General features: G+C 41.0%; 4 protein-coding genes and 1 pseudogene across 6 annotated transcripts; 2 read left to right on the forward strand and 3 right to left on the reverse strand.

Annotated features, from left to right (window-relative positions):
* Nucleotides 1-21,520: 21,520 nt before the first annotated feature.
* On the reverse strand, nt 21,521-142,977 carry MAEL (maelstrom spermatogenic transposon silencer). Its single transcript, XM_089911720.1, has 16 exons — nt 142,622-142,977; nt 130,322-130,483; nt 113,575-127,416; nt 110,797-110,981; nt 76,473-81,290; nt 76,133-76,225; nt 74,215-74,314; nt 73,136-73,291; nt 71,865-71,906; nt 52,716-52,840; nt 51,903-51,957; nt 51,642-51,783; nt 26,871-26,933; nt 25,990-26,122; nt 22,945-23,020; nt 21,521-22,415 (listed from the first exon to the last, which is right to left on the reverse strand). Exons 5-16 carry the CDS (start codon nt 76,602-76,604, stop codon nt 22,228-22,230), a joined length of 1,305 nt encoding a protein of 434 aa, XP_089767846.1. The 5' UTR covers nt 76,605-81,290; nt 110,797-110,981; nt 113,575-127,416; nt 130,322-130,483; nt 142,622-142,977; the 3' UTR covers nt 21,521-22,227.
* On the forward strand, nt 98,507-156,460 carry ILDR2 (immunoglobulin like domain containing receptor 2). Its single transcript, XM_089911735.1, is given in 11 exon segments — nt 98,507-98,892; nt 105,429-105,761; nt 106,629-106,748; nt 124,485-124,541; nt 127,272-127,418; nt 128,541-128,717; nt 136,849-136,962; nt 141,305-141,521; nt 142,653-143,325; nt 144,602-151,058; nt 155,451-156,460. Coding segments are annotated over 10 exon segments (1,929 nt in total). The 5' UTR covers nt 98,507-98,837; the 3' UTR covers nt 144,638-151,058; nt 155,451-156,460.
* Nucleotides 156,461-180,411: 23,951 nt separating this feature from the next.
* On the forward strand, nt 180,412-204,226 carry TADA1 (transcriptional adaptor 1). Its single transcript, XM_022560056.3, has 8 exons — nt 180,412-180,694; nt 185,093-185,184; nt 185,447-185,512; nt 189,853-189,950; nt 191,424-191,633; nt 192,913-193,064; nt 194,925-195,087; nt 195,529-204,226. Exons 1-8 carry the CDS (start codon nt 180,621-180,623, stop codon nt 195,679-195,681), a joined length of 1,008 nt encoding a protein of 335 aa, XP_022415764.1. The 5' UTR covers nt 180,412-180,620; the 3' UTR covers nt 195,682-204,226.
* Nucleotides 199,633-213,894, reverse strand: POGK (pogo transposable element derived with KRAB domain). 3 transcript variants are annotated; one of them, XM_022560053.3, is made up of 6 exons: nt 213,624-213,894; nt 212,024-212,157; nt 206,408-206,534; nt 205,524-205,622; nt 202,683-204,166; nt 199,633-200,441 (listed from the first exon to the last, which is right to left on the reverse strand). In XM_022560053.3, the coding sequence occupies exons 2-5, from the start codon at nt 212,153-212,155 to the stop codon at nt 202,695-202,697; spliced, it is 1,830 nt and encodes a 609-aa protein (XP_022415761.1). In that variant the 5' UTR covers nt 212,156-212,157; nt 213,624-213,894; the 3' UTR covers nt 199,633-200,441; nt 202,683-202,694. The 3 variants fall into 3 exon arrangements, with proteins under 3 accessions (XP_022415761.1, XP_022415763.1, XP_089767832.1); XM_022560055.3 differs by lacking the exon at nt 213,624-213,894 and adding an exon at nt 213,440-213,524; XM_089911706.1 differs by lacking the exons at nt 206,408-206,534; nt 213,624-213,894 and adding an exon at nt 213,440-213,596.
* Nucleotides 213,895-258,396: 44,502 nt separating this feature from the next.
* LOC111167361 (flavin-containing monooxygenase 5-like) lies at nt 258,397-268,799 on the reverse strand (annotated as a pseudogene).
* Nucleotides 268,800-288,358: the final 19,559 nt, after the last annotated feature.

The raw sequence follows: 288,358 nt of genomic DNA on the forward strand, positions 1-288,358 counted from the left end.
TGTTGCAATGGTAAATGGGAGTGTTTTCTTGATTTCACGTTCAGATTTTTCATCATTAGTGTATAGGAATGCCAGAGATTTCTGTGTGTTAATTTTGTATCCTGCTACTTTACCAAATTCATTGATTAGCTCTAGTAGTTTTCTGGTAGCATCTTTAGGATTCTGTATGTATAGTATCATGTTATCTGCAAACAGTGACAGCTTTACTTCTTCTTTTCCGATTTGGATTCCTTTTATTTCCTTTTCTTCTCTAATTGCTTCCAAAATTATGTAGAACAAGAGTGGTGAGAGTGGGCAACCTTGTCTTGTTCCTGATCTTAGTGGAAATGCTTTCAGTTTTTCACCATTGAGGATGATGTTGGTTGTGGGTTTGTCATATATGGCCTTTATAATGTTGAGGAAAGTTCCCTCTATGCCTACTTTCTGCAGGCTTTTTATCATAAATGGGTGTTGAATTTTGTCGAAAGCTTTCTCTGCATCTATTGAGATGATCGTATGGTTTTTCTCCTTCAATTTGTTAATATAGTTTATCACATTAATTGTTTTGCGTATATTGAAGAATCCTTGCATTCCTGGAATAAACCCCACTTGATCATGGTGTATGATCCTTTTAATGTGCTGTTGGATTCTGTTTGCTAGTATTTTGTTGAGGATTTTTGCATCTATGTTCATCAGTGATATTGGCCTGTAGTTTTCCTTCTTTTTGACATCCTTGTCTTTTGGTATCGAGGTGATGTTGGCCTCGTAGAATGAGTTTGGGAGTGTTCCTCCCTCTGCTATATTTTGGAAGAGTTTGAGCAGGATAGGTGTTATCTCTTCTCTAAATGTTTGATAGAATTCGCCTGTGAAGCCGTCTGGTCCTGGGCTTTTGTTTGTTGGAAGATTTTTAATCACAGTTTCAATTTCAGTGCTTGTGATTGGTCTGTTCATAGTTTCTATTTCTTCCTGGTTCAGTCTCGGCAGGTTGTGCCTTTCTAAGAATTTGTCCATTTCTTCCAGGTTGTGCATTTTATTGGCATAGAGTTGCTTGTAGTAATCTCTCATGATCTTTTGTATTTCTGCAGTGTCGGTTGTTACTTCTCCTTTTTCATTTCTAATTCTATTGATTTGAGTCTTCTCCCTTTTTTTCTTGATGAGTCTGGCTAATGCTTTATCTATTTTGTTTATCTTCTCAAAGAACCAGCTTTTAGTTTTATTGATCTTTGCTATCATTTTCTTCATTTCTTTTTCATTTATTTCTGATCTGACTTTTATGATTTCTTTCCTTCTGCTAACTTTGGGGTTGTTTTGTTCTTCTTTCTCTAATTGCTTTAGGTGTAAGGTTAGGTTGTTTATTCAAGGTGTTTCCTGTGTCTTAAGGTGGGCTTGTATTGCTATAAACTTCCCTCTTAGAACTGCTTTTGCTGCATCCCATAGGTTTTGGGTCGTCGTGTCTCCATTGTCATTTGTTTCTAGGTATTTTTTAATTTCCTCTTTGATTTCTTCAGTGATCACTTCGTTATTAAGTAGTGTATTGTTTAGCCTCCATGTGTTTGCATTTTTTACAGATCTTTTCCTGTAATTGATATCTAGTCTCATAGCATTGTTGTCAGAAAAGATACTTGATACAATTTCAATTTTCTTAAATTTACCAAGGCTTGATTTGTGACCCAAGATATGACCTATCCTGGAGAATGTTCCATGAGCACTTGAGAAAAATGTGTATTCTGTTGTTTTTGGATGGAGTGTCCTATAAATATAAATTAAGTCCATCTTGTTTAATGTATCATTTAAAGCTTGTGTTTCCTTATTTATTTTCATTTTGGATGATCTGTCCATGGGTGAAAGTGGGGTGTTAAAGTCCTCTACTATGAACGTGTTACTGTCCATTTCCCCTTTTATGGCTGTTAGTATTTGCCTTGTGTATTGAGGTGCTCCTATGTTGGGTGCATAAATATTTACAATTGTTATATCTTCTTGTTGGATCGATCCCTTGATCATTATGTAGTGTCCTTCTTTGTCTCTTCTAATAGTCTTTATTTTAAAGTCTATTTTGTCTGATATGAGAATTGCTACTCCAGCTTTCCTTTGGTTTCCATTTGCATGAAATATCTTTTTCCATCCCCTTACTTTCAGTCTGTATGTGTCTCTAGGTCTGAAGTGGGTCTCTTGTAGACAGCATATATATGGGTCTTGTTTTTGTATCCTTTCAGCCAATCTATGTCTCTTGGTGGGAGCATTTAGTCCATTTATATTTAAGGTAATTATCGATATGTATGTTCCTATTCCCATTTTCTAAATTGTTTTGGGTTCATTATTGTAGGTCTTTTCCTTCTCTTGTGTTTGTTGCCTAGAGAAGTTCCTTTATCATTTGTTGTAAAGCTGGTTTGGTGGTGCTGAACTCTCTAAGCTTTTGCTTGTCTGTAAAGGTTTTAATTTCTCCATCAAATCTGAATGAGTTACTTGCTGGGTAGAGTAATCTTGGTTGCAGGTTCTTCTCCTTCATCACTTTAAATATGTCCTGCCAGTCCCTTCTGGCTTGCAGAGTTTCTGCTGAAAGATCAGCTGTTAACCTTATGGGGATTCCCTTGTATGTTGTTTGTTGTTTTTCCCTTGCTGCTTTTAATATGCTTTCTGTGTATTTAATTATTGACAGTTTGATTAATATGTGTCTTGGCGTATTTCTCCTTGGATTTATCCTGTATGGGACTCTCTGTGCTTCCTGGACTTGATGAACGATTTCCTTTCCCATATTAGGGAAGTTTTCAACTATAATCTCTTCAAATATTTTCTCAGTCCCTTTCTTTTTCTCTTCTTCTTCTGGAACCCCTATAATTCGAATGTTGGTGCGTTTAATGTTGTCCCAGAGATCTCTGAGACTCTCCTCATTTCTTTTCATTCTCTTTTCTTTATTCTGCTCTGCAGTAGTTATTTCCACTATTTTATCTTCCAGGTCACTTATCCATTTTTCTGCCTCAGTTATTATGCTATTGATCCCATCTAGAGTACTTTTCATTTCTTTATTGTGTTTTTCATTGTTGTTTGTTTCATCTTTAGTTCTTCTAGGTCCTTGTTAAATGTTTTTTGCATTTTGTCTATTCTATTTCCAAGATTTTGGATCATCTTTACTATCATTATTCTAAATTATTTTTCAGGTAGACTGCCTATTTCCTTTTCATTTGCTAGGTCTGGTGGGTTTTTATCTTGCTCCTTCATCTGCTGTGTGTTTTTCTGTCTTCTCATTTTGCTTATCTTACTGTGTTTGGGGTCTCCTTTCTGCAGGCTGCAGGTTCGTAGTTCCCGTTGTTTTTGGTGTCTGTCCCCAGTGGCTAAGGTTGGTTCAGTGGGTTGTGTAGGCTTCCTGGGGGAGGGGACTAGTGCCTGTGTTCTGGTGGATGAGGCTGGATCTTGTCTTTCTGGTGGGCAGTTCCACGTCTGGTGGTGTGTTTTGGGGTGTCTGTGGACTTACTATGATTTTAGGCAGCCTCTCTGCTAATGGGTGGGGTTGTGTTCCTGTTTTGCTGGTTGTTTGGCATAGGATGTCCAGCACTGTAGCTTGCTGGTCGTTGAGTGAAGCTGGGTGCTGTCGTTGAGATGGAGATCTCTGGGAGATTTTCGCCGTTTGATATTATGTGGAGCTGAGAGCTTTCTTGTGGACCAGTGTCCTGAACTTGGCTCTCCCACCTCAGAGGCACAGCACTTACTCCTGGCTGCAGCACCAAGAGCCTTTTGGGAGGTCTGAGGTCTTCTGCCAGCGTTCAGTAGGTGTTCTGTAGGAGTTGTTCCACGTGTAGATGTATTTCTGGTGTATCTGTGGGGAGGAAGGTGATCTCCGCATCTTACTCTTCCGCCATCTTCCTTATGCCTAGTTTTTTACTGATCATATTTTTCCTTATTCCAATTGTTTTCTCTTTATAAATTTAGAAATTATTCACTCTATTTGTGTTCTCTCAGTGGTTACCCTGGACATTTTGCCAAACCCATTTGATAAGATCTAGTGTCAAATAATATATTAACGTTTTAGTGAACAATTCTAGGAACTTAGAACACTTTAACTTCAACATACTCCCTGTCTGACTTATATGTTATTATAGACCCAGTATTTTAGTGATGCCCATTTATAAACACCCTGGATTAAACAATATACTTATAATTTTTTATATGAACAATATTTGCTTGGGTTTACATACATGTCTGCTATTTTATATCCTCGCCATTTCTTCTTGTATCTTTAGACTGTCTAGGATCATTTTCTTTCAGAAGTCCTTTATTGCAGTTCTCTTGATGTTTTCTTCTCTTTTTTTTTTTAATCTATAAATGTGTTTATCTTTTTTTTTTTTAATCGTACAGACTGCAAGAGACTGAGTGATTTATTTATTTATTTTTAAATTTATTTATTTATTTATGGCGGTGTTGGGTCTTCGTTTCTGTGCGAGGGCTTTCTCCAGTTGCGGCGAGCGGGGGCCGCTCTTCATCACGGTGCGCGGGCCTCTCACTATCGCGGCCTCCCTTGTTGCAGAGCACAGGCTCCAGACGCGCAGGCTCAGTAGTCGTGGCACACGGGCCTAGTTGCTCCGCGGCATGTGGGATCCTCCCAGACCAGGGCGCGAACCCGCGTCCTCTGCACTGGCAGGCAGATTCTCAACCACTGCACCACCAGGGAAGCCCTAAATGTGTTTATCTTATCATTTTTCTTCAAAGATAGTTTTACTGGGTTAACAATTGTAGTTTCTTTGCTCTCAACGTTTTGAAGATATTATTTCACACCTTCTGATTGCCATTACTGCTTTAGAAGTTTGCTGTCATTGTCCTTTTGAAGGCAATATTTTTCTCTGGCTGGTTTTGAAGTTTATTTTGGTGTTCATGAATTTCCCTTCAATATCTCTAGGATAGTTTTTGTTTTTTAATTTATCCTGGGGATTCCTGTTTTTCATCATTTCTGAAAATTTTCTGCCATTACCTCTCTAAAAACCACCTCTCCTTTATTCTCTCTATTCTTTCTTCCATGGAAATTCTAATTAGACAAATATTAGGCTCCCTTTTTCCTCCAAATCTCCTACCTTTCTCTCCTTTTCCATTGTATTGTCTCTTTTTGCTGCATTCTAGGTAATTTCTTAGACCTATCTTCCAGATTTCTTTTTTTTTTCAGCTGTAGTCTTCCACTGAGTTTTTTTTCACTTCAACAATTTATATTTTTTCACTTCTGTAACTTCCCTTTGTTTTTTGTTCTTCAAATATGCCTGTTCATTCAAATAATTATTACTTTCTCTTTGTGAATGAATCTTAAACATTCCATGCGTAGCTGTTCTATATTCCATATCTAACAATTCCAGTGTCTGCAGTACCTGAATGAGTAATTCCATTATTTGCTGTTTCTGCTGTCATAATGTTTCACCTTTTCCTAGGCTTCATGTGCTTAATGAGCTTACTGCTTGACCTTCATCTGAGGGAATCTTGGAGGACTAAATTGGACAAACATTTCTTAAGAAAGGATTGCCATTTGTTTCTGATAGTGTCCAGGGGGTTTCACCAACCTGGTACTATTTCAGACCCCTGAGACGTGAAAGGCCCAGGCTCAGACTCTCCACCTTGCTCCTGGGCTCCTGGTCTCAGACTCAGACAAATGATAGCAGTCCTGCTACCTGCATTAAGCTTTGTGCCCATCTTCTACCCCCAGGCCTTCCACAACTTCCTCAGAATTCCCGCCATACAGGAATGAGGCAGACGTGTTTAGAGTGACCGTCCTTCCTTTAACAGAGGTCTAGTGTACTGGGTCTAGGAGCATACCTCCCATAGCCCTTTACTCTTATCATCATGAGTGAAAAGTCACAGAAACTCACTCATCCTGATCTGCTAACAGTGATAGTCTTAGCATCGCTATCTGCTTTGAATCCACAAGGACCAACTTTCTCATGCCCTTTAGAGCCCTGTTTATGTCAGTTATCACAAGAACCACCAGATTCCTAGGTCAAATCCCACACTCAAGATTTCTCCAAGGTTCCTGACATCCCTTATTCTGCCCCTTCTACCACTCTTCTCCAATTCCTGAACCTTTCCATCATTCCCCCTAAAATTCATGGTTCAGCAAAACTGCTTTAATTTCAATGTCTTTTTCTGAAGACTCCCTTCATCTTCTTACTATAACTGAAATGTGGATTGCCCCTGAAAGCACAGTTTCCCCTGCAGTCTTCTCAAATGCTGGCCGTTTTTCTCTCACACCCCCGTTGCCACTGGGCTTAGAAGTTGGGGTAGCGTCTCCTTGTTCCTCACTGCTTCTTTCAGACCTATCTTCTTTCTCCCAAAAACCTCTACCTTTGACACTCATGTCATCAGAAAGATTACTTATTACCTCATATTTTGATGTCAATAAGATATGAAAAGGAAATTAAAGGTAGCAAGGCCAGGAAGGAAGAAATAAAATTGATTTTGTTCACAGATGACATAATAATCTATGTAGAAAATCCAAAAGAATTGACCAAAGAAACCCCTGTGAGTTTAATTATAAATTCACAATTATAACAAAGTTGCAGGATACAAGACTAATATACAAAAGTCAATCACTTTCCTATATACCCGTAATGAACAAGCAGAATTTGAAATTAAAAACACATTAGCAGAGCACAGAGAATTTTTAGGGTAGTGAAAATACTCTGTATTATAACGATGGATATATAATGTATCATGTCATTTTACATATGTCCAAACACATAGATTGTACACGACTAAGAGTGAACCCTCAGGTAAACTATGGACTTTGAATGATTATGATGTGTCAATGTAGTTTCATTAATTGTAACCAATGTACCACTCTGATGGGGGATGTTGCTAACAGGGGAGAAGCTATGCATGTGTGGAGGCACAAGGTATATGGGAAACCTCTGTAGCTTCCTCTAAATTTTGCTGTGAATCTAAAACTCCTGTAAAGATGTAGAAAACAAACTTATGGTTACCAGGGGGTAAGCGGGGAGGGATAAATTGGGAGATTGGAATTGATATATACACACCATTATATATAAAATAGATAACTAATAAGGATGTACCATATAGCACAGGAAACTCTACTCAATACTCTGCAATAACCTATATGAGAAAAGAATTTAAAAAGAGTTGATATTCATATATGTATAACTGATTCACTTTGCTGTACAGCAGAAACTAACACAACAGTTAGTTTCTAACTATAGGAACTATACAGTAAAAAATTAAAACTATAATCAACTATACAGTTAAAAAATAAAATAATAAAACTACTTTAAAAATCAACTATAGAGTAAAAAATTAAAAAAAAAACTACTTTAAAAATTGTCTTTAGGGCTTCCATGGTGGCTGGCACAGTGGTTGAGAGTCCGCCTGCTGATGCAGGGGACGCGGGTTCGTGCCCCGGTCTGGGAGGATCCCGCATGCCGCAGAGCAGCTGAGCCCGTGAGCCATGGCCACTGGGCCTGTGCGTCCAGAGCCTATGCTCTACAACGGGAGAGGCCACAACAGTGAGAGGCCCACATACTACAAAAAAAAAAAAAAAATTGTCTTTAAATATTAAAAAAATTATTTCCATCAGTACCCCCTAAAAATAAAATACCTTAGATATAAGTCTAACAAAATATGTATACGATATATATGAGGAAAACTATAAAATTCTGATGGAAGATATCAAAGAACTAAATTAATGTAGAGATATTCCATTTTCATGGATAGGAGGACTCAATATTCTCAAGAGGTCAGTTCTTACCAACATTGATCTATAAATTCAGAGTGATCCCTATCAAAATCCCAGTAAGGTATTTTGTAGATATCAACAAACTGATTTTAATGTATATATGGAGAAGTAAAAGACCCAGAACAGCCAACCCAGTACTGAAGGAGAACAAAGTTGGAAGACACACTATCCTACTTCAAGATTTACTATAAAGCTACAGTAATCAAGAGTGTGTAGTATTGAAATAATAGACAATTAGATCAGTGGAACAGAACAGAACCACATAAATAGACCCAGATAAATATAGTGCACTGATCTTCAACAAAGGAGCAAAGGCAACACAATGCAGAAGAGATGTTTTTTTTCAGCAAATGGTGCTAGAACAACTGGACATCCACAAGCAAAAAAGTGAAATCTAGTCACAAACCTTAGATTTTTCACAAAAATTAACTCAAGATGGAGCATATATCTAAATGCAAAACACAAAACGATAAAAACCCTTAAAAAATAACAAAGGAGAAAACCTAGATGTTCTTGGGTATGGTGATGACCTTTTAGATACAATACTAAAGGCACAATCCATGAAAGAAATCATTAAGCCAGACTTCATTAAAATTAAGAATTCTGCTCTGCAAAAAAAAAATATGAAAAGAGTAAGAAGCCAGACTGAGAAAATATTTGCAAAAGACACATCTGATAAAGGACTCATATATTTTTAAAAATTTTATTGGAGTATAGTTGATTTATAATGTTGGTTTAAGGTGTACAGCAAAGTGATTCAGTTATATATATATGCACATATATATTCATTCTTTTTCAGATTCTTTTCCCATATAGATTATTACAGAATATTGAGTAGAGTTCCCTGTGCTATACAGTAAGTCCTTATTCGTTACCTATTTTATATATAGTAGTGTCTGTATGTTAATCCCAAGCTCCTGATTCCCGCCCCCTTCACCCCTTTCCCTTTGGTAACCATAAGTTTGTTTTCCATATCTGTGAGTCTGCCTCTGTTTTGTAAATAAGTTCATTTGTATCACTTTAAAAAAATTAGATTCCACATATGAGTGATATCATATGATATTTGTCTTTCTGTCTGGCTTACTTCACTTAGTGTGGTAATCTCTAGGTCCATCCATGTTGCTGCAAATGGCATTATTTCATTCTTCATGGCTGAGTAAAATTCCATTCTATATCTGTACCACATCTTCTTTATCCATTGCTCTGTCGATGGACATTTAGGTTGCTTCCATGTCTTGGCTATTTGAAATAGTGTTGCAATGGACACTGGGGTGCATGTGTCTTTTTGAATTATGGTTTTCTCTGGATATATGCCCAGGAGTGCGATTGCTGGATCATATGGTAGTTCTGTTTTTAGTTTTTTAAGGAACATCCATACTCTTCTCCATAATGGTTGTACCAGTTTACATTCCCAGCAACAGTGTAGGAGGGTTCCCTTTTCTCCACACTCTCTCCAACATTTATTGTTTGTAAACTTTTTGATGATGGCCACCTCACCAGTGAGAGGTGATACCTCATTGTAGTTTTGATTTGCATTTCTCTAATGGTTAGCAGTGTTGAGCATCTTTTCAAGTGCCTTTTGGCCATCAGCATGTCTTCTTTAGAGAAATGTCTATTTAGATCGTCTGCCCATTTTTTGATTGGGTTGTTTATTTTCTTACATAGAGCTGCATTAGCTGTTTGTATATTTTGGAGATTAATTCCTTGTCAGTTGCTTCTTTTGCATATATTTTCTCCCATTCTATGGGTTGTCTTTTTTATTTGTTTATGGTTTCCTTTGCTGTGTATAAGCTTTTAAGTTTAATTAGGTCCTATTTGTTTATTTTTGTTTTTATTTTCATTACTCTAGGAGGTGGCTCCAAAAAGATATTGCTGTGACTTATGTCAAAGAGTGTTCTGCCTATGTTTTCCTCTAAGAGTTTTATAGTGTCTGGCCTTACATTTAGGTCTTTGATCCATTTTTTTTTTTTTAAACATCCTTATTGGGGTATAATTGCTTTACAATGGTGTGTTAGTTTCTGCCCCATAACAAAGTGAATCAGTTATACATATACATATGTTCCCATATGTCTTCCCTCTTGCGTCTCCCTCCCTCCCACCCTCCCTATCCCACCCCTCCAGGCGGTCACAAAGCACCAAGCCAATATCCCTGTGCCATGCGGCTGCTGCCCACTAGCTATCTACCTTACTACGTTAGTTAGTGTGTATATGTCCATGACTCTCTCTCGCCCTGTCACAGCTCACCCTTCCCCCTCCCCATATCCTCAAGTCCGTTCTCCAGTAGGTCTGCGTCTTTATTCCTATCTTACCCCTAGGTTCTTCATGACATTATTTTTTCCTTAAATTCCATATATATGTGTTAGCATATAGTATTTGTCTTTTTCTTTCTGACTTACTTCACTCTGTATGACAGACTCTGGGTCTATCCATCTCACTAAAAATAGCTCAATTTCGTTTCTTTTTAAGGCTGAGTAATATTCCATTGTATACATGTGCCACATCTTCTTTATCCATTCACCCGATGATGGGCACTTAGGTTGTTTCCATCTCCGGGCTATTGTAAATAGAGCTGCAATGAACATTTTGGTACATGACTCTTTTTGAATTTTGGTTTTCTCAGGGTATATGCCCAGTAGTGGGATTGCTGGGTCATATGGTAATTCTATTTGTAGTTTTTTAAGGAACCTGCATACTGTTCTCCATAGTGGCTGAACCAATTCACATTCCCACCAGCAGTGCAAGAGTGTTACCTTTTCTCCACACCCTCTCCAGCATTTATTGTTTCTAGATTTTTTGATGATGGCCATTCTGACTGGTGTGAGATGATATCTCATTGTAGTTTTGATTTGCATTTCTCTAATGATTAATGATGTTGAGCATTCTTTCATGTGTTTGTTGGCATTCTGTATATCTTCTTTGGAGAAATGTCTATTTAGGTCTTCTGCCCATTTCTGGATTGGGTTGTTTGTTTTTTTGTTATTGAGCTGCATGAGCTGCTTGTAAATTTTGGAGATTAATCCTTTGTCAGTTGCTTCATTTGCAAATATTTTCTCCCATTCTGAGGGTTGTCTTTTGGTCTTGTTGATGGTTTCCTTTGCTGTGCAAAAGCTTTGAAGTTTCATTAGGTCCCATTTGTTTATTGTTGTTTTTATTTCCATTACTCTAGGAGGTGGGTCAAAAAGGATCTTGCTGTGATTTATGTCATAGAGTGTTCTGCCTATGTTTTCCTCTGAGAGTTTGATAGTTTCTGGCCTTACATTTAGGTCTTGAATCCATTTTGAGCTTATTTTTGTGTATGGTGTTAGGGAGGGATCTAATCTCATACTTTTACATATACCTGTCCAGTTTTCCCAGCACCATTTATTGAAGAGGCTGTCCTTTCTCCACTGTACATTCCTGCCACCTTTATTAAAGATAAGGTGTCCATATGTGCATGGGTTTATGTCTGGGCTTTCTATCCTGTGCCATTGATCTATCTTTCTGTTTTTGTGCCAGTACCATACTGTCTTGATTACTGTAGCTTTGTAGTATAGTCTGAAGTCAGGGAGCCTGATTCCTCCAGCTCCTTTTTTCGTTCTCAAGATTGCTTTGGCTATTCGGGGTCTTTTGTGTTTCCATACAAATTGCGAAATTTTTTGTTCTAGTTCTGTGAAAAATGCCAGTGGTAGTTTGATAGGGATTGCATTGAATCTATAGATTGCTTTGGGTAGTAGAGTCATTTTCACAATGTTGATTTTTCCAATCCAAAAACATGGTATATCTCTCCATCTATTTGTATCATCTTTAATTTCTTTCATCAGTATCTTATAATTTTCTGCATACAGGTCTTCTGTCTCCTTAGGTAGGTTTATTCCTAGATATTTTATTCTTTTTGTTGCCATGGTAAATGGGAGTGTTTTCTTGATTTCACTTTCAGATTTTTCATCATTAGTGTATAGGAATGCCAGAGATTTCTGTGCATTAATTTTGTATCCTGCTACTTTACCAAATTCATTGATTAGCTCTAGTAGTTTTCTGGTAGCACCTTTAGGATTCTCTATGTATAGTATCATGTTATCTGCAAACAGTGACAGCTTTACTTCTTCTTTTCCGATTTGGATTCCTTTTATTTCCTTTTCTTCTCTGATTGCTGTGGCTAAAACTTCCAAAACTATGTTGAATAAGAGTGGTGAGAGTGGGCAACCTTGTCTTGTTCCTGATCTTAGTGGAAATGCTTTCAGTTTTTCACCGTTGAGGATGATGTTTGCTGTGGGCTTGTCATATATGGCCTTTATAATGTTGAGGAAAGTTCCCTCTATGCCTACTTTCTGCAGGCTTTTTATCATAAATGGGTGTTGAATTTTGTCGAAAGCTTTCTCTGCATCTATTGAGATGATCATATGGTTTTTCTCCTTCAATTTGTTAATATGGTGTATCACATTGATAGATTTGCGTATATTGAAGAATCCTTGCATTCCTGGAATAAACCCCACTTGATCATAGTGTATGATCCTTTTAATGTGCTGTTGGATTCTGTTTGCTAGTATTTTGTTGAGGATTTTTGCATCTATGTTCATCAGTGATATTGGCCTGTAGTTTTCTTTCTTTGTCACATCCTTCTCTGGTTTTGGTATCAAGGTGATGGTGGCCTCGTAGAAGGAATTTGGGAGTGTTCCTCCCTCTGCTATATTTTGGAAGAGTTTGAGAAGGATAGGTGTTAGCTCTTCTCTAAATGTTTGATAGAATTCACCTGTGAAGCCGTCTGGTCCTGGGCTTTTGTTTGTTGGAAGATTTTTAATCACAGTTTCAATTTCAGTGCTTGTGATTGGTCTGTTCATATTTTCTATTTCTTCCTGATTCAGTCTTGGCAGGTTGTGCATTTCTAAGAATTTGTCCATTTCTTCCAGATTGTCCATTTTATTGGCATAGAGTTGCTTGTAGTAATCTCTCATGATCTTTTTTATTTCTGCAGTGTCAGTTGTTAGTTCTCCTTTTTCATTTCTAATTCTATTGATTTGAGTCTTCTCCCTTTTTTCCTTGATGAGTCTGGCTAGTGGTTTATCTATTTTGTTTATCTTCTCAAAGAACCAGCTTTTAGTTTTATTGATCTTTGCTATCGTTTCCTTCATTTCTTTTTCATTTATTTCTGATCTGACTTTTATGATTTCTTTCCTTCTGCTAGCTTTGGGTTTTTTTTGTTCTTCTTTCTCTAATTGCTTGAGGTGCAAGGTTAGGTTGTTTATTCGAGATGTTTCCTGCTTCTTAAGGTGAGCTTGTATTGCTATAAACTTCCCCCTTAGAACTGCTTTTGCTGCATCCCATAGGTTTTGGGTCGTCGTGTCTCCATTGTCATTTGTTTCTAGGTATTTTTTTATTTCCTCTTTGATTTCTTCAGTGATCACTTCATTATTAAGTAGTGTATTGTTTAGCCTCCATGTGTTTGCATTTTTTACAGATCTTTTCCTGTAATTGATATCTAGTCTCATGGCGTTGTGGTCAGAAAAGATACTTGATACAATTTCAATTTTCTTAAATTTACCAAGGCTTGATTTGTGACCCAAGATATGATCTATCCTGGAGAATGTTCCATGGGCACTGGAGAAAAATGTGTATTCTGTTATTTTTGGATGGAGTGTCCTATAAATATCAATTAAGTCCATCTTGTTTAATGTATCATTTAAAGCTTGTGTTTCCTTATTTATTTTCATTTTGGATGATCTGTCCATGGGTGAAAGTGGGGTGTTAAAGTCCCCTACTATGAATGTGTTACTGTTGATTTCCCCTTTTATGGATGTTAGCATTTGCCTTATGTATTGAGGTGCTCCTATGTTGGGTGCATAAATATTTACAATTGTTATATCTTCTTGTTGGATCGATCCCTTGATCATTATGTAGTGTCCTTCTTTGTCTCTTCTAATTGTCTTTATTTTAAAGTCTATTTTGTCTGATATGAGAATTGCTACTCCAGCTTTCTTTTGGTTTCCATTTGCATGAAATATCTTTTTCCATCCCCTTACTTTCAGTCTGTATGTGTCTCTAGGTCTGAAGTGGGTCTCTTGTAGACAGCATATATAAGGGTCTTGTTTTTGTATCCATTCAGCCAATCTGTGTCTTTTGTTGCGAGCATTTAGTCCATTTATATTTAAGGTAATTATCGATATGTATGTTCCTATTCCCATTTTCTAAATTGTTTTGGGTTCATTATTGTAGGTCTTTTCCTTCTCTTGTGTTTGTTGCCTAGAGAAGTTCCTTTATCATTTGTTGTAAAGCTGGTTTGGTGGTGCTGAACTCCCTAAGCTTTTGCTTGTCTGTAAAGGTTTTAATTTCTCCATCAAATCTGAATGAGATCCTTGCTGGGTAGAGTAGTCTTGGCTGCAGGTTTTTCTCCTTCATCACTTTCAGTATGTCCTGCCACTCCCTTCTGGCTTGTAGGGTTTCTGCTGAGAGATCAGCTGTTAACCTTATGGGATTCCCTTGTGTGTTATTTGTTGTTTTTCCCTTGCTGCTTTTAATATGCTTTCTTTGTATTTAATTTTTGACAGTTTGATTAATATGTGTCTTGGCGTATTTCTCCTTGTATTTATCCTGTATGGGACTCTGTGCTTCCTGGACTTGATTAACTATTTCCTTTCCTATATTAGGGAAGTTTTCAACATAATCTCTTCAAATATTTTCTCAGTCCCTTTCTTTTTCTCTTCTTCTTCTGGAACCCCTATAATTCGAATGTTGGTGCCTTTAATGTTGTCCCAGAGGTCTCTGAGACTGTCCTCAGTTCTTTTCATTCTTTTTTCTTTATTCTGCTCTGCAGTAGTTATTTCCACTATTTTATCTTCCAGGTCACTTATCCGTTCTTCTGCCTCAGTTATTCTGCTATTGATCCCATCTAGAGTACTTTTAATTTCATTTATTGTGTTCTTCATCATTGCTTGTTTCATCTTTATTTCTTCTAGGTCTTTGTTAACTGTTTCTTGCATTTTGTCCATTCTGTTTCCAAGATTTCGGATCATCCTTACTATCATTATTTTGAATTCTTTTTCAGGTAGACTGCCTATTTCCTCTTCATTTGTTAGGTCTGGTGCATTTTTATCTTGCTCCTTTATCTGCTGTGTGTTTTTCTGTCTTCTCATTTTGCTTATCTTACTGTGTTTGGGGTCTCCTTTTTGCCGGCTGCAGGTTCGTAGTACCCGCTGTTTTTGATGTCTGTCTCCAGTGGCTAAGGTTGGTTCAGTGGGTTGTGTAGGCTTCCTGGTGGAGGGGACTAGTGCCTGTGTTGTGGTGGATGAGGCTGGATCTTGTCTCTCTAGTGGGCAGGTTCACGTCTGGTGGTGTGTTTTGGGGTGTCTGTGGCCTTATTATGATTTTAGGCAGCCTCTCTGCTAATGGGTGGGGTTGTGTTCCTGTTTTGCTAGTTGTTTGGCATAGGGTGTCCAGCACTGTGGCTTGCTGGTCATTGAGTGAAGCTGGGTGCTGGTGTTAAGATGGAGGTCTCTGGGAGATTTTCGCCGTTTAATATTATGTGGAGCTGGGAGGTCTCTTGTTGACCAGTGTCCTGAATTTGGCTCTCCTACCTCAGAGGCAGAGCCCTGACTCCTGGCTGGAGCACCAAGAGCCTTTTACCCACACGGCTCAGAATAAAAGGGAGAAAAAGTAGAGAGAATTAGTAGAAGTATGAGGAAAGAAAAACGGAAAGGAGGGAAGGAAGGAAGGAAGAGAGAAGCAAAGAAGGAAAGAAGGAAAGAAAGGAGGGAGGGAGGGAGAGAGGAAGGAAGGAAGGAAGGAGGGAAAGAAGGAAAAAAGACAGAAAGAAAAGATACAGTAAAAATAAAATAAAGTATAATAAAGTTATTGAATTAAAAAATATTTAGAAAAAAAAAAGGGACGGATAGAACCTTAGGACAAATGTTGGAAGCAAAGCTATACAGAGAAAATCTTACACAGAAGCGTACACATACACCCTCACAAAAACAGGTAAAGGGGGAAAAATCATAAATCTTGCTCTCAGAGACCATCTCCTCAATTTGGGGTGATTCGTTGTCTAAAGGAGGGAAGGAAGGAAGGAAAGAAAGAAAGAAAGAAGGTAAAGTATAATAAAGTTATTTAAATTAAAATTAATTATTAAGAAAAAAAATTTTTTAGAAAACCACGGACGGATAGAACCCTAGGACAAATGGTGGAAGCAAGACTATACAGACAAGATCTCACACAGAAGCATACACATACACATTCACAAAAAGAGGAAAAGGAAAAAAAATCATAGATCTCGCTCCTAAAGTCCACCTCCTCAATTTGGGATCATTCCTTGTCTATTCAGGTATTCCACAGATGCAGGGTATATCAAGTTGATTGTGGAGCTTTAATCCGCTGCTTCTGAGGCTGCTGGGAGAGATTTCCCTTTCTCTTCTTTGTTCTCACAGCTCACAGGAGCTCAGCTTTGGATTTGGCCCTGCCTCTGCGTGTAGGTCACTGGAGGGCGTCTGTTTTTTGCTCAGACAGGACGGGGTTAAAGGAGCCGCTGATTCGGGGGCTCTGGCGCACTCAGGCCGGGTGGGGGGGGGGGAGGGAGGGGCACTGCGTGCGGGGCGGGCCTGCAGCGGCAGAGGCCGGCGTGACGTTGCTCCAGCCTGAGGCCCTACGTGCGTTCTCCTGGGGAAGTTGTCCCTGGATCCTGGGAACCTGGCAGTGGCGGGCTGCACAGGCTCTGCGGAAGAGGTGTGTGGAGAGTGACCTGTGCTCGCACACAGGCCCCTTGGTGGCGGCAGCAGCAGCCTTAGCGTCTCCCTCCCGTCTCTGGGGTCCGTGCTTTTAGCTGCGGCTCGCGCCCGTCTCTGGGGTCCGCGCTTTTAGCCGCGGCTTGCGCCCGTCTCTGGAGTCCCTTTAAGCAACGCTCTTAACCTCTCCTCACGCACCAGGAAACAAAGAGGGAAGAAAAAGTCTCTTGCCTCTTCGGCAGGTGCAGACTTTTCCCGGGACTCCCTCCCGGCTAGGCGTGGTGCACTAACCCCTTCACGCTATGTTCAAGCCGCCAACCCCAGTCCTCTCCCTGCGCTCCGTCCGAAACCAAAACCCTCAGCTCGCAGCCCCGCCTGCCCCGGCGGGTGAGCAGACAAGCCTCTCGGGCTGGTGAATGCCGGTCGGCACCGATCCTCTGTGCGGGAATCTCCCCGGTTTGCCCTCCGCACCCGTTGCTGTGCACTGCTCCGCGGTCCCGAAGCTCCCACCTCCGCCTCCCGCAGTCTCCGCCCGCGAAGGGGCTTCCTAGTGTGTGGAAACTTTTCCTCCTTCACAGCTCCCTCCCACTGGTGCAGGTGCCGTCCTTATTCTTTTGTCTCTGTTTTTTCTTTTTTTCTTTTGCCCTACCCAGGTACGTGGGGAGTTTCTTGCCTTTTGGGAGGTCTGAGGTCTTCTGCCAGCGTTCAGTAGGTGTTCTGTAGGAGCTGTTCCACGTGTAGATGTATTTCTGGTGTATCTGTGGGGAGGAAGGTGATCTCCGCGTCTTACTCTTCCACCATCTTCAAGGTCCCCTTTGATCCATTTTGAGTTTATTTCTGTGTATGCTATTAGAGAATGTTCTAATTTCATTCCTTTACATGTAGCTGTCCAGTTTTCCCAGCACTTGTTGAAGAGACTGTCTTTTCTCCATTGTATATTCTTGCCTCCTTTGTCATAGATTAATTAAGCAAAAGTGTGTGGGTTTATCTCTGGGCTTTCTATCCTGTTCCATTGATCTATTTTTCTGTTTTTGTGCCAGTACCATACTGTCTTGATTACTGTAGCTTTTTAGTATAGTCTGAAGTCAGAGAGCCTGATTCCTCCAGCTCTGTATTTCTTTCTCAAGATTGCTTTGGCTATTCAGGGTCTTTTGTGTTTCCATACAAATTTTAGAATGTTTTGTTCTAGTTGAGAAATGCCATTGGTAATTTGATAGGGATTGCATTGAATCTGTGGATTAACTTGGGTAGCATAGTCATTTTGACAATATTGATTCTTTCAGTCCAAGAACATGGTATATCTTTCCATCTGTTTGTCATCTTCGATTTCTTTCATCAGTGTCTTATAGTTTTCAGAGCACATGTCTTTTGCCTCCTTAGATAGGTTTATTCCTAGGTATTTTATTCTTTTTGATGTGATGGTAAATGGGGTTGTTTCCTTAATTTCTTTCTGATTTTTCATTGTTAGTATATAGAAATGCAACAGATTTCTGTGTGTTATATTTGTATCCTGCAACTTTATCGAATTCATTGATGAGCTCTTGTAGTTTTCTGATAGCATCTTTAGAATTTTCTATGTGTAATATGTCCTCTACAAACAGTGACAGTTTTACTTCTTTTCCAATTTGGATTCCTTTTCTTTTTCTTCTCTGATTGCCATGGTTAGGGCTTCCAATCTATGTTGAATAAAAGGGGAGACAGTGGACAGCCTTGTCTTGTTCCCGATCTTGGAATGCTTTCTGCTTTTCACCATTGAGAATGATGTTAGCTGTGAGTTTGTCATATGTGGCCTCTTATGTTGAGGTATGTTCTGTCTATGCCCACTTTCTGGAGAGTTTTTATCATAAATGGGAGTTGAATTTTGTCATAAGCTTTTTCTGCATTGATTGAGATGATCACATGGTTTTTATTCTTCAGTTTGTTAATGTAGTGTATCACACTGATTGATTTGTGGATCTTGAAGAATCCTTGCATCCCTGGGATAAACCCCACTTGATCATGGTGTATGATCCTTTTAATGTATTGTTGGATTCAATTTGCTGGCATTTTGTTGAGGATTTTTGCATCTATGTTCATCAGTGATATTGGCCTGTAATTTTCTTTTTTTGTGGTATCTTTGTCTGGTTTTGGTATCAGGGTGATGGTGGCCTCATAGAATAAGCTTGGAAGTGTTCCTTACTCTGCCATTTTTTGGAAGTTTCAGAAAGTTGTTAACTCTTCTCTAAATGTTTGACAGAATTCACCTGTGAAGCCATCTGGTCCTGGACTTTTGTTTGTTGGCAGTTTTTAAATCACAGTTTCAATTTCAGTGCTTGTGATTGGTCTGGTCATATTTTCCATTTCTTCCTGGTTCAGTCTTGGAAGGTTGTACCTTTCTAAGAATTTGTCTCTTTCTTCTAGGTTGTCCATTTTACTGGCATGTAGTTGCTTATGATCCTTTGTATTTCTGTGATGTCCACTGTAACTTCTCCTTTTTCATTTCTAATTTTATTGATTTGAGCCCTCTCCCTTTTTTTCTTGATGAGTCTGGCTGAAGGTTTATCAATTCTGTTTACTTTTTCAAAGAACAAGCTTTTAGTTTCATTGACCTTTTCTATTGTTTTCTTCCTATTTCTGCTCTGATCTTTATGATTTCTTTCCTTCTACTCACTTTGGACTTTGTTCTTCTTTCTCTAGTTGCTTTAGGTGTAAGATTAGGTTGTTTATTTAAAGGACTGTTATCTTACTTGTACAAAGAACTCTCAAAACTCAGCAATAAAAAAATGAACAACCCAATTTAAAATATGTTCAAAAGACCTTGAGAGACACCTAACACACTTTAAAATTAGATTGTCTCTTTATTGTTGAGTTGTAAAAGTTCTTTATATATTCTGTACACTAGACCTTGCTAGATAAATGACTTGTAAATGTTGGGTTGGCCAAAAAGTTTGGGTTTTCTGGTAACATCTCATGGAAAAACCCAAATGAACTTTTTGGCCAACCCATTATTTTCTTCCACTCTGTGGGTTGTCCTTTTACTTTCTTAATAATGTCCTTTAACACACACAAGGACACTTTTTCTGGACTTAATTTTGATGAAGTCCAATTTATATATATTTTCTTTGGTTACTTGTGTTCTCGGTGTCCTATTAAGAAACCATCGCCTCATCCAAAGTCATGAAGATTTACGCATATTTTCTTCTAGGAATTGTATATAGTTTTAGCTCTTACATTTAGGTCTTTCATCCATTTTGAGTTAATTTTTGTGAATGGTTAAGGTCCAAATTCACTCTTTTGAATGTAGATATCCAGTTGTCCCAGTACCATTTGTTGAAAAGACTATCATTTCCCCCATTGAATGGTTTTGGCACAATTGTTAAAAATCAATTGATATAGATTATTTCTGGATTTTCAATTCTATTCCATTGATCTATGTGTCTACTAATTTTAGTACTGCATTGTTTACTGCTCCTATGAAACTGAGTTTCTCGAAGGCAGGGGCAACATCTTTATTCTTCTTAGTATTTTTAACCCAGCTCTTAGTAAAGCCTTAAAACATGCTCACTAAACAAAGTTAATCACTTAGTTTTGAGGAAGGAATGGGAATGAAGTTCATAAGATAGGTGGGCTCCTTTACTCATGGAATACTTTATCATTTGATGTGGAAATGAAATTCTGGCATACCTTCTCTATTACTTCCAATGACAATTATTCTAACATGTACTGAACACCTTTCTCATACAGAAATATGGGCACCGCAAAGTTTGTAATTGGGTAAAAGATGATAGGTCATGAACTCAACAGTAATTAAAAGCTGTATTATCAGATAACACAAAGAAAATGCTACTGGAGTTGCAGCAGAAATCACCTTCAACCAGGATATGTTATCATTCATCAGGTCTTCTTGAAGGGTAGTTAATACTTTTGAATTTACTGCCAAAAGAATTTTGAAAATAGAGAACAGGAGTTTGAGAAGACAGCCATTTGAATTTTACTACTAATATAGTTTAGAGTTTTAATTATCTCTGAAGGGAAAGACCAGTTATTCTCCTAAAATAAAGACGTGGGGCCTACTGAATTGTTTTGGTTTGACATATTATACCTCAAAAGTACAGCACAACCAGAAAAAATTTTAAAATACAAGTTGAATGATTAACACGGGATTAAAGTCATATGGCACAGAACAAGTCTTAGGTACCTAAGGCCATAGCTCTGAATTATAATTTTAGGCTTTCCCTCCACATTTAAAAAAATAGATTTATTTTATTCATTTATTTTTGGCTGCATTGGGTCTTCGCTGCTGCACGTGGGCTTTCTCCAGTTGCAGCAAGCAGGGGCTACTCTTCCTTGCAGTGTGCAGGCTTCTCATTGCAGTGGCTTCTCTTGCTGCTGAGCACGGGCTCTAGGTGCACGGGCTTCAGTGGTTGTAGCATACAGGCTCAGTAGTTGTGGCTCATGGGCTTAGCTGCTCCCCAGCATATGGGATCTTCCTGGACCAGGGCTTGAACCCGTGTCCCCTGCATTGGCAGGCGGATTCTTTACCACTGCACCACCAGGGAAGCCCTTTCCCTCCACTTTTGAAGCCAACCCAATTACTGTCATGGTGATTTTGAAGAAAGAATGGTCTCAAAGCTTATATGTAAGATTTAAAAACCAGTCTGCTAGTAGAAAATGCAGTATATAAACTTACATTCAGTGACCTATTCTTTGTTTAAAGATCTGACTGATTATCAGAAATAGATGAACAGGAGGTGAAAGTGTGGATATGGGTAACATGGTCTTTGGAGTCAGACCTGGTTAACAATTCCTCCATAAAGTAACTATACGACCTGAATCCGAGTTGTGTGTGTCTGTAAAATGGAGGTACCTCCTTCCTCAGAGTGGTTATTAAGGATTTTACAAGATGATATGTGTGTGTGTGTGTGTGCGTGTGTGTGTGTGTATGTGTGTATATATACATCCACAAAGTAGGTACTCAGTAGTTAGTAAAGGAGAATATGGGTATTAAGATAAACCAGAGTCCTACGACAGACACCAAGTGATTAGGGTTTTGAGCCAAACAGACCTAAATTAGAATGTGATCTCTGCCACTGCCATGTATGGTCTTACTGTGGTTCCAAGTAAAAAGGGTTACTACATCTCTTCTCCTACTCCAAGGCTATATAACAGCTTGAGTAGCGAACATGAGCCAGTTTAAGTCAGTCACAAACAGGGCACATACTTGACTTCATATACATCTACTTAGTATATGCAAAGAGATTTGTGGTCAAGTGGACCTGGAATCTGGTCACTATCTAGCCATGTTATTTGGGAAAATTACATAATCTCTTTTTGGCTTCTCATCCTTCAAAATGACTTTTGCCAAAGTCAGCATATTTCAAAGACTAAGTAGCAAAACTTTATTTTTGTTAAAGGCTGACTTTTCTTAGGTATTTGCAATGAAAACAGCTGCAGGTCTCAAGGGTACAGTTCCACATTTCCATAATGGAAAGAAATAGATTAAAACTATTTTAAAACCTTTCATAACAGATACTTAATACTTTTATGGTAGAGAAAAGATACCAAAATATAATATTCCCAAAAGCACAACTCTGTAAAAGCTAGTTTTATTCTTATAGGACTCAAAACTTTAATGGCATTCCCATAATACAGTCAGAAAGTAGAACAAGCCCTCAAGAAAAAAGCAAAAATGCCAAGATCTTCTCCAACCACAATTATTTTTAATCTATGAAACAGAATTTCCTTACAAATTAAGTAGTTTTTATAGTAGTGACATTTATTGTTGATGTGGTCTGTTTAACATGACTGTAGTCAGAACGGAAGTCGGGTCCGTTGTTCTTCCAGAAATTGAAAAAAGTATCATCATTAAGATAAGGAAGAGAAAGACTTGGATCCATCTTTTTGGGACATGTAAGGTGAGAGTGAAGTCTCACAGTTGCAGAATTTGTGGATATTGCTGGAGGAATTGGAGATGCTCTCTAGTAAGCGGGTAATCCCTCTTCCCCGAACACTGCTGTTTTGGCCAGATGTTTTCACCCCAGATGGGGAGTCACCTAGGATATTAAAAATACAAGAAAAGAAATACAGCAGTTTTATAGTCTTAGAGATCCCTCAATTGACTCATCCTACTGCAGGCCTTTTCACTAAGCCATGATTAAATGGATCGTCAATAGGGGAGATAGTTCTTAGAGTAAAGGCAAAAAGGCTGAACAAGAATATTCTTTTTAAGTCCTGGAAACCTTAATTGAAGTTCTTCAGGGACCATTTGAAATTTCATGTCACTAGCTCTTTTAAACTTTACCATTTCCCCAAAAGACACCCTCATATCAAAACTATAAAACTACAGCTGCTACAAAAGTAACAGGTTTTATTTTAAATGCCCTGAACAAAATTCTGAATAAATTAAATTTTATCAAAGTGGTACAAAAATCTACATATCCAAATTAAGTGCTTATGCCAAGTAAAACTCCCAATTCAACAAGAGTCTTATACCCTAAAGCCAACTTAGATCATCTGTTTTCAGGATCATAAAAAGACCCTAAACTCTTTGAGGTGCCTTCTTATTAAATATAAGATGCTTACCAGTGGGTGTGTTTGATCTCTGTTCCTGATTAGAAGAGCTGAAATGAGGGAATCCTGGACTCTGAACCCTTAGCTTCTATAAGTAACAACAACAACAACAAAAAAAAAACAGGGGAAAACATGTTTATTTATTATCGGATCATCTACTTCAAATTACTCTTTAAATACAAACTAACACCCACTTTTCCAATGTCTGATCAACTTTTGAAGAGTACTGCTGTGAAGGGGAGTAGAGGGCAATCTTTGAGGGGGAAATTACAGGGTCAAAAAAGGGTGTTTTTTTTTAATATGAGATTATAGCAGGTTTCCTGATAAGAATGACTCAGAGAAAACCCTGATGAAATTATTAGAGCCATGTCCTTAGGTAGGTAAGAGAATGAGAATAGAGAAATAAAAGGATTGGTCTTAGATAGAAACACAGACAATTCATGCATTAGAGTATATGGTAGATGCAATGGTAGGAATATGGAAAACCTCGATTGCTTCTATTTTCTCAGAGAAGGAGGGGATACGAGCATCAGCTAGAACAAGGATGAAGGAAGAGGTGATGGAAGTTTGAAGTGAGAGAAGATGAGAAATAACTGTCTAGGAGAGTGGGAGATTAATCAAACTAGAGAAATGGACAACTGCCAGGCAAGGTTAAGGGCTCACTTGAGGTTGGTGGTGATGAATATTTAATAACACCAGTCAGTATGGTAGTTTCTTTTCAGCCTCAGTTAGCTTCAAATATATAACAGAGTAGGTGCAGAGTTGATTTAATGAGGGTTAGTGTTTGTCAACCAACTATGATGAAGAATGAAGGGCCAGTGGAGTTCATAGTGCAAGTGAGTGAAAATAATGGAGCAAGAAATCTAAGCTGGGAAGGAAGGAGGTGAAGGGCAAGGTGGGGAGAGGAGACACAAGGCTGAAACACCTATGTGTGAATGGTACCCCTGGAGTTGTGCCATGCAGTGACCCTGCAAAGGAGGGCAGAACAGTGGAGGCATACAATGAATTGAAGGTCCCAGGAGAGATCAAAGAACTGTTGGCACTGATGTACCAGAGAGAGACAGTGGTAGTCAGAGAGTAGGATGCTTGAAATTGAGATTATGGGGAGATGCCATTGGGGCCTAGAATATGATCACGGGAGTGGATACTTGATGTATGGCAGGGGACAGGATCACTGGAGAAGGGCAAATCAAGGAACTGAAATGTCAGGCAGCTGGAAGGATCTATAGGGAAACTGAAATCAAGAATTCTGCCAGGAATATTGTTTGATCTCCTGGCTCAGCGTTGCTCTAAGAATGAGGATGACCAACTCAGGGGCCTATTGACTCCAAGAAGGGGTTATCAGGTACTACAGCCTGAATGGCATGTGATTTAAAGCCTAGGGATTTTAGGGAGAAGGCAGAAAGAAGTCTAGAGGCCATAAAGTTAAACAAGGACAACTACTTCAAATCTAAGCCCGTGATAAATGAGAGAGAAAAAAAAAGTGTCGCTAACAGGGAAGCAGTATCTTTAGAGGACAGCCAAGTTTTAGTTACAACCAAGGAAGAAAACAGACCTTCCCAAGAGGAGGTTGAAGACATGAGATTTTGCTGATAACTGAGATTGAGAAGACCCACAAAGTTTTTCAGGAGTTGGGGAAGGATGAAAAACAGAATCAGCCTAACAAGATGAGTGTGGGAGATGAGCAAGGATCTAGGTATCCTGAGCTTCCAATAGTGACTGATGTGAACAATGAAAAGAGGGGTAATGAGACAAAATCTGGTAGTCTCAACACAGATGGTGATGATGGGGCTAAGGCAGTGTTTCTCATCCTGGGCACTACTGACATTTTAGGCTAAATAATACTTTGCTCAGGAGGCTGTCCGTACATAGTCAGGTGTTTAGCAGACTTACTGGTATCTAACTACCCGCTGTATGCCAGTAGCACCCCCTCCCCAGCTGTGACAACCAAAAATGTATCCAAGTGTTGCCAAATGTCCCCTGAAGGACACGAAATAGGTCCTAGTGGAGAACCACTGGGTTAAGGGTTAACAGTAGACAGGAGAGAGAAGAGTCTTGCCCAGAGATTATATGGAGAGCTCTTTTTTATTTTTAAAATTATCATGGAGTAAGACAGCCTTCTTTGGTGTGTACATTTCTACGAGTTTTAACAAATGAAGAGATTTGTGAAACCACTATTGCAATCAGGATACATAACCATTCTATCACCTCAAAAATTTCCTATCCCTTTACAGTCATACCCCCTGGGAACCACTGATACGTTCTTCATCATTATCATTTGTATTTGACAATGTCATATAAACGGAATCATACATTACATAACCTTTTGAGACTGCTGCTTTTGCTAAGCGTAAGTAATGCCTTTGAGATTGATCCTAATAGTTGTTTCATCAATAGTTCATTCCATTTTGGGGTTCCCTTTTCACTATTTTATTAACTATTTAAAAATAGAACATAGTAGATAATAAATGTTACTAAGTCAGAGGTCTTAGTACTTTCATATACTGCTGCATTTAATCCTACAACGACTACTAGCCCTTATTATTATTCTTGTTCTACAGATACGGAATCAGCACAGAAAGTTCAAATAACTTGCAGAGAATCACACAGCCTATGTGTAGCAGAGCCTGAAGTGAAATTTAGGAATTCTAACTTGAAAGAGCCCATACTCTTAATTGCTATGCTCTTGGTAGTGTAGAGAGGCCTACTAGTAAGTAAATACCAAGGAGGGAAGAGGGGTGGTAGGGAAATTAGATAGCCTCTAATCAAATCCTGAATCAGGTCTTATATTTAAAATATCTACTTCAAAAATGTGTGTCACATAATTTTTGGAATAATTGTTTGGATGTGTTTTGTATAAACACTAATGCTAATTTTAATTTTCTTTGTTAAGTACAGTAGGAGAATATACAAGGAAGAAAAAGGATTTTTTGTAAGATCCAACTGGATTAAAAACTGACATTCCATGAAGGATCAAAAAAAATTTTTAACAGAAGAGAGAACCAAACAAAGGCCTGATCTTGAGAGACTAGCAGCCCCGAAAAGTGAGCTCCTTACCTGGTAACGCCCTGCATCCAATACAACCATTTTGGGTGTCACACTATTGCTGGCCTCATAATCTTGAAGTGGTACATGAGCCTCTGTGAGCTGGATTCCAAAGAGAGTGGCCAGAGAATTACTGATGCAGTATCTTTAAAAAGGAATTGAAAATGTTTATTATCAGAATCTTATCTAATTCATTCTAAAAGCATTCACATTTAAAAAATTTCTGACAAAGCATGTGAGATATTGTTGTAAATTGGGAAAAAAGAAATTTAGAGATTTGGAGAAAAAATGGGAATAGGTAGCAGTACATATCATAAAACTGGTCATTACTGGTAAGCAATACTTTGATTACCAAATAAAATTTCAGATCCATTATAAGTGAATGGGAATGAGGGGGAAGAGCACCAGAATTCTCAAATATTTAAGGCAGGGAGAGGCAACAACAGCAACAGGGCAAAAACTTAGAAACACTTATTCATCCTCAGAACCAACTATCATCAGTGTAAAGGGATTACCAGAGCTTCCACAGAGCTGAGGCTGCAGGTACTTTCCCTACAAAATGAGGAGAAAAGGGTCTATATGTTTTCAGCACAAGGAAGTGCTGTTCTTAATGACAGTAGGGAACTTCACTTTCCTACAGGAATCCTAGAAGAAAAAAATTTCAATACGTGCTTCTGAAGGCTCAAATTGCTCAGGTGGTAACCACCAGACAAGTAGTGACATGGGCAGAAGAATACAAGTAACATGACTAAAAAAACCTTTGTTTTAAAAGACAGTTGTGGAAATAGAGGTAAACAGTGATGCACCCTGAATGCCAAAGCAACAACAAGCAAAGGTGCAAAGAATTCAGTGCAGAATAGAGCATTAGGAAGAAACTCCTTTCTCCAACTTACGCAATTTTCTTGCAAACAGCTAAAGCACAGAGGACAATATCATTTTCTTCATGCCACTTGCACCTGTACAGAAAAAAAAAAGACTTTAATATCCTCATCTAACTGAAGCAGCACTGCTTATGGGTTTTTATGTGCCAGATTTCTACCTTAGTGTCAGTTTCTTAAATGATTTCAACTATTACTCAAAGGTTAAGGTCTCTAATTGAACATATAAAAAGTAGACTTTTTTAAAAACAAGTTTTTAATGTTACCTCCTCTGATGCAAATTCATGACGCATTACAAACACGCAGCTATAACAGACAGATTTTACCTTGAAAATCTATATATGTATTTATATATATATAGAAAATCTATATATAGAGTGTAGTTAACATATACTCATTAAACACACATTTACTGAGGACATACTACTTACCAGGCATTGTCCTAGGCACTAGAGATACAGTACAGAATGAAACACAAACTCTTATGCACACAAAACTTACTTTTTAATGGGGAAGTCAGATCAAAAGATATGTAGGTATAATAACATAGTAAGTTAGATGAGTTCTAAGAAGGAGAAAAACAAGAAAAAGACATGAAATGCAAGAGAAGGGTGACATTTTAGATAAGGTAGGCAGGAAAGGTGTCACTGAGGAGTGGATGTTGGAGTGAAGACCTCAAGAGTGGATGTTGGAGAGGAAATGACCAACAACATACTTTCATGACGAGAGCCACTATAAACCTGTATATCTTTCCCCTGAGTGCATAAGTTATTCGAGACTCAACAGTACTACCTGCATAATAGAAACCTTCTCTGAACTTAGCAAAAATCTTCACTTAGAAATTATAAACACGCTAAACAATAAGTGTGTATCTGCACTTGTTATTTAACTGAATGGAAGGCTATCTAAAAATAAGATTAAGAATTCCCCACTGCTTTTACAAAACGTGATTCAATAAATATGATTCATAAAACTAACTCTAAAATGAAGGCTTAAGTTAAAACTAAATCTAAATCAAGGCACCAGTCCCTCCCACTGGGAGGCCTGCACAAGCCTCTTAGACCAGCCTCACCCACCAGGGGGCAGACACTAGAAGCAAGAGGAACTACAATCCTACAGCCTGTGGGACTACAAACACAGAAAGTTACACAAAATGAGACGGCAAAGAAATATGTTCCAGAGGAAGGAACAAGATAAAACCCCAGAACAACAACTAAGTGAAGTGGAAATAGGCAGTCTACCTGAAAAAGAATTCAGAATAATGATAGTAAAGACAGTCCAAGATCTCAGAAAAAAAATGGAGGCACAGACCAAGAAGATACAAGAAATGTTTTAACAAAGAGCTAGAAGATAAACAGAGCTGAACAATAACTGGAATGAAAAACACACTAGATGAAATAAACAGCAGAATAAATGAAGTAGAATGGATAAGTGAGCAGGAAGACAGAATGGTGGAAATCACTGCTGTGGAACAGGATAAAGAATAAAAAGAAATGAGGACAGTTTAAGAGACCTCTGGGACAACATTAAATGCACCAACGTTTACATTATAGGAGTCCAGAATGAGAAAAAATTTGAAGAGATAATAATTGAAAACTTCCCTAACATGGGAAAGGAAACAGTCACCTAGTCCAGGAAGTGCAGAGAGTCCCAGGCAGGATAAACCCAAGAAGGAGCATGCTGAGACACATAGTAATAGAACTGACAAAAATTAAAGACAAAAAGAAAATATTAAAAGAAACAAGGAGACAAAAAAACAAACAACCCAATCAAAAAATGGGCAGAAGACCTAAAGAGACATTTCTCCAAAGAAGAAATACAGATGGCCAGTAGGTACATGAAAAGATGCTCAACACTGCAAATCAAAGAAATGCAAATAAAAACTACAATGAGGTACCACCTCATGCCACTCAGAATGGCCACCATTAAAATGTCTACAAACAGTTAAATGCTGGAGATGGTGTGGAGAAAAGGGAACCTTCCTACAGTTGGTGGTAACGTAAGTTGGTGTAGCCATGGTGGAAAACAGTATAGGATGTTCCTCACAAAACTAAAAATAGAATTACCATATGATCCAGCAATCTGACTCCTGGGCATATATCCAGACAAAATTACAATTCAAAAAGATACATGTACCCCTATGTTAATAGCAGCACTATTCACAACAGCCAAGACATGGAAACAACCTAAACGTCCATCAACAGATGAATGGATAAAGAAGATATGGTACATAAATACAATGGAATACTACTCAGCTATAAAAAAGAACGAAATAATGTCATTTGCAGCAACATGGATGGACCTAGAGGTTATCATACTAAGTGAAGTAAGTCAGAAAGATAAAGACAAATACTATATGATATCCCTTATAGGTAGAATCTAAAATATGACACAAATGAACCTATCTATGAAACAGAACAAACATCAGGGACATAGAGAATAGACTGGTGGTTGCCAAGGGAGAGGAGGGCTGGAGAAGGTAGGAGTGGGAGTTTGGGATTAGCAAATGCAAACTGGTGTATACACAGAATGGATAAACAACAAGGCCCTACTGTGTAGCACAGGGAACTATATTCAACATCCTGTGATAAACCATAATGGAAGAGAATGCGAAAAAGAAGGTGTGTGTGTGTGAAGCTCAGTCACTGCTGCACAGCGGTAATTGACACAACATTGTAATTCAACTTTACTTCAATGAAAAATAAATTACAATGCTTAAAAAAAAAAAGCAACAAGGGCAAAGCAACAAATAACATACAAGAGAATCCCCATAAGGTTATCAACTGATTTTTCAGCAGAACTCTGCAGGTCAGAAGGGAGTGGCACGATATATTTAAAGTGATGAAAGGGAAAAGCCTGCAACCAAGAATACTCTACCCAGCAAGGCTCTCATTCAGATTTGATGGCAAAATCAAAAGCTTTACAGATAAGCAAAAGCTAATAAGAGAATTCAGCACTACCAAACTAGCTTTACAAATAAATGCTAAAGGAACTTCTCTAGGCAGAAAAGACCACAACTGGAAACAAGAAAAGTACAAATGGGAAAGCTCACCAGTAAAGGTAAACAAACATACAGTAAAGGTAGGAAATCATTCACACACAAATATGATATCAAAACCAGCAACTGTGAGAAGAGAAGAGTACAAATGTAGGATATTGAAAATGCATTTGAAATAAGGGACGAGCAACTTAAAACAATTGTGTATATATATACATACTGCTATTTCAAAACCTCACAGTAACCACAAACCAAAAGTCTACAATAGATATACACACAAAAAAGAAAAAGGAATCCAAACGTAACACTAAAGATAGTCATCAAATCACAAGAGAACAAAAAGAGGAAGGGAAAAGACCTACAAATCCAAAACAACTAACAAAATGGCAACAAAAACATATCAGTTATTACGTTAAATATAAATGGATTAAATGCTCCAACCAAAAGACAGACTGGATGAATGGATATAAAAACAAGACCTATATATATGCTGTCTACAAGAGACCCACTTCAGATCTAGGGACACATACAGACTGAAAGTGAGAGGATGGGAAAAGGTATCCCATGCAAATGGAAATCAAAAGAAATCTGGAGTAGCAATACTCATATCAGACAAAATAGACTTTAAAGACTGTTACAACAGACAAAGGAGGACACTACATGATGATCAAAGGATCAATCCAAGAAGAGGATTTAACAACTGTAAAAATATACGTAGCCAACATAGGAGAACCTTGATGTAGCAGCCATAAAAGATGAAATTGACAGTAACACAATTAACAGTGGGGGATTTTAACACCTCACTTACATCGATGGACGGATCATCCAGACAGAAAAATCAATAACAAAAGACAGGCCTTAAATGTCACATTAGGCCAAATGAATTTAACTGATATTTATAGAGCATTCCATCCAAAAGCAGCAGAACACACATTCTTCTCAAGTGCACATGGAACATTCTCCAGGACAGATCACATGCTGGGCCACAAAGCAAGCTTGGGTAAAGTTAAGAAAACTGAAATCATATCAAGCATCTTTTCCAACCACAACACTAGGAAATTAGAAATCAACTATAAGAAAAAAACCTGTAAAACAACAAAAACACACAGAGGCTAAACAATACGCTACTGAACAACCCATGGATCACTGAAGAAATCAAAGAGGAAATCAAAAAATACCTACAAATGAAAACAAAAACAGGATGATCAAAAATCTATGGGACACCGCAAAAGCAGTTCTAAGAGGGAAGTTTATAGCAATACAATCTTACCTCACGAAACAGAAATCTCAAATAAACAACCTTAACTTACACCTAAAGCAACTAGAGAAAGAAGAACAAACAAAAGCCAAAGTTAGTAGAAGGAAAGAAATCATAAAGATCAGAGCAGAAATAAATGAAATAGAGACCAAAAAAAAAAAAACCCAGAAAAGATCAATGAAACTAAAAGTTGGTTCTTTGAAAAGATAAACAGAATTGATAAGTCTTTAGCTAGACTCAAAAAGAAAAAAAGGGAGAGGGCTCAAATCAATAAAACTAGAAATGAAAAAGGAGGAGTTATGGTGGACACCACAGAAATACAAAGGATCATAAGAGACTACTACAAGCAACAGTGTGCCAATAAAATGGACAACCTAGAAGAAAGGGACAAATTCTTAAGCAAGATATAACCTTCCAAGACTAAGTAGAATAGAAAATACAAACAGACCAATCACAAGCACTGAAATTGAAACTGTGATTTAAAAACTGCCAACAAACAAAAGTCCAGGACCAGATGGCTTCACAGGTGAATTCTATCTAACATTTAGAGAAGAGTTAACACCTATCCTTCTGAAACTGTTCCAAAAAATGGCAGAGGAAGGAACACTCCTAAACTCATTCTATGAGGCCACCATCACCCTTATACCAAAACCAGACAAAGATACCACAAAAAAAGAAAATTACAGGCCAATATCATTGATGAACATAGAGGCAAAAATCCTCAACAAAATACTAGCAAACTGAATCCAACAATACATTAAAGGGATCATACACCATGATCAAGTGGGGTTTATCTCAGGGGCACAAAGATTCTTCAATATCCACAAATCAGTAAGTGTGATACACCACATTAATAAACTGAAGAAAAAACATATGATTATCTCAGTAGATGCAGAAAAAGCTTTTGACAAAATTCAACACCCATTTATGATAAAAACTTTCTAGAAAGTGGGCATAGAGGGAACATACCTCAATATAATAAAGGCCATATATGACAAACTCACAGCTAACATCATTCTCAATGGTGACAAACTGAAAGCATTCCCTCTAAGATCAGGAACAGGACAAGGCTGTCCACTGTCTCCACTTTTATTCAACATAGATTTGGAAGTCCTAACCACAGCAGAGAAGAAATAAAAGGAATCCAAAAATGAATTATAAAATTAATACACAGAAATCTGTTGCACTTCTATATACAAACAATGAAAAATCAGAAAGAGAAATTAAGGAAACAATCCCATTTTCCATCACATCAAAAAAGAATAAAATATCTAGGAATAAATCTACCTAAGGAGGCAAAAGACCTGTACTCTGAAAACTGTAAGACACTGATGAAAGAAATCGAAGATGACATGAACAGATGGAAAGATATACCATGTTCTTGGATTGGAAGAATCAATATTGTCAAAATGACTACACTACCCAGGTAGTCTACAGATTCAATGCAATCCCTATCAAATTACTAATGGCAGATCTAGAACAAAAGATTTAAAATTTGTACAGAAACACAAAAGACCCTGAATAGCCAAAGTAATCTTGAGAAATGAAACGGAGCTGGAGGAATCAGGCTCCCTGACCTCAGACTATACTACAAAGCTATAGTCATCAAAACACTGCTGGCAAAAAGACAGACTTATAGATCAATGGAACAGGATAGAAAGCTCAGAAATAAACCCACACACCTATGATCTATTAACCTACGACAAAGAATGGAAGAACATATAATGGAGAAAAGACAGTCTCTTCAATAAGTGGTGCTGGGAAAACTGGACAACTACATGTAAAGGAATGAAATTAGAACATTCTCTAACACCATACACAAAAATAAACTCAAAATGGATTAAAGACCTCAACATAAGACTATATACTATAGAAGTCTTAAGAGGAAAACATAGGCAGAACACTCTTTGACATAAGTTGCAGCAATATTTTTTTGGATCCATCTCCTAGAGTAATGAAAATAGAAACAAAATAAACAAATGGGACCTAGTTAAACTTAAAAGGTTTTGCACAGCAAAGGAAACCATAAACAAAACAAAAAGACAACCCACAGCATGGGAGAAAATATTTGAAAATGAAGTGATCAACAAGGGATTAATCTCCAAAATATACAAACAGCTCATGCAGCTCTGTCAAAAAAGCAAACAACCCAATCAAAAAATGGACAGAAGATCTAAAGAGACATATCTCTAAAGAAGACATACAGATGGCCAAAAAGCACATGAAAAGATGCTCAACACCACTAATTATTAGAGAAATGCAAATCAAAACTATGAGTTATCACCTCACCCTGGTCAGAATGGCCATCATCAGAAAGTTTACAAACAATATATGCTGGAGAGGGTGTGGAGAAAAGGGAAGCCTCCTACACTGTTGGTGGGAATGTAAATTGGTACAACCACTATGGAGAAGAATATGGAGGTTCCTTAAAAAACTAAAATTAGAGCTCTCATATGATCCAGCAATCCCACTCCTGGGCATATATCCAGAGAAAACCATATTTCGAAAAGATACATGCACCCCAATGTTCACTGCAGCACTATTTCCAATACCCAAGACATGGAAGCCATCTAAATGTCCACTGACAGAGGAATGGATAAAGATGTGATACATATACAGAATGGAATATTAGCCATAAAGAATGAATCAATGCCATTTGCAGCCACATGGATGGACCTAGAGATTATCATACTAAGTAAATAAGCCCAGCAGAGAGACAAAAAATCATATGATATTGCTTTTATGTGGAATCTAAAAAAATTGATACAAATGAACTTATTTACAAAACAGAAACAGACTCATAGACTTAGAAAACAAACTTATGGTTACCAAAGGGCAGAGGTGGCAGGGGGGATAAATTAGGAGGCTGGGATTAAAATATATACACTACTACATGTAAAATATATAATCAACGAGGACATACTGTGTAACACAAGGAACTCTATTCAGTACTCTGTAATAACCTATATGGGAAATAGAATCTGAAAAAGAATAGAGGCTTCCGGGAAGACGGCAGAAGAGTAAGACGCTGAGACCACCTTCCTCCCCACAGATACACCAGAAATACATCTACACGTGGAACAACTCCTACAGAACACCTACTGAACGCTGGCAGAAGACCTCAGCCCTCCCAAGAGGCAAGAAACCCCCCACGTACCTGGATAGGGCAAAAGTAAAAAGAATAAACAGAGACAAAAGGATAGGGACGGGACCTGCACCAGTGGGAGGGAGCTGTGAAGGAGGAAAGGTTTCCACACACTAGGAAGCCCCTTCGCGGGTGGAGACTGCGGGTGGCACAGGGGGAAAGCTTTGGAGCCGTGGAGGAGAGCACAGCCACAGGGGTGCAGGGAGCAAAGCAGAGAGATTCCCGCACTGAGGATCAGGGCTGACCAGCACTCACCAGCCCAAGAGGCTTGTCTGCTCACCCGCCGGGGCGGGCGGGGCCTGGAGTTGAGGCTCCAGCTTAGGTCGGAGCACCGGGAGAGTTGGAGGCGTGAACACAGCCTGCAGGGGGTTAGTGCGCCATGGCTAGCCGGAAGGGAGTCCGGGGAAAAGTCTGGACCTGCCGAAGAGTCAAAAGACTTCTTCTTCCCTCTTTGTTTCCTGGTGCGTGAGGAGAGGGGATTAAGAGCGCTGCTTAAAGGAGCTCCAGAGGTGGGCGCGAGCCGCGGCTAAAAGCACGGACCCCAGAGACGGGCACGAGATGCTAAGGCTGCTGCTGCCGCCACCAAGAAGCCTGTGTGCGAGCACAGGTCACTATCCACACCCCCCTTCCGGGGAGCCTGTGCAGCCCGCCACTGCCAGGGTCCCGGGATCCAGGGACAACTCCCCCAGGAGAACGCATGGCGCGCCTCAGGCTAGTGCAACATCACGCCAGCCTCTACCACCTCAGGCTTGCCCCGCACTGCGTGCCCCTCCCTCCCCCCAGCCTGAGTGAGCCAGAGCCCCCGAATCAGTGGCTCCTTTAACCCCGTACTGTCGGAGCGAAAATCCGGCGACCTACACGCAGAGGCAGGGCCAAATCCAAAGCTGAACCCCTGGGAGCTGTGAGAACAAAGAAGAGAAAGGGAAATCTCTCCCAGCAGCCTCAGAAACAGCAGATTAAAGCTCCACAATCAACTTGATGTACCCTGCATCTGTGGAATACCTGAATAGACAATGAATCATCCCAAATTGAGGAGCCATGTGGATAAAAGGGTCTTGGTGCTGCAGCCAGGAGTCAGTGCTGTGCCTCTGAGGTGGGAGAGCCAACTTCAGGACACTGGTCCATAAGAGACCTCCCAGCACCACATAATATCAAATGGCGAAAATCTCCCAGAGATCCCCATCTCAATGCTAAGACCCAGCTTCACTCAATGACCAGCAAGCTACAGTGCTGGACATCCTATGCCAAACAACTAGCAAGACAGGAACACAACCCCACCCATTAGCAGAAAGGCTGCCTAAAATCATAAGTGCACAGACACCCCAAAACACACCACCAGATGTGGACCTGCCCACCAGAAAGACAAGATCCAGCCTCATCCACCAGAACACAGGCACTAGTCCCCTCCCCCAGGAAGCCTATACAACCCACTGAACCAACCTTAGCCACTGGGGACAGACACCAAAAACAACGGGAACTACGAACCTGCAGCCTGCAGAAAGGAGAACCCAAACACAGTAAGATAAGCAAAATGAGAAGACAGAAAAACACACAGCAGATGAAGGGGCAAGATAAAAACCCAACAGACCTAACGAAGAAGAAATAGGCAGTCTACCTGAAAAAGAATTCAGAATGAAAATAAACATGATCCAAAATCTTGGAAATAGAATAGACAAAATGCAAGAAACATTTAACAAGGACCTAGAAGAATTAAAGATGAAACAAACAACGATGAACAACGCAATAAATGAAATTAAAAATACCCTAGATGGGATCAATAGCAGAATAACTGAGGCACAAAAACGGTTAAGTGACCTGGAAGATAAAATAGTGGAAATAACTACTGCAGAGCAGAATAAAGAAAAAAGAATGAAAAGAACTGAGGACAGTCTCAGAGACCTCTGGGACAACATTAAACGCACCAATATTCGAATTATAGGGGTTCCAGAAGAACAAGAGAAAAAGAAAGGGACTAAGAAAATATTTGAAGAGATTATAGTTGAAAACTTCCCTAATATGGGAAAGGAAATAGTTAATCAAGTCCAGGAAGCACAGAGAGTCCCATACAGGATAAATCCAAGGAGAAACATGCCAAGACACATATTAATCAAACTGTCAAAAACTAAATACACAGAAAGCATATTAAAAGCAGCAAGGGAAAAACAACAAACAACGCACAAGGGAATCCCCATAAGGTTAACAGCTGATCTTTCAGCAGAAACTCTGCAAGCCAGAAGGGACTGGCAGGACATATTTAAAGTGATCAAGGAGAAGAACCTGCAACCAAGATTACTCTACCCAGCAAGTATCTCATTCAGATTTGATGGAGAAATTAAAACCTTTACAGACAAGCAAAAGCTGAGAGAGTTCAGCACCACCAAACCAGTTTTACAACAACTGCTAAAGGAACTTCTCTAGGCAAGAAACACAAGAGAAGGAAAAGACTTACAATAACGAACCCAAAACAATTAAGAAAATGGGAATAGGAACATACATATCGATAATTACCTTAAATGTAAATGGACTAAATGCTCCCACCAAAAGACACAGATTGGCTGAATGGATACAAAAACAAGACCCATATATATGCTGTCTACAAGAGACCCACTTCAGACCTAGAGACACATACAGACTGAAAGTAAGGGGATGGAAAAAGATATTTCATGCAAATGGAAACCAAAAGAAAGCTGGAGTAGCAATTCTCATATTAGAAAAAATAGACTTTAAAATAAAGACTATTAAAAGAGACAAAGAAGGAACTACATAATGATCAAAGGATCGATCCAACAAGAAGATATAACACTTGTAAATATCTATGCACCCAACACAGGAGCACCTCAATACATAAGGCAAATACTAACAGCCATAAAAGGGGAAATGGACAGTAACACATTCATAGTAGGGGACTTTAACACCCCACTTTCACCAATGGACAGATCATCCAAAATGAAAATAAATAAGGAAACACAAGCTTTAAATGATAAATTAAACAAGATGGACTTAATTGATATTTATAGGACACTCCATCCAAAAATAACAGAATACACATTTTTCTAAAGTGCTCATGGAACATTCTCCAGGATAGATCATATCTTGGGTCACAAATCAAGCCTTGGTAAATTTAAGAATATTGAAATTGTATCAAGTATCTTTTCTGACCACAACGCTATGAGACTAGATATCAATTACAGGAAAAGATCTGTAAAAAATACAAACACATGGAGGCTAAACAATACACTATTTTATAATGAAGTGATCACTGAAGAAATCAAAGAGGAAATCAAAAAATACCTAGAAACAAATGACAATGGAGACACGACGACCCAAAACCTATGGGATGCAGCAAAAGCAGTTCTAAGAGGGAAGTTTATAGCAATACAATCCTACCTTAAGAAACAGAAAACATCTCGAATAAACCACATAACCTTGCACCTAAAGCAATTAGAGAAGAACAAAAAAAACCCCAAAGTTAACAGAAGGAAAGAAATCATTATAATCAGATCAGAAATAAATGAAAAAGAAATGAAGGAAACAATAGCAAAGATCAATAAAACTAAAAGCTGGTTCTTTGAGAAGATAAACAAAATAGATAAACCATTAGCCAGACTCATCAAGAAAAAAAGGGAGAAGACTCAAATCAATAGAATTAGAAATGAAAAAGGAGAAGTAACAACTGACACGGAAGAAATACAAAAGATAATGCGAGATTACTATAAACAACTTTATGCCAATAAAATGGACAACCTGGAAGAAATGGACAAATTCTTAGAAAGGTATTACCTTCCAAGACTAAACCAGAAACAAATAGAAACTATGAACAGACCACTCACAAGCACTGAAATTGAAACTGTGATTAAAAAGCTTCCAACAAACAAAAGCCCAGGACCAGATGGCTTCACAGGCGAATTCTATCAAACATTTAGAGAAGAGATAACACCTATCCTGCTCAAACTCTTCCAAAATATAGCAGAGGGAGGAACACTCCTAAATTCATTCTATGAGGCCACCATCACCTTGATACCAAAACCAGACAAGGATGTCACAAAGAAAACGACAGGCCAATATCACTGATGAATATATATGCAAAAATCCTCAACAAAATGCTAGCAAACAGAATCCAACAGCACATTACAAGGATCATACGCCATGATCAAGTGAGGTTTCTTCCAGGAATGCAAGGATTCTTCAATATAAGCAAAACAATAAATGTGATAAACCATATTAACAAATTAAAGGAGAAAAACCATACGATCATCTCAATAAATGCAGAAAAAGCTTTCGACAAAATTCAACACCCATTTATGATAAAAAAAAACCTGCAAAAAGTAGGCATAGAGGGAACTTTCCTCAACATAATAAAGGCCACATATGACAAATCCACAGCCAACATCATCCTCAATGGTGAAAAACTGAAAGCATTTCCACTACTATCAGGAACAAGACAAGGTTGCCCACTCTCACCACTCTTATTCAACATAGTTTTGGAAGTTTTAGCCACAGCATTCAGAGAAGAAAAGGAAATAAAAGGCATCCAAACCGGAAAAGAAGAAGTAAAGCTGTCACTGTTTGCAGATGACATGATAGTATACATAGAGAATCCTAAGATGGTACCAGAAAACTAGTAGAGCTAATCAATGAATTTGGTGAAGTAGCAGGATACAAAATATATGCACAGAAATCTCTAGCATTCCTATACACTAATGATGAAAAATCTGAACGTGAAATCAAGAAAACACTCCCATTTACCATGGCAACAAAAAGAATAAAATATCTAGGAATAAACCTACCTAAGGAGACAAAACACCTGTATGTAGATAATTATAACACACTGATGAAAGAAATTAAAGATGATATAAATAGATGGAGAGATATACCATATTCTTGGATTGGAAAAATCAACATTGTGAAAATGACTCTACTACCGAAAGCAATCTACAGATTCAATGCAATCCCTATCAAACTACCACTGGCATTTTTCACAGAACTAGAACGAAAAATTTCACAATTTGTATGGAAACACAAAAGACCCCGAATAGCCAAAGTAATCTTGAGAACAAAAAACGGAGCTGGACGAATCAGGCTCCCTGACTTCAGACTATACTACAAAGTTAGAGTAATCAAGAGAGTATGGTACTGGCACAAAAACAGAAACACAGATCAATGGAACAGGATAGAAAGCCCAGAGATAAAGCCACGCACATATGGTCACCTCATCTTTGATAAAGGAGGCAGGAATGTACAGTGGAGAAAGGACAGCCTCTTCAATAAGTGGTGCGGGGAAAACTGGACAGGTACGTGTAAAAGTATGAGATTAGATCACTCCCTAACACCATACACAAAAATAAGCTCAAAATGGATTCAAGACCTAAATGTAAGGCCAGAAACTATCAAACTCTCAGAGGAAAACATAGGCAGAACACTCTATGACATAAATCACAGCAAGATCCTTTTTGCCCCACCTCCTAGAGAAATGGAAATAAAAACAAAAATAAACAAATGGGACCTAATGAAACTTCAAAGCTTTTGCACAGCAAAGGAAACCATCAACAAGACCAAAAGACAACCCTCAGAGTGGGAGAAAATATTTGCAAATGAAGCAACTGACAAAGGATTAATCTCCAGAATTTACAAGCAGCTCATGCAGCTCAATAACAAAAAAACAAACAACCTAATCCAAAAATGGGCAGAAGACCTAAGTAGACATTTCTCCAAAGAAGATATACAGACTGCCAACAAAGACATGAAAGAACGCTCAACATCATTAATCATTAGGGAAATGCAAATCAAAACTACAATGAGATATCACCTCACACCAGTCAGAATGCCCATCATCAAAAAATCTAGAAACAATAAATCCTGGAGAGGGTGTGGAGAAAAGGGAACACCATTGCACTGCTGGTGGGAATGTGAATTGGTACAGCCACTGTGGAGAACAGTATGGAGGTTCCTTAAAAAACTACAAATAGAACTACCATATGACCCAGCAATCCCACTACTGGGCATATACCCTGAGAAAACCATAATTCAAAAAGGGTCATGTACCGAAATGTTCATTGCAGCTCTATTTACAATAGCCAGGACGTGGAAGCAACCTAAGTGTCCATCAACAGATGAGTGGATAAAGAAGACGTGGCACATATATACAATGGAGTATTACTCAGCCATAAAAAGAAACGAAATTGAGTAATTTGTAGTGAGGTGTACGGAAGTAGAGTCTGTCATAGAGCGTGAAGTAAGTCAGAAAGAGAAAGACAAATACCATATGCTAACACATATATATGGAATTTAAGAAAACAAAAATGTCATGAAGAACCTAGGGGTAAGACAGGAATAAAGACACAGACCTACTGGAGAACGGACTTGAGGATGTGGGGAGGGGGAAGGGTGAGCTGTGACAAAGTGAGAGAGAGGCATGGACATATATACACTACCAAACGTAAGGTAGATAGCTAGTGGGAAGCAGCCGCATAGCACAGGGAGATCAGCTCGGTGCTTTGAGACCGCCTGGAGGGGTGGGATAGGGAGGGTGGGAGGGAGGGAGACGTAAGAGGGAAGAGATATGGCAACATATGTATATGTATAACTGATTCACTTTGTTGTAGAGCAGAAACTAACACACCATTGTAAAGCAATTATACCCCAATAAAGATGTTAAAAAAAAAAAATCTTCCAACAAACAAAAGCCCAGGACCAGACGGCTTCACAGGCGAATTCTATCATACATTTAGAGAAGAGCTAACACCTATCCTTCTCAAACTCTTCCAAAATATAGCAGAGGGAGGAACACTCCCAAACTCATTCTACGAGGCCAACACCACCTCGATACCAAAACCAGACAAGGATGTCACAAACAAAGAAAACTACAGGCCAATATCACTGATGAACATAGATGCAAAAAACCTCAACAAAATACTAGCAAACAGAATCCAACAGCACATTAAAAGGATCATACACCATGATCAAGTGAGGTTTCTTCCAGGAATGCAAGGATTCTTCAATATACGCAGAAGAATTAATGTGATAAACCATACTAACAAATTGAAGGAGAAAAACCATATGATCATCTCAATAGATGCAGAGAAAGCTTTCGACCAAATTCAACACCCATTTATGATAAAAACCCTGCAGAAAGTAGGCATAGAGGGAACTTTCCTCAACATTGTAAAGGCCATATATGACAAACCCACAGCCAACATCGTCCTCAATGGTGAAAAACTGAAAGCATTTCCACTAAGATCAGGAACAAGACAAGGTTGCCCACTCTCACCACTCTTATTCAACATAGTTTTGGAAGTTTTAGCCACAGCAATCAGAGAAGAAAAGGAAATAAAAGGCATCCAAACCGGAAAAGAAGTAAAGCTGTCACTGTTTGCAGATGACATGATACTATACATAGAGAATCCTAAAGATGCTACCAGAAAACTACTAGAGCTAATCAATGAATTTGGTAAAGTAGCAGGATACAAAATTAATGCACAGAAATCTCTGGCATTCCTATACACTAATGATGAAAAATCTGAACGTGAAATCAAGAAAACACTCCCATTTACCATGGCAACAAAAAGAATAAAATATCTAAGAATAAACCTACTTAAGGAGACAGAAGACCTGCATGCAGGAAATTATAAGACACTGATGAAAGAAATTAAAGATGATACAAATAGATGGAGAGATATACCATGTTTTTGGATTGGAAGAATCAACATTGTGAAAATGACTCTACTACCGAAAGCAATCTACAGATTCAATGCAATCCCTATCAAACTACCGTTGGTATTTTTCACAGAACTAGAGCGAAAAGTTTCACAATTTATATGGAAACACAAAAGACCCCGAATAGCCAAAGCAATCTTGAGAACGAAAAACGGAGCTGGACGAATCAGGCTCCCTGACTTCAGACTATACTACAAAGCTACAGTAATCAAGACAGTATGGTACTGGCACAAAAACAGAAACACAGATCAATGGAACAGGATAGAAAGCCCAGAGATAAACCCACGCACATATGGTCACCTCATCCTTGATAAAGGAGGCAGGAATGTACAGTGGAGAAAGGACAGCCTCTTCAATAAGCGGTGCTGGGGAAACTGGACAGGTACATGTAAAAGTATGAGATTAGATCACTCCCTAACACCATACACAAAAATAAGCTCAAAATGGATTCAAGACCTAAATGTAAGGCCAGAAACTATCAAACTCTCAGAGGAAAACATAGGCAGAACACTCTATGACATAAATCACAGCAAGATCCTTTTTGACCCACCTCCTAGAGTAATGGAAATAAAAACAAAAGTAAACAAATGGGACCTAATGAAACTTCAAAGCTTTTGCACAGCAAAGGAAACCATCAACAAGACCAAAAGACAACCCTCAGAGTGGGAGAAAATATTTGCAAATGAAGCAACTGACAAAGGATTAATCTCCAGAATTTACAAGCAGCTCATGCAGCTCAATAACAAAAAACTAACAACCCAATCCAAAAATGGGCAGAAGACCTAAATAGACATTTCTCCAAAGAAGATATACAGACTGCCAACAAAGACATGAAAGAACGCTCAACATCATTAATCATTAGGGAAATGCAAATCAAAACTACAATGAGATATCACCTCACACCAGTCAGAATGCCCATCATCAAAAAATCTAGAAACAATAAATCCTGGAGAGGGTGTGGAGAAAAGGGAACACTCCTGCACTGCTGGTGGGAATGTGAATTGGTACAGCCACTGTGGAGAACAGTATGGAGGTTCCTTAAAAAACTACAAATAGAACTACCACATGACCCAGCAATCCCACTACTGGGCATATACCCTGAGAAAACCATAATTCAAAAAGGGTCATGTACCAAAATGTTCATTGCAGCTTTATTTACAATAGCCAGGACGTGGAAGCAACCTAAGTGTCCATCAACAGATGAGTGGATAAAGAAGATGTGGCACATATATACAATGGAGTATTACTGAGCCATAAAAAGAAATGAAACTGAGTTATTTGTTGTGAGGTGGATGGAAGTAGAGTCTGTCATAGAGCATCAAGTAAGTCAGAAAGAGAAAGACAAATACCGTATGCTAACACATATATATGGAATTTAAGGAAAAAAATGTCATGAAGAACCTAGGGGTAAGACAGGAATAAAGACACAGACCTACTGGAGAACGGACTTGAGGATATGGGGAGGGGGAAGGGTGAGCTGTGACAAAGTGAGAGAGAGGCATGGACATATATACACTAACAAACTTAAGGTAGATAGCTAGTGGGAAGCAGCCACATAGCACAGGGAGATCAGCTTGGTGCTTTGTGACCGCCTGGAGGGGTGGGATAGGGAGGGTGGGAGGGAGGGAGACGTAAGAGGGAAGAGATATGGGAACATATGTATATGTATAACTGGTTCACTTTGTTATAAAGCAGAAAATAACACACCACTGTAAAGCAATTATACTCCAATAAAGATGTTAAAAAAATAGATATTTGTATATGTATAACTGAATCACTTTGCTGTACATCTGAAACTAACTCAACATTTTAAGTCAACTGTACTCCAATAAGAAAACAAAAAAACTAAATCTAAGTCCTTACACGCCCATGTGGAATCAAGTAATTTTAAATTTCCAGTTAGTTTTGCTCCTTGTTCAGAACTTAATCCCCAGAGTACCTACTTCATATACACATGTTCCATTGGAGATCATATTTTAAATGAAAGCAGTTAAAAAACTAACAATGTATCACAATATTAAAACAAACTACAACAACAACAAACCCATTAAAGTCTGACTCCAGGGAAAAACGTCTCCAAATCTAGTTATACTATTAAAAATGACATTATTTGGATGTGTTTTTATTTATACTTATTGGTCCTCTTCCTCCAAATCTTCCCAAAATGAGTGAATTTTCTAGCAAAGGAAGATTCATATTCTAAAAATCTAACGGTTATCAGAACAGCTCTGTACACTCTGTTACACTATTAATATTCGTTATGCAGCCTGAAATATAGCTTCAATTTGAATGATGTCCAACGTTTCTTTTATGAAATTCCACTCCAAAGTAGTAACATAAGGTTGTAAGTGAATATGTCTGCTAAGTTCGCAACTTACTCCCAAAGTTTCACCACCACCTCATTCACTAAAATAATGTGCAGCATAAAGGCCTTTTTTACACGCTTTTCCTCTTGATTTCCAAAGGGCTCAGTGATCTCTTTTCCTCTTATTTCACGGTTAAGTTTCTTCTCCTTTTCAAGGATAACCGTGCCTTTCCCTTTCTCAGGAACCACTGTCATCCGACAGTTACAGATGCTCTTTGCTCTAATCAAACTGACTCACTGTTTTTTTCTTAAACGGTCTCTATGCTTTCATTCCCGAGCCACTGTTTTGGCCATTTTCTTCTCTTGGAAAGGTCCTTCCTTCAACCCAAATCTCTGCTCACAGGGACAGAGGAGATGCTCAATAAATATTCGTTGATTAAATAAAAGCTGCCTTGTTTCAGTCAGCAGGTCACAGTGAATTAATCCAAGGACAATTATGACAGGAAGCAACAAGGAGAATGGGGTATCTATAAAGGTTATATACTCTAGCCTTCAAAGTAACATGATAGTCATTAACAGCCTGCTTATTTAAGATTCTGATACTTTTTGTGTAACTGTATTCTATTTCACCAATATAAAACCCACCCATTTCTCCTAGAGCTAGAGACAACATTTATCAAAAATTTATTACAAACTTTAATGTCCTTTAAGTACAAGTTTAAGAGCAGTGTTTGAAAAGAGTCCTATCTGCTTATATTAACTAACAGATTCTAACAATAGTTCCTATTGTCTGCTACAACCAAAACTCCCTTGTAAAATACTATATATTGGAATCTTACAATATTATGAAGCTCAGGAAAAGGTAGACCCATCCTTTCCAAAGCAGTTATTATTAAAGTTCTTAAAGCACTATGTAACAGGTTCTATCTTTAATAAAATCCCATGGCACAGACCTCCAAAAATGTCTTACACAAAAGCTACTCTATTTTTTTTTTTTGGCAGTACATGGGCCTCTCACTGTTGTGGTGTCTCCCGTTGCGGAGCACAGGCTCTGGACGCGCAGGCTCAGTGGCCACGGCTCACGGGCCCAACCGCTCTGCGGCCCAGACCGGGGCATGAACCCATGTCCCCTGCATTGGCAGGTGGACTCTCAACCACTGCGCCACCAGGGAAGGCCCTGCTACTCTACTCTTGTTGCAGCCTATACGTACTCTGAGACTCAACACCATTTCTTCTATTCTAAAACATGATTTTTTCACATTTTAACTGAATGCATTTATTGGACTGCATCATACAATTTAAGGTATTCTACAACTGCTACTGCCTAAACATGTACAAATTTATTATTTTTTAAAGCAGTAGTATGTAGTATTTTATTTTTATTTTTGTTTTTACTGCAGTATAGCTGATTTACAATATTATGTTAGTTTCAGGTATACAGCTTAGTGATTCAGTATTTTTGCAGATTATATTCCATTACAGGTTATTACTAGATAATGGTATAATTCCCTGTGCTATACAGTATATCCTTGTTGTTCATCTATTGCATATATATTAGTTTGTATCTGTTAATCCCATATCCCTAAATTTGTCCCTCCCTCCACCCTCGTCCTTTTGGTAACCACTATTTTGTTTTCTATATCTGTGAATCTGCTTCTGTTCTGCATATATCTTTGAGTATTATTCTGGATAACCAAACAACTGTAATCCTTCAACATTTTAGTCAATAAACCATTGAGAAAGTATTGGTTTGTCTCTGAAACCTTCTACTGGTATCATCTGATAAGATTAAGAAAGAACCAGCATCAAAACTTGCAGAAAAGGTGTCTGTGAGTGGCTCGGGAGAAAATCCGGAGACAAGAGTACAATTCCCTTTTAAGAAATGCCACATCACCACCCTGGATGGCACAGAGACAACAATGTATGAAAACATGGACAATGAATTATTCTGAATGTGAAATTTTAGGAATACTTTAGCCAGTAGCTGAGGCAATGGTACATAAATCCAAATATCCTAACACATCATCCATAAACTTTTAAGCCTAACAAGATTAAACAAAACAAAGTATATACCTGCAGCATAACTAAGAGAAGCATAACTATAAGACTACAAGACTCAATTACCAAAAGAAAATCCTTACTTTCCAATGGAGTCATTTCTCAAGTTCACACCCAAGCCTCTATATAGCTTTATAGAGAGGGTGGAGCCCAGAAAACATGGGGGAAGAGAGAGAAGGGAAATTGAGAGCCCAAGATTAAATTATAACCATTCCCACAATGAGACGGTTGATAAATATTCAGAATCCTGGTAGATCAGAGCACTGGCTACAGGAAACTGACTTAAAAGTGCCTGAAGACTCTAGAAGGCAGCCTGGAAGGCATTGTTTCTGGGCAGCAGAGGGCAAGAGGAAGGGAAGGAGTCCTTTAGAGACTGTGTGAAGGGGGAAAAAAAAGCACAGAGGGGGAAACTTAGGATTCTCCAGGACAAAGAAAGCAGGAAAAAAATGGAAAGACCCACAACGACACTGCCACCACCCTGAAAGCATTCTAAGAAACCATACTTTGCTACACTGACAGAAGAGGAAGCACTTGAACTACAAATCTCAAACCAATGTAAAGGAACAACAGAAAGCCACTGCAAGAGGTAAACAGAAAATGAGAATCACTATAGTTGATAACTCTCCCCATCCCCAACCCCTCAAAAAACCATGAAGGAGACGAAAACTATAAAACAACACTATAACATAACATTCTACATTGTTATTAATATATGACTTAAATATCCTTAAACAAAAATTTTGAAGATACAAAAACATGGCCTGAATAAGAAACTTCAAAACTAAGAACAGAAAGAAGAAAAGAGTTGACAAAACTCAGGAAAGAAATAAAAATCATATAGGAAAAGAACTGAATTACAAACTGCCCAAGGAAGAACAGATTCAAATGAGACGTTAATAAGGGAAGCTGAAGAAAACAGAAAACTACCATGAGAATAAAAGACTAAAGAAAGAAGAAATAAGGGTCAGAAAAACCATAATGAAAGGTAAAGAAGACCAATCATACATAATTGGACATCCTTAAGAAAAATTAAATGGAATAGAATATTAAACTACAATCTAAGAAAAATCTCCAGAAATTAGACCTGATTCTGCATACTAAAAGGGCCTGCCAAACACCTGGGAAGACTGACCTGCAGTAATATACTCAGAGAAACATTCCAGTAAAACTATTAGACTTTAAAGATGAAAAACCATTCTTAAGGTCTCCAGGCAAAAAGAGCAAAATAACTTAAAAGATCAAGAGAATTAAATGAACAAACTTCTAAGAAGCAACATAAAGCAATACAACAATGCAGCTGTACTTTCTAGAAACTCAAGGAAATAAAATGTAAACCAACAGAAAAAATTTTAAACATGCAAGAACAGAGTTACTGCCATTCCCAAGAGCCCTTGATCAATCTACTAGATCAAGATTCAGCAAACTTTTTCTGTAAAGGCATCAAATAACACAGCCACTTATAGCTATAGGAGATATAATGAGACATACACGGAAACAGTAGTAATGAGACTTCACAGCACTCTCAATATAACACAGATCAAGTAAACAAAATATAAAGAGATAAGGCAATTTAAACATAATAATGTAGAGCTTATGGATACTTGTCAAATGTTGCACCCAGATAAACACATATTATTCTCACATACTCACAAAACATTCACAAAAATTGATTATTTAGTTACCAAAAAACTGCAAAACACTAGTAACTTCCATAAGGTAGAAATATTACAAACAATACTTGATCACAATGCAAAGACGCTAGAATTTACTAACAGAAACCAAAAAAGCTTTCCATCTGGACATTTAAAAGCCTCATATTAACTCCTGGGTTAAAGAGAGCTGAAACTACAGAATTTTTTTAAAAAATGACAAAATACTACGTCAACAACTTATGGGATGCACTGCAAGACATGTTTAAGAGAAAATTAACTCTACTAAACACTTACCAACTTAAAGAAAACCCAAAATTAACTAAATAACGAGCCCAAAAATCTAAAAAAAAGAACCACAAAGTACCAAGAATATAAAAGCAGAAATAAATGAGGAAGAGAACAGAAAATTAGCAGATCTAATAAACTGTTGTTTCGAAAAAAAAAAGACAATGCACTACGCTAGCATGATTTAGGGGAAAAAGGTAGAAGCACAAATATTTAAGAAACAATGAGATAAATAACCAGTGAAACAAGGAATTTTAAAAATTATAAAAGACTAGTTTGCAGACTTAATTTTAAACAAATTTGGAAACGTATATAAAATGCATAATTTCCTAAGGAATTACAGATTACCAAAATTGATCCCATTAAAGTTAGAAAGCCTAATCAAATCAATTTTCATAGAAGAAACAGAGAAATTTTTGTGGGAACTGCCCCACAAAAATTCACCAGTCCCAGATAGGCACAATCTGTGTGAGAAAAATTTTAAAACAGACTTGAAAGACCCAAAAGTAGATCTGAACAATGGAAAGACACCTCTTGCCTTTGAACAGAATTCAACATTATATAAAGGTTTCAGTTTTCCAAGTTAATTTATAAAGTTAATGCAATCCAAGGAACTTTATGGAGCTAGACTGAAGAGTGATACTTCTGAATATACTTTGTTTCAACTATGCTAATACATTCCACATTCAAAATATAATAAAACCAACAAATATGGGCAAAACCAAAAATGGAATAAAACAAGCAAACAGACTTAACTATATTTCAAATGAATAATTTAACCACATTGAAGGAGAAAAAAAGAACCAACTCCAATAACTTCTGAACAAAGTATTTTGACTACCTTCAGACTAAAACAACTGAAAGAAGATTCTAAAGTGTTAATATGCCTTTTTTAAAAATAGTGGTATCACTTAATTCTAAAACAACTTAATGCATTTTAGGACTGGACAAACAAAAATGTTGAGCACCAGGTTTTTCCACTCAGAAGGGCAACACAAAAATGGAAAACTGGAAAATTCTATGGTTTTATATTGGAACTGTAGGTTCAGCATGAACTCATGGTGAGATAAAAAGACAGAGGGAGAGAGAGAGGAAGGAGCAAGCAGGTGAGCCTAGCTGCATAAAAATGTTTATGAAAGGTATGTATACACATATATTTACTAGCTCTTTTCACTAAGGGGAACTAGAATCAATGACAGTCTAATAGGAATGAACACCCAGCACCCAGATTCTATCTCCTAAATGCACACTCTTCCACTAAAAGGAATCAAGGCTCCTTGGAGAAATGGCTAATTCAAAGCTGAGGCAGGGAAAAGTACAAGATGAACCTGAAATATATGGAGCTGGAAAGCAAAGAAGCACTCAAAGACTGAGGCAGCAATGTAAACAACAACAACAACAACAAAACCCAAACAAAGAGACCACTGCTTTGAAGGGACTTCCACTGGCCATAAAGGAAACAATCTGAGCATAAAAGTAAGTTAATAAGAGATTATGGCCGACTGAATAAGATATAGGAATACATGAGTCCATACTCATAAATAAATGAAAAAAAGTCAGCAAAGAGGAAAAGCTCCTTACAGTAGAATGCTAACTAATAAATGTAGAAGCAAAAATCAGATTAGAAGGACTTCCCTGGTGGCGCAGTGGTTAAGAATCCACCTGCCAGTGCAGGGGACACGGGTTCGAGCCCTGGTCCGGGAAGATCCCACATGCCGTGGAGCAACTAAGCCTGTACGCCTCAACTACAGAGCCTGCACTCTAGAGCCCGTGAGCTACAACTACTGAGCCCGAGTGCCACAACTACTGAAGCCCACGTGCCTAAAGCCCATGCTCTGCAACAAGAGAAGCCACCCAATGAGAAGCCCGCAAACCACGACGAAGAGTAGCCCCCGCTTGCCGCAACTAGAGAAAGCCCGCGTGCAGCAACAAAGACCTAAGGCAGCCAAAAATAAAAATAAATTTAAAAAAATCAGATTAGAAAGCCATCATTTCACAAAAATAGTAATAATCGACCCAGGCAAAAATCATCAATGGATGCTAAAAGTAGCAGAGTAAAGTTTGAGGAATAGATTATCTACCAAATCTCAAAGAATCTCCCAACAGAATATTAATTATAAGGTAAAAAAGAGTAACTTTTCAATAGAGAAATGTGGCAGACACTATCTTAAGCAAATGATCAAAGCCGTCAGTAATGAGACTGACATCAGATGCCTCCAGATATGACACACTGAGAAGACACATCACTTTTGTGGTACTCCTGCTAAAAATATATAACCTCAATCTAATCATGTGGAAATACAGGCAAACTCAAACTGAGAAACATTTTGCAAAGTAATGGGCCTGTACTCTTCAAAAAGGTCAAGATCATGAAAGTCAAAGACTGAGGAACTATTCCAGATTAAAGGGCCTAAAGAGACATAATAACTAAATGCAACATGTCGTCCTGGCTTGGATCCTAAATTTTTTTTTTTTTTGGCTATAGAAGACATTATTAGAACAACTAGTAAAATATGAATATAGCTTTTAGATTAGACAGTAGTACTGTATCAATGGCAATATCCTGTTTTGATAACTGTATTGTGGCAATATACATGATCTTGTTCTTAGGAACAACACACTGATACTCAGGGGTGAAAAGGCATCATGATAGCAACTTGCTCTCAAGAGGCTGAGAAAAAGAAACAGTGTATGTATATTTAGAGAAAAAGTTATAAATATATAAAAATATTAAGTTAGAGAATCTGAGAATGGTACATACAACTTCCCTGTACTAGAGTCTTGCAACTTTTCTGTAAGCCTAAAATTATTTCAAAGTAAAAAATATACTTTCAATTTATTTCACTTTTTTTTTTTTTTTTTTCTTGTGGTACACGGGCCTCTCACTGTTGTGGCCTCTCCCGTTGCGGAGCACAGGCTCCGGATGCGCAGGCTCAGTGGCCATGGCTCACGGGCCTAGCCACTCTGCAGCATGTGGGATCTTCCCAGACCGGGGCCCGAACCTGTGTCCCCTGCATCAGCAGGCGGACTCTCAACCATTGCGCCACCATGAAAGCCCTATTTCACATCTGTATTTCTTATAACTACAAGAATTCTATGTAATAAAATGTCTATACAAATAAATACAAAATATTCTTTCATTAGTACAGAAATTCTAAGTGATAAAGCACTGTCAGTTTATTTGGTAGTTTTTTGTTTTTATTGATAGACGAAGTAACAATGTACCTTACAATCAATTAAATCTTATATTCAAGGAAATACAATGTTTCCAAAGTTTCATAGGAAAATATTGTTTAAAAAGGCAAAAACTAATCATACCATATTTTTTCAGTTCAGAAAACAGTATCACTATCACAAAATCACTATAAATACCTTGTGTTGCTAGAATAATCCCACATGGCCACATCTAGGAAGCTCCGAACCCAGGTCTTAGAGGGCTCCTTGAGAAATTTTTGCTGGTAGATCCCTACTACAAGATCCTCTACAGTGAGAAGTTCTAGATCTTGCCTGATTTCTTCCATTGGTAAACAGAAACACACATACAATTAGTAAGTTTAGGTACACAGAACATGTACATCAAAATGGAAACACAGATATTAAAATGCATTTGAGCAGTGACCCAGTTTAACTAACCTGATGACTTCTCCATATGCTTCAAACACCAGTTGACTCTGGCTCTATCATCAGACTGGAGAAGGGAAAAAAATTTTACTTATTTTCTCCTATCTTCTGTTACTTTTAATTAATGTGGTCCTTTCAAACTGGGGGAAGGGGAAGGAGGAGGGGTAATGATGGTGAGAAGGGAGAGACTGAACAGTCTGTGACAACTAAACAAGAACTGTAAAACAGAGCAACATATTCTAGAAAATACTGCTAATAATAACCAGTTATGCTCATAAAGCAATGTTAATATACTTTATGAACGGCAAGTGAGACTTAGGGTAAACAAATGAAGAAACCGATGTTCAGAAAAAGATAAATAAGGTGATTTGTGTTCATGGTGACACTAATAAACAGTAAGGTTAAACCCAATTCTATGACACCTAGCCTAGAAGAACTTAGACAAAACAAAGAATAAAGATTACAAAAGGAAGATCAAGGGACTGCTACAAAAACAATTTTGAACAAACAATTCTCTTGCCTAGGAGAATAGGTGTACAGACTAGAAATCCATCCTTCAGAGTAAGAACAATTGAAGATGTTTCAGAAGGAGGAACTAAAAACATGAGATTGACCGAAGCTGAAATACATTCAGTTTTTGCAGTCTTCAAAATCCCTCCAATACCAGAGAGATTTAGAAGAAAAAGCATTATACCTAATTACATTCAAAATAAGAATGAACATATATATTTTAATACACAGGCAAAAGTTATTTCTTTGGGTATCTTTCATGGATCTTTTGGTTTCTAATTAATGACTTAAAAGAAATTCTTATGTTGAAATTACCTTGCAGTAGACAGGTGGCCAGTTCCCTGAATTTGGATGAATGAATCTATAAAGGTTTTGTAACACCATTGCTTGGTCATGCCCAGATTCAAAGTTTGAAATAGGAATCTTGTGACTAGAATCACCTGAAGGAAATAAAAAGTAGGTAGGAGTTAAAAATTTGACTAAGACAAATATTATGGAGTAGGTATAGAAGTAAGGGTACAGGAAGGGAGTAGTGGATAACTTATATTTAAGCACTTGTACCAAGCCTGCTTATGGTTAGGTACTTTACATATTTTATCCCATAATCTTATGAGGTAGACAATATATACATATTAGAAAAGAGATAACTGAGAAACACAGAAGTTAGCAGTAAGTTAACTGAGAAACACAAAAGTTAGCAGTAAGTTAATAGCTGGTGAACAGTGGAGTCAGGACTCAAACCGAGGTTAAGTGAAAGAGCCTATATAGTGTTTTCACTATTCCTACGTGGCCTTTCATGAATGTGGTTTATTAATAAGGCTGGAGACCTTGATAGTAATGACTGCTTTTTAAAAGACTGTACGATGAATACTTCTACTTCCAGTAAAATATGGACCAAGTAATTCAGACCAAACTGCCCACAAAAATTTAGGATGTCAATAGCACCTGCAGTAGCAAGGAATTATTAGATCAAGATGCAAAATATTATAAAATCCAGAGAGGTGAGTCTAGCTCTGGGGGCAGTTTTCCCCCTGGAGTAAGTTGCTAATTCCAGAAGAGGAAGTTTAATGGCTGAGATAAAAAAAAAAACTAACAGGGCAGGAACACAACTCCACCCATCAACAGACAAGCTGCTTAAAGTCTTCCTGAGCCCTGAGCTGCCTCTAAACACACCCCTTGACACAGCCCTGCCCACCAGAGGGACAAGACCCAGCTCCACACACCAGTGGGCAGGCACCAATCCCTCCCACCAGGAAGCCTGTACAGGACTCTTAGACTAGCCTCACCTACCACAGGGAAGACACCAGAAGAGGAACCACAAACCTAAAGCCTATGGGGCCGTAAACACAGAAAGTTAGACAAAATGAGATGGCAGAAGAATATGTTCCAGATGAAGGAACAAGATAAAAACTCGAGAAGCACAACTAAGTGAAGTGGAGATAGGCAATCTACCTGAAAAAGAATTGAGTGTAATGATAGTAAAAATGACCCAAGATCTCAGAAAAAGAATGGAGACACAGACCAAGAAGACAGAAGAAATGCTCAACAAAGAGCTAGAAAATATATAAGAACAAACAGAGTGGAACAATACAATACCTGAAATGAAAAATACACTGGGAAGAATAAACAGCAGAATAAATGAGGCAGAATAATAGATAAGTGAGCTGGAAGACAGAATAGTAGAAATCAATGCCACGGAACAGAATAAAGAAAAAAAGAATGAAAAGAAATGAAAACAGTTTAAGAGACCTCTGGGACAACATTAAATGCACAAACATTCGCGTGATTGGGGTCCCAGAAGGAGAAGAGAGAGAAAAAGGACCTGAGAAAACATTTGAAAAGATAGTAGCTGAAAAATTCCCTAACATGGGAAAGGAAACAATCACCCAAGTCCAGGAAGTGCAGCGAGTACCATATAGCATAAATCCAAGGAGGAATGTGCCGAGACACGTTAATCAATTTGACAAAAATTAAGGACAAAAAGAAAATATTAAAAGCAACAAGGGAAAAGCAACAAATAACCTACAAGAAAATCCCCATAAGGTTATCATCTGATTGTTCAGCTGAAACTCTGCAAGCCAGAAGGGAGTGACATAATATACTTAAAGTGATGAAAGGGAGAAACCTACAACCAAAAATACTCTACCCAGCAAGGTTCTCATTTAGATTTGACATAGAAATCAAAAGCTTTACAGACAAGCAAAAGTTGATAGAATTCAGCACCACCAAACCTGATGTACAACAAACGCTAAAGGAAATTCTCTAGGTGGAAAAGACCACCAGAATACAAGAAAATTACAAATGGGTAATCTCACCAGTAAAGGTAAATATACAATAAAGGTAGGAAATCATCCACCTACAAATATGGTATCAAAACCAGCAATCCTGACATGAGGAGAGTACAAATGCAGGACACTGGAAATGCATTTGAAGCTGAGAGACCAGCAGCTTAAAACAAACTTGTATGTATATACACTGCTATATCAAAACCTCATAGTAACCTCAAACCAAAAATCTACAATAGATATATACACAAAAAAGAAAAAATCAAACACAACACTAAAGATAGTCATCAAATCACAAGAGAACAAGAGAAAGGTTAGAAAGAAGACCTACAGAAACAAATCCAAAACAACTAACAAAATGGCAATAAGACCATACATATGGGTAATTACCTTAAATGTAAATGGATCAAATGTTCCAACCAAAAGACACACCCTGGCTGAATGGATACAAAAACAAGACCTATATATATATATCCTACAAGAGACCCAATTCGGATCTAGGGACACATACAGACTGAAAGTGGTGAGAGGATGGAAAAAGGTATTCCATGCAAAAGGAAATCAAAGGAAAGCTGGAGTAACAATACTCATATCAGACAAAGTAGACTTCAAAATAAAGACTGTTACAAGAGACAAAGAAGGACACTACATAATGATCAAAGGATCAATCCAAGATGATTTAACAATTATAAATATATATGCAGCCAACACAGGAGTGCTTTGATACATAAGGCAAATGCTAACAGCCATAAAAGGAGAAATCGACAGTAACACAATTAAGAGTAAAGAACTTTAACTCCCCACTTAAATCTATGAATAGATTATCCAGACTGAAAATCAGTAAGGAAACACAGGCCTTAAATTACACATTAGACCAGAAAGACTTAATTGATGTTTATAGAGCATTCCATCCAAAAGCAGCACAATACTCATTCTTCTCAAGTGCACATGGAACATTCTCCAGGATAGATCACATGCTGGGCCACAAAGTAAGCTTGGGTAAAGTTAAGAAAACTGAAATCATATCAAGCATCTTTTCCAACCACAACACTAGGATATTAAAAAAAATCAACTATAAGAAAAAAAAATGTAAAAACCGAAAACACTCAGAGGTTAAGCAATATGCTAGTAAACAACCAATGGATCACCAAAGAAATCAAAGAGGAAATCAAAATATACCTAGAAGCAAATGAAAATGAAAGCATGACTATCCAAAACCTATAGGACTCAGCAAAAGCAGTTCTAAGAGGTAAGTTGACAGCAATACAATCTTACATCAGCAAACAAGAAAAATCTCAAATAAGCAACCCAACCTTATACCTAAAGCAACTAAAAGAAAAAGAACAAACAAAACCCAAAGTTAGCAGAAGGAAAGAAATCATAAAGATGAGAGCAGAAATAAATGAAAGAGAGACAAAGCAAACAACAGAAAAGATCAATGAAACCAAAAGCTGGTTCTTTGAAAAGGTAAACAAAATTGATAAGCCTTTAGCCAGACTCAAAAAGAAAAAGAAGGAGAGGGTTCAAATCAATAAAATTAGAAATGAAAAAGACGTTACAACAGACACCAAGGAAATACAAAGGATCATAAGAGACTACTACAAGCAAGTGTATGCCAATAAAATGGACAACCTAGAAGAAAAGGACAAATTCTTAGAAAGGTACAATCTCCCAAAACTGAACCAGGAAAAATAGAAAATATGAACAGACCAATCACAAGTATTGAAATTGAAACTGTGATTTAAAAACTCACAACAAACAAAAGTGCAGGACCAGATGGCTTCACAGGTGAATTCTATCAAACATTTAGGGAAGAGTTAACACCTATCCTTCTGAAACTCTTCCAAAAAATGGCAGGGGAAGGCATACTTCCAAACACATTCTATGAGGCCACCATCACCCTGATACCAAAATCAGACAAAGATACCACAAAAAAAGAAAATTAGAGGCCAAAATCACTGATGAACATAGACACAAAAATCCTCAACAAAATACTAGCAAACCAAATCCAACAATACATTAAAAGGATAATACACCACGATCAAGTGGGATTTATCCCAGGGATGCAAGGATTTTTCAATATCCACAAATCAATCAGTGTGATACACCACATTAACAAATTGAAGAAGAAAAACCATATGATCATCTCAATAGATGTAGAAAAAACTTCTGACAAAATCCAACACCATTTATGATAAAAACTCTCCTGCAAGTGGGCACAGAGGGAACATAACAAACCCAACATCATACTCAATGGTGAAAACATGAAATCATTTCCTCTAAGATCAGGTACAAGACGAGGAGGTTGACTCTCCCCACTTTTATTCAACATAATTTGGAAGTCCTAGTCACAGCAATCAGAGAAGAAAAAGAAAGTAATCCAAATTGGAAAAGAAGTAGTACAACTGTCACTGTTCACAGATGACATGATACCATACATAAGAAATCATAAAGATGCTATGAGAAAACTACTAGTGCTCATCAATTCGGTAAAGTTGCAGGATACAAAATTAATACACAAAATCTTTTGCATTTCTATACACTAACAACAAAAGATCAGAAAGTGAAATTAAGGAAACAACCCCATTTACCATTACATCAAAAAGAATAAAATACCTAGGAATAAATCTACCTAAGGAGGCAAAAGGCCTTTACTCTGAAAACTATAAGACACTGATGAAAGAAATCGAAGATGAAAAACAAACAGATGGAAAGATATACTGTGTTCCTGGACTGGAAGAATCAATATTGTCAAAATGACTATACTACCAAAGGTAGTCTACAGATTCAGTGCAATCCCTATCAAATTACTAATGGCAGATCTAGAACAAAAGATTTAAAATTTGTACAGAAACACAAAAGACCCTGAATAGCCAAAGCAATCTTGAGAAAGAAAAACAGAGTTGGAGGAATCAGGCTCCCTAACTTCAGACTACACTACAAAGCTATAGTCATCAAAACACTATGGTGCTGGCAAAAAGACAGACTTATAGCTCAATGGAATAGGACAGAAAGCCCAGAAATAAACCCATGCACCTATGGTCAATGAATCTACGACAAAGAAGGCAAGAATGTATAATGGAGAAAAGACAGTCTCTTCAATAAGTGGTGCTGGGAAAACTACACAGCTACATGTAAAGGAATGAAATTAGAACATTCTCTAACACCATACACAAAAATAAATTCAAAATGGATTAAAGACCTCAATGTAAGACTGGATACTATAAAAGTTTTAGAGGAAAACATAGGCAGAACACTCTTTGACATAAGTTGCAGCAATATCTTTTTGGATTCACCTCCTAGAGTAATGAAAACAAAAATAATAAATAAATTAGACTGAATTAAACTTAAAAGCTTTTGCACAGCAAAGGAAACCATAAACAAAAAGACAACCCACAGAATGGGAGAAAACATTTCCAAATGAGGTGACCAACAATGCATTAATCTCCCAAATCTACAAACAGCTCATGCAGCTCAGCCTCAAAAAAATAAACAACCCATTCAAAAAATGGGTAGAACCCTGAATAGCCAAAGCCATCTTGAGAACGAAAAATGGAGCTGGAGGAATCAGGCTCCCTGACTTCAGACTATACTACAAAGCTACAGCAATCAAGACAGTATGGTACTGGCACAAACACAGAAATACAGATCAATGGAACAGGATAGAAAGCCCAGAGATAAAACCATGCACATACAGACACCTTATCTTTGATAAAGGAGGCAAGAATATACAGTGGAGAAAAGACAGCCTCTTCAATAAGTGGTGCTGGGAAAACTGGACCGCTACATGTAAAAGTATGAAATTAGAACACTCCCTAACATCATACACAAAAATAAACTCAAAATGGATTAAAGACCTAAATGTAAGGCCAGACACTATCAAACTCTTAGAGGAAAATATCGGCAGAACACTCTATGACATAAATCACAGCAAGATCCTTTTTGACCCACCTCGTAGAGAAATGGAAATAAAAACAAAAATCAACAAATGGGACCTAATGAATCTTCAAAGCTTTTGCACAGCAAAGGAAACCATAAACAGGACCAAAAGACAACCCTCAGAATGGAAGAAAATATTTGCAAATGAAGTAACTGACAAAGGATTAATCTCCATAATTCACAAGCAGTTCATGCACTCAATAACAAAAAGACAAACAAAAACCCAATCCAAAAATGGGCAGAAGACCGAAATAGACATTTCTCCAAAGAAGATATACAGATTGCCCACAAACACATGAAAGAACGCTCAACATCATTAATCATTAGAGAAATGCAAATCAAAACTACAATGAGATATGATCTCACACCGGTCAGAATAGCCATCACCAAAAAAATCTAGAAACAATAAATCCTGGAGAGGGTGTGGAGAAAAGGGAACACTCTTGCCCTGTTGGTGGGAATGCAAAGTGATACAGCCACTATGGAGAACAGTATGGAGGTTCCTTAAAAATCTACAAATAGAATTACCATACGACCCAGCAATCCCACTACTGGGCATATACCCTGAGAAAACCATAATTCAAAAAGAGTCATGTACCAAAATGTTCATTTCAGCACTATTTACAATAGCCAGGACATGGAAGCAACCTAAGTGTCCATCAACAGATGAGTGGATAAAGAAGATGTGGCACATATATACAATGGAGTATTACTCAGCCATAAAAGGAAACGAAATTGAGTTATTTGTAGTGAGGTGGATGGAACTAGAGTCTGTCATAGAGCATGAAGTAAGTCAGAAGGAGAAAAACAAATACCGTATGCTAACACATATATATGGAATCTAAGAAAAAAAAAAGTTCATGAAGAACCTAGGGGTAAGATGGGAATAAAGACACAGACCTACTAGAGAATGGACTTGAGGATATGGGGAGGGGGAAGGGTAAGCTCTGACAAAGTGAGAGAGTGGCATGGGCATATATACACTACCAAACGTAAAATAGATAGCAAGTAGGAAGCAGCTGCATAGCACAGGGAGATCAGGTTGGTGGTTTGTGACCACCTAGAGGGGTGGGAGAGGGAGGGTGGGAAGAGATATGGGAACATATGTATATGTATAACTGATTCACTTTGTTATAAAGCAGAAACTAACACACCATTGTAAAGCAATTATACTCCAATAAAGATGTTAAAAAAAAATGGATAGGTTGTTTGGCCTGAGGCAACCGAACACTGGAGCCTACCTGTGCTGTTTTGTGGGGCTAATGGCAGACTCTGGGAGGGCTCACACCAAGGAGTACTTCCCAGAACTTCTGCTGCCAGTGTCCTTGTCCCCATGGTGAGCCACAGCCACCCCCCGCCTCTGCAGGAGACCCTCCAACACTAGCAGAGATAAAGCTGTCCATGAATCATCTTTGGAGAGGATTTGCAGATGCCAGTGTCTATTGGTGCTGGTGACTACAGCAAGAAGAGTTTCAGAATCTCCCTCAGTTCCTGACTTAAAAGGGCTTAGGATCACAGAAGTTTCTCCAGAAGAGACTCTTGCAATCTCCTTCCTGGAGGGTAAAAACCCAACAACCAATATTTGGAAGGTAAGTAGAGGAAGCAAGCTAGAGTATGCAATGTGATAAAACTGAAAAAATTCAACAACTTGGGGTAAACAAGATTTGGTATCTGGATCCCAACTCAGAGGCAGGCCTGCCAAGCTTGCAGCGTTGCTCTTGGGGTAAATGTGTTAACCATCTAAAGAGCATACAGAGAGCTTTAAGACTAGGGCAGTGCGAAAGTACCACTGGATAACTTCTCCATCGGTGAAGGAACCATCCAAAGCTGCTACACAGAAAAAGAGAACTACAATTCTGGGAAGTGGTCAAAAAGTAAAAGTTACTATTAGAATTGCCGTGTGGATGAAAGGCTCTTGGTGCTGCAGCCAGGAGTCAGTGCTGTGCCTCTGAGGTGGGAGAGCCAACTTCAGGACACTGGTCAACAAGAGAGCTCCCAGCTCCACATAATATCAAACGGCGAAAATCTCCCAGAGATCTCCATCTCAACGACAGCACCCAGCTTCACTCAACAACCAGCAAGCTACAGTGCTGGACATCCTATGCCAAACAACTAGCAAAACAGGAACACAACCCCACCCATTAGCAGAAAGGCTGCCTAAAATCATAATAAGTCCACAGACACCCCAAAACACACCACCAGATGTGGACCTGCCCACCAGAAAGACAAGATCCAGTCTCATCCACCAGAACACAGGCACTAGTCCCTTCCACCAGGAAGCCTACACAACCCACTGAACCAACCTTAGCCACTGGGGACAGACACCAAAAACAACGGGAACTACGAACCTGCAGCCTGCAAAAAGGAGACCCCAAACACAGTAAGATAAACAAAATGAGAAGACAGAAAAACACACAGCAGATGAAGGAGCAAGATAAAAACCCACCAGACCTAACAAATGAAGAGGAAATGGGCAATCTACCTGAAAAAGAATTCAGAATAATGATAGTAAAGATCATCCAAAATCTTGGAAATAGAATAAAGAAAATGCAAGAAACATTTAACAAGGACCTAGAAGAACTAAAGATGAAACAAACAACAATGAAAAACACAATAAATGAAATGAAAAACACTCTACATGGGATCAATAGCAGAATAACTGAGGCAGAAGAACGGATAAGTGACCTGGAAGATAAAATAGTGGAAATAACTACTGCAGAGCAGAATAAAGAAAAAAGAATGAAAAGAATTGAGGACAGTCTCAGAGATCTCTGGGACAACATTAAACGCACTAACATTCGAATTATAGGGGTTCCAGAAGAAGAGAAAAAGAAAGGGACTGAGAAAATATTTGAAGAGATTATAGTTGAAAACTTCCCTAATATGGGAAAGGAAATAGTTAATCAAGTCCAGGAAGCACAGAGAGTCACATACAGGATAAATCCAAGGAGAAATACGCCAAGACACATATTAATCAAACTGTCAAAAATTAAATACACAGAAAGCATATTAAAAGCAGCAAGGGGAAAACAACAGATAACACACAGGGGAATCCCCATAAGGTTAACAGCTGATCTTTCAGCAGAAACTGCAAGCCAGAAGGGACTGGCAGGACATATTTAAAGTGATGAAGGGGAAAAAACCTGCAACCAAGATTACTCTACCCAGCAAGTATCTCATTCAGATTTGATGGAGAAATTAAAACCTTTACAGACAAGCAAAAGCTGAGAGAGTTCAGCAACACCAAACCAGCTTTACAACAAATGATAAAGGAACTTCTCTAGGCAAGAAACACAAGAGAAGGAAAAGACCTACAATAACGAACCCAAAACAATTTACAAAATGGGAATAGGAACACACATATCGATAATTACCTTAAATGTAAATGGACTAAATGCTCCCACCAAAAGACACAGATTGGCTGAATGGATACAAAAACAAGACCCATATATATGCTGTCTACAAGAGACCCACTTCAGACCTAGAGACACATACAGACTGAAAGTAAGGGGATGGAAAAAGATATTCCATGCAAATGGAAACCAAAAGAAAGTTGGAGTAGCAATTCTCATATCAGACAAAATAGACTTTAAAATAAAGACTATTAGAAGAGACAAAGAAGAACACTACATAATGATCAAGGGATCGATCCAACAAGAAGATATAACAATTGTAAATATTTATGCACCCAACATAGGAGCACCTCAATACATAAGGCAAATACTAACAGCCATAAAAGGGGAAATTGACAGTAACACATTCATACTAGGGGACTTTAACACCCCACTTTTACCAATGGACAGATCATCCAAAATGAAAATAAATAAGGAAACACAAGCTTTAAATGATACATTAAACAAGATGGACTTAATTGATATTTATAGGACACTCCATCCAAAAACAACAGAATACACATTTTTCTCAAGTGCTCATGGAACATTCTCCAGGATAGATCATATCTTGGGTCACAAATCAAGCCTTGGTAAATTTAAGAAAATTGAAATTGTATCAAGTATCTTTTCTGACAACAATGCTATGAGACTAGATATCAATTACAGGAAAAGATCTGTATAAAATACAAACACATGGAGGCTGAACAATACACTACTTAATAACGAAGTGATCACTGAAGAAATCAAAGAGGGAATAAAGAATTACCTAGAAACAAATGACAATGGAGACACAACAACCCAAAACCTATGGGATACAGCAAAAGCAGTTCTAAGAGGGAAGTTTATAGCAATACAAGCTTACCTTAAGAAACAGGAAACATCTCGAATAAACAACCTAACCTTGCACCTAAAGCAATTAGAGAAAGAAGAACAAAACAACCCCAAAGTTAGCAGAAGGAAAGAAATCATAAAAATCAGATCAGAAATAAATGAAAAAGAAATGAAGGAAACGATAGCAAAGATCAATAAAACTAAAAGCTGGCTCTTTGAGAAGATAAACAAAATAGATAAACCATTAGCCAGACTCATCAAGAAAAAAAGGGAGAAGACTCAAATCAATAGAATTAGAAATGAAAAAGGAGAAGTAACAACTGACACTGCAGAAATACAAAAGATCATGAGAGATTACTACAAGCAACTCTATGCCAATAAAATGGACAACCTGGAAGAAATGGACAAATTCTTAGAAAGGCACAACCTGCCTGCCAAGACTGAACCAGGAAGAAATAGAAACTATGAACAGACCAATCACAAGCACTGAAATTGAAACTGTGATTAAAAATCTTCCAACAAACAAAAGCCCAGGACCAGACGGCTTCACAGGCGAATTCTATCATACATTTAGAGATGAGCTAACACCTATACTGCTCAAACTCTTCCAAAATATAGCAGAGGGAGGAACACTCCCAAACTCATTCTACGAGGCCACCATCACCCTGATAACAAAACCAGACAAGGATGTCACAAACAAAGAAAACTACATGAACATAGATGCAAAAATCCTCAACAAAATACTAGCAAACAGAATCCAACAGCACATTAAAAGGATCATACACCATGATCAAGTGGGGTTTATTCCAGGAATGCAAGGATTCTTCAATATACGCAAATCTATCAATGTGATAAACCATATTAACAAACTGAAGGAGAAAAACCACATGATCATCTCAATAGATGCAGAGAAAGCTTTCGACAAAATTCAACACCCACTTATGATAAAAACCCTGCAGAAAGTAGGCATAGAGGGAACTGTCCCTCAACGTTATAAAGGCCATATATGACAAACCCACAGCCAACATCGTCCTCAATGGTGAAAAACTGAAAGCATTTCCACTAAGATCAGGAACAAGACAAGGTTGCCCACTCTCACCACTCTTATTCAACATAGTTTTGGAAGTTTTAGCCACAGCAATCAGAGAAGAAAAGGAAATAAAAGGAATCCAAATTGGAAAAGAAGAAGTAAAGCTGTCACTGTTTGCAGATGACCTGATACTATACATAGAGAATCCTAAAGATGCTACCAGAAAACTACTAGAGCTAATCAATGAATTTGGTAAAGTTGCAGGATGCAAAATTAATGCACAGAAATCTCTGGCATTCCTAGACACTAATGATGAAAAATCTGAATGTGAAATCAAGAAAACACTCCCATTTACCACTGCAACAAAGAGAATAAAATATCTAGGAATAAACCTACCTAAGGAGACAAAAGACCTGTATGCAGAAAATTATAAGACACTGATGAAGAAATTAAAGATGATACAAATAGATGGAGAGATATACCACGTTCTTGGATTGGAAGAATCAACATTGTGAAAATGACTCTAGTACCCAAAGCAATCTACAAATTCAATGCAATCCCTATCAAACTACCAATGGCATTTTTCACAGAACTGGAACAAAAAATTTCACAACATGTATGGAAACACAAAAGCCCCCAAATAGCCAAAGCAATCTTGAGAATGAAAAACGGAGCTGGAGGAATCAGGCTCCCTGACTTCAGAGTATACTACAAAGCTACAGTAATCAAGAGAGTATGGTACTAGCACAAAAACAGAAAGATAGATCAATGGAACAGGATAGAAAGCCCAGAGATATGCCCACCCACACATGGTCACCTTATCTTTGATAAAGGAGGCAGGAATGTACAGTGGAGAAAGGACAGCCTCTTCAATAAGTGGTGCTGGGAAAACTGGACAGGTACGTGTAAAAGTATGAGATTAGATCACTCCCTAACACCATACACAAAAATAAGCTCAAAATGGATTCAAGATCTAAATGTAAGGCCAGAAACTATCAAACTCTTAGAGGAAAACATAGGCAGAACACTCTATGACATAAATCACAGCAAGTTCCTTTTTGCCCCACCTCCTAGAGAAATGGAAATAAAAACAAACAAATGAGACCTAATGAAACTTCAAAGCTTTTGCACAGCAAAGGAAACCATCAACAAGACCAAAAGACAACCCTCAGAGTGGGAGAAAATATTTGCAAATGAAGTAACTGACAAAGGATTAATTTCCTAAATTTACAAGCAGCTCATACAGCTCAATAACAAAAAACAACCCAATCCAAAAATGGGCAGAAGACCTAAATAGACATTTCTCCAAAGAAGATATACAGACTGCCAACAAACACATGAAGGAACGCTCAACATCATCAATCATTAGAGAAATGCAAATTGAAACTACAATGAGATATCATCTCACACCAGTCAGAATGGCCATCATCAAAAAACCTAGAAACAATAAATGCTGGAGAGGATGTGGAGAAAAGGGAACACCATTGCACTGCTGGTGGGAATGTGAATTGGTACAGCCACTATGGAGAACAGTATGGAGGTTCCTTAAAAAAACTACAAATAAAACTACCATATGACCCAGCAATCCCCACTACTGGGCACATACCCTGAGAAAACCATAATTCAAAAAGACTCACGTACCAGAATGTTCATTGCAGCTCTATTTACAATAGCCCGGAGATGGAAACAACCTAAGTGCCCATCATCGGATGAATGGATAAAGAAGATGTGGCACATATATACAATGGAATATTATTCAGCCATAAAAAGAAACGAAATTAACTATTTGTAATGAGGTGGATAGACCTAGAGTCTGTCATACAGAGTGAAGTCAGAAAGAGAAAAACAGATACCATATGCTAACACATATATATGGAATTTAAGAAAAAAAATGTCATGAAGAACCTAGGAGTAAGACAGGAGTAAAGACACAGACCTACTAGAGAACAGACTTGAGGATATGGGGAGCGGGAAGAGTGAGCTGTGACAAAGCGAGAGAGAGGCATGGACATATATACACTACCAAACGTAAGGTAGATAGCTAGTGGGAAGCAGCCGCATAGCACAGGGGGATCACCTCGGTGCTTTGTGACAGCCTGGAGGGGTGGGATAGGGAGGGTGGGAGGGAGGGAGATGCAAGACGGAAGAGATATGGGAACATATGTATATGTATAACTGATTCACTTTGTTATAAAGCAGAAACTAACATACCATTGTAAAGCAATTTTACCCCAATAAAGATGTTAAAAAAAAATGGATAGTAGGCCTAAAGATGTATTTCTCCAAAGAAGACATACAGATGGCCAAAAAGCACGTGAAAAGATGCTCAACATCACTAATTATTAGAGAAATGTAAACCAAAACTACAGTGAGTTATTACCTCACACTCGTCAGAATGGCTATCATCAAAAAGTTTACAAACAATAAATGCTGGAGAGGGTGCGGAGAAAAGGGAACCCTCCTAAACTCTTGCTGGGAATGTAAACTGGTACAACCATTATGGAGAAGAGTATGGAGGTTTCTTAAAAAACTAAAAATAGAGCTGCCATATGATCTAGCAATCGCACTCCTGGGCATATATCCAGAGAAAACCGTATTTCAAAAAGATACATGCACCCCAGTGTTCACTGCAGCACTATTTCAAATAGCCAAGACACGGAAGCAACCTAAATGTCCATCGAAAGAGCAATGGATAAAGATGTGGTACACATATACAGCGGAATATACTCAGCCATAAGAAAGAATAATATAATGCCATTTGCATCAACATGGATGGACGCAGAGAATATTATATTCAGTGAAGTAAGCCAAAGACAAATATCATATGATATTCCTTATATGTTGAATCTAAAAAAGAAAAATGATACAAATGAACTTACAAAAAGATTCATAGACTCAGAAAACAAATTTATGGTTACCAAAGGGGAAAGGTGGGGGGGGAGGGATAAATTAGGAGTTTGGGATTAACATATACACGCTACCATACATAAAATTGACAATTAACAAGGATCTACTGTATAGCACAGGGAACTCTACTCGATACTCTGTAATAACCTATATGGGAAAAGAATCTGAAGAAGAATAGACATATGTATAACTATATCAGTTTTCTGTATACCTGAAACTAACACAATGTTGTAAATCAACTATATTCCAATATAAAATAAAAATTAAAGAAGCAGCTGTGGTATATATATATGCATAGGACGACTACTCAGCCACAGAAAAGAACACAATTCTGCCATGTGCAGCAACGTGGATGGACTTGGAGGGCACTATGCTAAGTGAAGAAGCCAGACAGAGAGAGGTCAATACTGCATGACATCGCTTATATGTGGATCTAAAAAAACAAACTAGCGAATATAGCATAAAAGAAGCAAACTCACACATATAAAGAACTAACCAGTGGCTACCAGTGGGAGAGGTGCAATATAGGAGTGGGGGAGTGGGAGGTACAAAGTACTGGCTGTAAGACAGGATCAAGAATGTATTGTACAACATAGAGAATATAGCCAATATTCGTAGTATCTGTAAGTAGAAAGTAATCTTTAAAATTGCATAACATTTAAAATTTTAAAAATATAAAAATACATAAACACCCCCTTAAAAAAAACCCAAATCCTGAGATTAGAATCCTGTGGTTCCAAATCCTGAGATTCTAAATCTCAACAAGCTTTTTGTGAAGCATGATAAACTGATTCTGAATTGTATGTGGAAAAGCAAAAAGTCAAGAATAACCACAATATTCCAAAAGAACAAAGTCAAGTAAATATGATCAAAATATCATGTTTAACATATGACATGGGCACCAAAAATCAAGCAGGTCTATAGAACAGAAGATATCAGAAAGACTCATGCATAAAATGAAACGTGATATGATACAGGTGGCACTACATATGGGGAAAAATTGATTATTCAATAAAATACGCCGAGACAACTGATTATCCACATGTGAAAAAAACGGAACCGAATCTTTTCCTCACATCATACATAAGTCAATTCCAGGTGGAATAAGAACTTGGAACTATAGAAGAAAATAAATATATCTTCATGGCCTTCAAGTAGAAGGGAAATCTTAAATAAGACCAAAAAACCCCACAACCATGATGGAAAAGATACATTTACTGAACTAAAAATAAAAACTTCTGTTCACTAAAATACACCATAAAGAGAGTAAAAAAATGCAAGGCACAAACTGCAAACAGGTATCTGCACACAATTAAAACAATCAATAAAAACATATTATAAACTTCCATAAACCAAAAAAAGATGAAAAACAATCCAATGGAAAAATGGGGAAAAGACATTGTTGAGTTAAAAAAAATACAAGTAAAGAAATATACACAATATATTAAATCAAAGTTCAAGCAGAATTAAATACACCATTTAAATATGTATTTATCATAAAATTATTCATAAAACAAAGGAACTAACACAAAATTCAGAACAGTGGTTCCCTTAAGAGGGAGGATGAAATCAGGGAAAAATATAGGGGTCTTCAATGATAACAGCAATGTGCTATTTCTTCAGCTGACTGATCAGCAGGTGCACTGCTGATCATTAATACTCTTTCCATCTTAAGTGAATGTTATGATGTTCTTGTGTATGAAGCTTCATTTTAAAAGCTGACAGACCTTTTGTACAGGAAGCTAAAAGCAGTTTCTAAGGCTTTGCTCCTTTTAAAGCAGAGCTTCTCTCTCAAAAATCATTAATTAGTGAAATAGATAGAAACAGAGTTGCTCTGGGGAAGTGTGGGAGAATGAGATGGGCCCAAACCTCCTACCTCCTCCTCCCCACTCCAACACACACACACAGAACCTGCACTCTCCTTCAGAGGAACATACGGGTTGGGGGGGGGGGGAGTCTGTATCAAAATCTCTTCCAATCTTGAAATTCTTCGATATTATGTGCTAAACCGTAATGCCCATGAAGCCTTCGCTTGATTTCACTTGTAACTACTTCTTAAAAGGTCAGATAGCACAGGAGCATTTGAAACATCTACATGCACATTCCTTAACGTCTAATCAAATTGTAACCACATCAAATTTTAATTGCTTCAGTGTGTTACTGTATGAAACATGGTCTTTTCCCAAATATCAGCTTGATTACACTAGCCTGGGCATTTTTAGTTATTATGTCGACATAGCTGTCACTCTAATACACTCATTTGTCTTATTTAACTGGCACATTTCTCAGGGTTATCAAATTGGCAATTTAAGACACGCTTAAATTTGTGAGCTCCAAGGATCTTAGGTCTCCTGAATGAAAAACATTGTGCTCAGTTTTAATTAGTCTGAAAAAAAACTCAAGAAAACATTCCTAGAGTCCTTAATAGGTTTGTTTCTAAGAACCACACTTTCTCTACAAATTGTGAAATTTTTTGTTCTAGTCGTGTGAAAAATGCCATTGGTAGTTTGATAGGGATTGCACTGAATCTGTAGATTGCTTTGGGTAGTATAGTCATTTTCACAATGTTGATTCTTCCAATCCAAGAACATGGTATATCCCTCCATCTGTTTGTATCATCCTTAATTTCTTTCATCAGTGTCTTAAAGTTTTCTTTAAGACCTTTCTATACAGGTCTTTTGTCTTCTTAGGTAGGTTTATTCCTAGGTATTTTATTCTTTTTGTTCCAATGGTAAATGGGAGGATGCTCAACATCACTAACCATTAGAGAAATGCAAATCAAAACTACAATGAGGTATCACCTCACACCAGTCAGAATGGTCATCAGTAAATGCTGGAGAGGGTGTGGAGAAAAGGGAACCCTCTTGCACTGCTGGTGGGAATGTAAATTGATACAGCCACTATGGAGAACAGTATGGAGGTTCCTTAAAAAAACTAAAAATGGAACTACCATACGACCCAGCAATGCCACTACTGGGCATATACCCTTAGAAAACCATAATTCAAAAAGAGTCATGTACCACAATGTTCATTGGAGCTCTATTTACAATATCCAGGACATGGAAGCAACCTAAGTGTCCACTGACAGATGAATGGATAAAGAAGATGTGGCACATATATACAATGGAATATTACTCAGCCATAAAAAGAAATGAAATTATTTGTAGTGAGGTGGATGGACCTAGAGTCTGTCATACAGAGTGAAGTAAGTCAGAAACAGAAAAACAAATACCATGTGCTAACACATATATATGGAATCTAAAGAAAAAAAAAGGTTCTGAAGAACCTAGGGGCAGGACAGGAATAAAGATGCAGATGTAGAGAACGGACTTGAGGACACGGGGAGGGGGAAGGGTAGCTGGGACGAAGTGAGACAGTGGCATGGACATATATACACTACCAAATGTAAAACAGATAGCTAGTGGGAAGCAGCCAGATAGCACAGGGAGATCAGCTCGGTGCTTTGTGACCACCTAGAGGGGTGGGATAGGGAGGGAGGGAGGGAGACACAAGAGGGAGGAGATATGGGGATATATGTATATGTATAGCTGATTCACTTTATTATAAAGCAGAAACTAACACACCATTGTAAAGCAATTATACCCCAATAAAAATGTTAGAAAAAAAAGAACCACACTTTCTGTTAATCAGTTAATTTGGAAAGACTGTAAAAATAAGCCTTTAAAAATAATTTTTTTAAAAATTTAATCAGAAACAAAATAAACAGTAAAGGGGCATTCTCACAAATGAGTGTCTGGCACATAGAGATTCCAATGCACTCATCAGATGAACAAACCAGAAAAAGAACTTAAGTAAAAATGTGAAATTAATTCACCAGCTAAGTTTCTATTTTTGGTTTTACCACTACCTATTTTGTCAAATAACCTCAGACAATGTAACACTTGAGATTAGCTAGGTTCACACCTCAAAGTTACAACAGAACTTTTATTCTATAATTTTTTTCATTCAAAGCTACAAACTTACTAAAAAAAATTGCCTTAAACTCCTTGTTCCAAGGCCTACAGCCCTGATCCCAGGCAAACAAAAAAAGGACTAGGACATATTTTTCACTAAGACTGGAAAAAACTCAAAGGACATAACCAAAAATGAGTCTAAAATATTCTCTTCACTTATAAAGAACAATATAAGTATTACAAAACAGCTGCTTGTTATGGCAGATTTGAAAAACTTATTTCTAATTTCAAACACTTCTACCGGCTAATTGCCTACATTTTTAAGAAAAATACTGACATTTTGAATACAACTTAAAAAGCAAACCTATTATCATGATTTTCATTTGAATCAAATAAGAAACTGGTTAAAATCTAGTTTCTAGAAAAGAGTACAAGAGCTTAGATATACAGTCACATCCTTTGGTTGCAAAATACTTAAAATAGAAACCCGTTTTCCTCTTCTGAAAAATTAATTCATAGCTGTTTTGCTGTATAACATTCTGTTATTTTTGAAGTATCAACTTTTTTTTTTTTTTTTTTTTTTTTTTGCGGTACTCGGGCCTCTCACTGTTGTGGCCTCTCCCGTTGCGGAGCACAGGCTCCGGACGCGCAGGCTCAGCGGCCATGGCTCACGGGCCCAGCTGTTCTGCGGCATGTGGGATCCTCCCGGACCGGGGCACGAACCCATGTCCGCTGCATCGGCAGGCGGACTCTCAACCACTGCGCCACCAGGGAGGCCCAGTATCAACTTTTTATCCCTTAATTTTGAATGGATATTCCTGTGAATGGCCCTAAATCTAGGTAACCTGATACCTGTTAAAAGACCTACCTATGCACCTGGCGGGTAAAAGCCGCTGATCTTTAAGCCAAACGATATAAGCAGAAAAAAAGAAGAAAATAAAAACACAATCTCCATAAAGGGAAAAGGATATTATCCTTTCATTCTATATAATTTTAAAGTTTTTGAGGATTACATACACCATCTACCACTTCTATGAAGATTCTCCAACAATAATTTAGGTTATTCTTCCCCCCAATCAATGTTTTATGTGTCTGTTTAAAGCAGCATCTTAACCAGGTACACACGTATTCAATGCCTATATTCTACCCCATTGCTTTATACTTACTTGCAGCCTGACAATGAAACCGAAATCCTCGTGGAATTTCACCTGTAATACAAAATATTTTATTGAGAGAAGCAGAAATCTGGAAGCTCTCCGGTTGTGCTACAGTAATATTCCACAGGATAACCAAATCATAACATAGGTACTTGTTACTGCTATGTGAAATTACAGAAGATTAAACCCTCCTAGGGGACTATTTTTCCTAACCAAAACTATTATGACTATCAAAGAATCTTGGTATATTGTCTAAGCTACTTTAAAAAGCAAGTTATTCCTCACAGAGAAAGAAATACTAGGTAAAGAAAATTTGTGCTAAAGGAATCTTAGCCAGGGGTCCACGAAGAGGCCACAGGGATTCATGAGGCCCTTGATACAGCAAGGTATTTACGTATTTCTTGGAGGAAAAAAGTCTCCAAATTCTATTTTTTAATGTCTTACACCCGTACAGAAAAAAGTAGTTTTTTGATGTGTCCTAAGCAGCAACTCTCCTAAGTGTTAAGTAGGAAAATTTTTCTTGTTATCTCAAAACAAGGAAAAGTGCTGGACTGTCCTAATGAATTTTAAAGCAATTGATAAAACTGAAGATGAAATTCTTCTTTTCCCAAGCTCTTCTCCTTTACTCTTCCCCCTACACATTCCTCCCACTTACCTTTAAAGGTACAGTACTCCCTTAACTACTCTTTACCAACTTGGGAATTGAATCAATTCCTATGTCTTCATTACTAATTGCTTTTGATGGGGTGGAGGAGGAGGAAGAAAAAATAGTGAGAATACCCGAGAGCCTATTAAATACTACGCTATTTCCATACCTTCTCATGTATTCCTTAGAACAGGCCTCCAATAGGCATTATCCCCAATTTATAGAGCTAATAGGTTCAGAAAGGATAAGTACTTTGCTCAAGGTTATAAGGCAATAGCAAGTTAAAAACTAGTGACTGTGGAGGTGAAGGATGGGGTAAAGAAAAGAGCAAAGGTATAAGAAGCTTTCAGGAAATTCTAAGATGTAAGACTGCAAATAAGCAAATAGCAGTCTACACATTTTTCAAGCATTCTATCCACCCAACTCTAATGCTTACTTGAGGTTAAAAGACTAAACCAAAAACTCTGTGTCAACACTTAGTTCTAAAGTTTTTCATCCAATTATTATGAAGTCCTGTGTTACACTTTAAGAACTTACCTACACAACTGCTTTTAATAAAAATACTATTATCAAATAAGGTCAATATAAAAAACAACTTTTAAAGATCTAGCAGCTACTCTAACTGGCCACTTACCAGGATTTATAAAGCTGTGGAAATCTGCCATAATACCTTCTTGGAGAGAATATTTAACACAGCCTATTTCACAAGGGAGGAAGCGCTGTTCACAGTGAGGAGGTAGCTCGCCATGGCTAAAAATGTTCAAAAAATAAAAAATGCCTCCAAGGACAGCTTAAAAAAAATAAAAAAGACAACACGAAAAGATGAGCATTTCGCATTTACCCCTTTGACAAAACCAAAAGTTTTAGAACCTTTCTCCTTGTGTTCCTATATCCCTAAATGAGCTGGAAAAGAGAAAATAAATCAGCTATACCAGGTAAATTAATCAATATTTATAATTACACTTATCAAGGATTAAAGTAGTAACCACTCTTTGCATGAAGTAACAAAATTATTCAAACTTGCAGCCAGCTCTACGTAATTTAGCTGTACATAAGCCCTGAATCTCAGGAATGACTTAAGAAAAGCTGTGACCCATACTCAAGAAATATAAGGGCTAGGGAAATAAAACCAAGTACAATCAGGGTAGAAAAACTGATATAAACTATGGACAATTTAGTTCACTCTTTACTTTTTACCAATATACACAAGACCACTTACAGATTCTCTAAAGAAAGAAAGAAATGTGAGAATGTAAGGAGGTCTTATTTACCAGGATTGGCCACACTTAAGATGCTGAAGATTAAATTTTTAACAAAGAACATATTTAATAAAAAACAGCCAGAAGGAATAGGAAGGACTCTGATTAGCTATGTTTTTATCTAGGCTAGCTCAATTTATCTTTACTTTTATAACAAGTGTATGTAAGTGTCTAGCTATAAACACTTAAATCCAAAAAGTATGTTTAATAACATATGAAGTGGTAGAAAACAAGAGACCAGATTTTTGCAAAAAAAAAAAAATCTCCAGTGTTACTTCAACGAAAGCACATTACCCAATCTTTTACAACTTTAGTGCCATCGTGTTCAAACACCTGTAGTCAATTACTTTGAAAGGCAGAATCAAAATGAACAGAACACACATTTACTGATCAATATATCATAGTATTTTAAGCACCCAAATTTATCTAAGCAAACATTTTAGGATTACTCTACCTTGATCACTTTTTAGAGACAAGCCTGACATATCCAGGGGTGAAACATTCTGCTTTGGTACAAGCATGCCTGGACTCCTCAGTGGGGTGGAAACAGGTTTCTAAAGAAAAAGGTAATCATTGACCACATACTTAAACTCTTGCTGGGCACTTTATACCATGCATTTAAATTTAGTAAAATAACTGCAAAACAACCCACAGATTACTTTGGTAACCTCTCCAGGCCAATAAACCCAATGAGTATATAAATAAATAATCGTCAACAAAACCAACACCCAAAGGAAAGGCAGACAATGGCAAAAATCTATAAATATTTTGTATCAAAAGGCTGTGTGGTAAATAACCACTCCAATTACTGCTGAAAGCCATTTGCCCACTACTGATAATCTAAACTAATCCTACTGGGTCACACAATACATGCCTGTCCAGTGGCCAAAAAAATATCATTTCCCAGGACTTCCCTGGTGGCGCAGTGGTTAAGAATCCACATGCCAAGGCAGGGGGACACGGGTTCGAGCCCTAGTCCGGGAAGACCTCACATGCCGCGGAGCAACTAAGCCCGTGCGCCACAACTAGAGCCCACGAGCCACAACTACTGCAGCCCGCGTGCCTAGAGCCCGTGCTCCGAAACAAGAGAAGCCACCGCAATGGGAAGCCTGCGCACCACAACAAAGAGTAGGCCCCACTCACTGCAACTAGAGAAAGCCCGCGCACAGCAACAAAGACCCAATGCAGCCAAAAAATAAATAAATTTATTTAAAAAAAAAAAACATTTCCCAAAGTACTCTAATATTATTTGTTCTTCACTCAAAGTAAAAACCAGATTGTGCTGACTCCAAGTCTCAATGACGTATATATACAACATGGCTTTCATTTTGAGGGGAGATGTCTTAAGACACTGTAGTGAGAAGTAAAAAAAAAATTATGGTTCACAAGTACAAATTCAACTGATTAGAGCGTCTACTCAAACATAAAGCCATAAAATAAAAATCTCTCAAACCTAAAACAAGCAAAACTCTCTCGAATTTCAATCCAATATTAACAGTTTATAATAAGAATAGAATTTTTGCTATGTAAGAATGGGAAGAACACAGAGGGAGGGGGGAAATTCCACAATTACCTTGCCTTTTCTTGATATGAATCAGCAACAAATTTTATTTAGTGCTTTAACATCCTGCTACACACAAATTAACCCAAATAAACTTTATACAACTCGTACCTGTAAGACACAAACATTCACAAACATCCATAAATCTTGTTATTTCCATACTTTAAACACAGAAACTGGCCTTGTTCCAGGTGTCATTCAAAAAAAGAGAGGGGGTCTTCCCTGGTGGCGCAGTGGTTGAGAGTCCACCTGCCGATGCAGGGGACACGGGTTCGTGCCCCGGTCCGGGAAGATTCCCACATGCCGCGGAGCGGCTGGGCCCGTGAGCCATGGCCGCTGAGCCTGCGCGTCCGGAGCCTGTGCTCCGCAGCGGGAGAGGCCACAGCAGTGAGAGGCCCGCATACCGCAAAGAAAGAAAAAAAAAAAAAGAGATAGAGAGGGGACCAAACTACTTTCAAACATTTTAAAAAGGGTTCTTAAATCATAAAGGAGTTGAAAGAGACCCTTAGAGGTCATCTAGTACAAACCCTAAATATCAACGCTCCCTTTGCTAATCACGGTCAACTGGGTGCAGGTTTTCTAATGGGATTTTCCCTGGCCTTCACCATCAAATGATACCCAGGTGTGCCCTAGTACCGGAGCCTGCTATTTTTTTTAGCAGGCATTCTCTTACATGAGGAAAAAAATGAAAAACTCTTCTTTGCATTCACCCAAATCACCCAGTCATCTACCATTGACATTCACTCATCCAGCATTTACTGAGCATGCCTACGTGCAAGCCAGGTGACTGCTCTTCTCTGGCTAACTTTACCTGCTTCTCCGAAGGCCCAGAGTTTTTCCCCTGGGCAGCCCTCCACTCTCGAGCCATTTCTGCATATTTCTTCTTTTCCTCCTCCCTCAGGAGCTTGAGGAGATAGAAGGGGGAGACAAGCAGCAGCAGTGAGGGCCTACTGCCCAGGGCCCAGCCTGTAGATGCCTGCACATTACAGGGAGGCGGAAGCGGCGTCGGTTGCCCTGAGCCGCGGAAGGGTGGGGGTGGGGGTGTCCCTCCCCCTCCAGGAGGGGCCCAGAGGTCACTGGCCTCCTCGAGTCTTGTTTCCCTCCCATTTGCTCAACCGCCCGACCCTGGGCTCACTGGCCTCCAGCCTTACCGCCCAGTCAGCGGAACAGTAGGGGATGGCATCAGCGACGTGAGCCACGGGCAGGCCTCTCCGCCGTAGTTCGGGGATCTTCTCCTGCACGAAGAAATAGTAGGAATTGCGACTGGTCCTGCGGTTAGGCATGGTGGGCGTGGCACAGGCCTCAAAGGGGGCCAGAGACAGTACCACCCTCACCCGCCCTCGTCCGGCTCACGCTCTTAGTAACCGAGGTGGAGGCCTGCGCGCGCAGGTCCGCAGCTCTCAGCCAATCAGGGCACGGTGCGCAGGCGCATTGGCCTCGCCAGGAGAAAAACAGCCCGAGACTGTAAGATTCCCCCTCTTGCGGCCTTGGGGGCGGGTGGGGGCGGGGAGAGGTCACAGGTGAGGAGTATTCTGATTGTCTGGGATGAGTCGTTGGCGGAGGTCTTATCACGTGGAAGGCTTGGAGCAATTTCGGTATATTATTGCGTAACATCCATCAAAATAGGTAGAGATAAAGAGGACCAGCAAGTGCTTCAGGTTCTTCGATGTTTTACAACTGTAAGGGGCCAAATCTGTGCTGAGAATTGTGAAAGGTATTGGGTGGGGGGACAGAGTGAGGAACACGACTAACGATCTTTTCCCTCAAGAAGTTTACAATCTAAGGATGAGGGAGGCGGGTAAGATGATGAAAACCACCAGTATGATTTGATTTGGGTTTTCCCCATTCTTAAATGACATTATTGTTTCAAAGAACATGGTTTTTAAAAATGCAGTTTTTCTTAAGTGTTTGGAAGGAAACATGCAGTAAGAGGCTGAGATTTTAAATAATGTCTTTGAATAAAATTTTATAGATTTCCTCATAAAGGTCTGGTTTCTTTATTTTTTGGTTGTTTTATTCCTAGAATATATTTGGAACTATTACATGTATTTCTTTTTTCCATTATATTTTCTAATTAGTTAACGCTGGTGTGTAGAGAAGGTATTGATTTTAGTGTTAATCTTGTGTATTTAGTCACCCTGCTGAACTCTCAAATTGGTTCAAATAGTGCCAATCGATTTTCTTGGATTTTCTAGTAATATGTGCTTCCCGCAGAAATTCCTATCTGTGTTCAGTTTATTGAGTATGTGTATACGTGTTGTATGTATATGTTTTAAAATCAAGAACAGGAGTTGAAATTTTATTAAATGCTTTTTGTGCATCTTTTCAGATGACCATATGGTTTTATCCTTTAATTGGTTAGCTCAGTAAATGATATTGCTAGATTTTTCTAATGTTAAAGCATCCCACCATTCCTAGTACTATAACCTCTTATTGATTATACTTGGCATTGCTTATTTTTTAAAGCATACTTAATGTGGGATTTTTGCTTCCTTGATTGAAGTGATATTAAATTACAGATTTTTTTCATGATATCCTTACAAAATGTTGGTATCAGCGTTGTAATAGCCTCATAAAATGAACTGCTATCTTTTTCTCTGTTCACTTTGAACAACAGATGGAATTATCTATTCCTGGACACTTTGGTAGAACTTCACTAGTAAAACTCTTTGATCATAGTATATCTTTGGAGGGTGGGGTTGACCTCTGATTACCATTTCAATACTTTGCATGGTTATTAGTCTTTTCAGCTTTCCTACTTTTCCTTCAACCAATTTTGGTAATTCATTACTTTTTTATAAAATTGTCTATTTCATTTAGGTTTTCATTTATATTGCTGTAAAATGTTGGCAAGAATGTGACACAACTAGAATTTTCATACAGTGGCAGTTTCTTACAAAGTTACACATACATTTATCATAGGACCAAGAACTTCCACTCATTTAGGAGAAATGAAAAAATATATCCCCTTGGAAATGAATTTCATAGCAGCTCTATTTATAAGAGCCCCAAACTGGACAACCCAAGTGTTCACCAAGAGATGAACTGATTTAAAAATTGTGGTATATCCATAGTAGACTGCTATTCAGGAATGAAATGCAATGAACTATTGATATTAAACATGGATGAATTTCAAGATAATTTTGTTGAATGAAAAAAGGCATACATAAAAGGATAGATACTGTATGATTCCACTTATACAAAACTCAAGAAAAGGCAAAACTACCATTTAGAAATCAGATCAGCAGTTACCTAGGGCCAAGAGGTAGACAAAGGGGATTGACTGAGAACTGACAAGAGAACTCCTGGGTTGTCAGAAATACCTTGATTGTGGTGGTAGTCGTTACAGGTGGCATATAGTTGTCAAAACTCCTCAAATAATACATTTAAAAGGTGTGCATTTTATTGTGTGTAAATTATACTTCAATAAAGTTGATTTAAAAAACAAAATTTATTGGCATAAACTATTTGCTTGTAATTTAAAATATATATAATTCCTAATGTTATTTATACCTTGTTTTTTTTCCTCTTAATACTTGCCAAAGTTTATTTTATTGATCTTAAAAAAAACAACTTTGGGTTTTATTGATGAACTTTACAGTTTTCCTATTTCTTTTTATTTCTGCTTTTAAGTTTACAGAGTCCCTCTTTCTATTACTTCAGGCTAGTTTGTGGTTCTTTTTCTAGTTTCTTGAATAAAAAACTTCAAGTATTTTCAATTTCTATTTACTATCTTTCTAGTTTTCTTATTTTTCCTTTTTCTGCTTTAGTTGAATTGATCAGTTATTTTTTGCTCTACTTTCTCTTACATTGGTTTCAAGTTATGCATTCTATTTTGCTTCATTCAGTAGCTACCCATATTTTTAAGACACTTGTTTTATTTTATTTTTTTAAGATACTTGTTTTAAAACATATTTTTATAACAACTTATACAGTTAATAGGTACCCATTACCTACTAGACAAATAGACCCATTCTTCCCAAATAGACAAGAAGCTTAGAAAGCTATTGCTTCCCCTCACTTAGTATCCCAACCCACTGCTCCACCACCCCATTGCCATCTCCCATGTTATTATCTGGGATTTTAGTTCCAGACTGCTTTTTTATACCAATGTTGAGACATGATGGAAGTACAGTAAGTTAAATACGTATAACTAAAGCATACAACTTGATGAGCTTTAACATATGTGTACGGCTGTGAGACCATCACCACCATCAAGATAATGAACATATCCGCCCCCAAAAGTTTCCTCACTACCCCCCTTGGGCTGCTTAAAGTTGCCCCATAGTTCACTAATATTCTTTTTATTTTTTTCCCTTCAGTCTTTGTTCTTTGCATTTTATTTTGCATTTTCTACTGCTATTTCTTCATGTTTACTAATCTTTTCATCTGTAGTGTCTAATTTGTTACTAATCCCATCTAGTGTATTTTTTGTATCAAATCATTTAGTTTTCATCTTCAGAATTTGATTTAAATCTTTTTTATATCTTCTATATTTCTACTTAACATGGTCTATCTGTCCTCTGCCTTTAACATGGAATGTAGTTATAATAAGGAATATAGTTATAATAAGTACTAAATGTCTTTGCCTACTCATTTCATCATCTGTCATTTCTGGGTCTGTTTCTACTGGTTGATTTTTTTCCCTTATTATGGGTTGTATTTTGTCCTGCTTCTCTGTAAGCTTGGCAATGCTTGGTTGGATGATGGTTGTAAATTTTACCCTGTTGAATGCTGCATATTTTTGTATTCTTATAAATATTCTTGTGCTTTGTGTTATGTTATTTGGAAACAATTTTAGTCTAGTTCTTCCTCCTTTTGAGGTTTGCTTTTATGCTTTGTTATTCGGAATCAGAGCAACCTTTAGGACTAATTTTCTCCTCTGCTGATATAACACCCTTCTGAGTACTCTTCCTGACAACCCATGAATTTGGAGGTTTTTCCACTTTGGCTAATGGAAACACAGACTATTTCTAGCCTTTGTGAATTTCAAGGATTGTTCCTTCTAATCCTTTCACGTTGTTCTTTCCCTGGCACTGTATAGTTTCCTCCCACACATGCACTGATCAGTATTCAGCTGGAGCTCCAAGGGAGATCCTCAGCAGATTTCCAGAGCTTTTTCTTCGTGCTGCTCTCTCTGTCTGGTGCTCTGCCCTGTGAACTCTAGCCACCCTGGCCTACCAGACACCCAACACCATCTCCTTAACCCAGGGAGACCACAGGACTCTGCCTAGGTTACCCCTCTTGATGCTGCATTCTGGATCCTCTCTCTGGGCAACAACCTGGGGCAATCACAGGGCTAACCCTGTTTCTGTTCTTTCAAGGATTACTCATCTCTGCTTCCTGATGTCCAGTATCTGAAAACATTGTTTCATATATTTTAACCAGTTTTTTAGCTGTTTCAGGCTGCTGGATAAATTCATTTCCTGTTACTCCGTCTTGGCCAAGATAGCTTTATCTTATTTTAAAAATTCAAAATAATATTTGGATTTAACTGTTAAATGTTTAAATAGGTGATCAGAGGCAAACCTCTCCGAGGAGGTGCCATTTAAAATGAACAAGGATGCAAAGGTACGGAGCTAGTCATGCAAAGAGCTGAAAGAAGAGCATTCCAGACAGAGGGAACAGCACATGAAAAGGCCTCATGCAATAAAGAATTTGTTGAATCCTCAGAACAGATGGAAGACTGGTTGGCGTTGCTGAAGTGTATCCAGTCAGGTGGAGAGTGGTGCATGCTGAGGATAGAGTGACCAGCAGAGATTTGGGCATGGCGAGTGTCAGGGGTTCAAGTATTACTCTAAGGACGTGGGTGGTCATTTAAGGGATTTTTTTAACGTGTCATTATATAGTTTACAGTTTAAGAAGGTCACTCTTGATGCTACTCGGAGAACAGGTTCAAATCAGCAAGAAGGGTCACGAGGAGATGAGTTAGGAGGCTTCTTCAGGAGTCCACATGAAATGATGATGACCTAGAACAGAGGCATGGAACAGAAATGGAGAGGTGAGGACGGTTTCAATTGTACTTTGTGGAAAAACAGAACTAGCTGATGGATTGGCTGCAGAAGTAAGAGAAAGGGAGGAATCCTAGGGTTTCGACTCGGGTAACCCAGTGGCAAGTGGTGTCTTTTTGTAAAATAGCGAGGACTGTGCTAGTGCCAAAGAGGGTCCAACGCTCCTCATAATTCTATTACCTCCTCCTCTCCTTCTTTGATACAATTGATTTTTTTTTCCAGTTTTACTTAAGTAAAGTCCTATGTAAACAGAACCGTTTTTTTCCAACCACATTGATCTTCCTATTCAGAAATTCTAGAGGGGGACAGGTTTTTGTTGGGGCCGGGGGGATCAAGAATCCAGTTATGGACATGTTACTTTTGAAATGCCTATTATATAGTCAAGTGGAGATGTCAAGCAGGCAATCAGCTAAGTCTGGAGTTCTGGGCTAGAGCTAGAATTTGGAAGTAAGCCACATAAAGCTGGTACTTCAATTCATGGAAATAGATGCGACTGCTTAGGCTGAGAATGAAGAGAGAAAAAACGGATCCAGGATGGAGTCCTGAGGAACACCAGCATTTAGAAGTCAGTTAGAAAAAGAACACCCAGGAAAGGTAAGGAAGAAGGAATGTCTGAGGAAGCAGGGAGAAAACCACGGAAACTAAGAGAAGAGTTGCTGAGAGGAAGTGCTTCATTCATTTAATAAATATTAAGAGTCTGCTGAGTGCTAGGCTCTATTTCAGGCACGATAATAAGTTGAACAGAACAAACCTAATAATGAGGAAGGCAGACAATAAAGAAATAAACAGCTATGTATATAATAAGATGTCTGAACATCTTATTGGATAATAAGTCCAATGAAGAAAGATAATACAGGATAAGGGAATAGGGACTGATGGAGGGGACAATTTTAGGGTGGTCAGAAGAGCCTCTATTTGAAGAAATGAAATTTAAGCAAACACTGGAAGTGAGGAAGCAAACCATGAAGATGTCAGGCAAAGAGCGTTCCAGACCAAGGGAGTAGAAAGTGCAAAAACTCCAAGGTGGGCACACGTCAGGGGTGTTTAAGGAATAGCAAAGTAAGTCTGTGGTTGGAGTGAAGTGAGCAAGGGGGAGAGCAGAGAGGATATTGCAGAGGGAGCTTGGGCCAAATCATACAGGGCTTATAAGGTCACTGTGAGGATTTTCGATTTCGGTCTAAAGGGGTGAGAAGCCATTGGAAATTTGGATGGCTTCTACTTTTTTTTTTTAAATATTAAGTATGAGGTGTGATTTCCAGCTGAGCATTATGAAACCACCCCAAAAGAAACAGCATTTTAGGAAAATGTTTTTCCTCATGCTATTTTTGTCCTGATGCTAGTTTAAATTAAGGCCCTGACAGTACGGTTAACGTGCATCCTCCAACCCGTGCTAATAATAATAGTAATAATAGCTAACATTCATTGAAAGCTACCGTGTCAGACTCCCTGCTAAACACTGCACAGTGTAATCTCGTCTCTCCTCTTCATAACAACCCTATGAAATAGATTCAATGATCATCCCCATTTTTCAGAGTGAGAAATTGAGGCTCAGAGTGGTAAAGTGCCTTCCCCAGGCCACACAGCCCATGAGCGGCTCTGACCTCTGTGAGATCCCTGCTTCTTTAACATAAGTATTCCAAGTTGTTCATTATAGGTGCTCAAGGATGTTTATTACACGGTGCTTTGCCAAAGCAAAAAAAGGGAATTTCCAAGTTCCCCATCATCTCTAGATATTGCCTGAATGCACACCACATTCTTGAATAACTCCCCCTGAAGTCTGGTGATTCCTTGGCTTGCTCAGTCTATACACACACAACCTGTTGTCAGGTCACGTGGATTCTACTTCTTGTGACTCCCTGTAATGTCTCTCTTACATACTATTTGCTTCTCATTCCTGCCACGCTATAGCTTAGTTCTGGTACTTGTTCCTTCTTGGGCTCTTGTGATGAGCTCTCCCATGGAAGAGGCCTCTGCCTGTTGTCTCTCTTTCCACCAATACATCCTACATCCTGTGGCCACAATAACTTGGCTGACATACAGGTCTGATCTTGTTCTTCTGCTTAGATATCCTTATGGGTGGTCCATTGCCTGCAGAGTTCAGTCCAGACCTAATAGCCTGGATCACCTTGGTCCGACCTCAGCCAACTTTTCCAGCCTCATTGCTGACTCATATTCCTGGCAGCTGGCCCCACTCTCATCTTGGCCCATTGCTTATGCATCTGCACTACCTCCTGCTCCATTTCTGCTTTTAGAAATTCTGCCCAGATCATGTTTAAGACTTAGCTCAGGGGTCACCTTTTCATGAAGACATCTCTGACCAGCACTCCAGATGGGTAACTGACCCCTCTCCCTTTGTTCCCAAACCATACCTAGAACATGTCCTAATATGGGCCCTGTCACACTATCACATTTAAAGGCCATGTGTCTGTCTCTCCCCCACCCCAACACACACACACACACACACACACACACACGGCTACAACTCAACTGTAAGCTCTTTGACAGAAGAGGCTGTGACTCATCCATCTTTGAATTCCTACTCATCTTGAATTTCTAGACAGCATAGTATCTAAAATACAGTAGGTGCTCAGTGAATGTGTATGGAATAAATAAATGAATGAATTCAAGAGAGAAGAGAAGATGAGGAAAAGGGAAGAAGGCCCTGGAACAGGTTGTAATTAATTAGACAGAAATACATATTGATCATCTCTGTGTATAGGGCACCCACTCAGAATCGGGTAGGAGTACAGAATTAACGATTCAAGAGAGAGCCTCACCCCACAACTCCAACACAAAGGTCAAGGCTTCTGTTCTTTAACACTAGCTTTCCAGGGCCCACAAATGACCCTTCCGTTGCTAGAGCTGCTTCCCTTCGTGCTGTTCAGTGTTCTGACTCTGTTGTTCCAGCTGCCTTACCTGCCTGTTTTCTGGGGGTGAGGTCATTGGATGACATACTTACTCTGGCTCACTTCCCTCTCTTGGGCTCTGTCTTTGACCCGTGCCAGGGGAGAAGGCCTCTAGGAGAATGCTTAGGGCTGAGAAGCAATCTTCTGGCTTAATCGCCAAGACCTAGAATCCAAAGCCTGGATAAAATACAGAAAGACAGGCCCCCTTCATCATTCCCCCTTTGGGCTAAAGGATGCTGCTTGATCACTGGAATCTGCTCTGCTGCTAATCTGGGGGGCTGTTGATGCTGTGCTGGTTTCCTAAGGAGGCTAACACTGAAACAAAAACAAAAGCAGAAACTGGAGATAGGGCTCCTAAAAGAGAAGCAGCCTTACTTCATCTTTGGCTCTGTAACTCACAGAGAAATTATAGGATGAACTGTCAGTCACTAAGGGCTCCCAGGGCTTCAACTGCTCATAATTAACTTGATTAACAGCTCATGATTGAGACAGAATGAGTGCAGGTGTACATTTGGGGGCTTTGTATCTGGCTAAAGATACAGGCCTGATAAAACACCCGTCACACCTTCCTGGTGACTCTCTCCTTCCTCCAGGGATGTCCTAGAGACTGAGTAAATTGTGGCACAGCTGTATCTTTTGTCCAAGCAACTCTTTCTTCATTGTAGAACTATTAGAGCATGTAGAAAATCTAAAGAAGAAAATATAAATGAATGACTATCCTATCTGAGATAACCATTATTACTCTTTTGTTGTTTCCATTATTTCTTTTAAATACATTTTCCATATTTGAGACCATGCCCTAAATGTAGTTTGATGTTCTGCTCTTTTTGTCTGCACATTATCCTTGGATAGACCTCTGTGGGGAAAGCATAGAGAGCTAGCTCAGGTGGGAGCCGCCCACCGTTGGTGGGGTCTGGCCTCAGCACGGGGCAAGCAGACATCATGGAATTCTGCCCCCACTGCACCACCGCAGTTTGATTTGAAGCCTGAGACAGCACGCTCTTGGGTTAAATCTGCTTCAAGTATGTGAAATTTTCAGTACATGCTCCCAATCTTTTACTTATTATATACTTACCACTGTTCTTGGCAGTAGAGCTTTTTAAAATTCTTTGGCATCATGTGCTTTATATTTGCATTTCCTTTCTTTAAAGCATTTTCTTAATGAAACAATTTATTCTGCAATATGAAACGGCTTCCAGATTGAAAATGTTTCCAGTACAGGGTGCCTAGAGTCTCCGGTATTTGTTTGTTTGTTTATTTATTTTAGTTTATCACTTTAATTTAGATTTTTTTTAAAAAAATTATAATTCATTGCAGGTGGTTTTGAAGATATGGGGGATGGGGAACATTAACAAACTGAAAAGGTAGCACAAGGGAAGGAAAGAGGAACAAAACTTAGGTAAGAAACATGGTATCTGTTTTAAAGTCACACCTCATAGATTCCTCCTGGAAGAACAGATCAGAGAGAAGTAGAAACGTGATATTATCTGTGTGCTTTAAAAAGATCTACGTTCAGCAGAATTCATGTGCATGCATGCCTATGTGCCTGCAATGAAATCATGTTTTAAAGAGGATTCAGCTGCATTATATTTATAACTATGTGGTTGCTACCAGCTACCAGCCTGTCTCCTTGCGGTGGTTCACTTCTCTTTTCTCCATGTCCTAATTCTGTTCTAAAGGGTGCAACTTTGGCAAAGCCGCCTGTCAGTCCACACCCACTCCCCATCATATACAATTCCAGCTGTGGCTTCCTGGGAATCCTGATCTGGTCCCACACAGGACTATATTCTGACATTTTGTCTCTGGTTGCAGCAGAACGTTTGAAGTGTTGGGGATCCGGACCCTTCCCTTGGCGGTGAAAAATTCATCTCTATGGGGGTCCTGTCCCATTTGGCCAGGATAAACGGACCACTGGAGCTTAACCAGATCTGAATCTGAAGCTTATTTGCAAACATCAACTCAACAGCCTCCCAGAAAAACAAAAAAGTGATTAAGTAATGCTTCTTAAACATTAGCGAGCTTCAGAAGAATGTGAGGAAGGCAGCTAAAATGCAGATTTCCAGGTACCACCCAGAATTTCTGATCTCATAGTTTTTAGTAGAGACTGGTAATCTGCATTTAAGCAAACACTTTTATGTGATTCTGATGCCGAAGTTCAAACACCACACTTGGAAGAGCACCAGGGTTCTGGTGTCATATCCTGCTACCTCCACCAATACAGCAAAATAATACCATTGTCCCACCCTCCTCCTACCTCCATCCTTTAGGCTGCATGTTTTGAATCATCAGGTGTACCCTTAAAGTTCCTCTTAACCCTCCATCACCTTGGTAATAACATGCATTAGGGAGGGGTACACACCATGATTTAGTCCAGTTTAGCATCTCCTTAGGGATGGCCCAGGCTCCACCCACTCAGGAAGATGCTGATCAACTGTATCTCTCTAGCTAGAAGATAGACATGCAGGGTGCTACACAGAAAATACGTTCCCTGGATGGTGGACAAGGCCCCTGCATTCTATGATTCACTCTGGCACAAACTTTTCCCCAAGTGCCCTGACTCCTTGCTGACAAACAAACTCCAAGCACACATTCAAAGCTCACTTCTGTGGGCTCTCACTTTCCACTTTCCATGCACATCCAGGTTCCCTTAGCTCAGTCCATCCCCCATTTCCAATTTCTCAACTCTAATGTCCAAGTTTTGCATAAAATACCATCGTTATGTATGCTTAAATACTAAACACTATTCAAACCCTTATGCTCTGTGTTCATGGGCACATATGCATATACACACACACACAGTAAATGTGTGTAAATAATCTGTAGATGATACAAATACATCATCATATCAATCCTCTGGTCTAGAGGTCAGTTTTATAGTGCAAAGGGAATATGCTTTGAGCCACAAGATCTCAGTTCAAATCCTACCCTTGCCACCTGCTAGCTACCTGATCTTAAGAAGATAATTAAATTCTCTGGGCCTGAGTTTCCTCATTAGGGTTAACCGAGAAAGCTTGTGAAACATCTAGGACTGTGTCTAGAACCTAATAGGAAACCCACAAATGTTAGGTATCTCCTTTATTTCGATTTTCCCCTTCCTTCCTTCTTTCCTTTCTTCCTTCCTCCCTCCCTTCCTTCCTTCCCTCCCTCCTTCCTTCCTTCTTTTGTATATGAAAGAAAATAATCCTCCAAATTTCTCTCACACAGCATATTAGTCAGGGTTCTTAATTGCAAGCTTCAGAAATCATCTCTGGCCAAAATAAGCAAAGAGAGAATTTACAAGAGGATATGGGGTGGCTCACAGAGTTGCCAGGAAGTCTGAAGAGCCAGGTGTAGAAAGTGAGCTGGAACTCAGAGAGGCTACACAACCAAGAGCACAGCCAAAAACCACACATCACAGTAGTCTGATGGCCCGACCTCTGCCATGGCTGGCCTGTGAACACTGGACGCCAGCTGCCCACCTCAGCAGCAAAACTGATTCTCCGCTGACTCTGCTTCTTGCCTCATGTTCTCCAGGTTCAAAAAGCTCTGAGTGAGAGGGTCCCCAGTTGGGCAGACTGCTCTAGACTTTTTGGCTTCCATAGTTGGGATTCCTTGAAAATAAGAAGGGAATTGTGATGTCAGGCAGCCATGAAAGACCAGAGTCAATTCTCACCATTTCTGATGTTCACATCTCATCCCCGTTTCACATATACATTCATTCATTCCTAAGCATCTAGAGTCTCTCTCCAGGAACTCTCCTCAAGCCTAGAACCACTCTGTTTTCAGAGGAATTTTCTACCTTTCTGCCTTGTCTCCTTTCTTTCCTCTGCCCAGAATTCCCCCTGCCCTGTCCCCTTTCCACCCCCAATCCCTCAATAGCACAAACCTTGCCCATTCTGCAAATACCAATTGGGATGTTACCCCTTCTTTACTGTGGTGTTGCCCACTCTCCCCCACTCCCCACTAAACTGCTCCTTCCTTCATGTTCCGAGGGCCCTTTCTCCAGATCTCCATCACAGCATTTGCTCTGTTTTACTACCAGTATGTGTTTCGTGTTCAATGTGCTGATCTACCTCCCTCTCCGGGCCCCAAGATGAGGCCCCTTAATGGCAGGAAGTCTCTCTTCCTCATCTTTGTAGCCTTGGTTCTTAGCGCCTAGTAGATGCTTAATATGTTCGTTAACATACACATTTCTCGGTTGTCTCGAAACACATACATTTAGAATCCTTTCCTACACACACAAGATCCTTTTAAGAAACGGAGTAATCCATGTTAATGCGCCCTGCAAACTGTAAAGTGTTGTACAAATGCGCCTGATTTTAGCCAAAAGGCCGAGAAGCGATTAAATGTTGTACAAATGTGAGCCGTATAACTGTTCATTTCATTCTGGTTTTACATATTTTCTGTTAAAGAGCTGCATGCCCTTATCTCATAATACTTTAACCTCATAATGTTTTAACAGGAGAAAGTTTCGACGAGGGATTCCCGCCTACCTTTTCCAATTCTGCTGAGCCCCTCGGTTCCTTGCACTGTCAAAAAGGGAACCGAACGGAGGGGCAGGACAGGGGGGGTCAGCGAAGGCGCACACCCTTGCCAACAAGTTATGCCAAGTCCCCGCAGGTCCCTCTGTCCCAGTTCAGAATGTCCCTGGCCACGTGCGTACCCAGACTCCCCCTCCTCGAGTCCCCAACCCCGCTTCTGGCTCGGGTTCCGAACGCTGGCTTCGCTGGGAGCAGCCGCACTGATCGCTCCCGGCTCCGCGCAGCCCGCCCTGCCGCCTCCCCCGCGCCCCCTCTCCCCCCTGTACTTTGTCACTCAGCGCTGACCTGCGGCCCGCAGGGGCGTGCACGTGACCGAGAAACTTCGGTAGCCCCGGGGCGGCTGGCGGCGGGGCCAGGAGCCGGCGGCTGAGCTCCCCCGCGCGGCGCGCTCTGTGGCCGGCAGGCGCTCGGTGGGCCGAGCTGCCTGGGCGTGCGGGTGCGCCAGCCCGCGGGGAAGGCGCAGCCGAGCGCCGCGCGGACCCCGGGAGCCCGCGGCAGCGCGCGTGCCGCCGGCGGCGCGGTCAGCCCGGGGCCCCGCCTGCGCGGCCCGGGCGGCGGCGCCCAGGGACGCTGGGGGCCCGCTCGCGCCCGCCGTCGCCTCCGCCACTCGGTTACCTCGATCCTCCGTCTCTGTCGCTTCCCACTTCCCTCACTCCTTAATCTGGATGGGAAGTTGGGGAAAATGGACAGGGTCTTGCTGGCGTGGGTTGCTCTCTTCTGGCTAACAGGTAAGAGGCGTTTTCTACCGAGACGGATAACTTTATATGTATTCCGGTACTGGTACTGTTCTAACCCTAGCCCACCGCACCGCACCCCCAGTTACCCCCCATTGTGCTTAAAGCTGCTTAGCAGGCTGGTGGTAAGTGGGGGGAGGGGTGTGTGTGTGTGTGTGTGTGGGTGTGTGTGTGTGTGTTAGAATGATGGGGGAGGCGGGGAGAAACCCCGCATCAAGTGAGCTGGATCGAGATGCAGGTGTTTTGACTCATTCGAGATATGAGATTGTTCTTTCCAGTGTGCATTTCTCCTTTCATACAACGGTTCTTCCTCGGTCTTATCTTGACTTTGTAATGCTGTGAGTCCTGGGAAAAGCCTGGTTGGGAAAAAAAAAATGAAAGCTCGGAGGAAACTGATTAATTAAGAGAACTGGTTTTCTGGGGGTTGGAAGTAAAGGAGTGTCTTCTTAATTCCTTCCCTAGAGAAGCCGGGAGCCCCAGGGGCATTCTTCAGCGGCTCCCAGGTGTGCAGGGGAGCGGGGATGAGGAAGGACATGGGGATGGAGGCTTCATTGGTTGTGGAGTTGAGGGCCCCACTCGCATTTGGTACCATTTGGGGAGTGGTCCCATAGAAGAGAAGAGCCTTCCTCCCCCCGTAAACAGGTGGGGACACCCTCTAATAAAGATAATTTGCAGAGATATTCAGAAGGTAGGGCCTTGCCTTAGCATTGGTCACTTCCTCTAGCTGAGACCTCTGTGTTTCCCCCTCCCTTTTGGTGAACTTTCTCCCCACCCTCCTGGGGTCTGGAACGGCTCTGGTTCCTAACACGTGTTCCCACAGGATGATCTGTGAGGTTGAGAGATAGGTGGCCAGGCTGAATGGGCAGCCCTGAGAGATTCACAGAGCAGCCCTGCCTTGGGTGGAGGTGGAGGGGTTAGGAAGGCTTGGGTAGTCTGGACTGGGTCTGAGGCAACAACTCAAAGCAAGGTGGAACCAAGTGATGGAGGAGAGGAACAAGGGAGCAGAAAAGTGGTGAAGACAAGATGGGGTAGTGAAGGGCAGGAGAGAAAATGGAAAATAGCACCAAGAACAAAGTTGTGTCCCCTCTGGGAGCACTGAAGACTGGGAAAAATCAAGTCAGTAGGAAAAGAGGAACAAGATAAAAATATCTAAGGCAAGTGACTAAAAGAGGGTAAAATACATTTGAGAAGAAAGACAAAACCACTATGTCACTTAGCTTCAGAATAAGATTATAGATTGCCTCAATTTTTCTTTCTATTCCTAATGAAGGGTCCCTAACACTGGCTTTTGCCCCCTGCGGGGCTTAGGTTTGGGGAGGGGTCCCTCAGCAGAGTTAGCCTCTTCTCTTGGCTGCTGTGAGTTCATCCCTCCCACATTATTCAAATATGAATCATCTCTAATTTCGGGGATTGCCTGATCCATGTCTCCCCACTCCCCTGGCCTCCTAGTGCCTTCTACTTCCACCCTCACTGATTCTGAACGTCCTTAATTTGCCTCTACTTCTCAATTATCATATTTGAGGGGAACTTTGGCCTCAAACCTTTATCACAGCCTCCCTGAAGTCCGCTAGGCATCTGGGGAGGGGTCCCCAAGTCAGAGGTGCTCTTCCAGACACCCTGGGGTATACCCAAACAGAGCTCTCTAGGGATTTGCAGGGCATGGGGCAGAAGGGGAACACATAGCCCTTGCTAGATGGCTGACAGCTTTTCATGAAATGGTCCCTGGGACCATCTAATTCAGTCCTCTCAGTTTATACACATGGAGGCCCAGAGAGGCAATGTGCACACAGCAAGTGTGTGTTGGAGCGGGCGCTAGACCCAGTCCTCCCAAACCCCGGGCCAGTCCTGTTTGCACTCTCCTGAGCTCCCTCTCTGAGCTTTGTGGTGTGTGTGTGTGGGGGGGGGGCTTGTTTTTGTCTTGAGGGGAGGTGCTGCTTCATCTGGTCTGTGCTTTCTCCCATCCACACCTGGAGAGGTTGCTCCTGCCTGGAAGCAGGCAACAGGTTAGTTATCAGGGCCATCCCAGCTGTCAGAGGGCTGGGACTTCCAGCCTCTGCAAGTAAGACTGGCTCCAGAGATCCCACTGGCATCCCCTGGTCCCAGTTTCCCCTTCCCCCCGCATCCCACCGTGGACAAGCCTCAGCAAAGTGAAGCAGCTAACAATGGCGGCTGGGGAGAAGGAGGGAGGGAAGAGAGAGGAGCAGCAAGGATTCAGACTCATTGTTCACAGAGCAAAGGTAAGACATTTCAGTCCAGCCCAATCAATGAATCCTCTCTTGAGTGGGTGGTGGAAGGGGAGGGAGAAAGGAAGGGACAGATTAAAAATGAGTCAGAGAGCCAGGAAAAAAAACCACATTCATTCTCCCTCTCCCTCCCTTTCTCTCTCTTCTCTCTTTATCTCTTCCTCTCCTCCCCTCCCAGCCGCCCTTAGTTTCTCTCTTTTCATGCAGGCTGAGCAATTTCTAATCAACACTTCAGGCTTTTTTCCTCAGACTCTAGCAGCTCCTTCCTCGTCCTTCATTACAAAAATTCTGTATTTTTTTCTGCTGTATATTTAGCCTCATGATTTCTCATTGTCATTGTGATGCCGCTTCCTGTAATAAAGTGTTTTGTTGTTGTCTTTGTCATTTTGCACAAAACAAAATGCTTACCAGCTGCTGTTTTAGCAACAGGTGCCATCTAGCAATAGGACTTGAGGAGGGTTCACTCTGTCTTTGTTCTTGAATATGGATGGCGTTTCAGCCCTTCCTGGCAGCAAGAAACGCCAGAGCTGTGGCGACACTCTGGGAGCAGGCAATTCGTCTTCCTGGAGACTCTTGTGGGCCTCTCTGTGACGAAGAGTGCTTGTTCTATTAGCATTTCTTTTGGTACCCTTTTGGTTGTATTCATTCATTTATTCATCCTTTCTCCAAGTCTGTATTGAATTCCTGTGGTTTCTAAGTATTATGATAGGTGCTGAGAATAAAGAGAGAAAAGACACAGTCCTTGCCCTCAAAGAGTTGTCAGTCTAGTCAGTGACTCAAATGAGTTTTCAGGTAATTTTGATATGGAGGTAAGAGGTCCTATGATAAGAGCCATGTGAGCCGCACAGGTGCTACGAGAGCACGGATGAGGCATACGTGCCTGAAACCTGGGGTGGGAGTGGAGCAGCTCGGAAACAAACTCCCAAAGAGGTGATGGCTGAGTTAATACATTTATTCACGCACAGTCAGCTGCTGAGTTACTGTCACATCCAGGCATTGTGCTGGGGTTAATAAGACAGCCCTGCCTTCAAGGAGCTTACAGTTTGATGGTGGAGACTCCGGTGATGGAACTGTGATCACACAGTTATGGAACACCCTGTACAAAGGCCATGATAGAGATCTGCACTAACTGTTGTGGGTGCCTCATGGTGGCTTCTAACCCAGCCTGCAGCAGGCAGGGAGGTATCCAGACACAGTGGCTGGTTTGGTTTGCATTCAGGTAGATGCGTGGTGACCATGAGAGGATGGGCTTGGGTATGGAGGGTTAAAGTGTAATTAGCCCTGGAGAAGGAAGAGTTGCTTTTAGAGATTCCTGACACCTTAATTTCCATTATCTCCTTTCCGATCCTGTATGCTTTTCAATTTTTCTCCCTCCTCTGTTCTACTTTCCTCCACGGAAGAGACCTTTTTCATACCGGAGCATCTTCTTCCAGCATCTTGTCACAGCCCTCTCCATGTCCCACCATGCTCAGCCTGGGTGCTTCTCTCTAGACTAGGAGAGGGGGGTTGTTTCAGTATCCCCATTACTCTTTAGATTCATGATTCTGCTGAACGTCTAGTTTATACAGATTTGGGTATTAGTTCTAGTAGTCCTAGTGCAACACTATGCTAGTACCATGCTGTGGTCTTAGTTCAAGTACCTAGTGCTTAGTATAGCATTAGTAGCATTAGTACCAGGACTTGGTTAGTGGAAAGAACCCTGACCTGGGATTTGAGGACTGGGTTCCAGTCCCATCTTCTTCACAAATCAACTGTATATCCATGGGATCTGGGTCTTATGATCAGTTTTTTTCTTTTTGGCATGTAATTTTATTTTTTTCATTGAGATATAACTGACATGTAACATTAGTTTCAGGTGTACAACATGAGTTCATGTTTGTATATATTATGAAACGATCACAACAATAAGTCTAGTTAACATCCATCACCATATATAGTTACAAATTTTTTTCTTGGGATAGCTTTCAACATTTATTCTGTTAGCCACTTTCAAATATTCAACACAGTATTATTAACTATAGTCAGCATGCTGTGCATTATATCCTCAGGACTTATTTATTTTATAACGGGAAGCTTGTACACTTTGACCCCCTTCACCCACCCACCACCTCTGGCAACCACCAATCTGTTCTCTGTATCTATGAGCTCGTTTTTTTGTTTTTAAAGTTTACATGTATAAGTGAGATCATACAGTATTTGTCTTTCTGACTTATTTCACTTAACATAATGACCTCAGGGTCCATCCATGTTGTCACAAATGGCAAGATTTTATTCTTTTTTATGACTGAATAATATTCCATTGTGTGTACATGTATATAAATATAAATTTTATATATATACACACATATAAAAAATATACATGGCACCTTCTTTATCCATTCATGAAGCGACAGACACTTAGGTTGTTTCCATATCTTGTCTATTGTAAATAAAGCTGCAGTGAACACGGGGTTGCATGTATTATAATCTTTTGAATGAGGTCACATCTTAGGTCACTTTCAGCTCTAAGATTCTATGGTTCTGAACTTTTCTCCATTTAATTTTGATGAGTTGGAAATCAAACTTACAAAGCAATAGATCCTTAGTGAGGAGCCATGGAGGGAGCCCCATTTGTCTTCAGCCTTTCCCTGACCAGTAATATGATTGGAATGAAAAATGGCAGCTGGGAAGGGAGAGCTCTTGTTACCATTTTCAGAGGAACAAGTGGAGTAGCACTGAGTGCTTGGTGGACAGGATACGGTCCACTCTGAACAATTAAATGTAGTCATACTGGGGACTGCTGAAGCAAGGCAAGTGCTTTGGGCTAGATGAGATGAATCCTACTCTAGACAACATGGCCCTAGAACGTCCCTTCTAGTCTCAACTTCTTGTTCCAGGACACACTCACCTCTTCACCCCTTCCAACTATTTTAGCTCTTATATCAACTTATCGCCAATCAGGAATATAAAGAAAGGTATGATCTGATTGTTGCTCTTGCTTATTTAGATACTGTAATTCTTTTCTATGTGTTAAATAGCTTTCATGGACATTATCCCTTTTGATCCTTCTAAGTAAGTAAGGCTGATATTACCTACCTGTACATAAAAGGGAGTAAATGACTTGTCTAAGTCTATGGTATCTTATTGATTACCATAAGAAATAGTGTCACTGACTTACATATGACTTGGTTGTTTCAAATGCCTGAATCCAAGAGAAACATTATTTTCTGGTTAAGGTGGGTAAAACTGGAACTCCTGATTTAAGGGAACATACATGGTATCTATTATGGGGCATTGGGTAGTGAGGCTCAGAGTTCATAGAACTCAGGGAAATGTTACAGGGAGAAGTGATAAAGAATAGCATTTAGTATTTCTAATTAAATCCTAAGATCTACAGGAAAAGAGTGAATGAGGAGTGCTCTAGTGAGGCACAGGAAAGCAGTGGATGTGACCCTGTGACAGCAGAGACTGCTGGCATGTCAGAGCCCCTCTGGGACTAGGGGCTGGTACTGTGCACCCAGGAGCTACACAGGATGTCACTGTGGCATATGTACGCTTAAAATCTTGGTCTTCGAAATGGCTTTTGGCTTCCTGAGAATGAAAGAAGGCATTTTGGATAACTAGAGTTCTTTATGGGCCACGAAACAAGGAAGAACATGCTGCTTCCCTGTTCTCCTACAGCAGCTAGAGCCCTGCAGGACGTGGTTCTCTAAAATAGGAGTAGAACCTTCACATTCAACTGGGATCCTGCATCGTTACTCCTCCTTTGCCCTTGGCTCGTCAGGGGGCTGTTGGGGGAGAGGGATGAGGCTCAAACTGACCTGGATTTGAATACTAACCTTATTTTCTTTAGCTTTAAAGTGGGGAAGCTAACTTACCTTATAGGGTTGTTGTGATAATTAAAATGAAATTATGTACAACTCGTAGCACAATATTTGGCAAATAGTAAGCTCTCGATACTTATTATGAACCCCAAATAGGAATATTAGTCCGCATTTTGATGCAGCAACAAGCAACCCCATAATCTCAACAGCTCACAACGCCAAACATTTAGTCGCTCGTGTTATATGAGAGCTGCAGTCAGTTGCAGGTCAACTGTAGCCAATTGGTGGACTTGGCTCAGTTCCAAATGTCTTCTTATTCCAAGGCCCAGGATGAAGGAGCAGCCACTATCTAGGCATGCTGTTCTCATGGTGGAGGACTCAAGGTGGGTAGGGGGAGGGCACAGAGCCAAACCACACAAATGCCTTTTAAGCTTCTGCTTGGACAAGTCTTATGGCACATGCGCTCATATTCCATTGACCAAAGCATGTCACATGGCCAAGCCTCTAGTCATTGGAGTAGTAAGTGTACTCTACCTCCAGGGAACAATCTAAGAGTGAGGAGGGAAAACTAACTGGGAACAAATAATACAATCTATCAACTGAGTTAAATCATTCAACAAATGTGTTGAGTACCTACTACGTAGCAGACTTTTTAAAAGCCTGAAGGAGGGAGCTTGTTATTAATGGCAGAGACAGATCACTAAATAGGAACTTCTCGGGCAAGGTGATGTGATTCTCTAGGGTAATATGACTGTAATAAGAGCAAGAAGAAGCATCTACAGGAAGTGCTAGCTGAGGAAGTCCGGAAAGATAGGTAGGAGTTACTAGAGAAAGAGTGGGACGGAGGGAAGGGAAATTTACAGAGGAAACAGCATGTGCAAAAGCCAACAATCAAAAGAGGGCATGATGTTTTTCAAAAAGTACAAATATTTTAGTATGGCTGGAGAATTTAGTGGTGCAGGAGAAATGGAAGAGAGTGGCCCCATCTGAAATGAGCCCTTGTACCTCTGAATGCCTAGAGGGAGTCTTTAAAAGGGTGAGAGTAAAGGAGTGCTGTGATCAGATGTGCATTTTCGAAATATCATTTGCACCTCAGTGTGAAGGGTAGATTAGACATAGGCAGACTTGCAGCAAAAACCAGCTAGAAGACCCTTACAGAAAGAGAGGCAAGATATGATGAGATCCTGGAGTCTTGTGGTGCAGTGGAGATGACAGAAGTGGACAGAGTGACCAGAGATGGAGGAGGTAGTCCATAGTCCTGGGTTGGTTGGATGTGGAGGCTGAAAGACAGGAGTATCAAAGATGCCTCCAGGTACCTGGCTTGGGTCTGCTGGGGATGCCATTTGTGGACATGAACTAATACAGGAGGAGAAACGTGTAAGGGAGGGAGAGACAAGTTCAGTTTTTTTCATTAGATTAGTTAGAGTATAGCCTAAGATGCTATAACAAAAAGACCCTAAAATATAGTAACTCATACAAAATTGTTCCTTTTTTTCTCTCTCCTGTAACAGTAGAGATCTAGTGGGACTGAGTCTACCATTCCCAACATGTGGCTCCCAAGACTGCTCCAGTGATAGTTACTCTTCAGCAAGTAGAAGCAAGGAAAGCAGAGGGTCAGGGCAAGTAGTTTATTTTTAGAGAGGTGACGTGGAAATTACACGCGTCACTTCTCCTCACATACCTTTGTCCTGAATCTAGTCCCATGGCCACAATTAGCTGCAAGGGAGGCTAGGAAATGTAGTATGTGGCTGGCGTGGCTGGCCAGATTAAAACCTGGGAAGTTCTGTTACTAAAAGAAGGGGGCAGTTAGCATCTCCATCTATAGAATGATGAGTTTGGGGTGCTTGTATAACATCCAGATGGAGAATGAAGTTATATATTTGGGTCTGGAGCTTGGGTGAGAGATCTAAACTGGAAATACAGGTAACAAGTTGATAAAAGTGGAGAAGAGCTTTCATACAGGAGCTTTCTCTGTCCAAATGGCTGATCCATCCTAGAAGTCTGACCCACCTGAATGAATCAGGACAGCTTCCAAAGCACCTTGGCCCTGCAGGATAGAGACTGACCTCTTTTAGTACTGCTTTAGTTGTATTGGAACAGCATGTGGGCCAGCTAGACATTACCCACGAGCTCATTTCAGATCTCTGGAAGACGAGGCAATCAGATAGAAAGGAGATATGCTTCTTGCTTTCATCTGCACAGTGGTGGCAGAGAATGGGAAAGCATGGCTCCATGGGACACACAGAACATATGCTTAATGAATGGCAAGCTCTGTGTGCACAAGCGCTAGAGTTATTGGCAGCAAATAATAACTAGGCCATGAGCAATGCCCACCTGGGCGAGGGCAGCACCAGTGTCTACTTTAGCCCCATGGAGAGGGGGGAGATACTGATGCCTTTTAGGAGTCTTGGGGAGAAAACATGCAAGAATGCTGTCATATTTTTTATTATCTCAAAATAGTACATCTGGTCACCCTAACCCTAAAATGGATCAAGCCATTAGGTACTATGGTAGCAAACAAGAGAAACTGATTCTGTCCAATTTAAGCAGGAAAGAAATTTATTGAAAGGAAATTGAGTAACTTACAGGACTAATAGGCAAGCTGGAGAACTAGGCTTAGAAAATAGGCAAACAGCAAGGAAATGTCTACTCTTCTTGGTAAAGGCTTTTTTTTGGTTTTTTTTTTGCGGTACGCGGGCCTCTCACTGTTGTGGCCTCTCCCGTTGCGGAGCACAGGCTCCGGACGCGCAGGCCCAGCAGCCATGGCTCACGGGCCCAGCTGCTCCGATGCATGTGGGATCTTCCCGGACCGGGGCACGAACCCACATCCCCTGCATCGGCAGGCAGACTCCCAACCACTGCACCAGCAGGGAAGCCCGGTAAAGGCTTTTTTATTTTATTATTTAACCCAACTATATCAAGAAGATGAATGGTTTCTACTTCTGGGGGAAAAAAGGTTCAAGCTGTGTTTTGTCTTTAAAAATTGAGCCTGTGGGTCATCATTTCCCAAAATGCTTTGCTTCCCATGCTGACATTGCTACTAAGGGATGGACACGCCATGGACCAAACCCTAGTGGAGATGCTCGGACACTCCTTATTCATCTCTTACACTTAGAAAACCTGCCCATTAATTGTTCCTAAAACAATGTCCTAGGAAATTGGGACAGTATGTTAAAAACGTGAGGACAAAAAGATGAATTTCTTAAAGATCTAGCTTAAAGGCAGGAAAAGGAAGATGTGTATTGTCATACTGAATGAAGAAAAAACTTAGGAGTCTGAAAGCCAAGATATGCTGGTGAATGGGCAATTCTGAGGTCAAATCCCACTTCTGGGAGTTCAAGAGTTAAGGGATGGGTGAGCTTGATACAAAATTTCTAAAGATGCCTGTCTGTGGTGATGATAATTTTCCATGATCTTTAGCAGCAATCTTTGTTTCTCTAAAATGGGGCTGTGCTTATAGATCTGCCTCTCAAAGATGCTGGCAGGAATAGCTTACAACTAGTGGGGAAAAGGAACCTGCTTTGAAAAAAATGAAAGTACTAAAATAAGAACGGCATTTCTGTAGATACTGCTTTTGTTATCCTTGCAAGAACACAATTCGTCATGTATAGAATCCTTTTCTTTACATGAGAATTGGGGCAGGAACTTATTTTGCCACATGCAGTGAGACATTGTCTGCACTTGGAGCTGATCCTCCCTGGCCTGGTGACTTGGTACCCCTGGTGACTAGCTGAGATGGGAGCTGATGCTCTGAGCTGTCACTCATCACTCTACTTTTAGGCAGCTTTCCTAGTTATTGACCAGAATCCATTCTCTGCACTGAGGACCACCTGCTAAGAAAGGCCCTTCAGATTCACTTGTTCATTTGTTCATTCCACATATTCATTCCATAAAATAGAGCTTGCTGTATACTGAGGGTACAGAATCAACCAATCCTGGTCCTTGCCCTCAGGGACCTTAGAGTTAGAAACCAAGTTTATATTGAATTTCTCAAGCTCAGAGACTGGTCTTTTAAATCTATGTTCCCAGAATGTAACATTGTATTTTAAAACATGTTTTTGAATGAATTTGTATTAGATAGCCAAGGGCGGTTTTCCTGAGGATCAGGGGAACAATAAAAACAGAAGGAATGGTCTGGTGGTCTAAGAATGATGACTCCCTCCTCTGCAAATGTAGAAAACCACCTGTGATCTTCAATCTTCAATATGTCTTCTGGTGCTTCTTTCAGTCAGGAATCCTAATTTTTACAGATGTGTTCTATATAGTATGATATAGGACATACTTCACTTACTTCACTCTTTCCAGTTTTTTGGGATACTTGCTTTATTTTGTAGGATGAAACATGGATTCTTTCCATACTCCTGTAAATGTTCTTATAAGAGCTTAAAAACACAAGTCCCTTATGGTGTCACCCCTGCCTGGACTCAGAGTCCCAGCCTTCCTATTGTGCCAGCACGTGTTTGTTCATGTGTGTGCATGACACACACTCAGTGCTTCTTTCAGTCTACCTCCCAGAAACTCCTCAGTTACATGCCCTGATGTTTCCCCAGGATGGGAGAATAACATATTTATAGTCAAAGAATGGAAAACATCTCAGTATGCCTGGAACTTGCACGGGCCCAAATCATGGAGAAGACCTTACATGCCGTGTCAAGGCATTTGGGTTTTATCCTAAAAGGAATGGGAAATCATTGGAGGCCTTATAGCCTGACATGATTCGATCTGTCTTTTAAAAAAAGAATATTCTAGATAGAAAAAATGTGGAGAGTACATTGGGCTGGAAGTAGGGAGACCACTGAAGAGGCTATTATAAAACCAAAAATATAATGAGGACTTGTGTAAAGTGATAGTAAGAGCTTTGGGGCCAGTCAGCCTGGGTTCAAATCTGTCACTTGCTAACCCTCAGGTGTTTGGCAGGATACATACAGTTTCTGAGGATCAGTTTCTTCACCTGTAAATTGGGTGTAATAATAATACCTACTTTACAGGATTTTTGGAGAGAATTTATTAAGATACTCCATGAATGGCACTTAATACAATTTCTAACATACAGTAAGTGTTTCATAATCACTTCCTGGTAGAAGGAATAGAAACTTGATTTATTCCCACTAGGAGTGACCATGGGAAAAGAGAAGGGTCAAATTTGAGAGAGATTTAGAATTAGTGGCCACTGAATATGGTTAGAGCCAAAGAGGAGATGATCAAAGCTATGAGTTCTATCTACGATGATAGGACAGTGAGTATACTGGCAAAAGAGCTAGGGAGACAAGAAAGACTGGTTTATAAGCAAGAGTTGAGGTGGGAAAAGAGAAGATGATGAACAAAGTTTAGATATGTTTAATTTGAAGTATCTGTTAAACGTGCAGATGACGTTTTATGAAGTTGAGGGTCTGAGACATAACGGGTAGTTGGAACCACGGGAGAATAAGATTTCTTAGATCAAATGCACAGGTGAACATTACAGAGAGGCTGAAAAATTTTAATTTATTTACCTGGCATTCAAAGGTATTCTTATTAGCCTGTATAGACTCCAGCATAAGAAGTACTAGGTTTTTGGCATCTGACAGGTGGTAACATAGAAAAACAAAAAAAATCTATAAGAGGTGGGACCCAAGTTCAGGATACTAACCTAGCCCCAGGGCAGATCTGTTGGGAATTGGAGTCAGAGGGAGGGTGTTCCCAGGCCAAATCTCAGTGTCCCTGGGGAACTGTCAATCTTGGTCCTCATCCAAATTAGCTACTATCTCTGAAGGGCCCGATCTGGGGTAGGAGTGGGTGTCCCATGAGAGGTAGTTTTTGAAGTTGGGTGGATAGCAAGGTTACAGTTTCAGATATGGATCAGTCATGTGTGAGGATATAGGGAACAAAACCTAATCCTCAGGAGAAGGGCTTATATCAGAGCCCAGGCAAGCAGAATGGAACTCAGGGTAAGGCTTTGGTACCAGTGGATTGCAAATCAGATGGAAACACAGTCTCACATAAACACGGGCTGAGGGAAAGACATGTGGCTCAGTGGGTGTAGAAACCCCTGCCCTCGCCCAGAACCCAGGGTTAGGGCCAGAAGAGCATTCTAGACCTTACCCTCCAGTGGGAATGGGGTTCCTAATAGGTTTGGCCTGGGCAGGCTTGGGACCTGCGTGGCATTCATCCTACATTTTGATGCTTCTAGAGCTAACACAGGGATTGGCATCTTCAGCTTTCTCTCTAACTCTTCACTTTTATGGTCCTCAAAGATCCAATAAACTGACATTTCCTTGAAATTCCTAGATCCGTCCTCTCCAGCTATCCAGATCTATCCTTAGCTTAGATTCCCAAGGTTTCCATTATACCTGCATATGTATACATCTCTGTGTATGTGTACACACACTCAGGGTACCCTCGGTTTCCAGCTTCCAGGAGCAGCAACAGCTACATTTATTGAGTGCTTACTGTATACCAGTGTTATCCTAAGTGCTTAGGACAAAATCTTTTTTTTTTTTTTTTTTTTGCGGTACGCGGGCCTCTCACTGTCGTGGCCTCTCCTGTTGCGGAGCACAGGCTCCGGACGCGCAGGCTCAGCGGCATGTGGGATCTTCCCGGACCGGGGCATGAACCCGTGTCCCCTGCATCGGCAGGTGGACTCCCAACCACTGCGCCACCAGGGAAGCCCAGGATAAAATCTTATTTAACCCTCAAACAGCTCCATAAGATAGTTACTATTATTCTGGTTTTACCAGTAAGGAAACTGAAAGTCCTAAGACTTAAGTAATTTGCCTTATGTCATGCAGCTAGGAAGTGGTAGGGCTTGGATTCTGACTTAGGACTCACTCTAAAATCCATGCCTTTAATTATCATGCTGTAAAGAGGCAGATGTTTCTGAAAACATATTCTTTATTCTTTGGAACATGAACTTATGTGTGTGTCATAGAAGCTGTGAATTGACTAACCTCTATTAATAATTAAGGGAGTGCACAATTTTAAAAAATAATAATTAAGGGAGCTGAATGGCTTGGTCAAGTAGCTAATCCATTAACAGAGAACAGAGCTGAGGAGGAGGTTATTCTTAGTAATCATCTAATGAAGAAAACCCCATACTTAACTCTCTCAAAAAAACCAAAAACAACCCTCCCCCCCAACACTTTTGTCTGCACCTGCCTCCTTTGCTGGTTTCATTTATCTTGGAATGCTAAGGAAATGTGATTTCCCAGGAAGAGCCTGGACAGGTAGCAGAGAAGAAAGGTGGTTGGTCAGCTACCGAGCATTGTGCTGGGAACAATGCCTGTGATTGGTTATCCAGTCTCAACCACTGCTAACTGAAGACACTTCAACTCTCTGTCCCATTTTGTTACCTGGAAAACTGGAGCGTGAATAAGGTTTTGAAGAAGAACTACAAGGTTAAAAATTAATGCAATAGAATTTAAGGAGAAACTGTTAAAAAAAAAAAAAAAGAAAAGCCTTTTCCTCATCCAGGTGTGTGAGTTGGAAAGAGTGGAATCAGCCACACCAACATTTGGGGGTGGTGAAGGGAAGCAGTGGAGCCTGGGAACTAGGGTTCTTTTCTGAACTGGGGTTCTTTTCTAGGAATTATTTGCCCCTCAGTGGGGCTGATCTACATAATTTGGCTGTAATCAAACCTATTAGTGGTGGATGTTCATCGAGATTCAGGAGCCTTAGAATGGGAGGTGAGGCAAAAGGCAGGAAAGGTGAGGTAGGATTTGCATTTGAGATCTCCCCTCTACTGGTCATGGTCAAGGTTCTCTGTTACAGAGTTCACTCTCTGCAGGCACCCAGAGAGAGAGAGAAGGTTTGTTAACAACTCTCTTGAGTAAGGAATATGAGGCTCATTTTACAGGTGAGTATTGCTTAAGAGGCTTCATTAAGGTCTCACCATTAGTACAATGGCCAGATGAGATTCAGAGCCCTATCTTTTGATGCCAATGCTCTCTTACTATACTATGCTGTTTATAAGTCATTTAACCCGTTTTCTCTGCAAAGTCCTAGAAATTCCCGTGTTAATAGTCATTCATTTGCTCACCCATTCCTTCATTTATTCCATAGTAGCTATCGAGCACTTAGGTTCGAAACACTAAATCTCAAATATTCTGTTGCATTCTCTTCCCAATTCCATAGAATGCAGAAACCTTTTCTTCCTAACAGGAATTAGAATCTAGTTTTCACAGTGCTTTCATGGAAGAGAGGCACTGGAATTAGAACCTAGTTTTCACAGTGCTTTCATGGAAGAGAGGCACTGGTCTGGAACTCAGAAGTAGGTACAAATATGGTATCTTGCCCTTGTTAAGAGAGCTTCTATAAAGACAGTTTCATGAATAAGTGCATGTTTGAGCTGTGAGAGTGAGTTTGCTTTGTGGGATGTCATTGGGACCATGGGCAATAGTGAAGAACAGTAGGCTTCCCCTGGAAACTAGCCCTTTCTTGTATGTCTCAAGTCCACCTGCAATTCTAGGGTGAAACTCTTTGCCTCAAGCTACCTGAAGCTGGCTTGGCAGGCTCCTGGATTCAACTCTGAACCTCTTTATCATGTCTTTCTATTCATATTCCGTTTTTCTGCCTCTCATCGTGATTCTACTTCTGCTTCTAACCTCAGATCAAGCTAGAAACTCTTAACTCTCCCATTCACCTGAAGAAGTTATGTTCTCTTTGCCTGGAATTTCTAGATCCTACCATTGAGTTCATAGAAGCCCTTTGCCTCTCAAACACTCCCCTGGGCTTTCATTCACTGAAATTTCCCTCTCTTTCTTGGACACCAAGCCTCAAACTGATCTTTTTAAACACTTAAACTTCTCATCTACTTTCTAGTCGCCCCCCACCCTTTTTTGGATTACCCTTCAAAGCTTTTGAACTTAGTCTACTGCTTTTGATCCAAAATTCTCCATTCCTCTCAAAGCCTTCTTTTCCCCTTAATCTCTGTCTTGTTTGCTGGGTCACCAGCTGGAAGGGAAGTCACTTCCTCCTGAAGTCATATGTCCTGGCTTCACTGTCCTCATTTATCAGCTAGCTGTTGAGTATCTATGGGTTTCACCCAGGACAGCAAGATAAGACACATTCCTCACCTGACCCAACAAGTCTGATGGAGGCATGAAAATAAGTACGAAATTATTATAGTAAATGTCTAGAGGAGAATGCTGGGGATACTGATGGCGCAAAGGAGGAAGTGACAAATGGATTGACTGGTCACAGAAGACTTGACAAGAAGCCTTTGAATTGGTTTTGACAGATGGAAAAGAGTTTCTCAGGAAGAGAAGTGAGGAAAAAGCATTCCATAAACAAGAAATATCACATGCCAAGATCTAGAGGTGTGATATACCACGTCCCACTTGGGGGAACCGTTAGTTTGGTATCATCGCAGGTTGGTGCTCAAATGGAGGTGCTGCAAGATGTGAGGCAGAGGAGGAATAGTTGATGGGGCACCTTAAATGCCTTGCCAAGAACTTTGGGTTTTATCCTGAAGGCCATGGAGGATGAGTGAAGGGTTTTAAGAAGGAGAGCCATAACAGTCAGATTTAGAAAGATAACCTGAACTTATAGCAAGGAGAATGGACTGCATGTGGGCAACTGCCTGCAGGGAGACCAGACGAGAGATTATTGCAAAATTATCAGCAAGAAATGAGGAGAGCGTACACACAAGCAATGGTAGTGGGGTTAAAGAAGGGGAAGGAAATATTAAAGATGTTAAGAGGTCAAGTTGACACGACTTTGTGACCAGTTGGACACTGGGAGTGAAGGCAGGTTTCTGGACAAGGCAACCAGGTAGATATTGATGCTCTTCATTGTGATGGAGAAAACAAGGGGAGAGACAGGTTAGGGAGGTAAGGTGGAAAGGCACACCTATGATATGTGAGGTGAGGTCCAGGACACTGATACCATTTGGACATGTTCATTCTATTTTGCAGCCATAGCTGGAGGCCTTCAGGTCACAGTGCCCGACAAGAAGAAGGTGGCCATGCTCTTCCAGCCCACTGTGCTTCGCTGCCACTTCTCCACGTCCTCCCATCAGCCTGCAGTCGTGCAGTGGAAATTCAAGTCCTACTGCCAGGATCGCATGGGGGAATCCTTGGGCATGTCTTCTCCCCGGGCCCAATCTCTCAGCAAAAGAAACCTGGAATGGGACCCCTACTTGGATTGTTTAGACAGTAGGAGGACTGTTCGAGTGGTAGCTTCCAAACAGGGCTCGACCGTGACCCTGGGAGATTTCTACAGGGGCAGAGAGATCACAATTGTTCATGGTAATAATGTCTCTGTTTTGAATCTAGGGAAGATTGGTTCCATTCTTCCCAGATACAAGAGGATGTCAGCCTTGCGCCCTTTCAATCCCTCAAGACTTTGATTTTATGGGGGATGGGAGTATCAAGAAACCTAGCAAATCGCTTTAATGGGATGGCGTGGAGAGGAAGGATGGAGGCTTGTAATATCAAGAGAAGACAGAGATGAGCTTTGGAAATAGTCTTTCATGAGCCTGACCTCCAGCCTGAGGAATTTATTATCAGAACTGAATTGAAATATGTTCTAGTGAAAGCTTTCTCAGTCAAATACCTCACACCTTGACACCAGCCTTTATTGCCCTTTCCTTAACTCAGAAAGCAGACTTCCCTAAGAAGTTCCTCTGCTGGGAGAAGGGATGTATGTGTACAAGTTTCAGAGCCAGGTAGATGCCATGGCCCAAGCCTCAGGTAGTTTTACATCAGTTCCACCCTTTTTCCTGCTCCCTACAGCTTTGGGCAAGGAAAAGTTCCAAATTTTGAAGAACTCCTGTGAACCCAGCTCATTTCCAGGAGTCCAGGTTAATTCTGGAATTTACTTGGCTTTCAAGGGCCTCTGCAGGCCTGGTTGAAAGCAGTCTTCTATTCCAGAAACCAGACTGGAACTAAACCAGTTTCTGGGGGCGCTCTAATTCTCACCCCTTAGGGATGCTAGCTTTTATTACTGTTTCGTTGTTTGTTTTAAATAAAGCAAACATCTCGTCAAACACCATCCGGGTAAAGAAATAGAACAGTACAGACACCCAGAAGGGCTGCCCCCCCCCGCCGCCATTGTTTAGTGTTTTCCTTCAGAGGACAGAGTTTAGGACCCGGTCCTTCTCTTTGTGATAACAGATGCAGATCTTCAAATTGGAAAACTCATGTGGGGAGACAGCGGACTCTATTACTGTATCATCACCACCCCTGATGACCTGGAGGGCAAGAACGAGGACTCGGTGGAACTGCTGGTGTTGGGTAAGTGACAACCCTCAGTAACATTTTCATCTTAGACTGCTTGCACTGTTCCCTCTTCTCGCTTCTCGTCCCTGCGTGTGTTAGCAGGTTGCACGTACAGGCTTTACCTTTGGTGCACAGACAAACCAGTTTTAGAATATGTTCTTTATGAGCAGTAGTTGTATTTATTATATTTTGTTTCTTGGTGTCTATGGCCCACATTTTACCATTTTCCTGAATGTTTCTTCTGCTTTCTTACTTTTTTCCCCTCCTTTCCACTTGCACCTTTAACCCTGATTTCTCTCTGCTCTTATTCTTTACATATGCTAATGATTGAGGAAAATGCCAGAGGCCTTTGAAGCAGGGTAGAGACAGCTGAGAGATAAGAATTCGCTGGTGTGCTAGGCTCTCCTGAGACAAAGGAATCTTTTCCCATTCAATTATCTCCACTTAAGACGATCCTAAGGAAAGATGGCTGTAAACTTTTAATAATAAAAGGTGCTCAGTGAAAAGAGCTATGGGGGAGACGTAATAGTGTTTAATTGGAAGGCAAATTTCTTGAACCCTAAAAGTGTCCAAGTTATTCGCAAAGCAACTATAATCTAATCCTTATTAATATTAATTTCTTCATAAATGAAAACTCATTACTTCTGGGTACTTTTCTCTTTTGTGGATTGGAGGAATATCAGTGGGAGATGACCTCCTTGTATGAAACTGAAAATTGAGCACATATTTCGTGCTCTATAAATGTTGGCTGGACAAAAAAATTAGAATAAAACATACAGAAATTAAGAAAAGGAACAACATTAATTGTAGGATAAAAGGTAAATCCTTGAAGCCATTTTACATTTTTTTGTAGCTTCCAAGAAACCAGGTCTTAACAATTTGGGGGGAATATTTAAGGTGCTTTCTTTTAGAAGCAAATGAGGTTGAAGGTTAATTTTTACCCTCTGTGGGAAACTCAGTGCCCCAGGAGAAAATGGAATTTGCTTAAGATTTTTAGTTTTACTCTATCATGACTTTGACAAATCAACTGTACTGCTTGCCTTAATTTTATAGTTTACAAAATGGATTAAGGTAATAATTATTTATTAATGATTAACCCTTTAATTAATAATAATTAGCCCTTTTTAGACAGTTAGATTAATTTCAAATACATGTTTACTCAAATACATGAGTCCAGTATATGAAGCTTAACTGCTGTGATCTGTAAAAGAATGGGAAATACGACATATATTCCAAAGGAAATAAAAATGTAAAAGGCTTATATTGACATTGTAGAAGACTACAGGGCAATCAGATTCGGGATCTGCTGTGACTCTGTAGGGAATAAAAAGATAAATTTCTGCCTAATAACACAACTCTAATGGCTAAGTTTGAAGGAACAAGTGGCTCATTGAGCCTGCAATTAGCTAATTGTGAACACAGTTATTTGGGCAGTGCAACCATTTGCAGCAAAGTAATTGCCTGCGCAGGAAAAGGAGGCCAGGTAAAAGCCACTTTAAATAATTTGGTCCCAGATCTGCAAATGTGGGGAAATAAATAGAGTGAAAGCCTTGTCGTCTGAGGATGTGCTGAAGTGTATGAAGGGCATTGCTCTGGATCAAAACATACAAAGCAACTTGGGCAAAGATGCTGTCCTCAGCACCACAGGGTGGGTGAAAGGAAGACTCAGATGAAAATGGTCAACAATGATGGAAGAAAAGATAAGAACAGAAATCAGTGTTACCCTAAAAAGAACCATAAAGGGAAAGTGGGGATGCTGCAAATCAGCTCATCACAGTAGAAGCAGCATATCTGTGAGATAAACAGATACATACTAGGGTTCTTGGGGAGGAGAAACACGTAATTCTGCTATATTCCACATTAATTAGAAATTTATTCTAAATAATTAGAAATGTTCAAAGCATGGTAAATTTGCCATGCTAGTTGTGTTAGTTAATTAAAGGGGTTAGTTTGAAATCTATGAGAATTTTCTGGGTGCAGGAAGTACTGTATTTACTTCCAAATGCAACATTCTGAGTCTTCTTGGTCTTGACACCCCTTTATGGAATTTTTCAAAGTACCCTCACAGTTTAAAAAATGCTAATTATTTGGTGGTTATATCCTGCAGGCCCATTTGTTAGGTATTCTTTTTACGTGAGACTGGGAGAGCAACCTGATTTCTGAAGTCATCCTCAAGGAGATTAAGACCTCAGTGGGAAGATAACGGAGTCCACAGTTTGCTAATTACAACCTCCATAAGCCACTGAACTTAATATGAGGAATGGTAGGAGGAATTGGGAGGGTTTGGTCTAGTGAAAGAGGACTTGGGAAAGGGAACATGGGATATCTCCAGATATCTGAAGTGAAATTGTATAGAAGAGAGATTGGAAACCTACTCTGTCTGTGTGGCTAGGAAGTTACAAAGGGAGTGAGTCCATCTCAGAATAAAGAAAGAACTGTTAACAATCAGAGAGACATCTAAAGATACAATCAGTGTTCTTAGGAGTAGTAATTTCTATATCCTTAAGAAGGTGGAAGATTTTTTTATGAGTTATTATATCAGGCATTTATGTATAGGAAAAGGTGTTCAACTCAGTTATTTTTGAGTTTTATTTCAATTTTAAAATTCTTGGTTTAAAAAGTAGATGAATGTGAGTGATGTGCCTACCTTGATAAATGAGAAAATGACCTCCCAGTAATTCAGTCCTCATGACAGAGATAAAAGAGTTACAGGTTGGTTACAAGAACATACAGGGTGGTGCTCACTCACAAGGAAGCCAGCAGGAATAAACTGTGGTCTTTTGCAGTAGGTCAGGGTTAAAAGGACTAATTCCACAAGAATGAGGATAAACTATTGATGGAGGCTTGAAGGAGCTGAAACTTGAGCTCTTCTTCAAGGATGATCAGGACAGAGGAATGAAATTAGATCTCAGGGTCAAAACAATAATTCGCAGCAGGGTGGACAATGCCTTAGAGAGGAGTGCTAGAACAGAGGGATGGGTTATGGGGAGGTGCAGCAGCACGGGTGAAAGGGTATGAGATTCTGAAGCAGAGTAATGAATTGAGAACAAACAACACAGAAACATTTCTAAGATGGAATTGATCTTGATGGATCTTGGTGACTAATGCATTAAAAAAAATGAGACAGGGATGAGTCAAAAGGACACCATGGTTTCTAGCTAGCTGGGTAGCCAACTGTTCCGTCAACCGAGAGAGAGGCCACAGTATGGAAAGCAGGTTGGAGAGGCAGGAGAATGAGTTTGGTTAAAAAAAAAAAAAATGGTACAAGTGAACTTATTTACAAAACAGAAATAGTCACAGATGTAGAAAACATGTGGAATTTGAGAGGCCTGTGGGACACCAAGGTGTAGATGTCTTGCTGACAATTAGAAATACAGGTCTGGAACTCAGTGGAGAAACTAGGATTAGAGATAATAGATTTGAGAGTCATGAATGATAGTCACAACCATGAAAGACTAGATGAGTCACTCAAGAAGATTATATAAAATGGAAAGGGTCAAGGACAGAACCTTATCAGTCTTATATTCTAGTTTGACTTCATGTGAGTGGCCACATGGGTACTGCATGTATATTTGTCTTGATTTCCCCTACGACATCGGACGCTTCTCACTAGCCCTAGAACATGAGCTCTTCAGAGGCAAGAACCAGTTCTCATTCACCTTTCTATCTGCAATGCTTAGCAGAGTGTCTAGAATAAAGACGCTTGAATGAATGTTTTTTTAAAATGATAAATGGGCAGAATCTGTAACCAGTATTTACTTTGTGACCCTTAAATGTTAATCAGTGCTGAGTATATATTTGTTGACTTATGAAGTATTTATATAATAAATGTCTACAGTCTCAAGTGATATATAACATGGTTTAATCTCATCGGTCATGATTCTTTATCTGGGTATTTTAATTTTTACTAGTGACAGAACCATCCGGGACTATGGTTGAAAGCAACAGAAGTAGACTTTGGCTAACCTAGGCAGGAAAGGAATTCATTGGAAGGATATCAAAATTGAAAGAAAGGCTGGAAAATCAGTCTCCAAAAAGGATAATATATTAGGGTAACACTTACTAGCTTCTGTAAAAACAACCCCCGAATCTCAGTGACTTGCCACCATAGAAGTTCATTACGTCATCTTGTCATAGTCAGATGTGGGTTAGGAGGCTTTTACCTGGGCAGCTCCCTTCCAAGTATGGCGTAGGGGTCTAGGCTTCTCCATTGTTTTAGTTTGCTGTATTGGAGAACTTTGCTCCCGGCTGCACAGAAAGAAAAAGTAAGGAAGGTCATTCATGGGGGACTTTTTAGGGGTCAGTTCTGTCAGTGACATGGGTTACTTCTCCTGTTATTTTGTTTGTGTCCAGGAAGAAAGTAAAAATGTTTTGATGAACACAGCACCATTCCTGCCCCGCCAGAGACGCTCTAGGGTCTATGTAGCAAGAATTAATAGACGACGTATTTAGGGCTCCATGGACATTAAAAAAATCAACTCATCTCTTTTTTTCTGATCTTGCATTTTCTCACTCAAGAATCAGTCTCAGGAGAGAGAGTCCAGCTGGTCCAGTTGGGTAGGTGTCCACTGCTTAGCATTAGGAGATTAGAGGCTCTTGGTGGCTAGTCCATCAAGATACAGAGAAGAATTAGTTCCCCAAAGTAAATTGGGGCACTGTTACAAAAAAAAGGGAGAATGGATGTGAGATGCCCCAAAAAGCAATAAATATCCACCAAAGTGATGCCATTACTACATCTACTACTAACATTACTGTACACTGATAAGAATTTGACTTCGCAAAAATTTTCTATTATAACCTTGTAATGTACGAGAGCAGGCATTATTTCCCTTGTTTTCCAAATGCAGAAATTAATGTTCAGGTTTTGTAATTATTATCCCCTTCCAAAAGAGTGTCTTTGATCAAACCCAAGTGTTTTGATTCCCAGCCTCATCTCTTTCCACGATACCACACGACCTGTCTATATTAAGAAGCTATAGAATGCTCCCCTGCATAAGTCATGTTTTTAAAAATGTTGTTGCTGCTTTAGGCCATAGGTAAAGATTTTTACTTGTCCTAGATCTGCTTTAGTATCTCATTTCATTTCTCGGTGAAACCTATAACCAATGCCTATAACCACTAACCTGGGCCCTCACTTCCGAGACATAGCTGCTTTTGTCCAGATTGTGTACCTCCCCACTGAGCATGACCCACCTTCTTTTCCCCATACATCTGAACCATCTACAGATCGCTTCAGATGCTTCTTTCAGAGGTTTCAGAAATATCCAAAGATGTGATTCAGAGAAATGGGAGGATAACCGCTGACTCAACACTAAATGCAAACACTATACTGAACACTCTTTAGTCTCTTTTTGATGATTCAGAAGGTAGAAATGCACGTGGTGTTTAGGGTGCTTTGAGATGACAGTGACAGGTACCTTAGAAATATTTAGACAGATGTCTGGGATCGTAGGGCCATACCAGAAGACAGTCACAGAAGGTGGAAGTGTCCAGAAATCTGCCACCCTGAGATTAGACATTGGTCTAGGATCAGTGGCGGGAACAGTCTGTTTATAACCTGGAACCATGCCACTGTTTGGATAGGAATAAAGTTCCCTCGGTCAGCTCCAGCTGGCAGGAAAAGGACTTCACCATTCAGGAAGGCTCAAGTAGGGAAGTTGTTGTTTTAAAATCTAAAAGCAGCTCGCCTTGCTCTTACTTCTTTCTATGCACAATATAAGGGCCTGACCCCTTCTTTCTGATGTGTCATGTGGTAGCTTGTTTTTTAAGGGCCAAGGAGATAAAGGAGGGGAAGGGCCCCAGTGGAAATATGGCTGGATGAACACTTGTGCCTCTGGACCGAGAAAAGAATAACAGGACATGAGCCGAGAGTGTTCAGAATTAAAGACTTTCCTAACGGTAAATTACAATTTTTGGAAATTATGGTTGGTTGAAGGAGATTATAGAGACTCTCTCTCTGATGAGCTTTCAACATGGAACAGGTTCTCTTGTCCAAAATATTAGGATAAGCAAGATGGCTTTAGCATTCTTTCTATAATTTTGCCTTTATCTAAAAGATCCACAGATTGCAGAACTAATTCTCTGTATAGGGTGATGCCCCAAATACTGCTGTCCTGTTTTGTTTTCATATTGTTTCTGTTTTAGAAAAAATGGTATGTTTATTATAAAAATTTCAAACAAAACGGAAAAAGAAGAAAATCTCTCTTCAAACTCTCACCATCAGAGCTAACTATTGTGTTCTTCAGAACTCTTTTAATTGCAAGGGATAGATTCTCAAACTGGCTTAGGGGACCTTTTTGGCTCAGGTAACCAATAAGTCCAAGGGTATTCCTAGCTTCAAGCATGGCTGAGTCCCAGTGTTCAGATTATGTTTTAAAGAATCTCTATCTCCTCTGTGTTAGCTGCATTCTTGGGCAGGCTGTCTGCAAACCTGGCCCCTAGCAGGTCTTTAACACCTTTGCTCTCAGGAGGATAAACTGCCTCTCTCCACAGTGTCAGCAAACGTCCTGTTGTTGCGGGGTGGCATGTAGGGTACCACCAGCCCCAAATGAACCATATGAATTGAAGGCAAAAGGGTTAAGGACCAGCTTCCTAAAGAGAAGTTGGACATTTGTTTCCAAATGAAGAAGAAAAGAATGCCAGGCAGGCAAAAACACACAGTGTTAATATTTTGTGGAATTCATCAATTTCTGCTTCTTTTTAGGCCAAATGCCATGCTATTTCAGGAGGCCAGAAATAGGCTTGTTCCCAGCAGGTCCTTGTGAGTAGGCGCTAAGTTGGGATTGATTATTCCCTGTGAAGAATAATGCCACAGAATGTGAAGGTAATGCCACAGAATTACCTTTGTTTTCCTGTCGTGCTTCTATTTTTCCTTCCATTTCCTCCTGTGACTAATCCAGAAGTAAACATATATTACCCAGACAAGAGGTGGAGAAACAGGCATGCATTAATTTTTTTTTGAAAAATCACATTATTCACAATACTGCACCTGAAAGTGTTATTCTGGTCTAAAATCAACCTTTCTGCCCATTAGTATTAAAAAGCCATTAAGAACATAATAAGAAATCAGGGAATTCTTGGGAGGGGACATCTCGGCATTTGTGATGGGCTTTAGGGATTTTTGATGGAAGTCTGTTTCTATGGCTGTGCAGAAATACTCAGGCACTCACCCCCGTGTCAGTGCTGCCTCCATTTGAATCCTGTCCTACCTCCACCCCCAGGTGGAGTTCTGGCTGTTCAGAAAGGCTACTTGTTGCCAAGACTCCCCTTCTCTTCCTCTTTACCAGCCCTAGCCTGTGCTGCTAACCAGGAGATTTGCCGATTAAAAGGGCTTCAGCTCAGAGAGTTCCCATGGCAACAGCCTCCTCCTCGGAGGTCTTTGTTGCCTGCTCAAACTTTGATCTCTGAGAGTGGCTGCTGCTGTTTCTCTCAAAGATTTACAAACAGAGGAAGAGGGGGAAAGAATTGGAGGAGAAGAAAGAGAAGTTGACTCCTGGCAAAAGGGAGAGAAGGAATTAATTACCGAGTCACACTCTAGCCATAAATCTGGGGGTTACTCCTTTGGAATATCTTTCAATTTGGGCTGTGCCCACATTTTCCTTTGCAGACTTGATTATACTTCAGATGTCTTGGCTTCACATGAAAGACGTCAAGGGGAGTTGATTCCTCTAGCAGGATGGACCTACCCTATCTATCTTCGGATTTCCTGAAGACCTGAGATAACTGCACTGCCTCCCATGAAAGGGGGGGGCACAAAACTTATAATGGGAGGGAGCTTTTTAGGCCTCAGCCCCGCTGGCTTTTCTCCCAGCTGGCCTACTCTGCCCTGAGCTTACCTAGATGCCTCTGTGGGTTTTGGTTTTGAGTAGAACCAGAAAACTGTTGAAGGGGTGGAGGAGAAGGTGGAGGCAGAAAAGTCAACCAGGCATCAACTAGCCTCTGATTCTGGTTAATGGCTGCCAAAAATGAACTTTCTACCATCTGAGCAGTGGAGTGGGGTTTGGGGTTGTTCCAAAGACTAGGGATCATGCCTTTTACCCTTCGCAGGAAGCCTCTTCTGGCCTTCAGACCTCTCCACGGCATAATCGGCATAATCGGCATAATCACAACCTTGCTCTTTGATAGGCACCATGCGACAGAGTCAGTTTTGCTTCAAGCGTGATTTGCATTTGAATTATGATTTAACTTTTAACCAGTCTCTTTTGCATACTATGTCCCTAGCACAGTGAGGATACAAAATTTTAAAATGGCACTGTTTTGTCCCTATGAAAATTACTGTCTTTTGGTAAAGATAAGCATTATATTTCTGAAGCAATGAGAGAACAATACAAGAAAAGATTAAAACTATATTTCATATGAAATATCTAGGCTACTGATTCTCAAGAGGGGCCTCTTTGGACCCCCACCCAGACGATACTTGGCAATGTCTGGAAACATTGTGGTTGTCCCGTCTTGTGGGGTACCATGGCATCTAGTGGATAGAGACCAAGGAGGCTGTTGAATATTCTACAACGCACAGGGCGGCCCTCCTACCCCCAACAAAGGATTATCTGGCCCCAAATGTGAATAGTGCCAAGGTTGCAAAACGCTGATCTTGACCAAAGGTCAATCTGGTTACTGGATAAGATCCACTGTGAAGAGCACGGGCTTTGGGGTCAGATATCTGTGGACTCAGTGCATCAATATAACCTTCAGTAAGTCAATGTTGACGAGTCTCGGTTTCCTCATCCGTAAAAATGGGGGAGGGAAAATGAAAGTCACATGGAAGACCTAGTATGAGGATTAAATAACACAGAATACGAACTCAGTAAATGTCAGTTCCCTTCTCCTACCGTTTCCTATACCCCACATCTCATTGCCAGGATGTCATCCCTAATTTGAGGGAACCCTCTTCAGGGAATTCTGTGTTCCGGGACTCCTCCTAGAGAGCTGATTTTCTTTTAGCCCATTCCATGGGCAGAGGCTTTAATGAGCCATCTGTTAATTGGCAATCCTATTACTAATAGATTCATGTTTTCTCAGTGACATCTGTGCAGTGCCTTGCGAGTGGTGACCCTAATCAGCCCTGTGGGAATCTTCCCGCTAGTGGGTTTCAGGGTGTTCTGTCCCAGCATGCCGACTTTTGGTTGCTATGTTTTGGTAGCTGTTGGAAGCCCCCGTTTCTCAGTTAATTACAGGGTGTTTACTACCTAACCTAAATACAAGGATTAGGTCACAGAGGCCATTTGATGAAGTCTGGAAGGGTTTGGGGAGCACCTAAGACTTGGATTAGGATCTAGATGGGCCTGGAAAGACTTTTGATAGTGTGACCTTATCATTTATTGTCCAAATTAGAATACTCTTGAGAGTGAAAAGGGGAGACTTTTACTAATTTATGTCAAGACAACAGGCATACTGGTATGATGGTCACCCCATCTTTAGAGATGATCACCTGGAAAGTTCTCCTTTTGATTGAAGAGAACAGAAGATCCAGAGGAGCTGGGATCAAATTAGTTTCAGCTCACCTTCACCTGCTGCACCCTGGGTGTCAGCTGGCATTCTAATTATGGGGACCTAGGGATGCGCACATCTCCATTCATTTACTAGAAGCAAAGGGGCCCAGCAAAGAGGTGGTGGTTTGCAGTAACAGTTGTTCACTGAATAACGTGTGCTGAGATTTCTGACGGGTAAACGGTGTCCTTTAAGGTTCTTCACTGCCCTGGGTTGTGAAGAGAACAAACGAGGTGCTGAAGGCGCCGTTTGCCCTCCCCTCACCCCCCAGCCACCCAGTCCCGCTCTGCGACTGCTCTCCCCTCCCTCCCCCGCTCCCTCGAAGCCTTTATCCCGCCTCACTATTTTTGCTTCACTTGTTGCTCATCACTGTGGGAGGAAACTCGGCCTTCAATTAGTGAGCATTCCTGAAGCCCGCGGTTGCCGTGGTTACCCAGGCGGGAGCTGGAGCAGCTGGGTCAGCCCGCCGGCCGCATTGTAGTCGACAGAGCCGGGAGGCGGCAAAAATGCGAAGCCGGTGCGCGGGAGGGAGGGGACGGGCCCCGCCGAGGGGAGGCCCTGGAGGCCCGCGGGAGAGCGGGTGTCGCCGAAAATCGGCTCAGCCCTGGAAAGAAAGAATGGCAGCCCTTGAAAGCCGGTCAGGAGACAGCCATGGCATTTTTCTCCAAAGCCAGCTGCCGCTATTCAAGTGTGCAGGTTTGAGTTCACACGGTGCAGTGCCTCAGAATTTGCTCTGGGAAATGCTCCATGCTCACGCCCCTCACACCGAGAGGGGGCTGGCCACGGAGGAAAGGGCAGGAACTCTGACAACCCGAGACCTACCAAGCTGTGTGCCCCTCCGTGTCTGCCGTGGACCACCTGGGCTTTTTGGGTTAAGGAAACTAGCCGTTCTTGATATCTTTGCATCTGAAGTGTCTGTGCAGGTCTGATGGTTGGAGCACAGGGAGCTCAGGAAATCACACTGGGCACCAAGAAACTCAATTTCCTCCCTCCATTAAATCCCACCCTGCTCCATATCATTTTGGAATCAAATCTAACTGTCTTAGTCATTTCATCTCAGGCCAAGTTGAGCACGTTATATTACTAATAACACTTTGCATCTACTCACTCTTGAGGGCTAGGGGGTTGGATCACTGTAGCACTTTGCAAAGGCAGAGTGCTTTGCAATCATTTTTATTATTGTTTATTAGTTTATAGCAGCATGGTGAATGCCTTTTAATTAGCTCATACTGTGTTATGATGTATTCAGTAATCATTTTCTGGTCACAGCTTTAAAAGGTGCTGAAATTGTTAACCACCTCCAACACTCCTATATCCAGACATTATACTTTAATTATGTAAGTAGAGCAGTAATGCCACAAACACAAATTTCTGTGTTGCTCACTGCAGATACTAGGAGATTAGAAATGCTGCACATGTCTAACATTTCTAAATTAAGAATAAGCAAGGCTTGAGGGGGAGTGAGATACTGGGGAAAAAAGATAGGGATGGGGGTGAGTAGACCCAGGTTCTACTCCTGGTTTATTAGTCAGCTATGTGACTTTGGGTAAGATTCTTATGCTCTCTGAGCCTCAGGTTCCTGAAAACATGGAGTGGGTTATGGATTAGATGACCTCCGAGATCCTTTCTGGCAATACAATCTGATTTTAGAATTCTGTGTGAATAGAAGTCAGTGCTTTAGGCCAAGCTTATAATCACTGCCGAAAAGCCTGAAGCATTTATTAACAGTTAATTGTAGATGGTCTGATACTACTCATTTTGTGGAGAGAATTCACTGTGAGAATTATTCACTATAATTTAAAGTGAGCTAAAACGAAAGGGACAAAGAAAAAAATACACATGAAATGCTTAAATACATAGTTTACATATAAAAGAAAGGGAGGCTATATCCACATTTGTGATGGATAATCATAATCTTTATTTATTGAATGCATGGTTGCCATGGGAATATAGAATAAAAACAGGGATGTGTGTGCCCTTGGGAAATTTCCAATTTGGGGGATTCCAAACAGCCATAGAAACAACTTTACACTTAAAAGGGCCAGAGAAAAACATCTGCTCTCCTCAAAGATTTAGGAGAGAAACCTTTTAAAGGGTTAGGACCTGAGAGGTCACAGGTGGATACAGTACATCCCTGAAAATGGATCCAGGGCATCTTAGGAAAGCCTGGAAGTGGGATGAAGCCCAGATGTCCATTAAGCAGAAGGGAAAAGAAGGGAACCTCAAGAAGCTGGGGAAGAAAAACATTCTAGATCATCCCGAACAGAAGGTTCATTTGTATGATATATTGGCAAAACTGAAAAGGACTCCAAGTTAGTACGTTTCAAAGAAATGAATGGAGATAACTGTGCTGTCAGCAGTGTTGACATCACAAGGACAAAGGAAGTATTGTTTTCCCTTCTTTTCATAAGGTCCAATGCATTAAATAATGTGTCTTTTGTCATCAAATAATTGAGTAGCCGACCTAGGATCTGAAAACAAGTTTGTCCTACATCTAGAACTTGGACTAATGATCAGAGCTTGGATTTAAGTTTTAAGACTAGAGACAAAAACCAATTTGGGGCGCATATTGTATCTCTCTGTAATGGCCGCCTTGAAAATACCCTAGCCTCGTGGCTTTCAGCTTGTGGGGGTGGAATGAGGCAGTGCTTCAATCCCCTGAGATGGCAAGATGGCATTTGGGGATATTCCAGTGAGTAGAGGATGCTCCTGGCATTGAGCCCTGAGTCCAGGGGTGCTAAACGTTCTCCATTACATAGAATAGTGCTGAATGAATGAATGGTTCCTTCATATGCTCATTAAGAGTCCATTTGAGCTGGATAAAAGGCACTAACATGAGCAGTAAATCAGAAGCCCAGCGTAGAAAACAATGGGGATTTACTACTGGGAAAAGTTTAAGGTCCTGATGGGTGAGGTACCTCCTCATGCCACGCTGTTGGGGAGGCAGCGGGGTTTCCATCCTGCTAGCGGAGGCACATGTAAAGGAATCACGGCAGCTGAGAGACAAGTGCTCTCATGAAACCGGGACCATGGAGGAGGATGCAGCCTCTCACGGCAGTATTCTTACATGGCTCTGTCGGAACATAGACTGTGTGTGGTAAGAATTTGAATGAAGCAGAAGATTGAGAAGTTCATTAGCTGGTTATCTTAGTAAAGAAGGTAAGTACATCCTGCATTGAGGGCCTGACCGGCCAAGAAAAGGGTATCAGAACCTTGGGGAAATGTCACTGGGACATGGTTTGTTGTGAAATATGTGAAGATAATGCCATGGGTAGGAGAGGAGTGGGAAACCAGGCAAGGACTGTGTCTCTGGGGGAAGACTTCATGACTGGGGGAACCTGATGTCAAAAATGCAAAAAAAAAAAAAAAAAAAAAAAAGCTAATGAAAACAGGGGATTTGGCAGGAAGAAAGTCCTTTGACCTTGGTAAGTCATGTGACCCAGAAGCAGAGAAGTAAAGCCGAATTCTTAGCCTCACACTGCTGGACAAGCTGCGTGGGCGAGCCTGAGGCTTTCAAGCACAGGGATCAAGTCTTGTTCTTCTCTGCGTGTCCACCAGGCACAATATACATTTCTTTGTTGAATGAATGAATTGGAGACATTCCAGAAGTGAACTTGTTCTCAGGAATATGTACTGAGAGTTCAGTTGGGGATAACTTCAAGGTGTCAGTGGCAGAAAACAGCTGAAACAGGGAATTATATAGGTAAAATCTGTAAGTTGTTTTATCAAAGTGATTGTTTCTGCCCTCGTCATTCAACCCAAAATACATGAATGTTTTGGGCTATGATGTTTGTGACCGTATGGAATGATACTGACACTTGCATGTGTGCGTGTACAAACTAGTAGTATGCCTGACTCATTTGGTCTATTCATGTGGAAATTTCTTAAAAGTAATGGATTCTGCAAGGTTTGGGGAAAACTCTTTGAAGTGCTTACGTGAAAACTGTACTTTCTACTCATAGTTTGAGCTGGGGTTTGAAAAGAGTAAATTTGGCTTTCTATTTGCTGGGTCTGTTTTCCATCCTTTTCTTAGACATTAAAGTGACTTGTAATTGCCACTCTAACTGAATCCTGGAAGAATGACAGTGATTCACAAGTGTTGGTAAAGTGCTGCTGAAATCTGGAATGTATTTACTGCAATTGTTTGGACTGTCTAACATCAGACCTTCATTGGATGTGACAGAATAGAGTAGAATAGGAAGAAAAGTTAGAGCATTTCTAAGTGGCAACAGCATTTTTTAGGAATTGTTAAGCAAGAAGCTGGAAGCAAAATGACTTTTAGAAATATAGGATTCCAGCATAAATTCACTTTTTAAAATGCCTTTAGCTCCAGGAAAATATAGGTCATGGTATAAAAGCCAGAGAACTTTGCTCTCTCTCTCCCTCTCTACTGTTGACATAACATAGTGGTATAATCTGCTATCCCCAAACTCCTACTATGTTCTGAATTCTGAAGACATTTAATTTTACCCACTTTACTGCCAAAGTCTGTCACCCACACCACCCTGGGGCTAACACTACACGGGTGCATTATGGGAAGGCTTCCCCATCTTCTGAAGTGTCAGCTATTGGCCGTTGCTTCAGGGAGAATGAGAAGCTTGATGTATGTCTTTCTGTTGGAGTGACGAGCTTTGTGAATCTCCTGTCCATGTTTCTTATTTTAACTTTCAATTACACGTGTAAAAAAAATCTAAAAAAATGAAAGCCCCTTCATTGTTCTTCCATGATGCCCATTCCAGTGCCCCAGAAATAAGGGCTAACAATTTGGTGTGTCATACTGTTGCTTTCAGATTTTAATTTGAACACAGGTGCCTAGAGCTTATATTCACTAACATTCTGTGTGCAGAAGTAGTGTCAGAACACCATCATGGTGTTGTTCTAAACAGCAGGTGGGGAAATCCAGCTTTTGTGTTTTATCCATCATAATTATATCTGTGTATATATACCCCGCAGTGGTTGCAAGCACATGACCTCTGGGTTCTATACAGTCCCAAAACATATTTTGTATGGCTTGTCCAGTGATTTTTTAAAATCTATGAATCAGTTGCCAACATCTGAAAATCAGGATATTTCACATAAAAATCTGGGGTCTGGCTAATCTTGAAAAATAGGAAGATTTGCAACCCTGAAGACACTTTTCTGTGAGGCAACAATTGGCTAGAGGTGCGTAGAAGCAGCCCCTACAGACACAGTATGCCATTTGCCACACGCCCAGCTGCTCCCAGTTGTATTACATTTGACCAGCTGCCCTTGTTTGTATTATCTACTGGTCCGTATAAATATATGGAATTGAGTTTGCAACTCTGATCACTGAGTATCAGATTTGAGAACTGAAAATGTTATGGATGGGTGACCATCTAAATAATTGTCCAAATTAGAGCCCTTTGGAATTAAAAGGGGTGCTATTAATAATTACACCAGGACAACAGGCATAAACCAGGACTGTCCCAGACAAACCAAGATGTATGGTCTCCCTATTTATGGATCTCTTCATTCAACCGCTTCATTTGACTCATGAGAAAATTGGGTCCTAGAAAGAGGAAGTAATCTGTCCATAGTGGTCACCAAGTAAACTAATGTCAAAGCTGCCTTCAGTACCCTGACTCCCAGCCAGTCTACTGCTTACTCCAATAGAATATGCTCTATATAATATGTGTGAGTACCATATCCTCCTTGAATGTATGGATTTTTTTAATAATTAATTATTATCACATAGCTAATTTCCTGTGAGAAATTGTATGCAAATCGATAGCTTATATCATCAGTAACATTCCTGTTATGAATGTAATTAATGATTTGGGCTACAGCACATATAGGGATGTTTAAAACAGTGGTAGGCTTGACAACTAGAGAGTAAACACAATAAAAGCTTCTCATTTTACTATATACAGTAAGATATATTTAGAAGTACTAATCTGTCCATATTAAAAAAAACACCATTAAGTAAGCATCTGATAACTGCTTTGCTAAAAGCACAGTATATTGACTTTTTTTTTTAATATTGACTTCTTGATCATTGGCTGTTGGCTGTAATTAATACTAATTATGCCTTTAAGAGATGTCCAAGATCCCAAATCCTTGACCACCTGTCTATTGCCTTGTTGAACTTCCAAGAGATATTTGTACAGAGAACATTCCATGTGAGACCAATGCATGCTCTTAATCACTTGCTTGGACTTTGGCCCCAAATCCCTGTCTGGTCGCCTATCCTAGGGAAATGGACTAGACCACGTGTGAGCCTTGGGGAACCTCCTAGCCTTTCATGTTGGCTTAGGCCAAAGGCTAGCCCATCTCTCCTTCAAGATGCCCTTTTCCAATGACCTACTTGGCTCCCACTTGACTTTCCAAGAGACCTTGCAAGCACCAAACCACTCTTACCGTGTCAGCTGCACAAGATGGAAGACAGAAAGAAGGAAACCCTTCTTGCCAAAACCTAAAACAGAGCTAACTTCAGGACTTCCCTGGCGGTCCAGTGGTTAAGACTACGAGCTTCTACTGCAGGGGGCATGGGTTTGATCCCTGGTTGGGAAACTAAGATCCCACATGCTGCATGGCGTGGCCAAAAAAATAACTAAATAAAAAATAAAACAGAGTTAACCTAGTGGCCCACTCCATGCTTTCTTTTCCTTGGAATGTACTCTGGTACTGATTAACTTTTCAAATGTGGGACCATGACCCATGCAGGAGACATGACTGGGACACATTTTACCACACTGGCCTTGTATAGTTGAGGAGAGCCAAGAAAAATAAAGTGAGCAAAGAGCCCTTTTACCTGACTCCCTAAAACCTCGCCCCTGCTGCAGCATCCTCTCCTAGCGCCTTGGAAGAACTTTTTTTTCTTTGACTTTTGTCAGAGCTGCTTTTCTATGGGGTGATTTGATAGAGGAGAGGATCAGTGACCAACTATGACCTTTAGACTCAAAATATAAACCACACACATGGGTAACTTTTTCTCTAATGCACCTCAACAAACTTCAACAGGAAAAGTTGTTTTCTAATGAACCAAAGAGACCAGACCCCTAGACGTGTGTTTTCTAATGGTGATGTGTGGCTACAGAGCCTTTGAAGTATTAATATTTTGGCTACATTGGTACAAGTAAAAATATTATGAAGGTAATTTCATCTTTTTTAAAAAAAAACTAATGTGATTACTAGAAAAGCTAAAATTACTGGTCGCTCACATTATATTTCTACTGGACAGAGCTGTGCTAGAAGCATATGTCATGCCCATAAGTGAAGTAAGATTCAGTTGCAGGCTTAGGAACCATAGTGACCTTTTGCCATCACAAGCCTCAAAGGAAGCGAGTTTGCTAGTTGTTTCCTAGTGCAACTTGTTTCTTAGCAAGGCTGCACTGTGATAGAGAGAACCTGGTATAGGGCAGAAGTCCTATTACAGCCTTTATATTTATGTGGATATGAGAACGTGGTGGAAGCATTCAGCACTTCTTTCTATATAAACCAGGCTAGTTTTTAAAAGGACTAACCTCCTCCCCAACCTCTTCCAGTGTGTTGTTTCCTGCACAGCTCTTTGCTTCTCAGAGCCCCGAGGGGCACCTGTTCTGACACCAGCCCTTAAGCTTCTGTGCCATATCACGCAGAAGGCACTTGGGTCCATACCATGCCAGCTGTGGGTGCCATATGGAAAAGCCATACCATACACATATGTACAGAGTATTTCTGAAGCCAGAAGGAGTGTCGAAGAGTGTATAACTGATCTAGCTTTATCATTTCCTTGCCTTTGAAAACTTTAATCATTGAAATATCTTTAGGCTATAAATAGAATCATGTAGGGAGATAATTCTGAGTTAAAACCAAATATGTACTTTTGTTTTTATATGGACATGGGACTGTGTATGGATGTACGAAAATGTAGGTTGAACGTTTGGATACAGACGGGTTTGACTTTCCAATAATATACGTGGAGTAGGATGTATAAATGAATGGAGATGGTATATGTCAGTCTGCTCAAGCAGGTTTTTTCATATTTGAAGCAGAGATTTCCTCCTTCTATAATAGTTGGAGAGAAATTTCTGCTTCTGCTTCTGCCTGGTTTAGGTGCAGAGTTCTTAGATGGCTGCCAAAGATTGATGGAGAAGGTCATTCTCTTGACTGAGCCCAGCCTTGGTGACGTGCATCTCAGGACACAGACAGCATGGATCAACGGCCCCATGTAGGGATGGTGCTAACTGGAGCTAGGCTTCAGGCTGTGTTTTTCCTTTGGAGTAACCTCTTTACTTCTTCTTTTCCTTCCACTTCTTTTAGGCAGGACAGGGCTGCTTGCTGATCTCTTGCCCAGTTTTGCTGTGGAGATTATGCCAGGTATTCAGTCATTTAACTCTGTATTTGCTTAATTTGCTATCCCTCCATCTGTCTTGCTTCTGCATTAGTTACTAATTGCTCCTTTAATTTATTTGTACATTTGTCTATATATGTCTGTGGTATTCTCCAGGATGAAATTAAGCCCATTGGAAGAGCCTTCAAATTGTATTTCTTCTGTTACTAGGCCCTAAAAGAATAATGGTAATTAAAAATAGGCTGAGATGGGGACCCAGTCCTTCAGTGTCAGGTATGCAGGCCTTTTCGCAATCTCAGTATCTCAGCTGCACCCAGATAGCTGGAAGTATCCTTGACGGAGTGGTTATTAATCTGCTCCTTACTCCCTAAGCTTTATGTTTACCCATTCATTAGTGTGCAACCATGTCACTCTCAATTGCCTTCTATAACTTTATCAAAACATTTTTTCAAACCTCATGAAAGCTATGCACCCCTCCTCCCTTGAAAAGTACACATTTAGAGATCTACATTGCTTTGTATACAATTTCAGGGGCTTCTTGGCCCCCTAAGTCCCTGGGGTCCATGGACCCTATCTCAAGGACACCTGCCCCGAATGTACACCTCTGTCTTTTTATGTAGCTTCTGTTGGACATACCAGCTAGACAAGCCAACATCAGTTTGATGCTGCACTATAGCCCATCGTGGAAGGAGGATTAGAGAGAAACAAGAATGAACTATGGGAGAGGACATAACCAAAGGCAGGGAAGAGGAAAGGATATGATTCAGCCTTGCTTTGGAGAGCTTCTGCCAAAGGGTTAAGAGCTGCTTAATAACTGAGAGCAAAAGAGAGAAACAAGATAATCCTGGCGATTGGTTTTGACTTGATTCAGGTTTTAAGGAGCATGCAGAGTCTTCACAGTTGAGCTTCACTAATTATTCTTCCGTGAATTCTCCTGATCCTTTCCCATGAGCTGGCCAACCCAAATACAGACGTTCTTTTCACCGATGTCGATCCCAAGGACGCAAATAGATATTTCTTTGTGATCTGCCTTATCCAGAGTTCCATCAATTTGTACGCATTTGCTCATCACAAAAAAAACACTGTTAACACTGCATTGCTTCATACTAGATGTTATATCCCACAGTCCCAAGGAAAAGTTACTGTATTTTTCATATCTGGTCCTGGTCTCCCGAATTTCTCTCCCTTTTGACTCCAAGAATCCTTTCATGGATAACATTCTTTGTTTCTCCAAGGTAACCTGCCAGTCTTTTATCCTTGACTGCCTGACCCAAGTTGTAGCCACCATACCACACATCTCATCTAATCCTCAGGGCCCATATCTATCTCAGGCCGCATTGTGTTATTATGTTAGTGCTAAGGCACAGGCCAAAGCCCTCATCTATCTACTGTCCTCAGCAAGAATGTTCTCCAGAACATTCTAGCTGGGTACAAGGCCTTCTCACTTCCTGAATAGAGGGTGACCTGGTTATTTTGAATGTATTTCTGATGGGTGAGTGAGGAGGACCATTCAGGAAACGTAAGCTGTTTGTTTCCTCCCTGAGGAAATTATGTTCTAGACAAAGGTCAAATAACTTTATCATTATCACAAAACCCTTTATATAACCAAAATAGCACATTCGCAAGCTCCAACGGAATGTTCCATTTCACTGCAGGAATATTTAATAACTAAAATTCAAACAAAACAATGTGTACTTGAAGTTGATTGCAAAGGGATTTTTGGTAGATGGTTTTCAATCAAAATGAATTGCTTTAATCTTTTGCTTTGAAAGGAAATCATGGCTCATTCCAGTCCTTCCCAGGCCCCCCCACAGTGGGACATTGGATCCTATAGCCAAGTCCCAAAAGCATGACATCAGGTCACTCCAGGGCCACAGTCATTTTTATCTAAGCCAGATGGATTGGTTTCCTTTCTCTTAATCTCTTGGATGGGCAAATGAATTAATGAATGAATTTCACTGGCAGAGCAGTGAAAATAGCAGACGGTAACAAACATGGTCAGATATACACGTGAGAGCCTTCCCAGTCATCCCAGTCCTGAGCCACTTTAGTCCGTGGTCATGCTGGCTGTGTAGCACGGTCAGCTGGAGTGTGATCAAACCGTTCTTGGGGAACAGGGACAGGATCTTCTCTTCGGAGCCTATGTCTCTAGTTTTCTTTAGCAAAGGGTTTTGATCTCAGCACTGATGCTGAGTGCAAGAAAGATGTTAAGAGGCATTCAGTAGGGAAAACATGAATACACAAGGGACATGGACCACCTAAATATGTTCTGATTTAGACCATCTAGACATAGAGAACTTTTTCTCAGGACTTAACACTTTTAGGGACAAGATTAACTTGGCTACAAAACATACGAATTCACAGAACCCACCATTTAATAGCTCAGGAAGCAAAGTTCCCCTCTACCTAGCCAGGAATCTCTGCTCTTGTCCCATAGGTGTTCTGACACTACAGTTGGTAAGGTAAGCCCTTTTTCCAGGAAGGGGCCCTGAGCCTCCCCCATCACTTTGTACTGGTCATTATGTGTGCTCAGTATGACCCCGGTAACCTTCCTTGCTGTCCACGCCCCAGCCCTGGGAGGGTCTGCGTTTCTCACTCTCAGAGTTCCTCCTTAGTCTGGGGGCTCTGTGCCCTGCTACGAGACACTGTCTTCCCCCAGGTCCCTCCCACTCATCTCACAGGGAGGCACTGGTGAGAGGGGGCCTGTCCTGGCGGGGGGCCGCCTCGAGTGTGGGTTTCTCTGTGCGTCCTTCCAGAGTGGGTGTTTGTTGGCCTGGTGACCCTGGGAGTCTTCCTCTTCTTCGTCCTGGTGGGGATCTGCTGGTGCCAGTGCTGTCCTCACAGCTGCTGTTGCTACATCCGCTGCCCATGTTGCCCAGATTCCTGCTGCTGCCCGCAGGCCTGTGAGTAGAGCGATGAGTGTGGAGATGTAGAGTGATCAAAAGAAATGTCACCTTGCCATCAGACAGCTATGTGCCCTGAGCGCCTTCTCCACCGCCTCTCCTTCCACCCCAAAAGCGATCGTTCCAAACTCTCCTCTGCTGGGAGGCCCCAGCTTCCCGAGATGACCATTCTTGTTTGCCTTCTCACCTACAGGCACCTCTCCATGCTTCTGATTTACACCTATCACCCCTGCATTTGGAATCCTCACTGACACTATTGCTGAAAGGAAGGGCAGGTTCAGGATGGTGAGGTTGCGGGGTAAGGCTTTTGCCCTCTCCTCGGGCATCCAAACTAGAGAAAACCTTCTCTGATCATGCCTCGTGCGTGCAGAGAACTCCTCCTTTTTACCAACAGCGTGTGCAAACCACAGCCTTTGGGTCCCATCCAGACACAGATGAGTTGTATTTACTCCTAGGACAAAATGGTCCACAAAGGAACTAGTCCTCCTTTGGGGACTCACAGTTTTACCTCCCTGGCCAAGCCCATATAGGCAGTAAGTTTGGCACCCTGCCATAAACATCTTGAAGGAGAGAGACACAATGTATATCTTTCATATCCTTAGGAACACAGCAGTTTCCACGCGAGGAGTCAGATTGTTTGCTCTGCTTTTGAGCTCACAGAGCGGGGCCGTGTGTCAGCGCATAGCTGGCTTTGCCTCTCTAGAAGAGGTTGGGAGCCTCCTGGAAGCAGCTCTGGGCAGCCCAGTGCTAGGCCTCCTCCAGAGGGGCTGAGGCAGCCTACAGCAACATGGTTAAGAGTGGGCTGCTGCTGTCACAGGGGAGGCTGCTGTGACAGCTCCTAGCACTGCTTAATTACTCAGTTGCCAGGTACTACTAAACACTGTAATTCCTTATGTCATCGCTGGAGGAGTCCAAGAGAGTGGGGGAGAGGGGTTCCGATGAATCAATTCAGGACTAGTAGAACACACACACACACACACACACACACACACACACACGCACGCACACACGCCCGCGCATATATCCAGGAGCTCCCTTAAGCACACCCTCAGGAATTTTTGGTGTGAGGGTTGTGGAGGGTGGGATGATGTAATCTCTCTTGCTCTTCATCTCCCTCCACAGTGTATGAAGCAGGGAAAGCAGCAAAGGCCGGGTACCCTCCCTCTGTCTCCGGTGTCCCCGGCCCTTACTCCATCCCCTCTGTCCCCTTGGGAGGAGCCCCCGCATCTGGCGTGCTGATGGACAAGCCGCATCCACCTCCCCTGGCACCAAGTGACTCCACTGGAGGAAGCCACAGTGGTAAATCTAGTTCCCGACTGCCCTGCCCCATGCTCCTGTCTGGCTTCCACTCTGGTTCCTTGCTGCTGAGAACCATCTGTTCAGTGACACTTCTTTGGACAATGATTATCTCCATTCTGGAAACGGGAGCCTGCCAGCTGTGTCAGATATCTCCTGGAATGCATGCCAGGCTTTCCAAGGGCTGCAGGACATAGCTGCCCCTTGCTTTCTTCCCAGGCTCCTCAATAACTAAAATCATAAGAAAAAGAGGCAAGGTGTACCCCTTGCATGTTGATCATTCAATTAATAAATAGTTATCTCTTCCCTACCTAGTGCTCAGGACTCTACCAGGTACTGTGAGGAACACTCAGACGTGTAGGACAAGGTTTGTCTAACAAGCAGTGTGGCCCAGCCAGGGAAAGAAAATGGACCTTTAGTGGGACAGTTAGATGCTAAAGCGTATGGTACTGGCAGTTCAAAGGAGAAAGAGCTGGGATGGTTACAAAGTCTTCAGGGAAGAGGGGAGATTAGAGATGGGCCTAGAGGAATGAGAAGGATTAGGAAAGCAGAGACACACAGGCCAGCATGGTGGAAGCCCAGAGCTAAAAGAACACAGTGTGTGTATTTGACAGTGTCTAGCTTGTCTGTCTGACTGCAAGACAATGGAAGAATATGGTGGAGCCAGATTAGGGAGGGCCTTGAAACCCCTCCCAGAAGAGCTGGGGCTTGGTGCCATAGCAAATGAGATCCACTGCAGGCAGGTTCCTGAGTGGAGAGGTGACATGTTGACAAAGCAAGTGGTAAGTAGGAGAGAGTAGAATCAGAGACCTTGAGCTGAGGTGTGATTGAAGTGGGACATGTGAGTGTCTGGATTATGATGGAGACAATGGGTGTTGAAATGAGTGGACGAATCTGAGAGATGCTTTGAAAGAGCAAGCAGTTAGATGTTCGGAGGCTTCAAAATGAGCCCAGTTGTCTAGTGGTGCATATCCTAGACAGAAATGAGATAACTGGTAAGGAGAGTTTATTTGGAAGAAGATTAGCCCCATTGAGGGCATGATGAATTCGAGGTTATAGGCAGGGGTAGAGGAGTATAGAGACATTAAAATGTAGCCTTCCTGGAGGCATCTGAACAGGACTACAGAGTAGTAAAGGTTAGGACTCTGTATGTAGTATGTTTAGGAGGTGATTTTTAAATCCGTAGGTGTGAATGAGCCACTAGGGTTGATGAAGCAGACATTTCTCCCCTGGAGGTATCTGGACAGCCTTCAGTGGGGAGCAGGGAAGAATGTCTAGTCCATTTAATGAACTGTCAATGCTCCACCCTGGAAGGAGTGGATATCCTCAGTGAGTAATTGGTATTTGTGTTTTTTCTCTCTCAGGAACTATTAGCAGGATTCTGATGTCTGAGACTGGGAATGAGTCACAGACTGAGAAGTAAAAGTTAATGATCAAGGACACACAGGGTATTAGAGAGATAAATACAATACAGTCCATTTCCCCAAAAGATAGAGTGGGCAAAGGAGGCATTAATAGGACTTGTCTCATGCTCTGTTTGCAGCTTGCCTTTCCCCCCCCCCAATCTTCTGTCTCCTTCCCTCCCATCAGAACCCTTTCCCTCTTACTTTTTATTGAATGGATTCTCATAATAAAATGACTCTTATTCATAGAATGGCAAATACTTCTTCTCTCCTGTCTTCAGCCCGTTTCCAGTTCCTGCTTTTGCACATGCAGTTCAGTCATTTGGGCTCCATCCTGCCATACTAACGAACTGCAATTAGAAGTGGCTTAAAAAATAGAAAAAAAAATTATTTCACATAGCAGGAAATTCCAAGGTAAGGTGGTTCTGGGGTTGGTTAATGGAACAGTTCAGGTGGCATCACTGTAGGACCTAGTTCTTCCCGTCTTCTGTTCTGGCATCCCGAGTGCATCCTCTGTCCTCCCGGGCTGGCTCCCCTCCAGACTCCATAATGACTGCCACCGTCCCAGATGCTAAATGCATTCAGAGATGGAAAAGTTATGCTCCTTCCTTGTGCTCCTTTTCTCAAGAGTGAGGAAAACTTTTCCAGAAGCCTCTTCCCCTTCCAGCAGACTTCTCCATGTCATTTTATTGGCCAGAATTGTGTCCTGTCTCCATTCCTAAACCAGATTGGCTTGGACCAACCAAGACTCATCTCTTAGGCCGCAACACCTATTCACCTTGGAAATGAACAAAGTCAGGATTCTGTCAGCAGGGGAAAAGGGGAGAATGCACAACCAGTGCCGGCCAAGCTAGTCCGGCTCATGTTATCATTTTCTGGCTCGTTGAGTCAGGAGTGAGTTCTTCATGACACTCACTGGGCACATTTCTGTACTCATGGTACCGTGGCCAGAATTACTGATGGCGTTTGGCTATTTCTCCTTTAAGAAAAGTGGCTTAAGCCACTCTTCCATGTAGATTGTCCTTTAAAGAATGTCAGAAGTGTTAAGAAATGCTGATTTATAAAGATGTAAATTTAGCCTATTTTTTATTTTTATGCTACTTCAATTTTAGGGTAATCATCTAGCAACAGTAATTTTTCAGATTACATTTGTACACAATACTCTTTTGAACACTGTGTAGTTGAAAAGGCATCTTTGATGAGCTACGTATAGTATAGCCAGTTAGTTACTGAATGGGCAAGAGGTTAAGAGGCACCCTGATTCCTTCTCCCATTCTTCATAGCGGCTACCTGCTATGTGTGTTTGTTACCTGTGTTACAAAAAAAGATGACTGTCTCCTCCTGTCCTGCTCTGGAGCCATCCCCTTCAGCTTTGTCAAGGTTCTCTCTTTGCTGAATCTCCATACCCCACCCCATTCCCACCTCACGTCTTTAGCCTTTCCTTCCTATCAGCGTTCAGAACACACTCGGATCTCTCCCATTGAAATACAACAATTTGCAAAAACCCTATAGTCCTCTGATGCTACTTCCCTATCCACGTTATCCTCTTCACAGCCAAGCTCCTTGATAGAGTTTTGAATCTTTAATGTCTCCATTTCCTCTCCTCAGCGAACTTCTGTCTTGCTATTGCTTTCACCACTCCAAAGACCAGCGCTTGCCAAGATCGCCTTATTGCTAACTCGAATGGATGCTTCTCAAAGCTTGCCCCCCTGACTTCTCAAAAGCACTTGCCACCCCTGACAACGCACTCATATTTCTTTGCCCTCCTCAACACTGTGCTTTGGAGTTTTTCCTACCGTTTTCACTATATCCTGGCTGTTCTTTCTCTGCACATCCCCCAGATGCTGGTGCTCCTGTTTGTGCAAGGTCCTCTCTCTGGGAAATCATATCTAGTCCATGGCGTCAGTCATCATCTATATGCTGATGACTGCCAGTCTTTATCTCCATCCTCTCTCCTGTTCCTCAGTCCCATATATCCACCTGCCTTCTGAACATACCCACCTTAATGTACTACAGGCCTTTCCAGCTCAACATCTATCTAGGAAATGGAATTAATCTGCTGTTTCTCAACCTCAAACCAACTCCTACATTTCTTATTTTCGGTGGATGGCACCGTTATCTACTTAGTAGCCCAAACCAGAAGCAGGGGCTTGATCCTTATCTCTTCCTCTCCCTCACTTCTCTCATCCAACTGGTCACCAAGTCCTTCAGATTGGACCTCAAAATAACCTTGAATTGGTCCATCTCTACTCAACTATCCTAGTCATTGCCACCATCATCTCCCACCTTGATTAATGCAATTATCTTTTCCCTTGCTTGAATCCATTTTATTTTCACATCTACCTGGTCTCCACTCATCCTTCTTGCAAAAGAATTGAATAGGCAAGTAGGGTTCTGAAATGTCATTTTTCAAACTAATAAGGATGTGTGTCTATATATATGCCTACTGTATGTATACAGAGAATATGCAAATTTTAAGCATCACTTCTCCCACAACTGAGCTGCTGTCATCCTGGGGGTGGAATCTGGCAGCTGTTCCATTATCCATAAACAGCCTTCCTTAGCTTATTAAGATAGGACAGGAAGAACAAGGCTATATCCATGGATATCTGCCTTACAGACTTCTTTTGCAAGTTTTACAAATTGGATTTGTCTTTAAAGGGGAAATTAGCTGAAAAATAGTTGAGCCTTAATTGGGTCAGAAGTATCAACTCAAATCTTTTAACAATAAGAATTTTTGAAATTATAGTTTGGCATCAAAATGAATATCCCAATAGTCCCTCTCCAGTAAAAATCAAAGTTGGCAAGGCTAATAACTTAGAGGAGCTGAAGTATGAAAATCCACACCAACCAAAGGACTTGGACCAGACTGAACTTCAAAAGAGAAATTAATCATCCATCGACCCTAAACTGAAATATCACCAGGAAAAAAGTCATTTTCCAAAAAATGCTGGTCTTTGGCCAATAATGTAGTACATTTCTTATTAAAATATCACCGCACATCAGAGAGTTCTCTGATCTTCAGACAAATTACAGATAAAAATCGGCTCGACACCATTCTATTTGTTTTCAAATCAAGAAAAATTTAATGAATGCGTACAAATTTTCTCTCAAGGAGTTTATGGTCCAGCAGAGTGGTTTCTGGGGGCTTGTGAACGGAAATCAAATGAGTGAAAAGTGGAAAGGAGCATATGATAAGCCTGTTCTCTGATGCCAGCTCAGAGAAGGAAAAGTCTCTTCTGCTTGGAGGGATCAAGAAAGGCTTTCTGTGCTCCTGAGCATATACGTGACACAGAGCCAGGTTCTACCACGATGAGAGAATTAGTTATAGTGTGCCACCCATCGAATATACAGCTTTCAATTAAAAAAGGAAAACCAACGCCTCTTAAAGGGAGAAGTGCCTAGCTTTTTTAGCTACTGAAACCAAACGGATGATGCCTCTAAAGTCTAAACATCAGTACTCTGCCTCTGTCCTTTTTGACAAAGTAGAGGGATTAAGATTTCTGAAGTCATGAGCTGGTGTGACTTAGAAATCAAAGCTGAAAGTATCTAGTACAGTGGCGTCTCTTTACAATGCCAGTACTGAAAGGCGAGGCTGCCATTGTCATTTGAGGCTGTGAATAGTTACTGTAACTTTGCAGGGGCATGATAACGTATGCATACATGATCAAATCTGTCTCATAATGAGGAGTGCAATTTGTTATAATGACACAGAAAGCAATCTAAGCGCTGGTCCAAGTTGCAGTTAAGGGAGCAGTTTCCAGCTGTTGCTCAGGATGGCAGCCATCTCTCATTGCCAGGGGACAGTTGGTACATTGTTTCCTATAGCAATACTCTTCCCCCCTTTATCTCAGTATTACTGAATGTTTGCCATACGGTGCTTCACGTATTAAGAACACCTAGATAAAGCCACAGCTGCAGGTAGAGTAGACCCTTCCCTAATGCCTATAAACATGCTCATTTTCTTTACTAAAAAATAATCATCAATAAAACAACAAAACTTACCTAAACCTTGCTGCTCCCTCAAGCTACCATTCAAGCCTTCCCCTTCCTGGTGAAAATTCTCCAACAAACCCATCACATGGCCTTTTCTGCCTTACTTTGTAATTCTTTGTAATATAGTTTTTATTCCTGATGTTCATTCATTCATTCATTCATTCATACAAACACATGTGTTTTGAGTGTCTGCAATGTGTCAGGTTCTACGCTAGGTGCTCAGGATGCAGAGATAAACAGAGAGAATTGGTCCTTGACCTCAGGAAGTTTACAATCTAGACAGGGAAACTACCGAAAATACTGTTTCTAAAGAAAGCATTAACCCTACCCCCAGCCCCAGGCTGGCACCGATTCAGCTCAAGCAAACATTTAAGTGCATACTATGTATAGAGCACCATCCTGGGCTTTAACACTGAGCTAGAATGATAAGCAGTCTTTTCCCTCAAGAATCTTTGGGAAGATTAGACATTTATACAAATCATTTGAAACCAATGAGAATATATTAAGGGCCATGATGAAAGTTCAAAGTAAATGATTTGTAAGTTAGGAGTGGGATAGAGAGAGAAGGGAGAGAACTTTTCTAGCTAGAGAAAAAGAAAGCCTTTTGGATGAGGTGTCATCTGAGCTGCCCCTAATAATTACAGAGAACTCAAAGTGCGCCACTGATTTGGTCTTTGTTGTCTCCTTTCTTTTTTCTTTTTCTTTTTGGTTTATATATTTGTCTTTTCGCTATGAGATTATTTAAAAGGTGAAAAGTATTAGCTGTATCTTACAGACATGAAAACTGAGTCCTGGATAGGTCACCACTTATTTGAGGTCCCTCAGTAAATCCAGCGGCATGCCTACAAGTTGCCCAGTTCCCCATTTCCCAGCCCTGTGTTTCATCCATCAGACGTAACTGCCTCAGAACAGACATAGCAGTTCCGTGGGATAACTGCATTTTAAGTGAACTGTCTGTACTATGTAAACACCTCTGCAGAGATGGAAGAGTGTGTAGCTTGATAAATAAAATCATTTCTGCTAATAATTGCTTCTGCATACGGATCATGGATCTAACCTCCGGGAGAAGGTGTACTAAAAAGCGTGTGCTGAGATTCATTAATTTTTTTTAAGTAATTCCACAATTGGAGCTGAATGTGGACTGCCCATCCTGTTCTCATATAGAAAACCAGTGCACCTGCAAATGGATGTGTGGGCGTCTTCCCAGTCTTCAATGCCAGGGCTGTGATTAGAGTCTGTGGAAGATATTTTAATCTTCCACGTACATGCTTGTGTGGGGGGCTCTGTCCACAGCCAGGGTAACATGACCAGAGTACAGAAAGCAGGATTTTCTCCAGAGGTGCATGCAGTCGTATGGTTTCTTTATGGTATTTGCCCTACTCTGGGAACAGAGAATATTGGAGGTGGGTCATTTGCTTCCATCCCACTGTACAGTCCTGATGGGCTGTAAGGTAGGACTGTGCCTCAGATGACACTGCCTATGGCACACCTAAGAGCATTTTCTACTCTGGGCTCTTCCTTTTTGTCTTCCTCTCCTATCTCTCCATACTGTCTCTGCTCCTAGACTCCAGAGAGGCAAGATGCCCAGTATGGTTGGGCTTCAGTCAGACTACATGGTTCCGGTCCCAGAACTACCACTTATTCCTGAGCAAGTTATAAAACCTCTCTGAACCAAAGTGTCCTCAACCATGAAATGTGGCTACTAACAGTTAACTTCCTTACGTAGCTGTGAGGAATCAATGTCCATGTAGAGCACTTCGCACAGTACCTAGCACATTTCAGTGCCCAATTAAGTGTTGTCTATTACCCTTATTGTTCTGTCCCCATCCCATTCCTTTCACTCTTTCTTGTTTTCTCTTTCTCTTATCTGTGAAGATTGGACCTGCCCGTGTCTGATCACCCTTGGGGCTGGTATTGGACTCGACTGATAAGTGACATGGGGCTTCAACAGCCTTTGCCTCTGACAATATGAGTGATGGGAATGTAGGAGATGGTATTATCTCTCATGCTTTAGTTTTGTTTTTTATTAAGCCCCGAAAATAACACCTGCCTGTAACCACATAGCAGCAGGTTGAATTAATCATGTCAAAAATATGGTAATCCCTTTCCTAAGAGGAAAATGCTAAAGAAATAATAATGGAACCATAATAGTAATCCATGTATTTTGCATTTTATTTTGTACTAATATGTATAAAGCCTATAATCTAATATTAGCTCTTATGCATTACCTAGTTACGGAATTTTTGCACAATCTCCCAAGCAACTAGAGGCTTTTAGGCCACCTGTGTCAAGGTCCCTGACGTTTGGGTATCTGTTTTAAAGCTACATGTGCTTCCACCAGGTGAAGGTATGAACCTCAGACTGTAGAGTGATCTGCGGCCCTAGTCTAGAGAGTGGTCTTTTTGTAGTGTGAGTGTACTCCCCCAAACTTTGAGAAGATGAGCTTTAAGTAGAGCTATAAGAGGTCAGGAGGTAGGAAGCAGAGGTTAACAAATGACTAAAAATATACTGTAATAGAATTTTGTTGTTGACCTGCCGATCCTCCATTCCAATGGAACCATCTGATAAAGGGGATCTGGAGTATGGTTCCATATATAGAACTACAGGTTATGATTTCTGGGTGATTTCAAAACGAGCTGTTATTAGTGGGACCCATGTTTTCTACTTGGTAAAATAAATGGAAGCTGCCTTCTCCTGATTTTTTTCACCTCACCTTCTTGTCTGTTTCTCAACAGTTCGCAAAGGTTACCGGATCCAAGCTGACAAAGAGAGAGACTCCATGAAGGTCCTATACTATGTCGAGAAGGAGCTGGCTCAGTTTGATCCAGCCAGAAGGATGAGAGGCAGATGTGAGCATCTGTTAGTTTTACGTGATCTGTGCATCGTGCTAAAGGGGATTTGGGGGTGACCATACGTGGGCAGGCCTGAGCTTTCAGGGTCAGAACTAGTAGGGGTGCTGGTGATACCACCCTAAAGAAAGTAGCTTTGAGTACATAGAGGAAAGAAAAAAGGGATTCTGGTATGAAAAATAGAGCAATCACAGGGAACTATATTCAGTATCCTGTAATAAACCATAATAGAATTTTAAAAAAAAAAAGAGCAATCAGGTACCATCTTGGTTCCTGTTGTGTCTCTCCATGGGGCAGTCAGTACTGCTGGGGCTGTGCAATCCTGGGGTTGGAAATATTTTATTAAAACAGCCTTTCCCTACTACTCCCTTTAAAATATATTCAAAATAATGACCTAGGATGTGGAAGCTTGAGTATCAGTTTTTTCCAACATGAAAGGCCCTAGCATTGAACGACAGTCCAGCTGCCCGACTTGCCGTTATCAGTGAAAGTGAAAGAGCAAGTCTGCCAAAGAAATGAAGTTAAGTCAGAAAGAGAAAGACAAATACTGTATGCTAACACATACATATGGAATTTAAGAAAAAAAAATGTCATGAAGAACCTAGGAGTAAGACAGGAATAAAGACACAGACCTACTAGAGAATGGACTTGAGGATATGGAGAGGGAGAAGGGTAAGCTGTGACAAAGCGAGAGAGAGACATGGACACATATACACTACCAAACGTAAGGTAGATAGCTAGTGGGAAGCAGCCGCATAGCACAGGGAGATCAGCTCGGTGCTTTGTGACCACCTAGAGGGGTGGGATAGGGAGGGTGGGAGGGAGGGAGACACAAGAGGGAAGAGATATGGGGACATAAGTATATGTATAGCTGATTCACTTTGTTATAAAGCAGAAACTAACACACCATTGTAAAGCAATTATACTCCAATAAAGATTTAAAAAAAAAAAAAAAAAAGAAAGAAATCTTGTAAAAAAGAGGCCTACATTCCTTTGAGATGCCCAGCAGCAGAGGCTGAGGAGCCAGCAAAGAGGCTGCCCCTCTTGTCCAAAGAACGTTTTAATTACTGAGTCTGTAGGTGTCAGGGCCCCAACCCTTAACTCACCCACAGCCCTTGGAGATTTTGCAGCTGACACAGCTGATTCTTGATTTGGATTCCAAATTACCATCTGTCATGAGAGGCATCACAGGGCAGGTCTGACACGGACAGGCTAATTATCAGAGGGTGCTGGCAGGCCTGGGAGTGAGGTCACTACGTTTCTCTCTTTGAACCCTCCTCGCCTTGGAATCCACGAGAGACTTGATGGCATTGTTGGGGAAACAGTCCCAGACTAGAGGAGCTTTATTCAGATTAAAGACAACATATTCCTCCCAGTTTGCAATTCTAATTTCATCCTGTCTGAGTTGCATCCATTGCTGCCTCCACCCACCACACTGGTTATAAAAAGACCATCTCCAGATTGGAATGTCAGGCATGCAGATGTCACTGCACTTTGACAAGCTAGTTGTAACAGTGTTGTCATGGATCTTTGTAAGCGGACAGAGACAGAGATAGAGATCAAGGAGAAAGGGCCCATGGAGGAAATCTGTGAATCTCACACACAGAGAAAAAGTGAAAAACGGAGGTTGAAAATAAAGGGTGGATCCCAGTTTAGGTGATGTCTTCTGTCTGCCTGGATTAAAGTTGTCTCCAAGGGCTGGCTGGCCATAAGGTAATGACCAAGGAATCTTAGAGTCCAAGGGATGGCCTGGGTCGACAGATGAGGAAACAGAAGCCGAGAGGGTTGAAGTGATAGAATCAGGACTAGAACCCAGCTCTTCTGATTCCCGTCCTGTGCCTTTTTGTTAAACTAGAAACTTTGGAGCCAACTGTGGATGGTGCCATAGCTGCAGCGGCAGTTTCTAGTCAAAGACCACAGACTTCTAACTCATAGGACTTTAGGATGTTGGAGCTGCAAGAGACTGAGGCTGTTGAATCTACCTCCCTCATTTTACGGAAGAGGCAAGGGAGGCAGAGGGGGAAAGTAACCAGTGCCAGAGCTCAGTGTCGGGGCCAGAACTGGAGCCCAGCACTCCTGAACCTGCTGGTTGACATTACCATAACTGCAGAGAGATGAAGTAGGAATCTAGTTCTCTTTAGTTTGAGAGGTTCTATTCCTGAAGAGCAAAGTAAACCCTGGGGTGGATCATGGACATAGGACACTCTTGAAGATCTCATCATAAAATGAGTCTCATAGTTTCAGGTGCGGCAAGGGAGTAATAGATTCTGTAAGAAATAGGAGTTTCAGGGTCAGGCCCATGAATTTCCCAGCCAGTGTGATCCTCATTTGCCTGCCCCTTGTAAATAGGGGGTTGCTGTCAGGATATTTCAGCCTGGAATCAGCAAACTACGGCTCCCAGGGCACATATGTTCCACCTCCTGTTTTTGCAAGTAAATTTTCTTGGAACACAGCCATGCCAATCCACTTCTGTATTACTTATGACTCCTTTCATGTTGCAATGGCAGAGTTGAAGAGTTGTGACAGTATGGCTTGCAAAGCCTACAATATTTACTATCTGGCCCTTTACAGAAAAAGTTTGCCTATCCTGCTCTAGAGTTCCATTATTAGGTGTCTGTGAAGTGGGGTATGTTGATGTTCATGTTCACTGTGGCAGAAATTTTAGAGCAGCATACAGCCTGGACTGTCCATCATATGAATGGTGAGACAGAGCTAGCCCTGAGTATCTGGAGAAGTGAAAACTGTCCATTATTCCCTGAAGTTTAAGGAAAGGTCTGAATAAATAATGTCATTTTTCAATAAGCACACTTGGTGCATTTTAAAGCTCTCTTCTGTATGGTTCCCGGGAGATTGGAGTTCGCTGGGATCATGAGAAAAGAAAAGTTCTAGATTTGATTAATCAATAGGATCTGAGTTGTTTTCCTTTAAAATAGGCACGGACTAGTCCATTCTCCTTACGGGGCAGAAAAGGCTTATAATTAGATTATAATTCAAAACCAGCTGATCACATGACCAAACTGAACGGCATTCCTGGTCAGCCTTGTGTCCTGGTAAAACAGGACAAGGAGGCTGTGTTTATGCTGCAGGGGGAGACCCTCCCTTCCCTTCATGGGTGGGAACCAGCAAAAATTCTCTGCTCCTCTAAGGACCATTGGGGATATAGGGAGGAGACGAGGTAGAGGGGAAACTGAGACACACATTTGTGCTTCCCACATCTGATCTCGGTTTACCTCTTGCTCAGCAGCCGGGCCCTACACCTTATAAATGTTGATTTTGATAACAGTTTGAAGTTCAAAGGATTTTTGGAAAACGAATGGATTCAGTTACATTACAAATAGATTCGCTAGATTTATTTTTTAAGTAATGTGAAATTCAACCCATTTCAAAGTTTTATAAATAAATAGTTTCTTTTTTCTTTTTTTTTCTTTCCAGACCGTGACTCTGGTCCTTATTCACAAGTGCTTTTGTGAAAAGCTACTTAGGCCACCCTAGGAAATGAGCAGGCTGTGACCATCCCCTCCCTCTTTACATTTTTGGGCTAGGACCAGAGTATAAGCGGAGGCCCAGAAGCCCTAAGTGCAGCCCAGCCTTCCCCTTTTCTTCCCGCACCTCCAAACAGCTGTCCTGGCCACCCATGGCCCCATACTCTTTGGGGAGTGGAAGAGGTCTACTCAGGCCCTGGAAATGGACTTGGTATTGTTTGGAGAAGATAGTCCAGGTTCCTGGATGAACATCCAGAGGGGGGGTGGATGGCCACTAGGTGTGTACACCCCCTTGGCCCTGTGGACTCCTCGCTCTGTGGGGAGGGGCACAACTGCAGGAAGCTGGAATGGGGTGCCTCTAAAGCGGAGGTGTAGCACTGACTCTGAAGGCCCCACCTTGGGACTCAGCCAACAGTAGGGAAGATCCTGTGGTCTGTGGCTTCTCTCTCTTTTTGCCCCTTTTGCCTCATGCCTGGGATCATCATGGCTCATCACTGAATTAAACAACAAGAAGAAAAATATTTGAGCAAGGATGCTGATGTACTAGGAGGAGACCAGCTGTAGAGAGCCCAAGTTCTGGGAAGCCTGCCTTAGGTGGAACAATAACAATTGTTTTCCTATTCCAAGAACAGAGCATGTAGGAAGCCTCCCTCTCTGTAGGCAAGTGGGCTTCCAGCTGGAGCCAGTTCCTGCTGAGCTAAGAATACAAATACCACTAGCTCAGGTCTACAACCCACCCTGGACAGGATTGAGGCCCTCGGGTGGGAGTTTCCCAAAGCCTCTAGTCTCAGCCGTTAACCGAGTTCCCATTCTGTTCTATGGGAGGGAAGCTCTGTCATGCCTGGTTTTTGTCCCTGCAGATAACAACACCATCTCGGAACTCAGCTCCCTGCATGAGGAAGACAGCAGTTTCCGCCAGTCTTACCATCAGATGCGAAGCAAACAGTTCCCTGTGTCTGGGGACTTGGAAAGCAATCCTGACTACTGGTCAGGTGTCATGCGAGGCAGCAGCGGGACAAGCCGGGGGCCCTCGGCCATGGAGTATAACAAAGAGGATCTGGAGAGCTTCAGGCACAGGTGAAGATGGCTGTGGCAGGGCAGCGCTGGTGCTGGGCGTGAGGGGGCAGGAGCTGGGAGGCAGGGTGCATGTGAGGCTGCTGTGATCCAGCAGCATCTCTGTCTGCCCTTCTAGGTTATTCTGCCACGTCTCTCTGTGGGCTGTTGAACATCCCTTTCCCACATTTATTAAGCAAGGGAACACTTGGGACACCATGAGCAGAAGTAATCACTCAAGGCTCTTTGAAGAGGGTACTCTAGACCCCTTAATGAACCTTGTTAACATTTCTCTGCTCTTCTCATGTTTTATCCTATAACCTCTAAAAAAAACCCACCCATCACCTCCATCATTTTTGATCATTTGTTTTGTGAAAGGTCAAGTGCCAAACGTGTTGTACTGTTGCATTTGAGTCTCCTAATTCTAAAAGGGAGGTACTATTAATGTCCCCATTTTAGGTTGGGGAAACTGAAACTTACAAATGCTAAGGAACTTACCCTGGGTCACATGGCCAATGAATGTGGGGCGGCCAAGTTGTCTGTCCAGTTTTGTGTAGCCAGCGCCCACCGGACAGCACCTTCTCCACTCACCTAACCTGTATCTGGAGGGGCAGTAGATACTATTGCTTTTCTCTCAAAGTACCAACTGCAGGCTCCCTCTTGCCTGCCACCCCAAGAGGTAACTTGCCCTCGGCTCTGAGGAAGGAAAAGGCCTCTGTTTGTCACCAAATATTACAGGGACTCCGTGGGCCACTGCTGTGTGTACTTCAGGCCCACATCACCCACGCTGGCTTTGAGGGTGTGAGGAGTGAGTCAGGAGGCTGTCAACTAGAGGTCACATCGTAATGGCCGAAAGAAGGCCCAACGTGTGTTTCAGCACCGTGTAGATCACGAAGTATTTTTATCCACACAACCCCATCTTGATCCTTAACACTAACACTCGAGATGGGCATGGCCGCCTTGAGCTTGTTGTTTGTTGATTCTGAGGCGTGAGAGATGCCCGAGGTGATTCATCCAGCCAGGAGCGGAGCCGTGGTTCGGTCCTCGGTCTCCTGACAGAGGCCCCAGACACGACAGGGGCCCTTAGATCCCCGCTCAAGCTCCCTGCCTCGCGCACGGCTTACCTGGACTGACCAGCGCTTCCTCTGCCCGCAGCCAGCAGCGCTCCAAATCCGAGATGCTGTCGCGGAAGAACTTCGCCACCGGGATACCGGCCGTCTCCATGGACGAGCTGGCGGCCTTCGCTGACTCTTACGGCCCGCGGTCCCGCAGGGCGGACGGCAACAACCACGAGGCCCGGGGCGGGAGCCGCTTCGAGCGCTCAGAGGCGCGGGCGCACGGGGGCTTCTACCAGGACGGCTCGCTGGAAGAGTACTACGGACAGCGGAGCCGCAGCCGGGAGCCCCTGACCGACGCGGACCGCGGCTGGTCCTACAGCCCCCCGCGCCGGCGGCCGCCCGACGACGCACACCTGCCCCGCCTGGTAAGCCGCACGCCGGGCGCCGCCCCCAAGTACGACCACTCGTTCCGGGGCGCCGGGGTGGAGCGGCAGGCGCTGCCTGAGGGCGCCAGCCGCGGCGGCAGCCTCGAGACACCGTCCAAGCTGAGCGCGCAGCTCGGCCCGCGCAGCGCCTCCTACTACGCCTGGTCGCCGCCGTCCACCTACAAGGAGGGAACGCCGCAGGGCGAAGAGGAGGACGCGCCCGACGACGCGCTGCCTCCCTACAGCGAGCGCGAGCTCAGCCGGGGCCCGTCCTACCGCGGCCGTGACCTGCCCTACCACAGCAACTCGGAGAAGAGGAGGAAGAAGGAACCCGCCAAGAAGACGGTGAGGCCCAGGCAGCCTCCACGGGGTCTGGGCGGGGAGCCAGCGTGCACTATCGCTGTCCAGGAGCCGCGGGGCTGGGGAGGAGGGAGAGCTGAGAAGGAGGGCCCTGCCCCAGACGCCGAGTGGGGCCCAGGTGGAGGGAGCGAGGCCTCCTGCTTGGGGAACGCAGGTGTCCGGCTGGTTTCTCCCCCACTTCCCTTTATCCAGGACCAGGTGAAGTAAGTGAGTGTTGGCCCCTGGAGCATTGAAAAAAGGCAGAAGTAGCAGGTGCGTAGGTGTAGAGTATTCGAGAGCATTAATGACGAGCTTTAAGAAGCATTTAACATCAGGGTTTCGAGGGGTCATTACTACCACAGGCCTTTAGGTGGGCTTCTGAGGTCTGCGTGCAGACTATCTATGCTCTGTGCATGCTTATATGTGCCTTCCTCTCCATCCCTTATCCCTTTTAGGGTGAGGGTTTGTAACTTGCATCAAATGCCCCAAAGAGTCCACATTCCCGAGGTTAGTAGCCATCAGTGTTCATGAAGGACAGCTCACTTTTTTTCCTTTGATGTTTTATTGAGTGTAAACTACCCTATGCCCAGTATATGTGAAGGAAGTCTTTCAGTCCCTGCCCAGCTAATTGTCTCTTCTGTAAGTGGCCTTATTTAGACTTTGTTTTCTTTCTAAACACCAAGAGCAGCTCGTTCCATCCCTCAGCCCCCAAATGTGACCTCAGAGGTTGTTGGGGGACAATCACAGATGTGGGTTCCCAAGGTGCCTTTGTACTCCAGAGGCCACTGTCCAAGCCTGGATGCTTCTGCCCCCTCCTCAGTTACCCCGCCTCTCCCGCCATTTTGTTTTTCATGATTCCAAGCTGCACATTTTCTTTAGTGTGTAGTGTGGGGAGAGAACATGAACAGAAAAAGGTTCTGGCATGATTATTAACCCCTCCAAAACAAAAACTGTGATGACCAAAGTACTGTGAGTAGGGAAGGAACTTTCAGGTGATATCAGGTTTATGGTATACCATCTGCACTCCCTGTTGTGGAACAGTAAACATTGCAGTTATCCTTAAAGGGGTGAGAAGTTATTCTGTGGCCGTGGGACTAAGTTTCATGAGATGTATGTTGGCTTCAGCACCAGTTAAGGCTCAGGGACAGCAGTCACAAGCCTAATGAAATGCCCTAAAAGTCAGGGTGTGCCAGGCTCTGAACAGGTGTGGACTCTGCCCAGGGAACCATCTGTTGTGTTGGGTTGGGTTTCTTTAATCAGGTTCTTCCTGCTCTTCCCCCAGAGTGACTTTCCAACCAGGATGTCCCTTGTGGTCTGATGTTTGTTTTCAAGACAACTCTCTGGATGACTAGAAATCAGAAGCAGAAAACGGGAACAAGACACAAATCCAAGAAGCAGCAGGCCCGGGACCTTCTCTGGCCACCACCTTGGAAGATTTGCTGATCTTTGCTTTGGCAGGGGATGGGGGGCAGCCTTTCAGGGAGGCTGATTGCAAACCTCAGTGCCCATCTAACTAGTCTGAGAAACTTATCAAGAAAACAACTACGTGTGAGCACATTCCCACACATGGAGTTTCTCACCCACAGAGTTCATCCTGCCCAATCTCCTTCCTTAGCCAAACCAGGATTCCTTTTCTAATTCTAAAAGGGAGTTAGCTCTGGACTGCTAACTTCCAGATAATGCCTATGCCTACAGTCTGCTTTTCTATACCTCCTGTGCTGTGCTTAGAGACAGAATTGATTACTACTATTAGAAGGAATTCACTGACAGCGGAAGATAGCTTCAGACAAAATATACCTTTTAGCCCCATTACCTCCCAGTCACTAGTCAATGACTGTTGTTACACTGAAATCAGGCCCGTGGTGAACCCAGTGACAGTGACCTGTGGGACAATCACAGAAATGGCTTCAGTGTACTCTTCTGAATGACAGTTCTTGAGTGGCTGGAACAAAGCAAGAGCTGTCGAAGTGGTACTTCTTCTTCCATCCTGAGAACATAAACTGCTTTTTCTCTTTTGGCACAGCAACGTCTGAGTCTTGGACATCAAGGGCTCTGCCTGTCCTCTCCTCTCCTGGACTCTCCACAGGTTTTGGTGCCACACACAGAGCCCTGCCTCCCTCTGCACTCTGATTAGGTTGTCATCAGGTGCCTTTTGATAAATGATTAAAATATACACATGAGGGCTTCCCTGGTGGCTCAGTGGTTGAGAGTCCGCCTGCCGATGAAGGGGACACGGGTTCCTGCCCCGGTCCGGGAAGATCCCACATGCCGCGGAGCGGCTGGGCCCCTGAGCCATGGCCGCTGAGCCTACGCGTCCGGAGCCTGTGCTCCACAACGGAAGAGGCCACAACAGTGAGAGGCCTGCGTACCACCAAAAAAATAATAAAAAATAAAAAAATAAAGTATACACGTGAAAGAGAAGAGGGAGAAAAAGAGGAGAAGACAGTAATGCAAAATAGAGAAGAATGAGAAGGAATCTAAGAAGAAAAGAATATATTGTCTCATTATAATTTGAATATGGGCCATTTCCCCCACAGACTCCCCCTGGATCTTCTGTGTGTTTTATTCTTTGTTTACCATGAGTTGTTCCTGCCATCCCAGCTTCGTCATTCCAGGATACCTGAGTGTGGGACAGGCATCCCTGGGCCTCACCAGGCTGCCACTCTAGATGCTCTTGGGAGATGAGAGATATTATCCTTCCTTTCTCAGGAAGGAACACTTCCTACTCCCACCCTTGCCTAAATGATAGATTTTGCCTAAATCCCAAAGCTAGATCTCTCTGGATTTTGTAATTTGTACAGATTGTGAAAAATGGCCACTCTTCCCTTCTCATCAAGAGGTGCAGTGTGTTTCTCAACCCCTTGAATCTGGGACTGTCCATGTGATTTGATGTGGCCAGTGGCCCAATAACAGATGTGACACAAGCAGAGACTTGACAAGTTCTTGTGCATGGGGCTTGTCCTCTCTTGCTGCTCTCGGGAAACTTGCAGCCACTACCAGGTGAATGAGCCTGGGCTAGCGTGCCACATGATGAGAGAAAGGGACCCAGTTACCCCCATCACCCTAACTGGCAGCCTATCAACTCTCAACTGATTGAAAACACATGAGGAAGCCCAGCCAAGACCAACAGAAGAACTGCCTACCTGAGCCCAGCCCAAATTGCTGATTCCTACTCAAGGCATGAGAAGTTGGTGCACTCTTTAAATGTTCATTTCTCTTCAAGGAAAACCTGGCTTTTTCTTCTTGTCTGAATGTTTAGCCCTAAAACCCTGACTCCAACTAACCTTAGGTATCTCTCAGTCTCCACTTTCTTTGACAGACCTTTGTCAAAGCTTTTCATCCCACACTTTTATGGTGGGATACATGGTTGGGTCAAATCACTGGAGGACGATGATGCTTGGCGCTATCCCTCTGCTCCCGGCAGCGGTCCATCCTCTATCTATGGATCCATGGACAACCTCTGAAAAAGGCTTCTTCTTCAGCATCTCCTTGGTCTCTCCAGAGCTGTCTGACTGGAGCTAGGCCCTTTTCTCAGAGTACCATTCCTCTGGTATCCATTTAATTCATGGCATTTCCAAACCAGTCCTATGTGTGCAAGGAAATAAAGAAGTGGCTAGGTGAGGGTCAGAAGGATGAGTTGTTATCATTGCCTGGGGGAAAACTGGCCTGCCAAAGGACTTCACAGTGGCCTTGGCCTGTGTGAGTGGAACCAGAACAGTTCAGCCCAGTGCTGGCACTTCCAAGGGCTGGAAGACACAAGCCATAACCCTGGTGCTGAGTTTTAGACTTGCTGGTGTCCCTGGCCTCTGAAAGCTTTAGCTCTAGTCTGTCTTTTTGGGCCCCGATTCCGATGGAAAAGATGATTAAAACATCATTTCTTAGTCACCAGCTTTGGATTTCAACTTGCTCAGGCAATTTTAGAGAATCTTGGGTAGCTGCGGTAGCTACTATCTCATTATACTGAGCACTGTGTCAGGCTATTCACCACCAAAGAGCCCCATAGCACCAGCCGCAGAGACCAAAAATACTGCTTTTATTAGTCAGGGGCATGTATGATTTTGGTGAACATTGAAGGGAGCCATGGGAAAGAATTATTAAAATTGGAAACCTGCAGTCCCCAAACAACAGAACTACAGACAGACAATAAAAAATACAAAGATGATAACAGGTTACTGAAATAACCTGGGGAGATGGGACCAGGTTGTCCTCTGAAGGGCTGCATAAATCACTCGGACCTCCAGGCCTCCAGTCGAGAGAGAAAACAGTCATTTCTGGGTATGTGGACAGGAGATACGGTTGACTGGACAAGTAAAGGCAAACTGGCCATCCTCGGCACCCCAGCTTTTCTCGACACATCCTTCTGTTTATTCTCCCCTAAATAGTCTGTCCTGCATAGGAAGTGCTTATACATGTGAGCTTCCTTCCTAGGTGTTATTGGATAAGATAAGATAAGATAAGATAAGACTTGTGTAAGACTTGGTCTCCGTCCATGGGGACCCTGCCATTGAATAGGGGGAATAAGACATGCCCAAGAAAGAACTGGGAGATTTTATGCATATAATATGAAATATTGCTATGGATAAATTACAACAAACCCAGAGAATTAAAGGTTTTTAATTTAAATGGGTATATTTTGATATTGGTGTTGTGTGTGTTTGTCCATCCATACTATTTAAAGATCTGCTCAGTGATCTGAAAAGCCAATATTAAAAGGTCTGAGCTGAAAGAGGTGAGTTAGGGTGGGGAGGGTTGAAAAGCAGAGGCCCCAGTGGGATGACGCATGAGAGTGTTTGCCTGTGAGTCACAGCTGAGTCAGGGACGTGTTGGATGAGGGGGCATGGATGCAGGTGGCAGGTAGATGAACTTCTCTAGGCCATGCAGAGACTTATGAGGAAGCTGGGGACATTCGTTGGACCTAGTGCTCATGGGGGAGCTCTCCAGGGGTTCAGTTCTGCAGCCATGAGTGTTGCTGTCCACCTCCACTAATGCAGAGAATGTCTTGCAGAGATGATCGGCCTCATCTGCATTCTCTGCACCTGGCACGGGACTGTGCCAACTGGGCATGAGAAGTGGCTGCCACTCTAGCCCACAGCTCTCCACGCTGAAAAGACCTAGCCACATCTGTAAATATTTCTAAGTAGTCTGAAAGACTTCCTATAGGTAATCTGATGAGACCTTAGGCAGCCTTTGAGAGAGGCTAAGGTCACAGATAGTGTTGTTACTCACCCCCTCTTTTCTTTATAGATGGAGAAATAAGCCATCGCTGCCATTAGTGAAGTCAAAACCCTAATTGGGTCTTTTCTGTTGGATCAGTGTTTCCCCAGATTGCCTAACCATATGAATTACTTGATTGCTGTTGAAAATGTATTGTTGGGCCCTGCCTGGGAGATTGACGGGGTTGGGTCTGGGGCTAGGATTTGTACTTTTTTTTTTTTTTTTTGCGGTACGCGGGCCTCCCACTGCTGTGGCCTCTCCCGTTGCGGAGCACAGGCTCCGGACGCGCAGTCTCAGCGGCCGTGGCTCACGGGCCTAGCCGCTCCGCGGCATGTGGGATCTTCCCGGACCAGGGCACGAACCCGTGACCCCTGCATCAGCAGGCGGACTCTCAACCACTGCGCCACCAGGGAAGCCCGGATTTGTACTTTTAACACGTATTTCAGGAGAGTCCTGTGATCACCTGTATTTGTGAAATCTTACACTAGATCATACCTCATCATGTGCCCCAAAACACTTGGTCGTGAGGCTTCCTCAGGCTTCGAAATTTTTTCTTCAAATGTCCTGGTGAGGTCGCTCGTTCTCCCTTGGGGCTGGCAGTAGCGAACCCCCCCAGCAATCTGGCTACGATGGTGGTGACTGGCTCGCCAGTGTCCAGGGGTAGGAGAACGGTGTGAGGCAGAGAGAAAGGAGGGCTAGGAACACGCCCCAGAAGGCTGTTCCAGTTGTTCCCAGTCCTAGAATAGAGATCCTGTTGTGACAATCTCAGATCTGAGAACAAGAATTACAGGTAGTTTTCTCATTCCCTTGATGTCATTCTGAGCAAAACTTAGATCATGAATAGAAAGAAAAGAGACCATTGGGGAACTGGCAAAAATAAATCACTTTTTAAAGCATTCAAATCTTCAGCCTGGCTGGTCAACACCTACCTCCGCCTTTAGACCCAAAGTGGGATGGGCAAGAATCTACGTTATATATCCTTCCAACATCAGATTTAAATGCTGCCACAATCTTACAGGGGTTTGAAATTGATTTATAAGATGTACAGATCCAGATTCACCAAAATAGGGGCCAGGCACTTAAAGAAAAAAGTGCCTAGTTTTTTCCCGCCAGTATCCTTCCTCTCTTCGCCTGGGAAGCCGCTCCGTGAAACTCCAAGTAAGGGGCTTTTAACAACAGAGACAAGCAAGGATAGCGTGGAGCTGCTTTAAGAAGCAGCCTGAGCTTTAGCACTGCCTGAGGGTAGTAAGAATAAAGTTTGTATTATTTTTCTGATATAGCGCTGTTTACAGACCACTTTCACATACATTATCGCATTTGACCCTCACAGTGACCCCTGTGGTAGAGGCAGGGTGGACGTGGCGGTCCCATCAGACAATGTAACACTGAGGCTGAAAAAGGCTAAGTCATTTGCCTATAGTCAAGCAAGCTTTAAAATCATAGAGCCGGGCCTTCTGACCATCTGTCAAGGGTTCTTTCCAATTCCTATAATACCCGTTGAGTGGAATCAGCCCAGCATCTGGGGAGAAGAGTCCTGGATGCAATGCTCACTCATGGCAGCATCACCAGGGTGAAGCTATGGAGACAGGCACTGTGGCTGCTTCATCCTCCTAAGCACTGGTCCTCAAATACTGCTCTAAGAGGGAGTCAGCTCTACTCCAGGAGACTTTCATTTTCATTAGCCATGCTGGAGGGGAAAAGGCTTTGATCAAAATGTGCTTCAGATTTTAGAGTCCTTCCTGAAGAGGAACTTCTGAGCCAAACTACAAATTCATCTAGACTCAGAATTCCGGGGCCTGGGGGTGACCTGCCTGGAATGAACTATCTGTCATCTTCACTGCATTTGGGGATTTAAGGTAGAACTAACAGGGGCCAGATATAGAGGTAGCCAATACAGCAGTTTAGTTAATAGTTATGTTAGGATTTCTTGGTGAGGCTGGATACAGTTCCATGTCGTCTGGCTCATTTCTTCTAGGGAGGCTAGAAGAGATACAAACTTGCCTCTTACCTTGGCTTTCAGAAAAGCCACTCTATTAACAAAGGTATTGGGCACTATCCAATGAGAATTTTCCTTGTGGGAATAAAGGAAAAGGGAGTAGAAGGAACAACAGGACGAAGAAAGGTCAGAAAGCTCCTTCATGAGAGTCACCTGCCCAGTTATTTTTGTGGCATCAAAACTGAAATATTTGTATCACTGTCGCCCATGACTTTTCTTCAGTGTCAAACATCCAAAGTGAATTTGTAACGTTTAAACTAAATAAAGCATTTTCACCTATATTGGTTATGAAGAACTCATGATTTAGCACAACGATGCTTAATCATGATCTGACATTAAATGACCTCAGCAGGGGAAGAAAAATCATACAATACGTGACCTCCTCAGGTTGTTTTAATGAATACTGTGGGACTAGAGGCAAGTACTGACAGAGTGTAATGTATGTTTTTATAGATTTTAATAAGCTGCAGCCCGGATGCGTTCTGTGGCCACTCTCACCACTCTCCACAGACTGCCTGACACTCAGGAGGTGAGGAGCGGGAAAGATGATTGGACGAATGGGATGGTTCTTAGCCCGTTTTCAAGAAGGGTCCAGGCATTTGCCTGCTAGAAATGGCACTTGGGGAAGGGAGGAAGGAAACTATTTGTGGGAAGACATTTTAAGTTCTGAAGAGATTTGAAAAATTCCACAGCATCATAATTTAGAGAAGGCAACTTAAAACTTTTGTTAGCAAAGGAAGTGATAAGTACCCCCAGAGAACAATTAATCCTCTCTTCTTGGCCAGGCCCTCTCAAGGGACTTCCAGACTTTAGGGCTCTGGTTGAATGGAAAATTTGTCCTTGCTTGAAGCATCTGGACTCAGTTTTCTTCTTTTAATGGTTAACTTTAAAATGTGCACATGTAGATTTAATTTAAAGTTAGACACTGAAACAGTTTAACTCTAATGACCTCCTCTGAACTTTCTGTGATGTTATCCATTGCTTTAATTCTATCTTGCTTTTCAGCTTTTATAAAATACGGTGTTTGACTTATAAAGTGTTCGTTTAGAATCACCTACATGTTTTTTCTACACATCTTTTCCTCCTGCATTTCAGATCTGCTTTTGAAAACGTCTGCATCCTATCCGAAGGAAGTTTTCTTTAGTGATGGTCTGTTGGTAGGATACTCTGTCAGTCTGTATTTGTTTCAGACAAAATCTTTACTTCATTCTTGTTCTTGAAAGATAATTTTACTGAGTATACAATTTTAAATCAATAGTTATTTTCTCTTGGCACACTGAAGATATTATTCCACTCCCTTCTGCTTTTGTTGTTGCTTTTGAGAAGCCAGTTACCAATCTAATTATCCTTCCTTTGCAAGCAATCTGTCTTGTATCTCTGGCTATTTTTAAGATTTTCTTCTTTTTTCTAGTGTGTGTGTGTGTGTGTGTGTGTGTGTGTTTCGCTTAATCAACATGTGACCAGTTGTGGATTTCTTTTTACTTATTCACATTGGGATTTGTTGTGCTACCTGAATCCATGGATTTTTCATTAATTATGGAAAACTCTCAGCTATTAACATGTCAAATATTTCTTCTCCTCTTTAAACTCTCTTTTGAGAATTCCAATTGAATGTATGTTAGACCTTTTCTTTCTATTCTACATATTGCTTAAATCTATCTTTTGTATTTTTCATCTCTATCTTTCTGTGGTCTCTTCTGGGTAATTCCTTCAAGTTTATCTTCCACTTCACGACTTTTCTCTTTAGTTTCCCCTAATCTCCTTCCTTTGAGTTTTAATTTCAATTAATAAATTTTTATAAATTTTTCATTTATAAAAATTCAATTTAATTCTTTTTCAAATCTGCAGTCATTGATGATAGTGTTTTGTTCCTTACTGTTGTATACAATTCCCTCTTATTTCTTTGAATGTATTAAATGTACTACTTTTATACTTTATACCCAATAATTCTAATATCTGCAGTCTTTGTGGGTCTAATTTTGAAGTTTGTTACTTCTGCTAACTCTCACTCATGGTTTCTTGTTTCCTTATATGCTTTGTAGTTTTTGATTGTGAATTCATGTTTGGTAAAATGTCATATTGTATTGATGCCAGTCAAGAAGGACCTTTCTTGCTCCTTACCTGTCCTCATTCTCTCCATAATAACTCCACATCTACATACATATACACAGCAACCCTGGGGGGTCCAAGAAGAAGTGATTGAGGGAAGAAGCAGTGGAAGTGCTTAGTGGGGAAAATCTAGAAGGTACATGCATTTCTCTCTAATGCAAGCTTCTAGAGTAAAATGAGCCTACAATAGGGGAGAGCAAGAAGCTTTAACTTTACAAATTGTCCAGTTTGATCATTATAAAAGAATTATTATTTTAATTATGGGAGTAAGACTATTTGGGCGAGTTAAAAGTGAACAGAATACCATGTATTATTCAAGAGTAACCAAAGAAATTATGGATCTAGATTTCATTCAAGAAGCAAGGAAGGAGTAGACCCATAGTATGGATTAGAATTAGGTAGTTGTGGGGAAAAATCAACTATTTTACATTTTAACCCTACTGATTTCTGTTTGCTTAATGTAAAAGTCATATTTTTATATACATTCCATTCAAGAAATAAAGAAGTAGGCTGATTTCAGTCAGTCTCTGAAAAAAATCTTGGTAGAGACATCCTAATAATACTCATCACACCATTTAGGTGAAAGTTACATTTCTGCTGAATTAGTATTAAGCATTTCCTGCATGCTCATCAGGTGGCCTGAAATGACTCACCAAATATGGCAGGAGGTGTAGAGGTAGCTAGCAAGTTGCTCAGAGAAGGGGAGTGAGTTAGCCTGACACGCCATCTAGTGGCACACATATAAAGGAACGCCTCTAGTGCTAACTTTCCAGGACTCAAGGTATTGAAGTGTGCCTCAGTGTCTAAGAGTTGTATCCTTAAAAAGTTGTGTATGAAGTCACTTATGGAAAATCAAATTAAGTGCATTAGGAGTTCTTTATTTGGAAGTGATGAGTCCTTCTGTATGTTTTGCAAGTTTAGATCCTTTCCATGTTATAGTTTCAGGGTAAACTTCTGTGGGTACCACTTGGGGAAAACCTCATGTTTCTTGCTTGGTACGAAGTGGAAATGAAGCACATTCCTCCCTTGATTTAAAGCTATTTTAATGTGTTCTTTTTTAACACCATTGAGATATAAGTACTGAAGTCAGCTCAGACTCAGATGCTACAGAATTACAGTGAAGTCAGTTTCTTATTAACAAGCAAAACTTATGTCACTGAACTGTGCAACCAAAGGATTTAAACCGTCCATTCCCTGGCCTTTGACTGTAAAAAAATGAATCAATCTCTCTCTCTCTCTTTCTCTCTCTCTCTCTTATTCTCGCTCTCACTCTTTTGCTCTGTCTCTAAAAAAACAAGCAGAGAAGATTCCATAGTCTCTTACATTAAAACACTTTATATAAAAAACAATCCTTGCTCTCAAGAGATGTTTTCTTATATTTTGTTTACACGTCTTGTGCTGCAGCCCAGCACCAATGTATTCTTGGCTTGTTTTGTTTTTTCCTGAGATATTCAGTCTCCAATAGAGCAAAGCCAGAGAGAGAGAGATGCCAACTTCTTCTTTTTTTTTTTTTTTTTGCGGTACGCGGGCCTCTCACTGTTGTGGCCTCTCCCGTTGTGGAGCACAGGCTCCGGACCCGCAGGCTCAGCGGCCATAGCTCATGCCAACTTCTTTTTAGCACTGTTCTTATAAAAGCCCTTTGCTCAGCTGAATGGAATTCATTTATAATGGACATTAGTACCATCCCCTCTCTCCCATAGCCTCTTGGTGTTGCTGCAGTGGTTCAGGCAACTGGCTTTTCTTACTCCTTCATGCCAGAGAGACAGCCACTGAAGTTCCAGCTGAAGTTGCTTTCTTTTTGCAGCAGTATTAGTCAAAAATCTTTTGGTTGCAAATGACAGAAGCCCAGCTCAGGCTAGCTTAAGAAAAAAAAGGAAGAGATGGACGCTGTGTATCAGAAAGATCCTGGGATAGATCATGGGATGGAAGAAGAGCTGTAGGAACTGAGGGAAAACCTAGGTTGTGATGCATTCAGATTCTCTCCCTGTCTATGACTCACATCTGTTTGTCTTTTTATATCTACATTTTTCTCCCATTGAGGACAGACCTTCTCTACAAGGCAGGAATATAGTCACTAGCAGTCCAAGAGTCACAATTTTCCAGCTCACATGGCCCCAGTTAGGTGAAGGGTCTTACCCGTGGGAACGATCTTGGGGAAAGGCTGTGACTGACCCATACTGAGTCATGTGCCCATCTTTGAGCTCATCCTTGTGGCCAGAGAGATGGCAAGTCCGTTTATGACTAGAAGGATGAGACTCAGTGATGGACTGGATAGTGGGATAAGAACATTTCTCCAAAGGAGGGAGGGATGTGTTATGAATAGAAGTAGGAAAAGGGATGCTGGGCAGACAGAATACCATAACAATGGGCATCCACTACTGCATGATGAAATATTCTTCTCCTACAGTCATGGAGCCTTGAACACCCCTCAGGTGTAATATCCCTATCCAGGGCATTAGGGGGCTGTTTTCTTTGCAATTCAGTGAAAATTCTCACCAGAGCCTTCCACACACGGGTGTATCTCCTTGGGTACACTCTGCTCATTCTAAGTTGAGAAATCTGTCTCTGCGTCGCTGCCTTAGTTAAGACTTTTCATCTCTTTCCTGGGTTAGTCTAATATCCCCCTTTCTTCTCTCCCACCTCCAGTGTTGTCCCCTAATAATTCACCTTCTACTTTGTTGTCAGAAGTTCTAGCTAGTTTCAAGAGAAATACTTGTTCGGCAAAGTGCCTTCTCCTTTCCTCTCCAAGCTCTGCAGAACTGGGGACTTCTAGCCTCCTTATCCATCTCTTTATTTTTTTCTGTACTATCAGGAGAGGAGAACTAACTGGATTCCCAAGAATCCCTGCAGCTCACCGGGCCACATTTCACATGTAAACGTGAGTGTTCATGGACCCCACGCTCTCTTTTCTGGTCCCACATCCTCTTTCATTTCCTGTCTCAGGGTGACCAGCACATCTGTGCTTACTTCCCTCATGGGAGGGCACAGTTGGGTAGAGTCATCACTAGGCATCTTGGCCTCAGACCAAAGCTGCATTCTCTCACAAGGCTACTGGAAACCCTGCAGTTAGAGAGATATTTGTCCCTCGGAGCCCTCATTTGACTTGTACTCTTTGTGTACATGTATGTGGCATTGGTCATGGGCAAACAGGGCTGTGCCACCCCAAACCTCTAATGGTACAGAGGACATTTGTTGACTAAAAAATATTTGTACATGCTATAGAAAGTTTATTGATGTATGTATCTGTACATATAATTTTTATGTTAGATTATGTGACTTTAAATATATCTTTTCAAAAAATTCATTAATTGCTTCTAGGCAACCAATATCTCATACCCATCTGACCATAGATTTACACTTTCCATTCCAGCATTTGACACAGAAATTCAAACAAAATACTGAACAAGTTTTAACAAATTTAGAGCAGCAGTTTCTTGAGGGGAAAAAATCCATTTATTAAGAGATATTCTCTCAAAGAAAAGCAAACACCATGTCCAAGGCCTCCGCATGAGGAGAACTTGGAGAGCGCCCATAGAGATTCTTCAGATTTAAATAACTCAATACAATGAGCGTGGATTTTCACAACGATCCAAACTCTCGTCATTCAGAGCAGGCCTTGGGGCGTTTTCAAAAGGAAACCTCTTCTCCAGGCATTTGAGGGCTCTTGTGTCCACTTTCAGTGCTTCAGAAGGAAAAGTCTTCAAGAGCTGGCAAACAGCTCTTCATCACAGCAGATGCATCTCTCATTCCAAGAAACTTATCAACACATTTTTTTTGCTCTCAAGGAAATTTGAAACCAAATAAAATATTTTAAATGCTTGACTTATGGAGACCTGGGTTTTGTTTTGTTTTGTTTTGTTTCTTATAAAGCTGCCAAATGCTCCTCAGAGCATTAGAAAGAAAGTATTAGAAGGAAAAAATCTACCTAAAGACTCTCACTGTAAGAATTTTAAGGGATAAAAGGGAACTACTTAACTCTGGCTTGTGGTAGCAGGCACCCTGACAGTAGGCAGTGCTGACCCACACAGAGGACTGGGTGCTGGGGCACTGGACTGTGTGCCATGAACTGGGTGGGTGCTGGAGCCCTTGGATCCAGGCAAAAATTTTATCAGCACATAGATCATCCACGAGTGAGAGCTGAACACTCTCACACAGCCATATCACACCTTGATAATGACCCTCAGTTACAAAATTCCAGATGTGTAAATATTTCCTAATCAGAAAACTGAAATAAATAAATACATATTTCCTAATCAGAAAACTGAAATTACAATACCCGGCAAGGCCAAAGTCTGACTTTGTCACACCCTGCTTAAAACTTTTCTGGCTCTCCGCAGTCTTCTTGACACAAGGTCAAGTGCCTTAGAAAGTACACAAGGCTCTCTGTGGTCCAGCCTCTTCCTGCCATTGCAGCTTCACTGCCAATTTGTACTTCAACTTCTCTTTTTTCTTTGCTGTGCTCTCATATGCAGAATCATTAGGAGCACTTGAATACACTGTGTTGTTTTGCATCTCTGTGCCTTTATTGCAGAGTGCCTTCCTCACCCTCTTTGGGCACCTCCTTACACATGTTTTAAGATTCAGTTTGGGTGTCACATCCTCTAGGAATCCCTGCTCCCACCAGGCTGAGCTAAAAGCCCCAGTTCCCTGCTTCCCCGGACGTGTTCATCCTGTCGCTGCACTCAACGCGAATTCAAAAGAATCCCTTTTTGTGTCTGTCCACCCACTGAAATCCAAGTACTTTGAAAGTATGCTTTTTCTATCTCCTTCAGATCACTATGGTGCGTGGTACACAATAAGTTCTCCATCGTTAGCTGAACTAAACCAAAGTGGGATCATGTTATGATATTCTGAAAGCTCTGATCGCAGGAGGGCTGGAGAGCTGTCACTCCCATGCTGGTTGAATATGCCCAAACCCTTCCATATCCAGGTCACTGCTCAGCCAGGACAGACGACCTCAGTCACCTTGAGGGTTTCCTCCTAGCCATACGCTAAAGCAGAGATTGGAAAACTTTTGAAAGGGACTTGCCAAGATACTGGTCCCTTTCTCAGTGACATGTAAGCCTAGAGGGGTTTGGAGGGCAGGAGATGGGGATTGTGTTCACCTATAAGCCATGGGCGAGAGGCCAAAGATTTTGGAGGTAGAAACACCTGAGGCCCTATACTGGCTGCCAACCTCAGCTGTTCACTCCAACTGAGGATTTATATCCATAGAGGATTTATATCCATATGGATTTATATCCATATCCATAGATGCTGTTGTGACTGAGACATGAAAGAAGTTACCAGTCTCTAGGCCACAAGCTGTTTGTGTATGCTTTCATCAGCACCTAGACCAGCCATTACTACCCCCAAGCTCATGAGAACCACGAAGTATTATAAGCTATATATCCAAGACAGAGATATCAGGATTGGACAACTCAGGAGGGCCTGGAAGACATCCTGTCCAGGTAGTGGGGAAGATGGAACACTGAGCTACTAGAGAAACCTACTCAGGCTCTGACCTCCTCTGGGTCTGCTCCCTTCCTCTCCACCATATCGGAGCCTCAGTTTCTTTTAGTCTAAAAGGCAACAAATCAATGTGACAGGCGGAAAATATCAGTGTTAGGAGCACCTCTTAACCTCTTTCTCTTTCAGTGTACACCATATTGGGAACAGCCAGCTCAGCATCTACAATTTGTGATATAAAACGAGGTAATGAGTGAAGGCAGAGCCCAGAGGATCCTGGTCTGGCTCAGTGGATTCACATGGAATGAGCAGAGTGTGGGAGAGAAAAGGGTAAAAGATAATGGTCAAGATGAGCTAGGAGATTTTGGAGAGGGGGAAGGAGATTTGGGGTGTAAGGTCTTGAGGGAGATATGAAAAGAATATTTTAAAGATTTTATTATTTTATTTGTTATGAATGAAATCCCTTCTGGCATTTTTGAGGACCTTTAGTATGTGTTAAACTGGTTATAACAGAATTTTAAAATCTCCCTTCTTAGCAAGAACTCTGTCTTGTCATCTAGCACAAAGGGATTTTTTGGTGGCTTCTTTGAGGAGGTGTTTCCATGCTTAGCATGAAAACCAGGGGAAGAAAGGACAAGATGCCCTATTGTGTAAGTGAAGGATGGAGGACTGATGGTTTTGGAGATGAGCTCCAGAGAACAGCCCCTGGATCCCCAGCAATCTTCCCACATTGCAAAGCCTCTCCCTGACTCCTATCATCGGCCCTGGCTGTCTGGAATATTACTTCCTATTTCATACAATTTTAGATTGTTCCATGGCATGTTTATGTACATTGTTATCTGATTCATAACAAATCTGTGAGGAAAGCATAACAGGCATTTTTGTCCTCTGTTTTACAGATGGGAAAATGAGATCACAAAGAGGGGAATGACTTTCTTGAGGTAATTTTTAAAAAGACAACAGACACTGGAACTAGCACCCAGGTATCTTGAAGCCTGGTTCATTAATCCCCATGACACTTAATTCTTTTTTTTTTTAAATTTCTCCTTACTTCTTTTTTTTTAAACATCTTTATTGGAATATAATTGCTTTACAATGGTGTGTTAGTTTCTGCTTTATTACAAAGTGAATCAGCTATACGTATACATATATCCCCATATCCCCTCCCTCTCGGGTCTCCCTCCACCCTCCCTATCCCACCCCTCTAGGTGGTCACAAAGCACCAAGCTGATCTCCCTGTGCTATGTGGCTGCTTCCCACTAGCTATCTATTTTACATTTGGTAGTGTATATATGTCCATGCCACTCTCTCACTTCGCCCCAGCTTACCCTTCCCCCTCCTCATGTCCTCAAGTCCATTCTCTACATCTGCATCTTTATTCCTGTCCTGCCCCTAGGTTCTTCAGAACCTTTTTTCTTTTTTTAGATTCTATATACATGTGTTAGCGTATGGTATTTGTTTTTCTTTTTCTGTCTTACTTGACTCTGTATGACAGACTCTAGGTCCATCCACCTCACTACAAATAACTCAATATCGTTTCTTTTATGGCTGAGTAATACTCCATTGTATATATGTGCCACATCTTCTTTATCCATTCATCTGATGATGGACACTTAGGTTGCTTCCATCTCCGGGCTATTGTAAATAGAACTGCAATGAACATTGTGGCACATGACTCTTTTTGAATTATGGTTTTCTCAGGGTATATGCCCAGTAGTGGGATTGCTGGGTCATATGGTAGTTCTATTTTTAGCTTTTTAAGGAACCTCCATACTGTTCTCCATAGTGGCTGTGTCAATTAACATTCCCACCAAGAGTGCAGGAGGGTTCCCTTTTCTCCACACCCTCTCCAGCATTTATTGTTTGTAGAATTTTTGATGATGGCCATTCTGACTGGTGTGAGGTGATACCTCATTGTAGTTTTGATTTGCATTTCTCTAGTGATTAGCGATGTAGAGCATCCTTTCATGTGTTTGTTGGCAATCTGTATATCTTCTTTGGAGAAATGTCTATTTAGGTCTTCTGCCCATTTTTGGATTGGGTTGTTTGTTTTTTTGATATTGAGCTGCGTGAGCTGCTTGTATATTTTGGAGATTAGTCCTTTGTCAGTTGCTTCATTTGCAAATAGTTTCTCTCATTCTGAAGGTTGTCTTTTTGTCTTGTTTATGGTTTCATTTGCTGTGAAAAAGCTTTTTAGTTTCATTAGTCTCATTTGTTTGTTTTTATTTCCATTTCTCTAGGAGGTGGGTCAAAAAGGATCTTGCTGTGATTTATGTCATAGAGTGTTCTGCCTATGTTTTCCTCTGAGAGTTTATAGTGTCTGGCCTTACATTTAGGTCTTTAATCCATTTTGAGTTTATTTTTGCCCATGACACTTAATTCTTGCTTCATAAACAAGTGTAGAGATTGTGGAAGCACATATTAAAAGGGAAGTGCAGTGAAAAAGCAACATAAATTAAAGGAGCTGGGAACATTGAGTGTCCATTAACCCAGGGCTGGAGGCTGATGGCCAGCTCACATGGGATGCTGGGAAGGACTTACAGACCCACTGGCAGTGAACAATCGAGAATTAAATCCCAAGAGAGGTCTATAGACTGGGGCAATGGGCCATGTCTAATAGAATAAATTTAAGAGGAATAAATGCAAAGTCTTAAATTTTGATCTAAATGATAATTGCACAAGATGAGATGGGGAGAAATTGCTTAGGATCCTTTTATCTTCTTACTCAATTTGTTTTCAAAAGGGTTTGTTGGGCACCCATCATGTCTACATGATGTTCTTGACCAAATAACTTCAGTAAACAAGAACCAGACAAATAAAGCCCTATTCTGCTGGAGCTCTGATTCCAGTGAGACAGACAGCCAGTATGGAGATAAAGAAATGATTTCATACAAGTATCAGTGTAATGAATAAAATAAAGCAGAGTTACAGACATTAATTATTAAGAGGTAGGACAATAGTAGAAGGGTGGTCAGAGAAGGCCTCTCTAAGGAGGAGACATTTTCAAGCTGTTACCTGGAGGATAAGAAGGAACCTAGATTGCAAGGATCACTGGGCAGCGTTCTAGGCAAAGGGAAAGCAAGTGCAAGGGGGTGCAGGTAGGAAGGATTTCAGGATGTTTGAAGGACAGAAAGGAAGACACTGTGGCTCAGATTAGTGAACTAGGAAGGCAGCAGGAGATGATGCTGGAGTGCCTGCAAGGACCAGGTCATGTAGGCTTTGAAAGCCACAATAAGCATGGCACACTGCTAATCACCCTCCCAAAATCTATCCTCCTTTTCCTCCTGGGCACAAGACTTTAATCTGGACACCTCGCCAGACACAGTTTCCCAGCCTTCTTTTTGTGAGGTGCAGCCATGCCACCAATGTTATTGCCAAAGGGATATGAGCAGAGGAGATGTGTGCGACACCCACCCCGCTTGATTGAAAGGAAAATGCTTATCTTTAACTTCCTCTCTTTTTCCTTCCCTTGCGTGACCAGCCATGCAAATAAGGACAATACGCTTTTTGCTTAAGGGAGGATGGAGCAAGAAGATGGAAGGAATCTGGGTCTCCAAAGGACCTCGTGGAGCAGAACTGTCTTTCACTCTTATGTGAAAGAGAAATAAACTTCTGTCTTATTTAAGTCACTGTATATTGAGATTTTTTTAAATAGTGATGTAGTCTTTACTGTAACTAAATCAATGAGATATTTGGATTTTTTTTCAAAGTGAGAAACCATTAGAAAGTTTCAAACAATGAATAACACGAACTATGTTTCAAAGAGATCATTCTGACTTCTGCATGGATAACAGACTATAGGAAGGCCAAGGTGGGAGAAGGGGAAACAGTTAGAAAGCTATTGTAGATTTTATATGAGATAACAGACTAACATGGTGGCATTGGAGATGGAGGTATAGGATGGATTATGAATATATTCTGGAGGTTAGAGCAAGCAGGATTGCTGCTTTATTAAATTTTGGAGGTGGTGCAGGAAAAGAAAAAACCAAATATGATTCCTAAGTCTCTGACTTGAATAACTGATGAGAGAGTGATAGGATTTCCTGTGGTGGAGAAGATTAAAGTACAGGGTAGGATGGGATGCTTTGGTAGCAAAAAAACCAAAACCCAAGAAAACAAAAACAAGAAATCTTGACACAAACTGGCAAAAATAATAAGCAAATTTATTAGCTTACAAAATGTAGAACAAGCTATAATGTTTGGGTGTTTCAGTGGCTTAAGTATGTTATCAATGGCCTCTTTCTAACTTTCATCTTTGCCATCCAAGTTTAAGCTTCATCCTAAAGCTAATTCTCTTTGGGGTCAGCAACTGGGACAATGTGTTTCTTTGCTCATAACCAACAGGAATGGAGAGAGAAACCATTCCTCTAAGCATATAGTACAGGTCCTTCCTGCCAGCCTGAATTTGCTGCCTTAGGTCTGCCATGTTCTGATTGGTTTAAATGAATAAGGACCAGAGTTGGAGCCACTGGCGTCTGAGTCATGACTGATACGGGGAGAGTAGTGAGTGACACCTGGGAAAAATCAAGTTCTGTTGGGAAAGACAGGAGGAAGGATTGATTAAGAGTTTATGTGTGTGAGCTTTAGCTCTTTGTTTCTTTCTCCCCATCTGTGAAGTGGGAGGAAAATATAACTGCAGCCTTAGCAGACGGAGGAGGAGAGATTTTTATGAAGAAAACTAGAACAAAGGTCTCATTTGCACCAAGAGGGAAGGCTTGTTCTAATACCAAAGGCCCCATAGGGTAAAACTGCTGCATGGATGATATAACGTGAATATCAGCGACTTCATTTTTAATATGTTTTTATAGAAGTATAGTTGATTTACAATATTGTGTTAGTTTCAGGTGTACAGCAGAGTGATTCAGTTATACATACATATATATATATATATATATATATATATATATATATTCTTTTTCAGATTATTTTCCATTATAGGTCATTACAAGACATTGAATATAGCTCCCTGTGCTATACAGTAGACCCTTGTTGTTTATCCATTGTATTTTATATATAGTAGTGTATACCTGTTAATCCCAAACTCCTAATTTATCCCTTCACCACCCTTCCCATTTGGTGATCATAAGATTGTTTTCTATGACAGTGACTTTATTTGGGTGATACAAATAAACTGAGACCGATGAGTCCAAGCAACCCTGGGGGAGAGCCAGAGCAGAAGACAGCAAAAGAAGACTCTTTCTGGGGGCTTCCCTGGTGGCGCAGTGGTTGAGAGTCCGCTTGCCGATGCAGGGGACACGGGTTTGTGCCCCGGTCCGGGAGGATCCTACATGCCACGGAGCGGCTGGGCCGGTGAGCCATGGCCGCTGAGCCTGCGCGTCCGGAGCCTGTGCCCTGCAACGGGAGAGGCCGCGACAGTGAGAGACCCGCGTACCGCAAAGAAAAAACAAAGAAGACTCTTGCTGGTCCTCATTTTCTGTGTCTTAGAAACCCAGTGTTTTGGTCTAGAAAATGATCATAAAGGATTCTAAAACCGTCTCTCTTTTGTGAGTCAAGCCTCTGATATTTTCAGAAACCAGGCCTTGAATACGAAAAACAAACTGTGACTGTGCCGTAAGGGGCAAAAGCAGCCTTAGTCCAGGATGAGGGAGGTCAGGGAAGAGAACCAGCAAGAATAATGTGGTATCAAAAGCCGCACCTGCTGTCCAGGGAGACTGATTCTGGGTGGGCAGCTTTCTTGCTTGTGAGTCTATGAATAAGAAACTTGTTCAAAAGGTGCTCCCCATTAACGATGGAGAAGAACTGTCTGAAGAAGTTCTTGGTTAAATTTTGTGATAATCCCGGAGCACCCAGTGACTATAAGATTGATGCGGGTCGGGAGGAAGGGGGCAGGAGTTATCCCAATCATAGGTGAGGCTGCCAAGAACCTAAGTAACCAGGGGACATGAAGCACCTGGGCTCTACCCAAATAGTTTGCATCAGACACATAGATAGAGTCTGAGCCCCCATTAGCCCCAGATTGTACCCCCCAAGCCATCCACTCCAATTGCTAAGGATGGAAGGTGGCCAAATAGATCAGACAAAGCTATGAAGCTATCAGTGCTTCATGTCTGATTTTGAATCTTCTTTGGGTGTGTTCCACCTATCCTTTTATATTTCTTTAGGAAGAGTTTGGTGTATTGCATTCTAAAAATCAGAGTTAAGAGTTGCTACAAAGGCAGAATAAAGAAGGCAGAAAAACAGAAAAGAAGCAATCTTTACATTACCCTTAGAGATAAACTGGGAGTTTTAACATACACGCCACCCCTAAGACAAAAGGCCTGCCCTTTGACCTAGTTTTCCTACCTGTGTTGATGGAGTCACTAATCCCAGTTAGTTAACCTGAGTCCTAGGAGGTCATCACAGACTTCTCTCACCCTTCTATCCCAGCACACGGGTGAAATGTCCAGTTCCCAGAGTCAGACTTCTTGGGTTCAAATCCCATCTTTGCTATTTTCCAGCTCTGTGGATTTAGGCAAGTCATGGAGTCTTTCTGAGGCTTGGTTTCCCCGTTTTTGAATGAGCATAAGAACACCGTCTGCTTCATAGAATAGCACAGGCTGTGACACATAGCAAGAACAAAATAAATGTTAGAGTATGTTATGATTAGCCAATCAGTAACGGAGTCCTGTTGATCATACCTTTTAAATATCTCTTGTATTTATCCTCCACGGCCATCTTAAAGTGTATGCAATGCAATGAGTTGAAAGGTTTATTTGTGGTGGGTGGGCTGGTTGTCGTGAAAGGAGAAATTAGAGAGGGAAATACACTCCCAGTGGGAAGTGCAGGAAGGGGCAGACATGGACAGCCCTGGCTTTTCGGAGGGGGTGATGGGAGAGACAGCACTGGGGGGGAGGGTATGAAAGGAGAGCAATCAAGAGAAGAGAAGCTGAGAGGCTAGCACGAGTGTGGAGCTTGGGTGAAAAAGATGTCTAAAGAGAATTTTTAAAGATTTTTTTTTCTGTGATGCCCCACACAAACATCTGTATTGTAAGTTCAAGAAAACTTAGTAAAGATTTACATTATTGTTCAAATCATTTGGAGTCAGATCTGGATTCTTTTTAACTTTACACAGTCCAAAGATGGTCTTGGGAGTTCCCTGGTGGCCTAGTGGTTAGGATTCAGCACTTTCACTGCGGAGGCACGGGTTCAATCCCTGGTCAGGGAACCATCCCACATGCCACGCAGTATGGCCAAAATACAGAAAGAAAGAAGGTGGGGTGGGGGGGGAGAAAGAAAGAAAGAAGGAAAGATAGAAAGCAAGGAAGGAAGGAAGGAAGGGTGGGAGGGAGGGAGGGAGGAAGGAAGATGCTTTAAAACAAACAAACAAACAAACAAACAAACAAAGATGGTCCTTAACTGACCCAGTTTTACTTGGACCATGCACAGTGCCCAGATGGAACACACTGAGGGTGCTCTGAGCAGCACAGGACCAACATCTTCCCTGTGGAGACCAGACTTCTGCCTGCACAGCCCACGACCACAGGGACTGCAGTGGCACTCCCGGCACACTACTGACACCTTGTCAACCAAAATCATTCAAGATTTTTCACATACACTATTAGTTTTGTTCTCCATATTTCACATGGAGGCGTCAAAAAATCTATTCCAGTCATACAGGCCTCCTTTCAGTTTCCTGAACCACCTTATTCATGGCTTTTCTTCATTTTTAATATCTCAGTTTAAATATCCTTTCTTTGGATAAGCCTTCCCAGTCATCCTGTCTGGTCCCTCTGTCTATCACCTTGTTTCCTTCATGGAATGTAGCATTATCTAATTAGCTTGAGTATTTATTGGTTACTTCTTGATTGTGTCTCTTCTCCAATAGGAGAGAATGTAAGCTTACATGGAATGTAAGCTCCATGAGGACAGGAATCTTATATTTTTTTCATTTATCACTGTAGTCCAACACCTTGCTGGGAATTGCGTCCTAGACAAATATTTGTTTAAAGAATTAATGTAAAAACAGTGAACCATAAGGATGATGTTATTTAAAACACACACACACACACACACACACAACGGTGTTCCCTTTAATTATCTTATTCTGCCTAGGGATAGAGCACGCAAGTAAAAGACTTAGAGTCAGAAAATATTAACACTACTGGTAACAGAGATCTCATTTCATAGATGAGAAACCTGAGGCTTATCTTATTTTATAGATAGCTGTCCAGAGCCACACAGCTTGTTAGGGTCTGCAGTGGATTGATTTGTGGATCCCTCAAAATAGTCACAGAACCTGTGAATGTAACCTTATTTAGAAAAAGAGGGCTTCCCTGGTGGTGCAGTGGTTGAGAATCTGCCTGCTAATGCAGGGGACACGGGTTCGAGCCCTGGTCCGGGAAGATCCCACATGCTGCGGAGGAACTAGGCCCGTGAGCCACAACTACTGAGCCTGCGTCTGGAGCCTGTGCTCCGGAACAAGAGAGGCCACGATATTGAGAGGCCTGCGCACCGCGATGAAGAGTGGCCCCAGCTTGCCACAACTAGAGAAAGCCCTCACACAGAAATGAAGACCCAACACAGGAAAAATAAATAAATTAATTAATAAACTCTTACCCCCAACATCTTAAAAAAAAAAAAGAAAAAGAATCTCTGCAGATGTAATGAAGTTAAGTATCTCAAGATGAGACTATCCTGAATTATACTGGTGGGCCCTAAATCCAATGACAAATGTCCTTATAAGAGACAGAAGGGAAGACACAGAAAGATCGAGGTGACAGCCATCTGAAGAAGGAGGCAGAGATTGGAGGTGTGCAGCCAAAACCCAAGGACCACCTAGAGCAACCGGAAACTGAAGAGTCAAGGAAACGTTCTTCCCTAGAGCCCTCAGAGAGAACACGACCCTGCAGACAGATTGATTTCCAATTTCTGGTCTCCAGAACCGCGAGAGAACAAATTTCTGTTGTTTTAAGCCTTCAAATTTGCGGTAGTGTATAAATGAAGCCACAGGAAACTAATACAATGGCACAGCAAGGAACTACTAGCCATACTTCTTAACCGGTGCACTTTCCATGAGCTCCTGCTTCCCCAGGGTGACTATGAATAATTACAATGTGATCAAGTTCCAAGTGAAAACCCAAACCTTTAGCCCCCAAGTCTAAAGGCACTTAACTCAGGAGAAGGTACAGATCTCAAACCCAGGCAAAACCCCCAAAGCTGAAACCCAATGAGGGAATGTCTGAATTCTGAATCCAGGGAAAGTTGCTTTCTTAAACCACCAAGAGAGGGAAACTTTGGGCTCTAAAAGTGTCCCGCCATTCAGTTAGCCATGGGTGGGCCTTGTTGCTCATGGGGCCACATTTCTTCCCAACGTCCATTCCAAGAAACTGGAGCATCAAGAAACTGGGCTCTGTTTGCTCAGGTCCACCCCCAATACACAGCCCATCTCTGCACAACTGTGCTGAGCAAAGGTCCCTCTTTCAAGATTCTTCTCCATATCCTGAGGTAGGAGAATGTGCTCGAGCCAAAAGTGGACAATTTTCTCTGCCAGCTCATTAAAAATGCTGGCCAGCACACCAAGGGTCTTTAACAAGCAGTCAGTGTTTACAAGGGGATTCACATCTAATTTCTCTTGTATAATAATAGCATTTCACAAAACTCCATGTGAAACTCACTGAGCAGTGCTTTTCACACTTTTTTGTGTATTTGAATGACCTGGGTATCTTGTTTAAAATGCAGATTCTAATTCAGTAGGTCTTGCTGGAACCTGGGATTCTGCATTTCTAATAGGCTCCCAGGTCATGCTGTTGCTACCAGGTTTTGAATGGTACAGAGTATCAAGGAATAGAGCCAATCCTTGCATAGTCCTTTGACAAGTGGCCATCTTTGGAACCTCTATGGATTTGTTTTCATTCTGCTTTCGTAGAGCTTGTCTCAAAATAAAATAATTCTTCCTCTTTCCCTAGACCACAAGCCCATATTCACAGAAGTGTCAGAGCAAGGGAAAAGGAGGTGGTATATGATATGTAAAATACATATACATAAATATGAATATATATACATATAAAATAATATAGATGTATATGACATATATATATGAATGAAAGGATATGAAAAGTGCTTTAAAAATCTAGATGTTTGGCATTAATTTAAAAGCCAAAAAAGAAGAAATATTTTATTTTTTGAAATCCAGTTTCTTTAACGGACAAATTCTTGAGGACACAGTAAAAAGGCTTACAACTCATCTTGAATGTATTAACCTCTGTCAGCTCTAAGATGGATTTATATTAGGTTACCTCCTCAATTACAATTTACGCATAGTCACATGATCAAAAGAATTTGGTTAACATGTAAGTGTTCAAATTCCTTCAGACTGTAAACAAATATGTCTTTTCATCTTTATATCTTTAACACTAAGCACATACTAGGTGCTCAGATATTTGTTGGGAAGAAAAATGAACGTCTTTGGCATTTAAAAACATGAACTCTCACCATGTTATATTATGCTCTCTGCTTCCAGAAGAAAAGATAGAAAGGGCAAGAGTCATGTAGGCAGATTATCAGATAAAAATCGGTGAGAGAAGAGGATGAACTGTACACAGGGCAGGGGAAGGTGTGCTTAGAGCTACCTGTTTATCCAGCTTCTCCAGATCATTGGCTCAACATTAGGGCAGGTAGACAGTTCTGGGGGCCAGTACAGGCCAGAGTGGGAAGAGCATGAAGAAGAAGGAATAACTTGGGTGGGGTAGAAAAGACAAAGACACAGGAAGATCTGCAGAGTGGGAGGGAAGTAGATGGAGGAACAAGGAGCCTTAGAGGACAACAAAGCAGAAGAATTCCTATTTCAACCTCCTGTCAATGGAGCACCCCCAAATCTTTACCTCCAGCCCAGACTCGCTCCTGGATTCCAACTGCATTGCTTTATAGACATCTCAACCCTGAAGACAACAGACACCTCAAAGGTGACAGGTGTAACACCAAATCCACTTTCCCCTGCTCTGACTCAGACCTGCATCTCCTGTTGGGTTCTTTATATTTTTAATCTGTGGAGCCATCCTTGACTTGTTCTCTTTCACCCTGCCGTACAATCCTGACCCTAGCTAGACAGGTTACATTTCACAGGCTAAGGGCACATTCTTCCACAAGACTGCCCTCACTTCAGGTGCCAGCCACAAGCTCAGGGGTAACCACTTCACCTGCACTCCTAACCAACTAGCTATAAATTGGAGGGTCTCCCATGACCGCTTCAGGTTTGATCATTTACTAGAATAACTCACAGAACTCAGGAAAGTGTTGTACTTCTGATTATAGTTCATGATAAAAATCAGGACCAGCTCAAAGAAGAAACCACAGGACAAGGTCCCAAATGTGAAGTTTCTGTGTCCTCAGGATGCATCGCCCTCCCAGCACATCAATGTGCACCATCAACCATGAAGCTCACTCCAGCCTCAGTGTCCAGAGTTTTTATTAGGGTTTCATTATGGAGGCAAGAGTGCTGGAATCATTGGCCATGTGACTGAAATCACTCTAATCTCTTTTCCCCTCCCCAAAGTTCAGAGGTCTAGCTGATAGCACTTGGCTCCAAGCCCCAACTTCCTAATCACACGGTTGGTCTTTCATGTGACCATGGTTGGCATGGCCAGTCCCTATCCCGAAACTCAGTGTGGTCCAAGGGGCCCATCATGAATAACAAAGACACTTGGGCATGTCCAAAGACTTCAAGGTTACCTCTTGGAAACCAAGGGCAAAAGTCAAATTCTTCATTGTACAACACACCCCCACAGCCAATCCATTACTAAGCCATGCCAATTTCCTCTCCTACATATCTTTTCAATTCAGCTCCCCCATTCCATCTCTACTGCCTCTTTGAGGTCTTTATTGGCTTTCATGTGGACTATAGCAAGAGCCTTCTAACTGGTCACCTTACTTCAAGGTGCACTCTCCCACCAAGCCATCCTTTGCTCTACTATCAGAACTGTAATTATAAAACCTCAACCCAATCACATTCTTTTCCTGCATAAAAACTCTCAATGGCTCCCAGCTGCTTACAGCAGCAAAGCCTAACAGAAATACAGTGGGAGCTTAACACATTAAAGGTTCTGGTAGTCTCATTTTTAAAAAGTGAAAAGAAACAGGTGAAGTTAATTTTAGTAATATATTTTATTTAACCAACACATCTAAAATATTATCATTTCAACATGTAATCTATCCATCTATCTACCTATCTATTTTAGACTACTTCCATTTTTAAATTTACATAAATAAAATGACTAAAACAAAAAATTCTGCCCTTCATTTGCACTGGCCATATTTCACATACTCAAGAGCCATATATGGTTCGTGGCTATCCTACTGGTCAGCTTCCTGCCCATGATGTAAAAGCCCTTCATGTGCTGCCTCCTGCCTGCCTTTCATCCTGTCTCCTCCCACCCGCCCCTCCTGCCCCCAGCTCAGGTACCTTTTCCTCTGGCCACACCGAATCACCACCCCAAAACAGACCAAGCTCTTTCCCACTTCACACCTTTGCACACGCTGACCTGTGTCTGACTTGTCTGCCTTAAAACCTCTGTCTCTCTCCTGTGCCAGGGAATGTCACATACATTGTTGAGTATTAAACCCCAATTTTGCCTCCTCTGTGAAGACTTCTCAGACCCTCCAGGCTGAGTCAGTCATGCTCACCACTGAGCTTCTGTGGTGCTTTAATGCCTCTATTCAAGCAAACCATATTTTCTGCATCAAAGATTGTAACACATGATTTGATACATCAACTGACAACTAAGCAGGCTTTTTAAAAATCAAGGATAAATGTTTTTTGCGATTATAGTACTTATCATGTTATATTGAAATTTTGTTCGTATATGCCTGGGTGGTTAGCTCTTCAAGGACACAGTCTGCTCCTCCTTTTTTTTTTTGTTTTTTTTGTTTTTTTGTTTTTTTTTTTTTTTTTCGGTACGCGGGCCTCTCACTGTTGTGGCCTCTCCCGTTGCGGAGCACAGGCTCCGGACGCACAGGCTCAGCGGCCATGACTCACGGGGCCAGCCGCTCTGCAGCATGTGGGATCTTCCCGGACCGGGGCATGAACCCGTTAGATTAAACAGGACAGACCTCTCTCCCTGGATACAGCAAATACTTCTGGGGGCAGTAGTATGTAGACCAGTTAGTTATATATCCTGTTGTTCTTCCCCTTAACCTTCACTGCATTGTGCTTAATCAAAGCACTCTTAGAACGTTTGTTCCTATTCAAGTTATACATCACTGATGACAATGAAAATTGTTACCAATTGTACAAAGGTTTGCAATTTTGACAGAGTTCAAAGACTCAGACTAAAAATATGAAGCAAGCTTGGAAGGAGAGGCATCTTCCAAGTAGACGCTGATCAGGGAAGTTTTCTGGAGTTTCTGAGAGTGCACCTCATATAGGTACTGCTTGATTCAAGATTAAGTCTTACATATACTACCAGATGTAAAATAGACAGCTAGTGGGAAGCAGCCACATAGCACAGGGAGACCAGCTCGGTGATGTGTGACCACCTAGAGGGGTGGGATAGGGAGGGAGGGAGGGAGATGCAAGAGGGAAGAGATATGGGAACATATGTATATGTATAGCTGATTCACTTTTTATAAAGCAGAAACTAACACACCATTGTAAAGCAATTATACTCCAATAAAGATGTTTAAAAAAATTGAAAAATAAAAAAAAAGATTAAGTCATTTAAAAAATATGCCATAGGATAGCTGATTTTCAAGTTTGGTAGTTTCTTACAAAACTAAACAGTCTGACCATACGTTTCAGTAATCACACTCTTTGGCATTTATCCGAAGGAGTTTAAAACTTATGCACACACAAAAATCTGCACATGGATCCTTGTTGCAATTTTATTAATTGCCAAAACCGTGAGACAACCAGGATGCTGTTCAGTAGGTGAATGGATAAATAAACTGTGGCATATCCATACAATGGAATATTATTCAGCACTAACAAGAAATGAGCTATCAAGCTGTGAAAAGACATGTAGGGATATTAAATGCATATTGCTAAGTTAAAGAAGCCAACCTGAAAAGGCTACGTACTGCATGATCCCAAACACATAACATTCTGGAAAAGGCAAAACTGTAGAGACAGTAAAGAGATCAGTGGTTGCCAGGGGCTGGGGCATAGGGAGGAGTGAGGGAGGAGTGAATGGGCAGAGCATGGAGGATGTTTAGGGCAGTGAAATTATTCTGTATGATACTATAATGATGGAAGCATGTCCTTATGCATTGGTCAAACCTCACAGAATGTACACCAAGAGTGAACCCTAATGTAAACATGATAGGAACGAGTCAACGTAGGTTCTTGGATTGTAACTAATGTACCAATCTAAGGCTGGATGTTGATAGTGGGGTAGGTTGTGTATGTATGGGGGCAAGGGATATGTAGGAACTCTTTGTACTTTCTGCCCAGTTTTGCTGTGAACCTAAAACTGCTCTAAAAATAAAGTCTGTTATACAAACAGACAAACACTGTAGAATGTGGAAAATTCTGTCCATGAGCTTCTATGGTGCTTGAGGAAAAAGCAGCCTTCTACAATCTTCAAGGCTCAGAAGCCTTCCTGAATCTCATGCTGGGTGAGGTAGGTACTCACTCCATGGACCACCCCCACCCCATGCCTTTACTTCCTCATCTCCTCTCTAGACTTCAAGACCCTTGAGGGCAGGAACTGTGTTTGATTCAGTGTTGCATCCCCATTGCCTGGTATCTATTAGATGCTTAACGCACGTGTGCAATGAATCAGAGAGTGTGGGCAGCTATGGAGCTGCCCTAAAACACGCTTGACTGAAGCCGTAGCTCTGGATGCCTCTGGGAAAGCACCCTCTGAATCAGCTACACTCTCTCCTGAGAAAACGGGGCAACTGCTTCTGGCGGTACTGTGTTGAGTTCTGCTTGAGAGGCCATCTGAACAAAAAGCTGCTATTTCTGAAAATATCTCAAAAACAGAGAATGTTAAAGCACCAGGTTGGCCTTCTTAACTGAAAGAAAACTCTCTAGATGAGGAAAATATTACACCAGAAAATGGGAAACTGACTAGGATCTGGCCGACCTAGTTTCAGGCCCAACTCTTTCACTTACTGACTGTGTGAAGGTGGACATCTGTGAGCCTGGTTCTTTGAGAATAGAACAGGCAAACCCTTGGGTTGGATGAGCCCAAATCTCCCTTTTACCTTTGTGATTTAGTACAGCCCAATAGCAAAGGAAGTACTTTTAGCCTTCATGGTCTATGTCCTCTCTGAAGCAATTTACCATATAGCTATCCATATAGCTTTACCATATAGCTATCCTTGCTATATTTCCATTTGGCGACTTGTTTATAATAATCTTCATTTCATGTATGGTGCTCATATTCTCAGTTTGCCCTCACCCACACCCCACCCTAGATTAAAGGACTCTTTATGCCCTTTTCTGCAGACTGTGTCTTCTGTGGCTCTCTTGCCATTTGAGATCAGAGAGCAGGAAAAGGAGGAGACCAGGGTATTTCTTCCCCATTCCTTCTCTGATATATTAGTTTCCTAAGGTTCTCAAAACAAATTACCACAAACTGTGTGGCTTAAAACATTAGAAATTTCTTCCCTCTCACAGCTCTGGAGGACAGATGTCTGAAATTAAGGTGTCAACAGGGTTAGTTCTTTCTGAGGCTCTTGGGGAGAATGTGTTTCATGCTTGTCTCCTGGCTTCTGGTGGCTGCTGGTGACCCTTGGCATTCCTTGGCCTATAGAAGCATCACTCCAATCTCTGCCTCCATTTTCTTTTCTTTTTTTAAATTTTATATTGGAACATAGCTCATTAACAACGTTGAGTTAGTTTCAGGTGTACAGCTAAGTGATTCAGTTATACATATACATGTATCTATTCTTTTTCAGATTCTTTTCCCATTTAGGTTATTACAGAATAGTGAGCAGAGTTCCCGGTGCTATACAGTAGGTCCTTGTTGATTATCTATTTTAAATACAGTAGGGTGTACACGTCAATCTTAAACTCCCAAACTATGTCTCCCTGGGCTCGAGTGGGCAGGGCAAACGCCCTCCTCTGCTGCTCCTCTGGTCTGGGGGTCTGGGAGGGCTGCTCCCGCCTCCTCTCCTGATCTTCCAGGTCTCCCTCCTATGTCCCCAGGACAAATGTGGGCAGTGAGGGGGAGATGGGGGCCTTGGAGGGCAGGGGACTGGCCTGCAAGCTCAGCAGGCTCCCCGTGCCTGAGTGGGTGGGGCAGTCGCCCTCCACTCCTCCTGGAAGGCCCCTCCCACCTGCCTCTCCTGATCTCCCCAGCCTCAGGGGCACCGATCTTGTCTGGCCTCCACTTCTTCACCCCTCTCGGTCCCCCTACATCCTACAGGCTCACTCTGGGGTTCCTCCCGCCTCCTTGGGGGTCAGAGTTCCCCACCAGTGGCAGGCAGGTGCCCTAGTTGTGGGGAGATGCTAACTTCACGTTTTCCCATACCACCATCTTGACTCTAAAATTAATTCTTACAGTGACCCTTAGGTAAGTACTATTCCTATTCCCACCTTGCAGGTGTGGAAACTGAAAGAGAGTGATTAAGTAACTTGCTCAGAGTCATACACCTAAAATAGGAAAAGTCAGAATTCAAACCTCAGGCAGACTAGCTCTAGAGCTTGTACTTTAACACTATGCTATCTTGCCTCCATGACATTCCAATGCATGAACAAAAGAAATTAGATAACATAATAAAGGAAATAAGTAACAGACATAAAAGGTATCTTTACAAGAGCATCAAAAACTTTCAAAGAAATTAGGTATAAAGCTAACAAAAGATATGCAAGAGAGAGCTCCTTACTGTGGAGGAAGCCCTGGCTTCCAGCAGGCTTGCAGCTTCTGACAGGGGTAAAGAGTGGGCTCAGGACTCCTGCAAGTACATAGGATGCTCTGTGTGGTACAACTGTCACTGTAACTTCCGTTAGCAAATCACCTCCTGGATTTCAAACAATGAGCCCTGGCCTAATCTTCTACAATTCACTTATCAAGTTCCATCCCTGGGGCCTGACTTTTCAGGGCAACAGCAGAGAGCATTTCCTCTTTCTCGATCAGCACTGTGGCTTTCCCTCCTTCCAGAGGGTGACGTGTGGAGCCTAGTCTCCATCCAGCATAGTCTCCCTATGTTATTAGCAACTCCAGAGACAGTGCGTCAGTTTGGAACCTCCACCTGCCCCCAGTGCCAAAGCTGTCTCCAAAGCTTGACCTCCATCACTATACAAAAAATATCTTTTAGCACCGTGGAGAAGCTCTTATCTATAAGAAGCCTGGCCAAAGACTTCAGCCAAATTTTCCAGATTTCAGTTTGGCAGGCTGCTTACAGAGATTTCTTTTTCAACATACACAGTTTAATAATTCATATTCTGAAAAATTTAAAGAATGATCCCATAAATACCTCTGATATTATGCCCAGGACTAACTTCATCCTTAATAGGACCCTGTTTCATAACAGACTGTCTGCAGCATTCTTACTACTAATATAGGACCAACGGGGTCTTTGCTGTCAGGCTCCCAGAGTAAGAAGAGGCAACAGAATGAAGAGAGTTTCTGAGATTCCCTTCAAGGCATAGAAATATCCTGGGGATACCTATGGAACTGTGCTCAAGGTTGGTTCTTTGTGTCCTCGGAAGCTAATTAGTCATCCAGCTCGGCCGCGTAGTCTGCCCTCTTAGCTGAAAGGTAAACTCTACTGTATCTCTATTCTCAGTTGATTGTCGTAATTCTAAATCTTTTTTTTTTTTTAAGTTTATTTATTTATTTTTGGCTGTGTCTGGTCTTTGTTGCTGCGTGCGGGCTTTCTCTAGTTGTGGTGAGCGGGGGCTACTCTTTGTTGCGGTGCGCGGGCTTCTCATTGCAGTGGCTTCTCTTGTTGCAGAGCACGGGCTCTAGGGCACACAGGCTTCAGTAGTTGCAGCACACGGGCTCAGTAGTTGTGGCTCATGGGCTCTAGAGTGCAGGCTCAGTAGTTGTGGCTCACAGGCTTAGCTGCTCCTCGGCATGTGGGATCTTCCCGGACCAGGGCTCGAACTGGTGTCTCCTGCATTGACAGGCAGATTCTTAACCACTGCGCCACCAGGGAAGCCCTCTTCTTTTAATTGCAACAATACTTATACTTTTACTTATACTCCTCTAACTGGGGGAAGAAAAATTGCTAGGATAATTTTTAAAATAGATTTAAAAAACTAGACTAAGCTAATATTTGTAGAGTTTAAATTTTTTAATGTACTGTACTGTTGACTGGCTTCTAATTATCTTCTATCTACATTACAGATCATGCCTCTTCTTTCTATTCCTTAAACGTCTGTTCCTCTATTGTAAGACTCACTAACTCCAGGGAAAATGCTTTCATCAAGTTAATTACAACCATGATAGTGCCAAGACACATTGTAAAAACAGCGCTCACTTTTCAGTATTGTTAGGGGTTGCTTAGGTGTCTTTTATCACTAGAATCCCTAGATGCCTTCCATTTCTCAGAGTCCTAAAAGTTTAATCTCCAAGAGCTTCTAAAAAAAGGAAAGAGAAACTATGATTAACTCTCTGTAGTACTATTATGGACTGAATATTTGCCTCACCCCACCCCATCGTGGCTATATTTGGAGATGGGGCCTCTAAGGAAGTAATTAAGGTTAAATGAGGTCATAAGGGTGAAGCCCGGATCCAACAGATTAGTGTCCCTACAAGCAGAGACACCAGAGCACACACACACACACACACACACTCTCTCTCTCTCTGCCCCTCCCCTCTTTCCTTCTCAATCACCCTCTCTCTCCAAACACATACTGAGGACAGGCCATGTAAGGACGTTAGAGAGATGGTGGCCGTCTACAAGCCAGGTGAAAGTCCTCACCAGAAACCAAACTTGCTGGTGGCATCTTAATCGTGGACTTCCAGCCTCCAGAACTGTGAGAAAATAAATGTATGTTGTTTAAACCACTTAGTCTGTGATGTTTTGTTATCGCAGCCTGAGCAAACTAAGTACCTATAAAGCTTCAGAGGATTTTAAGCTGGGGCCCATGGATAGTACTGTGTTTCTATAAAACTGTTTTAAATGTAATCATATGTAGTTTATGGATTTAGAAATATTATTCTGAGAAGGGCTCACCAGACTGCCAATGAGGCCCATGGCACAAAATAAAAGATCAAGAACCTCTTTATATCTTATTTGGGCAGACATAAAATAAGTATATGTGGTGTCAGTGTGATATGCCTCTCCAAGTGTTTTCAACCATAAATTTTACTAGGACCTAGTACATGCTACTCTATAACCTTTAACTATATTAATATCTGTAGATCAATATAGATATAGAAGAGGAAGACTATTATGTAGAATTTTCTAAAATATTTAATTCTACCAGATATGTTGAGTGCGAGCCACTATGTTCTATAGTATAACTGTATATATAGGTACCATATGTGTGTACCATACATACCATAGTATACTACATAATAAGTATTACAAATTGTTGTGAACATTATGAGGGTAATTTCAACGGGCAACTAATATATTATCAATAGTATTTTAAAGCTGAACTGTAAGAGTCCTTCCAATAAAGCAGAGCTGCTGACGTCTGATATGGAAACAACTCACACCTTTGCAGTCAGTGCTTCGAGAAGAAAGCTAATGAACCAATGCCAATGAGCAGACTAGGAAAGTCAATCAAATATTTCTGCTGCACTAGGTGCTAGCCAGAATAAAGAATGAGTCCGTGGTTTATATACAGGTCTAAGGAGCCTAAATATCGTATCTGGGAGAAATCATTATTATCATCATCATTGTCACCTCCAGATCTGAGATATCTCACAACTCCATCAACAGCAAATCCTACCACCAAAAAAACCAAACAAACTAGTGCTTTATAAAATGAAGAACTGGGAAGAATTAAGCAAGCAGAGGCCAAGCTTTCATGGATATGCAAGTAAAATAGCTATGAAAATAGCCTTTCTGAGGGGTTTTCCTTTGCATTGTATTTGTACACAATTATATTTATAATTTATATAATTATATTTTGAAAGATGTTGCATAAGAATAGGCAATATATGAATAATACTACCAACCTTCAACAGTTCATCCTAACGACATGGAAAAAATATGGATAATATAAATAAAGGGGACTCTTATTTTATATAGTCTGTGCCCAATATCCTATTGAGTTGACTTTACTAGTTACTCTCAGACTAGCCTGCATTTGGGGAAGAGCAAGTTGCTATAGAATAATGATTTTAAAAAGATGTAAAAAACTAGATTAAACTAACATTTGTAGAATTCTTTACATTCTATAAACGACTTTCACACACATTCTCTGAAGCTATTTAATAGTTGTCTGCATGTGGTATACATTTTTACAAGCACGTCTATAACTAAAAGATTTAAAATTAGTTTCTTTAAAGTAAACTACCAAATTACAAATGGTTTTAGTATTGATTTCTATTAAGTATATTGTTCGGTCAGATGTCTGTTTGTGTTTGTTATATTGTCTAACACTACAGTTTAAGTGGACATTTACCTGAATCACTATACTGAAATTAATGCTAATTGGTATACAAAGTGATGAAGGAGAATGGACTATTTAATTGAGCTAGATGTGTAGAGGTATGCATGTTTTCAAGCATCGATTCCAAGAGATAAGAGTCATATTTTTCTTAGTGGACAGGTAGCCATAGAGATGGGGTAGCCATACAGTGGGGACAGTTCCTGGAAGATATACCCAAACATCTGTGCCCCTTCCTAGTCCTATTGAATGGGTCCTTTAATACTTGAACCTGGGCTTCCCTGGTGGCGCAGTGGTTGAGAGTCCGCCTGCCGATGCAGGGGACACGGGTTTGTGCCCTGGTCCGGGAAGATCCCCCATGCCGCGGAGCGGCTGGGCCCGTGAGCCATGGCCGCTAGGCCTGCGCGTCCGGAGCCTGTGCTCCGCAACGGGAGAGGCCACAACAGTGAGAGGCCTGTGTACCGCAAAAAAAAAAAAAAAAAAAAAAAACTTGAACCTGATTGCAAAAAATGTAGGTAGCCACCCATAGGTCTCAAAACTAGCAGAGGGGAGATATATATAAAAGGACTGAGTCATGTGGTTTGTTATAGAAAGTGAAGTAACTAGAATGCGGAGTGCATACTAAGGGGTGATGGACAGGCCTGGGTGTGTGTGAGGTGGACAGGTCGGCTGAGTCCAGGTCATAAGAAAATTTGAATGCCAGGTTAGGGAGTCTGGAATTTGTTCAGTAGTCAGTGGGGAGCCATGGAAAGCATAACTTGATAACTACTTTTTAAAAAGTCAAAATTTCTTTAGAGTTTTATGACACAGATAGGAAGACTTTACCGGCCTTGTTCATCTTTGTATCCCCAGGACCCAAAAGATTGCCAGGCGCATAATAGGAATTCACTATATATTTGCTGAAGGAATGGAGAAGACTGAAGGAGTCTCTGTAGAGAAATTACACAAGATTTAAAGGCCATTTAGGATTATTTCAAATTTGGGGGAGGCAATTTGACCATATGCACCAAGACTCTTATAAATACTCCTGTCTTTAAATCAGTAACTCTATTTATGGGACTCTGTTCTAAAGTAATAATCCTAAATGAGGAAAAGCTTTATGCATAAAGTGTATTACAATATTGCTTTTAATAGAAAAAAAAGGAAATAATCAGCCTAACAATTGGGAAACAAGTTACTGTGTGCCTTCCTCCTGTGCGGTATTTAATATGCTGTCACCAAAATTATGATTATAAAGACAATACCAGAGGAAAACATTTATATTATTAAGTATAAATATAACAAAACTCTACCAAGATGCACAATTGAAGATAGAGTATGATTATAAATTATGGGAAGGGGGCATCTCTCTCAGTTAAAAGGGTTTTTCCCGGGGTGGTAACATTTTGTTTTCTTTCTTTTCCTCTTATCCTTCTGTGCATTTTCCTGTTTTTCAAAATTACTTCATTCACTCAGCAAATATTTACTGAGAGCCCACTATGTGCCAGGCACTGCTCTAGGAACTTGGGGAAACATCAGTGAACAAAACACAAATCCTGTCCTCACGGAACTTACACATTTTAGTTGGAGAAGGCAGAAAATTAACAAGATAAGTCAATTAAGTGGCATGTTAGATGATAAGTGATCGGCAAAAAAAATAAGGCAAAGAAAGAGAATAAAGTCAATACTACATTTACTTTCTGACCTGGAGGGGGAAGATATTCATCCAGGTAAAAGGACCGAATTCGGAACTTGCGCAGCGGTAAGACTGAGAGCCCGGGATACGCCAGCCCTGCAGGTGACGCTGCAGCCCGGGCCGGGCGGGGCGGGTTTAGGTGGGGCGCGGGAGCGCTAGGTGAAGCGGGTCACGTGATGTGAGGGGGCGGGAGCAGGAGGACCACGAAAACACCGAGTTTGGCTCAGCACTTTCTCTCCAGAAAGGCGGGCGGAGCCGAAAACCAAACAAACGTCTTCTCAGAGCTTGGGGGCGGGGCAGGCGGGAGAAGACGGAGCCTCCAGAACCGAAGCCTTCGCGGAGTTGGTTTTTCGGTTGCTGGTCGTTGTGGCCGAGGGGTCTGAGGTCGGGCTGAGACGTGGGGAGCAATGGCGACCTTTGTGAGCGAGCTGGAGGCGGCCAAGAAGAACTTGAGCGAGGCCCTGGGGGACAACGTGAAACAGTAAGAACTCCCCGGACGCAGCCTCCGGGTTTCCGCGCGGGTGCTCCCCCAGCTTCGGGCTGCCGACCCACTATGGAGTTGTCCCCCGCGGCCGCGAGGCCTGTGCAGCCCTCGCGTAGCGGGTGGCGGGGCCTCTGGGTTTCTCGGGCCCGGGAAGGGGCCGGCGGGCAACCTCGACTCACCCGGCTGGAGGGGCCGGGCCTCCCTGGTTCCCTCCGGAACCTCGCGGGCGCCTTCGCCCGAGGCTGTGCCCTGGGTGGGGCGGGAAAAGCTAACTCCACGCCTTCACGCCCAAGGGCCTGTTGGGCGACTGCGGCCCGTGCGAGGGTGCGGGACGCATGTGGCTGACTACCGGCCTGGTCTGAGCCGGCGCCGCGCAGGCGGCCCGCTCCCGAAGGGCTTCCTGGAGGCAGAGGCTTATTGAGCGCGGGTGTTGTGGAGGCACTGTCGGTAAGAGCGTGGACAGCAATTTCGGAAGGCAGACAGACCCTCCGGTGAAATAGTCACCGAACAATACTGCAGTTATAGTGATGATAGCAGTAGCAGACATTTACTGAACACCTTTTAAGCGCTCTAAATGTACTATCTCATCTAATCCTCACAACAGAGATGTGAGGTAGGTGCAATTATCGTTCCCGTTTGATAGATGAGAAGACTGAGATTTTGAGAGGTTAAGTAACTCTTCAAAGTCATGGCAGGATTGGGGCCTTTGCATCTGATTTCTGGCTCTGATACCTTAGAGAGGGTTGCAAAGGACCCCAGAGACTCTCAGACAGACTTTCACCCAGGTTATAGCAGGGAACCGAGTACACAGTGGGGTCAGATGCTGAAATGGCCGAGTGTAAAATCAATAACTCAATACAAGGCTGAAGTCATAGAAGGAACCCTCCGAGGCACAAGGTCAAGTTTGGAAATTTTCAAAACATTGTTATTACAATTTTATTTTTCTAAAATATAAGAAGCAAATTTTAAACGTTTAAAAGTATAAGTCTTGTGTTGTTGCTAGATGGTTTCTGTGATATTCTACACGTTTGCATTACTCAACAGACACTCACTTTGAAATGATGTTTCTGGAGAAGCAAGGTGTTTGGGGGATCTTTCTTTTTCTCCAGCACTTTCTCCTTCTCATCTTTCTACTTTTCATTATGACTGGAGATTGAAGTTACTTAACTTGGATGTCATACGTGATCTTTGGAGTTTTTCCTTCTTGTGAAATTTTGGGGTGGCAGAGTCTACTTTTCGTCCTTGCAAGATAGATATGCAGAATTCCCATGTAAGACTTCTTGGAACACTCATGGCCTAAATGGAATAACTAAGAACAAAATATAATTTTTAAAGATTATTTTAATAGTAGGAACGTTAATAAATCAAACTACAAACACTAGAATTAAAATTTAATCATCTAATCTGTTATTTTGGTATAATTATTTAATTTTTTGTAAACATTGATTCCCAAAGATAAAATGTTCTACCTAAAGTTATATTTTAATATTCATGTTGACTTTGTCTCTTTCCTTGCTTACTTAATTAAAAATTCTTAATTATTTTAATGAGTAAAATTGACAGCTTTTACTTTCATTAATTACTATAGCTTATTTTTGTAATACAGCTAAAATTTACACTTTTTAAGCACAAAAGACTTTTCACTCGGTTACATCTAAGATGCTTACAAATATTTGAAAATGAATGTTTCCATGTTACAATAAACCTGGCTTGTGTGTATAATTGATTGATTAGATGCGATGGTGAACTCTGTGATACCACACTCCTCACACAAGCTTGGGGTCGCCAGAAATGTTGGAGTTAGCATTTCCTGTTTGGTCTTTAAAGGTCAACACTGGCTATCAAACGTTGGTCACATAGAGCTGCCAAAGCTAATTTGGTGCGTCTTTAGCTGAATCTCCACTAACAACGCAATCAAAATATGCTTTTGTGCCAGGAACAGTTAATGGTACAGTGTTGTTCTCTATTAGTTTTTTCCATTCTCTCATTGTCTTTTCCCCCTTCTCCTTGAAAAGCGCTTCTTGGTTGAACAGTCTGTGATATTGCTATACAGTAATTTCTCACATTTCCTCCATGAGTAGTTAGCTTTGGTTTGTACAACGTGACCATTTAAATGTGGTCCTTGTTTGTAGGTAAAATATATAATAAGGTGTATAAGGAACTCAGATATGAGTTGCTTTCTATTTATGCAGTGGCCCTAATGTTCTTTATGTCAGGTTGTGTGCCCATGTCAGCTTGTAGAAAGAAATGAGCTTTGCTGGCTAACTCACTTTGTACAGTACTCAGTAGAGTTCTGGGTTCAAATGGGTGCCTAGTTTTTCGGATGATTTAGCCATATGTTATTTAATTTTCTTCAGGTATCTCAAGTGCTTCCTAGTCTGACCCATTTATACTCATCACCCATCATCCTCACCTACATAGAGGTTGACTAACTTTGTTTTTGGTATTTTTGAGGAAAACAGTCATTTGTCCATGGCTATACAGCAAGTTAATACAGGGACCAGGATTGGGGAGCCAGTCTTCAACTTGATAGCCAGTGTTGGCTATTTGGGCTAGAAAGTTTGCCACTGGAAAAGATAGACAGCATCATGTTGGCAGAGCCTTGCCTTAGTTCTGGAACAAGTTCATACACCAAATATAGATATATTTGCCTCTTTCTTATAAAATAGGAACACAGGGCTTTTAAAATAATGAAGTTTTTCTCATGTTACTATCTTCTTTTGTTGTATAAAATGGGATAGGAAAAGACTTCTGTTTTTCTGTGGAGCTTTATTTCATTTTTTAGTCGTTCTTTGAAAAAAAAAAGCAGGGGTTGGGGCATTTAAGTGTTTGATGTTGGGAAGTTATTATTGACTGCTGGGTGTGACTAGTCACGTGGAACATGGTGCCAGGCTGTAGAACTAACATGTTTTGCTGTTGAATGAAATGGGTCTTGGGAAGCTTTTAGACGCCACTAAAGCTACGGGTTTTCTCCGGTGTGGGGGGGAAGGGGGGGATGAGGGCAAAGCACAGGAACCCAGGCAATTACATATATACTTAGTCAGACTTAAGCTAGTCTACATATGGGAGAACAGGAGAAACCCTGCCATGGGTATAATAGGTCAGTGAGCGCATTAAACCATCTCGTTTAGGAATCGCTGCTTTTTTTTTGTTCTTTTCTGTTAGAAACTCAAATGAGCATTAGAACGTAGTTAATCGTGAATTGAAAGTGATTGTAAAACATACTAAGTAATTTTTAGCTCTGTTTCTTGAAGGAGGAGTAGCTTTCTTCAGCACGGAAACAAGGGGTGTGGATGTGAAAAGTAAAGTATTTTACTCCGATTTCTAATAATGTTGTTAAGGTATAAAAGATTGGATCCTTTTTTCCTACTAGTTAACTAGTAATTTTTATGATTAGTGGTTGGTTTTCACTTTTAAAACCACTAAGTTTCTCCTATGCTCAGGTATTTTTCTTTGTGGCGAGCTGTTTTAGAATCCCATTCAGCCAGGATAGATTAAAACTTGAGTTCATTTGAAAGGAAAGAGGTTGCCCAGAATTGGTATTAATGCCCATAAAATACATACACATTTTAAAATATAAATCTTTTTAAAATTGAGGTATAATTGACATATAACTGTATATTAGTCTCAGGGGTACAACATAATGATTCAGTATTTGTATATATTGCAAAATGGTTACCACAGTAACTCTAGTTCACGTCTCTCACCATACATAGTTTAAAAAAATTTTTTCGTGATGAGAACTTTTAAGATCCTCTCAGCAATTTTCAAGTATGCAATATTTGATAATTTTAATAATACTTTAAAATATAAATCTTAAGTGTAGGTTTCTGGTGAGCAGGTCTTTTAGAAGGGCAGCAGTGAGAAAGGAAAGGTACAGCAGTGGTTTTTGGCTGGTTGACTCATGAGTCTGATTCTATGACTACTGCTCAGTCCCTTTTAGGGAGGACTTTCCGTCTTCTGATGGTATTCTGACTCCTAAGTAGCTTAAACAACAGAGATTTATTTTCTCACAGTTCTGGAGTCTAGAAGTCTGACATCAAGGTGTGAGCATGGTTGTCTTCTGAGGCCTCTCCTCTTGGCTTTTGCCTGCTGTCTCTGTCTCTCTGTGTCCTAATCTCTTCTTACAAGGACACCAGTCACACTGGGTTAGGGCCCACCCTGACGACTCCATTTTTACTTAATTACCTGTTTAAAGGCCCTACTTCCTAGTACAGTCACATTCTGAGGTACTGGGGGTTAGGGCTTCAACAAATGAATTTGAGGGGAATACAGCTCAGTCCATAACACTAGGGAATGCAAAATTTCCTTCCTTCCCTGGGAGTTGAGGCAGATAAGGTGAACTTGGGGAAGAAGCAAATCCTGAGGCTCTTAATATTGTTTCTGCCTCTGCAGATACTGGGCTAACTTAAAGTTGTGGTTCAAGCAGAAGATCAGCAAAGAAGAGTTTGACCTTGAAGCTCATAGACTTCTCACACAGGATAATGGTAAAATAATTATCTGGGGAGTTATTTTACTGTTCTGAAGTTTTCCCAGATTTGCAATAAATTAAAAGTTTATTTAAAATTTTAAAAAAATTTTGGTTTTAGTGGTATGTAAGGTCATTTAAATAATGTGGATATTTAAAATTAAATGGAAAGGATGACAGAGTAGGGGATATCCAAAGTCCTTAAAAGCTAGACTGAAACAGTGGGTTCCTTATGTTGTAAATATTCTGTATTTGACTTGTGACAATCTTCCCTTTTTCAGTCCATTCTCACAACGATTTCCTCCTGGCTATTCTCACGCGTTGTCAGATTTTGGTGTCTACACCAGGTAAGGGAGTGGAAACACCTCCAGGGATGTCAGTCAGCAAAACCACAGAATGCTGGGCTTACTAGACTTTCACTTCCTTTAACAGACTTGTTTGCAAATGAAATGTTCTTTGAACTGCTCAGAAGAAGCATTTTATTGTGTAATACAGATTCTTCTGTAGAACCTTTTTAAAGCAGGTGATTTCTCTGTCCTTTCATTGACTTTTGGTCTTTACCCCCCATTCAGCTGGGTTTAGATTACTTAAATGAGAGGTGAGAAGGAGGGTAGGTGGTCAGGAGGAAGAAGCTGAGGAGTGAAGGGAGGGAATTTGGTGGTTAGGAGAGCGTTTCCTTAGATATAGGGAAGGTAAAGTACGTGGAGGGGAAACCACAGCGTATGTTGAGAACCTGGACTTTCTCCTATTCTTAATTAAGTGAGATATTAGCACCTGGAAGGTTGGAGCTTCAGCATGTGTTTGGCAAACTATTGGTGAAGAACAAAGGTAGTAATAGCAGCATGTTGGGGAGGTATGTGGATGCTAAGTCTGTCACTTCAACCTAAATAAATAGGTATAGACAGAATGATTCCTTTGTCCCTAATTTTTTGGAGCTTAAGTGGTACAAGTCCCCTCTTTCAATTTTATTTTAATCAGTCAAAAAAAAAAAACTAAATGCATTAAAACTTTGCCTCATGATAAAGCTTATCCTGGGCTCTTGTTAAAAACTTGAATTTACAGGTACCTCCTACTGTAGGTTAAATTGAAGTTTTTGTTGTTTAAAGGGCCTGTGGTGATTCTGATGATCATTTATTAAAAGCCCATGTTTATCTAGAAGTGACTAGTATTTTGTATCATCCCCCTCTGCTAAGCTCTGTTGTAAGATAGAGATTCAGATGAGATCTCCTAAAGGCTTGTTCTCCACACTCAAAGAAGTCGCCATTGGTGTGAAAAATAATAAACAGTGAGCGTTTGTTTACGGAGGTTGGTGTTAGAGAGGGAAGGCTGTTTTCCACCCCTCACCACACCCCTCACTGCACATTCTACACTGTGTCACATTTCTAATGTTTAATTTAAATAGAAATGGACTTTCGCCAGTTAGATCATAAAGATAATCCACTTCATTGTATAAAGTTTAATTTGATCAGAAAAGCCAACATTGTGAGGATTAGATCTTACTTTTTAGGTAGGTATATTCTAAAGTGGCACCCACCCAAAAAGTTCAGTGGGATGATCGGAAATAAAAACCTTGGTTGGGGCTTCCCTGGTGGTGCAGTGGTTGAGAGTCCGCCTGCCGATGCAGGGGACGCGGGTTCGTGCCCCGGTCTGGGAGGATCCCACATGCCACGGAGCGGCTGGGCCCGTGAGCCATGGCCGCTGAGCCTGTGCGTCCGGAGCCTGTGCTCCGCAACGAGAGAGGCCACAGCAGTGAGAGGCCCGCGTACCGCAAAAAAAAAAAAAAGTAAAAAAAAAAAATAAAAACCTTGGTTGATAGGAGTCAAGGGGCTTGGGTTCAAGTTTAGGTTTTGCCACTAGCTTAGATAATGTAGTTAATTATTGAGTGTTCTTAGCATCCACATTTATAAAATAGAGACAGTAATATCTACCCTGCAGGATTATTTAAAAAAACAAACAAACAGATGAAAGAACATGCAAAAAGTGCTCTTAAAAATAAAAAGTGCCAAACAAATACAAAGTGGTATTAGTATAAGTTTTGATATTAATTAAATAAAGCCTTTGATATTCTTGAATGTTTGTTGTTGGTTAAAAATAAATGAAGAAACATTGGAATTTAGAAATTATTTCTCAGACACCCAAAATGTCTTCCCTTAAAATGAACTTAATATTTGCTGGCAACAAAGAGGTGATTTCTATTAAAAGTAAAGTATAGAAATACAGGTTTTTATACTTTAATAATTGTGATCAGGTTGGTTACTGTTTTTCTAAGTCAGGCAGGAAAGATGCTTTTAATAATGTTATTTATTGAATACTGTAACTGCAGTGCCTTAGATGCTTTACGTGCATTATCATTAATCCTCACAACAACTCTTCAGAGGTATTAGCCTCTTTTTTATATGCTAGGAAACAAACTTCAGAGGAGAGAAAACAAAACAAAATAAAAACTTACCTGAGGCCCTCTTCAGCTAGTAAGTAGAAGTGTTGGATCCAAACCAAAATCTGACTGCTGCTGTGAAGCCCTCCTTCCTTGGGGTCAGAGTCCTTGCCATGCTTTGCTTCCTCACCCAAGGTATATTTGGCCACTCAGCAGCAGCATCGCCTAACATCGAGTTCCATTCATCAGGGAAATCATCTAAGATTGACCGGCCTTACCAGGTGTGGTCTAGGTGTGCCAAAGACACTTAAAGCGATGGAGAAGAGGAACTTGACTTCCCAAACAGTTCTTTTTTAGCTGAGGAACCAGGAAGATTTTTTCAAAGCTTTACGAACTCATTCTTCCAAAAACATCAAGATGAAATAATGTTTTGCTAGAATGATGGGTGATTTTTTTTTTTTCTTTTCCTAAAAAAATTCTTTGGGATATTTTTTTCAAGTGTACTGTAATGAGCTTGTATAACTTTTGATTTTTTTTTAAACACTAAACTATATATGTTCATGGTTTAAAAAAATATAGTACAGAGGGTCTTAGAATGAAAAGCTTCCCCCTCCTAGACCAGCGTGTTCTCAAAGACAACTGCTTTTGCTTTTTGTTCTTCTTATGGGACCTCAGTGGCTCCGTATAGTGTGCTGAAACGTCTTTCTGGATTGACTGGTTTTAAACATCCGTCTTGCCTTATTGCTCTGTGTTTTGTGAGATTTCCTCAATTCTTTCGTTCAGCCCTTCTGTCCAGTGCATTCTTTAATTCGGCAATTTTTGTAGCGTCTTCTTTTTGTTTTATGGATACCCATCTTCTCAAACTTCTCTGAGGATATGAATTAGAAATTATTCAAGTTCTTTGTGTTGCCTGAATTCTTTATCTCTAGGATCTCAATTTTTTTTTTTCAGTTTAGTCTTTCTTACCATGTTACAGCTTATCATCAAATGTCTGAGAATCCACATTTACGAATGAAGCATAAAACCTGGAGATTGTGCTTTAGAGTGAGCTGACGGGAGGCCAGCCATTACAGTGAGGTTCCTCAAATGCCAGCTGCAGAGAACTGTGCTCTAGGGTACCAACATTCATACCAGCTACCTCAGTAAATCCCAGAAATTTTGTTCTATTTAACTAGAGAAGAGTTCTCCATTCTCCTTTCCCTGCCACCTGTTTATACTGCACTGTATACAGGAGTGAGTGGGGCTGGTTTCATGGGGCCAGGAACTGTCCATGAACTTGGAAGGGCCTGCACTTGGTTTAGTGCTGTACTGTGGTTGTCTTGAAATTCTTAACTTTTGAGCAAGGGACCCTGCATTTTTGTTTTGTACTGAGTTCAGTCCTGGGGGTGAGGGAAGGGGTTTCTATGGATGACTTTTCAATATAGATCTTCCATTAATCTTGTTTTAAGCTGTACTATCCCTTCTGGTTCCCACTGCACTCACCTTCTCCAAATCCAGATTCTTTGTGGATATCTACTAGTCAGGTTTATTTACTTCCACCTATTTACCAACCTTGCCAACTTAGGTCACAGCTTCCAAGGGTCCGCTTTGTAAGTTGGCTCCTTTTTAGCCCATCTTTGAAATTTGTTGAGATCTCATCTTGGTCTGCCACTCGTTTTGCTTTTTATCTGTGTTCTGGATGTGTGCCATTTACTTTTTTTTTTTTTGTGGTACGCGGGCCTCTCACTGTTGTGGCCTCTCCCGTTGCGGAGCACAGGCTCCGGACGCGCAGGCTCAGAGGCCATGGCTCACGGGCCCAGCCGCTCCGCGGCATGTGGGATCTTCCCGGACCGGGGCACGAACCCACGTCCCCTGCATCGGCAGGCGGACTCTCAACCACTGCGCCACCAGGGAATCCCCCATTTACTTTTTTCTACTATCATATTTAGTAGGGTCTTGGAAGAGAGAGGAGACAAGTACATGTGCTTATTTCACCATCTTGAACTAGAAAACTCTGTCCTGCTTTTATAATACTACTGCTACTAGTAAGCAAACAAACACCCAGTAAACAATGAAAAATGTGAAAAACAAATTTGTCTTCCTAAAAGAACAATTTTGGTTACAGCTAGAGAAAAACATGTGATTTGAGAGAAGTTGTGTTTAGGGAAGGAGAATGTTTTGTTTAGAGAAGGAGAATGAGAGATCTGAATTTAAGCATTTGTTCATTTTCATCATTTGAGCATTTCATACTTTTTTAGCCTAAAGTGAAAACAAGCTTAGCAGTTATCAATTGTCATTCTTTTCTCTTATGATTGTTATTTTTCTGTCTTATAGAGGGTGCTGGATCTTTACCCTGGACAGGGGGTTCTGCAGCCAAACCTGGAAAACCAAAGGGAAAGAAAAAGCTTTCTTCTGTTCGTCAGAAATTTGATGTAGGTTGTTTAGTAGATCTTGGTAACGACTGATTTAAGCACTGGTGTGATGGAACTGGCTTTAGTTTTTTAATGAATATTACAATTCTGGTAGTAAAGTTGGAAAAAAAGGGCATGATTTGGGGAGAAAACGGTGTTATTATATTTGAATTTGGTGAAGAGGGTTTCAAAGATTGTGTCTGAATTTTTATTCCAGTTTGTTATTGTGTAATTATTAATATGTTATCATTAGTACCTAATGATTTTTCAGTAATTCAACAACTATGCCTGTGTCCTTTTTCCTCTTAAATATCTTTGTGGAATGAATAATGTTTCTCAGATTGAAGACTTCTGTTCCAAGGGTCCAGGAGGCCCAGAGGCCTCTGGCAGGATGCTGCTGACGCCCCACTAGGCCTTGAGCCTTCTGGGGATCCTCAGAGAAATCTTGAAGGCATTGGGCTATAAAAGTTGTAAACATTTTAGAATAACTTGCTTTTTTTTTCTGGTTTATATCCAGGGAACACAGTTTCCCAAAAGTATCCCTTTTATAGATTTGACTGGGTATTGATAGCTTTATTCATTAACATCAACAAATATTTATTTATTTCTACCTTGGCTCTATGTTTTAAGTCAAGAATATTCGATCTGGAGGGCATCAGTATCTCCAGAGAGGTATACTTGGTTTAAAAAAGCATGTTTGATATAAAATACAGTTTTATACTTACTTGGAAAATGGAAAAACAACAAGTATTGCTTTTATAGTACAAACTTCAAACAGGACAAGCCATATTCGCTTCAAAATCTTGTGAGTTGGGCTTAAGCAAAAGCTACTGAGGCATATCTCCCACTGATTATGGAGAATATAATTGGGCTATCAGCATCTCCCAGAGGAAGGCTGAGATTTTATGAGCGGAAAAGATTGGGAAAAACTATTTTTAAAGAAACTAATGACTGTGTCTTAGAAAGATTCTGTGTTGAGAGTTGTCAGTAGAAGATAATGGTAAGAGTTACACTACCCTACATTATCTTGGAATATTTGTTATTAGATCTGTTATATTGGTTAGCTAGGTTTTTTTAGGGCTTTTCTTAAGCATTAATTATATATTTTTATTTTCAGAATCTGCTTACTTACAAGTATACTTAAAATACTCTGACTTGTTTGAAAATAGTTTTATATCTTCTCCTTCTCCCCAGTTGTTATTTTTAGCACAGAGCCATATATTCTGTGATTACCGAGGTATTAATTGAATAGAATAAACTGCTATGCATAGTACTGTTATCTCCCATAACTCATGTCTTCATTATTACTCTGTAATGGGTGTGAATCTGTGATTAGTTGTGCATGAGTTTTTTTTGTTTTTTTTTTTAACTCTTGTGGTATAGTTTTGGTGGCATTAATTTGTGGGATCTCAGGTCCAATTCATAGGTCACTTTTGTTTGTGTCTTATTACTTGCCACATAATGAATAATTTTGAAAAGTTTTCTTACCCATAGCATAGATTCCAGCCTCAAAATCCTCTCTCGGGAGCCCAGCAGTTTGTGGCCAAGGATCCCCAAGATGATGATGACTTGAAACTTTGTTCCCACACAATGATGCTTCCCACTCGGGGTCAGCTTGAAGGGAGAATGATAGTGACTGCTTACGAGCATGGGCTGGACAACGTCACCGAGGAGGCTGTCTCAGCTGTGGTCTATGCAGTGGAGGTTGGTTTACTGGTGGCAGAAACACTCTTACAGATTGAATGTGACAAGCTTGTGTGAGTTATTCAAAGCTGGTACTGCAAGAAAAGAACTAAAATGTGACTCTGATCTCAGAATTGTCATCATTGAAAGTTGTTTTCTTTTGAGGGGAGAAACATCACAATCCAAACAATTGCCTTCAGTTAACAGACTAAACTTTTCAGAAAGGTTACTTGCATAACACTTTGGATGTTTAATTTCTCAACAAGGGGACAGTTTTTAAGCAAAAAAAAAAAAAAAAAAATGAGATTGAGAATCCTAAAGATTAAAATCACTTGATGTTGCTGTGGTACGGCATTTGAAGAGCATTATTAGACTTGGCATCTGAACTGTGGGATTCTTGTCTCAGCACACTCTTTCATTCATTCATTTTACTCATTTAGTTACTCGACAGAACATACACTGGGGTCTAGAGTGCACAGGTACTGACCGGTGATGCTGGGTCATTCCTTTCAATTCTCTGGGCCTCCGTTTCCTTGCCGGTACCTCAGAGATTATAATAGCTTTCTCAAGAAGTTATAAACATTGAATCATAAGTTGTACTATGAAGTCCTGACATGAGCTGATCTTATTGGTAGAATTGAAACATCATCCCTGACCCCAGCACCCCTGTTAATAAGGGTAGGCTGGGACTGGTTCTGTCTCTATTTTCGCAGACATTCTCTAACCCTCTCTTAGGTACTTGGCTCTCACAAGGGCGAAGAGATATTAAATACCTAACTTTCTGTTTATTTCCTATATATCTTTTGTTTATGTGGCTTTTGAGAGAGCCAATGTTCTTTTTATGCAAGGATTTTAGTAGATTGGGCACTATAACCAATATGTTCCTGATGGTGAAACATTTTGTACCATTTTAAACCAAGCTTCAAGGTAGTTTGCTGCTTAAAAAAATTACTTATTTTTGTACTTTTATTTAAAGCTATCTGAACATCATTTTTGAGGGAGAGGAGCCAATTCAGAGATACAAAAACTTTAATAAATTTTAAAGTAGAACAAGCCCATCCTAAATAGAACTAAATAAAAATAGCGTGTCTCCTTTTGCTCTTTTCTGTACCCTCGTACCCTGGTATGTATGGCTCTGTGGCTGTTTCGTGAACATTCGTCTGGTTTCAGCACTTGTTTGCCTGTCTCACATCTCCATCCACTAAATGCCAATAAACATTTTTTGGTCAAAGGAAGTTTTATGGTTTGCTTTTGAAGAGGAGTTCATGCTATTTTTCTCTTTTTTTTCTTGTTTTTACAGAATCACCTTAAAGATATATTGACATCAGTTGTGTCAAGAAGGAAAGCTTATCGATTACGTGATGGTCATTTTAAATACGCCTTTGGTAGTAATGTGACCCCACAGCCATACCTGAAGAACAGTGTAGTAGCTTACAACAACTTAATAGAAAGGTATGTGAAGTTTCTTGTGATCTTTGCATCCATCCTTCCTAATTGGTTACACTACTCTTTTGTAATAGACCACTGTTAAAGTTGGTTACTGGGGCTCTGTGCGTCTAAGATACCTCTGAGAGCAGTATGGTTTTATTTTCTTAAGTTGCATCCTTGCGTGATAACCAGTGAATTCTTATGGTACTCTTTATGTTAGGAGTGAAGTTGTAGAGTTTGGCCGCTGCATGTGGTTTAAAGTGAGTGCCCCCCACTTTCCGAAGTACAGTGGAGTAGTTCCCTGGGGCAGTGCATCTGGATGGTTCCTGAGGGGCATCACCTGACTGGTGGGGGGAGTGGGCCGGCTCTCACTCAGGAGCGTGGCCTGTGCTTGTTGGGTCAAGGTTGGGTTTCTTGATGGTGGGAGGAGGAGCAGTAGGTGTCTCTCCAGGTCTTTTTCTGGCTTTTTTAGCTGTAGCTCAAGATAGCGGCCTGTGCTGGGTGTCGTCAGGTTGCTCTTGGCATCCTCTTGTGCAGTTCTGGTCTCTCAGCTCCGATCTCTGGAACCTCTCTGTCTGCACTCCACTGTGGGCTCCCAGGACCTCTCTGATATTCTGAGTCATCCCTCTGAGATGACCTGGATTACCTTCATCCCTGTGTTGTCCCTTTTCAGGGAGAAGAGAGGTAAAGAGATGACAAGGGAGATAAAACTTCAGAGAGAAAAGTGTGATTGGGAAGGCTGGCAGGAGTGACGCTGGGGAAGAAGTAACGGGCAGAGAAGGCAGGAGGAGTGACAGTGGCGGGTGTGGGGTGGGAAAGCCGAGCAGGGAGTTGAAGAGAGCAGGTAGTGCTAACACCATGGGGCGGGCGTGGTGCTGGTGCCTGTTTCATGGCCCCGAAGACCTTGAGACGGCTCACAGGGCTCATCTTGAAGACCACTGGCTTAAACCGTTCACTATTTAGATTGCCATAGGTGAGGATTTACTTTCTCAGTCTCATTCAGGCATATCTGTTTGGGATTATTTGTTCTCATTTGTGAGTCATTCTTCTCTAGAGAAAAACAAACCAAAAAGAGTAAAAGAGTGGCCCCTCGTAGCGGGCGAGCGCTGGAGTGGTGTGTGACCCTGCCGGGCCTCCAGCTGCCCTCTCCCCCTGCCAGCCTGTCCCTGTGAGGCTCCTGTCTCACCATTGGCCGCTTGTTTCTCTATCAGCGCTGCCTTTGTCTGCTGCCGGAGCCCACGCTCACGCTCCACTTGTGTTTTCGTTCTAGTTCCCTCTTCACTGTTGTTTCACCTCCTGCGTGTTCTCCAGAATTGCATAGGTTATCTCCTACTGTATTACGATACAAAAATTATGTCTGACTTCTCAGCTGATGTTATATCTGGGTTCTATTTTGGGAAACTGGCAAGATCTGGATGAATTTTCTCCACGCTCCATTTTTGCCTGTTGCTTTTTTTGTGCTTTATTTTCTTTTCTTGTTATTTTTGATCCTGTTGTCTCCAGTATCATCTACCTTCCTCTCCAGGTTGGTTGCTTCCAATTTCATTTTCCTTTAATGAAGGTCTGTTACTTTTTTCCAACTAGAAGCTCTTTAAGGGCAGGGAACAATTTTGACTCAGTATCCTGACTTAGTATTTTAGCACTGTGGAGGGAGAAGGGTAAATGCAGTTGCACTGCATTTTATTTCCAGCCCAACAGATGGGCTGCCTTTAAAAATTAAAATTATAGACTACTTGTGTATACACTGGCTGAAAGATAACTGGATTTCTGATTCACGTTGAGATATATTTTATAGGAAGTATTCTAGCAGCCCATCCCTATTCTGTTTGTTCAGTTGTTTCCATCTTACTTACTGGGAATATTTCTGAAACATTTTGTTTCCAGCCCTCCAGCCTTTTCTGCTCCTTGTGCTGGTCAGAATCCAGCGTCTCACCTGCCTCCTGACGATGCGGAGCAGCAGGCTGCACTCCTGCTGGCGTGCTCGGGGGACACGCTACCCACGACTTTGCCTCCAGTGAACATGTATGACCTTTTTGAAGCTTTGCAGGTAACTCTTGGCTCCTTAAGGTTTACCTGGATTTATGGATAGGCTCAAAGTTTCTTCAAGTCTACAAAGATATTCACTAGCTTTTCCATTTCCTGGCTTTTGTTTTTCAGTTTCTATTGTTTGTTATTAAAGCCATTAATAGTAACCTAATCTTTCAAACCCCCGGCTCAAGAGTCCTTCCTAACTTACCTCCCGCATCTCTCACCTCCCCAGTGAAAGAAAAAAAATCTTGTCCCCTTATTTCTATTTCAGAGCCTTGTTATTTCCTTGTTTTCTTGTTATCTGATTTGGGATTAATTAGGTTCTGGCTTAAAACTTACAGGTTTGTGTGTCTTTTGTGTGAGTGTTTTGTTGACACAGATCTTACTTTCATTTTCTGTGTTGGAAAAATAAGTATACTGAAGTATAATGGGAGACGTGCTGATATGTTTTCAATCCCAGGTACACAGGGAAGTCATTCCTACACACACTGTATATGCTCTCAACATTGAAAGGATCATTATGAAGCTCTGGCATCCAAATCATGAAGAGTTGCAGCAAGACAAAGTCCACTGCCAGCGCTTGGCAGCCAAGGAGGGGCTCTTGCTCTGCTGAATTGGGATTGGAGGGTGTGGGACGCTCAGCAAATTCATTGATGATTGGGAATTGAATGCTTTTGGGGGCCACATTTCAAGACTGAAGTGTGTAGAGTAAATATAACCTTTCCTATGGAAAGGTGATAGTACATTTTGTGTTGCTACTGTGAAGCCATTAATAAATCTGATTTTAATAATGACCCGTATCTCTGTATGTATATGTGTGTGTGTTCCCAGTTATGGGAATAGGCACTGAGAAAGTTCTGTGCCTGGAGTGGTGCTGTTTAGGCATCTGAGGCCTAGTATCCTGTGGTCTGCATGTGAGGTAGGTGACATTCTAGAACAAAGAAGCTGTTATAACTTAGTCCCCACGATCAGCAGGACATCTCTGTGTTTAGAGACATCACGTATTCTGTATCTGGCAAGTCTAAAATTTCTGCTTTCCTCCTGAAGAAAGAACTGTGCTTTTAACACCGTGTTAAAAATCGGTTATCATTTTTAGTGACCAGTTTTATATATATATGTATATTTTTTGTGACCAGTTTAATTTTTAACAGGTATACGTAGTTGCCTAAAGATTCATTCCAACTCCATAGAAAATAAGACTTAGAAATGCTGTGCTATTAGAGAAAATAAAGTCCTTTCTTTAAATTAAAAACCAAATCAAAACAATCTCTTAGAATGTAATTAACCTTATAAAATATCTTCTCATAACTCAAGTTTCTTTTATAGAGTTGTTATGCCCAAAGACTTTGATTGGCAGGTTCATCTTTTAATTATTCCTATAGGAGTCCATGTGAACATATTGGATTTATACTTGGTAATTCTCCTATTCCTATGAAATATCTTTTTCTATACTTTCAAATGGCAGTGTTACTAATAACTGTTTGTTTGTTTAGAGATATGTTGCTTTTTATTCAAGAGATGTTATTGGTGGATACATTAGAATGTACAGATGGGTTTACGTAGGTCTGAATAATATATGTATAGATATGTATATATGGTTCAATATCTGGATCTGTGTATTTGGTTTTGTACTTTAAATGCGACGAATAAACCTTTTGGGAGAAAACTTTTTTTGTTTATTAAAGTAAACATATAAAGAATACCACCTTCTACAGAAATATGAAGAACCTTGCTTTCTGAGATCTTAGCAGAGACTTTTCAAAAGAACGTACTACATGAGAAAGATTAAAAGCAGGTTCCAATTAAGGCATGTCATTTCTTCCTCTTGTGATATGTAGGTTAAGACTAAAAAGAAAAAATAAACAGCCTAGTTTCAGTTCTTGGCACAAGTCTGGAAAGTCCTTTAGAGTTTTCAATAACTCAAGAATTTTTAGGGTTTGTAAGAATTTGAACTGGTATCTAATTGCATATAGTGGTTTTGGCTTGGCCTATCCATGTATCTGAGTCTTAATGCTAAGTATGTGTTAAATTTCATGTGTTCCATAGATGGAGAGGCAGCTAGAAGCCTCAGACATACCCTGCTGCCCACTGCAGTGGCAGGTTCCATGGAAATCTGTATAGCAGAGGGACCTCCAAACAGAAAAATTCCTCACTACTCCGTAGGACCTGGCCTAAGTCCCTAGTTGCCTACTCTGGTGGGACCACAGGACACCAGAGGACTCTTTTTGCCTCCAAGTTTCGGGCCTACACTCCAAGATCTACTTTCCATGCCAGTTTCCCTCAAGCATCATTTTGTACAGTGGAGAGACTGGGTTGAGGGCAAGGCAGGCAGGTAGATAAGAGTGATACTTAGGATTTTTCAAGAGAGCCAGAGTTCAAATGCCTTGTTCCACCAAAGGTGGCCTCCAGCCGTAGCACCGTGGTCAACTGTGGGATCCTGAGTGCAGTCTCTTCTATAATTAGGTTCTTAAGAAATCATGAGTGCTTATTATCAAGCATCATTTAGAAAAATATTTCAAAGAGGAAAAAAGCTACTAGAAACCAGATAATTTCAGGCTTAGAACAGAGCTTAGTTTTCCTGTAGGGATTTCAGTAACTGTCTTTTAGCTGTAGGTATATCATTGTGCAAAACCAGGTTTGATAAGGCCCACCTTATTTTCTACCAGGTACCAGAGTGCTGGCTTAGCACACATTCTTATCCCCTTTGTCACCCATTGCTGGGATCAACCAAGCACATAATTTCTCTAACACTTCTCCCATTGTCTGAAGTGATCACGACGTTCCTGATCGAATTTCATGAAGCGTCTTCTAAATGATTGCTCACTTTGACCGTAGATAAATACCTGTGTTTCCTCATGTCTTTTGACTCAGACCAGAATGCCTCCAGTCTGAATAATGGTAAGGAAGCTTGGTTTTCGGGGTCAGACTTAGATGCTGTGGCCAACAGATTGGTTCAGCATTTAATTCTCACGGCTTAAAAAAGGAAAAATGTCTAGATTATTCTTGGAGAGTAGATTAATATTTAATTGAATCTACGGGCATGGTAAATTGTCAAGACTAAAAGCACACCATGAAAGGGCATATAGGTTCATCATACTTTCATTTTGAGAGAAATTTATGAAAACAGGACACAAGTTTTCTGTTCATCAAGCTGCATCTTTCCATCCTTTTAAAATTAATATCCCTTTATGAATTTCCCTCGTGTTATTTTTCCTGTGAGCATCCAAAACATGACTGATTGAGGGAAAAAGCTATTTTTGCCAGGGCCCTTTCCCCCACCTTTAAAAGCCAGTTTAAAACCACATGTAACATTTGTCTTTAAAGACACCGACATTACTTACACTGCCATCCCATGAACAGACTTTTTTATTTCAAGGGTGTAATATATTGGCACCAAACTGAGTGGAGAATAAAGTGTAAATGAAGAGTTTGAAATGTGACTTTTCACAAAGCTAGCAGATAATAAATAAAACCACCAGAGCCTATTGTCTTTATTATCAAAGTTTATTGTCGGAGTCAGTTCCTATCTACTGGGGAGTACAACTATGTCTCAATATGTGCTATAATAACTCTAGGGTAATAGCCATTCTGCAAAATAGTTGTACTGGGGCTCTGTTAGGCATAGATCATAATAAAGTCAGTGGAAGAATGAGCCCAGAAAAACCCTGACAGTAGAGCCATTCCTCTAGGGAAGTTCCAGTGCTAAGCAACCTGTAAGGCATCATCTATCAGCTGACGATGAGACTCAAGGAGGTGTTGGTAGAATGAAACAGGAGTTGAACCCATTTTCTACTCTTCCCTGCAAGACAACTATGGCTCCAATGCAGGAACCATAAATTAGGTCTTATAAAATCCTTTAAGCTCCCAAAGCAAGTAAAACAGGACATTAAGAGGAAAGGGCCAGGAACCCGGATAGTGGAGGATAAATTAAGTGTAATTGGAGGGAATGAAAACTTCTGGAATGAAAAGTAGCTGGATTTAGATGCCGTTTGAGATGACAAAGAATACAGTACAGGTAAAAGCAAATGGGGAAATGATTCAAACATTGAAAGTTATTCAGATATCAGAAGTTAAGTGAAATTTCCCCTCTTAGAGGAAAACTGGTTTTAAAAAATGAGGAAGGTGAATCACTAATAGGAAAATGAGTACCTGAGTAGAAATAGGTGTTTCAAAATGCCAAGAACAGTATAATATACAAATGAGCTGGGTCTACAGGAAGGAAAAGTGGTTATGGTAGCCTGTTAACCAGATCTGACATTGGAATGACATTTCTAACAATGGCTTTGTCTATGAGGTTCTGGCATATTTTTCGTAGCACAGGTAGCTTTGAAGGAATGTTTTCATAACACTCAACGTATGTGGGAATGCACATTACTTTAGTGTAAAAATTCAAAGACCTCCCACCTATTTCTGCAGGATAGAAGAAGTCTTCAAACAGCTGTGGCTAAAGACCCACGCCCTCTCACCACCCTTGCGATAAAAACATTAAAGGAATTGGAATTAACAAAACAAGTATCAGATGAGTCAATGAGCTTTGTACCATGTAGACAGCAGATAACTTATGGTGACTTTTGCAGGCAGCCTGAGAAACAGAAGAGCTTGTGTACTAAATGCTACCCTATCATTAAATATAATAATAATGAAAAACAGGGCCATTAAATGAGACCCTAGAAAAGTCTAGCTGCCAACCAGATTGGGAAGATAAATGAAAACGGCATAGTTTATTTTAATCTGTATCTTCCACACTAACCTAGTTTGTCTATAGAAAAGCCATCTGCTGGCACCAGGCCAGTACGTCTGAATTTTGTTGTTGTTATTAGCATCTCATTTTTCCGAAAGAGGAATGTGTAAGTAGCAGGTGTACATAAATGACCATTTCTACAAAGCCTTCTCTGCAGTCTTGACCTGTGTGGGGACAGGTTCTACTGATGGAAGCATTTTTAAAGGCAGAAGAAAAAACATTGACTTGAGGTTTCCTCCACAGAAAGAATACCAGTGGAGTTGGGCCCGTATGATGAGTCTCTTATTGGCGCTGAACAAATGGCCTCTTCTCCAGGAAATACCTTTGTTCATTCCTATCTACAGGTTTCTTTTGATGGACACATGGAGTAATCTCTAAAACAAGAAATGAGGCAGAAGCAGTTTCTTTTCTAATCATGTCTCTGACGAAGTGAAGGGTCCTAGACCTTTCTGACACCTCATGGACGTGGGGCGAGGGTGGGCAGTGTCCCAAGATAGGATGCTCAGGCTGCTGTCCAGACCTGGGCTGTTCTGAGCCCCATGGCCTTTTCCTGCTGCTCCCTGTGTACCTACGCTGCGAGGAAATCTTCTTGAGGATTTTCCTCCTCAGCTGTTCCAAATACAGTTCATTTGCTGGAAAACAGAGAGAACCTAAGTGTGAGTTAACCCTTGGATTTTAGACATTGTATAACTTTTCAAGAACAGATTAGTCAGATTTCCAAACAGATGAGAAGAGGCCGTTTTATGCCCACGTCGCCTCCAAAATGTCTTGTTCGATTAGAATCCCTGTCTACTTCTGGCACTTCCTCAGCTCAAAAACAGGGCAGCTGTACAGAGAACTGTGGCTGTCAAGATAAGCCGAAGCTCGTGGTTGGGATCGGACATAAATGCCTACGTTCGTAGCTGTAGCCCGGCATTGTTTTTTTCCCTTTCCTCTTCTGGCGGGTTTTTTTTTGTTTTGTTTTTTTTGCGGTACGCGGGCCTCACTGTTGCGGCCTCTCCCGTTGCGGAGCACAAGCTCCGGACGCGCAGGCCCAGCTGCCATGGCTCACGGGCCTAGCCTCTCTGCGGCATGTGGGATCTTCCCAGACCGGGGCACGAACCCGTGTCCCCTGCATTGGCAGGCGGACTCTCGACCACTGCGCCACCAGGGAAGCCCTCTGGCGGTTTTTGATCCAGTCCTTTGGGTAGCAAATAGCTTAGAAAATTTAAAATGCACAAAAATGTTATCTAACAAGGGGGGGCGGGAAGGTAAAAAGGATAAAAAGTCACTATAATTCAAAGTCTGATATCCAGTAGAGGCAGTGTAATGATTGGCAGAAAAGGGAGGCTGAATTCACGGAGTGGAAGAATAAGGGAACATGAGGGGAAAAAGCAATTTTCGTGATTTCGACTGTAATAGTAAGAACTTCTCCTTGTCTCTGTAATTCTAGGGGTCTCAGAATAACACTGCGGTTCAATGTTAGGAGTACAGTTTGATTTGGGGGCAGGGAAGGAGACATAAGTCACTCTTCAACTTACACAGCATGAAGGGGGGCAGTGTAACAAGATTTCTCTTAGCATTTCATTCGGAGAAAGAAGCAAGTAGGATGGAAATACCTAATTATACTTTAAAGGAAAGAAAAACCGTCAAGATACTTTTAGGTCCTCTGTAAAAGGAGTGCTGTCTTCATATTAAACACTGTCTGGAGGAACAAATGAACTGACAATTAGGGAAATGAGAACAAGAAGGTAAAATGAAATGTCTGTTCTCTCTGTATGCTGCCCACTGTAGGTGGTCGTTCACTCTCTCTCAAGGGGTCCAGATGGGGAGGCTCACTCCACTAGTGGTATCTGGTAGCCCCCCACTCCCCGCTTCCTTTTTTTTTTTTTTTTTTTTGGCGGTACGCGGGCCTCTCACTGTTGTGGCCTCTCCCGCCGCGGAGCACAGGCTCCGGATGCGGAGGCTCAGCGGCCATGGCTCACGGGCCCAGCCGCTCCGCAGCATGTGGGATCTTCCCGGACCGAGGCACGAACCCGCGTCCCCTGCATCGGCAAGCGGACTCTCAACCACTGTGCCACCAGGGAAGCTCCCCGCTTCCTTTTAAAGCTGTTGCCCTTCTATACTCAACTGAAAATTCTCGGGCCTGTGGTCCTTAGTCCTTAGACTTTACTCACTGTAGTCCGAGATAAGCATTCTGTTTTTGTTTTTTTTTTTTGGTGCAGTTTCAATTTAAAAATATCGCCCTTCAAACGTCTGTGAAATTATTATAATTGTTCACTCCATGTGAATGTCATGAGAATAAGATGACGGTTTAAAACACACTTTTGAACTCCCAGGGAGAGGCAGGCATTAAGCTATTTCTTTCCTTCCCCACTGGGCTACTGCAGACCACCCCAGGACGGAGACCCGAGGCCTAGGGTACACAGTCCGAAGGCACATGCGTCCTTACGTCCCAGCCCTACAGGCTAGCCAAGGCGAGCACGGCCGCTCCAAGTGAATCAGGTACACACACTGGCCCTAAATGTTCAGCACGATTTATAAGGGGAAGAAAAATTTTGGTTTTGCAGACAAAACTTTTTCTTATCGGGGCCATGTCAGACTATGCTCTTTCAGGCCCACATAATTTCAGCGATAATTACAGCTCTCAGGTTAAGTGTTCTGGGAGCTCACTCCTTGTTCACTTCATGCATTATACAAAGTACCCACGAAATAAGCCAAGCAACCAGTTTCACATAAAGGTGAAAATGCCGATGGCCTGTTACCTACAGCACTGCACTGTGGGCTCGAAGAGTTCTCAGAAACAGAGGAAAATAATGGCAAGAGAAAAGGTGTCTGTGGAACCCAACACGTCCCTCAGGGTAGGCGCTGGGCGGTTCCTCCCGACTGCTTACCTTGGCTTTCCCTCAGGTGCTCTCTGTCAGGCTCTCAGTGTCGCACTCTTTGGGCGGTTCCCCTCCTCCCGGCAGCTCGCTCTCGATTTCCCACAGGACGTCATCCTCGTCCTCCAAGTTGCTGGAGATGTGGCACTTCTTGAACCCCTGGACAATGGATTCGCTTGAGATGCTATTCCATGCCACCATGACCCACTCCAGAAAGAGGCCGAGGGGCGGCTTCTTGGCGTTCCCCGTGGGGCTCAGTGCCAGGTTCCCCGCCAGGAGCCAGTTGGAGTACTGGGCCCGGACACTGTCATTCAGGGGTTTGTAGACCACCACATCCAACACCTGCAGCTGCGAGGTCAGGCCCCCCGGGATGATGACCATGTCGGTGTTCATGCTTTCCATGGAGCTCTTCACCGAATCAGTGGCGTGGCCCCGGAAGCCGTTGAGGATCAGCATCCCTCGCTGCTTGGGCACTGCACCGGTTCTCCGCCTCCACACCACTTCCAACCAGTCCTGCATCAAGTCCTCCGTCATCCATCCGTACCGGTGACAACGGATTTCCATGCCACTGGGGAACTTCCCGGGGGGGATGTATGTGCCCCTCAGAATGATGTACGGAGGTAACTTCCTCCCATCTGCCAAGACACCAAGCATGGCGGTGATTTTCAGTTTCTCCCTGCCTGGCGTCTTGACCAAGACGGGCTTTTCACCCTGGTTGTCCACAGTCACCCTCGAGGGCACCTCTAAGCAAATGGGCGTCTCGTCAGCATTTCCCATCTGAGCCACCTGGTAGTCGTGTGCCCTGCGCAGAGCCAGGACGCTCCGCTGGTAGGTGACGAGCTTCTCGGTCAGGTCTTCTGGCAGCTGCTGGGGCACCGGTACCTTATGCCGCAGAGACAAGTCATACCTTCGCATCATTCTTCGACACCAGCCCAGGCTGGCCTTGAACCCTTTCTCCGGAATGTTCATCTCCTGGGCAATCTCCAGAGCTTTCAGCTGCATGGCCTCCCTGGTGATGGGGTCCCCTTTGGCCTGCATGTATCGAACGTACTCGGCCACGCGCTGGTCCACCAGGGCGAAGCGCCCGTTTTTGGGGCCCCGGAAGGCGCGCCGCATGGCGTGGGCGTTCTGCAGCTGCGGCTTCACTTTGCGCCAGTCGCGGACGTTTTTTTCCAGCACCCCGAACTGCTTGGCCGCCTGGCAGTTGTTGGTGCTCTCGGCGTACTCCACCACCATTAACTTGAACCCCGCGTCGTAACTGCGGCGCATGCCCCGGCTGAACTGAAACTTCCCGGCCAGGTCGTCTGCCGAGAGGTCGTATCCGGGGAAGCCCACGGCCATGTAGAAGGGGTACCCCTCGCCCCACTCGGGCAGCTCTGTGATGTCCCGAGGCAGACGGAGGCCATAGCTGTCCAGGTGCTGAGGCTGCGGAAACTGGGAGGCCGTGTTCATCGGGCCCACCCAATCTGGGGGCTTCACGTCAGATTCTTCATTTTCTGGCAGACAGACAGGGAGGGGCAAAGATAGTGCCCGTAAGTAAAATGATTTCTGGCTCATTCCCTGATTTTTTGTTTTTCTTTTTTTGGTCGAAATACCAAGAATACCTTAATCTCAAACTCACTAAAAGCAGTAGCTCTATTAACAGATAACACTTACGAAGTCCTTACCCCCGTGCCAATTCCCATGGATTACCACATCTAATTCTCACAATAACTGTTTATTTCTTCTTTGCACGTGAGTCTAGAGAAATTAAGTAATGCATCAAGGTAGCTGAGCTACGAAGTGGCAGAGCTGGAAACTGAATACAGGCAACAAGCTTGGATCACATACTAACTGTGTGGGCCATGCTTGGGTCAAAATAACCTTTACCTGGACGAGAAGCCAATTATAACCCATATCACCACATAATATTACAGAATTTGTATCATCATGGGCTGAATCATATCCCTTAAACCAAGAAAATCTATAGCAATACCACACTTAGCAAAGTTAAGCTTATAAGGCAGAAGTATGGTTCTTGCATACCAATGTCAGAACTGGGTTTCACTGTATGTTTCTGTTTAGAAGGTGGCCACAGAAATTGAATACGACTCACGGAAATTACCATATCTCACCAAAACTAAGATGCCATCAATTGCAAGATGCACCATTATATGCCATTAAGAAAAAAAAACTACTAGTGAAACTATAGCATGTCATCAATTTTAAGAGGCATTCTCAACTGCAGAGATGTTAAAGTGATGAGGGAAAAACGTGTCTTGGAATCAATGAAATACAGCATTTTAAACTATTACTTATAGAGAGAAGGCAAATCAAACCACTCAGGCTGTTGGGAAGCTGTATTTTTCCAACTCCTGCCCTCTAACTATAGTTCTTGATAAAAGACTGAGTGCTTCTTTAGACATATTTGCTCAAGTATGTACTACAGCTGCTATTGCTTTTTCTATCCAAGATTAAGGAGACAGGAAGCCAAGTAAATAACCCTGGATGCATGCTTCGTCACACTATTTTCCTTAGTTTTCAGAGGTGTGTGGTGTGCCACCGAGGCACCCAGGATGTGCGCTGGGCCAAAGCCACACAAACTTCATTTTGGTTCACCTGTATACAAAGGTGCATGTTGAGACTTATTACTGACAGTCGACAGGTGAAGAAATGGAGGCTCAGAGAGGTGGATGAAGTCGTGTAAGGTCACATAGCATAGGAAAGGAGATTCTGAAACTCCAAAGCCCATAATCTTTCTGCCTTACAACCTTGCCTTACTCTTAAATACCCCACAGAATGTACCCGGAAACTTAAAATTCATCTTCATTATTCTCCCATTGGATGGATGTTGAATTGGGTTAATCATAGTACCTGCAAAGGTTCCTCCCTGGAACTGCCATTCGTCAGAATTCTGAGACTCCTCCTCCCTTTCCAACCGAGTGATCATGTCGGGCTTAGGGAATGGGAATTCTGTTTATAGGAAATAGAACAGGTAACAGCTGTGTGTTACTATCTTGGAACACTGCCAAAATAAGTACTTTATAATACTTAAGAAACCCTCCCCTCCACTCCCACCCCACCACAGTCTTCTCAATATGCAGATTTATGAAAGGTGGGGGGAAAGGGCTCAGGGATACTTAAAGAAAAATATGATGGGAAATAGGTCTGTCCAAGGGAATTTATGAATCTCTGCTAATGTACTAGCAACAACAAAAAGGAACTGCATTTAGCAGGGAAGTGGGTGGGTGCAGCCACGGATCTAATGAGCACTCTGGTACCCATATGAGCAAATGGGGAGATCCCTCCAAATGGTTACATTCTAATAATATGGTTACATTCCAATAATATGGATATCAATGCTGGGAAGGGAGCAAGGATTCTTTGAGGATACGTCCCCAAGCTTCTAAGGCTGACAGGGTAACAATGAGGCCTGCCTTCCCTCCTAAGGAACATATGAAGCACAGGCCCAGACCCATGGTGACATTTCTTAGATTATGTCTTATTTTTTCTTGTTTTGATGAGAATGCCTGGGTTGAGTGAGGATGGTTCTGAGAGCTGGCACAAGCCGCTGAGTAGAAGGACACAATATGTATATCCTGCCTAAATCAAAAACAGGAAATTAAATGAGCACAGGCATTGAGGGGACAGACTCCAAGTTCAGGAGAGAGGGATGTTGGATACACCAGAGAAGAGAGACGTGGAAACAATTCTCTGGGCTCAGAGCTTCTAGGAGACAAAGGAAAACAAAGCTTTACCCAGGGACAGGACAGTTTCATAATTCATCCTCATGACCTCCCGGTACAGGGCCTTTTGCTGCTCCGTCAAAACGTCCCACTCCTCATCGGAAAAATATATGGCCACCTCATCGAATAGGGCTGGTACCTGCAACAGTGAACAGGCCTTTCTCAACGACTAGTAGGCACATGCAGACACAGATCACACACCCGCATCTCACAGGCGAGGGCTTGGGCCCGGGGAAACGTCTGTCCTGAGTCACACGGCTTCTCCGAGAAGCAACACCAAGACAAAAACAAGGTCTCCCGTGCCCTGCTGAGTGCTTTCCTCCCCCGGCATCCACAGATAAGGAGAGCAGCACCTTGAGAAGAAAAGTCCCCCGTACGGGTTGGGAGACACTGGATCCTCACATACAGCAGGGAGAGCCGATCACGGCTCAGCCCCCATCCAGAGCCAGAACCAACCACGCTCAAGGAAACACCCCGAGACAGCTGCCCCACCAACATAACCCTGCTCTCTCCCTTGGTCACAGATCCTCAGCCCAGGAGGGTGCTGGGGGCCTCCTGGGCACTAGTCTCCATTTGCAGGGCACTAGCCCCGGTTTCTGACTCAGAACCCAACACTGCCAGGGAGGGGCCAGTGAGAGAAGGGGCTTCAGCCGTGGATTTTCCAATCCACGAGGAGGACAGAAGGGCTAATCAGAGCTTCAATTTATGTAACGAGATACTAGAGCAGACTGCTTTGCTTCCGTGCCTAGACCCGCAGCAGGAAGCCCTAAGGCCAGAGAAGAGCGCTCTACTGCCCGCTCCCGGCTCACCTACCTCCCCATCCCCATGGGCCAGTGGGACGGGGGTGCCTGAGCAGCCAAACGCAGCCAAGCCACCCAGACCGACCCCCTCTTGTTCAACTCTCTGCTTTTCTTTTTACTATGTGTTTTCCTTCAGTCATTAAAAATCCTACTCCAAAGTTCATCGTATTCAATGGTAAGGGATCTGGGCTGCTGCTTTCACAGCTACTCCCCATAGCTGAATCTAGGGCCTGGGGGATCAGAGTACTGTTTTCCATCTGCTTAGAAAAGTTCAGTGTCTGCACCACCTGCAGCTTCTTCAGGCCCCTGGCCATCAATCATCTAGATCTCCTGGCCCTTCTTCCTTACGCACGGAGCCCACCTCGTCCCTCCCCCTGCTCACAGCCCCTTCCACACAGGGAGAACCTCCTAGGAAATGCCCTGTAACTGCTTCCCTTATTCCCCCCACAGCCCCATTTAATTAAGGAGGAAACTGGCTCAGAGCAGCCCCGTTCCTGGCCCAAAGTCACACAGCCAATACCGGCAGGGTTGAGGGTGGGACACAGCACTGTCTGACTTCAAGGCTCCTGCCCTCACAGAGGGCAGAGGGGCCTCCCAGGTCACCAGCTGGCAGGCCTCCGCTCCCACCCCGCACACGCTCAGCGGTACTCAGCTGCTGCAGGTCCCTGAACAAACCATCCTCGCACCCTCTGTGTCTCCGCACATGGTGCTCTGCTGCCTCGGAGGTCCTCCCCATTCTTGGCCTGGCTGACACCCACCCACCTTCCAAGACTCAGCCCAGACATCCTGTTCCCCGGGAAACTGGTCCCAACCCAGGCTGTGTGCCCTGTGACGCCCTGGGCTGAAGGCTCTGGTGGCACTTATCACACTGCAGAGTCCTCTTGGCTTACCTGTCTGCTTCTTCCACTGGAATATTGGCTCACTGAGGGCAGAACCTGGGCTTATTCCGTTTTGTTTCCCTAAGCCTAGAACACTTCCTGTAGGTAGTAATCCCTTAAAAATGTGTTCCTGAATCAAAGATTTAAGCAAATAACCCCTGGACTTCCCTTCTCTTATTCCGCTTGGAATAGTTTCAAATAATCGTTAAAATGTATCTGTCACAAGACTGAACTTACTCTTTGGAGTAAGAATGGACAAAAATCCCTACTGTAAAATACGAGGAGGTACAAACGAACTGGTCTCTGGGCTGCGCTCAGACTTCATCAATCTGGAAAGCCAGGCAGCCAGGAATTTTCCAGCCCACTCCATCCCACTTCCCAGGCTTTTAAACAACTCTCCCTTTGGCCTTTTCTCTCCCTAGGAAATTCCAGATCTAGGCCATACCTATTTATAGGCCCTTTCCCTTTGCTGATAAAACAGGACACAGGACCGGCTATGCCTGTCATTGCAGAGGGGCTACCCACATCGATCCTTGTAGAAGGTAACACGTCCTGGGCCTGGTAAATATATCAGCAGCCCTGGAGTGGTGAGAAGGCAGCTGGAGGCTGAGGCTGGATTCATCTCCTCCCATTTAGGACTGAGCCCCGGAGGATACTCAGACAAGCCCACATTATGCTTCAGAGGCGCGCAGTGCAGTGGCTTAGGAATTCTCCTCACAGCAACCTTCTGTGAGAATTGAGCAAGCCTTCAGCCAGGCCCTGCTGTGCAGGCCTCCCCTCTCTCCACAGAGGCCTTTTATCTAGCCAAGCACAGCAGAAGGTAAACAGGGCCAGCCCTGGGCCAAACTCAAGAGATCAGGCAGCCGCCATCCAACCCCTGGACACCCTTGCTTGGCCTCACAGGTAGAGGCCCTCGATCCCCGCCTTCCTCCCTTCCCTCAGAAGGTCAAGGACTCATCAGACAGGTGTTCTTCCTTCAGCTTGTGTGTGCTGCCTCACTCGGTCCCACGAGCTGGCACTCCAACGCTTATCTCCAAGGGTAACCGTCCTAGAGTACTTACACGCTGCCCAGGCTCGCTGCACCCAGCGAAGACAGCACTTAGGGGGCTGGGACTGGTGCACTGATAGAGCGCCTGCTGTATGCCAGGCACTGTGTAGGGCACCCCCTCTTACGTGGTTAAATGTGTTACCTTATTGAATCCTTTAAATAGTACAGGGATACGGCGATCACCACCCCAGTTTTATGGGTGAGGAAACAGGGCTGATAAGTATCTTGCCCAAGGTCACAGAGTTAGCAAGTCGGACTCCCAAGCCCGTGCTTTCTCGGCAGGCCACTTAGGCCAAGTGGCCTCTGCCTGGTGGCGGCAGCAAACCCTAGCGTCCCTTAGAAAGACGAGCCGAGGACTTCTCCCTCAGAGCTACTAGGGAGAGAGCTCAGACTCCTGGGCGCAGCACACTCCCCCACAGGGCTGGCTCGGTCCCCTGGCCCCCTCTGCTTCTCTCGCCCATCCCCTCCACTCCTGGACTCCACCGCGGGCTCCAGCTGCAGGAGCTGCTCCGGACTCTGCACACACGAGCTTTCCTCTTCAGTGCTTTTGCTTCTGGCTGCCTGGAGGGCAAGACCCTCCCTTCCCTTGGCTGGTTCCACCTAGGCCGAAGGCTTGGTTCAAAGTACACTTTCCCTTTTTTCTACTTGAAATTGGATTTCTACTCCAGTTCTCCCACGAAATATTATCCTAATATACAGCCTGATTCTTTGGTTGGAAAAGCTTTTATTGATCACTCTAACACAATCCCCAACAACCAAAATACATATTCGATTCTTTTCTTCCCCTAGTTTTAATGCTCTAGAGCAAGGGTTTTTCCCACCTCTGCACGGCTGACATTCTTGGCCAGATAATTCCTCGTTGTGGGAGCTGTCCTGTGCATCACCGATGGGTAGCAGCATCCCTGGCCTCTACCCAGGAGATGCCTGTAGGATCTCCCACTCCCCAAGCCCCACCCCGAGTCATGACAACCAAAGACGTCTCCACCCAGGCGTCCCTGGGAGGGATGGGGCTGGGGGCAAAACTGCCTACTGCTCCAGACCAGGTCCCTGCCTGCCTTCTCCAGTTCTCCAGCCTGCAGGAGAGCACGTCCTGAGCTGACTTCCCCCACAGAACTCCAAATACTGGGCAGTTAATTAGATTTACTTCCCTATCTTCCTCACAAGACTAGTACCCCCGCGAGACTAGGGATCTTGCCTTAATAACACCCAGCACTGTGCTCAGTAGCTGCGGATGGATGGCAGGCTGCCTGGGTGCCACACATGCCAGTCCCCCTCCGCCAGCTCCTCTGGTTACCTCCTTCTTTCCCAGCCAAGCATGGGCTTCACCTTGCTCCTCTCTGTGTGTCCCAATACACTCTCATGTGTGCCTCTACTGCACCTGCTTTGCGCACTTCTCCATTCTGTCTAGATGTTCTCGGTTGGCCAATGCAGCCTCAAAGCCATGAGTTCTTGCTCAGGGCTAGATAGGACTGATGCCTGCTCTCCAAAATCTCCCTAGCTGCATGGATCTGAACTGGGGAGGAGGCCAGGGTGGGCTGAAGAGACAAATGCAATCCAGGCTCCATAGCTAGATGAGAAAACCCAGAGCCTGGTGTCATACTGCTTTAAATATTTTTAATTGAAGTATAACACACATACAACAAAATGCAGTACTTTTAAGGTTCCAGCTCAAGAGGTGTTTTTAAGAACAAATGTCAGCGTACATGTGTATCCTAGGGGCAAAACAGATAACCTTGCTGCACCCCATGCAGTGGGAGCGGAGCGGGACTGGATAGTTTGGAAGGACCATGATTCTATGAATACAGATCTCTCACTGGAAACAAAGGCTATGTATACCGATGACATTCATACACAGTGGAAAACTAAGCAGAGAAAAGGAATGTCATTTTGTTGCTTCTTTAAAATGTTTACCGTTCATGCCCAATTAGCATGAAGTCCAGTAAGTACTGTGACTAATGTACGTAACGATGGCTATAAATATCTGTTGCACTTACCCTTTTGTAAGTTTACTCTAATTCTACCACGCTATGCTGTTTGGATATGCTCCCTATTCACTGCTGCCTACCATCCCAACCCCTCCATCCAGGACCAGCTGGAAATGCAGCTCTCTCCTGTGTCAACTGGCCTCGTCCCATAAAGCTCTCCTCACGTCAGTTCAGTGCCCCAAGACTTACTTAAATGGTTTAAATGGTTCCCTTCAACCAGCAGTAGGTGATAAAGACTCTCTCCTCACCCAAACTTTGGCCAGGCTCCTCTGAGCCCTCTTCTCCACTAGGCCTCTATCTTGGGCACATACACACCCCCCTCCGGTTCTCAGTCTGCCCAGACCAGTTTTAGCAAGAATCCTGCTAAGTCAGTTTAGAAAGAACCCTCCACCGTGGATGTCTCCTCTTGGTAATTTTCCAACCACTGAGCCCTCCGCTCTGCTCCTTGGCTATAAATCGCCACTTGCTGAGCCCGATCTCTCTCCCCTATTGTGACAGTCTTGAAACCTATCTCAATAGTCCGGAATAGTCTTCCTTATCATCTTAACAAATGCCAGAACAATTTTTCTTTCACCTAGGCCAGCAGAGATTTAGTTGGTGTCTACAAGGTGCCTGGCATTGAGCAGGATATAGGGAATCCACGGGTACAGGAGAGAGACACAGTTGTGGCCTCTTGGACTCCCGATCCTGATGGTGTGCTTGAAGCTGCGTGCCTGAAGGGACTGTTCCCAGAACCAGTTCCATTCTTCACTGTGCCTTTTAAAGCCACAGAACTGTTTTCTCAGGAATGCAAACACACCGGGCTGGGCTAGGCTATTTTTACTTCCTATGTCTGCTTGAGGAAGAGACTTAATACAAGCCTGGCTCCCAGGCCTGCCCCTCACAGCTGTGTGTGGACTCCACACCTTCTTACTTACCCATCCGCCCTCTGAGCAGATTCGGACTTTCTGCATATCTGTGGGGCCATCCTCCAGGTCCCGGCTCTGAATCTCTTCTTCTTCTTCCTCTTCTTTCAGGGTCAAATTGAGAGGGTAGGCTGTGGACTCCATCTCTGCAAGCAAGATTCAGTTCAGAAAAATCAGGTGCTAGTGTGAACTCTTTAAAGTCTGTGATGGGGGCAGCTCAGGCTACACAAACCTTTTTAGCCCCAAGCACAGTTCAGCTGCAACAATGGAAGGGGACAGGGCCAGGGCTGGGGAGGAAGGGTTTCAGGGAAAGCACCAGGAAGCTGGAAGGTGACATATTTAATTATGATAAGAAGAGGGTTGCAGGCAGATAGCATACCTGGCTGCCTTCAAATATTTAAAAAGCTATCTGTGTAAGAGAGACCAGACTGGTTCTGTAGAGACCCAAAGGCAGAGCAGGCCACTGAGTAAACATTCCAGGAAGAGGTTTTAAAGAGTGCATCAAATGGCAGAACTTTCTCACAGCCAGTGCCACCCAAACATGGAAATGGCAGCAAGACAGCGGTATTGGCTTCCTTTCAATGGAGGCATTTGAACACTGATAGAGCACTCGCTCAACTGGGTTGTTCCTACAGGGCCAGTTCAGCATCAGGAGGTTGGGTGGCCCAGAGTACCTGGATTTCCCAGACTCAAAGGTTCTGCCCATAAGCCAGGCCAGAAAATAAGACTGTTCTGCCTTAAGCGACTTTCCAAGCCCAGGAGTCGGTGATCCTTAGTGAAGGGTAATGCCTGGACACGCAAGAAGGTGCAGAAATCAGCTGGGGCCAGGCTCTGGGGCCCACCGCCACCGGGAAGACTCGCTGCCTCTGGGCCGCAAATTCTCTCTTCTGCAAATTCTCTCGCCCAGCTCCTAGGCCAGTACAAAGGGCCGCGCTCCTGCCCTCTAGGGGCGCGGGCAATTCCTAGGTGTGGAGTGAGCGCGCATCTTGTGGGCCGCATCCTCCCGGGCTTCCAAAGAAAAGATCCTTCCGGAGTTCAAAGTCGGCTCCTTCGATATTTTCAAAAAGGACGGGCGAATGCGGCAGGATAGGTATGGGGCGGGTGGAACAGGCTTCAGATCCCTGGAGCTGGGGCCCGAACTTGGCCGCGGCCTCCCCCGCCGGCTCCCGGGAGGGAGATGGGGGGATGGGGGCGCCGCCCCGCGGCGAAGGTGCAGGCGAAGAGGTATCCTCTGCCCCGCCACCGCCCACCCGCCCGGCGCCCCGCCCGCCGCCGCTGCCGCGCCCCCGGGCGCGCTCCGGTTTCTCCAGCCATCTTGTCCCATTTCCCTTTCTCCGCGGCCCCGCGCCGGGAGCGCTCCTGCCGCCCCCCTGCCCGCGCCCGGCCCGACCCATCTCCCCGCCTGGCCCGCTCCCGGCCCCAGCGCACCTGCCGAGCGGCCGGGGCCGGCGCCGCCTGCCTTCCCCGGCGGGTCCGCAACAAAGGCAGTGGCGGCGGCAGTTGCAGCTGCAGCCTCGGGACCCCCCGCCCCCGCCGCGGCCCGACCGCCGGGGGCCCGAGGGAGGGGCCATGCCGCCCCCGGCCCCCGCCCCGCCCGCCCGCGCGCACTCACCGCCGGGCCGAGAGCCGGGGCGTGGGCCGGGGCCGCGGTGGAGACGCCGAGGGCTCCGGCCCGGCTGTCACAGCGCCATCCTTTCCGTCTCTCCGGCTTCCCGTGCGCGCGGCCCCTCGGGAGGGAGCGGGGAGGACACGTGGTGGGAGGAGGGAGGGTCCGGCCGGGAGCTGAGGGTGTTGGGAGGCGAGGGGAGGAGCGCGGCTGATGTCAGCGGGCCGCGGCGGCGCCGGGGGACGGCGCCCGCGCCAGCTCCCGACCCTCCTCCCGGCGTGGCTTCCGGCCGGTCCGCGCCGCGCGCTCCTCTTGGCTGAGCTCCCGACCCTCCGCCCGGCTCCGCCTCGCTGGCCGGAGTAGTGCTCTCTGCCCTCTCTGCTCCCCCTGGTGCAGTTTCCTGTGCACCATGTGCGACCTCGGCATAGATGAGGCAGGAAGAGCCCGGATTTATGTTTGAACTGAATGTATCCTGGGTGCACACGTTCAGGCGCTTATTTGCATGAACCACTGCTTTGCACTTGCTTGGACGAGCACTCGAGACAGTCTAAGGCATGCTTCAAGGAATGTGTTATGAAGAGTAGATCAGCGAGGGGGTTGGGGGGAGTGAGGAGGGGTCTAGGATCTTTCGGGAAGCATGCATATTCTGGCAGGCATATGTTCAGAACTTCGTACGTAATATACATGCTGAAGGAACTTCCTGATTTTTGTAGTTGTTGCGTGTTACATCCCAAGCGTGTAATGCCATGGAGGAAGTAACTCTAAAGCAGGATCTTCTCCAAAATGTTCAAAGAATTTGCGTGCGGGTCTGTGGACAATACAACAAAAGTGAGCGGAGAAGCCCTGAATCTCTTCTCATTCTAGAAAAAGATCCCGGGTTTGGTATTTTTGTTGGGAAGTCATTAAAGAAGAAATTACTCTGACAATTGTTAAAGCGGAAAAGTAGGACTTTTTTCGGGATTATTGAGATAGCTGGCAAGACTATCGCAATAGAGCTGAGCTCTCCGGCTCAACTCTGAATACAGCAAAGACGAGTTGAGGAATTATCACCCACATGAGAGTGAGGAGGTCAGTGGGTGGAATACTAAGAGGAGACAAGAAGGGCAGAGGGACTCTTGCTAAACCAATTTAACGGGATGCTTGCTGATGGCAAGCCAGGTTGATCAGATATCCAGGGTGGGGGGCTCTCTCTGTGCTGGGAGGGCTGAGGACCGGAGGGGGTGTGTATGTGTCCCATGTAGAGGCCTAGTGGAAAAGAGGGTTCAGAGGAGCCTGACTAAAATTTGGTCAAGGAGAGAATTTTGTCAAAATTTTCAGACTGTCCCTGAGAACTGAGTGCCTGCAGGGAAAGATTTCTCCAAGTTTTTGTCGCCATTCCTGTATTTATTTATATGTGACTTTGATTTCTCTCTGCCACGGAGAGGCTACAGTGGAACTGTGGAGCTCTCAATATATAAAATATAGTATGACAATCGCATCTTTGAAGTGTAATTATGGCGGACAACCAAAGACCAAGACCAAAGAGGTCTAATCGATGGAGAGCAGTCAATTCAAATATTGGGAGAGAGGTAGATATTAGGATTTTTTGTTTGTTTTTACGCACAATTCTTTTTGTGTATAAAGTTAACATTTTTAGAGCAAGTGTGACATCTTAGCTCAAATTGATTGACATTCCCATCTTTTCTGAGAAAATGGCTGGTTCAAATGGAAAGGTGAGGGAGTCAGGAAGGAGAAGAGTACGAGGGGCACTGCTGACAGCTCACCTTCTTATAAAAAAAGTATTGATACAGGTTATGAGATAACCAGAGAGGAATATTATGCTAGGGTTTTAGGCTCTGAGAGCCCCACTGTTCTCATGCAGCTTTGATTAGGTTTTCCCTGGGAAGAGCCCAACCAACAGTGTCCCACCTGAATTCTTGACTTTGAACCCACAGCCCCATGATCTCAATTATTGTCACAGGCCCACCTTTGTAGAAGTCCACAACTGCTAACACGACTTACTCATAGCAAAAAAGTGCTGGGGTCAGCACAATACACTGCAGACATTCATGTTTGTGGTTAAGTCGCATCACTTGTCTCTGCCTGAGTTTCCTCATCTTCAGAAAGAGGGGGTTGAGCTAGTTATTGTCTGAGCTTCCCCTCACCTCTATCATTCAGTGATTCCTTTCTCTGTAAGCCTTTGGCTTAGTCTGAATGGGGAGTGACTGAAGCTAGTCTTTGAAATGGTGCATGGCTTTGGTACTTAGGTAGGATGGATATCTATTAGTAAGTGGTTAACAATTATGAACAGAACACCCATGGCATCAACATGATAGTTCTTTAATGTGATTGGTCTGACTTCATCTTTCCTTCTGTTGAATTTTTGCAATATACAAACCATAGGGATTCCAAAGAGCCCAAGTCCCACAAAATACCTCTTGAACTGTAGTGTCTGCTGGTTAATACACATTTCTGACCTTCAGTACAGACTCCATGGCCCTCAGACAGCATAGCTACTGGCCCCCATTGCTCCATCTCTCAGGGACTGTGGTAGATTGAATTAATGGTCTTGCTTCTTTGTGTTTCTGTGGTAGTACACCCTGCTGTTACATAGCACACCTTGCTGAGGTCTCAGTTGTGCAGAATGTACTTCAATGCCCCTTCACTTGGCATGGCCATGTGACATGCTTTGGCCGATTGAATGTAGGTGGAAGTGACTACATGTGAGTCCTGAACATGGGTCCTAGAAGGTCTCACATATTCTCACTTATCTCTCTGGTAGCTTTTGTCCTCTGCCATGATAAAATCATGCCTAGTTAGTCACTGCCCCTCCAGCCTGGGCTCCAGAATGAGACCTGTGCTGCACAGCCATCCTGTGAACATGAGAAGAGGTCACTGTTTTGTTTTAAGCTATTCAGTCCTCAGGAGGCTGGTTAGGTAGCATTTTTGTGGTGAAAGCTAATTGAGACAGTGACAACAGGCAGCCTTGGACTTAGAGCTCCCATCATTGGCCCTCATGGGGATGCTCTGAGGCAGGGGAAGGGAGAGTTGCCATTTCATGGTGGAAATCCTCAGATATGTGGACAAGGGAATCCGAGATTGAGAGCGGAGAAATAAAGAACCAAATGGGGGGAGGGCATGCAACTGCTGGCTGTATCTTTCTCTTCCCTGGGATTCTGGCACTTCAGAGGAAGATCAAGATATGACCTCTACTTTCATATTCCCAGTAAAGCCTGAAACTATTCCTGGGAGATCTTGATAAAATGGTAAGGGAAACCCTGCTCCGGACAGTTCTTGGAAGGGTTAAAAGGTTCCTGGAGAGGCAGTGTGTTGTTAGAGAAACTCAGAGGATTAAGGAACAGGTAGAGGTCTCTCTAGAAAAAAAGCAAAGAGAATTGTAGTACTGAGTGTAGTACAGTAGTCCCCCCTTGTTCGCAGGGGACATGATCTAAGACCCCCAGTGGCTGCTTGAAACCACAGTACTGAATCATTTTCTGTTCATGTCTTCCACCCACAAATTTAATACCTTTTCCATCTTAACTGAGCACTTATCATACACTGTGACCATAATTTTTGCAGTTTGAGGTGCAGCAGCAAAACTAGCATGGGTTTTGTCCTTCATTCCAATTTCATGAATAGAAGATTCGTTCTTACCATATCTTAGCAACCTCAGCATATGATTTTTTTACTTTCCTTATTGAGTTGAGAACTTTCACCTTTTCACTTAAAGGAAGCACTTTGTGATTTCTCTTTGGCATATCCAAATTACCAGCATCACTACTCTTGCACTTTGGAGCCATTATTAAGTAAAATAAGTACCACTTGACACAAGCACTGAGATACTGAGACAAATCAGTCTGATAATTGAAATGGCTACTAAGTGACTAATGGGCAGGATATGCTGGACAAAGGGATAATTCACTGTCCCAGGCAAGATGGAGGGTGATGGTGCAAGAATTCATCATGCTACTCAGAACAGTGCACAATTTAAAACTTATGAGTTATTTCCGGAGTTTTCCATTTAATATTTTCAGACCATGGTAGACTATGGGTAACTAAAACTGTGGAAAGTGAAACCATGGATAAGGGGGGCATACTGTACAGACTACAAACAGACTCCCAAATGTATAAAGGCTCAAACAATAGAAATTTATCTTTCATTTATGTAACAGTCCTCTGTGGGTGTTCCTGGTCCACAGGTGACTCTCCTCCATGCTGTGATTTAGAGACCCATGTTCCTTCCATCTTGTGGCTCTGCCACACCCTCAGGCCTTGTGATTTTCTTCATCCATCAGAGTGAAGAGGAAAGAGAAAATGGAGAATGTACACCCCCCTTTTTTTTTTTAGCCCTAAAGTGACACACATCTCTTTGGATAGCTCACTGTGTTCCTGAGCTATGACCTTCACAAGTATTTCTCAGTTTTTTCCTCCTTCCCCGTTAACTGAGACACGATGAAGAAGTTGGACTTGGTTTTTTCCCTGCCTCCAAGTCATTTAGGCTCTGGTAAAACACGAGTTGGTTAAGTTCTGTTAAAATAAGTTTTCCTTAAAAGCAGGCTTTTGTTAAGGAGAATAGAGTACACTGGGCTTATTTAAAAATGGTTAATTTTCCCCTTCCCCTTCTGGATATATGAAGGGATTTTTCTCCCATATTCACCCTGAGAACCTGGTGAGGCTCCTGGACATAAAACTCAGGAAAGTGTGAGGGCTCCCAGGCAAATTTATCTCTTAAGCTAGTCGGGGCCCAGTCGCCAATAATTAGTCAATTGCCCTTTACATGTTCCTGCAAGGCTCCAGCTGCAGCTTCTGCTCCTAATAAACTATAATCCTCCATATTTGTCTGTCTCTCCAGTTTTCGGGATAGCAGTTTGTCCTGTAACCTCAATTCCCTGATGTATCTAAGACTTGTTGATTTTCAGTTTGTTCAGCTTTTTTTTTTTTTTTTTCTTTTTGTGAAGATAGGAGGGATGACTTCCAAGCTCTTCACATGTCAGACTGGCTAGGGCTTCTTTAAATAGGGAAGCTACTTATCTTTAACTTGCAGATAAGGCTATGGCAAATCTCCTACTTTACCTTTATCCTCAGAGATGACACAATTCAATAGCTAGCTTCCTTTACACCAGTGGAGTTGAGCTCAGTACAGCCCATTCATGCTGGTTCTTCTTACCTCTCAGTGTATATGTTATGTCTACAACCCTCTCTCATTCTCTTCTATAATATTCATTTATTGCTCCTAGTCTCAGCCTCTGAGGTGACACAAAACAAATCTAACATAACAGCCTTGTCGATATTTAAAAATTTCTGTTTTGTTCCTTCAAATCTCCCCTAAATGTTCCTGTTTTCTTCAATAGCTCCTCATAGGGCATGGTTTCATGCCCTATGTCCTTTGAGATTACTTATGCCCCTTGTCCTTTGAGATTACTTATGATCTATTGTAGTTCAGGATTTTCCTGAGATCTTAGTAATACCATAATCCTCAAAGTAATTTTCCCACATATATTTTTGTGTGTATTTAGTTTTCTCTTCTTTCTACACTCAGAAGAGTCTTTTTACTGGAAAGGAAAAAGCAAACTAGTTCTTTGGCAGAAAACAAATTCTTCCCTAGCAGTGAACGCTAGGTCAGTTTCTCATGTGTCTTGTATAAGGGAAACTGAATGATATAATACTGTCCTCAACAACATTGTTTGAGAAAATGTAGTCTCAAAATTCAAATAATGTAGCTGTCAGCTTTTGCTGCACAATGGGATGTGAGTGGACATATGTGAGCAGAGAAATGACCTGTGCTTGCACAGTGGGGCTTGCCTCTGATACTCCAATGGTTGGCTATGAAGAGTTTTCCCTGGGTAGCTGCTCCTTGAGCCTGGTCTCTGGACCACATGTGGATCTGACCTTAACTCAACCCACAGCCTGGAACCAAGCCCAACCAATTCACTGCTTGAAGCAGAGCTGCCAGTGGAGCCCAGCCTAGATCATCTGATCCATAGTTGGCCTAAAGACCAGTGAACATGAAAATAAATACTTTTTAATATAAACCACTAGGTTTTGGGAGATGGGACCAAGCTGATCACTTGAGCATAAGAGGCGAGCCCCACTGTGTAAGTACATGTCAATCCTCTGCTCATATTATAACCACTAACATACTGTTGGTCAAAGCAAGTCACATGGCCAGGCCCGAAGTCAAGAGCTGGAGAAATACTCTCTCTCCACCATGAGGCCATGGTAGGAGTGTTGTCTCAGTCTGCCCAGGCTACCTTAACAAAATGCCATCGATTGGGTGGCTTAAACAGCAGTCATTTATTTCTCACAGTTCTGGAGTCTGGGAAGTCCAAGATCAAGGTGCTGGCAAGGTAGGTTTCATTCTGAAGCCTCTTCTCTTGGCCTGTAGGAGACCGCCATCTCACTGTGTGTTCCCATGCACTTTCTTCAGTGCTACATGTGGAAAGAGAGTGAGAATTCCTTCTCTCTTCCTCTTCCTATAAGGCCACCAATCCTATTGGATTAGGGACCCACTTTTTTTTTTTTTTTTTTTTTTTGCGTTACGTGGGCCTCTCACTGTTGTGGCCTCTCCCGTTGCGGAGCACAGGCTCCGGACGCGCAGGCTCAGTGGCCATGGCTCACGGGCCCAGCCGCTCCGCGGCATGTGGGATCTTCCCGCACCAGGGCACGAACCCGTGTCCCCTGCATCGGCAGGCGGACTCTCAACCACTGCGCCACCAGGGAAGCCCTAGGGACCCACTCTTACAACCTCGTTTAAACGTAATTACCTCCCAAAGACCCCATGTCCAAATAAAGTCATGTTGAGGGGCAAGGCTTCAATATATGAATTTTTAGAGGGCAATTCAGTCCATAGTAGGTGTCACTGTATAATACTACCACAAGGGATAAATAATTGGAAACAATAATTCAATCTGCAAAATTATTCATGACCCTCCCTTGTGCAAAATATACTCACACCCATTCCAAGATCCATCCCCACCCCCAAGTCTCATCTAATCACAGCATCAGCTCAAAGTCCAGATTTTCATGACTACATCAGGTCTGCTTGATCAGGAGACCTGTGACCTAAGAAGGCAAGTTACCCTCCTCCCCAGCTCTGCACACCCTGTATAGAAAGAGAGCACAGGGACAGGATAACCACAATGAACACTTTGATTTGAAAGAGGCTGAGCAGTCTTTTTTTTTTTTTTTTTTTTTGCGGTTTGCGGGCGTCTCACTGTTGTGGCCTCTCCCGGCCATGGCTCACGGGCCCAGCCGCTCCGCAGCATGTGGGATCCTGCCGGACCGGGGCACGAACCCGTGTCCCCTGCATCGGCAGGCGGACTCTCAACCACTGCGCCACCAGGGAAGCCCTGAGCAGTCATATTTATAGCAATTCTGAAAGCCCAGTAGGCAAGTGTTGTCAGGTTTCACTGTCCTGGGGGGTTGGGAATGTCTCTTGGTTAGGCCCTGGGTCTGCTCCTGGGAGCGACTCCGAAGCTCATGTCCTTTACCACTATGGCTCCACACTCTGGGAGGTCCTTCACTTTCCATCATTCTCCTTAGCCTCTTCTGAAGAGGCCATAGGGGAGCATGCCCATCTTGGTGGCAGAGTGGCCTTCTCAACCTGCTCCCTGCCTCTCTAAAATATAGAGGCTCACAGATCCTTATTCATTGTGAACACCCTCAGGGTTGTTTTTTTTTGTTTTTATACTCTGGGTTTGTGAGGCACCTTTTGCAAACACAGCCCTCCTAAAAACTTTGTGAATTTTCTAAGTATTTGATTACAATCTGCATCATGTGTCCAAAGACACACCTACCACTCTTTGGGGGATAAGCGCTCTCTCTCTCTCTCTCTCTCTCTCTCTCTCTCTCTCTCTCTCTCTCTCGACACACTTAAGGAAATGTGGGGCACTTCAGGCTTCTGGGCCAAGCTTTTTGATATTTCTAGTGGTCCCTTTGTGTAGTTGGAAGGATCTGCTCTGTGATACTTTAGTCCTTTCCAAGGTCTTAAAAAGAGCCATACTTTTGATTTGGTCTTTTTCTCGAGTCCGTGTTTTAATAGCCACTCCTGTGATTTGATGGGAAATAGTTTCGTTTTCCCTACTCTGCAATTTCTGTGATCTCTGTATTCCCTCTAATCTCTGCTTGAAATCTGGCCAGTTTTTTCTCAGCTCATTTCGTAGCTGTCTTTACTCTAGTACTTTATCGAATGTAACTAGTAACAGCTAGTCCACAGCCAACAGTCTGCCTTAAAACTTTGTCTTCATTTCATTAGTTACTTGCCTTTCCAGTAACTACAGGTGACAGTTTTATCAAATATTTTACCGCTATATAAAACGTCATCATTTTCCAGTTTATAAGAGTTTCTGGGCCACCTGCTTCCCAGCCCAATTTTTTTACACTTTTTTTATAGCAGCAGCTCACCTCTACTCACAAACTTTCTGTTAGTCAGCTTCTACTGTATTACATATATTCCCAAACTCAGTGTCTTACAAAAACAAGCATTTATTTTTATGCTCATGGGCCTTCATGTCAACTATTGTTTAGCTGATCTCAGCTGGACTCACCTGGGTAGCTCTGCTTAGGCAGTGGGTTGGCTGCACATGTTTCCAGCTTGTGGGCTGGGCTCAGGTGTGCTCACGTGTGTTTGCTTTAGGTTCCAGATTGAAGGGACAGCAGCTACTAGAAGAAAACTCTTCTCATGGTGGATTACAGGCACACAGGAAGGCAAGAGCATCTGTAAGAAAGCACATTTCAAGTCTTCATTTATTTACGCATATCCTGTTGGCCAAAGCAAGTCACGTGGCCGTGCCCAAAGTCAAGGGGCAGAGAAACATATGCCCTGCCTACCTTGAGGCCATAGCAATTATGTCTGCATATGTACAAAGACTGGAAGAAAACATAGAGAAATGAAAATGATTCATATGATAGAACAGTGGAATTGTATGTAATTAAAATTTTTTTCTAACATTATTATAAATGTTTTCATAATATTTTAATTAGAATCCTATGGATCTTAGGAGTATGAAATAATTGTAGAACAATCGTATAATAAAATAAAATATGTCCAGAAAAAAAAGGGTGTGGGCATAAAATACCACAGGAGCATAAAGAATTGGGACCAATAACGCATAATAATTTAGTACAAATTGCTATCTTTGTTTGCTTTTCTGCTGACTTCCTGTTATTAGGAGCCCAAATGATGTGGTATAAAGACATGGCAGGGAGGAGAAGCATTCCATAATCCTCTGATTAGGTCTCTCAGTCTTTTCATGAGCCCGTGTTCCTGGGCTCTGGCTTTCTCAGGTGCTTCTCTGCTTCCCACCCCTTCACCCTTAAGTGAGACAGGAAGAGGGGGATGGAGCTGGATATTTCCCTTCCCCCAGGTCAGTTGGGCTCTGCTAAAACCCCAAGTTGTTTAGCCTCTGGTAAAATAGTTTCCCGTGAGGGCAGGATTTTGTTAAAAAGAACAGAATAGGGATTGCATTGAATCTATAGATTGCTTTCTTTACAGAATTAGAACAAAAATTTTTACAATTTGTATGGAAACACAAAAGACCCTGAACAGCCAAAGCAATCTTGAGAAAGAAAAACGGGGCTGGATGAATCAGGATCCCCAATTTTAAACTACACTACAAAGCTACAGTAATCAAGACAGTATGGTACTGGAACAAAAACAGAAACATAGATCAATGGAACAGGATAGAAAGCCCAGAGATAGGCCCACACACATGTGGTCAACTAATGTATGACAAAGAAGGCAAGGAGATACAATGGGGAAAAGACAGCCTCTTCAGTAAGTGGTGCTGGGAAAACTGGACAGCTACATGTAAAAGAATGAAATTAGAACACTCCCTAACACCATACACAAAAATAAACTCAAAATGGATTCAAGACCTAAATGTAAGGCCAGACAGTATAAAACTCTTAGAGGAAAGCATAGGCAGAACATTCTATGACATAAATCACAGCAAGATCCTTTTTGATCTACCTCCTAGAGTAATGGAAATAAAAACTAAACAAATGGGACCCAATGAAACTTAAAAGCTTTTGCACAGCAAAGGAATCTATAAACAAGATCAAGAGACAACCCTCAGAATGGGAGAAAATATTTGCAAAAGAAGCAACTGACAAAGGAGTAATCTCCAAAATATATAAATAGCTCATGCAGCCCAATATTAAAAAAACAAACAACCCAATCAAAAACTGGGCAGAAGACCTAAATATACCTTTCTCCAAAGAAGACATACAGATTGCCAAGGGGCATATGAAAAGATGCTCAACATCACTAATTATTAGAGAAATGCAAGTCAAAACTACAATGAAGTATCACCTCACACCAGTTAGAATGGGCATCATCAAAAAATCTACAAGCAACAAATGCTGGAGAGGGTGTGGAGAAAAGGGAACCCTCTTGCACTGTTGGTGGGAATGTAAATAGATACAGCCACTGTGGAGAACAGTATGGAGGTTCCTTAATAAACTAAAAATAGAATTACCATATGACCCAGCAATCCCATTCCTGGGCACATACCCAGAGAAAACCATAATTCAAAAAGACACATGCACCCCACTGTTCATTTCAGCACTGTTTACAATAGCCAGGTCATGGAAGCAACCTAAATGCCCATTGACAGATGAATGGATAAAGAAGATGTGGTACATATATACAATGGAATATTACTCAGCCATAAAAAGGAATGAAATTGGGTCATTTGTAGAGAAGTGGATGGATCTAGAGAATGTCATATAGAGTGAAGAAAGTCAGAAAGAGAAAAACAAATATCGCATATTAACGCATATATGTGGAATCTAGAAAAATGGTACAGATGAACCGGTTTGCAAGGTAGAAATAGAGACACAGATGTAGAGAACAAATGTATGGACACCAAAGGGGGAAAGTGTTGGGCGGGGCAGGCATGGTGTGATGAATTGGGAGATTGGGACTGACATATATACACTAATACGTATAAAATAGATAACTAATAAGAACCTGCTGTATAAAATAAATAAATAAAATAAAATTTTAAAAAATTCAAAAAAACAAAAAAGAACAGAACACTATGGACTTGTTTCAAAAAACCTACTTGTCCTCTTCCCTTGCCAGAAACATGAGGGGAATTTTCTCTGATCTTTACTCTGAGGACCTGATGGGGCTCCTGAAGGTAAAACTTATGAATGTTAAGGGCTCCACTAAGACTCAGCCCCTGGAATTTTTAACTTATAGCTGGTCCACACTTAGACTCTAGCAAGTGTTTCTACCCATACTGGCTCCAGCGGTGGACTCCTTCTCCCAGGAAGCTGTGATTCTCTGTATTCACCTGTCTCTCTAATTTTCAGTGTGGCGACTTGCCTTACGACCTCAATTTTCTCACAGATCTAAGAAGGGTTGTTGATTTTGTTTTTTCAGCTTTTCTTCTTGGGAGGACAAGAATGACCACCTCCAAGCCCTTTACATGTCAGAGAGAAACTGCTTTTCTTATTAGAAAAAAAGAAAACTTTTTCTCATGGAAAAGAATAGAAATTGCTTGAAATTCTCATGACACACATGTAACTGCTGAATATGGTTGTTTCTTAGGAAAAGTTGAGGGAATAACATAGAAATGTAACTCAGTAAAGGTGAATCAGTAAGGTGATAAATGGATGACATTTACTATTTATCCCTTAGGTGTCCAATTCTTGATGTAAGGAGTGAATTTAGAGATTTTGGAGGAGTAGATGGAAGCTAATTTGTGGGTCAGTCTTGTCTGAATAGCATTGCTACCAGCCTAGCTTTTGCTAGAAGCTTGAAGAGAGATAATTTGCAAATAAGAAACAGAAACGCTGGTGTTTTATATTTTGCCCACAGGAAGACTCCATGTGCTTAGGAATCCACATCACCGGGGAAGGGCAGGGTGGGACAGAGTTGACATTCAGTGACAAAATTACAAAAATTAAGTGACCTGGATAGAAGGGTGCCTGCGGGCAAAGCCAGACTTTTCCTTATGAAAGTAATTTTAGATCCGTTTCAGCCCATGCTGGGTGGAATCCTTAAAAGTTCTAAACCTCAAGCATGGTAAAGTACTGAATAATTTTTGCCTTGAAAAACTTTCAAGCAGATGTTACTAGTTGTCCTACAGAGGTTATGGAAAAACAGTAGTGCCATGAATCATCTACTGGTCTTTTCTATCAGCATAAATGCATGTTACATGCTTCCCCCTCCTTCTTCCTTAAGTGAGACAGGAAGACAGGGCTGGAGTTGGTTATCTCCCTCCCCAGTTCTCAATCGGCATCTTACTAGACTATGGTACATTGTTACATTACTGTCCCCAAAAGGTCATGTGTCTCAGGCTCCACCCCCATGTGATGTCCTTCCACATCAACTCTGGACTTGGCCATGGGGCTTGCGTTGACCAATGAGTCATCAGCAAGTCTGAAGCAAGCAGAGGCTTGATAAGCATTTGTGCATTGATACTGGCTCTCTTGGAGCCCAGTTGCCAAGGAAACAAGTCTGTGCTCTCCTGCTGGAGAGGTGATGTGGAGGAGAATCAAGATGCGGCAGGCCAAACTGACCGCCAGATCTATCAGTGAGGCCTTCGGGAAAGAGTCAGCTCCCAGCCAACCTGCTGTCTGACCGCAGCTGCTTAAGTGTCCCTAAGCAAGACCATTAGAAGTGCTGCCTAGGAGTGGTGTCTGCATCACGGTGGGGTAAGACAGTTCTCCTGTGTATCCCCCCCTTTTAAACAACAAAATAGGTATCCACCCATGAACATAAGGGCCTCTGTGGGTGTTGTGGGATCTAGCACCACATGCCAAGGAATCTGGGAGAAGCCTTGTCCCCGGTGATTTCAGTAATAGGCAGACAGACCTTGGTATAGGCTGTGGAAACGGGGAGCCAGCAAACCTGCCCAGACCTCTCTCAGCACAGTCAGGAAAAAACCTGGAGAGTGCTGCCCTGGGTAGATATCCATGCATGAAGGAGAATTTGCAAAAGTCCAGCTTTCCCAAGGAGAGATTCCAGCACACTATTCTAGAAAAAAAAAATGAGTTTGATTGCAGTGGAGGTGGGGGTAAGAGAAACTTTCCCAGGTCCCCCACCCCTTGAGGTGGGACCTCCATGACAAGGGGGACAGAGGATATTGGGAAAGAAGCAGAGAAGGGACTTCATTCCTGCTGATTGCACTCAGCAGGAAGTCTGCCCACAAGCCTCTGGGAGTACCGAACCCAGGAATCTATCAGATCCGTGGGCACCTCCAAGGCCCCAAGTGCTAAACCCACACCTTCCCCAACTCTGCACCGACACCTGCTGTGCACTTCCACAGGAGGCATCGATAGAGAGCCCCAGTAGACTGGGAGCATTCAGAAAACAAGCCACTATCTGTGGGCAAGGAGAAACCATAAACTTGAGCTATAGCGCCATCTTCTGGAAAACAAAAGAGAGGTTTCCACTAGCTAGCCTAGTGACTGGTAGGAACCAGAGAAGACATAACAGCTTAAGAGTCCTGCCACAAGAGGGAGCAAGAAGACTGGAGCAGGTACAGAGACAGATTAAACCCCAGATACTAGCGCTCAAACACATAAAATCAGAAATGAAGGAGGAGACATTACAACTAATAATACAGAGATATAAAGCATCATAAGAGACGCTTATGGATAATTACATGCCAACACACTGGATAACCTAGAAGAAATGGATAAATTCCTAGAAACACATAACCTACCAGGACTGAATCAGGAAGAAATACAAAATCTTAATAAACCAAAAATGAATAAGGAGATTGAATAAGTAATGAAAACGCTCCCAACACAGAAAATCCCAGTACCAGTTGGGTTCACTAGTGAATTCTACCAAACATTTAAAGAAAAATTAATACCAATCCTTCTCAAACTCTTCCAAAAGATTGAAGAGGAGGGAACACTTCCAAACCCATTTTATGAGGCCAGAATTACTCTAACACACCTGATGCAAAAATTCTCAACAAAATATTAGCAAACTGAACTCAACAACACATTAAAAGGATTATACACCATAAGCAAGTAGGATTTATCCCTGGGATGCAAGGATGGTTCAACATAGGCAAATTAATAATGTGATAGACCATGTTAATAGAACGAAAGATAAAAATCTTATGATTATCTCAATAGATGAAGAAAAAGCATTTGACAAAATACAACATGATTAAAACTTTCAAAAAATTAGGTAAAGAGGGAACATACCTCAACATAACAAAGGCTCTATATAACAAACTCACAGCTAACATTATACTCAATGGTGAAAAGTTGAAAGCTTTTCCTCTAAGATCAGGAACAAGGGTACCCATTTTTACCACTCTTATTCAACATAGTACTGCAAGTCTTAGCTAGAGCAATTAGGCAAGACAAAGACATAAAAGACATGCAAATAAGAAAGGAAGAAGTAAAATTGTCTTTGTTTACAGACGATATGGTTTTATATGAAGAAAACCCTAAAGACTCAGCCAAAAAACTGTTGGAACTAATGAATGAATTCAGGGAAGTTGCAGGATGTAAAATTAACATTCAGAAATCCGTTACATTTCTATACACTAACAACAAAACATCTGAAAAAAAAATGAAGTAAACGATCTCATTCACGATTGAATCAAAAATAAAATACTTAGGAATAAATTTAAACAAGGAGCTGAAAGATCTGTACAATGAAAACTACATGGCCTAATGAAAAACACTGAAGAAGACACAAACAGATGGAAAGATATCCCGTGTTCGTGGATCAGAAGAATTAATATTGCTAAAATGTCCATACTACCTAAAGTGATCTATAGATTTAATGCAATCCCTCTCAAAATTCCAATGGCATTTTTCACAGAAATAGAAAACACAATCCTAAAATTTGTATGGAACCACAGAAACTAGACTAGCCAAAGCATTCACGAGAAAGAAGAACAAAGCCAAAGGCATCACATATCTTCATTTCAAAGTATATTACAAAGCTATAGTAATTTACAAAATATTGTACTGGCATAAAAATAGACAAATAGACCAATGGAACACAATAGAGAGCCCAGAACTCAACCCTCATGTATATGGTCAACTAATATTTGACAAAGGAGCCAGGAATATTTAATGGAGAAGGGGTAGTCTCTTCAATAAATGATGCTGGAAAAACTGGATAACCACATGCAGAGCAATGAAATTAGATCCCGATCTTGCACCACTCACAAAAATTAACTCAAAATGAATTAAAAACGTAAACATAAAACCTGGTACTATAAAATTCCTAGAAGAAAACCTAAAGAAGAAACTCCTTGATGTTGGATTGGGTAATAATTTTTTTGATATGACACCAAAACCACAACTAATAAAAGAAAAAAATCAACAAGGGGGACTACATCAAACAAAAAAGCTTCTGCACAGCAAAAGAAACAAAGAATATGAAAATCAACCTACAGAACAGGAGAAAATATTTGTAAGTCATATATCGAATAAGGTGTTAATATCCATGATATATAAAGAATTCATACAACTCAATAACAACAACAACAAAACCCCAAACAATCTGATTAAAGATAAGTGGATAAGCTGATAGGCATTTTTCTAAAGAGTGCATACAAATGGCCAACAGGTGCCTGAAAAAATGCTCAGTGTCACTAGTCATCAGTGAAATGCAAATCAAAACTACAGTGAGATATCCCCTCATACCTATTAGAATGGGCATCATCAGAAAGACAAAAAATAACAAGTGCTGGCGAGTATGTGGAGAAAAGGGAACGTTTGTGCACTGTTGGTAGGAATGTAAGTTGGTTCGGCCTCTATGGAAAACAGTATGGAAGCTCCTTTAAAAAATTAAAATACAACTACCACAGGACCCAGCAATCCCACTTCAAAGGGATATATTCAAAGGAAATGAAAACAGGAGTTAGAAGAGATATCTGCACACCCATGTTTAGTGTAGCACTATTCACAATAGCCCAGATAAGGAAACAACCTAACTGTCCATCAGTGGATGAATGGATATACGTATAGTGGAATCGTATATAGCCATGAGAAAGAAGAAGATCCTGCCACTTGCAACAACATGGATGGATCAGACAAACACTGCATAATATCACTTATGTGGAATTTTTAAAAGCCCAACTTAAAGAAATAGAAACTAAACTGATGGTGTGAAGGTTACCAGGGACTAAGGAATGGGGGAAAAGGGGAGATGCTGGTCAAAGAGTATAAACTTCTTTCCAAGATGAATACATTTTGGAAATCTAACGTGCAACGTGATGATTATAGTTAATACTGTATTATATGCTTGCAAGCTGCTAAAAGAGTAGATCTTAAATGTTCTCACTACAAAAAAAGAAATGGTAATTATGTGACATGATGCAGATATTAGCTAACAATATGGTGGTAACCATTTTGCAATATAGAAGTCTATCAAGCCAACACATTGTATGCCTTCAACTTACACAGTATTATATGTTAATTATTTCTCAATAAACCTAAAGGAAAAAAATCCAAAATACTGCCTACTGAGCCCAGTGCAAATGATTGACCTACAGAATCATAAGCAGAAAATGATTAAGTCACTAAGTTTGGGGGTGTTTTTAATGTATAATAGACAGCTGATATGCTCAACTAATTAGCAGCGTTTGACAAAGTTGATCATGCTTATAGATGTATATTTTTTTCAAATTATGGTAAAATATACATAACATAAAACTTACCAACTTAAAAACATTTTAAGTGCATAACTCAGTTACATAAAAAGCATTCACATGTAAAACCACCACCACTATTTATTTCCAGAACTTTTTCATCATCCCAAACAAAAATTCTGTACCCATTAAATAATAACTTCCCATTTCCCCCATCCCTATTCCCTGACAACCATCATTTTACTTTCTGTTTCTATGAATTTGCCTATTTTAGTACTTCATATAAGTAGAATCATATATGTTTCCTTTTGTTCCTGGCTTATTTCACTTAGCATAAAGTCTTCAGGTTTCATCCATGTTGTAGCACGTACCAGAGTTTCCTTGTTTTTAAGGCAAATAATATTACATTCTATGTGTGTGCCAAATTTTGTTATCCATTCATCAGTTGATGGACATTTGGGTTGCCTTTACCTTTTGGTTATTGTGGAAAATGCTGGTATGAAGATTGGTACACAAGTATCTGTTTGAGTCCCTGTATGTCTTTCTTTTTAAAACCCCTTCTTCCAGGATGTTTTTTCTCTTATTTCGCTAACTGCTTCTTCTCATATTTCTTTGTCGTTCTTACCTGCCACACTTTTGAACATTTGAATGCCTCAGAGCTCATTTCTTAGATTTCTCTTTCTATACTCATTTCCTTATTCAGTCTGGTCCCCTGGCTTTAAATTCCCACATTTGAGATGAGACCCACATTTATGTTCCAGCTTGGAACATAACTACAAACTCACACTCAGCTGTCTACCAGAAATACTTATTTGTATGTCTAATAGGCATCTTAAACTAAATCAGTCCAAACTTTAAATCCTGATATTACCCTCAAATTATTCTTCTATTGTTCCCATCTTACCAAGTAACAGTTCCGTCCTAACAGTTTCTCTGGCCAAGTTATTCTTGATTCCTGTGTTTTTCTTTTAATTCATTTGGAAATCCTGTAGGCTGTACCTTCAAAATATATCCCTAGTCGTTCCTCCTCCACCTGAAATGAACCACCAGCATCTGTTACCTAGGTTAGAGAGAGAGAGTAACTTGTCAGAGGTCTTACAGCTGGTTAGTGTTTGCCTTGGCCGGCAGTGACACTGTGCAGGACCCCATGTTGGTACATCAGGTACCCTGTAGGCCTGTGAGAGGCACTGTGGACAAGGAAAGCCAATCCCATCCAGAATAGGTTTCAATTCAGTAAGGATGAATTGATGCCCCTTCTATGGTGAAAGAGGTCTGATGCAATCAACTTGCCACCAAGTGGCTGTCTGGCCCCTTCAAGCTCAGTGTTAAGCTCTGCTACTGGAATATCAAATTTTCATCAGTGGCAGGACCCTTAGTGAGAAGGAGCCCATTTTGGGGGGCCTCTTCATAAAAGGCCTGATACCATGGCCATTATGGATCCATTGCACAAGCCCAGGAGTGGCTGAGAAAAGAGCCTGACCAAGGAGAGAGGACCTCTGCCAGGTTATTGAGGGACTCCTCTTTCCTGGGCATCAGTGTGAGAAGCATAGATTTACACGCTTGTGCTCATGCCAACAGGTCCCTCCACATGCCCCCATGTGTCTCCAGTCTTCCAATTTTGCTTCTTCTAGGACCCTGGTCAACCAGTGAATCCATTGTCACTACACAGGAGTCCAAGTATAACCCATCTCTTCCTCCATTCAAGGTAAATAAACAAGCACACTGCTCACAGTTCTGGCCACTGGGAGGATTTCGCTTCACTGCTGCCTTCCAGATCATTCAGGTTCAGCTTTCACCCACATATGGAGGTAATCAATCTGTGTACAGGCCCTGAGATTTTCTTCCTCCATCAGCTGGTTGTAGGCCCCGCTCACCCCAGAAATAAATTGAAGGAAAGATGTCCATGTATCAGAATAGATGACATCGGGTTTTAGACCATCTGTTCATGCAACTTAGTTTTGCTCTCCTGACCTGATCAGGCTGGATCCCAAATATTTTATTTCCATTGTCTAACGATTCGCTTCTGTTCTCTGTTAATCTTATGACTCAGTGGATTTGGTAATTCGGCTCGTTAAGGACAGCTTCTGCAGCTGATCCAGGACACACTGTTCTCATGGCAGAAGGCAGGAACACAAGAGACCAAAAGAGCCCTGCATGTGCATTTAGAATTTCTGGTCAGTCATGTTGTATACACATGCACATACACCCCATTGTCACCTGGCCAAGTATGACAAGGGGGTGCGGAAATATATTTTACCCATGAAGAGACAGGGCAAGGGAGGGGCTGTGTAATGCTCTTACAAGAGAGGGAGCAGAGAGTTGGGGGTAAAATACCATCTGCCACATTCTTGAAGCCTTCTTTGACCAATCCTGCCCATCACGATCTCTTCTTTAGTCTTTCTGTGATATCTATTGTCTAGACCACTCACAATTTTCTCCTTAGTTGTGTAGAGTTTCTGTTATGCTTTGGTTTAGGTTTATTTTCCTTCCCGTAAGCTTGAGAATAGGAGCCAGGAATTACATTTCCCTTAAATCTTTCAGTACAGCGCTGAGAGCGCCTCACTTCCTCAATATAATTAGCTAAGGGGTTGATAACCTCTTCATGATAAAATCATTAACCACATCAGTTTTTATCTGGTAGCTCAAGGATCCCCGAAGATGCACTCAGGAGATATTTTCCTCTTATTACTTTACATATATGAGAAGCTACTTCTTTTAAAGGTGATTCAGAAAAGAGCAAGTTCAGAGAAGAAAAAGAAGGCTCAACAAATATTTGTTATATGCGCATAGATATACTCCTCCTTTGTGGAGCTTACAGTTTAGCATTTACAAATCCTGGGGTATTTTCTGATCATCACAGAGAAAAGACTGATTTCATCTCAATTTCTAAAAAGTGTTTTGGTGAGATGGACATCAGGGGTGTGTTATCTTATTCCCTCATAACATTAATATGGAAAGTCAGTTTATATTTAATCACTAGGTGGTGACATTATGGTGTAGTTAGACATAATGTATTCGGATTCTCTATTTGCCAGACAATTCTAGTCAATATTACCAGCAGCTGTTAGGCAAAGGCGACAACTAGTCCATTAAGCCAAATGTTTCTGATCATCAGAAGCTCTGGGTTGTTTTTTTTTCTTCTGTAAAGTGGATTAATGCAAGAATCTAGTTTGTTTATATAGTTATTAGACTATTAGACTTGTTTATATAGTTATTAGTTTGTTTATATAGTTATTAGACTCTTTCTCATGTCATCATCTTGAATTAAACAATCTGTGACTAAATGCTAATCTCTGGTTGGCTTCTGTTTTAGCCAAGCTATCGAAGGTCAGGAGACCCTGAGCTGCTCTGTGCATCCCTCTGACCACAAGGAGTGCTTCATGGGAAATGAGAGGCCTCTCTGAACATCAAAAAGGAGCTGATGTTTTGCTTGCCCACTGATCTGGAGTTGTGACAGAGATAAAATTGTAATTTCTAAGGCTCAGTCTGGTCTTGCCTTAGGTACCTATCTAAGCCTTACGTAACATGTAATTTACCGTCAGAAGGACCTGGATTTGACTCCTAACCCCAGGCAGGTTGTATTTTCCTATTTGCAAAATGTGGGCAATACGAATTTTGCTACCAAGGGCTGCTGAAGGCCTAAGTGTGAATCGATATCTATAACTTTGTCTATATCACATTCATATTCATATCTACTAATAATACTGCCCTGCCATGATAGGGGCACTCAACAATTATTAATGTACTCCCTCATCCCTTTATTCCTCATATCAAACTCTCTTCTAGACAAGCCAGTCTTCTCACTGACTCCAAATATGTTTTTCTCATTCTCACCTTCAGGTAGTGATGAAATAGGAACAAATGGAAAAATAAATATCCTTTCCTCAATCATCCCTCTCAAAATTCTATCCTTCCTTTGAGATTCACTTAAAACACAGCTCTCTCTCTCTGTGTCACAATGATCATGTCTTAATATTTTATGGTCCTCTTTTTTTCTCCATTTCAGAGTGGGTATTTTGATTTCCTAAGGAAAGGATCAATTCCTTAGGACCAGAGCTATGTCATGGACCTCAGTAGCATCCCCTAATGAATCTAACATAGTGCTAGGCATGTGGAAGACTCAACACACTTAGGTTAGGGATTTGAACCGGAAAAGGGCTAACAGCTCTTTAAGGGTAACGCACGGAAGGAGCATTTGCCAGTGATATGAAGTTTAGAAGATCATGCCAAGTGTTCAGTTTAGTTATTCTGAATTTTAATTATTCTTTACCCCAGGCTTTGGTGAATTTTTTTCAAGGACCTTCAAGCATATATTAATTGAAACATATAATATTGATAAACATTTTGTAAAGAATAAATTATCTCTCAGAGTCTGCATGAAATAATTCAGACCAGACAGAAAAATTTATGTCTCTTCTGTAAAATGTTTACTTAAAGAATTTGGTTTGAATATTTGTTGTTAGAAGATACCCAGCCAGCCTTCGACTATGCCTTTCTAGAATATTCCATCTTGACTAAATTTTAATCCTAGGTTGTCTATTCTTTCAGCCAGAATCTCCGTTGTGCCTGTGGTTATAGACACATAGAAGTGGTACAAACCATTTCTCTTATTTGCCAAAGCTGAACATAAAGAAGTATAATCAGGTTTTGGATCACCTGCTGTTTATATTTGTGTCATTAACTCTCATGTCCTTTCTCCCTCATCTCATCAGTTTTTCACCTAATGGACCGTTGGTCATGACGATGAAATATTATGACATATTTCTTCAGGATCTTAGAGTCAGGAATGTTTAAAGTGCTCCTGGATACTCCTATATTCACTTGATGGACCACTCAATTTTACAATTAACTGACCACTACAGGTATTTGTGCTTTCCAGATAGTGAGGGTAAATAAGAACGCTCTTCCTTCTGACTTGCAGAGAAAAGAGGCAGACAATTGTGTACATGGCATTCTCTGGATATACATCCAGACAAGTAAAAATGAAAATATAATGAGCAGATTCAGCTATACAGAATTCATTATAAATCTCTAAACCTAAAGAACAGCAATACAGTAATTATAATATATATCTACACTTCTCCTTTACTTTTGTTATCTTTCGCAAAAATTTTTCCTCAAAGTTTCTAAACTCCCAGAAATCTTATGTCTGGATACATACTAACTGATTTTACATTGAACCCATTTTACTGTTTTCTGTTACTAGATTTCAAAACCTCTTGAAAAATAAACTGTTATCATTCAAGTAAAATCAATACTATTTATATATATGTAATTGTTTCAAAATAAAGGTCCTTTCAATGTCACGCTCTGGTCTAAAAGGTAGATAGATAGAGATGGATATGGATCAATAGATATATATCCACAGGTATATTATATACAAACACGTATAATCATTTTTATTATATTTATATTTAGTATATATTTATTGTGTTTTTACAACTAGTTTATATTTAGTTATAGGTATATATATATATAAATACATGTAAGTATATCAGTCTTTAGTTTTCATTGTATTCTAGTAAGCTGAGCATACTATTAACACGTTCCCATAGTACAGATAAATTCATCACTTTGCGGGTTTGGCTGTCTAGAGCCTTGGATCTTCTTTATAACTTGGAGAGAAGCATACTAGCAGAATGGTTAAAAACTTGGGTTTTGTGGTCAGGCAACTCTGATCCTAATGCTGACTCTGCTCCTTACTAAAAGCCTCAGTTTTCCTATCAGTAATAAAATGGAGATAGTAATACCTGTCTACTGAATTGTTGAGAGGATAATGAAATATTCACATAAGTGTCTAGCACTGGGCCTGGCACCTCAATAATTATTAATGCTATTATTGTAACATATCTCTGTCTTTTCTTTCAGGTAACATGTTCTAGCATTTTGTGATTTATTTTCCATTTGTCTCATTTGTTCTTTTCTCCTGACTTTTTCTTTCTTCCTCACTTTCCTGACTTTTTTCCATTAAGCAAGATTTTTAAAATATAACATTTTATCTCCTCTACTACATTTTGGCTAAACAGCTTTGCATTATTGTTTTAGTGATTACAGTAGAGGTTACAATATACACCCTTGACTAACTACAGTCTACCTTAAATTAGTCTTTTTCACTTTCCGAACAATGCAATAACCCTGCAAGAGTTTAAGCCATTTATTTCCCTCCCACATTTTGTGCTATTGTTGTCATACATCTTACTTCTACACATGTTATAACTACCATAAGATAGCCCCCCATGCCGAGTCCCGGGAACCTGAAGATTATGGTTTGAAATTATTTCTTCATATAGCTCCATTCTAATAATAATAATAATTGGTCAAATTGTTAAGATCATTAAAATAAAATCATTTCAATTGGTTTGGGAAATTATGTCTATCTTTGCCTTCTTGAGGACCCTGTAGATGAAGTCATTCAAGCTTTAAATCTGTAAACTCTACCATTCCTAGTTTCAGGACCAAGACTCACCAAGGAATGAGGTTTATTATTAGCCTCACTCAGATGCCAGCTGGTGTGGTCTAGGATTAATCCTTCTTGTATAGACCTAAGGCCTGATGTGCTTGGTTGTGTGCCTTTGGAATCTATATACTATAGGATTTGCATTTGTTTACCCTCTTCTCTCTTCCCTTAAATTAACCTCTCTCCTCCGTTGGTTCTATCCATAATGGCTAGGTATCTGCCTCAGTTTACTAACCACCACATTATTCATCTACTGCTAGGAGTGAACACTGTGTTTGACTTCAACCTACCTAGTCAGAGACTTAATACCGTGCTTAAATCTTGCCAGATGGCATCTCTGGGGAAAATGGCTTCTTAGCTCTATAACTAGTGGCTGTGATTCTTTTAAAAATAAATAGATTGATCCTTCATATGACAATGCTGCCACTCTTACCACCAGTCTGACTTTGAATTTCACTTGGCGCTGGAATTCATTTATTTGAAGGGATAGTCCTCCAATTGGGGCAATTCTTCTTGTCCCCTTTAACCCAGTTTTGGCTTCTCTATCTTCACTAGACCATGTTGCTGAAGTTTTAGTACTTTTCAAACCTGAGCCTTAGAAGTGAAGACTAAACTGAACGTTACATAGAGTAGCAGTTCTCAAAGTCTAGTCCCTCGACCCCTGCAGGTCCCTGAGATCCTTTCAGAGTCTGTGGGGGGGAAACTTCATAATTATATCGACTTTATTTGCCTTTTTCACTGTGTTGACATTTGCACTGATGACACAAAAGCAATGAAGAGTGAAAGGGCTGGTACCTCAGAACAAATCAAAGCAGTGGCACCAAACCATACTAGTAGTCATTGCATTCTTCCTTGCCATACATCTGCAGTTAAAAACAAAAAAGCCAGTTTCACCTAACAACGTCCTTGGTGAATTATGAATTTTATTAAATATCAATCCTCAGGTGTTTGTAACATTCTGTGTAATAGAATGGGAAATGCATAAAACATTTCTGCTGCATTCTAAAATATGATGGTTGTCACTAGGGGAAAAAAACTTTGCAGTTGCTTAAGTTGTGAGCTGAGCTACTGACTTTTCTCATGAAACACCATTTTTATTTGAAAGAATAATTGACATATAAACTATGGTTGTTTTGACTTGGGTATCTGGCAGACATTTTCTAAAAAAAAATGGATGAATTAAACCTGTCACTTCAAGGAAAACAACTGACAGCATTTGTTATTAATGATAAAATTTGAGCATTCAAGGAAAGGTTCAAATATTGGAAAAATTTATTTGCTACTATAAGCTTGATAGCTTCCTAATACTAAAAGGGTTTTCTGATGAGAAATGTGATTCTTTGATATTGTATAATGTCAACATTTGGAAAATCTGTACAACTCAGGAAACCAGTATTTTCTAATAACCAAAGTATGATGATACAAAATTATGCATGGTTAAAAGATGTGTGCAAAGTGCAAGACAGACCAAAGGATTTTAATGTACTAAGACTACAAAGAGTTCATTAAGGCAGTTTCAGATTTCATACTGCAAATAATCTGTAAAAAACTATCACTTGTAGAATCTTGTTTTAATGTCTAAGAGGAATAGCCTCAATTATGTGCAAAGGCTAATAAAATATGCTTCCTTTTCCCAGCTATATCTGAATTAGGCTGTCTTTCCTTCATAAACTTCAATGAAAACAGCATATTAGAAGAGATTGAATACGGAAGCACATATTAGAATCTAGCTGTCTTCTGTCAAGCCAGACATTGAAGAGCTTTGCAAAATGAAAAAATAATGCCACTCTTTACATTTAAATTTCTTTCTTCTGAAAAAGAGTTATTTTTCATTAAATATGTCTATTTTAAAAGGCATTGGGTTTATCATTGTCATTCTTAAATAAACAGGTAAATATTTTTTAAATGTCTCAGTTTTAATTTCTAATATGGTAAATATCAATAGATGTAACTCACACAAATAATTCTTTTGGAGTTTTCAATAGTTTTAAGGATATAAATGGGGTTGAGAACCACTAACATTATTGAGCATAAGGGTGGAAATATTGTCATTTTCTAGATGGCTAAAGGTTCAGATTTTCCACATCATTCTAGATAATTTACACAATTTAAATTTTCCTTATGCAAAAAATAGCTAAAGGATAATTTGTTTTGTAAAAGTATTCCTCATTAGGGATCACCTGTTAAGGATATGTTTAACTATTAATAGCGAATAACTACACAACAAGACAAATCAAGGCTAGGGGAAAAAAAGTAATCTTCTAAATTAAAAAAGAAGTCAAATAGATATAGAACATCCATTACCAAATTCCCAAGGGCAGAAACTTGAACTTAGATGATTATAAAGAAGGAAATTCTAAGATGGATTGTCATTAGTACAAAAATAAGCCTCTCTTCTCATCTAAAAGAAATTTTAGATTAACATGAATACTTTCACTGATCATAATTGTTGCAGAAATTGAGAAGGAATTAAACAGTTGCTCATTGCAAATATTCATACTGTAGGGTATTGCATTCAGTTTGAATTTGTCAAATTGTTCACAACTGAAGTGTAAAACTCTGGAGGTCAAGTTGTAGATTTATTAAAGTGAGTAGCAGCTAAAACTGGAGCTTGCAGGGCCCCTGTTCCAGTGGTCCAGATACCTTTGTCATTGTCCTTGCTGGTCATTGAGTAATAATTATAGATGTCAGGAATTTTTTATTCTTTCTTCAGTACTGTGAAACCATAAAATACTAAAACATTTATGATGCAAAATTTAATTTCCATACTTAAAAAGTCAAGACATTCTTCATTAGAGACGAGACATTCTTCATTATATGTGGATGACATTCAGCAAGGTAGCAGGATACATGATCAACATACAGAAATATGTTGCATCTTTTTTACACTAACCATGAAATATCAGAAATAGAAAGTAAAAAAAAAAATCCTTTGAAAATTGCATCTAAAAAAAATACTTAGGAATAAACCTGACCAAGAAGGTGAAAGACTTATACACTGAGAACTATAAAACACTGATAGAGGAAATTGAAGATGATTCAAAGAAATGGAAATATATCCCATGCCCTTGGATTATAAGAATTAATACTGTTAAAATGGCCATACTATCCAAAGCAATCTATAGATTTAATGTGATCCCTATCAAATTACCCATGACATTTTTCACAGAACTAGGACAAATAATCCTAAAATTTATATGGAATCACAAAACACCAAGAATTGGCAAAGCAAACATGAGGAAAAAGAACAAAGCTGGAGGCATAACCCTCACAGACTTCAAACAATACTACAAAGTAATCAAAACAGCATGGTATTGGCACAAAAACAGACATATGGATCAGTGGAACAGAATAGAGAGCCCAGAAATAAACCCACACACTTATGATCAATTAATCTTCAACAAAGGAGGCAAGAATATAAAATGGAGAAAAGACAGTCCCTTCAGCAAGTGGTGTTGGGAAAGTTGGACAGCCGCATGGAAATCAATGAAGTTAGAACACTCCCTCACACCATGCACAAAAACTCAAAATGGATTAAAGACTTCAACATAAGACATGATACCATACAACTCCTAGAAAAGAACATAGGCAAAACATCCTCAGACCTAAATCGTACCAATGTTTTCATAAGTCAGTATCCCAAGGCAATAGAAATAAAAGCAAAAATACACAAATGAGACCTAATCAAACTTATAAGCTTTTGCAAAGCAAAGGAAACCATAAACAAAATGAAAAGACAACCCACAGAATGGGAGAAAATCTTTGCAAATGATGCTACCAACAAGGGATTAATTCAAAATATACAAACCACTCATAAATTCAATAACAAAAAATGCTCAACATTAATTATTAGAGAAATGCAAATCAAAACTACAATGAGGAACCCCCTCACACCAGTCAGAATGGCCATGATCAAAAAGGCTACAAATAATAAAGCTGGAGAGGGTGTGGAGGAAAGGGGAACCCTCCTACACTGTTGCTGGGAATGTAAATTGGTGTAGCCACTATGGAAAACAGTATGGAGGTTCCTTAAAAAACTAAAAATAGAGTTACCATATGATTCAGCAATCCCACTCCTCGGCATATATTTGGAGAAACCTATAATTCGAAAAGACATATATAATAAAGACACCCCAATGTTCACTGTAGCACTATTTACAATAGCCAAGACATAGAAGCAACCTAAATGTCCATTAACAAATGAATGGATAAAGAAAATGTGAGATCTATCTATCTATCTATCTATCTATCTATCTATCTATCTATCTCTATCATCTATCTATCTGTCCTACACACACACAATGGAATATTACTCAGCCATAAAACAGATCGAAATAACTCCATTTGCAGAAACATGGATGGACCTTGAGATTATCATACTAAGTGAAGTAAGCCATACAGAGAAAGCCAAATATCATACAGTATCACTTATATATAGAATCTAAAAAATGATACAAATGAACTTATTTACAAAACAGAAATAGACTCACAGACAGAGAGGGCGGACTTATGGTTACCAAAGGGGAAAGTGGGGGGAGGGATGAACTGGGAGTTTGGGATTAACATATACACACTACTAAATATAAAATAGAATAACCAACAAGGACCTATTGTATAGCACAGGGAACTATACTCAATGTCTTGTAATAATTTATAAGGGAAAAATTCTGAAAAAGAATATATATATATTTATTTATATATAATATATAAAACTGAATCACTTTGCTGTACACCTGAAACTAATACAAAATTGTAACCAACTACACTGCAATAAAAAAATAAAGATAAACATACTGTAGTATTTCTGATCATCTTTTAATGCCAACTTTTAAAAAATTACAAAAACATAGAAATAAGGCTACTGAGGTGTAACTGACATTAATTACATTCAGTGGGTTTAAACTCAAATTTATTTTTAGCTTGTTTTTGAAAGGACCCAATAACTAATTATCTCTAATATTTACCTCTGAATTTAAGTCCTACCTTTGTAGTTAGCAAACTGTGCTACAGGAAGAATTTTTATCTGCTTGTGAAAAATCTTTTCTCTCTTAATTACTTCTTTGTCAGCTACCGCTTGAGCTATTAAATATTGTTACCCAGTCAAAACTGTCAAACTGTCTTTGTGAAGCTCATAGGATTATGGTTGTATACATTTATAAACAGAGGATTTACTTCTGCAGGAGACAGAAAATGACAAGGTACAAGATTAGGTTAACCTCAAGTGGAAAAATGTAAATGGTTGTCAGCAGTGAAAAGAAATATCCTTGTCCCATTATAAAAACATCTATATCACTGAATTATTTCAAAGCAGTTGCATGGTCTTTTCTACCTGTCAGAGAGCACTCAAAATTCACAAATTATACATGGCTGAGAGTGCATTTTAAAAAATGTGTCCCAAACATGACTTTACTCAGTGGAGTTTACTTGACTTTCATCTGTTTAGTGATTGTGATCCTGCTTCTAATAAAACCCTTTGGTAGTTGTTTTCTTTTTTCATTCATGGAGTATTGTGAATAAACCAATAAATGTTTATAGAGCATCTGCTATGTGCTGCTTACTTTTCTAGGTGGTGGGGATAAAAAGAGGAAAAACATGGTCTCCTCTCTTTGGATAGCAGAAAACAGCCTGACAAGACACTGCGAAATGTTATACAAAGGTAGTGCAGAATTGAGGGGCACTACCTCTATTCTGTTCTAAGTGGGGGAGATCGCCCATCTAGTCATCTTATATAAAGTCAATCGCTGCTACCTGGGCAGAACCAATAACTTCTATCACAATTCCCATTGGAAAATTTAGTAAAATATTCTGAAACTGCTGTCTGTATAAAACATCACACTGCCCCCTTTTCTAGTTTTTAAGTTTCTTTAATCTATGGCATAGAAAGAACATGCTTCCAGCATCATGTTCTCTGTGGGGTTTACTCTCAATCCAATATGAAAGAGGTTGAGCAGATTTGAAGATGAGATCAAGACTTCCTATATTTGCATCATCTGTTGTACCCACAGGTTGCCGAGTGAGGAGTGGATTAACTGTACATTGTGTAGGTGTTACAGAGGAAGTGTACTGGACTCTCTTTCAGGCCAGGTCCAGTCAGGAAGCTACCCTGGAAGCCGGGGGCAGAAGAAAGAACACAGTGGCTTCTGGAGAACACAGAGGTACTGGAGACAGAGCTCAGAGGAGCTAGGGGTAGCATCAGCATGCCGGTGAAGAGAGAAGCTATTCCTAAGAAACTGCATGGCAGAGATCTAGCAAAAAACTATAGAGAAAGAGAGAAATATAGCTAAAGAGGACTCACACTTAACCTTTGAACAAATGAAAGCAGGTTGAGAATTTACAGTAATCCTGTTATAAAGAAGTAGTGTTTCCAAGATTTTACAGAGATGAAGCTTTGTTTTTGTCTTTGTGGATGGCACAAAAATCAGAACCCTTATATATTATTTACTGTTAACATTTTTGGAGAGATCTTTCCAGCTTTCAGTGACTTTCTTAACTGCTCCCTCTCAATTCATGCACATGGGGTTGGGGGGTGGCTCCCAGCAGCCGTGTGGGTATAAAATAACTCTGCCCTCTGCCCATGGTTGCTTGGTTTAGGTGTGAGAACTGGACCCAAGTTGACCTAGCCTATTTGCTGGAAATTTAGAACAGGAATTGAGAAACACATTCCCCTCATATTGCTGGGCCTGTTGATTCAAGCTAGGTAGTTATGGACAGCCATATTCTGCATTGCAGGCTGGGAGCAGAGGAAGATGCTCTGTAGAGAGAGGGGAGAAGGAGTCAGTGGTCAGAGCAGAGACATGAGAGAGAGGATCCTGTCTGAGTTTTTAGCAGTTTTCCAGATTCTGCAGCAGGTTCTTCTTGAGGCCAGGCTGTGTGTCTGTCCTATGATGGGTAGTCCTACACATTTTTCAAAGTATCCTCTCTTTTGCTTAATTTAGCCTTGTACTACAGAGGACCTGAAATGTGTGGCATTCATAATTGATTTAACTGTACAGTATACCACATAGTAGTTCTTATTCCGAGGGTTTCAGTATGAACCTGGTATAACCTGCTGCAGTTCTTCTGGTATTGGTATGGCTACATCACTATGTGCCATGTGACAAGTTGAGTTCTTCTTCCTCTCTCTCTCTTTTTAAAAATTTTTACTTAGCCACATCAATCAGAGAAGAGAAAGAAATAAAAGGAATCCAAATCGGAAAAGAAGAAGTAAAGCTGTCACTGTTTGCAGATGACATGATACTATACATAGAGAATCCTAAGATGCTACCAGAAAACTACTAGAGCTAATCAATGAATTTGGTAACGTAGCAGGATACAAAATTAATGCACAGAAATCTCTTGCATTCCTATACACTAATGATGAAAAATCTGTAAGTGAAATTAAGAAAACACTCTCATTTACCATTGCAACAAAAAGCATAAAATATCTAGGAATAAACCTACCTAAGGAGACAAAAGACGTGTATGCAGAAAACTATAAGACACTGATGAAAGAAATTAAAGATGATACAAATACATGGAGAGATATACCATGTTTTTGGATTGGAAGAATCAACATTGTGAAAATGACTCTACTACCCAAAGCAATCTACAGATTCAATGCAATCCCTATCAAACTACCACTGGCATTTTTCACAGAACTGGAACAAAATAATTCACAATTTGTATGCAAACACAAAATACCTTAAATAGTCAAAGCAATCTTGACAAAGAAAAACGGAGCTGGAGGAATCAGGCTCCCTGACTTCAGACTATACTACAAAGCTACAGTAATCAAGACAGAATGGTACTGGCACAAAAACAGAAATATAGATCAATGGAACAGGATAGAGAGCCCAGAGATAAACCCACGCACATATGGTCACCTTATCTTTGATAAAGGAGGCAAGAATATACAGTGGAGAAAAGACAGCCTCTTCAATAAGTGGTGTTGGGAAAACTGGGCAGCTCCATGTAAAAGAATGAAATTAGAACACTCCCTAACACCATACACAAAAATAAACTCAAAATGGATTAAAGACCCAAATGTAAGGCCAGGCACCATCAAATTCTTACAGGAAAACATAGGCAGAACACTCTATGACATAAATCACAGCAAGACCCTTTTTGACCCACCTCCTAGAGAAATGGAAATAAAACCAAAAATAAACAAATGGGACCTAATGAAACTTAAAAGCTTTTGCACAACAAAGGAAACCATAAATAAGACGAAAAGACAACCCTCAGAATGGAAGAAAATATTTGCAAATGAAGCAACTGACAAAGGATTAATCTCCAAAACATACAAGCAACTCATGCAGCTCAATATCAAAAAACAAACAACGCAATCCAAAAATGGGCAGAAGATCTAAATAGATATTTCTCCCAAGAAGATATACAGATTGCCAACAAACACATGAAAGAATGCTCAACATCATTAATCATTAGAGAAATGCAAATCAAAACTACAATGAGATATCATCTCACACCGGGCAGAATGGCCAGCATCAAAAAATCTACAAACGATAAATTCTGGAGAGGGTGTGGAGAAAAGGGAACACTCTTGCACTGTTGGTGGGAATGTAAATTGATACAGCCACTATGGAGAACAGTATGGAGGTTCCTTAAAAAACTACAAATAGAACTACCATACGACCCAGCAATCCCACTACTGGGCATATACCCTGAGAAAACCATAATTCAAAAAGAGTCACGTACCACAATGTTCATTGCAGCTCTATTTACAATAGCCAGGACATGGAAGCAACCTAAGTGTCTATCAACAGATGAATGGATAAAGAAGATGTGGCACGTATATACAATGGAATATTATTCAGCCATAAAACGGAATGAAACTGAGTTATTTGTAGTGAGGTGGATGGACCTAGAGACTGTCATGCAGAGTGAAGTAAGTCAGAAAGAGAAAAACAAATACCGTATGCTAACACATATATATGGAATCTAAAAAAAAAAAAAAAAGAAAAAAATGGTCGTGAAGAACCTAGGGGTTAGATGGGAATAAAGACACAGACGTACTAGAGAATGGACTTGAGGATATGGGGAGGGGGAAGGGTAATCTGGGACGAAGTGAGAGAGTGGCATGGACATATATACACTACCAAATGTAAAATAGATAGCTAGTGGGAGGCAGCCGCATAGCACAGGGAGATCAGCTCTGTGTTTTGTGACCACCTAGAGGGGTGGGATAGGGAGGGTGGGAGGGAGGGAGACACAAGAGGGAAGAGATATGGGAACATATGTATATGTATAACTGATTCACTTTGTTATAAAGCAGAAACTAACATACCATTGTAAAGCAATTATACTCCAATAAAGATGTTAAAAATTGTTTTTCACTTTTCTCTCTTTACCACAGAAAACTTGCTTAGCCTTCACTTAGTTGTTTACCATTTACATATTACATTCTCTTCAGTTGTTTGAGATAATTAAAAACTTGTTCCTTTTGGCACCAATGCAGTCATGAACATAAACGAATTTGGTCATTGGTCATGCAGATGATCCCAAACATGCTTATATTCATTTTTAAAAGAGTAACTTGTAAATTCTTTTGGAGAAATAACACACAATCTTTTAGAGAAGCACTAACTACTGGATTGCGTGGTGAGAATAATGTCAGTGCCCATGTAAGCCCTTTAATATGTCCTTGAGCAAGGACTTTCCTCAACATTGCTTGTTGATCACAGTAATACCAGGTTGTGACAACCAGCAAACCAGAGGTATCAATGCTCTTGGCCTCCAGACCCCTGTGGCTCCCAGCCTGACTTGTGTGCCTCTGACTTTGTCCTTTACAGAGCTCCTGTTTGCACAAAGACCTGTTGCTCTCTGCAAGTCCTATACATTACCCCCAACTTGAGGTGGGGAAACCCAATATCTGATACTACACCACCATTTTGACCTGGCAGGATCTCCAGAAGTTACTCGTGTTGAACCAGTCAAGTCCTGGCAGGGGGTCTTGGCCCAAGTCCCATCTGGTCAATCTCTAGCTCCTGACTTCAGTGTGTTCATACAGAAACATGAGACCAAGAATAGCTGGTAACATGAATCGGCATTCCTTGGAAATTATGTAACTTATTTATTTAAATAAAGTCCATGTAATCACCTGTCACTAGGATTTTACTGGAAATACCCACAGGGATATTTGCTTTGCCTGGTGCATTGCTTTAGTCCTGATACTGCGTCGGGTCATCCACTGGGGATTCCTTAGAGGTCTGCCTTTTCATTGAACTGAACACAATGGAAAAGGCAGAAGTTCATAATCTGGAGAATGTGTTTATAACATTCCATCATATCAGAAAGTTCTAAGTCTGCACTCTGTTGTTCCAATTTTTGTCCATATATTTTGTTGTTACTCATCTTCCCTAGATTTGTCTTGAAAGATCAAATTAGATGACATTAATAGGGTGCATTTCATAATCTTAATTTTGCAAATACAGCTACAAATGGCACTTTGTAATATTGTAAAACTGCCTCTGTGAGTTCCACCTGCCAACTAGGTGGAAGTGGTGTGCTCATCTTAGCAACAGAAACAAGTTTCCAGAAAGATTGCTACAACAATGTTTCTACCACCCACCTGCTGCCTCCCTGTTTTTCTCTTTCCAACTCTTTCTAATTTGGAACAAATTCTGCAGTTTCACAATTCACAGACATCCCCACTCTGTAGAAAGGGAAAAGGCTTTTATCCAAATTACTTGAATGTGACAATTCATATTTAGCACACCTACAGAGATAGTTTCTCAGATATTTTAAGCCAAATATTTATACTCTATATTTTTTATACATTTGTTTTCAACTTTGAAAAGGTTTGTATGTTTGTTGAACTTGGGGCTGTCCACCTTTGTCTAAAAAGACTCCGGATAGCTATATTTTATGAGGTTTTGCTTTTTTTTTTTTTTTTTTTGATGGCGGGAGGAGCAAATAAAATAAAACTTTGCTAGAAAGCTAAGGTGGAAAATAACTAAGGGAATTTTGAAGGCTGCCCAGATGAGAGGGCATAAAAGGCAACCACAGAGATGGGCTGGGGCTATAAATAATGGCCAAGGAATAAATACAGTAGTAAGGACTGGTAAGTGGGGAACAAATGAGGGTGGAGGGGTTCGGGTGACAGCCTAGTGAGTTGGCCCACTTAAGGAGATGAACAGGAAGTCTCCTCTTCCTTAGTCTTTGTATCACAGGTGCAGCAGGGCCCCAGGGTCCTTGAAAAGACCTGGCTTATTAAGGGAGGAACAGTGGCTAGGCTCCCATGACTCTTCTTCTTTCAGTTCATACCCTCCCTTGTGCTAAGTGACAGAATGGATTGCATCCTGTGGGAATTCAGTACTTCTTATGTCATGTGTCTAGGTCACCTCCTCAAGTTTTCAAAGCTGGGGTACAGAGAAGCAGGGCAGGGTATAGCAGAGAGTGGATGGATAGTGAGGTAGATCCACATGAAAGCAGAGGCTAGGTTGAGGTAGAATTTCCACAGCATTAGGAAGGTTCCAGGTGTATTTTGTTATCAGTAAGGGACTTGTCTGTTTAAGGAGGGGAGCCAGATGATGTTTCCTGCTCAGATGTTCTTTCTTGATCCTCCGTGCCACGGATGGTAGCTCTTGAATTACTTGTGTGTTGAAGTCGCTCATAGGCTCTCCAGGGTAATGATTGATTACGAAGGTGATGGTGAAATAGTCAAGGAGTGTTCTGGGTGAAGTGCAGTAATTGGCTAAGAGCAAACTGGTCAACATGAAAATGATCTTTGGATATACCATCGGCACATTTTCCAGCCTTTAGTCTTTTAGTTACTTATAGTCTTCATTACCCACTATTTCATAATTAATTAATAATTAGTTTTCAGTCAATTATTTTTATAAATTCCAATATGTTGAAACAAACTAAATTCCATCAATTGGTGGGTTACTGAAATAAATTATGTAAGTTTAAAATAAAGTAGGTGTGTTTCCATTTTTGAAGAAAAACTTATATTTATATACATCAAAAACAATGAGAGAGACTAGATACCAAGTTGCTCACAATAGTTGCCTCTTTCACTACATTCAGGTCTTTGCTGTGATGCTCTTCCCCAGAGAGCCCTTCCCGGACCACATTCTATATAACAAATTTTTATTCTTCTTCCTGGCCCTTTTCCCTCCTTGACATTATGCTTATTATCTACCTGTTTAGTATTTATCTCCCCCTACATTATGTGGCTCCACACTACCAAGGGACTTTGTTTTTCTTGTTTTCTGCTGTATCCCTAGTGCCTAGGACAGCGTCTGGAGCTCTGAAATGCTTGTTGTACGGATGACTGAATATGAATGAATGAAATTGCATAAATGGAAAATACTGCTAGCACAGTGTTAGAACAATGGTGCCTCCTTTAGGTTCAGAGTAGGATCATGCTTCAACTGGTTTTGTCTGCTAATTAAACAGGATGCTTAAGTCAGCTAAGGGAAGGATTTTCTGAGAATACAAGGACCTAGTCATGCTTTGAATTGTAACCAGCTGGGGCACCAAGCTATGAGCCACCTACTGTGATACTCACTTGAATTCCAATAAGCTGGGAAAACTGGGACCCGCGATTCCCTGTCGTCGAGGTGTCATTGCAGGGGTGTGAAGCTGTCTTATGATGTACAGTACAAGGCGGCTGCTGCTTCCACCTCCTGCAGCACTGGAGTCGCTTATCTACTAATTGGCTAGGGTTTCCTTCAAGGCTTTGGAAACAGTGACAGCCACCTGTGTGATTTAAACCACAGGATCTACTTTGGGCGTTCCTGGTTCTTAATCTACTCACTGCAGTGCCTTAAGGCCAGCCAGCTGTACAGATCCGTTTCATCATTTCAAACACGAAGGGCTATTAATGCTTCCTGGCATTTAAAGAACATTATGTAAAGTAATTAGTTCATATTTCAAATTGTTTCACATTTATAAGTATCATTATTTTGAAATAGACTCCTTCAAAGGGTCAGAGAAAACTACATGTCAAAAATACTAAGCTTCTCCAATTAAAAAAAAAAAAAAAAAGATCCAAGCCACCTGGAAAATGAGTTGCCAATTGGAGGACCGTTGCCCTGGAGGTTCACCTGGACCCACAATAGGCTTTGCATGAGCAGGAAATAAACCTCTGTGACACTTTGAAAAAACAAAACAAAACAAAACTAAGCTTATAACATGTCTTCTTACTCATTTACTCCCCTTGGGAATGGGCTTGCTCAGTGGGAGTTATTTAGCCAGAAGTGTTTGTTGCGTTTTCACTGGATGCAGTTTCTTGTTGGGTATTATCTGATATGAGGGAGATAGGATGGAGGCTTTTACATGCCCTACAGAAGGATCCATTTGTCTGAAGGGGTCTCTCGGAAGTGGACTGAACCATTCTTAGCCATGCATACTTCTGATTATGTGTATTTGTTCATGGCTTCCTAATGGATCTGATAGTTCATTCACCCTGAAAGGAAAGCTTCTGGAGTTCATATCTAGTCCCAACTCTTCAAATACCTTGGGTAATCTCCTCAGCCTATAGAGTCTGAGAAGTCTAGAGAACCAAGGACAGCAGAATATTCCTTAGCTGGTCCTTGCATTCCCATTGCTGCTGCCATCATGCCCAAGTACGTTGGGAACAGAGAAGGATATGGGGAGGGGGAAGGGTAAGCTGGGACAAAGTGAGAGAGTGGCATGGACATATATACACTACCGAATGTAAAATAGATAGCTAGTGGGAAGCAGCCGCATAGCACAGGGAGATCAGCTAGGTGCTTTGTGACCACCTAGAGGGGTGGGATAGGGAGGGTGGGAGGGAGGGAGACGCAAGAGAGAAGCAATATGGGGACATATGTATATGTATAACTGATTCACTTTGTTATAAAGCAGAAACTAACACATCATTGTAAAGCAATTATACTCCAATAAAGATGTTAAAAAAAAAAGGTGGTTAAAGATTTTGATCCACATTCTCATTTCCAATAAAACTTTTATGTCTAGGGTCAGTTCAACAAATTTTTGTTTTTTAACTTTCATAAAACAACTTATCATCAAAATTAACATTATTGATAGGCATCTGCACTGTGGTAAAGAACTATAACTATTGGGAAGCACTTGGATTCAGAAAAATATGTTTGTATTTTGTCTAAGAAGTGGAAGTATGAAGAGTTGAAAGAGGTTGAAAGTATTTTCTTTGGGGAATTCCCAGACTTGGCTTGGATAAACTTTAAGGCACATTACATGAGTGCGGGGGGGGGCTTCTGTTGTCCATGCTGTCTCAATAGCCTTGTGTGTGCCATTTGTCAAAGATGAAGATCTAACTTGCATTTCTGAACTCCTCAGGAGGATAGAAATGCAGCAAAAAATTAGAGTAATCACAATAATATCTGATACTTATAAGGCACAGTGCTAAGGTGCACCACTCGTGCTTCATTCATTTTATCATCATGACTCTTCTGTGAGGTAGAAACTATTATCCACATGTCACAGATGAGGACACAGAAACTTGATTGGGTGAGGCAACCTGCCTCATATTGTATAGTAACAGGAGTTAGGGCTGGGGTTTGAACCCGAGTCACTCTGACTTTGGAACCTGAGGCTTTCAGTCACGATGTGTGTGTCTAGACCCCTTTCACTGCTTACAATTTTGGGAATTAAATGTGCAAGAAGAGTTAAGAATGATGCTACTAAAATTTTATTCAATGAGGTGTGAGATGGGGCAGTTGAAAGCTATTTAGGATATATCATATTCTGTATGGCTTTTTGCTATAATATATTTAAATACTAAAATATTACATTTTTAGATTAATTAAGAAATCAAAAAGGCATACACACACAAAGGAATATTATTCAGCCATAAAAAGAAGGAAATCTTGCCATTTGCAACAGTATGAATGGACCTCAAGGACACTATTCTAAGTGAAATTCATAGAGAGAAAGACAAATACTGAACAATCTCACTTGTATGTGGAATTTAAAGAGGTGAGGGTTGAAGGGAATAAGTGAAGGTGATCAAAAGGTATAAAGGGCCAGTTATAAAATAAATAAATCCTAGGGGTGTAATGTGCAGAAGTGACTTTAGTTAATCATACTGTATTGTATATTTGAAAGTCACTAAGAAAGTAGATCTTAAAAGTTCTCATCACAAGAAAAAATATGTAAAAAACCTGAAATTAAGAAATTAAAAGATATCTTTATGGAACTCATAACCAAAGCCCTTTATGAAATATTCCAAAGAAAGGTATTTTCCTTTCTATCATTGTCAGGTTAAACCTTGCAGTTAATGAATTCTTTGCCTATGTGTTGATCATCAATGTGGGAGAGAATTTTTGGACTCTTTTATTACAACGGGTAAAGAGTATGGTATCAAGGGGATTCCCATTATCCCAAACCTAGTTCCATATCCATGCACCTTGTCTTGTGCTGAGCAAAACCTATAAGAGAGTTGTGCCCAATAATTTTACTTCTTATCCTACTTATCTGAGCCTTAGATGTGTTTTTTATAAATTGTTAAGGGCAGGGGATTAACTTCTCACATCACCTTTCCTACAATGTCTGATCCATTTCTCAGGTCCTGTCACATAAAGTTTTGAATTTACCTATTGTTTCTCATGACCTATTTCTATCTCAGTGTTTACTATAGCTGTGCTAGGTGCGCTTAGTCTCAGAATCTGAAAAAAAAAACCAAAAAACATTAACGCAAATAAGTTATTATGTTGGGAGCTACAAGTTAGTTCTCTCCTAGCTCTGTCATTCTACAATTCAGACTGTTAGAGAACTATCAGCTTGTATACTGGATACAAAGTCTGAGAAAACCACAAAAATACAGTGTGGAAATTTACATTAAGAAATCTTAAATATTTACAAATGGAAAATTTAAGTACAAAGTCCAAGAAAAATAGAGGATACATTCTGAGAAAAGCTTTACAATTCTACCTGAGTTATTTAACAAAGACTACAAAAAAGCTACAGCTTTGACACCAGCCCTTGTTCTTACATGTCACCATTACATTACACAGCACATTGTGACCTTCTGATTTTAATATATAATATTACTATTATTCCTTTTGTCCAAAAAGTCTTCTCTTTTCTATATGTACCCAGTTATATCTATGCATTAAGACTCAGTTCTGTTAATTGAGAAAAATGTAATTAAAACTCAGATTTTGTCTCCCCTTTCAAGTCTTTCTTGAGTACTTTAATTCTCTTTGACCTTTTTCCCATACCTATAATTGGTAATACGCAATTTAAGACATAACCATGTAATTTTCTAGTTTTCTGTTACTGCCCATTATTTCATCTGCTTCTTATTCCTCCTTCAATTAGAGAGTGAGGTTGCGAGGATAGTACATGACCATTCTCTTTGAGTCCCCATCATAGAACTGAAGGACAGCATAGGGACCCATGAAGGAAGGAATGGGCTCAATACTCTTAAGGTCAAGCCATTTGTATCTCAGCCTTGTCTTGATGGGGGAATCCCTGATTTATCTCCCAGGAGGGGAGCATTTTCAGGGTGTTACTTTTGATTTTTCCTCCCTCTGCATCCTCACTCACTTCTCTTGGTGGGAGGGGAAATGGCTTTTCTGATGGGTGAAATGGCAGAGTGTCGTTTGGTTGACCTGAAGAAGACCTGGAGCCCTGCCTGTCTTAGGCTGTTTCTTCTGCTCTTCAAGGGTGGGAAGCAGACTGTGGTCCTCCATGCATCTGGCTAGAGATGAGCTCTTTGAAGAATCCACTGTCCTAGGCACTTTCCAAAGTCTAGATCTGAGGGAGAAGAAATAGGATTCTGATTCTGATTGTGGGTTAAGCGAAATTTTCCAATCCAGCTTGAACAGGAAGACCTTGTATTTTGGGTGAGGAAGGCAATGCTATATTTTAATCCACATTTTTCTTCTATGTCTTTTTCTCACTCACTTAAAACCAATAGGGAGAAATATATACGTCTATTGTTAGCACCTCCAAATTCATAACAGTTATATATTAATTTCCTTCAAGGAAGTTTTCTTTTTTAATGTAAACATTCTCTCCTTATTTCAAAAGGGAGCTCATAAGTCATTAATCTTAGAATAAAACAAAACTCATACTGTCTTACAGATGGCCAAGAGGCACATGAAAAGATGCTCAACATCACTAATTATTAGTGAAATGCAAATCAAAACTACAATGAGGTATCACCTCACACCTGTCAGAATGGCTGTCATTAAAAAAATCTACAAACAATAAATGCTAGAGAGGGTGTGGAGAAAAGGGAGCACTCATGCATTGTTGGTGGGAATGTAAATTGATACAGCCACTATGGAGAACAGTATGGAGGTTCCTTAAAAAACTAAAAATAGAAATACCATATGACCCAGAAATCCCACTAACCGGAATATACCCAGAGAAAACCATAATTCAAAAAGACACATGCACCCCAGTGTTCATTGCAGCACTATTTACAATAGTCAGGACATGGAAACAACCTAAATGTTCATCAACAGAGGAATGGATAAAGAAGATGTGGTATGTATACACAATGAAATATTAGCCATAACAAGGAATGAAATTGGGTCATTTGTAGAGACATGGATGGACTTAGAGACTGTCATACAGAGTGAAGTTAAGTCAAAAAGAGAAAAACAAATATCATGTATTAATGCATATATGTGGAATCTGAAAAAATTGGTATAGACCCTCTTATTTACACAGCAAAGTATTATCTGATGTCAGAAAATATAATATACGTGCAATTATTGTTTCTTTGCAAAAGATACCACCAAAGATCCAGGATAAGTATATAGCCAGAAACAAATTTCAAAACTACTTTCCACTTGCCCTGAATCCTGCCAGCATATTTGGGTTCAATGGAACTTGATAATTCAGGTATAAGTATTCATTGTGAGTTCCACTGATGTGAGCTCTGTGGGAGGTGTTTTGTGTATAGACGCTGATAGAGTTGGGGGATCGGTTGCCACTCATGGGCCCAAACAGTACAAAGAGGAAAGTTTAAAATCTAAAAAAAAAGAAAAGAAAAAATGGTTCTGATGAACCTAGGGGCAGGACAGGAATAAAGACACAGACATAGAGAATGAACTTGAGGACACGGGGAGGGGGAAGGGTAAGCTGGGATGAAGTGAGAGAGTAGCGTTGACATATATACACTACCAAATGTAAAATAGATAGCTAGTGGGAAGCAGCTGCATAGCACAGGGGGGTCAGCTCAGTGCCTTGTGACCACCCAGAGGGGTGGGATAGGGAGGGTGAGAGGGAGATGCAAGAGGGGAGGGGATATGGGGATATATGTATACATATAGCTGATTCACTTTGTTATACAGCAGAAACTAATACAACATTGTAAAGCAATTATACTCCAATAAAGATGTTAAAAAAATAAAGTGATAAATGCCTACATTAAGGGGAAAAAAATCTCAAATAAACAACCTAAGTTTATATCTCAAGGTATAAAGGGAAGAGAAAGCAAAGAGAAGAACAATCAAAGCCCAAAGTTAGCAGAAGGAAGGAATTAACAAAGATCAGAGCAAAAATAAATGAAATAGAAACAATAAAGACAATAGAAAAGATCAGCAAAACTGAGTTTTTTAAAAAGATAAACAAAATTGACAAACCTTTCTAGACTAAGAAAAAAGGGAGAATACTCAAAAAATAAATCAGAAATGAAAGAGGATTCATTACAAGTGATACCACAGAAATGCAAAGGATCACAAGAAACTACTAACAATTACATGCCAACAAAGAAAATCCAGACCAGATGACTTCACCGGCGAATTCTACCAAACATTTAAAGAAGAATTAATACTAATCTTTCTCAAACTCTTCCAAAAAATTGAAGAGGATGGGACACTTTCAAACTCATTTTACAAGACCAGCATTAACCTGATACCAAAGCCAGACAAGGACACTCTAAGGAAAGAAAATTACAGGCCTATAACCTTGATGAACACAGATGTAAAATTCTTCAACAAAAGTCTAGCAAACTGAATTAAACAGCACATTAAAAGGATCATACACCATGATAAAGTTATATTTATCCTTTGGGTGCAAGAATGGTTCAATATACACAAATGAATCAAAGTGATATTAACAGAATGACAGATACAAATCACATGATCATCTCAATACACACAGAAAAACACCTGACATAATTCAGTAGCCTTTCATGATAAAAATTCCCAACAAACTGGATGTAGAGGGAATATATCTCAACATAATTAAGTTCACATATGTTCAGGAACAATATAAGGATACCCACTCTTACCACTTCTATTCAACATAGTACTAAAAGTCCTAGGTAGAACAATTAGATAAGAAAAAGAAATAAAAGTCATCCAAATCAGAAAGGAAAAAGTAGAAGTCTCTGTTTGCAGATGAAATTATCTTATATACAGAAAACCCTAAAGACTCCACCAAAAACTGTTAGAGCTAATAAATGAATTCAGTAAAGTTGTAGATTCAAAAGCAACATACAAAATCAGTTTCATTTCTATATACTATCAACAAACCATCTGAAAAGAAATTAAGAAAACAAATCTCATTTACAATAACATCAAAAAGAATAAAAGACTGAGGAATAAATTTAGCCAAGGAAGTAAAATATCTGTACACTAAAACTCACAAATCTTTGATGAAAGAAATTGAAGACACACATAAATGGAAAGATATCCTGTGTTCATGGATTGGAATAATTAATATTGCCAAAATATCCATAATACCTAAAGCAATCTACATATTCAATGCAATTCTTATCAAAATTCCAATGGTATTTTTTAGAGAAATAGAAAAACAACCCTAAGATTTGTATGGAGCCACAAAAGACCTTGAGTAGATAAAGCAATCTCAAGCTAGAAGAACAGAACTGGAGACATTGTACTCCCTGATTTCAAAATATACTACAAAGCTATCATAATCAAAATGGTATGGTACTGGCATAAAAACAAACACATATTCCAATGGAACAGAATATATAGCTTAGAAATAAACTCAACCATATACAGTCAACTAATCTTTGACAAAGATACCAAGAATACACAACAGAGAAAAGATAACCTTTTCAGTAAATTATACTGAGAAAACTGGATATCCCCATGCGAAAGGATGAAATTGGACTGTTATCCTATGCCATATGCAAAAATCAACTCAAATGAGTTAAAGACTTAGACACTTAAATGTGAGACCTGAAACTATAATAGTCCTGGAAGAAAACATAGGGAAAAAGCTCCTTGACATCAGTATTGGCAATTGTTTTTTGCATATGACACAAAAAACACAGGCAATAAAAGCAAAAATAAACAGGTGGGACTATATCAAACTAAAAATTTTCTATGCAGCAAATGACACAATCAACAAAATTAAGAGGCAATCTATGGAATGGGAGAAAATATATGCAAACCATATATTCAATTAGTGATTAATATCCAAAATATATCAGGAAGTCATACAACTCAATGGAAAAAAAAACAATTTAAAAATGGGCAAAGGGCTTGATTAGACATTTTTCCAAAGAAGACATAAATAGCTAACAGTTACGTGAAAAGATGCTCAACAACACTAATCATTAGGGAAATGCAAATGTAAAATGAGGTATCACCTCACACATGTTAAGATGCCTATTATAAAAAAGGTCAAAAGATAAGTATTGGTGAAGATGTGGAGAAAATGGAGTACTCGTACACTGTTGGTGGAAATGTAAACTGGTACAGCCACTTAGGGAAATAGTATGGTGGTTCCTCAAATAATGAAAAATAGAACTACCATATAGTCCAGCAATCCCACTTCTGGGTATATATTCAGAGGAAATGAGAACAGGATCTGGAAGAGATATCTACACTCTCATGTTCAATGCAGTGTTAATCACAAGTTATGGAAGCAACCTAAGTGTCCATCAGAGGATGAAGAGATAAAGAAAATGTGATAGATATACACAATGGAATTTTATTCAGTCTTAGAAGGATATTCTGCCACTTGAGTATAATGGATGAAACTGGAGGACATTATGCCAAGTGAAATAAGCCAAACATGAAAAGGCAAATACTGCATGGTTTCACTTATATGTGGAATTTTGCAAAGTAACTCTTATTAACTGAGAGCAAAAGAGTTGTTACTGGGGTCTGGTGGGGAAATAGAGAGATGTTGGTCAAAGGGAACAGATATTCAGTTATAAGATGAATAATTTCTGGAGACCTAGTGTACAGTGTGGTGACTATAATTAATAATACTGTATTGTATACTTGATATTTGCTAGGAGGACAGATCTTAAGTATTCTCACCACACACACACGCACAAAGGTAACTATGAGGTAATTAATATGTTAATTAGCTTGATTGTGGTAATAATTTCTATTTGTGTATGTATATCAAAACACCACATTGTACACTTTAAAAATATACAATTTTTTATTATCAATCATATCTTAAGAAATCTGGGGGAGAAATCTGTTTTACAGAATATCAGGACTAAGCTCAGACATAGCCTGTAATATAAGTGACTGACCCAGAGACTAAAATATTTCATCTCTTTGATTAATTGTAAAAGTTTTTGTAAATGTTGTAAATATTTGCTCTTTCTCCCTGTTTCTTCTTTTCCTGACTTCCATTAGTCCCTCTTTTTCTCTCCTTGGCACACCCCATATCCTGAAAATACCCTCGATAATACCTGAAATAACCTGCTACCTCAATATCCATGATTCTATGAATGTGACCCTATTGGAAAGAGTTTCTGGTGAAGACGTTTGTTCATTGCTAACTTTTCTAAATCATTGAAGAGATACTTTTTCCTAGCCTGTGTTTTACATATAAAACAAAGAATTTGCCAATTCATATAAAAGGAGGCTAGGAGAACTTGGTAACTTAGAACCTTTGTCATATTATAGAAATTAAATATACTTTTCCAGAGCAAGATTTCATATAAACCATTTCGTTAGAAATCTCCAATTTTCAGGTTGGCTTTAGCTCAAGTTGTTACTCTGTCCCTTTGGACTTCTGAAATTTCCAATTTTGCCAAATACTCATACATGAGTAATTTTGGAATTATTAGACAATTCACTGCACTGATCTAGTCTGAACTGAGGGATAAACTCTTGCACATGCCCAGTTTCTTAATTACTGTGTGTCACTGTTAATCTATAATATTGTAATGATTGTAGGAGGATTATCCTTTAATAATGACTAAACTGAGAACAAAGAAGAGAAGGGCTACACAGACACTTTTAAGCCAAAATGGCACAGAGTATGGAGCCTGGTCACAGGTGAGGGTGCGAGTCCTCAGGGGCTTGATGATCTGCTCTCTCTGAGTCAGGATGGCTCCTTGGGCCCCAGCCCACTTCCCTGGCCCTTGTAGGTAGTACTGGTAAGGTGTGCATGGCCCAAAGAAAATTTCCAGAGCCAGCTTTGGATCCCACAGGAAAAGTGAGAACAGGTTGGGTTTCACTCCTATTTCAGAGGCAATTTCATCCACGTAATCCTTACACCGCACTCTGCGTGTATCACAGGGATTATTCAGGAATCTGAAACCAGAAGGGGAAAATACCAGAACCTCCATCTCTCCATGCACAATTTCCTCTAAACATTGGTTGAAGATTTCTCCAAAAACTGAGAGATAAAATGAGTTTTCTTGTTTTCACTGACTATGGTCTCAGTGGTTTCTAACAAAATATTCATGCAGTGTATTTTTCCCCATTAAATCCTTCCAGGGATCTTGGATAGTAATAGGTGGGTTTCGGAATATTTTTGTCTTTTCCTAAATCCTGTACTTTGGCCATGAAATTAATTCTCAATTAGGATCTAGTCTCATTTTGGTAAATCGATGGTGAGGAATATGCTATGTGAATTGTACAGGCAAGTTATTTAGATACGTGGGACATTAATTTATTTTAAATATTAATGAAATGCAATTCTTGGCTCAGTTTCTGAAACCAAAATTACTGGATAACTGACTGTTCTTAGGATAAAGGCTGTGGCTCATAGAGAACACGCTGTGACCTTCACATTGTAGATTCTCAATAGATATATGCTGAATAGAAATAAATTACATTCCCAGCCCCAGTGGTTGAGAAGAATTTTCCATTAAGAAGATTTGGTGCAACCCACAAGCTTCTGACCTCACATCAGAATTTTAATTGGATTCTGTAATGATTTGCTATCTCATTTCTCACATTGGTTTATCTTCTCAACACCTTAAAAGGGTGAAACAATCCTTCCATTTCATCACACATATATTCACATGCTTTACATCTCCAAGGCTATGGTAAGACATAAATTTATAATTGTATGTTATATTTAGTGTTCCATGAACTTTAAACAAAATTCTGAATTTTCCAGGTTAGACCATTCTCTATCCATTCCATTCCATAAATATTCCATAAGGGATATTTATGCTTGGTTAAGAGGAAATTTAAAAGTTGATTATTTGAGATCTCATCCAGGCAAATAGACTCAGATTCTATCATAAGAAAAATACGACTAATACTTGAAAGACAAACAGCTCCACCTAAACACTTCCAATTGACTTTCATCAAGAAGCAAGCTTCTTACTCTTTTTCAAATTTTTTTCTCTTCTTTCTTATGTCAGCCATCATGCCACTCACTGAGGGTAATTTGTTCAATCCTAGGAAAGAAATGTCAAATGTGAACATGGTTTTCTTATTGAAAAGACGTGGTTTCAGGAAGAAATGGGTACTGTGAGAGTCAATTTGGTAGAGAACTTCATGAGTGAGGTAACACAGGAGTGGGGGAGATGGATTCAGGAGTCGCTTTGCAATGCCCTCCATTCATTGTTTTATCTGCCTTCCATTCATTGTTTTATCAGGTGCACGTGACTTACAGATGCAAAGACGTGTGTTTAATGAGTTCACTAGCAGACCTCAAAGCTCACGAAGAAGGACGGACTGAAGGGAGTTGCATCCCATGACAAGACACAAGGTAGTGTGTGTGTAGTCCCATTACCAGAGTATTCACTCTGGCTCTCCTTTAAATAGTGAGTTACACTTGTTCAGTTATGTTATCCCTTAGTTTTCTAATACTTATTGTATTATAGCTACTAATGATGACTCAGTATCTCCTGATTGTTTTCATTCGATAGAGATTTCTCTTTAATTTTCCATCTTAACTCATGGAAGACACTTTCCTATATCTTCATTTCTTTGATGGATGACATCCTACATTTTGAGAAACAGAATATTCTAGGAATATATGCAAAACATTTTAAAGGAGAAGCAAACAAATGAGCAGAATTATTATAACGTGATTGACATCATTTCATTAAGGTAGGTTTGAATTTGTCTTCATCACTTTATTCTTAGCCTTAGAATTAATGATATAATAAAGAATAATAATAAAGAATTTCAACCACAATGGCTAATCTTCATCCATTCAATCAATATTTATTGAATGCCTACAAAAGTCAGGTGCTTAATTGTTAATTCTTACCACTCTGCAAAGTACACGTAAGTATTCCCATTTTTATAAGTGAGGGAATTGTGGGGTCAATTAATATGTCAAGGCCATGCATTCAGTACATGGAGGAACAGGGTTTTAATCCTGAGTTCATTTGATTACAAAGCTCTTTCTCTCTTAACTGTGCTGTAGTGCTATTCCAGTTACTTTATGACTCTGCCATAATTTTCATAATTCACATAATTCACAGTTCATAATTCTGTGACTCTCCTTGTCCTTTTTATATTTTGAACTTGAGAGAATAACATTCCAGGCAGAAGAGACACCAAGTCCAAAGGCAGGAATGAGCATTACTTATTCCTGGGAGGTGATAGGTCCATTCTTTTAATTCACATACTTGCTATCTATATAATAATGAACACACAGACGGGCTCAGAAAATATTTGTTGACTCATTACTCTTGACACTGTTGACCGTTCTCTTCTTGAAATTTTCCCCTTCTTATTCCCTGCCCTTACTACTGATTCTCCTACTTCTTCACTTGTAATTTCTTTCTCAGTGCTTTTAATGGCTACTCTTCTTCAGATTCCTCTTTAACATTTGGGATTCCTTAGCTTCTGACCTAGAACCTCTCCCCCAGAACCACACCCAACCCAGATTATTGGTTCTTAAGGCAGCATGAGAAGAAGAGTGTGTGTGCACGTGCACGCAAAGGAGAATAACAGAAGTACCTGTTCAAACTTTGACAGTCTCCTTCTTCCTAACCCTGACAATCACATACTCCATCACTGAGACTCTGATATACATCTTCAGGGCTGATGACTCCAAGCCTAATCTCTACTTTGATTTTCAGAATCATCTATCCTAATGCTTGCCATGTATCTCTGTTGGGATACCTCACAAGTATCCCAAACAGTTTTCTAAAACTTAAGTCATCAGCAAGCCTCCTAAGGTCTTCCAAAGTTGCTTTCCTCCTGAATTATTTACCTTTGTAAGATGGTACACTCTCTACTCAATCATTCAAGCTAGAAACTGGATGTCAGCATATAATTGTGCTTTTATTTTCTATATTTTATGATGTTTTGACATCTTAAAAAGCTTGTTGGCCAGGGAGAAGACTAGCCTGTTTTAAAGATAGCAAAGAGCTCTGCCAGGAGCATGTCTTTCATATGTGAACCAGCCAAGCCCAAGTCTATAGCCCCAAACAATTCTCCCAAGTCTGTAGCCCCAACCAACTACTTATCTAACTCTCATACCCCAACACAATATTTCTCCTGCCCTAAATCATCCCAGGGCTAGGAACCAGGCAGATCTCTATAGATTAAAGCCCATGGGAATTATTCAAACTAGCCAATCCTAAACTGTTTACAATGCCCTGCTTTGCTCATCCCACAGAAACCCCAGTAAAGGCTCTGGCCTCAGCTTTTCTCTTGTTCCTGTTTCTGTCTAAACAAACCCAGAGCTCCCATGTGGCCCTGCGTGGCCTGGCATGTCCCTTTCTCTTAGGAAATGTAAGTAATACATTCTTCTTCAATGGCATTGACTTCTCTGTGTTGTCGCTCAATCACCTCCAAAAACTAAAATCCCATGAGTATAATTTTAATATAGTTAGAAAGTTAATAACATAATAAAACAACAGAAAATTGTTGAGCATTTACTATGTGCTGGGGACTAGTATAAATTATACATGTATTTTCCTCTTTAAGGTGAAGAGCAACCCTCTGAATTGGTGCTAATGTTATTGCCATTTTATATATAAGGAAGGTGAGGCACAAATAGTTAAGTAAATCTGATCAATAACACACAACTAGAAAGTGGTGAAGCCAGGATCCAAACCACAGCTGTCTGGATTCAGAGTTCTATTCAAGACAAAGAAAGAATGTGTCGAATTTCAAAGGACTCTCCCCAAAGTCTCCCGTCTTATTGCTGGAATCTTACCAGATTCCTGATTCTTTCTCTTGACTTGGAAAAATGGGCTTAATTTTTATGACATAATATACCATTTGCTTGTCCACCATCTAAGGTCTCAGAGCCTAAATACCTGCATGTTAGCCTGAAAACATGAAGGACGGGGACAGATGAAGCTGCTACCATGTCCTGAAATTCAATTTCTTTCTTCTAAGGTTAGTAAATAGAAAGGTCCAAAGAAACATGAGAAAAGAAATGATGATTAACATTCTCCTAAGATAGGTGAAGTCTATTTTCAAGGTGGTAAAACTGAACTCTAAATCTTCCTTATGTTCCAAGTTTGACCTGCTGACTCCAAAAGGCAGGAGCAAAATTAGTTTTAAAAAATCCTAGAACATACCTGTGTTGAGGCAGCAAACCATAAATGTCATGGTTAAAGTGTGCATTTAATTTATTCTCTGCCCATCTGTTGATTAAGAATGTAGGGTAAACTTGGTTGACAACAGAGTTAAAATGAGTGAAGAGAACAATGTCCATGGGCATCCCATAATCCCAGACCCAGTTCCAAATCCATGCACCACGCCTTGTGCTGAGAAATACCTAGGAGAGAATGCAAATAAATGCACAATAGATGCTTCCCAATATAACAGTTTACTTTCATAGGATCGTTTTCTCACTTCTTCAGATATCTCTCATTTGGCTCATGAGAAGAAATGGATAAGAACTCTCTTGTCTTTTTAGCTTGAAGAGTTCTTCTTTCTCAAGACAGGAAGACCAATATATAGCCACACACATTCCCACATACAGAAACATCTGACTTGTTGCTTATAGCTCCAGAGATCCCCTCAAGCTTTCCTCTGGACCTCACCCACTATCCCTTTTGAACCTTCTCCAAGGCAGTCTTTGAGGCCTGCAATCTCTTAAGTTCCAAATTCTGGAAAAACACAATGATGCAAAAAGGCTAGAGATCCACAAATTGACACAAAAGATCCCATCCATCTGTTAACTACTGTATTGTAGTATCTAGAACACTTAGTTAATCTGTATCCCTATTGAAGGAATTGGAGTTGGAAGACGGTGTCAAGTGTCATGTCAATGAAAACTATTAAGGGATTTAAAAAATGGTTTTCTGGTAAGTTCATTTTTGTAACTCTTAGCTGAGCTGGTAAAGCCTCTACACTCTGTTAAAAATGAACATTATGGAAGTCACTAAAGTTTGAAATATTTATTTGTATTCCATTCTCTATTTTTTTTGGAATGGATTAACAAGATGTCTATTGAGGAAACTGGTGAGAGAAGGTAATTAATCAGTATTGAAGCAGTGTATGAATACACACTACACATATTTCATGCAATGATCACATCTCAGCAGGTAGTAGGCAGGTTGCATCTCAGGAAAGAGAATTTAGGCACCAAACCTGTGCAGCTACACGACCGAGCTCAGTCGCCAAATCACCTGAATTTCCAATGCCGATCACAATGATTTTCTTGCCGTGAAATTTCTCTGGACTCTTGCATTCCCAACTGTGGACACACTGACCTTTGAAACTTGTGACTCCTGTGGGCAAGAATAGAGTTGCTCAAGTATTGACCATTATTTTATTTTATTTTTTAACTGCTGGCCTATTCTAAAGCTTATTGCTAAATTCAAATGCTATGCTTTTTAAAACTCTCATTTTCTGGTCTACTGTTCCTGGTCTGTGAACTGTGCTTGCCGAACATTATCAGACAGAATTAATTCTCCTACAGTTTTGGTCTGGACCAAAATTTTATGATCTCAGGTTTACTAGAAACTCAGATATTTTATTTCTGCCTCCTTTTTGCTTGTCTATACCCTGCCAAGCCTTCAAAGAGCTTGGCTCCTCCTTAAGTAATATATCTTCTTTAACCATCATCTTTGTTATTTACAAATACGGCTCTGACCCAATTCCCTGTCTTGCTTTCCCAGCCTATGCTTCATCCCTGTCTAGCTTGTTTCCATCTCTTTCTAGGCCCAGTACACTCTTCCTGCTAACAGTAGCAGTATTCACTCTGCTCTCCTACTAGGGACAAGTGCTCACTTGACCCTGAAGCTGAGAGGACATAAGAACTTATTATTTTTGTTTAAAAATATGCTCATATGGCAAAGCCATAATAGCTGGTTGATTTTGTAGCCTTTCATCTTTTAAACAATATTGCGGCATATGCACATGTGGCCTTCATTCTCCTCCTGTGACATTGAACAGCCCTACTCCATCCTAATTGTGGTTCATTCCTTGCCCTGCTCCTTTTTCCCTAGAGAATACGCTCCCAAACTTCAGCTTTCCCCTGGAAGCAGTTCTTTGATCACCTAGTGAACTCCTGGCACAAATCTAAATGTTTCTGAACTCAATCATTGCCAAGTTCAATTTCTTTCTTTCTTTTTTTTTTTTTAGAAGATGTTGGGGGTAGGAGTTTATTAATTCATTTATTTATTTTTGCTATGTTGCGTCTTCGTTTCTGTGCGAGGGCTTTCTCTAGTTGTGGCAAGCGGGGGCCACTCTTCATCATGGTGCGCAGGGCTCTCACTATCATGGCCTCTCTTGTTGCGGAGCATAGGCTCCAGATGCGCAGGCTCAGTAGTTGTGGTTCACGGGCCTAGTTGTTCCGCGGCATGTGGGATCCTCCCAGACCAGGGCTCGAACCCGTGTCCCCTGCATTAGCAGGCAGATTCTCAACCACTGCGCCACCAGGGAAGCCCTTCCATTCAATTTCTGACTGCAGCTCTTTCAATTATTTCCCCTCCCCTTGGCTCTACTGAAATTCCTCTCACTCTCTGAAGATAACCTTTTCTTCTCCTTTGTTATGAAACAATAAAAATCTGAGGTGCGTTCCTCAACACCTAAAAGTTACTATGTTTTCATCTATTCTTCCTCTGTCTCCTGTGTCCCCTGCATCGGCAGGCGGACTCTCAACAACTGTGCCACCAGGGAAGCCCTAAGGTCCTTCTTGATCTGGCGTAACATTCATTCTCTAACATCATCTCCTTCTACTCTTTCTTCTACTTCCACCACACTGGACCTGTCAGGTACATACCCACCTCAAGTCCTTTGCACTTTTTTCTTCCTTCTGTACGATCTGCTTTCCTCATATATCTGCATCACTTCCTCAACTCCTTGGGGGTATTTGTTCAAATGCCCTTTTCTCACTGAAGTCTTACCTGGCCATCTTATCTAATCTTGCATCACAAACCCTTCTCCCCAACCACCCATCCCTTTGCCCTCCCCTGGCAATTGTTTCTCTTCACAGTCATCACCTTCCACATGTTTATTTCTTTTTGTGTCTCTCTCCAGCTACTGCTATGTACACTCCTTGGGGACAGAGATTTTGTCTGTTTTATTCTCTGCTAAGTCTCTGGTACACAGTTGGTGCTCAGTAGATATTTCTTGAATGAATGCTGAATGAATGAATACAGGAATATTTACACATCTAATAAGCTAATAACTAATTAACTAATAGACCTCTTTTGACCAATTTTAACTTTATCATCTCATGCACTGGGAAACAGACACTCAAAGCAATGGAAGTGGAGGGAGTCTAGCATCTCCTTAGACCCCAAGGGAGTCTCAGGTTCAGCCCTCTTTGAAAAGACCAAATATATATCCTGCTTCTAGAGATAAAGAAGGAGATCTTGTGCAGGTAAATCATTCCTGTACCATTCCTTATATTCAGGGTGCTTAAGCTTCCAAATAGTAAAGAATAGCACTGCAGTCTTTTCTAAGATGTATAGTGACACTAGCACATAGCTATTTATATCCACCATGCCATACATATAGATACACATTCAGGAATAAAGCTAAATATTAATATATTTTCTGTATCTCTGATCTCACTATTTACTCCAAACTATTACCAACTCAAAAAAGTTCCCACATTTTGCCTTCCAACTGGGTAAAATGTAGCACTTTCCTCTTAAAATAGTCCAGAACTGGTGGTTGTATTAGTAATTTTTATTTTCAATTTTATAATATGTATTATTTGAATGGAACTTGAAAGAACATGCATTTCTTTATAATCAGAAAATATGTTTATTTTGAAACTAAGATGACTTTCAGAATTATAAACTTTCTCCCAAAATAACAATAGCCACTATGATAAAACCCCATAACACCAGTGTCTTAGCATTCAGTAGGACATACCTGGAAAGTTATGGAGTGGCATGAAGGGGTCGGTTTCAAGGCCACTACACACCATAATCCCATCAAAGACATAGGATTCCTGCTTCCCTTCGGCCTGGACGACAACATCTCACTGTCCTGTGCAAGAGAAGTCAGAGCGCTTCCTCACGTTGCACAGCTTTGACTGGGAATGAGACGAACTCAGACTTGTGACTGCTCTTCCCAGCTGCCCTCCTGCCCAAGAACTCTGCCTCAATGAATAAGGTTGGTTACAGCTACTCTCCTCTGGGTTTTCATTAAAGAGTTCATTTATAACTGGTCTCCCTACCAAGGCATTTTTAAGTAGACATGTATCTCAGTTTGTTCCAACTGCAGTCCTGAATGTAGTTAGGGGTGAGCCAACACCGGGTGCACAGTCTGGCATTTCAGCCAATCCACCATACAATTTTTCCTGAGGAAAGAGAGGAGAGAAGCTCTCGCCGACTTCTCTGGAGATTTATGTAAAGCTCACCGCCAAGACTGAATGGATGCTTTAGTGCATTTTGCTCTGGCCTGGCTCTTGGCTCTAACAAGAGGATTCCATGTATGCTGAGTGGTCTCTGCCCCACTTACCAGAAACCGGATGTGCTTCAAAAGGTGAAAGGGTTTGACGTACATCCGGAGATACTCCATGATTTTGGAATTGTGCAAGTAGTCGGGAAAATGATCAGAGAAAGGATAATCACTTCAAAGTGTTGCTGGTGGCAGATTTATAGACACTGGGCTTGCCACCTTCAGTCTTCTCCTACCAAGAAAATAAAGGACACCTTGATAACTGAAGCCAAGGAGGGATAAAGAAGTATCCTAAGGAACCTGCAAAAAGTTAGAAGACCGGAAGACTGAGAATAGAGCTATAATCAGCAACATTTAGAGGCCAAGTAGAAAAATATTGAGAAGGAAAATCAGAAAGAAAACAGAGTGAAATCACAGAAGCTAGTGACAAGTGTTTTGAAAAGGAGGTGGGTTTTAACATCATTGGATCCCCTTGAGAAGGCAATAAGACTCTTGGCAGAAAGTCCATTCAATTTGTCAACTTTTATTGGTAATGGCAGTGATACCAGTTTTGGGGAAGTGCTGGGATGACCGTCATGTGGTGATGGTGGAGATGAAGGAAGAGGAAGCACACAGTTCTCCTTCGACGAGCTAGACCCTGAAAGGAAGAAAGATTGATTGAACATCATTCTTGGGAGGAAGGAAGGAGTGGGATTCAAAGCACATGTGTTAGGTACTGATAAAGATAGCAACTATTATGCTGGTAGTTGAAGGATAAATCAGTGCTGTAATCCTTGCATTCCTATTTCCCAGATAAGAAAAATTGTCATTACACATATAGAAGCATAAGTCTATTTAAACTTATATCTCCACAGCCCTCCAATGTCACTGCTTCCTTCAAAACAGATGGGTTCCAGTCCTTCCTCCAGACAGACCTAAATGGCGCTTAATCCACTGACCCCAGCACCAATCACCGCAATTCTTTCTCCTAGCATTGTGTCTTGTATCTGGAAACATATTAGTATAAAATCAGATTTTTATTGTCATGTAATTTTTTCTATCATGCAAGATTAGTTTTTTTTTCTAAAGTTGCTAGTTAATGCATTTAAGGAATATCCTACTCAAAGCTGTTATGCCTTTCAAAGGCACGTCGAGTGACAGAAAATCCTAGCTCACGTGGGCTTTCTTATTTTTAAGTACGAAGGAGATTGTTTTGTTTTTTCTGTTTTTTTTGTGTGTGTGTGTTTGTTTGTTTTTTTGCGGTACGCGGGCCTCTCACTGTTGTGGCCTCTCCCGTTGAGGAACACAGGCTCCGGACACACAGGCTCAGCGGCCATGGCTCACGGGCCCAGCCGCTCCGCGGCATGTGGAATCTTCCCGGACCGGGGCACGAACCTGTGTCCCCTGTATCGGCAGGCGGACTCTCAACCACTGCGCCACCAGGGAAGCCCTGCCTGCTATTTTTTTTTCCCCATACAAAGATCACACTATCCTGTTTCTCCAAATGTCTTATGATTTCTTGTTGAAAACTTGACATTTAAGTTATTGTAGTGAGTCTGGATTCTGATTAGTTCCCCTCTCCCATTCCAGGGCTTATTAATATTGCTGGGGGGTTTTGTTAGTTTATTTGCTTGGTGGCTTGCGTGGACAAATTCTGTGAAGTATACTTTCCCTGTGGTGTGTAACCTCTGATGTCACTGCTCAGATTTTTTTCCCTTCTTTTATATATATATTTTAAAATATTTATTTATTTATTTGGCTGCACCAAGTCTTATTTGCGGCACTCAGGATCTTCATTGCCACGTGTGGGATCTTTTAGTTGCAGCATGCCAGCTCTTGGGCACATGCTGTGATATTCCATTGGAGGTGGAGACAAGGGTAACAGGGTGGCCTACCTTTTGTAGAGTAATACCACACCCTACCAATTGGAGATGTAAGAGGGTGGCAGCCCTATTTTTCAGTATTTCCCCTTATGGCATGAAATCTCTGCCCTACAAGCAGGAGCTGGGAATAGAAACAATCAGAGCTCCAGGGTCCTTGGTTTTTTACACCTGGAGTAGACCTTCCTTGCTACAATAAGTTAGATGGAGATTTGGAAAAGGGGTCTTGCTTAGACCATGCTTCTACAACCTGTGGAGCTCTCTTCTTTACTATACTCCACAGCTACATCTGGGGTAGATGTGGAATAATATGCCTTCTGTAGGGGCTTCTCAGATTTCACAACTCACTTTCTGATGGTACAGGTTTGGGAGCCCAAGTGATGCTTTAGAGTTGAATAGTCACAAGCCTTTGAAAACAATGTTTGTGTTTCCTTCAGTATTATAATCTCTTCAAAGACTTTATAGGATTTTAGGTTATTAGCTCCTGGCTTGTTTTATGTCCAGAAAAATATAAATAACCATAATCAAAGTGCTTCCATAGACAACATTCTTAAGCCTGTTGACCCTCCTCTTATTCATTGGTCTTTGTGCCTTACCCATCTCTCTTTCACTGAGTTCAGTGGTGCCTATCTTGAAGTCACCTGAAACAACAGGCTTGGGTGGGAAGACAACACCCTTAGTCTGATACTGCTCCTGGGCTTGTTCCTTTTGTCTTACAGAGAAGACTAGAATGAGGCACTTGAGAAAGATGCATTCTTTTGTCCTAAGTTGGTGAGAGAGAAAAATTGTTTCTTTTCAAAGCTGTCATCCCAGGGTATTTAAATTTCTGGTTCCAGGAAGAATGAGCCTCCCTTAACAGAGCTGTATATCTTTTCCTTTTGCTTGAAAAATAGCTAATTCTTGCCTGAGTTCTCTGTTGAAGAATTTTTAACATAAAGACCAAAAAATATCCAATAAACTCCTATATTTTCCAATGACGTTTTCTAGAACTAAAGGCTGAGTAAGAACATGATCATCCTTCTAAGGTATCACAGATGATACTTCTAACAAATATTTTGCTCTTATTTGTATAATAAGGGTCCTTCAGCCACAATATCTATGTTTTCACTGCTCCCTGCCCAATCACCTAGACAATGTCTTCAAATTTTAGGTGTTTGCAATTGTAGTGCCTACCTTATATATTAATTAAAGTTCAATTTAACCTGCTTTGAAAATGAGACTCCAAAATAGGATGGCTTAAGTAGGTAGAATTTTATCTCTTTCATACAACAGTGAAGAAGCAGGCAATCCATGGTAGGGCACCTCTACCATCCTCAACACACAGATTTCGTCTTTGGTTCTAGGGTATTTTGTATAGCTCTCATAAACTTATCTGTGTCTCAGCTGGTAAGAAGGGAGGAATTGAGGCCAATTTGCTCATTCTCTTTAAGGATACAGCCAGGAAGCGACACCCACCACTTTCACTGACATCCTATTGGACAGAACTTAATCTCATGGCTATATCTAGCTGCAAGGGAGGCCGGGAAATGGAATCTTTGGTTAGGTAATCATTTACCCATCTAAAACTTGGGAATAATATTGAATGATGAACCAGTAAATGGATTTTGATTAATAACTACATATCTCTGCCACACCAAGTATTGGATTATAATTAGGTAGACATGTCTTCTGCCTAAGATTTTTTTTTTCTTTGTCAGTCTAGAGTTTATCAAGTTCATTGTGCTTTTCAAAGAACGAGGTTTTGGTCTGAGGGGGTGGATTTTGTGGATTTTTCTGTTTTTTTCTTTTCTTTTTATTTATTATTTATTTATTTTTGGCTGCATTGAGTCTTCATTGCTGAGCATGAGCTTTGTCTAGTTGCAGCAAGCAGGGACTACTCTTCGTTGCAGTGCTCAGGCTTCTCATTGTGGTGGCTTCTCTTATTGCAGAGCATGGGCTCTAGGCACGTGAGCTTCAGTAGTTGCAGCACACGGGCTCAGTAGTTGTGGTTTGTGGTCTCTAGAGCGCATGCTCAGTAGTTGTGGCACACGGGCTTAGTTGTTCTGAAGCATGTGGGATCTTACCGGACCAGGACTTGAACCTGTGTCCCCTGCATTGGCAGGCAGATTCTTAACCACTGTACCACCAGGGATGTCCCTGCCTAAGATTTTGAAGGGAAAATATCTGAATTCTTACAACTCAGATCAAAAAAGAAGGAAAAAGAATACATTAAAAAAAATACACAATCACTTTAGTGATCCTTTGTCTGAGTTGGAGTGGGAAGAGAACTGGAATTGGAAAGTCCCAGCTTTGTCTCCTTGTCATTTCTTCTCTGTGATGTTCAAGAAGTTACGCCTCATAAGTTCTGGCTTTCACTTTGCCAGCTCTTGCACCAAGAACAGGCGGAAGCGCCATTCAGTTTCCTTCTTTCTCTAGGTGCATGCCATGCAAACTTTTGCTCACTTTAGTAAGCAGAACTTTGGAACACCAAATAACCCTCATGGTGTTTCTCTTGTTTGCAATATGTAGACAGAATTTTGTGATCTCCACAGAGGTGAGAATTTCTAGGCCATACACAGTAAGATGTCCAAAATTTTCATTGTCCACTTTTCCTCTTAGCTCGGAGAAAATTGTTAATTAAAAAGAAGTAACTGGAAAGAAGACAAAAAAAGAGAGAAGTGAATGGTACCATTCACTGTCAATTAATGCAGAAAGCTTAGCAATATAGTTCAAAATAAGAAGGAAAGAGACTCTCAATATTAAAAGGCAAGGTCACTAGTTCATTAAAACAATGGTTCAATGTTATGTTAATAAGGGGAATACATACCTCTTATAAGGGTCAGATGAGACTAGGTGAAAAGGAAATTCATCACTGTGGTTTGTGAAAAGTGTTTTGGAAACCTCTAGGAGAAAACTGCCTTTAATAACACACACACACACACACTACCACCACAGTCTCCACCATCATTTCTACCTTCACCGTCTAGTCTCATCCAAAGGACCAAAACTGAGTCTTCACTCATCCATAAATTAGTAGCCCACAAATACAATCATCTTCCCTTTGTGAAATAGCAGTAATTGGGCAGAGAAGAAAAGTCACTGATATCAATAGTTAGTCTGTGCCTAATATGGTTAAATGATTGAGACGTAAGGAAGGGCTTGTTGAAGTTGAGAATTGATTCTAGGATGAGGGGCAGCAGATCCTGGAGGAAAACATAAGTTGGAGGAAGGTACTAAAGAGAGAAAGCTGCAGGGAGGAAAGGATGAGGAGGCAGGGAACAAAGGCATAACCATGAAACCCAGCCTTTATTCCTCACTAGCATCCAAGGCAAATGACCTTGGCAGTGGTCGTTTAATAAAGGAGCAGTCACCATAATGGATATAAGGTCTTTCCTGTTTCCACCTCTGTACAAATATGGAAACAGATTTGGAAACAAATATGGTAACTCTGTATTAAAAAACTGTTTGAAACTTCATCAGGGCCTGGTAAGTGTGTTTGATTCAGGAAAATGTAAGCTGGTCCTTATCTCCAGTGGGTGCGTATGGGGGTGGGGAGGTGGTATTCTTCTCTTGCTGATTGTCTTACAGGCTTTCTAGCATCCAGTGGTGGGTAAAGGTTACAAATGTACAGACTATACCTCCTATCTTTCCTTCACCATCACTTCCACACAATCTAACAGCCAGTTCTTTCTGCTCTACCTTCAAATTTGTTTCCCAATCCAAACACTTTTTGCCTTCTTCATCTCTCCCTCTCTAGTTAAAACACTATCATCCCTCACCTGCCTACTGAAATAGCCTACTAACTGGCCACACTGCTTCTACTCTTGCTTCTTCAATCAGAAGCCAGAGTTATCCTTAAAAGCATAAGTCAGATCATGCCAGCATGGCAGGCTTGAAATTCTCCAATGGCTTCTAAAACCCCTGGGATATAACCCTCACACCCTTCAGTCCAGGCAATCTCCTGCCACTCTCTCCATTGCTCACTCTGCACCAGCCTCACTGGCCTTCTTTCATCAAGCCAAACTTCATTTCTGCTGAAGGATCTTAGCCTTGCACTTCCTGTTCTCTCTGCCTGGCATACGTGGGGGAGATTCTCTTTCTTTTAAATTTTCTGTTTACTTTTGCAAGCTCCTTGTACCTAGACAAAGCCTGCATGTAGTAAACCCTGAATGTGTAACCTATGGTAAGGGGTTTGGAGTGCTCACTGAAGTGGCCCACATTTTTAAAAAGGTAATAATCAATGGGTTGAAGATTATATTGTTGGCAGAAATACGTAAGCATACTATTAAGATACATAATTCAACTTCTAGGAATCTTTTTTTAAGATAGAGTAATCCAAACTATGAAGAAGTGCATAAATACGTTTATTGATGTGTTTTTTATAGTAGCACAATTTGGAAAAAACTAAAATATCCAAAATAGCATAACAGTTAAGTAAATTTAACAACTCAGTAGAATACAATTGTTTCAGTCAGGATTCTCCACATAAAAAGGACCAATAGGAGATAGTTATAGTATATATACCTTGTTGAAGATATAGAGAGAGGAGAGAGAGAGAGAGCGAGGAGAGAGAGAGAGAAATTTATTTAAGGAATTGGCTAATGCAGTTGTGGCAGCTGGCAACTCTGAAATCTGTAGGGCAGGCTGGAAATTCAAGTAAGAGTTGATGATGCTGCAGTCTTGAATCCAAAATCTATAGGGCAGGCCAGTAGGCTGGAAACTCAGACAGGGTTTCTATCTTGCAGTCTTGAGGCAGTATTTCTTCCTTTTGGGAAATCTCAGTCTTTACTTTTAAGGCTTTCAACTGATTGGGTGAGACCAACCCACATTATGGAAAGTAAACTTCTTTATTTAAATCCACCAATTTTAAATGTTAATCACAGTAAAAAAAATACCTTCACAGCAACTCTAGACAAGTGTTCGGCCAAACAACTAGGCACCATAGCCTTCCCAAGTTGACACATAAAATTAACTGTCATGATAATGCTGTCATTTAAAGGAATGGTTAAGTGGGTTATGTGATCATGTGAAAAAATGCTTAGACATGATGTTAAGAAAAAAGCAGAATGCAAAACTCCATGTATCCCTTGGTTATGGCGAGGTTAAAAATGTGTAAGAAAAAAGACTGAGGGCATCCCTGGTGGCACAGTAGTTGAGAGTCCGCCTGCCGATGCAGGGGACACGGGTTCGTGACCCGGTCCGGGAAGATCCCGCATGCCGCGGAGCGGCTGGGCCCGTGAGCCATGGCCGCTGAGCCTGCGCGTCCGGAGCCTGTGCTCCACAACGGGAGAGGCCACAGCAGTGAGAGGCCCGCGTATCACCAAAAAAAAAAAAAAGACTGAAATAAAAACGCCAAAATGCTAGTAATTTTGAGTTAGAGTGCTAAGATTATGTATATTTTTCTCATATGCCTAAAAATTTTATAATGTGATTATATTATTTTTATGATGGAAACATAAAATTTTATTTGGAAATTCTCCCTTGATGCTTATGTTTAAAATGGAAAAAATAAAACTTTAATAGAAAATTATTCCTCAATGGTTAAATTATTTTTTAAAAAAGAGGCAAGACAACAACTTGGTGACAGTAAAGACATTAAATACTCAGGCTTTTTAGTGACAGGAGAATTACCACATATGCAGAGTCTTAATATTTTAAAGACTGTCTGAACTATAACTTGGCAATCAGGCCTATTTCCGGAGAGGTCAAAAATTCCTGAAGACCCTAACCCAGCGTAAGCAGGGTTATGAAGATTTGGAAGTACCTCTGAGATCTGAAGACACATTTCCTCTACTTCTTCCCCTAGAACTTTTGGCCCCAGAAGATAAGATGAGCTTCCTAATTGCCACTCATGCTCAAACTGAAAGAACAAACTAGGATCAGTCCAATACAAAACTTCTGCCAACAATAAAATCTTCAACTCATTAGTTATTATCTTTTTTAAAAGTGTGGGCTACTTCAGTAAGCAAATCTAGACTTCTCACCATAAGTGGCACATTCAGTGCTTTCTATGTGCCAAAGAGTAGGCAAAGTTTTGGTGATTTGGGCATCCTGTATTTTATCTAGCAAACCTATTTCCAGTGATTAATTAATCAGTCTCTATTATTTTCCTAACATCCATCCAACAGTATATGGATGGATGTTGTATATGACCTAGCTTCTTTCCTCACTGGTAAGATGTAAAAAAAATAAACACACGATCGATATTTGTGACCATGAATTTACAACAGAATTTATCTAGTTGGTTGTATGACTTTCAACAGCAATGCTTTTGCCCAAGTGACAGTAGAGAAAAGACAAAGATTTGGGTTGAAGTGGCAAAGACTAGAGGAGCAAAGATAGTTAGTATATTTTTAAGAAATTATAAATTATACACCATGGACTCTAGAATAGATGAAGGGAGTGATGGCAGAGTAGGGATGGCAGAAAGAGAAAGTGAAGTATTATTCTATGGACTAAAAGTGCCAAAGAGGTTCAGAAAGTCACAGAAGGGAATTTTAAGAAACCAAACTGGAAGAGTAAGTGGTTTTATTGAGGAAGGGAAATGCCTGAATTAATTATTTTGGAGTTTAGAAAGCTATAGGTAATTCACAGAGTGGCTATGGAAGTCAGGGAGCAATATGAAATACAAAACATCATTGTACCTGAGAAGGTCAAGGAATAGAGAAACCTGGGTGTTACGTAGATCATCCACTTAGGTACAGAAGTCATCCCAAATTTGGGATGCAAAGGAAAGCTATAATGCAGGTGCCAAAGTCTGCAGTGAATGACTGAAGTGCCAAGATGCTAGAAGGTTAATAGACGATAGCATAGAATAGGAAGAGTGGGTGGTAGAGTTACATGGCATAAATGGCAGAAAGGATGGATTTTTTAAATGGTGGAGAAAACTTGAGACTATAGTCATCTAAGACAAATACCGTATGCTAACACATATATATGGAATTTAAGAAAAAAAATGTCATGAAGAACCTAGGGGTAAGACAGGAATAAAGACACAGACCTACTGGAGAACGGACTTGAGGATATGGGGAGGGGGAAGGGTGAGCTGTGACAAAGCGAGAGAGAGGCATGGACATATATACACTAACAAACTTAAGGTAGATAGCTAGTGGGAAGCAGCCACATAGCACAGGGAGATCAGCCCGGTGCTTTGTGACCACCTGGAGGGGTGGGATAGGGAGGGTGGGAGGGAGGGAGATGCAAGAGGGAAGAGATATGGGAACATATGTATATGTATAACTGATTCACTTTGGTATAAAGCAGAAACTAGCACACCATTGTAAAGCAATTATACCCCAATAAAGATGTTTAAAAAAATAAAATAAAACCATTAGCACAAGTTTCTATTTTCCTACAGTAATTACCATCAACCCCCTTACCAACTGGTCTTAACACTTCTTGAATCTTGAGTTGCGCCCTCTAGCTTCCACTACACAAGGCTATGTGTGACACCTCCTCATTTTCCATCTCTAGGGAATGTAAGTTTACATTAATTTCCAATGATGGTCATCTCATAGGGTTTACGTCCAATCCAGGATTCTCCAGCGAAGTGCTGTTTAATAGAAGTTTCTGCAAAGACAAAAATATTCTCTACCTATGCTTCCAACATGGTAGCCAAATCATTCCCAGGGCCATTTTCAGGACCAAAAGCTTAAATAGAAAATTGTCCCTCATCTTCTTGTTGCAGCTCTTCCTTCTCTGTCCCTCCCCCTATTTCCTTTGGTCCAAAAGTCTTCTCTGGGATTCAGAAAACAATATACAGAAATGCCTGTGTCCGTGGTCCTAAATCTGAAACCCATGGCTATCCAAGGTGTCATGGATGGGTGTCAGGAGTCCATGAACTTCCTGAGGATGCTTGTAAAGGTCATGCACATGTGAATGTGCATTTTTCTGGGAAAATTATGCAAAATGTTTATCTTTCTTAAAGGGATATGAAACCCAAAAAAGTTAAAAAGTTCTTGTCTATAGAGAACACATAAAAATCTTAGAATCTTAGATGACCAAATTAAATTATCAAAAAAGAAGCTGAAAGAAGATCAAGACATTAGAGAGCAGTTTTTCCCACCTAGCAGTGCCTGGGATAGTGCTACCACATAGGAGATGGTAATGAATATTTATTGACTATTTAGCCAGTTAACATTGATAATTGATGGAGACATAAAATTGATGAAAGATAAAGTGTACTCAGGGAAGTGCAGTGTACCTTGATGAGTTCCAATGTTCTTGAGGGAACAGGAGGCTATTAGGACTTCCCAATGAACTTAGGAGCTGTGGATCAAGGATCTTCACTGTGAGACCTGGGTAAACTTTCTTAATCCCCTGTACCTGTGTTGTTTTTGCTATTCCCTGACCATTTCCCAGAATGGAAGATCTCAAAACAAATATAAAATCACCTAGTTTACTTATTTACTGATTCCATATCTCACTCCACGGTCAAGGAACCCGCAGAAATAAAATGAGTATTAACAGGTCTAAAGCAGAAAGCAAAGGAAGCAAATCCTTGGGTGGAAAGAAAGAAGTAGGCAGAGGGCGGACCTAGGGCTGTTTTGGTATTCAACCGAGTGGGGACCCACTCAGCATCAAATGTATGGTGGAAGCATATCAAGAGCGTTTAGAAATCAAAAGTTTCAGGACACACAATGAATAAAAATACTAATAAGGGTGTTGAAATTTATGGAAACTCCTCCAGCTGTCTTGTTTCCAGCATCTCATCTTGGCTTGTTTTCTTAGTCAAAAGCACAAACTTCTGAAATGACTAATGGTATACCTAATTATGGGAGAGGTTCTAAGAATTGAATCCATCCCAAATTCTACATTCATGTTCTCAAGGGCTGACTCAAGTTTTGCTTTATAGGTCATGAAAAAATAGATTGAAGCTTATATAATAAAGTTTTTCTATTTCATGATAATGAACTGTATATTATGACACATCTTAATAACTTTTATTAAATCTATTAGCCCTTTAAAATCATTGCCAATATTTCTTTAGTTAATTAAAACCAGTGAGTGTTTAATGGACATTGTGATTATTATAATTAATTAAGAATAGACAAGGTAAAAAGACTGAACTAGGGGATTTTTTTTTAGTGATTTCATGGAATATGAAGGTGAAGTCCCTAAAATCAACACCTTCCATTCCTTTGAGACCTCCTGAAGTGAGTGCAGAAAGGTAAAAACTGGAAGTTAATTTCCTTGTCACATCCAAAACAAGTAATTTACATACACATTGTATATAGACACATTATGACTATAATATTGACTATCATTTATAGATAATTGATAGTCATATGTTGCCTCTTTCCTTAAAGACAGCTAAATCCATCTGTTTCAACAGAAAGTAAATATTCAAAATGAAACAGTTAGAAATATTGTGCGTAGAAAAAGCATTGAACTGTAGGTCAGAAGAATTTCTCATCTCTATTTTTTGCTATTACCTGTGTGAATTAGAGCAATGCCTCTTTTTAAAAAAAATCTATAAAGTAAGAATGATAACATATGAATACCAACCTCACAGAATTATAATATGGTTTGGATAACAAGCTATACTTAAAGATACTTTCAAAAGTGGAACATAAGCTACACATTTGGTTTTTATTACTTTAGAAGTTTATTTTGGTGGTTTTCAAACCTAGCTGAGCATTGGAATTACTAAGGAATTCAAAATAAGTACATGGTGAATTCTCTCTGGGCTTCACCTTATACTTACTAAATCAGGATGCCCTAAGGAGGAATCCCAAGTCAATATTTTTATTAAGCTACCTAGGTACCACAGACCTATATCACTAATAAAAGAATAGCTATTATTTGTCAGATACTATGGTATAGATTCTTCGAAAGGTAGGCACTTTTTCCATACTTGATATGTCATTTAGACCTCACAAGCGTTCTGGAAGTAGGTATTATTATGCCCATTTTACATATGATGAAAGATTAAATGACATTTCCAAGATCCCCAAGGTCACACAACTCTCAAGTGGTAGAAACCTCATTAGAAACTTAAGACTGTCAGATTGCCATTGGTTTTCAACTTTTGAGTGTTTGTAGCATATTTTAGGATCAGAATTTCTAGCAGTGTATATGGAAGGATTACAAGACTCAATAAGAGAACAAGCCATGGCCAGAGTATAACAGTGCCCTTCTAAACAGGTCGGTGTCACTTGGCTGCCCATTTACAGTGTGATGCTGTTGTAGCAGAATGTTACTGCCTGACTGAACCCTCATGCTCTCATGTCATGAAGCAGAGTCATTTCATGTTCCATTAGACACATGATGGTGTGCCTTTCTTTGGTGCAGACTCCCTATGGCATTGTGCCTTTCATTTCTTAGGTACATTAATATTCTCGATGTCCATCTAATATTCACTGTCCTAACAGTATAGGCACTTAGTTTGACAAAACTTATTTTTGCACATCGACCAAAATTTGAGAGCACAATAAATGGTTCACAGCTTATTCTTCTTCCACTGGGTCCTTTAGCCTCATTTGAGCTTCGATTTTTTTCCCCCATGTATACCACATTTAATACTTTAAAAAGCATTCCTGCCAGAAGTTGGAATGTTCTGCCAATGTGGGATGAGACCCTGGTCTGCTCTTTACTTAGGGTGACATTGCACATAGTGGTGTCTGAAAGTCTGGCAAAAGAGACACTGGGGACCCTTTCCCCTAATGTCCCTGAGATGTACACTAGGCCAGAGAGGGAGCTCTTTTCTTGCTGTTCTTTTGCCCAGGACTCTGGATGGGAAGTGTTGCTTTGATAGTGGTATTAACATCTTCTTTAGTCTTTTTTTTTCTCCTGTCTTCAATATATAAAGCATATTTTATACCTCTTAGTAATTTTTGCTATTTTTTTCAAGATATTTCCAAAAATTCTTATTTTTTTAAAAATCTGACTTCAAGATTATACCCTGGAATATTTCTGTAGCATAGGTTATTACTGTAGTTAAGTGTTTTGATTTAATTTAGGTTGGAGAGAGCTATTATTTATTGAGCATTAACTACGTTCTAAGTTAATAAGCACTTTGTAAGTATAGTCTCATTTAATCCCCACAACGACTCAATTACAAAATTTATTATTTCCTTTCATAGACAAGGAAAGAGACTCAAGGGAGATTGTCTAGTAAATGGTAGAAATAGAATGGAAACCCTTGATTATCCAAATTCAAGTTCTTTCTTCATCACTCTGATTTATCAGCTCCTTTAAAGATTGTTGTGGTGGTTTCAAATAAATGGCCTGAAATTCTTTGATATTTCTCCTATTGAGAGGTGGAGCCTGTGCTTCCTACCCTTGAATCTGGGTGTGTTTTTAACTCACTTATAACACATAGAATGCAATGAAAGTGAACACATGATTTCTCAAGCCAGATCATAAAAAGTGATTCAGCTTGTCTTATTCACTGGGACACCCATTTTGGAGGCCTGAGCTTCCATGTGAGAAGTCCAGCTATCTCAAATCCACCATATATTATGAAGAAGCTCAGGACACTTGGAAAGATCCCAACTGACAACTGTGTCCACCACCAGACTTGAGAATGAAGATGCCTCCAGATTGCTAGCCCCCAATTGCCAAGTCTTCCCATCTGAGGTCCCAGACATAGTGAAGCAGAGACTGTCATTTTTACTACACCATTTTTCTGAGTTCTGGATGCACAGAACCTGTGAGCATTATTAAAAATGGTTATTTGAAGCTTCTAAGTTTGGGGGTAACTTGCTACATGGTGATAATAACTGGAACCATTGAACAACTTGTATAATTGCTTAGATATATCTTTCTCTATTCCCCCCATGGTGTTACCTTAGCAGTGGGGTTAAATTAGTCCTAAGCTAAAACCAGATCTAGATCAATGATAACCAAACTTAAAACCAAACTTCAAAGGAATTAAATTGATTCAAAGTATCTTAACTGCGTATCAGAGCAAAAGTTAAAAATTAGTTAAAGAAAAACATTAAAATCCCATATCCTAAAGCATAAAGTCTAAAATGTCCAGTATGCAAAAAAAATTATCAGAAAAACTAAGAAGCAGGAAAATAAGACCGACACCAGGAGAAAAATAAAAATTATTTTTTTTACCAAAAATGAAAGAGATGATATAAAGAAAAATTAAAACAGCTATCATAGCAAAGTTATGTATGCTCAAAAAATGTAGAGGAAAACATAGATATGAGAAATAGAAGACCTAAAAAAGACACAAATGGTATTTCTAGAGGTGCAAAATACAGTGTGTGAAACGAAAAATACATACTTTAAGTTAATAACAGAATAAATACTGCAGAAAAAGAAATATGTGAATTTCTTGAAGACACAGTAATAGCTACTACCCAAATGAGGCAGGGAGGGGAAAAAGTGCAGGGAAAAATGAGCAGAGCATTAGTGACTTGTAAGAAAACATCAAGCAATCTAAATATGTAATTGGAGTCCCAGAATGAGAAGAGAGAGAGAGCAACAGAAAAAGTAGGTAAAGAATTAATGATCAGAAATTTTCCAAATTTCATAACAATTGTAAGATAAAAGACCCAAGTAGCTCAAAAAACCCCAAGTTGGAAGAAACTTAAAACAGACCACACTTAGATACATCATAATCAAACTGCTGAAAAACAAGGAATAAATTAAAAATCTTAAAAGTAACCAGAGAAAAATGACATATTGTGTTCAAGGTAAAAAGATAAGATTGACAGCAGATTCCTGGGTAGCGGACAATGGAACACACCACCAAAATACTCAAAGAAAAAGATCAATGTAGAATTTTGTATCCAGTGAAAATAACTTCCAAAAATGAAGGCCAAATAAAGACATTATCAGACAAAAACTGGAGGAAGTCCTCACTACCAGATCTTTGCTTTGAAAAAATGTTAAAGAAAGTTATCTGGGAAAAAGGAAAGTTATACCAGATGGAAAATTAGATGTACAAAAGGAATGAAGAGTACCAAAAATGATAAAAATAGAGATAAATATAAAAGGTATTTTTGTAATTAAACAATACCTTTAAAAGATAATAGATGCCTGACAAACCCACAGGAAGCATCAGTCTCAATGGAGAAAAACTGAAAGCATTTCCTATAAGATCAGGAACAAGACAAGGATGTCCACTCTTGCCATTTTTATCCAACAGAGTTTTGCAAGTCCTAGCCATGACAATAAGAGAACAAAAAGAAATAAAAGGAATCTGAATTGGAAAAGAAGAAGTAAAACTCTCACTGTTTGCAGATGACATGATACTATACATAGAGAATCCTAAAGATGCCACCAGAAAACTACTAGAACTAATCAATGAACTTAGTAAAGTTGCAGGATACAAAATTAATACACAGAAATTTCTTGCATTCCTATACACTAATGAGGAAAGATCAGAAAGAGAAATTAAGGAAACAATCTCATTTACCATTGCAAGAAAAAGAATAAAATACCAGGAAATAAACCTAGCTAAGGAGGCAAAAGACCTGTACACAGAAAACTATAAGATACCAATGAAAAAAATCAAAGACAACACAAACAGATGGAGAGATATACCATGTTCTTGGTTTGGAAGAAACAATATTGTGAAAATGACTATACTACCCAAAGCAATCTACAGATTCAGTGCAATCCCTATCAAGTTACAAATGGCATTTTTCACAGAATTAGAACAAAAATTTTACAATTTGCATGGGAATGCAAAAGACCCTGAAGAGTCAAAGCAATCTTGAGAAAAAACAACGGAGCTGGAAGAATCAGGCTCCCTGACTTCAGACTATACTAAAAGCTACAGTAATCAAGACAGTATGGTACTGGCACAAAAACAGAAATATAGATCAATGGAACAGGATAGAAAGCCCAGAGATAAACCCAAGTAACTACGGTCACCTAATCTATGACAATGGAGGCAAGAATATACAATGGAGAAAAGACAGCCTCTTCAATAAGTGGTGCTGGGAAAACTGGACAGCTACATGTAAAAGAATGAAATTAGAACACTCTCTAATACCATACACAAAAATAAACTCAAAATGGATTAAAGACCTAAACATAAGGCCAGACACTATAAAACTCTAGAGGAAAACATAGGCAGAACACTCTTTGACATAAATCACAGAAACATCTTTTTAAACCCAACTCCTAGAGTAATGAAAATTAAAACAAAAATAAACAAATGGGACCTAATTAAAATTAAAAGCTTTTGCACAGCAATGGAAACCATAAACAAGACAGAAAGGCAACCCTCAGAATGGGAGAAAATATTTGCAAACAAAGCAACTGACAAAGGATTAATCTCCAAAATATACAAGAAGCTCATAAAGCTCAATATATAAAAAGAAACCAACTATGCAATCAAAACATGGGTGGAAGACCTAAATAGACATTTCTCCAAAGAAGACATACAGATGGCCAAAAAACACATGAAAAGACGCTCAACATCACTAATCATTAGAGAAATGCAAATCAAAACTACAATGAGGTATCACCTCACACCAGTCGGAATGGCCATCATCAAAAAATCTACAAACAATAAATGCTGGAGAGGGTATGGAGAAAAGGGAACCCTCATACACTGTTGGTGGGAACGTAAATTGATACAGCCACCATGGAAAACAGTATGGAGGTTCCTTAAAAACCTAAAAATAGAACTACCATATGACCCAACAATCCCACTACTGGGCATGTACCCAGAGAAAACCATAATTCAAAAAAACACATATACCCCAATGTTCATAGAAGCACTATTTACAATAGTCAAGACATGGAAGCAACTTAAATGTCCATCAACAGAGGAATGGATAAAGAAGATGTGGTACGTATATACAATGGAATATTACTCAGCCATAAAAAGGAATGAAATTGGGTCATTTGTAGAGACGTGGATGGACCTAGAGAATGTCATACAGAGTGAAATAAGTCAGAAAGAGAAAAGCAAATATCTTATATTCACGCATATATGTGGAATCTAGAAAAATGGTAAAGATGATCTTATTTGCAAAGCAGAAAGAGAGACACAGATGTAGAGAACAAACTTACGGATACCAAGGGGGAAACGTGGGGGTGGGGTGAATTAGGAGATTTGTATTGACATATACACCCTACTATGTATAAAATAGATAACTAATGAGAACCTACTGTATAGCACAGGGAACTCTACTTGGTGCTCTGTGGTGACCTAAATGGGAAGGAAATCCAAAAAAGAGGGGATGTATGTATACGTATGGCTGATTCACTTTGCTGTACAGCAGAAACTGACACAGCAGTGTAAAGCAACTATACTCCAATTAAAAAAAATCATATGACCATGGACAACCAAAAAAAAAAAAGATAATAGATGTCAGAGGGTACAATTAATAGCAGCATATTGTAAAGATTAAAGTATATGTGTAGAAATAAAATATAAGAATAGCACAAAGGACAGAGGGAGAAAATCAGTATACTGGGCTGTACCATAAACATTAGTTGAGAGTGCAGTAAGTTAAAAATATATTTTACATCCCTATAGCATCACTAAAACAAAACAAAACTTAACTAAACAAAGTACCAATAAATATTTTTAACATATTCCAAGCAATAATTCTATATTTGCAACAAAAGTTTCAATTAGATTTAATAATAGTGCTTATTTTTTAGAAGTTCCAGAGAATAGAAAAGACGATATTCAAGAATCAAAGTTCCACTTTCAGATCTGGCTTCAAGTTAGAAAGCAAAGTCAGTGACAAAGGGGCAAAGGACTTTGGAGACTTTACCCATTTCTTAATCTCCACCCTCAAACTGGGCTTCCTCAGCAAGTATAACATTTGTAAATATGGTATATAAGTCCGGTGTGAGTAAACTTCTTTTGAGAGCAGGGTCTCTCTTTTGTTCATTACTATATCATTGGTGCCTGACATAGCAGGTATACAATAGTATTTGATGATTTAATGAAAGTGTCAGAACCCTCTGGAGAAGCAAGCAAATTGAGCACCAGGTGTCAATCTTTGCAACTGGGTGAATAAGAATAGAAGAGGTTATCATTTGTGGCCAGGTGTTTAAAGCTCCTAACCCCTTTCTGATAAAGGTACTGCTCTCAACTTCTCTGTGACCCTAAGTTAGAGTGCTTATTCGACAGCTTCCAACTCTGACTTTGAGTGTGCTTGACCTTGGTTTAGCAAAACTAACTCTTGACATCATTCCTTGTATCCCAACTGAACTCAGCTTGACAATTGAAACCCTGTATCCTTATTCTTCCTTTAATTAGTAGTTTAATTTGGACTCTAAATCTGGGCCTGAATCCAGATTATTCTTATCATAACTATTTAGCACAAGGAGCCTGTATTTCACAGGCATCATGCCAAGCGGGGGGAATAAGATGTGGAACTCATGCCATCAAGGAACCCGAGGTCTGGGGAAGAGGCAAACACATAAACAGCTAATTATCACATATAGGGCTAAAAGTAGCAAAGCAAATAGGACAGTGGCAAAAAGCACTGAAATATACAAGCCTATTACAAAAACTTGGCATACACAAAAATACTTGTAAAAGCTTGGCATCTGCCATTCCACATTTCTTGAATCTCATGACAACCCAATCTTTGCACCCAGTGAGATGGTCCTGAGGACATATTTCCCATGTCTGTTGATAATTTCCTCTAACCTTGAAAATGGAAGCTACAAGTCCCAGAATTTCATCATTGGCTTCTTGTTTGACAGCAGAGGAAGAAGCAACTAGATCATGTAATTGGACTAACCACTAAACTAGGAACCAACAATCATGTTATATGAAAGCCCTCCAGTTCTGTATAGTCTATAAAATTAATCCAAATGAATTAAGTTAATAATGGAGTCCAAAAATCACAATTTATTATATCACCATGGGAGCAGCAGCCTCTGAGTTCACTCTAGGCTATGTATTGCAGATCCTAGATCGTAGATGATTGTGAAAGAGTTGCAAGGAGAGAAAGGCACAAGGTAAGACAATCACACTTGACTGAAGCCAACACGAGTAGGCTCATCTTGTTGACCCAGTATGGGTTTCCCAACCTTGGCACTATTGGCATATTGCACTGAATGATTCTTTGTTGATGGGGTGGGGAGGGAGCTGTCCTGTGCACTGCAGGATGTTTAGCAGCATTTCTGTCCTCTACCCACTTGATGCCAGTAGCACCACCCACCGCCAGCCATGAAAACCAAAAAGAGACATTAGATGTTCCCTGGAGGGTAAAAATCCCCTGTTCGAAAACCACCTACCTAGTAGCCTAATAGTATTCCTGTTATAACAGGTGTATTTTAGTTTCATTTCACCAAAATAAGTGAGGCTCCTTACCATGGCCCTCATGTGTACAATTAAGTTGAACTAAATAATTTCCATAAACATTCTTTAATTCTCTAAACCTCTGTCCCTGCGCTGTCTCCAGGTTTTACTCTTGATCTCTCTCCTTTTTAAGCTTTTTTCATTCATTCATTAATTCTACAAGCAATGATTAAGCATATTCTGTGGGTCAAACCCTGGGCTGAGTACTGGGAATACGTGGTTAAATAAGGTAAGTTCCCTGCCCTCAGAACATGCACAGGGGAGAGAAACGTAAGTAAAGAAAAGCAGCTCATACACTTCAACAGGGTGACCACTATAGAGGCCAGAGCCTTGAGTGTGTGTTGGGTACAGGTGGGAGATGGGAAGGAGGGTGGCAGAGGATAGAGCTGGGATTTTACTCATCACTTGAGTGGCTGCATAATGCACAGGAAATCTAGAAGCTGACCCTCTGAGAAGGCTATTGAGCTTAGCAGTTTTCTAATATCTGAGCACTGATTTAGCAGCTACACTACTGGTGTCATGGCAAAGGCTCATCCTATCTCTGCCACAAAAATACAGAGGAGGTAAGGCTACATTCTCAAAAAGGCTTTCATTCCATGTGGAGTCAGCCTGTCTTCCTGGCTTGATGCCCGTACAAGTGAACAAACAAAATAATTGTGGGCTAAAGTACTCTCTACCTTGTTCACCCAAGGGTCATCTTATGATTGCCCATAGCATGCAAGGCATTTGGGCATTTGCCAGGAGCCTACATGAGCCTGTGTGTGCCTTTTTAGGCTGAGGCCTGGGGAGGGCATGAGAATTGCAGAACAACAAATTAAGACTTTGCTTATCCCTTCTGACACATACAAAGCCTTTGCACCACCCTCAATTTGCAGAAACTTTATTTCTCTAATTATATATTTAAGGACCTGAGTCAGTCAAACTTCTGCCTCCACAGAACTATCTCACCGCATAAACAGAATTTCATTTCCCAACCCTGGCCCTAAATGGCAGTGGAATATTGGGGTAAGGTGGTTCACATTGCTCTGCACATGTGTTTAAAGAGTGCAGAGTCCGTCTGGACCCGATCTGTCTCTTGAGGCAAACCCACACCTCTGTCCCAGAGATGAGTTGAGACATGAAGTGCAGAAGGGCTCTGGTGTGTGAGAGTGGCTGTCATCTCATTCACATCCTGGAGCTGCTTTCTGCTTTCCTTTCTCCTGATGCCAATGATGTAGCCCAAACTGACTGCATTTTGTGACTTTAGATTTTGGACTCTTGTCCGGATGTCCTAGCGTACTCCAGTCCTTGCCTTTGCAACTTTTCCAAGAGGTGCCTCTCCGTCATCCAGTCAGCAAACCTTTATCTCAGGCTGATGATGTGTTGCTATCCAGGCATCTCTGGCTGTTCAGAGATTAACCTAGCTCAGTACACATCCTGGAGAATGCCCTGCTGTCGCTGGGAAACAAATAAGCAACAGCTACAATGTGTATGTTACAATGTGTACAATGTTGCAGGCAGTAACAGAAGTACACTTATAGAAGAGAAGTGGCACAAGAAGAAGAAATTTATGACTCCAAGGGAGGTGGGGACAGAGAAGTTTTCTCAAAAGGGGTATTATCTGAGCTGAGTTTCTAAGAAGAGATAGAAATTGATCACCCAGATAAGAGGCAGAATGACTGAAGAATCTGTGTGTACTCAGACACAGAAGGGAGAGCAGTCCAGGCAGGCAGGCAA

This window comes from Delphinapterus leucas, chromosome 1 (genome assembly GCF_059928025.1).
Source record: "Delphinapterus leucas isolate spDelLeu-1000000601 "Yukka" chromosome 1, BTC_Dleu_Yukka2, whole genome shotgun sequence".
Taxonomy (NCBI): Eukaryota; Metazoa; Chordata; class Mammalia; order Artiodactyla; family Monodontidae; genus Delphinapterus; species Delphinapterus leucas.

What these genes read in the sequence shown, in the direction of transcription:
- MAEL (XM_089911720.1), bottom strand. Translation starts at nt 76,604, where the DNA reads ATGCCTAACCGCAGGACCAGTCGCAATTCCTACTATTTCTTCGTGCAG. An exon ending in CTGGGCCTTCGGAGAAGCAG is followed by an intron (nt 74,315 to 76,132) that starts GTAAAGTTAGCC and finishes CTTTTTCTTTAG; the next exon opens with AAACCTGTTTCCACCCCACT. An exon ending in GAGATCAAACACACCCACTG is followed by an intron (nt 22,416 to 22,944) that starts GTAAGCATCTTA and finishes TTAATATCCTAG; the next exon opens with GTGACTCCCCATCTGGGGTG.
- TADA1 (XM_022560056.3), top strand. Translation starts at nt 180,621, where the DNA reads ATGGCGACCTTTGTGAGCGAGCTGGAGGCGGCCAAGAAGAACTTGAGC. An exon ending in CTGGGGGACAACGTGAAACA is followed by an intron (nt 180,695 to 185,092) that starts GTAAGAACTCCC and finishes CTGCCTCTGCAG; the next exon opens with ATACTGGGCTAACTTAAAGT. An exon ending in CTGTTCGTCAGAAATTTGAT is followed by an intron (nt 189,951 to 191,423) that starts GTAGGTTGTTTA and finishes TCTTACCCATAG; the next exon opens with CATAGATTCCAGCCTCAAAA.
- POGK (XM_089911706.1), bottom strand. Translation starts at nt 213,582, where the DNA reads ATGGCCCCTCCCTCGGGCCCCCGGCGGTCGGGCCGCGGCGGGGGCGGG. An exon ending in CGGCCCCGGCCGCTCGGCAG is followed by an intron (nt 212,158 to 213,439) that starts GTGCGCTGGGGC and finishes TCTTGCTTGCAG; the next exon opens with AGATGGAGTCCACAGCCTAC. An exon ending in CCAGGGAGGAACCTTTGCAG is followed by an intron (nt 204,167 to 205,523) that starts GTACTATGATTA and finishes TCTGTCTGCCAG; the next exon opens with AAAATGAAGAATCTGACGTG.